The 288,358-nt window shown below is 47.2% G+C and overlaps 1 protein-coding gene across 2 annotated transcripts; it reads right to left on the reverse strand.

Moving 5' to 3' along the window:
- Window positions 1-62,991: 62,991 nt before the first annotated feature.
- On the reverse strand, window positions 62,992-199,324 carry LOC137327832 (proline-rich protein 5-like). 2 transcript variants are annotated; one of them, XM_067993668.1, is made up of 9 exons: window positions 199,055-199,324; window positions 158,504-158,794; window positions 154,041-154,121; window positions 143,338-143,386; window positions 130,291-130,348; window positions 126,844-126,935; window positions 115,516-115,656; window positions 89,981-90,119; window positions 62,992-64,843 (listed from the first exon to the last, which is right to left on the reverse strand). In XM_067993668.1, exons 2-9 carry the CDS (start codon window positions 158,620-158,622, stop codon window positions 64,470-64,472), a joined length of 1,053 nt encoding a protein of 350 aa, XP_067849769.1. In that variant the 5' UTR covers window positions 158,623-158,794; window positions 199,055-199,324; the 3' UTR covers window positions 62,992-64,469. The 2 variants fall into 2 exon arrangements, with proteins under 2 accessions (XP_067849769.1, XP_067849770.1); XM_067993669.1 differs by lacking the exon at window positions 199,055-199,324 and adding an exon at window positions 161,517-161,588.
- Window positions 199,325-288,358: the final 89,034 nt, after the last annotated feature.

Consider the following 288,358-nt stretch of genomic DNA (forward strand, 5'->3'; position numbering starts at 1 on the left):
CTAAATTACTATAGATTATGCCCACCTGTACATTACTATAGATTGTGCCCACCTGTATATTACTATAGATTGTGCCCACCTGTATATTACTATAGCATGTGCCCACCTGTACATTAATGTAGATTGTGCCCACCTGTATATTACTATTGATTGTGCCGACCTCTAAATTACTATAGATTATGCCCACCTGTACATTGCTATAGATTGTGCCCAGCTGTACATTACTATAGATTGTGCCCACCTGTACATTATATAGATTGTGCCCACCTGTACATTACGATAGATTGTACCCACCTGTATATTACTATAGCATGTGCCCACCTGTACATGAATGTAGATTGTGCCCACCTGTATATTACTATAGATTGTGCCCACCCGTACATTACTATAGATTGTGCCCACCTGTACATTACTATAGCATGTGCCCACCTGTACATTAATGTAGATTATGCCCACCTGTACATTAATGTAGATTATGCCCACCTGTACATTACTATAGATTGTGTCTAGCTGCACATTACTCTAGATTGTGCCCACCTGTACATTATATAGATTGTGCCCACCTGTACATTTCTATAGATTGTGCCCACCCGTACGTTACTATAGATTGTGCCCACCTGTACATTACTATAGATTGTACCCACCTGTACATTAGTATAGATTATGCCCATTTGTACATTATTATAGATTGTACCCACCTGTACATTACTACAGATTGTGCCCACCTGTACATTGCTATAGATTGTGCCCATCCATTCATTATAATAGATTTTGCCCACCTGTACATTATTATAGATTGTGCCCACCTGTACATTGCTGTAGATTGTACCAACCTGTACATTACTGTTGATTGTGCTCACCTGTACATTACTATAGATTGTGCCCACCCATTCATTATAATAGATTTTGCCCACCTGTACATTATTATAGATTGTGCCCACCCGTTCATTATTATAGATTTTGCCCACCTGTACATTACTATAGATTGTATCCACCCGTACATTACTATAGATTATGCCCACCTGTACATTACTATGGATTGTACCCATCTGTTCATTACTATAGATTTTGCCTACCCGTACATTATTATAGATTGTGCCAACCTGTACATTACTATAGCATGTGCACACCTGTACATTTCTATAGATTGTGCCCACCCGCACGTTCCTATAGATTGTGCACACCTGTACATTACTATAGATTGTACCCACCTGTACATTAGTATAGATTATACCCACTTGTACATTACTATAGTTTGTACCCACCTGTACATTAGTATAGATTGTGCCCACCTGTACATTACTATAGATTGTACCCACCTGTACATTACTACAGATTGTGCCCACCTGTACATTACTATAGATTGTGCCCACCCGTTCATTATAATAGATTTTGCCCACTTGTACATCACTATAGATTGTGCCCACCCATTCATTATTATTGATTTTGCCCACCTGTACATTACTGTTGATTGTACCCACCTGTACATTACTACAGATTGTACCCACCCGTATATTACTCTATATTTAGCCCACCCATTCATTAGTATAGATTGTGCCCACCCATACATTATTATAGATTGTGCCCACCTGTAAATTACAAAAGATTGTACCCACCCATACATTAATGTAGATTGTGCCCATCTGTACATTACTATAGATTGTACCCACCCGTACATCACAATAGTTTGTACCCACCTGTACAGTAATATAAATTGTACCCACCTGTACATTACTATAGATTGTGCACACTTGTACATTAGTATAGATTGTACCCACCTGCACATTACGAGAGATTGTACACACCCGTACGTTACTACAGATTGTACCCACCATACATTACTATAGATTGTGCCCACCTCTACATTACTATAGCTTGTGCCCACCCATACATTACTATAGATTGTGCCCACCCGTACATTACTATAGATTGTGCCCACCCATACATTACTATAGATTGTACCCACCAGTACATCACTATAGATTGTGCTCACCTGTACATTACTATAGATTGTACCCACCTCTAAATTATTGTAGATTGTGCCCACACGTACATTACTATAGATTGTACCCACCTGTACATTACTATAGATTGTGCTCACCTGTACATTACTATAGATTGTACCCACCCGTATATTACTATAGGTTGTGCCCACCCGTACATTTCTATAGATTGCGCGCACCTATACATTACTATATCGTGCCCACCTCTAAATTACTATAGATTGTGCCCAATTGTATATTACTATAGATTGTGCTCACCTATACATTACTATAGATTATACCCACCTGTACATTACTATAGATTGTGCCCACCTGTACATTACTATAGATTGTGACCACACATACTTTACTATAGATTGTGCCGACCTGTACATTACTATAGATTGTGCCTACCTGTACATTATTATAGATTGTGCTAAACTGTACATTACTGCAGATTATACCAACCTGTACATTACTTCAGATTGTGCCCACACGTAGAATACTATAGATTGTGCCTACCTGTACATTACTATAGATTGTGCCCACCTGTACATTGCTATAGATTGTGCCCACCTGTACATGACTATAGATTGTGCCCACACGTACATTAATATGGATTGTACCCACCTATACATTAGTATAGATTGTGCCCACCAGCACATTACTATAGATTGTGCTCACCTGTACATTACTAGAGATTGTACCCACCTGTAAATTATTGCAGATTGTGCCGACACGTACATTACTATAGATTTTACCCACCTGTACATTACTATAGATTGTGCTCACCTGTACATTACTACAGATTGTGCCCACCTGTATATTATGTAGATTGTGCCCACCTGTACATTACTATAGCATGTGCCCACCTGTACATTAATGTAGATTGTGCCCAGCTGTACATTACCAAAGATTGTGCCCACTTGTATATTACTATAGATTGTGCTCACCTATACATTACTATAGAATATGCCCATCTGTACATTACTATAGATTGTGCCCACCTGTACATTACTATAGATTGTGACCACACATACATTACTATAGATTGTGCCTACCTGTACATCACTATAGATTGTGCCTACCTGTACATTATTATAGATTGTGCCAACCTGTACATTACTGCAGATTATACCAACCTGTACATTACTACAGATTGTGCCCACGCGTAGAATACTATAGATTGTGCCCATCTGTACATTACTATAGATTGTCACCACACATACATTACTATAGATTGTACCCACCTGTACATTACTATAGATTGTACCCACCTGTACATTACCATAGATTGTACCCACCCATACATTACTATAGATTGTGCCCACCTGTAAATTACTATAGATTGTACCCACCCGTACATTACTATAGATTGTGCCCACCTGTACATTACTATAGATTGTACCCACCCGTACATTACTATAGATTGTGCCCACCTGTGCATTACTATAGATTGTGCTGACCTGTACATTACTATAGATTGTACCCACCTGTAAATTACTGTAGATTGTGCCCACCTGTACATTACCATAGATTGTACCCACCCATACATTACGATAGATTGTGCCCACCTGTAAATTACTATAGATTGTACCCACCGAACATTACTATAGATTGTGCCCACCTGTACATTACTATAGATTGTGCTGACCTGTACATTACTATAGATTGTACCCACCTGTAAATTACTGTAGATTGTGCCCACCTGTACATTACCATAGATTGTACCCACCCATACATTACGATAGATTGTACCCACCTGAACATTACCATAGATTGTACCCACCCATACATTACTATAGATTGTGCCCACCTGTAAATAACTATAGATTGTACCCACCCGAACATTACTATAGATTGTACCCCCCTGTACATTACGATAGATTGTACCCATCTGTCCATTACTATAGATTGTGCCCAACTGTACATTACTATAGATTGTACCCACCCGTACATTACTATAGATTATGCCCACCTGTACATTGCTATAGATTATGCCCAGCTGTACATTACTATAGATTGTGCCCACCTGTACATTACTATAGATTGTGCCCACCTGTACATTACGATAGATTGTACCCACCTGTATATTACTATAGCATGTGCCCACCTGTACATGAATGTAGATTGTGCCCACCTGTATATTACTATAGATTGTGCCCACCCGTACATTACTATAGATTGTGCCCACCTGTACATTACTATAGCATGTGCCCACCTGTACATTCATGTAGATTATGCCCACCTGTACATTACTATAGATTGTGTCCAGCTGTACATTACTCCAGATTGTGCCCACCTGTACATTATATAGATTGTGCCCACCTGTACATTTCTATAGATTGTGCCCACCCGTACGATACTATAGATTGTGCCCACCTGTACATTACTATAGATTGTACCCACCTGTACATTAGTATAGATTATGCCCACTTGTACATTACTATAGATTGTACCCACCTGTACATTACTACACATTGTGCCCACCTGTACATTGCTATAGATTGTGCCCACCCATTCATTATAATAGATTTTGCCCACCTGTACATTATTATAGATTGTGCCCACCCGTTCATTGTTATAGATTTTGCCCACCTGTACATTACTGTTGATTGTGCTCACCTGTACATTATTATAGATTGTGCCCACCCGTTCATTATTATAGATTTTGCCCACCCGGACATTACTATAGATTGTATCCACCCGTACATTACTATAGATTATGCCCACCTGTACATTACTATGGATTGTACCCATCTGTACATTACCATAGATTTTGCCTACCCGTACATTATTATAGATTGTGCCAACCTGTACATTACTATAGCATGTGCCCACCTGTACATTTCTATAGATTGTGCCCACCCGCACGTTACTATAGATTGTGCACACCTGTACATTACTATAGATTGTACCCACCTGTACATTAGTATAGATTATACCCACTTGTACATTACTATAGTTTGTACCCACCTGTACATTAGTATAGATTGTGCCCACCTGTACATTACTATAGATTGTACCCACCTGTACATTACTACAGATTGTGCCCACCTGTACATTACTATAGATTGTGCCCACCCGTTCATTATAATAGATTTTGCCCACCTGTACCTCACTATAGATTGTGCCCACCCGTTCATTATTATTGATTTTGCCCACCTGTACATTACTGTTGATTTTACCCACCTGTACATTACTACAGATTGTACCCACCCATATATTACTATATATTTAGCCCACCCATTCATTAGTATAGATTGTGCCCACCCATACATTATTATAGATTGTGCCCACCTGTAAATTACAAAAGATTGTACCCACCCATACATTAATGTAGATTGTGCCCATCTGTACATTACTATAGATTGTACCCACCCGTACATCACAATAGTTTGTACCCACCTGTACAGTAATATAAATTGTACCCACCTGTACATTACCATAGATTGTGCCCACCTGTACATTAGTATAGCTTGTGCCCACCCGTACATTACTATAGATTGTGCCCACCCGTACATGACTATAGATTGTGCCCACCCATACATTACTATAGATTGTACCCACCAGTACATCACTATAGATTGTGCTCACCTGTACATTATTATAGATTGTACCCACCTGTAAATTATTGTAGATTGTGCCCACACGTACATTACTATAGATTGTACCCACCTGTACATTACTATAGATTGTACCCACCCGTACATTACTATAGATTGTACCCACCTGTACATTACTATAGATTGTACCCACCTGTACATTTCTATAGATTGTACCCACCTGCACATTACTATCGATTGTACCCACCCGTATATTACTATAGGTTGTGCCCACCCATACATTTCTATAGATTGCGCGCACCAATACATTACTATATCGTGCCCACCTCTAAATTACTGTAGATCATGCCCACCTGTACATTACTATAGATTGTGCCCAGCTGTACATCACTATAGATTGTGCCCAGCTGTACATTACTACAGATTGTGCCCACCTGTATATTATATAGATTGTGCCCACCTGTACATTACTATAGCATGTGCCCACCTGTACATTAATGTAGATTGTGCCCCGCTGTACATTACCAAAGATTGTGCCCACTTGTATATTACTATAGATTGTGCTCACCTATACATTACTATAGAATATGCCCATCTGTACATTACTATAGATTGTGCCCACCTGTACATTACTATAGATTGTGACCACACATACATTACTATAGATTGTGCCTACCTGTACATCACTATAGATTGTGCCTACCTGTACATTATTATAGATTGTGCCAACCTGTACATTACTGCAGATTATACCAACCTGTACATTACTACAGATTGTGCCCACGTGTAGAATACTATAGATTGTGCCCATCTGTACATTACTATAGATTGTCACCACACATACATTACTATAGATTGTACCCACCTGTACATTACTATAGATTGTACCCACCTGTACATTACCATAGATTGTACCCACCCATACATTACTATAGATTGTGCCCACCTGTAAATTACTATAGATTGTACCCACCCGTACATTACTATAGATTGTGCCCACCTGTACATTACTATAGATTGTACCCACCCGTACATTACTATAGATTGTGCCCACCTGTGCATTACTATAGATTGTGCTGACCTGTACATTACTATAGATTGTACCCACCTGTAAATTACTGTAGATTGTGCCCACCTGTACATTACCATAGATTGTACCCACCCATACATTACGATAGATTGTGCCCACCTGTAAATTACTATAGATTGTACCCACCGAACATTACTATAGATTGTGCCCACCTGTACATTACTATAGATTGTGCTGACCTGTACATTACTATAGATTGTACCCACCTGTAAATTACTGTAGATTGTGCCCACCTGTACATTACCATAGATTGTACCCACCCATACATTACGATAGATTGTACCCACCTGAACATTACCATAGATTGTACCCACCCATACATTACTATAGATTGTGCCCACCTGTAAATAACTATAGATTGTACCCACCCGAACATTACTAGAGATTGTACCCCCCTGTACATTACGATAGATTGTACCCATCTATCCATTACTATAGATTGTGCCCAACTGTACATTACTATAGATTGTACCCACCCGTACATTACTATAGATTATGCCCACCTGTACATTGCTATAGATTATGCCCAGCTGTACATTACTATAGATTGTGCCCACCTGTACATTACTATAGATTGTGCCCACCTGTATATTACTATAGATTGTGCCCACCTGTACATTACGATAGATTGTACCCACCTGTATATTACTATAGCATGTGCCCACCTGTACATGAATGTAGATTGTGCCCACCTGTATATTACTATAGATTGTGCCCACCCGTACATTACTATAGATTGTGCCCACCTGTACATTACTATAGCATGTGCCCACCTGTACATTCATGTAGATTATGCCCACCTGTACATTACTATAGATTGTGTCCAGCTGTACATTACTCCAGATTGTGCCCACCTGTACATTATATAGATTGTGCCCACCTGTACATTTCTATAGATTGTGCCCACCCGTACGATACTATAGATTGTGCCCACCTGTACATTACTATAGATTGTACCCACCTGTACATTAGTATAGATTATGCCCACTTGTACATTACTATAGATTGTACCCACCTGTACATTACTACACATTGTGCCCACCTGTACATTGCTATAGATTGTGCCCACCCATTCATTATAATAGATTTTGCCCACCTGTACATTATTATAGATTGTGCCCACCCGTTCATTGTTATAGATTTTGCCCACCTGTACATTACTGTTGATTGTGCTCACCTGTACATTATTATAGATTGTGCCCACCCGTTCATTATTATAGATTTTGCCCACCCGGACATTACTATAGATTGTATCCACCCGTACATTACTATAGATTATGCCCACCTGTACATTACTATGGATTGTACCCATCTGTACATTACCATAGATTTTGCCTACCCGTACATTATTATAGATTGTGCCAACCTGTACATTACTATAGCATGTGCCCACCTGTACATTTCTATAGATTGTGCCCACCCGCACGTTACTATAGATTGTGCACACCTGTACATTACTATAGATTGTACCCACCTGTACATTAGTATAGATTATACCCACTTGTACATTACTATAGTTTGTACCCACCTGTACATTAGTATAGATTGTGCCCACCTGTACATTACTATAGATTGTACCCACCTGTACATTACTACAGATTGTGCCCACCTGTACATTACTATAGATTGTGCCCACCCGTTCATTATAATAGATTTTGCCCACCTGTACCTCACTATAGATTGTGCCCACCCGTTCATTATTATTGATTTTGCCCACCTGTACATTACTGTTGATTGTACCCACCTGTACATTACTACAGATTGTACCCACCCGTATATTACTCTATATTTAGCCCACCCATTCATTAGTATAGATTGTGCCCACCCATACATTATTATAGATTGTGCCCACCTGTAAATTACAAAAGATTGTACCCACCCATACATTAATGTAGATTGTGCCCATCTGTACATTACTATAGATTGTACCCACCCGTACATCACAATAGTTTGTACCCACCTGTACAGTAATATAAATTGTACCCACCTGTACATTACTATAGATTGTGCACACTTGTACATTAGTATAGATTGTACCCACCTGCACATTACGAGAGATTGTACACACCCGTACGTTACTACAGATTGTACCCACCATACATTACTATAGATTGTGCCCACCTCTACATTACTATAGCTTGTGCCCACCCATACATTACTATAGATTGTGCCCACCCGTACATTACTATAGATTGTGCCCACCCATACATTACTATAGATTGTACCCACCAGTACATCACTATAGATTGTGCTCACCTGTACATTACTATAGATTGTACCCACCTCTAAATTATTGTAGATTGTGCCCACACGTACATTACTATAGATTGTACCCACCTGTACATTACTATAGATTGTGCTCACCTGTACATTACTATAGATTGTACCCACCCGTATATTACTATAGGTTGTGCCCACCCGTACATTTCTATAGATTGCGCGCACCTATACATTACTATATCGTGCCCACCTCTAAATTACTATAGATTGTGCCCAATTGTATATTACTATAGATTGTGCTCACCTATACATTACTATAGATTATACCCACCTGTACATTACTATAGATTGTGCCCACCTGTACATTACTATAGATTGTGACCACACATACTTTACTATAGATTGTGCCGACCTGTACATTACTATAGATTGTGCCTACCTGTACATTATTATAGATTGTGCTAAACTGTACATTACTGCAGATTATACCAACCTGTACATTACTTCAGATTGTGCCCACACGTAGAATACTATAGATTGTGCCTACCTGTACATTACTATAGATTGTGCCCACCTGTACATTGCTATAGATTGTGCCCACCTGTACATGACTATAGATTGTGCCCACACGTACATTAATATGGATTGTACCCACCTATACATTAGTATAGATTGTGCCCACCAGCACATTACTATAGATTGTGCTCACCTGTACATTACTAGAGATTGTACCCACCTGTAAATTATTGCAGATTGTGCCGACACGTACATTACTATAGATTGTACCCACCTGTACATTACTATAGATTGTGCTCACCTGTACATTACTACAGATTGTGCCCACCTGTATATTATGTAGATTGTGCCCACCTGTACATTACTATAGCATGTGCCCACCTGTACATTAATGTAGATTGTGCCCAGCTGTACATTACCAAAGATTGTGCCCACTTGTATATTACTATAGATTGTGCTCACCTATACATTACTATAGAATATGCCCATCTGTACATTACTATAGATTGTGCCCACCTGTACATTACTATAGATTGTGACCACACATACATTACTATAGATTGTGCCTACCTGTACATCACTATAGATTGTGCCTACCTGTACATTATTATAGATTGTGCCAACCTGTACATTACTGCAGATTATACCAACCTGTACATTACTACAGATTGTGCCCACGCGTAGAATACTATAGATTGTGCCCATCTGTACATTACTATAGATTGTCACCACACATACATTACTATAGATTGTACCCACCTGTACATTACTATAGATTGTACCCACCTGTACATTACCATAGATTGTACCCACCCATACATTACTATAGATTGTGCCCACCTGTAAATTACTATAGATTGTACCCACCCGTACATTACTATAGATTGTGCCCACCTGTACATTACTATAGATTGTACCCACCCGTACATTACTATAGATTGTGCCCACCTGTGCATTACTATAGATTGTGCTGACCTGTACATTACTATAGATTGTACCCACCTGTAAATTACTGTAGATTGTGCCCACCTGTACATTACCATAGATTGTACCCACCCATACATTACGATAGATTGTGCCCACCTGTAAATTACTATAGATTGTACCCACCGAACATTACTATAGATTGTGCCCACCTGTACATTACTATAGATTGTGCTGACCTGTACATTACTATAGATTGTACCCACCTGTAAATTACTGTAGATTGTGCCCACCTGTACATTACCATAGATTGTACCCACCCATACATTACGATAGATTGTACCCACCTGAACATTACCATAGATTGTACCCACCCATACATTACTATAGATTGTGCCCACCTGTAAATAACTATAGATTGTACCCACCCGAACATTACTATAGATTGTACCCCCCTGTACATTACGATAGATTGTACCCATCTGTCCATTACTATAGATTGTGCCCAACTGTACATTACTATAGATTGTACCCACCCGTACATTACTATAGATTATGCCCACCTGTACATTGCTATAGATTATGCCCAGCTGTACATTACTATAGATTGTGCCCACCTGTACATTACTATAGATTGTGCCCACCTGTATATTACTATAGATTGTGCCCACCTGTATATTACGATAGATTGTACCCACCTGTATATTACTATAGCATGTGCCCACCTGTACATGAATGTAGATTGTGCCCACCTGTATATTACTATAGATTGTGCCCACCCGTACATTACTATAGATTGTGCCCACCTGTACATTACTATAGCATGTGCCCACCTGTACATTCATGTAGATTATGCCCACCTGTACATTACTATAGATTGTGTCCAGCTGTACATTACTCCAGATTGTGCCCACCTGTACATTATATAGATTGTGCCCACCTGTACATTTCTATAGATTGTGCCCACCCGTACGATACTATAGATTGTGCCCACCTGTACATTACTATAGATTGTACCCACCTGTACATTAGTATAGATTATGCCCACTTGTACATTACTATAGATTGTACCCACCTGTACATTACTACACATTGTGCCCACCTGTACATTGCTATAGATTGTGCCCACCCATTCATTATAATAGATTTTGCCCACCTGTACATTATTATAGATTGTGCCCACCCGTTCATTGTTATAGATTTTGCCCACCTGTACATTACTGTTGATTGTGCTCACCTGTACATTATTATAGATTGTGCCCACCCGTTCATTATTATAGATTTTGCCCACCCGGACATTACTATAGATTGTATCCACCCGTACATTACTATAGATTATGCCCACCTGTACATTACTATGGATTGTACCCATCTGTACATTACCATAGATTTTGCCTACCCGTACATTATTATAGATTGTGCCAACCTGTACATTACTATAGCATGTGCCCACCTGTACATTTCTATAGATTGTGCCCACCCGCACGTTACTATAGATTGTGCACACCTGTACATTACTATAGATTGTACCCACCTGTACATTAGTATAGATTATACCCACTTGTACATTACTATAGTTTGTACCCACCTGTACATTAGTATAGATTGTGCCCACCTGTACATTACTATAGATTGTACCCACCTGTACATTACTACAGATTGTGCCCACCTGTACATTACTATAGATTGTGCCCACCCGTTCATTATAATAGATTTTGCCCACCTGTACCTCACTATAGATTGTGCCCACCCGTTCATTATTATTGATTTTGCCCACCTGTACATTACTGTTGATTTTACCCACCTGTACATTACTACAGATTGTACCCACCCATATATCACTATATATTTAGCCCACCCATTCATTAGTATAGATTGTGCCCACCCATACATTATTATAGATTGTGCCCACCTGTAAATTACAAAAGATTGTACCCACCCATACATTAATGTAGATTGTGCCCATCTGTACATTACTATAGATTGTACCCACCCGTACATCACAATAGTTTGTACCCACCTGTACAGTAATATAAATTGTACCCACCTGTACATTACCATAGATTGTGCCCACCTGTACATTAGTATAGCTTGTGCCCACCCGTACATTACTATAGATTGTGCCCACCCGTACATGACTATAGATTGTGCCCACCCATACATTACTATAGATTGTACCCACCAGTACATCACTATAGATTGTGCTCACCTGTACATTATTATAGATTGTACCCACCTGTAAATTATTGTAGATTGTGCCCACACGTACATTACTGTAGATTGTGCCCACACGTACATTACTATAGATTGTACCCACCTGTACATTACTATAGATTGTACCCACCCGTACATTACTATAGATTGTACCCACCTGTACATTACTATAGATTGTACCCACCTGTACATTTCTATAGATTGTACCCACCTGCACATTACTATCGATTGTACCCACCCGTATATTACTATAGGTTGTGCCCACCCATACATTTCTATAGATTGCGCGCACCAATACATTACTATATCGTGCCCACCTCTAAATTACTGTAGATCATGCCCACCTGTACATTACTATAGATTGTGCCCAGCTGTACATCACTATAGATTGTGCCCAGCTGTACATTACTACAGATTGTGCCCACCTGTATATTATATAGATTGTGCTCACCTATACATTACTATAGAATATGCCCATCTGTACATTACTATAGATTGTGCCCACCTGTACATTACTATAGATTGTGACCACACATACATTACTATAGATTGTGCCTACCTGTACATCACTATAGATTGTGCCTACCTGTACATTATTATAGATTGTGCCAACCTGTACATTACTGCAGATTATACCAACCTGTACATTACTACAGATTGTGCCCACGCGTAGAATACTATAGATTGTGCCCATCTGTACATTACTATAGATTGTCACCACACATACATTACTATAGATTGTACCCACCTGTACATTACTATAGATTGTACCCACCTGTACATTACCATAGATTGTACCCACCCATACATTACTATAGATTGTGCCCACCTGTAAATTACTATAGATTGTACCCACCCGTATATTACTATAGATTGTGCCCACCTGTACATTACTATAGATTGTACCCACCCGTACATTACTATAGATTGTGCCCACCTGTGCATTACTATAGATTGTGCTGACCTGTACATTACTATAGATTGTACCCACCTGTAAATTACTGTAGATTGTGCCCACCTGTACATTACCATAGATTGTACCCACCCATACATTACGATAGATTGTGCCCACCTGTAAATTACTATAGATTGTACCCACCGAACATTACTATAGATTGTGCCCACCTGTACATTACTATAGATTGTGCTGACCTGTACATTACTATAGATTGTACCCACCTGTAAATTACTGTAGATTGTGCCCACCTGTACATTACCATAGATTGTACCCACCCATACATTACGATAGATTGTACCCACCTGAACATTACCATAGATTGTACCCACCCATACATTACTATAGATTGTGCCCACCTGTAAATAACTATAGATTGTACCCACCCGAACATTACTAGAGATTGTACCCCCCTGTACATTACGATAGATTGTACCCATCTATCCATTACTATAGATTGTGCCCAACTGTACATTACTATAGATTGTACCCACCCGTACATTACTATAGATTATGCCCACCTGTACATTGCTATAGATTATGCCCAGCTGTACATTACTATAGATTGTGCCCACCTGTACATTACTATAGATTGTGCCCACCTGTATATTACTATAGATTGTGCCCACCTGTACATTACGATAGATTGTACCCACCTGTATATTACTATAGCATGTGCCCACCTGTACATGAATGTAGATTGTGCCCACCTGTATATTACTATAGATTGTGCCCACCCGTACATTACTATAGATTGTGCCCACCTGTACATTACTATAGCATGTGCCCACCTGTACATTCATGTAGATTATGCCCACCTGTACATTACTATAGATTGTGTCCAGCTGTACATTACTCCAGATTGTGCCCACCTGTACATTATATAGATTGTGCCCACCTGTACATTTCTATAGATTGTGCCCACCCGTACGATACTATAGATTGTGCCCACCTGTACATTACTATAGATTGTACCCACCTGTACATTAGTATAGATTATGCCCACTTGTACATTACTATAGATTGTACCCACCTGTACATTACTACACATTGTGCCCACCTGTACATTGCTATAGATTGTGCCCACCCATTCATTATAATAGATTTTGCCCACCTGTACATTATTATAGATTGTGCCCACCCGTTCATTGTTATAGATTTTGCCCACCTGTACATTACTGTTGATTGTGCTCACCTGTACATTATTATAGATTGTGCCCACCCGTTCATTATTATAGATTTTGCCCACCCGGACATTACTATAGATTGTATCCACCCGTACATTACTATAGATTATGCCCACCTGTACATTACTATGGATTGTACCCATCTGTACATTACCATAGATTTTGCCTACCCGTACATTATTATAGATTGTGCCAACCTGTACATTACTATAGCATGTGCCCACCTGTACATTTCTATAGATTGTGCCCACCCGCACGTTACTATAGATTGTGCACACCTGTACATTACTATAGATTGTACCCACCTGTACATTAGTATAGATTATACCCACTTGTACATTACTATAGTTTGTACCCACCTGTACATTAGTATAGATTGTGCCCACATGTACATTACTATAGATTGTACCCACCTGTACATTACTACAGATTGTGCCCACCTGTACATTACTATAGATTGTGCCCACCCGTTCATTATAATAGATTTTGCCCACCTGTACCTCACTATAGATTGTGCCCACCCGTTCATTATTATTGATTTTGCCCACCTGTACATTACTGTTGATTTTACCCACCTGTACATTACTACAGATTGTACCCACCCATATATTACTATATATTTAGCCCACCCATTCATTAGTATAGATTGTGCCCACCCATACATTATTATAGATTGTGCCCACCTGTAAATTACAAAAGATTGTACCCACCCATACATTAATGTAGATTGTGCCCATCTGTACATTACTATAGATTGTACCCACCCGTACATCACAATAGTTTGTACCCACCTGTACAGTAATATAAATTGTACCCACCTGTACATTACCATAGATTGTGCCCACCTGTACATTAGTATAGCTTGTGCCCACCCGTACATTACTATAGATTGTGCCCACCCGTACATGACTATAGATTGTGCCCACCCATACATTACTATAGATTGTACCCACCAGTACATCACTATAGATTGTGCTCACCTGTACATTATTATAGATTGTACCCACCTGTAAATTATTGTAGATTGTGCCCACACGTACATTACTATAGATTGTACCCACCTGTACATTACTATAGATTGTACCCACCCGTACATTACTATAGATTGTACCCACCTGTACATTACTATAGATTGTACCCACCTGTACATTTCTATAGATTGTACCCACCTGCACATTACTATCGATTGTACCCACCCGTATATTACTATAGGTTGTGCCCACCCATACATTTCTATAGATTGCGCGCACCAATACATTACTATATCGTGCCCACCTCTAAATTACTGTAGATCATGCCCACCTGTACATTACTATAGATTGTGCCCAGCTGTACATCACTATAGATTGTGCCCAGCTGTACATTACTACAGATTGTGCCCACCTGTATATTATATAGATTGTGCCCACCTGTACATTACTATAGCATGTGCCCACCTGTACATTAATGTAGATTGTGCCCCGCTGTACATTACCAAAGATTGTGCCCACTTGTATATTACTATAGATTGTGCCCACCCGTACATTACTATAGATTGTGCCCACCTGTACATTACTATAGCATGTGCCCACCTGTACATTCATGTAGATTATGCCCACCTGTACATTACTATAGATTGTGTCCAGCTGTACATTACTCCAGATTGTGCCCACCTGTACATTATATAGATTGTGCCCACCTGTACATTTCTATAGATTGTGCCCACCCGTACGATACTATAGATTGTGCCCACCTGTACATTACTATAGATTGTACCCACCTGTACATTAGTATAGATTATGCCCACTTGTACATTACTATAGATTGTACCCACCTGTACATTACTACACATTGTGCCCACCTGTACATTGCTATAGATTGTGCCCACCCATTCATTATAATAGATTTTGCCCACCTGTACATTATTATAGATTGTGCCCACCCGTTCATTGTTATAGATTTTGCCCACCTGTACATTACTGTTGATTGTGCTCACCTGTACATTATTATAGATTGTGCCCACCCGTTCATTATTATAGATTTTGCCCACCCGGACATTACTATAGATTGTATCCACCCGTACATTACTATAGATTATGCCCACCTGTACATTACTATGGATTGTACCCATCTGTACATTACCATAGATTTTGCCTACCCGTACATTATTATAGATTGTGCCAACCTGTACATTACTATAGCATGTGCCCACCTGTACATTTCTATAGATTGTGCCCAGCCGCACGTTACTATAGATTGTGCACACCTGTACATTACTATAGATTGTACCCACCTGTACATTAGTATAGATTATACCCACTTGTACATTACTATAGTTTGTACCCACCTGTACATTAGTATAGATTGTGCCCACCTGTACATTACTATAGATTGTACCCACCTGTACATTACTACAGATTGTGCCCACCTGTACATTACTATAGATTGTGCCCACCCGTTCATTATAATAGATTTTGCCCACCTGTACCTCACTATAGATTGTGCCCACCCATTCATTATTATTGATTTTGCCCACCTGTACATTACTGTTGATTTTACCCACCTGTACATTACTACAGATTGTACCCACCCATATATTACTATATATTTAGCCCACCCATTCATTAGTATAGATTGTGCCCACCCATACATTATTATAGATTGTGCCCACCTGTAAATTACAAAAGATTGTACCCACCCATACATTAATGTAGATTGTGCCCATCTGTACATTACTATAGATTGTACCCACCCGTACATCACAATAGTTTGTACCCACCTGTACAGTAATATAAATTGTACCCACCTGTACATTACCATAGATTGTGCCCACCTGTACATTAGTATAGCTTGTGCCCACCCGTACATTACTATAGATTGTGCCCACCCGTACATGACTATAGATTGTGCCCACCCATACATTACTATAGATTGTACCCACCAGTACATCACTATAGATTGTGCTCACCTGTACATTATTATAGATTGTACCCACCTGTAAATTATTGTAGATTGTGCCCACACGTACATTACTATAGATTGTACCCACCTGTACATTACTATAGATTGTACCCACCCGTACATTACTATAGATTGTACCCACCTGTACATTACTATAGATTGTACCCACCTGTACATTTCTATAGATTGTACCCACCTGCACATTACTATCGATTGTACCCACCCGTATATTACTATAGGTTGTGCCCACCCATACATTTCTATAGATTGCGCGCACCAATACATTACTATATCGTGCCCACCTCTAAATTACTGTAGATCATGCCCACCTGTACATTACTATAGATTGTGCCCAGCTGTACATCACTATAGATTGTGCCCAGCTGTACATTACTACAGATTGTGCCCACCTGTATATTATATAGATTGTGCCCACCTGTACATTACTATAGCATGTGCCCACCTGTACATTAATGTAGATTGTGCCCCGCTGTACATTACCAAAGATTGTGCCCACTTGTATATTACTATAGATTGTGCCCACCTATACATTACTATAGATTATGCCCACCTGTACATTACTGTAGATTGTGCCCACCTGTACATTACTATAGATTGTGACCACACATACATTACAATAGATTGTGCCTACCTGTACATTACTATAGATTGTGCCCACCTGTAAATTATTATAGATTGTGCCAACCTGTAAATTACTGCAGATTATACCAACCTGTACATTACTACAGATTGTGCCCACCTGTCCATTACTATAGATTGTGTCCACCTGTACATTACTATAGATTGTGCCCACACGTACATTACGATAGATTGTGCCCACCTGTACATTACTATAGATTGTACCCACATGTACATTACTATAGATTGTACCCACCTGTACATTACCATAGATTGTACCCACCCATACATTACTATAGATTGTGCCCACCTGTAAATTACTATAGATTGTACCCACCCGTACATTACTATAGATTGTGCCCACCTGTACATTACTATAGATTGTACTCACCCGTACATTACTATAGATTGTGCCCACCTGTACATTACTATAGATTGTGCTGACCTATACATTACTATAGATTGTACCCACCTGTAAATTACTGTAGATTGTGCCCACCTGTACATTACCATAGATTGTACCCACCCATACAGTACTATAGATTGTGCCCACCTGTAAATTACTATAGATTGTACCCACCCGAACATTACTATAGATTGTGCCCACCTGTACATTACTATAGATTGTGCTGACCTGTACATTACTATAGATTGTACCCACCTGTAAATTACTGTAGATTGTGCCCACCTGTACATTACCATAGATTGTACCCACCCATACATTACTATAGATTGTACCCACCTGTACATTACCATAGATTGTACCCATCCATACATTACTATAGATTGTGCCCACCTGTAAATTACTATAGATTGTGCCCACCTGTAAATTACTATAGATTGTACCCACCCGAACATTACTAGAGATTATACCCCCCTGTACATTACTATAGATTGTACCCATCTGTACATTACTATAGATTGTGCCCAACTGTACATTACTATAGATTGTACCCACCTGTAAATTATTGTAGATTGTGCCCACACGTACATTACTATAGATTGTACCCACCTGTACATTACTATAGATTGTACCCACCTGTACATTACTATAGATTGTACCCACCTGTACATTTCTATAGATTGAACCCACCTGCACATTACTATAGATTGTACCCACCCGTATATTACTATAGGTTGTGCCCACCCATACATTTCCATAGATTGCGCGCACCAATACATTACTATATCGTGCCCACCTCTAAATTACTATAGCATGTGCCCACCTGTACATTAATGTAGATTGTGCCCCGCTGTACATTACCAAAGATTGTGCCCACTTGTATATTACTATAGATTGTGCCCACATATACATTACTATAGATTATGCCCACCTGTACATTACTATAGATTGTGCCCACCTGTACATTACTATAGATTGTGACCACACATACATTACTATAGATTGTGCCTACCTGTACATTACTATAGATTGTGCCCACCTGTAAATTATTATAGATTGTGCCAACCTGTACATTACTGCAGATTATACCAACCTGTACATTACTACAGATTGTGCCCACGCGTAGAATACTATAGATTGTGCCTACCTGTACAATACTATAGATTGTGCCTACCTGTACATTACTATAGATTGTGCCCACCTGTACATTACTATAGATTGTACCCACACGTACATTACGATAGATTGTGCCCACCTGTACATTACTATAGATTGTACCCACCTGTACATTACTATAGATTGTACCCACCTGTACATTACTATAGATTGTACTCACCCGTACATTACTATAGATTGTGCCCACCCGTACATTACTATACATTGTGCCCACCTGTACATTACTATAGATTGTACCCACCCGTACATTACGATAGATTGTGCCCACCTGTGCATTACTATAGATTGTGCTGACCTGTACATTACTATAGATTGTACCCACCTGTAAATTACTGTAGATTGTGCCCACCTGTACATTACCATAGATTGTACCCACCCATACATTACGATAGATTGTGCCCACCTGTAAATTACTATAGATTGTACCCACCCGAACATTACTATAGATTGTGCCCACCTGTACATTACTATAGATTGTGCTGACCTGTACATTACTATAGATTGTACCCACCTGTAAATTACTGTAGATTGTGCCCACCTGTACATTACCATAGATTGTACCCACCCATACATTACGATAGATTGTACCCACCTGAACATTACCATAGATTGTACCCACCCATACATTACTATAGATTGTGCCCACCTGTAAATTACTATAGATTGTGCCCACCTGTAAATTACTATAGATTGTACCCACCCGAACATTACTAGAGATTATACCCCCCTGTACATTACTATAGATTGTACCCATCTGTACATTACTATAGATTGTGCCCAACTGTACATTACTATAGATTGTACCCACCTGTAAATTATTGTAGATTGTGCCCACACGTACATTACTATAGATTGTACCCACCTGTACATTACTATAGATTGTACCCACCTGTACATTACTATAGATTGTACCCACCTGTACATTTCTATAGATTGAACCCACCTGCACATTACTATAGATTGTACCCACCCGTATATTACTATAGGTTGTGCCCACCCATACATTTCCATAGATTGCGCGCACCAATACATTACTATATCGTGCCCACCTCTAAATTACTATAGCATGTGCCCACCTGTACATTAATGTAGATTGTGCCCCGCTGTACATTACCAAAGATTGTGCCCACTTGTATATTACTATAGATTGTGCCCACATATACATTACTATAGATTATGCCCACCTGTACATTACTATAGATTGTGCCCACCTGTACATTACTATAGATTGTGACCACACATACATTACTATAGATTGTGCCTACCTGTACATTACTATAGATTGTGCCCACCTGTAAATTATTATAGATTGTGCCAACCTGTACATTACTGCAGATTATACCAACCTGTACATTACTACAGATTGTGCCCACGCGTAGAATACTATAGATTGTGCCTACCTGTACAATACTATAGATTGTGCCTACCTGTACATTACTATAGATTGTGCCCACCTGTACATTACTATAGATTGTACCCACACGTACATTACGATAGATTGTGCCCACCTGTACATTACTATAGATTGTACCCACCTGTACATTACTATAGATTGTACCCACCTGTACATTACTATAGATTGTACTCACCCGTACATTACTATAGATTGTGCCCACCCGTACATTACTATACATTGTGCCCACCTGTACATTACTATAGATTGTACCCACCCGTACATTACGATAGATTGTGCCCACCTGTGCATTACTATAGATTGTGCTGACCTGTACATTACTATAGATTGTACCCACCTGTAAATTACTGTAGATTGTGCCCACCTGTACATTACCATAGATTGTACCCACCCATACATTACGATAGATTGTGCCCACCTGTAAATTACTATAGATTGTACCCACCCGAACATTACTATAGATTGTGCCCACCTGTACATTACTATAGATTGTGCTGACCTGTACATTACTATAGATTGTACCCACCTGTAAATTACTGTAGATTGTGCCCACCTGTACATTACCATAGATTGTACCCACCCATACATTACGATAGATTGTACCCACCTGAACATTACCATAGATTGTACCCACCCATACATTACTATAGATTGTGCCCACCTGTAAATAACTATAGATTGTACCCACCCGAACATTACTAGAGATTGTACCCCCCTGTACATTACGATAGATTGTACCCATCTGTCCATTACTATAGATTGTGCCCAACTGTACATTACTATAGATTGTACCCACCCGTACATTACTATAGATTATGCCCACCTGTACATTGCTATAGATTATGCCCAGCTGTACATTACTATAGATTGTGCCCACCTGTACATTACTATAGATTGTGCCCACCTGTATATTACTATAGATTGTGCCCACCTGTACATTACGATAGATTGTACCCACCTGTATATTACTATAGCATGTGCCCACCTGTACATGAATGTAGATTGTGCCCACCTGTATATTACTATAGATTGTGCCCACCCGTACATTACTATAGATTGTGCCCACCTGTACATTACTATAGCATGTGCCCACCTGTACATTCATGTAGATTATGCCCACCTGTACATTACTATAGATTGTGTCCAGCTGTACATTACTCCAGATTGTGCCCACCTGTACATTATATAGATTGTGCCCACCTGTACATTTCTATAGATTGTGCCCACCCATACGTTACTATAGATTGTGCCCACCTGTACATTACTATAGATTGTACCCACCTGTACATTAGTATAGATTATGCCCACTTGTACATTACTATAGATTGTACCCACCTGTACATTACTACACATTGTGCCCACCTGTACATTGCTATAGATTGTGCCCACCCATTCATTATAATAGATTTTGCCCACCTGTACATTATTATAGATTGTGCCCACCCGTTCATTGTTATAGATTTTGCCCACCTGTACATTACTGTTGATTGTGCTCACCTGTACATTATTATAGATTGTGCCCACCCGTTCATTATTATAGATTTTGCCCACCCAGACATTACTATAGATTGTATCCACCCGTACATTACTATAGATTATGCCCACCTGTACATTACTATGGATTGTACCCATCTGTACATTACTATAGATTTTGCCTACCCGTACATTATTATAGATTGTGCCAACCTGTACATTACTATAGCATGTGCCCACCTGTACATTTCTATAGATTGTGCCCACCCGCACGTTACGATAGATTGTGCCCACCCGTTCATTATAATAGATTTTGCCCACCTGTACCTCACTATAGATTGTGCCCACCCGTTCATTATTATTGATTTTGCCCACCTGTACATTACTGTTGATTTTACCCACCTGTACATTACTACAGATTGTACCCACCCATATATTACTATATATTTAGCCCACCCATTCATTAGTATAGATTGTGCCCACCCATACATTATTATAGATTGTGCCCACCTGTAAATTTCAAAAGATTGTACCCACCCATACATTAATGTAGATTGTGCCCATCTGTACATTACTATAGATTGTACCCACCCGTACATCACAATAGTTTGTACCCACCTGTACAGTAATATAAATTGTACCCACCTGTACATTACCATAGATTGTGCCCACCTGTACATTAGTATAGCTTGTGCCCACCCGTACATTACTATAGATTGTGCCCACCCATACATTGCTATAGATTTTGCCCACCCATACATTACTATAGAGTGTACCCACCAGTACATCACTATAGATTGTGCTCACCTGTACATTACTATCGATTGTACCCACCTGTAAATTATTGTAGATTGTGCCCACACGTACATTACTATCGATTGTACCCACCTGTACATTACTATAGATTGTACCCACCTGTAAATTACTGTAGATTGTGCCCACCTGTACATTACCATAGATTGTACCCACCCATACATTACTATAGATTGTACCCACCTGTACATTACCATAGATTGTACCCATCCATACATTACTATAGATTGTGCCCACCTGTAAATTACTATAGATTGTGCCCACCTGTAAATTACTATAGATTGTACCCACCCGAACATTACTAGAGATTATACCCCCCTGTACATTACTATAGATTGTACCCATCTGTACATTACTATAGATTGTGCCCAACTGTACATTACTATAGATTGTACCCACCTGTAAATTATTGTAGATTGTGCCCACACGTACATTACTATAGATTGTACCCACCTGTACATTACTATAGATTGTACCCACCTGTACATTACTATAGATTGTACCCACCTGTACATTACTATAGATTGTACCCACCTGTACATTTCTATAGATTGTACCCATCTGCACATTACTATAGATTGTACCCACCCGTATATTACTATAGGTTGTGCCCACCCATACATTTCTGTAGATTGCGCGCACCAATACATTACTATATCGTGCCCACCTCTAAATTACTATAGCATGTGCCCACCTGTACTTTAATGTGGATTGTGCCCCGCTGTACATTACCAAAGATTGTGCCCACTTGTATATTACTATAGATTGTGCCCACATATACATTACTATAGATTATGCCCACCTGTACATTGCTATAGATTGTGCCCACCTGTACATTACTATAGATTGTGCTGACCTGTACATTACTATAGATTGTGCCCACCTGTAAATTACTGTAGATTGTGCCCACCTGTACATTACCATAGATTGTACCCACCCATACATTACGATAGATTGTACCCACCTGAACATTACCATAGATTGTACCCACCCATACATTACTATAAATTGTGCCCACCTGTAAATAACTATAGATTGTACCCACCCGAACATTACTAGAGATTGTACCCCCCTGTACATTACGATAGATTGTACCCATCTGTCCATTACTATAGATTGTGCCCAACTGTACATTACTATAGATTGTACCCACCCGTACATTACTATAGATTATGCCCACCTGTACATTGCTATAGATTGTGCCCAACTGTACATTACTATAGATTGTGCCCACCTGTACATTACTATAGATTGTGCCCACCTGTATATTACTATAGATTGTGCCCACCTGTACATTACGATAGATTGTACCCACCTGTTTATTACTATAGCATGTGCCCACCTGTACATGAATGTAGATTGTGCCCACCTGTATATTACTATAGATTGTGCCCACCCGTACATTACTATAGATTGTGCCCACCTGTACATTACTATAGCGTGTGCCCACCTGTACATTCATGTAGATTATGCCCACCTGTACATTACTATAGATTGTGTCCAGCTGTACATTACTCCAGATTGTGCCCACCTGTACATTATATAGATTGTGCCCACCTGTACATTTCTATAGATTGTATCCACCCGTACATTACTATAAATTATGCCCACCTGTACATTACTATGGATTGTACCCATCTGTACATTACTATAGATTTTGCCTACCCGTACATTATTATAGATTGTGCCAACCTGTACATTACTATAGCATGTGCCCACCTGTACATTTCTATAGATTGTGCCCACCCGCACGTTACTAAAGATTGTGCACACCTGTACATTGTTATAGATTTTGCCCACCTGTACATTACTGTTGATTGTGCTCACCTGTACATTATTATAGATTGTGCCCACCCGTTCATTATTATAGATTTTGCCCACCCGGACATTACTATAGATTGTATCCACCCGTACATTACTATAGATTATGCCCACCTGTACATTACTATGGATTGTACCCATCTGTACATTACTATAGATTTTGCCTACCCGTACATTATTATAGATTGTGCCAACCTGTACATTACTATAGCATGTGCCCACCTGTACATTTCTATAGATTGTGCCCACCCGCACGTTACTATAGATTGTGCACACCTGTACATTACTATAGATTGTACCCACCTGTACATTAGTATAGATTATACCCACTTGTACATTACTATAGTTTGTACCCACCTGTACATTAGTATAGATTGTGCCCACCTGTACATTACTATAGATTGTACCCACCTGTACATTACTACAGATTGTGCCCACCTGTACATTACTATAGATTGTGCCCACCCGTTCATTATAATAGATTTTGCCCACCTGTACCTCACTATAGATTGTGCCCACCCGTTCATTATTATTGATTTTGCCCACCTGTACATTACTGTTGATTTTACCCACCTGTACATTACTACAGATTGTACCCACCCATATATTACTATATATTTAGCCCACCCATTCATTAGTATAGATTGTGCCCACCCATACATTATTATAGATTGTGCCCACCTGTAAATTACAAAAGATTGTACCCACCCATACATTAATGTAGATTGTGCCCATCTGTGCATTACTATAGATTGTACCCACCCGTACATCACAATAGTTTGTACCCACCGGTACAGTAATATAAATTGTACCCACCTGTACATTACCATAGATTGTGCCCACCTGTACATTAGTATAGCTTGTGCCCACCCGTACATTACTATAGATTGTGCCCACCCGTACATTACTATAGATTGTGCCCACCCATACATTACTATAGATTGGACCCACCAGTACATCACTATAGATTGTGCTCACCTGTACATTACTATAGATTGTACCCACCTGTAAATTATTGTAGATTGTGCCCACACGTACATTACTATAGATTGTACCCACCTGTACATTACTATAGATTGTACCCACCCGTACATTACTATAGATTGTACCCACCTGTACATTACTATAGATTGTACCCACCTGTACATTTCTATAGATTGTACCCACCTGCACATTACTATCGATTGTACCCACCCGTATATTACTATATGTTGTGCCCACCCATACATTTCTATAGATTGCGCGCACCAATACATTACTATATCGTGCCCACCTCTAAATTACTGTAGATTATGCCCACCTGTACATTACTATAGATTGTGCCCAGCTGTACATTACTATAGATTGTGCCCAACTGTACATTACTACAGATTGTGCCCACCTGTATATTATATAGATTGTGCCCACCCATACATTACTATAGATTGTGCCCACCTGTAAATTACTATAGATTGTACCCACCCGTACATTACTATAGATTGTGCCCACCTGTACATTACTATAGATTGTGCCCACCTATACATTACTATAGATTATGCCCACCTGTACATTACTGTAGATTGTGCCCACCTGTACATTACTATAGATTGTGACCACACATACATTACTATAGATTGTGCCTACCTGTACATTACTATAGATTGTGCCCACCTGTAAATTATTATAGATTGTGCCAACCTGTACATTACTGCAGATTATACCAACCTGTACATTACTACAGATTGTGCCCACGCGTAGAATACTATAGATTGTGCCTACCTGTACAATACTATAGATTGTGCCCACCTGTACATTACTATAGATTGTGTCCACCTGTACATTACTATAGATTGTGCCCACACGTACATTACGATAGATTGTGCCCACCTGTACATTACTATAGATTGTACCCACCTGTACATTACTATAGATTGTACCCACCTGTACATTACCATAGATTGTACCCACCCATACATTACTATAGATTGTGCCCACCTGTAAATTACTATAGATTATACCCACCCGTACATTACTATAGATTGTGCCCACCTGTACATTACTATAGATTGTACTCACCCGTACATTACTATAGATTGTGCCCACCTGTACATTACTATAGATTGTGCTGACCTATACATTACTATAGATTGTACCCACCTGTAAATTACTGTAGATTGTGCCCACCTGTACATTACCATAGATTGTACCCACCCATACATTACTATAGATTGTGCCCACCTGTAAATTACTATAGATTGTACCCACCCGAACATTACTATAGATTGTGCCCACCTGTACATTACTATAGATTGTGCTGACCTGTACATTACTATAGATTGTACCCACCTGTAAATTACTGTAGATTGTGCCCACCTGTACATTACCATAGATTGTACCCACCCATACATTACTATAGATTGTACCCACCTGTACATTACCATAGATTGTACCCATCCATACATTACTATAGATTGTGCCCACCTGTAAATTACTATAGATTGTGCCCACCTGTAAATTACTATATATTGTACCCACCCGAACATTACTAGAGATTATACCCCCCTGTACATTACTATAGATTGTACCCATCTGTACATTACTATAGATTGTGCCCAACTGTACATTACTATAGATTGTACCCACCTGTAAATTATTGTAGATTGTGCCCACACGTACATTACTATAGATTGTACCCACCTGTACATTACTATAGATTGTACCCACCTGCACATTACTATAGATTGTACCCACCCGTATATTACTATAGGTTGTGCCCACCCATACATTTCTATGGATTGCGCGCACCAATACATTACTATATCGTGCCCACCTCTAAATTACTATAGCATGTGCCCACCTGTACATTAATGTAGATTGTGCCCCGCTGTACATTACCAAAGATTGTGCCCACTTGTATATTACTATAGATTGTGCCCACATATACATTACTATAGATTATGCCCACCTGTACATTACTATAGATTGTGCCCACCTGTACATTACTATAGATTGTGACCACACATACATTACTATAGATTGTGCCTACCTGTACATTACTATAGATTGTGCCCACCTGTAAATTATTATAGATTGTGCCAACCTGTACATTACTGCAGATTATACCAACCTGTACATTACTACAGATTGTGCCCACGCGTAGAATACTATAGATTGTGCCTACCTGTACAATACTATAGATTGTGCCCACCTGTACATTACTATAGATTGTGCCCACCTGTACATTACTATAGATTGTGCCCACACGTAAATTACGATAGATTGTGCCCACCTGTACATTACTATAGATTGTACCCACCTGTAAATTACTGTAGATTGTGCCCACCTGTACATTACCATAGATTGTACCCACCCATACATTACTATAGATTGTACCCACCTGTACATTACCATAGATTGTACCCATCCATACATTACTATAGATTGTGCCCACCTGTAAATTACTATAGATTGTGCCCACCTGTCAATTACTATAGATTGTACCCACCCGAACATTACTAGAGATTATACCCCCCTGTACATTACTATAGATTGTACCCATCTGTACATTACTATAGAGTGTGCCCAACTGTACATTACTATAGATTGTACCCACCTGTAAATTATTGTAGATTGTGCCCACACGTACATTACTATAGATTGTACCCACCTGTACATTACTATAGATTGTACCCACCTGTACATTACTATAGATTGTACCCACCTGTACATTACTATAGATTGTACCCACCTGTACATTTCTATAGATTGTACCCACCTGCACATTACTATAGATTGTACCCACCCGTATATTACTATAGGTTGTGCCCACCCATACATTTCTATAGATTGCGCGCACCAATACATTACTATATCGTGCCCACCTCTAAATTACTATAGCATGTGCCCACCTGTACATTAATGTAGATTGTGCCCCGCTGTACATTACCAAAGATTGTGCCCACTTGTATATTACTATAGATTGTGCCCACATATACATTACTATAGATTATGCCCACCTGTACATTACTATAGATTGTGCCCACCTGTACATTACTATAGATTGTGACCACACATACATTACTACAGATTGTGCCTACCTGTACATTACTATAGATTGTGCCCACCTGTAAATTATTATAGATTGTGCCAACCTGTACATTACTGCAGATTATACCAACCTGTACATTACTACAGATTGTGCCCACGCGTAGAATACTATAGATTGTGCCTACCTGTACAATACTATAGATTGTGCCCACCTGTACATTACTATAGATTGTGTCCACCTGTACATTACTATAGATTGTGCCCACACGTAAATTACGATAGATTGTGCCCACCTGTACATTACTATAGATTGTACCCACCTGTACATTACTATAGATTGTACCCACCTGTACATTACCATAGATTGTACCCACCCATACATTACTATAGATTGTGCCCACCTGTAAATTACTATAGATTGTACCCACCCGTACATTACTATAGATTGTGCCCACCTGTACATTACTATAGATTGTACTCACCCGTACATTACTATAGATTGTGCCCACCCGTACATTACTATAGATTGTGCCCACCCATACATTACTATAGATTGTACCCACCAGTACATCACTATAGATTGTGCTCACCTGTACATTACTATAGATTGTACCCACCTGTAGATTATTGTAGATTGTGCCCACACGTACATTACAATAGATTGTACCCACCTGTACATTACTATAGATTGTACCCACCTGTACATTACTATAGATTGTACCCACCTGTACATTACTATAGATTGTACCCACCTGTACATTTCTATAGATTGTACCCACCTGCACATTACTATAGATTGTACCCACCCGTATATTACTATAGGTTGTGCCCACCCATACATTTCTATAGATTGCGCACACCAATACATTACTATATCGTGCCCACCTCTAAATTACTATAGATTATGCCCACCTGTACATTACTATAGATTGTGCCCAGCTGTACATTACTATAGATTGTGCCCAGCTGTACATTACTACAGATTGTGCCCACCTGTATATTATATAGATTGTGCCCACCTGTACATTACTATAGCATGTGCCCACCTGTACATTAATGTAGATTGTGCCCCGCTGTACATTACCAAAGATTGTGCCCACTTGTATATTACTATAGATTGTGCCCACCTATACATTACTATAGATGATGCCCACCTGTACATTACTATAGATTGTGCCCACCTGTATATTACTATAGATTGTGACCACACATACATTACTATAGATTGTGCCTACCTGTACATTACTATAGATTGTGCCCACCTGTAAATTATTATAGATTGTGCCAACCTGTACATTACTGCAGATTATACCAACCTGTACATTACTACAGATTGTGCCCACGCGTAGAATACTATAGATTGTGCCTACCTGTACAATACTATAGATTGTGCCCACCTGTACATTACTATAGATTGTGTCCACCTGTACATTACTATAGATTGTGCCCACACGTACATTACGATAGATTGTGCCCACCTGTACATTACTATAGATTGTGTCCACCTGTACATTACTATAGATTGTGCCCACACGTACATTACGATAGATTGTGCCCACCTGTACATTACTATAGATTGTACCCACCTGTACATTACTATAGATTGTACCCACCTGTACATTACCATAGATTGTACCCACCCATACATTACTATAGATTGTGCCCACCTGTAAATTACTATAGATTGTACCCACCCGTACATTACTATAGATTGTGCCCACCTGTACATTACTATAGATTGTACTCACCCGTACATTACTATAGATTGTGCCCACCTGTACATTACTATAGATTGTGCTGACCTATACATTACTATAGATTGTACCCACCTGTAAATTACTGTAGATTGTGCCCACCTGTACATTACCATAGATTGTACCCACCCATACATTACTATAGATTGTGCCCACCTGTAAATTACTATAGATTGTACCCACCCGAACATTACTATAGATTGTGCCCACCTGTACATTACTATAGATTGTGCTGACCTGTACATTACTATAGATTGTACCCACCTGTAAATTACTGTAGATTGTGCCCACCTGTACATTACCATAGATTGTACCCACCCATACATTACTATAGATTGTACCCACCTGTACATTACCATATATTGTACCCATCCATACATTACTATAGATTGTGCCCACCTGTAAATTACTATAGATTGTGCCCACCTGTAAATTACTATAGATTGTACCCACCCGAACATTACTAGAGATTGTACCCCCCTGTACATTACTATAGATTGTGCCCATCTGTACATTACTATAGATTGTGCCCAACTGTACATTACTATAGATTGTACCCACCTGTAAATTATTGTAGATTGTGCCCACACGTACATTACTATAGATTGTACCCACCTGTACATTACTATAGATTGTACCCACCCATACATTACTATAGATTGTGCCCACCTGTAAATTACTATAGATTGTACCCACCCGTACATTACTATAGATTGTGCCCACCTGTACATTACTATAGATTGTACTCACCCGTACATTACTATAGATTGTGCCCACCTGTACATTACTATAGATTGTGCTGACCTATACATTACTATAGATTGTACCCACCTGTAAATTACTGTAGATTGTGCCCACCTGTACATTACCATAGATTGTACCCACCCATACATTACTATAGATTGTGCCCACCTGTAAATTACTATAGATTGTACCCACCCGAACATTAATATAGATTGTGCCCACCTGTACATTACTATAGATTGTGCTGACCTGTACATTACTATAGATTGTGCACACCTGTACATTACTATAGATTGTACCCACCTGTACATTATTATAGATTATACCCACTTGTACATTACTATAGTTTGTACCCACCTGTACATTAGTATAGATTGTGCCCACCTGTACATTACTATAGATTGTACCCACCTGTACATTACTACAGATTGTGCCCACCTGTACATTACTATAGATTGTGCCCACCCGTTCATTATAATAGATTTTGCCCACCTGTACCTCACTATAGATTGTGCCCACCCGTTCATTATTATTGATTTTGCCCACCTGTACATTACTGTTGATTTTACCCACCTGTACATTACTACAGATTGTACCCACCCATATATTACGATATATTTAGCCCACCCATTCATTAGTATAGATTGTGCCCACCCATACATTATTATAGATTGTGCCCACCTGTAAATTACAAAAGATTGTACCCACCCATACATTAATGTAGATTGTGCCCATCTGTGCATTACTATAGATTGTACCCACCCGTACATCACAATAGTTTGTACCCACCGGTACAGTAACATAAATTGTACCCACCTGTACATTACCATAGATTGTGCCCACCTGTACATTAGTATAGCTTGTGCCCACCCGTACATTACTATAGATTGTGCCCACCCGTACATTACTATAGATTGTGCCCACCCATACATTACTATAGATTGGACCCACCAGTACATCACTATAGATTGTGCTCACCTGTACATTACTATAGATTGTACCCACCTGTAAATTATTGTAGATTGTGCCCACACGTACATTACTATAGATTGTACCCACCTGTACATTACTATAGATTGTACCCACCTGTACATTACTATAGATTGTACCCACCTGTACATTACTATAGATTGTACCCACCTGTACATTTCTATAGATTGTACCCACCTGCACATTACTATCGATTGTACCCACCCGTATATTACTATATGTTGTGCCCACCCATACATTTCTATAGATTGCGCGCACCAATACATTACTATATCGTGCCCACCTCTAAATTACTGTAGATTATGCCCACCTGTACATTACTATAGATTGTGCCCAGCTGTACATTACTATAGATTGTGCCCAACTGTACATTACTACAGATTGTGCCCACCTGTATATTATATAGATTGTGCCCACCCATACATTACTATAGATTGTGCCCACCTGTAAATTACTATAGATTGTACCCACCCGTACATTACTATAGATTGTGCCCACCTGTACATTACTATAGATTGTGCCCACCTATACATTACTATAGATTATGCCCACCTGTACATTACTGTAGATTGTGCCCACCTGTACATTACTATAGATTGTGACCACACATACATTACTATAGATTGTGCCTACCTGTACATTACTATAGATTGTGCCCACCTGTAAATTATTATAGATTGTGCCAACCTGTACATTACTGCAGATTATACCAACCTGTACATTACTACAGATTGTGCCCACGCGTAGAATACTATAGATTGTGCCTACCTGTACAATACTATAGATTGGGCCCACCTGTACATTACTATAGATTGTGTCCACCTGTACATTACTATAGATTGTGCCCACACGTACATTACGATAGATTGTGCCCACCTGTACATTACTATAGATTGTACCCACCTGTACATTACTATAGATTGTACCCACCTGTACATTACCATAGATTGTACCCACCCATACATTACTATAGATTGTGCCCACCTGTAAATTACTATAGATTATACCCACCCGTACATTACTATAGATTGTGCCCACCTGTACATTACTATAGATTGTACTCACCCGTACATTACTATAGATTGTGCCCACCTGTACATTACTATAGATTGTGCTGACCTATACATTACTATAGATTGTACCCACCTGTAAATTACTGTAGATTGTGCCCACCTGTACATTACCATAGATTGTACCCACCCATACATTACTATAGATTGTGCCCACCTGTAAATTACTATAGATTGTACCCACCCGAACATTACTATAGATTGTGCCCACCTGTACATTACTATAGATTGTGCTGACCTGTACATTACTATAGATTGTACCCACCTGTAAATTACTGTAGATTGTGCCCACCTGTACATTACCATAGATTGTACCCACCCATACATTACTATAGATTGTACCCACCTGTACATTACCATAGATTGTACCCATCCATACATTACTATAGATTGTGCCCACCTGTAAATTACTATAGATTGTGCCCACCTGTAAATTACTATAGATTGTACCCACCCGAACATTACTAGAGATTATACCCCCCTGTACATTACTATAGATTGTACCCATCTGTACATTACTATAGATTGTGCCCAACTGTACATTACTATAGATTGTACCCACCTGTAAATTATTGTAGATTGTGCCCACACGTACATTACTATAGATTGTACCCACCTGTACATTACTATAGATTGTACCCACCTGTACATTACTATAGATTGTACCCACCTGTACATTACTATAGATTGTACCCACCTGTACATTTCTATAGATTGTACCCACCTGTACATTTCTATAGATTGTACCCACCTGCACATTACTATAGATTGTACCCACCCGTATATTACTATAGGTTGTGCCCACCCATACATTTCTATGGATTGCGCGCACCAATACATTACTATATCGTGCCCACCTCTAAATTACTATAGCATGTGCCCACCTGTACATTAATGTAGATTGTGCCCCGCTGTACATTACCAAAGATTGTGCCCACTTGTATATTACTATAGATTGTGCCCACATATACATTACTATAGATTATGCCCACCTGTACATTACTATAGATTGTGCCCACCTGTACATTACTATAGATTGTGACCACACATACATTACTATAGATTGTGCCTACCTGTACATTACTATAGATTGTGCCCACCTGTAAATTATTATAGATTGTGCCAACCTGTACATTACTGCAGATTATACCAACCTGTACATTACTACAGATTGTGCCCACGCGTAGAATACTATAGATTGTGCCTACCTGTACAATACTATAGATTGTGCCCACCTGTACATTACTATAGATTGTGCCCACCTGTACATTACTATAGATTGTGCCCACACGTAAATTACGATAGATTGTGCCCACCTGTACATTACTATAGATTGTACCCACCTGTAAATCACTGTAGATTGTGCCCACCTGTACATTACCATAGATTGTACCTACCCATACATTACTATAGATTGTACCCACCTGTACATTACCATAGATTGTACCCATCCATACATTACTATAGATTGTGCCCACCTGTAAATTACTATAGATTGTGCCCACCTGTCAATTACTATAGATTGTACCCACCCGAACATTACTAGAGATTATACCCCCCTGTACATTACTATAGATTGTACCCATCTGTACATTACTATAGAGTGTGCCCAACTGTACATTACTATAGATTGTACCCACCTGTAAATTATTGTAGATTGTGCCCACCTGTACATTACTATAGATTGTACCCACCTGTACATTACTATAGATTGTACCCACCTGTACATTACTATAGATTGTACCCACCTGTACATTTCTATAGATTGTACCCACCTGCACATTACTATAGATTGTACCCACCCGTATATTACTATAGGTTGTGCCCACCCATACATTTCTATAGATTGCGCGCACCAATACATTACTATATCGTGCCCACCTCTAAATTACTATAGCATGTGCCCACCTGTACATTAATGTAGATTGTGCCCCGCTGTACATTACCAAAGATTGTGCCCACTTGTATATTACTATAGATTGTGCCCACATATACATTACTATAGATTATGCCCACCTGTACATTACTATAGATTGTGCCCACCTGTACATTACTATAGATTGTGACCACACATACATTACTATAGATTGTGCCTACCTGTACATTACTATAGATTGTGCCCACCTGTAAATTATTATAGATTGTGCCAACCTGTACATTACTGCAGATTATACCAACCTGTACATTACTACAGATTGTGCCCACGCGTAGAATACTATAGATTGTGCCTACCTGTACAATACTATAGATTGTGCCCACCTGTACATTACTATAGATTGTGCCCACCTGTACATTACTATAGATTGTGCCCACACGTAAATTACGATAGATTGTGCCCACCTGTACATTACTATAGATTGTACCCACCTGTACATTACTATAGATTGTACCCACCTGTACATTACCATAGATTGTACCCACCCATACATTACTATAGATTGTGCCCACCTGTAAATTACTATAGATTGTACCCACCCGTACATTACTATAGATTGTGCCCACCTGTACATTACTATAGATTGTACTCACCCGTACATTACTATAGATTGTGCCCACCCGTACATTACTATAGATTGTGCCCACCCATACATTACTATAGATTGTACCCACCAGTACATCACTATAGATTGTGCTCACCTGTACATTACTATAGATTGTACCCACCTGTAGATTATTGTAGATTGTGCCCACACGTACATTACAATAGATTGTACCCACCTGTACATTACTATAGATTGTACCCACCTGTACATTACTATAGATTGTACCCACCTGTACATTACTATAGATTGTACCCACCTGTACATTTCTATAGATTGTACCCACCTGCACATTACTATAGATTGTACCCACCCGTATATTACTATAGGTTGTGCCCACCCATACATTTCTATAGATTGCGCACACCAATACATTACTATATCGTGCCCACCTCTAAATTACGATAGATTATGCCCACCTGTACATTACTATAGATTGTGCCCAGCTGTACATTACTATAGATTGTGCCCAGCTGTACATTACTACAGATTGTGCCCACCTGTATATTATATAGATTGTGCCCACCTGTACATTACTATAGCATGTGCCCACCTGTACATTAATGTAGATTGTGCCCCGCTGTACATTACCAAAGATTGTGCCCACTTGTATATTACTATAGATTGTGCCCACCTATACATTACTATAGATGATGCGCACCTGTACATTACTATAGATTGTGCCCACCTGTACATTACTATAGATTGTGACCACACATACATTACTATAGATTGTGCCTACCTGTACATTACTATAGATTGTGCCCACCTGTAAATTATTATAGATTGTGCCAACCTGTACATTACTGCAGATTATACCAACCTGTACATTACTACAGATTGTGCCCACGCGTAGAATACTATAGATTGTGCCTACCTGTACAATACTATAGATTGTGCCCACCTGTACATTACTATAGATTGTGTCCACCTGTACATTACTATAGATTGTGCCCACACGTACATTACGATAGATTGTGCCCACCTGTACATTACTATAGATTGTACCCACCTGTACATTACTATAGATTGTACCCACCTGTACATTACCATAGATTGTACCCACCCATACATTACTATAGATTGTGCCCACCTGTAAATTACTATAGATTGTACCCACCCGTACATTACTATAGATTGTGCCCACCTGTACATTACTATAGATTGTACTCACCCGTACATTACTATAGATTGTGCCCACCTGTACATTACTATAGATTGTGCTGACCTATACATTACTATAGATTGTACCCACCTGTAAATTACTGTAGATTGTGCCCACCTGTACATTACCATAGATTGTACCCACCCATACATTACTATAGATTGTGCCCACCTGTAAATTACTATAGATTGTACCCACCCGAACATTACTATAGATTGTGCCCACCTGTACATTACTATAGATTGTGCTGACCTGTACATTACTATAGATTGTACCCACCTGTAAATTACTGTAGATTGTGCCCACCTGTACATTACCATAGATTGTACCCACCCATACATTACTATAGATTGTACCCACCTGTACATTACCATAGATTGTACCCATCCATACATTACTATAGATTGTGCCCACCTGTAAATTACTATAGATTGTGCCCACCTGTAAATTACTATAGATTGTACCCACCCGAACATTACTAGAGATTGTACCCCCCTGTACATTACTATAGATTGTGCCCATCTGTACATTACTATAGATTGTGCCCAACTGTACATTACTATAGATTGTACCCACCTGTAAATTATTGTAGATTGTGCCCACACGTACATTACTATAGATTGTACCCACCTGTACATTACTATAGATTGTACCCACCCATACATTACTATAGATTGTGCCCACCTGTAAATTACTATAGATTGTACCCACCCGTACATTACTATAGATTGTGCCCACCTGTACATTACTATAGATTGTACTCACCCGTACATTACTATAGATTGTGCCCACCTGTACATTACTATAGATTGTGCTGACCTATACATTACTATAGATTGTACCCACCTGTAAATTACTGTAGATTGTGCCCACCTGTACATTACCATAGATTGTACCCACCCATACATTACTATAGATTGTGCCCACCTGTAAATTACTATAGATTGTACCCACCCGAACATTAATATAGATTGTGCCCACCTGTACATTACTATAGATTGTGCTGACCTGTACATTACTATAGATTGTACCCACCTGTAAATTACTGTAGATTGTGCCCACCTGTACATTACCATAGATTGTACCCACCCATACATTACTATAGATTGTACCCACCTCTACATTACCATAGATTGTACCCATCCATACATTACTATAGATTGTGCCCACCTGTAAATTACTATAGATTGTGCCCACCTGTAAATTACTATAGATTGTACCCACCCGAACATTACTAGAGATTATACCCCCCTGTACATTACTATAGATTGTACCCATCTGTACATTACTATAGATTGTGCCCAACTGTACATTACTATAGATTGTACCCACCTGTAAATTATTGTAGATTGTGCCCACACGTACATTACTATAGATTGTACCCACCTGTACATTACTATAGATTGTACCCACCTGTACATTACTATAGATTGTACCCACCTGTACATTTCTATAGATTGTACCCACCTGCACATTACTATAGATTGTACCCACCCGTATATTACTATAGGTTGTGCCCACCCATACATTTCTATAGATTGCGCGCACCAATACATTACTATATCGTGCCCACCTCTAAATTACTATAGCATGTGCCCACCTGTACATTAATGTAGATTGTGCCCCGCTGTACATTACCAAAGATTGTGCCCACTTGTATATTACTATAGATTGTGCCCACATATACATTACTATAGATTATGCCCACCTGTACATTACTATAGATTGTGCCCACCTGTACATTACTATAGATTGTGACCACACATACATTACTATAGATTGTGCCTACCTGTACATTACTATAGATTGTGCCCACCTGTAAATTATTATAGATTGTGCCAACCTGTACATTACTGCAGATTATACCAACCTGTACATTACTACAGATTGTGCCCACGCGTAGAATACTATAGATTGTGCCTACCTGTACAATACTATAGATTGTGCCCACCTGTACATTACTATAGATTGTGCCCACCTGTACATTACTATAGATTGTGCCCACCTGTACATTACTATAGATTGTACCCACCTGTAAATTACTGTAGATTGTGCCCACCTGTACATTACCATAGATTGTACCCACCCATACATTACTATAGATGGTACCCACCTCTACATTACCATAGATTGTACCCATCCATACATTACTATAGATTGTGCCCACCTGTAAATTACTATAGATTGTGCCCACCTGTCAATTACTATAGATTGTACCCACCCGAACATTACTAGAGATTATACCCCCCTGTACATTACTATAGATTGTACCCATCTGTACATTACTATAGATTGTGCCCAACTGTACATTACTATAGATTGTACCCACCTGTAAATTATTGTAGATTGTGCCCACACGTACATTACTATAGATTGTACCCACCTGTACATTACTATAGATTGTACCCACCTGTACATTACTATAGATTGTACCCACCTGTACATTACTATAGATTGTACCCACCTGTACATTTCTATAGATTGTACCCACCTGCACATTACTATAGATTGTACCCACCCGTATATTACTATAGGTTGTGCCCACCCATACATTTCTATGGATTGCGCGCACCAATACATTACTATATCGTGCCCACCTCTAAATTACTATAGCATGTGCCCACCTGTACATTAATGTAGATTGTGCCCCGCTGTACATTACCAAAGATTGTGCCCACTTGTATATTACTATAGATTGTGCCCACATATACATTACTATAGATTATGCCCACCTGTACATTACTATAGATTGTGCCCACCTGTACATTACTATAGATTGTGACCACACATACATTACTATAGATTGTGCCTACCTGTACATTAGTATAGATTGTGCCCATCTGTAAATTATTATAGATTGTGCCAACCTGTACATTACTGCAGATTATACCAACCTGTACATTACTACAGATTGTGCCCACGCGTAGAATACTATAGATTGTGCCTACCTGTACAATACTATAGATTGTGCCCACCTGTACATTACTATAGATTGTGCCCACCTGTACATTACTATAGATTGTGCCCACACGTAAATTACGATAGATTGTGCCCACCTGTACATTACTATAGATTGTACCCACCTGTACATTACTATAGATTGTACCCACCTGTACATTACCATAGATTGTACCCACCCATACATTACTATAGATTGTGCCCACCTGTAAATTACTATAGATTGTACCCACCCGTACATTACTATAGATTGTGCCCACCTGTACATTACTATAGATTGTACTCACCCGTACATTACTATAGATTGTGCCCACCCGTACATTACTATAGATTGTGCCCACCCATACATTACTATAGATTGTACCCACCAGTACATCACTATAGATTGTGCTCACCTGTACATTACTATAGATTGTACCCACCTGTAGATTATTGTAGATTGTGCCCACACGTACATTACTATAGATTGTACCCACCTGTACATTACTATAGATTGTACCCACCTGTTCATTACTATAGATTGTACCCACCTGTACATTACTATAGATTGTACCCACCTGTACATTTCTATAGATTGTACCCACCTGCACATTACTATAGATTGTACCCACCCGTATATTACTATAGGTTGTGCCCACCCATACATTTCTATAGATTGCGCGCACCAATACATTACTATATCGTGCCCACCTCTAAATTACTATAGCATGTGCCCACCTGTACATTAATGTAGATTGTGCCCCGCTGTACATTACCAAAGATTGTGCCCACTTGTATATTACTATAGATTGTGCCCACATATACATTACTATAGATTATGCCCACCTGTACATTACTATAGATTGTGCCCACCTGTACATTACTATAGATTGTGACCACACATACATTACTATAGATTGTGCCTACCTGTACATTACTATAGATTGTGCCCACCTGTAAATTATTATAGATTGTGCCAACCTGTACATTACTGCAGATTATACCAACCTGTACATTACTACAGATTGTGCCCACGCGTAGAATACTATAGATTGTGCCTACCTGTACAATACTATAGATTGTGCCCACCTGTACATTACTATAGATTGTGCCCACCTGTACATTACTATAGATTGTGCCCACACGTAAATTACGATAGATTGTGCCCACCTGTACATTACTATAGATTGTACCCACCTGTAAATTACTGTAGATTGTGCCCACCTGTACATTACCATAGATTGTACCCACCCATACATTACTATAGATTGTACCCACCTCTACATTACCATAGATTGTACCCATCCATACATTACTATAGATTGTGCCCACCTGTAAATTACTATAGATTGTGCCCACCTGTCAATTACTATAGATTGTACCCACCCGAACATTACTAGAGATTATACCCCCCTGTACATTACTATAGATTGTACCCATCTGTACATTACTATAGATTGTGCCCAACTGTACATTACTATAGATTGTACCCACCTGTAAATTATTGTAGATTGTGCCCACACGTACATTACTATAGATTGTACCCACCTGTACATTACTATAGATTGTACCCACCTGTACATTACTATAGATTGTACCCACCTGTACATTACTATAGATTGTACCCACCTGTACATTTCTATAGATTGTACCCACCTGCACATTACTATAGATTGTACCCACCCGTATATTACTATAGGTTGTGCCCACCCATACATTTCTATGGATTGCGCGCACCAATACATTACTATATCGTGCCCACCTCTAAATTACTATAGCATGTGCCCACCTGTACATTAATGTAGATTGTGCCCCGCTGTACATTACCAAAGATTGTGCCCACTTGTATATTACTATAGATTGTGCCCACATATACATTACTATAGATTATGCCCACCTGTACATTACTATAGATTGTGCCCACCTGTACATTACTATAGATTGTGACCACACATACATTACTATAGATTGTGCCTACCTGTACATTAGTATAGATTGTGCCCATCTGTAAATTATTATAGATTGTGCCAACCTGTACATTACTGCAGATTATACCAACCTGTACATTACTACAGATTGTGCCCACGCGTAGAATACTATAGATTGTGCCTACCTGTACAATACTATAGATTGTGCCCACCTGTACATTACTATAGATTGTGCCCACCTGTACATTACTATAGATTGTGCCCACACGTAAATTACGATAGATTGTGCCCACCTGTACATTACTATAGATTGTACCCACCTGTACATTACTATAGATTGTACCCACCTGTACATTACCATAGATTGTACCCACCCATACATTACTATAGATTGTGCCCACCTGTAAATTACTATAGATTGTACCCACCCGTACATTACTATAGATTGTGCCCACCTGTACATTACTATAGATTGTACTCACCCGTACATTACTATAGATTGTGCCCACCCGTACATTACTATAGATTGTGCCCACCCATACATTACTATAGATTTTACCCACCAGTACATCACTATAGATTGTGCTCACCTGTACATTACTATAGATTGTACCCACCTGTAGATTATTGTAGATTGTGCCCACACGTACATTACAATAGATTGTACCCACCTGTACATTACTATAGATTGTACCCACCTGTTCATTACTATAGATTGTACCCACCTGTACATTACTATAGATTGTACCCACCTGTACATTTCTATAGATTGTACCCACCTGCACATTACTATAGATTGTACCCACCCGTATATTACTATAGGTTGTGCCCACCCATACATTTCTATAGATTGCGCACACCAATACATTACTATATCGTGCCCACCTCTAAATTACTATAGATTATGCCCACCTGTACATTACTATAGATTGTGCCCAGCTGTACATTACTACAGATTGTGCCCAGCTGTACATTACTACAGATTGTGCCCACCTGTATATTATATAGATTGTGCCCACCTGTACATTACTATAGCATGTGCCCACCTGTACATTAATGTAGATTGTGCCCCGCTGTACATTACCAAAGATTGTGCCCACTTGTATATTACTATAGATTGTGCCCACCTATACATTACTATAGATGATGCCCACCTGTACATTACTATAGATTGTGCCCACCTGTACATTACTATAGATTGTGACCACACATACATTACTATAGATTGTGCCTACCTGTACATTACTATAGATTGTGCCCACCTGTAAATTATTATAGATTGTGCCAACCTGTACATTACTGCAGATTATACCAACCTGTACATTACTACAGATTGTGCCCACGCGTAGAATACTATAGATTGTGCCTACCTGTACAATACTATAGATTGTGCCCACCTGTACATTACTATAGATTGTGTCCACCTGTACATTACTATAGATTGTGCCCACACGTACATTACGATAGATTGTGCCCACCTGTACATTACTATAGATTGTACCCACCTGTACATTACTATAGATTGTACCCACCTGTACATTACTATAGATTGTACCCACCTGTACATTACTATAGATTGTACCCACCTGTACATTACCATAGATTGTACCCACCCATAAATTACTATAGATTGTGCCCACCTGTAAATTACTATAGATTGTACCCACCCGTACATTACTATAGATTGTGCCAACCTGTACATTACTGCAGATTATACCAACCTGTACATTACTACAGATTGTGCCCACGCGTAGAATACTATAGATTGTGCCTACCTGTACAATACTATAGATTGTGCCCACCTGTACATTACTATAGATTGTGCCCACCTGTACATTACCATAGATTGTGCCCACACGTAAATTACGATAGATTGTGCCCACCTGTACATTACTATAGATTGTACCCACCTGTACATTACTATAGATTGTACCCACCTGTACATTACCATAGATTGTACCCACCCATACATTACTATAGATTGTGCCCACCTGTAAATTACTATAGATTGTACCCACCCGTACATTACTATGGATTGTGCCCACCTGTACATTACTATAGATTGTACTCACCCGTACATTACTATAGATTGTGCCCACCCGTACATTACTATAGATTGTGCCCACCCATACATTACTATAGATTGTACCCACCAGTACATCACTATAGATTGTGCTCACCTGTACATTACTATAGATTGTACCCACCTGTAGATTATTGTAGATTGTGCCCACACGTACATTACTATAGATTGTAACCACCTGTACATTACTATAGATTGTACCCACCTGTACATTACTATAGATTGTACCCACCTGTACATTTCTATAGATTGTACCCACCTGCACATTACTATAGATTGTACCCACCCGTATATTACTATAGGTTGTGCCCACCCATACATTTCTATAGATTGCGCACACCAATACATTACTATATCGTGCCCACCTCTAAATTACTATAGATTATGCCCACCTGTACATTACTATAGATTGTGCCCAGCTGTACATTACTATAGATTGTGCCCAGCTGTACATTACTACAGATTGTGCCCACCTGTATATTATATAGATTGTGCCCACCTGTACATTACTATAGCATGTGCCCACCTGTACATTAATGTAGATTGTGCCCCGCTGTACATTACCAAAGATTGTGCCCACCTGTATATTATATAGATTGTGCCCACCTATACATTACTATAGATGATGCCCACCTGTACATTACTATAGATTGTGCCCACCTGTACATTACTATAGATTGTGACCACACATACATTACTATAGATTGTGCCTACCTGTACATTACTATAGATTGTGCCCACCTGTAAATTATTATAGATTGTGCCAACCTGTACATTACTGCAGATTATACCAACCTGTACATTACTACAGATTGTGCCCACGCGTAGAATACTATAGATTGTGCCTACCTGTACAATACTATAGATTGTGCCCACCTGTACATTACTATAGATTGTGTCCACCTGTACATTACTATAGATTGTACCCACACGTACATTACGATAGATTGTGCCCACCTGTACATTACTATAGATTGTACCCACCTGTACATTACTATAGATTGTACCCACCTGTACATTACCATAGATTGTACCCACCCATACATTACTATAGATTGTGCCCACCTGTAAATTACTATAGATTGTACCCACCCGTACATTACTATAGATTGTGCCCACCTGTACATTACTATAGATTGTACTCACCCGTACATTACTATAGATTGTGCCCACCTGTACATTACTATAGATTGTGCTGACCTATACATTACTATAGATTGTACCCACCTGTAAATTACTGTAGATTGTGCCCACCTGTACATTACCATAGATTGTACCCACCCATACATTACTATAGATTGTGCCCACCTGTAAATTACTATAGATTGTACCCACCCGAACATTACTATAGATTGTGCCCACCTGTACATTACTATAGATTGTGCTGACCTGTACATTACTATAGATTGTACCCACCTGTAAATTACTGTAGATTGTGCCCACCTGTACATTACCATAGATTGTACCCACCCATACATTACTATAGATTGTACCCACCTGTACATTACCATAGATTGTACCCATCCATACATTACTATAGATTGTGCCCACCTGTAAATTACTATAGATTGTGCCCACCTGTAAATTACTATAGATTGTACCCACCCGAACATTACTAGAGATTGTACCCCCCTGTACATTACTATAGATTGTGCCCATCTGTACATTACTATAGATTGTGCCCAACTGTACATTACTATAGATTGTACCCACCCGTGCATTACTATAGATTGTACCCACCCATACATTACTATAGGTTGTGCCCACCCGTACATTACTATAGATTGTACCCACCTGTATATTACTATAGCATGTGCCCACCTGTACATTAATGTAGATTGTGCCCACCTGTATATTAATATAGATTGTGCCCACCCGTACATTACTATAGATTGTGCCCACCTGTACATTACTATAGCATGTGCCCACCTATACATTAATGTAGATTATGCCCACCTGTACATTACTATAGATTGTGTTCAGCTGTACATTACTATAGATTGTGCCCACCTGTACATTATTTAGATTGTGCCCACCTGTACATTACTATAGCATGTGCCCACTTGTACATTAATGTAGATTGCGCCCACCTGTATATTACTATAGATTGTGCCCACCCGTACATTCCTATAGATTGTGCCCACCTGTACATTAATGTAGATTGTGCCCACCTGTACATTACTAAAGATTGTGCCCAATTGTAAATTACTATAGAATGTGCCCACCCATACATTACTACAGATTATGCCCAACTGTACTTTACTATAGATTGTGCCCACCTGTACATTACTATAGATTGTGACCACACATATATTACTATAGATTATGCCCACCTGTACATTACTATAGATTGTACCCACCTGTACATTACTATAGATTGTACCCATCTGTAAATTTCTATAGATTGTGCCCACTCATACGTTACTATAGATTGTGCCCACAAGTACATTACTATAGATTGTACCCACCTGTCCATCAGTGTAGATTATACCCACTTGTACAATACTATAGATTTTACCCACCTGTACATTACTATAGTTTGTACCCACCCATACATTATTATAGATTGTGCCCACCGATAATTTACTATAGATTGTGACCACACATACATTACTATAGATTGTGCCCACTTGTAAATTACTATAGAATGTGCCCACCCATACATTACTATAGATTATGCCCACCTGTACTTTACTATAGATTGTGCCCACCTGTACATTACTATAGATTGTGACCACACATGCACTATAGATTGTGCCCACCTGTACATTACTATAGATTGTACCCACCTGTACATTACTATAGATTGTACCCATCTGTACATTTCTATAGATTGTGCCCACTCATACGTTACTATAGATTGTGCCCACCTGTACATTACTATAGATTGTACCCACCTGTACATTACCATAGATTGTACCCACCCATACATTACTATAGATTGTGCCCACCTGTAAATTACTATAGATTGTACCCACCCGTACATTACTATAGATTGTGCCCACCTGTACATTACTATAGATTGTACTCACCCGTACATTACTATAGATTGTACCCACCTGCACATTACTATAGATTGTACCCACCCGTATATTACTATAGGTTGTGCCCACCCATACATTTCTATAGATTGCGCGCACCAATACATTACTATATCGTGCCCACCTCTAAATTACTATAGATTATGCCCACCTGTACATTACTATAGATTGTGCCCAGCTGTACATTACTATAGATTGTGCCCAGCTGTACATTACTACAGATTGTGCCCACCTGTATATTATATAGATTGTGCCCACCTGTACATTACTATAGCATGTGCCCACCTGTACATTAATGTAGATTGTGCCCCGCTGTACATTACCAAAGATTGTGCCCACTTGTATATTACTATAGATTGTGCCCACCTATACATTACTATAGATGATGCCCACCTGTACATTACTATAGATTGTGCCCACCTGTACATTACTATAGATTGTGACCACACATACATTACTATAGATTGTGCCTACCTGTACATTACTATAGATTGTGCCCACCTGTAAATTATTATAGATTGTGCCAACCTGTACATTACTGCAGATTATACCAACCTGTACATTACTACAGATTGTGCCCACGCGTAGAATACTATAGATTGTGCCTACCTGTACAATACTATAGATTGTGCCCACCTGTACATTACTATAGATTGTGCCCACCTGTACATTACTATAGATTGTACCCACCTGTACATTACCATAGATTGTACCCACCCATACATTACTATAGATTGTGCCCACCTGTAAATTACTATAGATTGTACCCACCCGTACATTACTATAGATTGTGCCCACCTGTACATTACTATAGATTGTACTCACACGTACATTACTATAGATTGTGCCCACCTGTACATTAATATAGATTGTGCTGACCTATACATTACTATAGATTGTACCCACCTGTTAATTACTGTAGATTGTGCCCACCTGTACATTACCATAGATTGTACCCACCCATACATTACTATAGATTGTACCCACCTGTAAATTACTGTAGATTGTGCCCACCTGTACATTACCATAGATTGTACCCACCCATACATTACTATAGATTGTACCCACCTGTACATTACCATAGATTGTACCCATCCATACATTACTATAGATTGTGCCCACCTGTAAATTACTATAGATTGTGCCCACCTGTAAATTACTATAGATTGTACCCACCCGAACATTACTAGAGATTATACCCCCCTGTACATTACTATAGATTGTACCCATCTGTACATTACTATAGATTGTGCCCAACTGTACATTACTATAGATTGTACCCACCTGTAAATTATTGTAGATTGTGCCCACACGTACATTACTATAGATTGTACCCACCTGTACATTACTATAGATTGTACCCACCTGTACATTACTATAGATTGTACCCACCTGTACATTTCTATAGATTGTACCCACCTGCACATTACTATAGATTGTACCCACCCGTATATTACTATAGGTTGTGCCCACCCATACATTACTATATCGTGCCCACCTCTAAATTACTATAGCATGTGCCCACCTGTACATTAATGTAGATTGTGCCCCGCTGTACATTACCAAAGATTGTGCCCACTTGTATATTACTATAGATTGTGCCCACCTATACACTACTATAGATTATGCCCACCTGTACATTACTATAGATTGTGCCCACCTGTACATTACTATAGATTGTGACCACACATACATTACTATAGATTGTACCCACCTGTACATTACTATAGATTGTACCCACCTGTACATTACTATAGATTGTACCCACCTGTACATTACCATAGATTGTACCCACCCATACATTACTATAGATTGTGCCCACCTGTAAATTACTATAGATTGTACCCACCCGTACATTACTATAGATTGTGCCCACCTGTACATTACTATAGATTGTACTCACCCGTACATTACTATAGATTGTGCCCACCTGTACATTACTATAGATTGTGCTGACCTATACATTACTATAGATTGTACCCACCTGTAAATTACTGTAGATTGTGCCCACCTGTACATTACCATAGATTGTACCCACCCATACATTACTATGGATTGTGCCCACCTGTAAATTACTATAGATTGTGCCCACCTGTATATTATACAGATTGTGCCCACCTGTAGATTACTATAGATTGTACCCACCTGTATATTACTATAGCATGTGCCCACCTGTACATTAATGTAGATTGTGCCCACCTGTATATTAATATAGATTGTGCCCACCCGTACATTACTATAGATTGTGCCCACCTGTACATTACTATAGCATGTGCCCACCTGTACATTAATGTAGATTATGCCCACCTGTACATTACTATAGATTGTGTTCAGCTGTACATTACTATAGATTGTGCCCACCTGTACATTATTTAGATTGTGCCCACCTGTACATTACTATAGCATGTGCCCACTTGTACATTAATGTTGATTGCGCCCACCTGTATATTACTATAGATTGTGCCCACCCGTACATTACTATAGATTGTGCCCACCTGTACATTAATGTAGATTGTGCCCACCTGTACTTTACTATAGATTGTGCCCACCTGTACATTACTATAGATTGTGACCACACATATATTACTATAGATTATGCCCACCTGTACATTACTATAGATTGTACCCACCTGTACATTACTATAGATTGTACCCATCTGTACATTTCTATAGATTGTGCCCACTCATATGTTACTATAGATTGTGCCCACCTGTACATTACTATAGATTGTACCCACCTGTACATCAGTATAGATTATACCCACTTGTACAATACTATAGATTGTACCCACCTGTACATTACTATAGATTGTGCCCACCTGTACATTACTATAGATTGTACCCACCCGTACATTACTATAGATTGTGCCCACCTGTACATTACTATAGATTGTACCCACCCATACATTACTATAGATTGTGCCCACCCGTACATTAATATAGATTGTGCACACCCATACATTACTATAGATTGTACCCACCTGTAAATTACTGTAGATTGTGCCCACCCGTACATTACAATAGATTGTACCCACCTGTGCATTACTATAGATTGTACCCATCTGTACATTTCTATAGATTGTGCCCACCCGTACGTTACTATAGATTGTGCCCACCTGTACATTACTATAGATTGTACCCATCTGTACATTTCTATAGATTGTGCCCACCAGTACGTTACTATAGATTGTGCCCACCTGTACATTACTATAGATTGTACCCACCTGTACATTACTATAGATTGTACCCATCTGTACATTTCTATAGATTGTGCCCACCCGTACGTTACTATAAATTGTGCCCACCTGTACATTACTACAGATTGTACCCACCTGTACATCAGTATAGATTATACCTACTTGTACAATACTATAGATTGTGCCCACCTGTGCATTACAATAGATTGTGCCCACCTGTACATTACTATAGATTGTGCCCACCTGTACGTTACTATAGATTGTGCTCACCTGCACATTACTATAGATTGTACCCACCTGTACATTACTATAGATTGTGCCCACCCATACATTACTATAGATTGTACCCACCTGTACATTACTATAGATTGTAGCCACCTGTATATTACTATAGATTGTGCCCACCTGCACGTTACAATAGATTGTACCCACCTGTAAATTACTGTAGATTGTGCCCACCCGTACATTACAATAGATTGTGCCCACCTGTGCATTACTATAGATTGTACCCACCTGCACATTACTATAGATTGTACCCATCTGTACATTTCGATAGATTGTGCCCACCTGTACATTACTATAGATTGTATCCACCTGTACATTACTATAGCATGTGCCCACCTGTACATTAATGTAGATTGTGCCCACCTGTATATTACTAAAGATTTTGCCCACCCGTACATTACTATAGATTGTGCCCACCTGTACATTACTGTAGCATGTGCCCACCTGTACATTAATGTAGATTATGCCCACCTGTACATTACTATAGATTGTGTCCAGCTGTACATTACTATAGATTGTACCCACCTGTACATTACTATAGATTGTACCCATCTGTACATTTCTATAGATTGTGCCCACCCGTACGTTACTATAGATTGTGCCCACCTGTACATTACTATAGATTGTACCCACCTGTACATCAGTATAGATTATACCCACTTGTACAATACTATAGATTGTGCCCACCTGTACATTAGTATAGATTGTGTCCACCTGTACATTAGTATAGATTGTGCCCACCTGTACATTACTATACATTGTGCCCACCTGTACATTACTATAGATTGTACCCACCCGTACATTACTATAGATTGTGCCCACCCGTACACTACTATAGATTGTACCCACCTGTACATTACTATAGATTGTACCCACCTGTACATTACTATAGATTGTACCCACCCATACATTATTATAGATTGTGCCCACCTATAAATTACTATAGATTGTACCCACCTGTACATTACTATAGATTGTGCCCACCTGTACATTACTATAGATTGTGCCCACCCATACATTACTATAGATTGTAGCCACCTGTATATTACTATAGATTGTGCTGACCTGTACATTACTATAGATTGTACCCACCTGTAAATTACTGTAGATTGTGCCCACCCGTACATTACTATAGATTGTACCCACCTGTACATTACTATAGATTGTACCCACCTGTACATTACTATAGATTGTACCCATCTGTACATCACTATAGATTGTGCCCACCTGTGCATTACTATAGATTGTACCCACCTGCACATTACTATAGGTTGTGCCCACCAGTACATTACTGTAGATTGTGCCCACCTGTACATTTCTATAGATTGCACGCACCTATACATTACTGTATCATGCCCACCTCTAAATTACTATAGATTATGCCCACCTGTACATTACTATAGATTGTGCCCAGCTGTACATTACTACAGATTGTGCCCATCTGTACATTACTATAGATTGTGCCCACCTGTATATTATATAGATTGTGCCCACCTGTACATTACTATAGCATGTGCCCACCTGTACATTAATGTAGATTGTGCCCACCTGTATATTACTATAGATTGTGCCCACCCGTACATTACTATAGATTGTGCCCACCTGTACATTACTATAGCATGTGCCCACCTGTACATTAATGTAGATTATGCCCACCTGTACATTACTGTAGATTGTGTCCAGCTGTATATTACTATAGATTGTGCCCACCCGTACATTAGTATAGATTGTGCCCACCCGTACATTACTATCGATTGTGCCCACCCGTACATTACTATAGCATGTGCCCACCTGTACATTAATGTAGATTATGCCCACCTGTACATTACTATTGATTGTGCCCACCTGTACATTAGTATAGATTGTGCCCACCTGTACATTACTATAGATTGTGCCCACCTGTACATTACAATAGATTGTACCCAGCCGTATATTAGTATAGATTGTGCCCACCTGTACATTACTATAGATTGTGCTCACCTGTACATTACTATAGATTGTACCCACCTGTACATTATTATAGATTGTACCCACCTATAAATTACTATAGATTGTACCCACCCATACATTACTATAGATTGTGCCCTCCTGTACATTACGATATATTGTACCCACCCGTACATTACTACAGATTGTGCCCACCCGTACATTACTATAGATTGTGCCCACCCATACATTACTATAGATTGTACCCACCTGTACATTACTATAGATTGTGCTGACCTGTACATTACTATAGATTGTACCCACCTGTAAATTACTGTAGATTGTGCCCACCCGTACATTACTATAGATTGTACCCACCTGTACATCACTATAGATTGTGCCCACCTGTGCATTACTATAGATTGTGCCCACCTGCGCATTACTATAGATTGTACCCACCTGCACATTACTATAGATTGTACCCACCCGTACATTACTATAGGTTGTGCCCACCAGTACATTACTGTAGATTGTGCCCACCTGTACATTTCTATAGATTGCACGCACCTCTACATTACTGTATCATGCCCACCTCTAAATTACTATAGATTATGCCCACCTGTACATTACTATAGATTGTGCCCAGCTGTACATTACTACAGATTGTGCCCATCTGTACATTACTATAGATTGTGCCCACCTGTATATTATATAGATTGTGCCCACCTGTACATTACTATAGCATGTGCCCACCTGTACATTAATGTAGATTGTGCCCACCTGTATATTACTATAGATTGTGCCCACCCGTACATTACTATAGATTGTGCCCACCTGTACATTACTATAGCATGTGCCCACCTGTACATTAATGTAGATTATGCCCACCTGTACATTACTATAGATTGTGTCCAGCTGTATATTACTATAGATTGTGCCCACCCGTACATTACTATAGATTGTGCCCACCCGTACATTACTATAGATTGTGCCCACCCGTACATTACTATAGCATGTGCCCACCTGTACATTAATGTATATTATGCCCACCTGTCCATTACTATAGATTGTGTCCAGCTGTACATTACTATAGATTGTGCCCACCTGTACATTACTATATATTGTGCCCACCTGTACATTACTATAGCATGTGCCCACCTGTACGTTATTGTAGATTGTGCCCACCTGTAAATTACTATAGCATGTCCCCACCTGTACATTAATGTAGATTGTGCCCACCTGTACATTACTAAAGATTGTGTCCACTTGTATATTACTATAGATTGTGCCCACCTGCACATTCCTATAGATTGTGCCCACTTGTAAATTACTATAGAATGTGCCCACCCATACATTACTATAGATTATGCCCACCTGTACTTTACTATAGATTGTGCCCACCTGTACATTACTATAGATTGTGACCACACATGCACTATAGATTGTGCCCACCTGTACATTACTATAGATTGTGCCCACCTGTACATTACTATAGCATGTGCCCACCTGTACGTTATTGTAGATTGTGCCCACCTGTAAATTACTATAGCATGTCCCCACCTGTACATTAATGTAGATTGTGCCCACCTGTACATTACTAAAGATTGTGCCCACTTGTATATTACTATAGATTGTGCCCACCTGTACATTCCTATAGATTGTGCCCACTTGTAAATTACTATAGAATGTGCCCACCCATACGTTACTATAGATTATGCCCACCTGTACTTTACTATAGATTGTGCCCAACTGTACATTACTATCGATTGTGACCACACATGCACTATAGATTGTGCCCACCTGTACATTACTATAGATTGTACCCACCTGTACATTACTATAGATTGTACCCATCTGTACATTTCTATAGATTGTGCCCACCCGTATGTTACTATAGATTGTGCCCACCTGTACATTACTATAGATTGTACCCACCTGTACATCAGTATAGATTATACCCACTTGTACAATACTATAGATTGTACCCACCTGTACATTAGTGTAGATTGTGCCCACCTGTACATTACTATAGATTGTGCCCACCCGTTCATTATAATAGATTTTGCCCACCTGTACATTACTAGATTGTGCCCACCCGTTCATTATTATAGATTTAACCACCCGTACATTACTGTTGATTGTACCCATCTGTACATTACTATAGATTGTTCCCACCTGTATATTACTACACATCGTGCCCACCTGTACATTACCATAGATTGTGCCCATCCGTTCATTATAATAGATTTTGCCCACCTGTACATTACTATAGATTGTGCCCACCTGTTCATTATTATAGATTTTGCCCACCTGTACATTACTGTTGATTGTACCCACCTGTATATTTCTATATATTTAGCCCACCTGTTCATTAGTATAGATTGTGCCCACCCATACATTATTATAGATTGTGCCCACCTGTGCTTTACTGCAGATTATACCCACCTGTACATTACTACAGATTGTGCCCACCCGTAGAATACTATAGATTGTGCCTACCTGTACATTACTATAGATTGTGCCCACCTGTACATTACTATAGATTGTGCTCACCTGTACATTACTATAGATTGTATCCACCTGTACATTACTATAGATTGTACCCACCTGTACATTACTATAGATTGTGCCCACCCGTACATTACTATAGATTGTGCCCACCTGTACATTACGATAGATTGTACCCACCTGTACATCACTATAGATTGTGCCCACCTGTGCATTACTATAGATTGTGCCCACCTGCGCATTACTATAGATTGTACCCACCTGCACATTACTATAGATTGTACCCACCCGTACATTACTATAGGTTGTGCCCACCAGTACATTACTGTAGATTGTGCCCACCTGTACATTTCTATAGATTGCACGCACCTCTACATTACTGTATCATGCCCACCTCTAAATTACTATAGATTATGCCCACCTGTACATTACTATAGATTGTGCCCAGCTGTACATTACTACAGATTGTGCCCATCTGTACATTACTATAGATTGTGCCCACCTGTATATTATATAGATTGTGCCCACCTGTACATTACTATAGCATGTGCCCACCTGTACATTAATGTAGATTGTGCCCACCTGTATATTACTATAGATTGTGCCCACCCGTACATTACTATAGATTGTGCCCACCTGTACATTACTATAGCATGTGCCCACCTGTACATTAATGTAGATTATGCCCACCTGTACATTACTATAGATTGTGTCCAGCTGTATATTACTATAGATTGTGCCCACCCGTACATTACTATAGATTGTGCCCACCTGTACATTACTATAGATTGTGCCCACCCGTACATTACTATAGCATGTGCCCACCTGTACATTAATGTATATTATGCCCACCTGTACATTACTATAGATTGTGTCCAGCTGTACATTACTATAGATTGTGCCCACCTGTACATTACTATATATTGTGCCCACCTGTACATTACTATAGCATGTGCCCACCTGTACGTTATTGTAGATTGTGCCCACCTGTAAATTACTATAGCATGTCCCCACCTGTACATTAATGTAGATTGTGCCCACCTGTACATTACTAAAGATTGTGTCCACTTGTATATTACTATAGATTGTGCCCACCTGTACATTCCTATAGATTGTGCCCACTTGTAAATTACTATAGAATGTGCCCACCCATACATTACTATAGATTATGCCCACCTGTACTTTACTATAGATTGTGCCCACCTGTACATTACTATAGATTGTGACCACACATGCACTATAGATTGTGCCCACCTGTACATTACTATAGATTGTGCCCACCTGTACATTACTATAGCATGTGCCCACCTGTACGTTATTGTAGATTGTGCCCACCTGTAAATTACTATAGCATGTCCCCACCTGTACATTAATGTAGATTGTGCCCACCTGTACATTACTAAAGATTGTGCCCACTTGTATATTACTATAGATTGTGCCCACCTGTACATTCCTATAGATTGTGCCCACTTGTAAATTACTATAGAATGTGCCCACCCATACATTACTATAGATTATGCCCACCTGTACTTTACTATAGATTGTGCCCACCTGTACATTACTATAGATTGTGACCACACATGCACTATAGATTGTGCCCACCTGTACATTACTATAGATTGTACCCACCTGTACATTACTATAGATTGTACCCATCTGTACATTTCTATAGATTGTGCCCACCCGTACGTTACTATAGATTGTGCCCACCTGTACATTACTATAGATTGTACCCACCTGTACATCAGTATAGATTATACCCACTTGTACAATACTATAGATTGTACCCACCTGTACATTAGTGTAGATTGTGCCCACCTGTACATTACTATAGATTGTGCCCACCCGTTCATTATAATAGATTTTGACCACCTGTACATTACTAGATTGTGCCCACCCGTTCATTATTATAGATTTAACCACCCGTACATTACTGTTGATTGTACCCATCTGTACATTACTATAGATTGTTCCCACCTGTATATTACTACACATCGTGCCCACCTGTACATTACCATAGATTGTGCCCATCCGTTCATTATAATAGATTTTGCCCACCTGTACATTACTATAGATTGTGCCCACCTGTTCATTATTATAGATTTTGCCCACCTGTACATTACTATAGATTGTGCCCACCTGTTCATTATTATAGATTTTGCCCACCTGTACATTACTGTTGATTGTACCCACCTGTATATTTCTATATATTTAGCCCACCTGTTCATTAGTATAGATTGTGCCCACCCATACATTATTATAGATTGTGCCCACCTGTGCTTTACTGCAGATTATACCCACCTGTACATTACTACAGATTGTGCCCACCCGTAGAATACTATAGATTGTGCCTACCTGTACATTACTATAGATTGTGCCCACCTGTGCATTACTATAGATTGTATCCACCTGTACATTACTACAGATTGTGCCCACCCGTAGAATACTATAGATTGTGCCTACCTGTACATTACTATAGATTGTGCCCACCTGTGCATTACTATAGATTGTATCCACCTGTACATTACTATAGATTGTATCCACCTGTACATTACTATAGATTGTACCCACCTGTACATTACTATAGATTGTGCCCACCCGTACATTACGATAGATTGTACCCACCTGTACATCACTATAGATTGTGCCCACCTGTGCATTACTATAGATTGTGCCCACCTGCGCATTACTATAGATTGTACCCACCTGCACATTACTATAGATTGTACCCACCCGTACATTACTATAGGTTGTGCCCACCAGTACATTACTGTAGATTGTGCCCACCTGTACATTTCTATAGATTGCACGCACCTCTACATTACTGTATCATGCCCACCTCTAAATTACTATAGATTATGCCCACCTGTACATTACTATAGATTGTGCCCAGCTGTACATTACTACAGATTGTGCCCATCTGTACATTACTATAGATTGTGCCCACCTGTATATTATATAGATTGTGCCCACCTGTACATTACTATAGCATGTGCCCACCTGTACATTAATGTAGATTGTGCCCACCTGTATATTACTATAGATTGTGCCCACCCGTACATTACTATAGATTGTGCCCACCTGTACATTACTATAGCATGTGCCCACCTGTACATTAATGTAGATTATGCCCACCTGTACATTACTATAGATTGTGTCCAGCTGTATATTACTATAGATTGTGCCCACCCGTACATTACTATAGATTGTGCCCACCTGTACATTACTATAGATTGTGCCCACCCGTACATTACTATAGCATGTGCCCACCTGTACATTAATGTATATTATGCCCACCTGTACATTACTATAGATTGTGTCCAGCTGTACATTACTATAGATTGTGCCCACCTGTACATTACTATATATTGTGCCCACCTGTACATTACTATAGCATGTGCCCACCTGTACGTTATTGTAGATTGTGCCCACCTGTAAATTACTATAGCATGTCCCCACCTGTACATTAATGTAGATTGTGCCCACCTGTACATTACTAAAGATTGTGTCCACTTGTATATTACTATAGATTGTGCCCACCTGTACATTCCTATAGATTGTGCCCACTTGTAAATTACTATAGAATGTGCCCACCCATACATTACTATAGATTATGCCCACCTGTACTTTACTATAGATTGTGCCCACCTGTACATTACTATAGATTGTGACCACACATGCACTATAGATTGTGCCCACCTGTACATTACTATAGATTGTGCCCACCTGTACATTACTATAGCATGTGCCCACCTGTACATTATTGTAGATTGTGCCCACCTGTAAATTACTATAGCATGTCCCCACCTGTACATTAATGTAGATTGTGCCCACCTGTACATTACTAAAGATTGTGTCCACTTGTATATTACTATAGATTGTGCCCACCTGTACATTCCTATAGATTGTGCCCACTTGTAAATTACTATAGAATGTGCCCACCCATACATTACTATAGATTATGCCCACCTGTACTTTACTATAGATTGTGCCCACCTGTACATTACTATAGATTGTGACCACACATGCACTATAGATTGTGCCCACCTGTACATTACTATAGATTGTACCCACCTGTACATTACTATAGATTGTACCCATCTGTACATTTCTATAGATTGTGCCCACCCGTACGTTACTATAGATTGTGCCCACCTGTACATTACTATAGATTGTACCCACCTGTACATCAGTATAGATTATACCCACTTGTACAATACTATAGATTGTACCCACCTGTACATTAGTGTAGATTGTGCCCACCTGTACATTACTATAGATTGTGCCCACCCGTTCATTATAATAGATTTTGACCACCTGTACATTACTAGATTGTGCCCACCCGTTCATTATTATAGATTTAAACACCCGTACATTACTGTTGATTGTACCCATCTGTACATTACTATAGATTGTTCCCACCTGTATATTACTACACATCGTGCCCACCTGTACATTACCATAGATTGTGCCCATCCGTTCATTATAATAGATTTTGCCCACCTGTACATTACTATAGATTGTGCCCACCTGTTCATTATTATAGATTTTGCCCACCTGTACATTACTATAGATTGTGCCCACCTGTTCATTATTATAGATTTTGCCCACCTGTACATTACTGTTGATTGTACCCACCTGTATATTTCTATATATTTAGCCCACCTGTTCATTAGTATAGATTGTGCCCACCCATACATTATTATAGATTGTGCCCACCTGTGCTTTACTGCAGATTATACCCACCTGTACATTACTACAGATTGTGCCCACCCGTAGAATACTATAGATTGTGCCTACCTGTACATTACTATAGATTGTGCCCACCTGTACATTACTATAGATTGTGCTCACCTGTACATTACTATAGATTGTATCCACCTGTACATTACTATAGATTGTACCCACCTGTACATTACTATAGATTGTGCCCACCCGTACATTACTATAGATTGTGCCCACCTGTACATTACTATAGATTGTGCCCACCTGTGCATTACTATAGATTGTGCTCACCTGTACATTACTATAGATTGTATCCACCTGTACATTACTATAGATTGTACCCACCTGTACATTACTATAGATTGTGCCCACCCGTACATTACTATAGATTGTGCCCACCTGTACATTACGATAGATTGTACCCACTTGTACATTACTACAGATTGTGCCCACCTGTACATTACTATAGATTGTGCCCACCTGTACATTACTATAGATTGTGCCCACTGGTACATTACTATAGATCGTACCCACCTGTACATTACTATAGATTGTGCCCACTCGTACAGTACTTTGGATTGTGCCCACCTGTACATTACTATAGATTGTACCCACCTGTACATTACTATAGCTTGTGCCCACCCATACATTTCTATAGATTGTGCTCACCTGTACATTACTATAGATTGTACCCACCTCTACATTACTATAGATTGTACCCACCTGCACATTACTATAGATTGTACCCACCCATACATTTCTATCGATTGTGCCCCCCGGACATTACTATAGATTGTGCCCACTTGTACCTTTGACTGTGGAGTTGGGGATTCACAGCCGAGTCTGGTCAGAATTTACACCCTCGCTGACTCTTCCACTCACTGAGGTTGGGAATTGCACTCCAACCTTTGACACCAAGCTCAGCTCAGATCAGCTCATTGGTTAGACTGGAGTCTTGCTGGTGTGTATAGCCCAGTACATTTACACACTGAGCCACTGAGTCTTGCTGGTGTGTATAGCCCAGTACATTTACACACTGAGCCACCGGAAAGTCCTTGATCAGAAGTATCCTTGATGTGATTATGTGGGCGGCACATGGTGAGCAGCTGTTGGGTAGAGCATTTATCTCATTAGTAGACCCCACAATTAAAACCAGAACAGTAAAACTCCACTCAGAAGCAGAAGGAAGCCCCACATCAGAGATAAAACAACATCATTTAGTATGACCAATATGTAGGATAGGATATGTCAGCCTCTGGCTCCATCCATGATCAGAGATGCCAGCAGTAGATGTTCCAGATGTCTGTTTATTTGACAGACCAGTAAGTAAGTTAAATTTGGAATGGCTTTAGCACTGAACAGAAACAAACCTTTAAATTAACGGGTAGATCTGACTTTCTGCAGCAGATTGTTTCAAATTTGAGAAAACGGTATAATTTTGTGCAAAACTTTGGCAAATACAATCAGGCAAATATGAGGACAACAGCTCTGGGTAAATTTGAACTGACTCCCCTCAGCGACCGTACATTTAGTATGGTATTTGAGGCTGAAATGAATCGATTCCCCTCACTGACTGCACTGCACAATAGGGAATTCAGGAGAAACTTCTTTACCCAGAGAGTGGTTAGAATGTGGAACTCACTACCACAAGGAGTAGTTGAGACAAATAGCACAGATGCATTTAAGGGGAAGCTGGATAAACACATGAGGGAGAAAGGAATAGAAGGTTTGAGGAAGTAGGGTGGGAGGACACTCATGTGGAGAATAAACATGAGCATGGACCAGTTGGGCTGAATGGCCTGTTTCTGTGCTGTACATTCTATGTAATTCTATGTGTGGTGTTTTGGGGTTGAACGTGAGTCGATTCCCCTCACCGACTGCACTGGGTGGTGTTTTGGGGTTGAACGTGAGTCGATTCCCCTCACCGACTACACTGGGTGGTGTTTGGGGGTGAACGTGAATCGATTCCCCTCACTGACTGCACTGGGTGGTGTTTGGGGGTGAACGTGAGTCGATTCCCCTCACCGACTACACTGGGTGGTGTTTGGGGGTGAACGTGGGTCGATTCCCCTCACCGACTGCACTGGGTGGTGTTTGGGGGTGAACGTGAGCCGATTCCCCTCACCGACTGCACTGGGTGGTGTTTGGGGGTGAATGTGAGTCGATTCCCCTCACCGACTGCACTGGGTGGTGTTTGGGGGTGAACGTGAGTCGATTCCCCTCACCGACTGCACTGGGTGGTGTTTGGGGGTGAACGTGAGCCGATTCCCCTCACCGACTGCACTGGGTGGTGTTTGGGGGTGAATGTGAGTCGATTCCCCTCACCGACTGCACTGGGTGGTGTTTGGGGGTGAACGTGAGTCGATTCCCCTCACCGACTGCACTGGGTGGTGTTTGGGGGTGAACGTGAGTCGATTCCCCTCACCGACTGCACTGGGTGGTGTTTGGGGGTGAACGTGAGTCGATTCCCCTCACCGACTGTACTGGGTGGTGTTTGGGGGTGAACGTGGGTCGATTCCCCTCACCGACTGTACTGGGTGGTGTTTGGGGGTGAACGTGGGTCGATTCCCCTCACCGACTGCACTGGGTGGTGTTTGGGGGTGAACGTGAGTCGATTCCCCTCACCGACTGCACTGGGTGGTGTTTGGGGGTGAACGTGAGTCGATTCCCCTCACCGACTGCACTGGGTGGTGTTTGGGGGTGAATCAGTACTAATTCGTGGCAACTACTGACACTTGCTTTTCCAATTCTCTTTATTTTGGATCAAACTGATGTAGTACAGTCACTGTCGATCAGGCTCCCAGCCTTTCTCTCTTTGGAGGGCTGAATTCTTTTTACTGTTTCAGGGAGGCTATAAATCACTTGTAATTTGACAAAACTAATCCACGGTTTATTTGTAAAATGAGAATGAAAACCTGCTCCATATGCAGCGGGGTTATGTTTGAAAAAAAGCTTCTATGGAGGAAGCAGCAGAACAGCCAAGTCAGTGTGCTGAAAGTTAATTGCAACCACAATCAGAACTATGGATGACATTAAATACTGGTGAATTCCAATAGGGGCCTGCAGTTTAGGATTTATTCCAGTGTTACCATTACCCTTCAAGCTCAGGATCTAACCTGATGGGTTGGCAGTCTCCCTGCAGCTCAGAGACATATTGCAATGTGCTTGTGTTCTTGGGACGTACTCTGATAGTTGGCACTGCTCCTGATCTCCTCCGTGTAAAAAAAAAATCAAAAACCCGTATTACATTTCATCACACACACTGTGCGGAGGAAACCTTCTGCCCAAGGTTACGTTGCTCACTTTGACTTGGAGATATCATTTGAAAATATCACGTGGAGTGAATTGAATTGGCTGAAGACTGGCTTCTGTGACGATGGGGATATCAGGAGGAGACCGAGATGGATCATCCACTCGGCCCTTCTGGCTGAAGATGGTTGCAAACGCTTCAGCCTTGTCTTTTGCATTCACGTGCTGGACTCCGCCATCATTGAGGATGGGGATGTTCACGGAGCCTCCTCCTCCCTTTAGTCGTTTAATTGTCCACTACCATTCACGACTAGATGTGGCAGGACTGCAGAGCTTTGATCTGATCCGTTGGTTGTGGAATCGCTTAGCTCTGTCTATAGCACGTTGCTTCTGCTGTTTGTAACTGTGTTGTAACTTCACCAGGTTGGTACCTCACTTTTACCTCACGCAATTCGTCTGTAAAAGGCAGATTGGCAGCGAATGGAACTGATGGCATTTCTGGCCGACAGTCTTAATAAAGCCAATGACTTGTGGGGGAGGGGAGAGGGACAGAACCGTTATCCAGTATTTAAACAAGGCTGTCGCTATAGTGCAATATCGGGTTTCAAAGTTTAGGACTTGTCTCAATCGTAAGATACCCTTTAGTGCAAACTTAGTGCTGCTGGGATTTTTCTCTTTTATACTTTAATTTCACCAGGGCATCTGCATCCACAGTGTCCCAACATATTAACGTATTCTTTCACCCTTTCCGCTGGCACTGTGTTTAGATTCCTGAGGTATGTTCAGTTGATAACAGAAAGAGCCCAGGTCAGAAGGGCAGTCCAATACACACGACCAGCTTAAATTAGGTTTGTTTGGTCAGTGGCATTTCAAGTTTGAACCTGTGATAGGACTCAATCAGGTCATGGGATCACTCCCTTCTGCAAACTGTAACAGATGTGCCTAAAACAAAACAACGACTTAGCGATCTAGCCAAGTACTGTACACTTAATGTCAGAAGACTCCTGCAGCGAGACCATCATAATCTCAGACTGAGGTTCTGGGATGTTCGGCTCACTGGAATAGTGTCTGTGGTTAAGGTTAGGTGGTATCAGTAGACATTTGTCTTCGGTGTCTGGTTCTTCCACCATCCCAGGGTGCAACATGGAAGTCATAGCCAAAAGCTGAAGCTCAGAGGGTGCATTGGCCACTGTGTGACGTCGGACGCTCCCACACTTCTCCAAGTAGGCCTCGCCTTCCTGCTCGATTAAGGGTGTCAGCATAGTCTCATTAGACGCAATGACTTCACACTCGTCGCTCAAGAAATCAACCATCTTTGATCTAGTACTTGCGAATCTTCGCCCTGGTGAGGAAAAGCACGGACATTAGTACATTATGGGTACACTGGGTGTAGTGGATATGTTACTGGACAATCTGTAACCTCATGGCCCGGCATATCCCTCAGTCTACCATTACCAACAAGCCAGGGGATCGACCCTGGTTCAATGAGGAGTGTAGAAGAGCATGCCAGGAGCAGCATCAGTACCTAAAAATGAGGTGCCAACCTGGTGCAGTTACAACTCAGGACTACATGCATGCTAAATAGCAGAAGCAACATGCTATAGACAGAGCTAAGTGATTCCACAACCAACGGATCAGATCAAAGCTCTGCAGTCCTGCCACATCTAGTCGTAATTGGTGGTGGACAATTAAACGACTAATGGGAGGAGAAGGCTCTGTAAACATCCTCAATGTTGGCAGATTCCAGCACGTGAGTGCAAAAGACAAGGCTGAAGCGTTTGCAACCATCTTCAGCCAGAAGTGCCGAGTGCATGATCCATCTCTGCCTCCTCCCGATATCCCCACTATCACAGAAGCCAGTCTTCAGCCAAATCGATTCACTCCACGTGATATCAAGAAATGGCTGAGTGCACTGGATACAGCAAAGGCTATGGGCCCCGACAACATCCCAGCTGTAGTGCTGAAGACTTCTGCTCCAGAACTAGCCGCACCTCAAGCCAAGCTGTTCCAGTACAGCTACAACACTGGCATCCACCCGACAATGTGGAAAATTGCCCAGGAATGTCCTGTCCACAAAAAGCAGGACAAATCCAATCCGGCCAATTACTGCCCCATCAGTCCACTCTCAATCATCAGCAAAGTGATGGAAGGTGTCGTCGACAGTGCTATCAAGCGACACTTACTCACCAATAACCTGCTCACCAATGCTCAGTTTGGGTTCCGCCAGGACCACTTGGCTCCAGACCTCATTACAGCCTTGGTCCAAACATGGACAAAAGAGCTGAATTCCAGAGGTGAGGTGAGAGTGACTGCCCTTGACATCAAGGCAACATTTGACCGAGTGTGGCACCAAGGAGCCCTAGTAAAATTGAAGTCAATGGGAATCCGGGGGAAAACTCTCCAGTGGCTGGACTCATACCTAGCACAAAGGAAGATGGTACTGGTTGATGGAGGCCAATCATCTCAGCCCCAGGACATTGCTGCAGGAGTTCCTCAGGGCAGTGTCCTAGGCCCAACCATCTTCAGCTGCTTCATCAATGACCTTCCCTCCATCATAAGATCAGAAACGGGGATGTTCACTGATGATTGCACAGTGTTCAGTTCCATTCGCAACACCTCAGATAATGAAGCAGTCTGTGCCCGCATGCAGCAAGACCTGAACAACATCCAGGCTTGGGCTCATAAGTGGCAAGTAACATTTGCCCCAGACAAGTGCCAGGCAATGACCATCTCCAATAAGAGAGAGTCTAACCACCTCCCCTTGATATTCAATGGCATTACCATCGCTGAATCCCCCACCATCAACATCCTGGGGGTCACCATTGACCAGAAACTTAACTGGACCAGCCACATAAATACTGTGGCTACAAGAGCAGGTCAGAGGCTGGGTATTCTGCGGTGAATGACTCACCTCCTGACTCCCCAAAGCCTTTCCACCATCTACAAGGCACAAGTGGAGAGTTTTCCATCACACTCAGGAGTGTGATGGAATACTCTCCACTTGCCTGGATGAGTGCAGCTCCAGCAACACTCAAGAAGCTCAACATCATCCAGGACAAAGCAGCCCGCTTGATTGGCACCCCATCCACCACCCTAAACATTCACTCTCTTCACCACCGGCGCACTGTGGCTGCAGTGTGTACCATCCACAGGATGCACTGCAGCAACTGGCCAAGGCTTCTTTGACAGCACCCCCCAAACCTGCAACCTCTACCACCTAGAAAGGGCAGCAGGCACATGGGAACACCACCACCTGCACATTCCCCTCCAAGTCACACAACATCCTGACTTGGAAATATAATCGCCGTTCCTTCATCGTTGCTGGGTCAAAATCCTGGAACTCCCTTCCTAACAGCACTGTGGGAGAACCTTCACCACATGGACTGCAGCGGTTCAAGAAGGCGGCTCACCACCACCTTCTCAAGGGCAATTAGAGATGGGCAATAAATGCCGGCCTCGCCAGTGATGCCCACATCTTAAGAATGAATTTTAAAAAAGGGTCCATTTTAGGTCTCCTCACTAATAAAGCAAAAGGGTAAATTCAGCAGCCTCATGCTCCCAGTGGGGAGCTGAGCCCAAAGGGAGCACAGATCAGAGACTCCTGTCAGTGGCCTGTGCTGCCTCCCAGCAAGAGATTGCTCAACTCACTCTAAAACGTCATGACAACCAGCATAGCGAAAATACGTGAGCACAGAGTCCTCTGACCAAAGGAAGACTAAGAAACAGATATAGAAATAAAATGAGAAAAAACAGAGCAACCAATGCAGTGAAATGAATGACTAATGGCTGAGTATGCGGTAAAGTTTTTAGTTCAACTTTTAAGAAGTCCATGTTCCAAATTTAGGAACAATCATTGAAATAGATATAAAGAAAACTGCATAAAATAGTAATAAATCACAGTCTGCCTTCATTGAGAGGCAATCAGTTCTGATAACGCACTCTGAATCTGTTAATGAAATGTGTCCTTTCTTTCTTTCTGACACAAATAAAAGCCCGGTGGGAGTGAAAGTATCCTTTTATAACTTATTCTGTGGTGCGGTATGTTGTGATTTTCAGTAACAATAACTTATTGCCTCAGTCCACAGCCAGTAAAATGTTATTTGACATCAATTCCTTAAGACCGCTGATTTTGGGAACACTGTTTTTCGTTGTGCTTGATTACAAACCTCAGAAATGAAGACTTGTCTCTCAGGGTACCATTATGTGATTCCATCCCCCAATATGACTGCCCTGTATTTCAGGCCACCTTTACTTGGCCAGTAAAACTACGATGATCCCCACCCTCAGACACCACACCCACCCCCCCCAGCCCCTCCCACTATGACTCTTTCCGTAACAGCCTCTAATCTGTGAGCTGTCCGCTACACAAGGATTCATGATCAAAGTTAACACACAACGGGGCCAATCGTTGAGGTCTATCAGTAGCAGTCGCAAGCCAGAACAGAAGACACTTCATCACCACGGCTGAGGGGGAATCTCTGCTTTCCTTTCAGCACTGCGAACCAGACACGAATAAAAGGTGGTAGCATCGAGGTCGGAACGTGCTAACGGACTACTCGGTTAGCACGGTTCCAAACAGCCTTACCCCACCAAATATGGATTAACTATAGCAAAGTATTGGGAGGAAAGCTAGTTGTTTTACTTGTTAAGGCCTTCAGGTAATTAGCAGAGAAGTGGAGCAGCATTGTTCAGCTTGCACAGCCAATCTGATTAGTGAGCATTTTACTCCAGGTCAAACTGATGTTAGTGAGTTTAATGAAGGGGAAGATCTCAAGGTATCACCACGGGCACAAACAGAAGCCTCGAAGCAACAGCAGCAAAACAACTTATGTTCATACAGTAGGCGAATATCTCAGAACGCATTACCAGGAGGAGAGCTGGCCCTTGATCCGGAGGTGAAGGAACTTGGGGCAAAAGGTCAAAAGGCACAGTTGGAGAGATAAGTTTTTAGGAGGGTTTTTAAAGCACGGTGGCTGAAAAATCGGGCTTTCATGGCTAAATGGAGGGAGGGAGGGAGGGAGCCAGCAGTAATCCAGAGCCAGACCAATGGAGAGTATGAGCTGGGGCAAAGGCCTGGATAAGATTCCTCAGACAGGGTGGAGTGAAGCTGTGGAGAGTTTTTAAGTCAATTTGTTGGGTCACAAGGAGCAATGGGAGTTGGCGAGGATGGGGGTGACTGGTGTGTGGGTCTGCGTGGGGTAAATGAGTCAGGCAGCAGAGTTGGTGGATTGGCTGAATTTTGTGAAGGATAGAGATAGGGAAGCTAGTGAAGACTGTATATGACAAATAGATCAATGAGGTGATGGAGCTGTGGTTAAGGATTTCAGCAGTGGTCAGGATCAGGTAGGATGAAAGAAGGAAAGAAATAAGTTGCATTTATACTGCACATTTCACATTGTCAGGACGTCCCAAAGCGCTTCACAGCCAATTAATTATTTTTGAAGTGTAGTCACGACTGTTATGTCGATGAATGGAGCAGCCACTTTGTGGACAGCAAGGTCCCACGAAACAACAAGGAGATAAACGAGCAGCAAACCCAATCAGCGAGCTTGCGATGCACCTGTTGACTTGCTGTGCTAAGAGACCTGGCCGGGAAATTGTCACTCCCCTCGGTGATCTTCTCACTGTCGGGTCACGGCTGCAGCTCGTACACGATGCTCAGCAGCACAGAGTCCGCATCAGGTACTTGCCACAGTCAGGACCAGCGGTGAGAAGCTCATCAAGGGGGTGGAGCAATAATGAATTCCTGGCCAGATGCCTTGGGACAGGAAATCAGCCATTGCATCACCGACTCACCGATTTGTTACCGATGGGGATAAATGATCTGTTTCAGTGATTTTCGTTGAGCCAATTAAGTACTTTTTGAGGTCAAGCTCCCACAAACAGCAATGAGATAATGACTGGATGATCTGTTTTTTTTTAGTGATGTTGGTTGAGGGATAAATATTGGCCAAGGCGAGAAATTCCCTGCTCTTCTTCAAAATAGTGCCATGGGATCTTTTACATCCACCTGAGAAGGTAGACGGAGCCTCGGTTTAACATCTCATCCGAGAGATGGCATACTCCGTCAGTGCAGCACTCCCTCAGTACAGCATTGGGAGTGTCAGCCTGGATTATGTGCCCAAGTCTCTGGAGTGGGACTTGAACCCACAACCTTCTGAATCAGAGGCGAGAGTCTGAGGCAAGACTGACATTGATGTTGCTGAGGGGGCAGCATGAAGAAGATGAATAGGAGCAGACACAGAACGGAGAGTTATGGCACACCAAAGGTCGCAGCACGGGCCAGGAGGAGAAATTGTTGGAGGAAGTGCCGTTGTCTGCGTCAGGGTGAAAACATGAGAGCACAGTGCCACAGAGGTGGGCCAGCCAGGGAAGGTGGTGGTGGAGAAAGGTAGGGCAGCAAACAGAACAAGAAGGATGTGAGTTGTGGATACTGTCACGCAGATTTTGTAGCAATCCTGGAGAGACTTGGATGGAGAGTGGTGACAGAGCTGAGCGTGTAGTTGAGTGGTAAACAATACCTTCAAGGACCTTGAAGAGGAAGGACAGGTGAGACATAGGGAGGGGTTAAGGGGGGGGGGGGCGCTGTTTAATTAGGGCAGATGGGGGTGGTTTTGAAGGGAGTGCAATCAAGGCCTGAGGGCGGAGGGAGGTTGACAATGTTGGTGACTAAGGGCCGAAAGGGAAAAACGAGCATTTCTGAATGGAGTGGGAAGGAGATCAAGGGAGCAGATGTCATACTTCATGGGAAACTGTGTCAGATGATGGCAGGGTCGGTTGGTTTAGAAACAACAATGACATCAACAACAACAACTTGAATTTATATAGCACCTTTAACGTAGTAAAATGTCCCAAGGTGCTTCACGGAGCGTAATCAAACAAAATTTCACACCGAGCCACATAAGGACAGAAGAGGTAGGTTTTAGGAGCGTCTTAAAGGAGGAGAGCGAGGTAGAGAGGTTTAGGGAGGGAATTCCAGAGCTTAGGGCCTACGCAGGTAAAGGCACGGCCACCAGTGGTGGAGTGATTAAAATCGGGGATGCACAAGAGGCAAGAATTGGAGGAGCGCAGAGATCTCGGAGGGTTGTAGGGCTGGAGGAGGTTACAGAAATAGGGAGGGGCGAGGCCATGGAGGGATTTCAAAACAAGGATGAGAATTTTAAAATCGAGGTGTTCCCAGACTGTGAGCCAATGTAGGTCAGCGAGCACAGGGGTGATGGGAGAACGGGACTTGGTGCGAGTAAGAATACGGGGAGCAGAGTTTTGGATGAGCTCAAGTTTATGGAGGGATGGAGGATGGGAGGCTGGCCAGGAAACCATTGGAATAGTCCAGTCTGGAGGCAACAAAGGCATGGATGAGGGTTTCACAGCAGACGAGCTGAGACAGGGGCGCAGAAGAGCGATGTTACAGAGGTGGAAGTAGGCGGTCTTGGTGATGGAGCGGATATGTGGTCGGAAGCTCATCTCAGGGTCACGTAGGACGCCGAGGTTGTGGACGGTCTGTTTCAGCCTCAGACAGTGGCCAGGGAGAGGGATGGAGTCGGTGGCTAGGGAACGGAGTTTGTGGTGGGGACCGAAGACAATGGCTTCGGTCTTCCCAATATTTAGTTGGAGGAAATTTTTGCTCATCCAGTACTGGATGTTGGACAAGCAGTGTGGCAAATCAGAGACAGTGGAGGGCTTGAATGAAGTGGTGGTGAGGTAGAGCCGGGTGTTGTGAGTGTACATGTGGAATCTGATATGTTTTCAGATGATGTCGCCGAGGGGCAGCGTGTAGATGAGAAATATCAGGGGGCCAAGGATAGATCCTTGGGGGACTCCAGAGGTAACGGTGCGGGAGAGGGAAGAGAAGCCATTGCAGGTGATTCTCTGGCTATGACTGGATAGATAAGAATGGAACCACGTGAGGGCAGTCCCACCCAGCTGGACGACGGAGGAGAGGTGCTGGAGGAGGATGGTGCGGTCAACCGTGTCAAAGGCCGCAGACAGGTCGAGAAGGATGAGGAGGGATAGTTTACCACGGTCACAGTCACATAGGATGTCATTTGTGACTTTGATAAGGGCCGTTTCAGTACTGTGGCAGGGGTGGAAACTTAATTGGAGGGATTCAAATATGGAGTTGTGAGAAAGATGGGCACGGATTTGGGAAGCGATGACTGTTCAAGGACTTTAGAGAGGAAAGGGAGGTTGGAGATGGGACGGTAGTTTGCAAGGACAGAGGGGTCAAGGGTGGGTTTTTTGAAGAGGGAGTGATGACGGCAGATTTAAAGGGGAGGGGGACAGTACCTGGGGAGAGGGAACCGTTAACAATATCAGCTAACATGGGGGCCAGAAAGAGAAGTTGGATGGTCAGCAGTTTGGTGGGAATATGGTTGAGGGAGCAGGAGGTGGGTCTCATGGTCAAGATGAGCTCGGAGAGGACATGAGGGGAGATAGAAGAGAAACGAAAGATGAGAGTTCAGGGCTAGGGCAGGAGGGAACCATAGGGGAAGGTTGGCTTCGTGGGCTAGGGGAAGGGAGGGAAGTGGCAGAGGCATCTGAACGGATGGTCTCAATCTTAGTGACAAAGAAGTCCATGAGCTCTTCGCACTTTTCGTTGGAGGTGAGCGTGGAGGGGGCAGAGGAGAGGGGTTTAAGAAGACGGATTGTAGTGAAGAGAAGCCGGGGGTTATCTTTGCATTGCAGGATGATCCTGGAATAGTGAACAGTTTTGGCAGAGGAGAGCAGGACCCGATAGTATTTTATGTGGTCCAACCAGATCTGGTGGTGAATGGATAAACCAGTTGTCTGCCACAAGCGTTCAAACCTGCGTCCGTTGGACTTAAGGGAGCGGAGATGAGGGCCGTACCAGGGGAAATGACCAGGGTAAGAGAGAGTAATGGGGACAGGGGCATCAAAGGTAGAGGTGAGGTGTGATTGAGCAGTTCGGTAGCTGCAGAAATGTTGTGGTGAATGGAGGGCCAAAGGATAGACAGTTGGGAATTAGAAAGTGCCGTTGTAAGTGACTTGGGGGAGAGCTTTTTCCAGGGGCGGACACAGAAGAAAGTGGGATTGGGAGGGGGGTGTGGGTGGAGAGGGATACAAGGAAGTGATGGGGCGGTAGCTTGCAAGGACAGAGAGGTCATGGGTGAGTTTTTTGAGGAGGGGTGTGATGACGGCAGATTTGAAGGGGAGGGGGACAGCACCTGAGGAGAGGGAACTGTTAACAATATCACCTAACATGGGGGCCTTATCCGTGATTGACATGATGGGAGTAGAGAGGCCATGTGAGATGGCAGGGTCGAGGGGGCGGCCATGAATATGGGGAGGGGAATTTATATGGAGGGAGAGATTAAGGGAGGATAGGAGGCCAGTGAACTCTGGAGAGAGAGCATGATGAGTTGAGATGGAAGTTGAAATCACCGAGGATGAGAACTTGCTCAGTGCAGAGGCTGTGGGAGGAAAGCAGTGAAGATATCTCGGTGAGAAACTTGGCGTGGTACTTGGGTGGGCAGTAGAGAACGAGGATTTTAAAGGAGAGGCGAGAGGGGTGGAACAAGGTGAGATGCTCAAAGGAGGAGAAGGTTGCAGAGGAGTAAAGGGGACAGACCAAGGTGTGATTTGGTGCTAAGGGCCCCACCACCACCGCGGCAGTCTGGACGGGGCAAGTGGTGGAAGATATAACCGGGAGGGAGGCTTCATTAAGGGGGAAGGTGTCATCACCAGTCAGCCAGGTTTTCGTCAGGGCGATGATGTTGATGCAATCATCCACACTAAGCTCATGGACGGCAAGGGCCTTGTTCACAAGTGAACCGACGTTCTGGAGGGAGATGTGGAGAGGGGCGGTGATAGCTGATCTACTGGCAGAGTCCACAGGGTCAGCGCTGGGAGGGGTGAGTGGGACGGGAAGGAGGTTGGCCAGATTAGCCCCCAGCGGGCGCACTGGGCGGGAAAGTCGGTGAGAGAGTAGGATGGTGCAGCTGGGGTTGCTGCTCGTAAGGAGGCAGTGACGAGTGCCTCGATGGGCCCTTCGGAGGATGCCAAGGGAGGCGCAGAGGGAAGGTGTTGGCTTAAGCCTGGGACGGCGACAAAAGAGTAGGAAGGTCGAGGAGTGCTGAAGGGTTGGGGTTGGGATTTGGAGGGGCAGAGTACCCGAGAGGGGAGAAATGAAAGGAAGCATGACGACAGGAGAGAGGGTCGTAGGAGGGGTAAAGAGAAAAGAAGAAAGGGGAAATGGAAGCGAGGGGCTCGGGTCTGGAGCGGCAGCGAAAACGCACACAGAGAAACTCAAGTTACACAGGTGTGGTTACACAGCTAGACTGAGATAGTTATGACTGAAACAGTGAAGAGTAAAGGGGATTGGGGTTGGGGTTGAGCTAGGGTGGGGAAAGTGCTCTCCGGTTGAAGGTGTATACCCAACCAGCTAGTCACTGGGGATAGAGAAGGCCCAGTACCCCTATCTGCACCTTGCCATGATGTACCTGCAGAGTGCCATGGGTATCCGTTGCCAGTTGTTCAGGTCTCACTGTTTTCAGAAGACAGTGTGTACTGTCACTTGCTCAGGGCTATGTGGCAGCAAAGATCCACCAACGACATGAGTGCCAATGGCTGCTCCTGAGCTACTCCCCACACACTACTGCAGTGTGCACCTTCTCAGGATGTCCTGCAGCCGTTTACCCAATCAACTTGATTGCCTCTTAGAATTTGACCCCAAAGTTTAGTTGAAATAGAAGTTATCAGTGACCTCTTTAACAGTTCGGAACTCCTGGTCACCTCAGGAATTTCCGGGGTACTGTATGTCTGGGCCCAGTAAACCTCACTCCTGATCAGCCTGCAGCCATCTTGTTTTTAATAATAACACGGTTTATTGGTGGGTCACAAAATCAGATCAAGTCATCCTTCTCGGGCTTTCAGGGCTGCCTTGCGTCCAGTGCTTATTTTCCCAGCCCAGGAGGATCGTATCTTGCTTCAAGACGATTTCGAAAGGAGTCTCGAATATTTGGAAACACTTGAAGTATTTGATTTCGTTTCTTGGGAATGCGGTGTGCAATGAGATGCCAGTTGTTACACAGCTGGACGGTGGATGACCCCAGTTATTAACTCTGTAATTGTCGGCACTCACTCTGACCTTTCAACACTGCACACATCTGCAAACCAACACTTCAAAAGAATATCTGAGGATAATGTAACAATGAGTATTACACACAAACTAATGGGTTTCAGTCACAGGTGTACAGGAGGTGCACTGAGTGCACCCACATTTCCTTTTGGGAGCCAAGAGCATGCCCATTTTTTGGACAGTTGTGTTTGAGGGTAAACCCTGTATGCCCAGTTTTTTAATTCTGGAGGGTAAGGTTCAGGCTCCAAAAGTTCAAGGTGGCGAATCGCAAAGGATCGGAGCAATACGGGTGGCCATCGTTATATGATCATAAAGCACTGTGACAGTTACCATAATGAACAGCTGGATTGGACACTATCCTATCATCTTAACAGTCGTTCATTTTGATACCAAAGCCCAGAATTACTGTTGCCGATTTTAGCGGACTGAACTCTTGACTCATTCGCCTAACAACATTCCTCTGCCTGCTATTTTAATGCAGGTGTTTACCTGTTTTAAAACGAATGGTTTAACGCATGTGTCAGAACAGCGGATAGAGAAACACTACTCTTATCGCCAACAGTCATTTCTGGGCTGAAAACAGTATGATGACATAGCAACAAAAAAAATGGATCAAAACGCAAATATATCAGTCTGGAAATTGCTTTAAAAATAATGGTGAGCCCAACAGCGCTCACCGTTATTAGTGGTGAAATCAAAGAGCAAGTTCCAGTGCTCGGACACGCACAGTCAAACACGGAAATCCAGAACTTGCTCTTCCTGGTTCACCGGCGATCTGACAGGTTCACCTTAAAGGGACATCGCTGGCTGCAATCAACCGAATCAACGGACCAGCGCCAACTTCCTCTCCTGTCCAGCTGGAAACTAACTAATATCGCCAAAGAACAGCTATGCTTAAATATACCAGGTCTAAACTAAGTTTTAATAGTGTGGTAAGTCTTAATGTCTGCCAAACAACTAAAAATTAACTTTTAAAAATGTAGAGTCTCATTACTCTTTATTTTAATAGTTTATGGTCATTACAAGTTTTTAAAATAATTTTTTTCAACTTTTTCCTTCTGTCTCTTATTTAATTTGATTATTTCTTACCCTCTCTTTTTTTTGATGTCTATATTTTTTTTTTACAAATGATTTTATTGTTGCAGCTTTCACTTCAAGGTTTTGACTCCTCGCGGCTTTTCAAGGATGCTGCGATCTGATTGTTCGAGGGGAGAGATCGATCCTCTCGCTTCTCCCACAAGTACTAGCTTTGCTGGAGTTAACGCTGGGCTCTTCTCCGCTTCCTATTGGAGGAAGTTGCTGCGGTAAGTTAGTGGGTTAGTATAAATCTATGGAGCGGCGAGCACCGTCCGTTTGCCACTCGGAGCAATTTCTGGGCCATTATTTAGTTATGGTTGGGTTTAGTGGGTACATTCTCTCACATCAAGTGCTATCTATCTCAGAAAATATTGACATATATATAAAAAATCTGGACCAAAATTCTGGAAATTGCACTGAGTAAAATTTAAAAAATCTACATTTTCTAAGTTGCAGGGGTGAGGGGGCAAGATAACAGAGCTCCCTTCCCACTGAGAAAAAATCCTGTACATAATACATTGTGTACTCCCTTGTAAAAACACTACTGTTTACAGGAAGGAGTCTAATTGAGAGGTTTATATAAAGAATAATGCATCCCCCGAAGTGAGTTACAGGCTGGAGTCTAATCGAGGGGTTCAGATAGTTTATATATAGAATAATGGATATCTGGGAGTGAGTTACAGGCTGGAGTCTAATCGAGGGGTTCAGATAGTTTATATATAGAATAATGGATATCTGGGAGTGAGTTACAGGCTGGAGTCTAATCGAGGGGTTCAGATAGTTTATATATAGAATAATGGATATCTGGGAGTGAGTTACAGGCTGGAATCTAATCGAGGGGTTCAGATGGTTTATATATAGAATAATGGATATCTGGGAGTGAGTTTCAGGCTGGAATCTAATCGAGGGGTTCAGATAGTTTATATATAGAATAATGGATATCTGGGAGTGAGTTACAGGCTGGAATCTAATCGAGGGGTTCAGATGGTTTATATATAGAATAATGGATATCTGGGAGTGAGTTACAGGCTGGAGTCTAATCGAGGGGTTCAGATAGTTTATATATAGAATAAAGGATTCCTGGGAGTGAGTTACAGGCTGGAATCTAATCGAGGGGTTCAGATGGTTTATATATAGAATAATGGATATCTGGGAGTGAGTTACAGGCTGGAATCTAATCGAGGGGTTCAGATAGTTTATAGATAGAATAATGGATATCTGGGAGTGAGTTACAGGCTGGAGTCTAATCGAGGGGTTCAGATAGTTTATATATAGAATAATGGATATCTGGGAGTGAGTTACAGGCTGGAATCTAATCGAGGGGTTCAGATAGTTTATATATAGAATAATGGATATCTGGGAGTGAGTTACAGGCTGGAATCTAATCGAGGGGTTCAGATGGTTTATATATAGAATAATGGATATCTGGGAGTGAGTTACAGACTGGAATCTAATCGAGGGGTTCAGATAGTTTATATATAGAATAATGGATATCTGGGAGTGAGTTACAGGCTGGAATCTAATCGAGGGGTTCAGATGGTTTATATATAGAATAATGGATATCTGGGAGTGAGTTACAGACTGGAATCTAATCGAGGGGTTCATATGGTTTATATATAGAATAATGGATATCTGGGAGTGAGTTACAGGCTGGAATCTAATCGAGGGGTTCAGATGGTTTATATATAGAATAATGGATATCTGGGAGTGAGTTCCAGGCTGGAGTCTAATCAATAGGTTCAGTTGGATTGTTTACCTTGGAACAGAGGAGGCTGAGGGATGATTTGATTGAGGTGTATAAAATTATGAGGGGCCTAGATAGAGTGGATAGGAAAGACCTATTTCCCTTCGCAGAGGGGTCAATAACCAGGGGGGCATAGATTTAAAGTGATTGGTAGAAGGATTAGAGCGGAAATGAGGAAAATTGTTTGCACCCAGAGGTTGGTGGGAGTCTGGAACTCACTACCTGAGAGGGTGGGAGAGGCAGAAACCCTCAACTCATTTAAAAAATACCTGGATGTGCACCTGAAGAGCCGTGACCTGCAGGGCTACGGACCGAATGCGGGAAAGTGGGATTAGGCTGGGTGGCTCGTTTCTCAGCCGGCGCGGACACGATGGGCCGAAAGGCCTCCTTCGGTGCCATAAATTTTCTCTGATTCTATGATTATATAGAATAACAGATACCCAGAGAGTAATTACATGACAGTCTTTTAAATGAGTAATTCAGATGATGTCAGGATCTACGAGTGCAAAGTCTCCTGTTTATAATTATCATCTCTCCTCAGAGATCAGACCACGGCCTTCGGACCACTACCTGATCTGTGCTTTTATTGACTTTATTTTCAGATATCCACAGATTACGAAGCAGCTTGATGCCCACAGAGATTTCATTTGTGTAATTTCCTTGCTTTCCATTCGTTCCACCTTCTGCATCTTAGAAATGTCCTGAGTTGTTGCTGGAACTATTTCCATGACTTGGCTGCACACAGCTTTGTGTTGAAGGAAACATCAAGAGACGCTGCACTAATGTGGATCATGTGTAGAACTCCGACAGGTTCTCTCACGGAATCTCTCATTGCTGAGTGTACCCCACCGCAGCGCACCCCCTGCCCTCCCCTCTCTCTTTGATCTGGGGTCTCTTTCTTCAGCTTTGGGGGCTGTTTCTTATTGTTCCCCCCCCATCAGCTGTCAGTAGAGGCGTCGACCTTCTGCGATGTTAGCATGGCTTGAATTTTGCTCCCTGTAATTACCTCGCTCCAGTGCTCCTGCTGAGAATGTGGATACAGTAAAGAAATTCCTGGGATCGCTTAACTGCCAGAACTTCCAGTTCATTGGAAAAACATGAAAAGGGCCACAGAGAGTCTCGAAAAATACGGAAGATCATCCACTTTTCCCCTAAAATGTCTCCGGCTAATTTGTTGCAGAGAATGCAGCCTTGGCTATCTTTCTGTCTCTCCTCTGTATGTCTCCCAGTGTCTCTGTCAGTCTCGTAAGCCGGCGGGGGGAGGGGGGAGATCAGGGGGAGGGGATCTCGGGGGAGGAGGTGGGGGAGGGAGCTGCGGCAATTGAGAGGGTCCTTTAATGTGGAGTCTTGCTCCTCCCGACTCCACATGCAGAGGTAAATAACTTACCTTTTTTGTTGCAGGCGTTCTGTAGTGTTGGTTTCCCTGAGTGCAGCCCTCGATGGCGCTGGCTGCCTCCGGACAAACCAATGTTGGAGAGGGGACCTCAAGCAGGCGTGGGCCCCCTGATGTGCATTTGCAAAGGGCCTAACACTTGCTTCAGGCGTGGGTAAAGGACGCCTCTTGTTTGTCCTTACCCAATATGGCGGGTGCATACTTCTGGTCACTACATGGCCCAACTTCTAGGCCAGAGAGCTGTATATCCAACTTTGCAGTTGACACTAAATTAGGAGGGACAGTAAGTAGTGCAGATGGGAACAGGAAGTTGCAAAGGGACATAGACAGGTTAAGTGAGTGAGCAAAACTATGCAGATGGAGTTTAAGGTGGAGTTTAAGGTAAGTCTGAGGTCATCCACTTTGGACCTAAAAAAGATAAATCGAAGTATTTTCTAAACGGTGAGAAACTAGGAACAGTAGAGGAGCAAAGGGATTTGGGAGCCCAAGTACATAAATCGTTTAAAACTAGTGAAACATAGAAACATAGAAAATAGGAGCAGGAGTAGGCCATTCGGCCCTTCGAGCCTGTTCCACCATTCAATATGATCATGGCTGATCCTCTATCTCAATACCATATTCCCGCTCTCTCCCCATACCCCTTGATGCCTTTTGTGTCTAGAAATCTATCTAGCTCCTTCTTAAATATATTCAGTGACTTGGCCTCCACAGCCTTCTGTGGTAGAGAATTCCACAGGTTCACCACCCCCTGAGTGAAGAAATTTCTCGTCATCTCAGTCCTAAATGTCCTACCCCGTATCCTGAGATTGTGACCTCTCGTTCTGGACACCCCAGCCAGGGGAAACATCCTCCCTGCATCCAGTATGTCCAGCCCTGTCAGAATTTTATATTTTTCAATAAGATCCCATCTCATTCTTCTAAACTCGAGTGAATACAGGCCGAGTCGACCCAATCTCTCCTCATACGACAGTCCAGCCATCCCAGGAATCAGTCTGGTGAACCTTCGCTGCACTCCCTCTATGGCAAGTATATCCTTTCTTAGGTAAGGAGACCAAAATGGCACACAATACTCCAGGTGTGGTCTCACCAAGGCCCTGTATAACTGCAGTAAGACATCCTTGCTCCTGTACTCAAATCCTCTTGCAATGAAGGCCAACATACCATTTGCCTTCCTAACTGCTTGCTGCACCTGCATTTTTGCTTTCAGTGACTGGTGTACAAGGACACCCAGGTCCCTTTGTACATCAACATTTCCCAATCTGTCACCATTTAAGTAATACTCTGCTTTTCTGTTTTTCCTTCTGAAGTGAATAACTTCATATTTATCCACATTATACTGCATCTGCCATGTATTTGCCCACTCACTCAACTTGTCTAAATCGCCTTGAAGCCTCTCTGCATCCTCCTCACAACTCACAATCCCACCTAGTTTTGTGTGGTCAGCAAACTTGGAAATATTACATTTGGTTCCCTCACCCAAATCATTGATATATATTGTGAATAGCTGGGGCCCAAGCACTGATCCCTGTGGTACCCCACTAATCAGTGCCTGCCACCCCGATAAAGACCCATTTAGTCCTACTCGCTGTTTCCTGTCTGTTAACCAATTTTCAATCCATGCCAGTATATTACCACCAATCCCATGTGCTTTAATTTTGCACACTAACCTCTTATGTGGGACTTTATCAAAGGCCTTCTGAAAATCCAAATAACCCACATCCACTGGTTCTCCCTTATCTATTCTACCAGTTATATCCTCAAAAAACTCCAGTAAGTTTGTCAAACATGATTTCCCTTTCATAAATCCATGTTGACTTTGTCTAATCCCGTTGATATTTTCTAAGTGTCCTGTTATCACGTCCTTTATAATAGACTCGAGCATTTTCCCTCCTACTGATGTTGGGCTAATCGGTCTGTAGTTCCCTGTTTTCTCTCTCCCTCCTTTTTTAAATAGTGGGGTTACATTTGCCACCCTCCAATCTGCAGGAACTGTTCCATAATCTATAGAATTTTGAAAGATGACAACGAATGCATCAACTATTTCCATGGCTACCTCTTTTAGTACTCTGGGATGCAGATTATCAGGCCCTGGGGATTTATCGGCTTTCAGTCCCATTAATTTCTCAAGCACTATTTTTTTTACTAATACTAATTTCCTTTAATTCCGCTTCTCACTAGTCCCTTGGTTCCCCAGCATTTCTGGGAAGTTATTTGTATCCTCTTCCGTGAAGACAGAACCAAAGTATGTGTTTAATTGCTCTGCCATTTCCTTGTTCCCCATTATAAATTCTCCCATTTCTGACTGTAAGGGACCTACATTAGTCTTCACGAATCTTTTTCTTTTTAAATACTTGTAGAAGCTTTTATAGTCCGCTTTTATGTTCCTTGCAAGTTTACTCTCATACTCTATTTTTCCCCTGTTTTAGTGGACAGGTACAAAAAGTAACCAAAAAGGCTAATGGAATGTTTGCCTTTATCTCAAGGGGGTTGGAATACAAAGGGGAGGAAGTTGTGCTTCAGTTGTACAGAGCTCTGGTCAGGCCCCATCTGGATTACTGCATTCAGTTTTGGACACCTCACCTCAGGAAGGATATGACGGAACAGGCTCAAGGGGCTGAATAGCCTACTCCTGTTCCTATGACACCTGCTGCTAAAGTTGTACAGAAGCAAGAATAACTCAGCAGATAAAAGTTGTAAGGCAATGCTTACTTTTGCACCGGTATTTTTAAAACCACTTCCTGACTCCAAAATAACAACAGTCCCTGGATGTGCTTTTTATGTAAACGCACGTCATTGCACTCACAGACTCGTACCTTACCGTAGATGCGTTGGAACCGCATGAACTGAATTAAAGAACCAGCGAACCTTATTCCCAGGTTCAGGCAACTTCTGTCTACAAAACACTCAATCACACCGGCTTTTAGAAGTATAGAGCTGGCCTCTCAGCTGCTCGACTCAAGGGATTTGCACACTTTCAGAACAAAGCAAAACTGCAAGAATTTTACTAGACCGACCTCTGGGTTGGGACAGTCATTGCAGATAACGGCTTGGGTCATTTCCAAACAGACAGCAGGTTACTGATGAGCAGCTGCAGGCATCCCTTTATTTGACCTTTCAGAGGTCTGGAACAGTCGCAAGTACAACAGGCCCGTAAGAAGGAGCAACTGATCACCATATTAATGGTTTCTGTAACCTGGGTGACGTTGCAACTTCTCACACATGTTAGACAATGCAAATGGCTGCATAGAGTGACACCACAAGTCCCGGCCGGAATGCAGATTCCCCCGTCAATCACGCCGGGAGCCCGCACGGCTGTTAAGTGACTGGGATTGATTTTGCGCTCATAATTTGTATTATGTAACTATCCTGCACTTACCGCATTTTGCCGGAGATATAAACCTGCTGTACTCGGGAGACTCTGCTGTAGTTTCGGTCGTGAGTAATTTAAAACCACAAGTCCCGTCCTGCCTCCGACTCATTGGCTGACACAGCGGTGTCATACAAAATAGCTCGGTCCTAATTGACTATACAGGGTAGACACTCGTAAAGGGTAGAAAATCGTCCGCCCGTTATACGTCCCACCCGATATTTGGTTACATTGAAGTTAATAGATTGGGCGGGCAATATAACAGGTGAGGTGTATAACGTGCGGGGTGTATAACGGGCGGGGTGTATAACAGGCTGGGTGTATAACAGGTGGGGTGTATAACGGGCGGGGTGTATAACGGGTGGGGTGTATAACGGGCGGGGAATATAACAGGTGAGGTGTATAACGGGCGGGGAATATAACAGGTGAGGTGTATAACGGGCGGGGAATATAACAGGTGGAGTGTATAACGGGTGGGGTGTATAACAGGCGTGGAGTATAACAGGTGAGGTGTATAACGGGCGGGGAATATAACAGGTGGGGTGTATAACGGGTGGGGTGTATAACAGGCGTGGAGTATAACAGGTGGGGTGTATAACAGGCGGGGAGTATAACGGGTGGGGTGTATAACGGGCGGGGAGTATAACAGGTGTGGTGTATAACGGGCGGGGAGTATAACGGGCGGGGAGTATAACGGGCGGGGAGTATAACAGGTGGGGTGTATAACAGGTGGGGAGTATAACAGGTGGGGTGTATAACGGGTGGGGCGTATAACGGGCGGGGCGTATAACGGGCGGGGCGTATAACGGGTGGGGAGTATAACGGGTGGGGTGTATAACGGGCGGGGAGTGTAACAGGCGGGGCGTATAACGGGTGGGGAGTATAACGGGCGGGGAGTATAACAGGTGGGGTGTATAACAGGCGGGGAGTATAACGGGCGGGGATTATAACGGGCGGGGTGTATAACGGGTGGGGTGTATAATGGGCGGGGCGTATAACGGGCGGGGTGTATAACGGGTGGGGAGTATAACGGGCGGGGAGTATAACGGGCGGGGTGTATAACGGGCGGGGAGTATAACGGGTGGGGAGTATAACGGGCGGGGTGTATAACGGGCGGGGCGTATAACGGGCGGGGTGTATAACGGGCGGGGAGTATAACGGGCGGGGTGTATAACAGGTGGGGAGTATAACGGGTGGGGAGTATAACGGGCGGGGTGTATAACGGGCGGGGCGTATAACAGGCGGGGTGTATAACAGGTGGGGAGTATAACGGGCGGGGAGTATAACGGGCGGGGTGTATAACGGGCGGGGCGTATAACAGGCGGGGTGTATAACAGGTGGGGAGTATAACGGGCGGGGTGTATAACGGGTGGGGTGTATAACGGGCGGGGTGTATAACAGGTGGGGCGTATAACAGGCGGGGTGTATAACAGGCGGGGTGTATAACAGGTGGGGAGTATAACGGGAGGGGTGTATAACAGGTGGGGAGTATAACGGGCGGGGTGTATAACAGGCGGGGAGTATAACGGGCGGGGTGTATAACAGGTGGGGCGTATAACAGGCAGGGTGTATAACAGGCGGGGTGTATAACAGGTGGGGAGTATAACGGGCGGGGTGTATAACAGGTGGGGAGTATAACGGGCGGGGTGTACAACGGGCGGGGTGTATAACGGGCGGGGCGTATAACAGGTGGGGCGTATAACAGGTGGGGAGTATAACGGGCGGGGTGTATAACAGGTGGGGAGTATAACGGGCGGGGTGTATAACAGGTGGGGTGTATAACAGGTGGGGCGTATAACAGGTGGGGAGTATAACGGGCGGGGTGTATAACGGGCGGGGCGTATAACAGGTGGGGCGTATAACAGGTGGGGAGTATAACGGGCGGGGTGTATAACGGGCGGGGTGTATAACAGGCGGGGCGTATAATGGGCGGGGTGTATAACGGGCGGGGCGTATAACGGGCGGGGAGTATGACGGGCGGGGTGTATAACGGGCGGGGTGTATAACGGGCGGGGCGTATAACGGGCGGGGCGTATAACGGGCGGGGTGTATATCGGGCGGGGCGTATAACGGGCGGGGCGTATAACGGGCGGGGTGTATAACAGGTGGGGCGTATAACGGGCGGCCCATGCAATCCCGCCCGTTTTGAGCTACTGGCTGAGAGGAATTTCAAGCTCTAATAGGAAGCAAAAATTTTCCATCCATTGACCTATAACGGGCAAGATTTTGACTCCAAGCCGGGAAGGGAGTGGCGGGGTCAAATTGAGGATGGGAAACCTGGAAGTATGGGTTTCCCGGAAAATCCTTACGATTTTGACATAAGGACATCTTTTATTTTTTTTTGTCGGTTTCCCATCAGACTGACCGGCCTGATTGACAGGCTGACTTCAGTCGGATGGCAGACCAGCCAGGGAGAGGACATCTTCAGGTAAGTCTGCAGGTAAGTCTTTGATTGTATGGATGGGGGGGGGACACGGGGGACATGGATTGGCATGGGGCATGAGGGCACAGGGGCATGGAGGCACAGTGGACATAGGTTGGCACAGTCCATGGGTTGGCACAGTCCATGGGTTGGCATGGGTGCATGGGTTGGCACGGGGGTCACGGGGGGAGTCAGACATGGGGGGAGGGATCGGGGTCTGTCATGGGGGGGGTGTCGCGATCGGGGGTCATCGCGGGGATCTGCGATCGTTGGGGGGGGTTCGGGGGTCATCGGGGGGTCCATGATTGTTGGGGGAGGGGATCGGGGTCAGGGGTCCTTGATCGTTGTGGGGGTCACTGCAGGTAGGCCTGTTGAGCCTGCAGGAAGCACTCCTGTTCCTCCGGGCCCAGAGGCCGTGCCAGAAAGGCACCTACCTGTTGGTCTCGGTCCTTCTTGCCTCCTTTCACGTGGCATGAAAGAGAAGGCCCGGGAATCCCGGCCCCCTGGGATTGAAATCGGAGACTGTGGGAAAATGGAGGCTCGCAGACTCCTTGAAAGATTTTAAGGCCCGACCCGCCTCCTGGCCGCCCGCCCCTCGTCCCGCCCCGATGAAAACCAGGAATGGGCGAGTTGGAGGCGGGTTGGGGGTGGGTCTGAAATGGTTGGGATTTTGAATGCCCCTCCTCCCCCAACCTACCTGCTTTTCACTTTTAAAATCGTGCCCAAAGTGTCCATATCTTGATTATCAGAATCGAATAATTACTGAGGATATTAATAGTTTTCACACTCCGGAGTGAGCTACCGGTACGATTTAATATTGTGAAGGCTTCAAACGGAGAGGTGTGTGTGTCCCTAACCATGGAGTTAGGTGGAAGGGAAATCATTCCCGCTCACAGTTTACAGAAACCAATTTAAATTTGATCTAACTAACATTTTGTGGGCCGATATTGTGATCACAGGGTTGGTGCCATCAGGACCACACTGTGCGGGTCGCTGCCTGCACTGGCACAGTGTGAAGTTGGTACTGTGAGCCCAGCTGTATCATTTAAACATGCTTCCTGCACCACTGCTGCCTTGAGCAGGAAGTGTGACTACATGGAGGGGGGTGGGATGAGAAATCATGGGAGCTTGCGAGCCATTAATGGCTGCCACTTCGGTTTAAAGCAAATGCGGCTATTTAAACAGCAAAAATTTGTAGGCTGTAATATAAAGTCTCTGCACTGAATAAAGGACTGATTGGCAACAAATGGTGAATTGGGGCAACAAAAACTTGGGAGGCAGGAAACAGGAGGGGCGATGCTGCGATCTCGTGCTCCCAGTGGGGAGACGTACTTGCAGTGAGTGTGGGTGAGAGAATCAGGGCTATCGTTGACCTGCGCTCCATACGAACGTGGCTCCCTGCTGGGAGCTCAGCATTGCAGAATTAATCGAATGAGATCGCCAAAATGCCAGTAAATAAAAACCCAGAATCACACCTAACAAAAAACAAAACTTGACTCATTCAGTCACTAGTGGTCCTGCTTATAAGGCTTTGGGCACTTTGACATCATTGTAGCCACAGTGTGAAGGGGAAGATTGGCTGAGCATTCTGTTGCCAATCCCTGGTTACACTGTCTGGCTTTAATCTTTCTGGACTTGTTCCCACAGATTTTATAGCTGGAAATATAATTTTGCAATTCTGTGTGCATACAAGTCAATTGAGCCATTCCAAGGTCATACAGATAAAAACAGCCTCACTGATTGGGAACCGTTACAATGTAATGAGGAGCTGGCACTAGGTACATCTTCCTATCAATGGTTGCAAGATTTACGAACTCCTACAGGAAGGTGACACTGTTTTTGCAAACAGGCCAATGGTTAAGAGAAATGTGGTGAGAAACATATTGTTAGCACTGAAGGTGGACTAAAAGGCTGACTGGGAGGTTGGTTTGAGCGATAGATTAAGGGACAGAGTTGGTATCAGTAATGGATTGATGTGGGTGATAGATTGGGTTCTAAAAGCCTGGAGACCCCGACTTTTGCATTTCAATGAAGCCCCCGCTTGTCTGAATCGCACCGGTAAAAATGGCGAGTGACGTGAACTGAGTCTGGAGGAGGTGAGTATCGTGCTCCCGCGATTTTAACCCCCCGCACGCCCCGTTCTAGTGGGGCGCAGTTGTTTAAAATTGGGGGCTGAAATAGATAAGTACACACTCGAACTCCAGAACCTGTCTCTTGTCTCTTTACAGAAGCTGACTAATCTGTTGTGCACTTCCAGCTTTTCTCTGCCTCTTAACCTCTCGAGTGACCCCGGGTCGACTCGCTCCACTTTGAACTGGCCCTCCCTCTGAGAATTGCTGCATTGCGAATCACCGACTTATCAAGGAGTGAAATCCAGGCCCTGACAGACCCATGTTAATCATTGAGACTTCATGTGTAAGGTCTGTGGTGATTATTTTATTGGCTGTGCAGCTTGAGCCTAGTGATTGAAGAGACCCTGAGTGAAGGCCACAGCAGGCAAAGAGGCTGCATTCCTGAGGGGTTTAACTATTAAAAGGCTGCTTAAAATTTACCAGTTCAAATAGAGATTTGTGATCCGCAGAGCAGGATGGTGTGAGCTCAGTTATCGATTGGGGATTGCAACTTGTAACATTCCTGAGGAGCCAGGGTGTCTCACTTCACCTGTATCTACTGCGTAAGAACTGACAAGGGAACACGCATCACGGCCTTGATTTTTAACTCCCCCGCCGGGCAGAAACCAGGTTAAACTGAAGCGGGGGGCTTTCCAACTCCTTTCCTGCCCTGATCTGTCCGACTGCAATTTTAAGTTTCGGGCAGCAAGGACATCTGCCCTCAAGTCGGCGGGGACCTTTGTAAATCTGCTATTTTAACCTGAAGCCTGAGCAGGGGAGCAGTGATGGCCTCTCCACCAGGTTAAACCTGTCGGCCACAGGAGACAGGGCCAGAAGAGGCCCAGTTAGGTAAGTTCCTCCAGGCCCCACAAGGAAACCTTGGGATTCCACTCCTGCCTATCCACTTACCTTGTGACGTGGACGGTTCCCTCTGGTCCACGGTGGCTGAATCTGACCGGCAATGATTTTAACGGCAGGAGGGCTGCTTCTCCTCGTTTTGGTCGGGAAGTCGGCATTTTAAAATTGGCCCAGGCTGCCTGCTGCCGCTCGCTAGGCCTCGCTCCCGCCCGGGGGGTAAAAATGAAGTCCGTCACATGGTGTATCTCACACTCAGCTGTAAGCCTCTCTGTGAGGATATATCCATTTATACAGGTTGGCATCAGCAAAATAACAAACACTGAAACTGCTCATTTCTTTTCTGCGATGCACATCTAACTTACCCGGATTGTGGCATCCATATTATGGGAGCACTACGATCCACTACAAATGGCTCTTCCCAAACTTCCAGGCCCACAATATTCAAACGGGAACCAGTTGCACCCTCTTACCTGCAGTGAGCTGGACAGGAGCTGATTCAGGGGTGTACGCAGACAGACAGGATATATTCCTCCCGAGGACTTTCAAAGTTATCTTAATAATTCAGATCCTTCCAGCTGCCTAAAAATCTAAATTTGGTGGGGGGGGGGTTACATTGCGGGGGCGGGGGGGACCTTTAACGGCGAGCAGGATCGGTGCAGGTGGGGGCTGAGGAGGATGGGAAGCCGTCTTGTCCTCCGCAGCGTGAGGCAGGGGTGATTTTAACTCTCGGGCCTGATCTGCATGATTACCGTCAGTCTCCTGCCTGAAGCCAGGTGAGATTTCGAGCGGCAGGAGGTCGTTGCCAGGGACCCATAGGAATGGCCTCATGTAGTTAAGTAAAGTAGGAGGGGGGTGTTGGACGGTCGAAAGGGGGAAGGAAACTTGGGGCAAGGGTGGTCCCAGGTTTCCTTGTGCAGTTCGGAGGAGCACTCCTGCTCCGCCTGACCCTCAAGGAGACAAAAGGAAAAATTAAGATAAGCTTACCTTTCTGGGCTTCTTCTGGCTTCAGTTCCTCTTCCCAATGGGTTTGGACCGGCCGGGAAGCCATGAAGACTTCCCTACACAGGCCTGGGGTTAAAATTGCAGTCAGGTCCCGATGATGTCATCGGGACCCAATCTGCATATTTAAAGCAGGACCCCGCTGCCGACTGATGGGTGCCCTGCTCGCCTGACAAACAGAGCAGGTTCATATCGGGACCCACGGGAAGCCAGCGGGATGGGAGGGGGTAATTTGCTCAGTTTCCGCCTGGTGTTGGAGGGGGGGGGGGGGGGGGTTAAAATTTCCCCACAGATGTCCAAAGGAGAAACTGTTTGACATGAGCAGCTACTGCACCAATGAAGGTGATAACTCCACCTCTCATGGTACTGTATTGCAGCTACTGCACCAATGAAGGTGATAACTCCACCTCTCATGGTACTGTATTGCAGCTACTGCACCAATGAAGGTGATAACTCCACCTCTCATGGTACTGTATTGCAGCTACTGCACCAATGAAGGTGATAACTCCACTCGCATGGTACTGTATTGCAGCTACTGCACCAATGAAGGTGATAACTCCACCTCTCATGGTACTGTATTGCAGCTACTGCACCAATGAAGGTGATAACTCCACTCGCATGGTACATTATTGCAGCTACTGCACCAATGAAGGTGATAACTCCACTCGCATGGTACATTATTGCAGCTACTGCACCAATGAAGGTGATAACTCCACCTCTCATGGTACTGTATTGCAGCTACTGCACCAATGAAGGTGATAACTCCACTCGCATGGTACTGTATTGCAGCTACTGCACCAATGAAGGTGATAACTCCACCTCGCATGGTACTGTATTGCAGCTACTGAGCGTGACTGTAACAGCTCACATTTCTATGAAGCGATTTTTCGGTCTTAAATATTACTGAAATTGTTGTTGACTAAATGAAAACAATCAGACATCCATTGATAGTTAAAACAATGTTGCACAAGAGTCCATTTTACAGACAAGGGGGGTAATTTTGACTTTGCGCGTTAGTATAAAATGGGTGTTTGTGAATCGGCTGCCCGTTTTACATCACTCCCGTTGACTTCAATCAAAATAAAAGTCGGAGAGACGTAAAACGAGCTGCCGATTCCCTATCACCCGTTTAACACTATCGCACAGAGACAAAATTACCCCCAATCACTGTGAAATAAATGTTAAATAGGCTTCATCAAAGCTTTCAAATAGATAGGGAAAAAAATCCCTTAGAAACCATAATCTACATTAAGAAACTGAGCAAAAAGAGGCAGTCGTACCAGTCAGAGCTCTCAGGGGTAACATAAGCCGCTAAGAAGGTGGCTGCGTTTCCCCTCTCTCGTATCTTTCTCCCTCCCCCTCCTCTACCCCCACCCCCCCCTACAAACTGTGCAAATGGCATCGACCTACCAAGTATGCAGACTGTATTTGCAATGTTCCTGTCCCTGGGGAGAAGTCCATGGGTGCCCAGATAGGGGGAGACCACGAGCTGCACCAATCGCTCCAGCTGAATGTACTCCTCACTTGGACCTTTAGGCTCATGGGCCCCCTGGCAAAAGAAGCATCAGAAAATGAACTGTTCGCACCAGGTAAACTGTTGCTGTGAAGTGCTCCGTATCTTTTTTTTTAGGATAATGCTCCCGCTTCCGAAGTTATTTTTTTCTCGCCTGTGCCCCTGTTGGGCGTTCTCTGTGCCATGTAGGACCCATGCCCGAGAGGTCAAGCCTGGCTGCCAGGCCTTTGCTGTGAACCCGAATGGCAGGAGCTGTCCAAATGGTCCAGGGTCGCTCTCCCTTCCCTCCTGTGTGACGAAGCCCCGGCCTCCGATCTCTGCCTCTCGCCGGAGCGGCAGGGCCTTCAGCGGGTACGGTGGGACCTGCCGGTGTGAATCCACCACCCAAAAATACCCGACATGCCACGATTAACCCCTGCAAGCGCCGCACAGCTGTAACGCCCGGTAAGTGTCCCTTTTAACCAATTGGAATTAAAGTGACGCAAATGGCCAAAAAATACAGAGCTGCTCAAAGGTTTGAAGTCAGTCGTGACAGCAACGAATTCGAAATTGGTAAAAGTACTTGCATGTGATGTGGTTCAAACTCCCAGTAAACAGGCAGAGCATGTAGTGAGAAACACTTCACTTTGTGTTATTGCTGAGAGACCCAAGGGGCCGATCTTTCAAAATGCACATTTGGAACAGTGGTACAGAGAGATAGAGACCCAGGTTCAATCCCTGAACTCTGCTTGGTTCAGCTGGGAATAGAGAGAGGCACCGTGTCAGCTGGGAATAGAGAGAGGCACCGTGTCAGCTGGGAATAGACAGAGGCACCGTGTCAACTGGGAATAGACAGAGGCACCATGTCAGCTGGGAATAGACAGAGGCACCGTGTCAGCTGGGAACAGAGAGAGGCACCATGTCAGCTGGGAATAGACAGAGGCACCGTGTCAGCTGGGAACAGACAGAGGCACCATGTCAGCTGGGAATAGACAGAGGCACCGTGTCAGCTGGGAATAGAGAGAGGCACCATGTCAGCTGGGAATAGAGAGAGGCACCATGTCAGCTGGGAATAGACAGAGGTACCGTGTCAGCTGGGAATAGAGAGAGGCACCGGGTCAGCTGGGAATAGACAGAGGCACCATGTCAGCTGGGAATAGAGAGAGGCACCATGTCAGCTGGGAATAGACAGAGGCACCGGGTCAGCTGGGAATAGACAGAGGCATCATGTCAGCTGGGAAAAGACAGAGGCACCGTGTCAGCTGGGAATAGACAGAGGCACCGTGTCAGCTGGGAATAGAGAGAGGCACCATGTCAGCTGGGAATAGAGAGAGGCACCATGTCAGCTGGGAATAGACAGAGGCACCGTGTCAGCTGGGAATAGAGAGAGGCACCGGGTCAGCTGGGAATAGACAGAGGCACCATGTCAGCTGGGAATAGAGAGAGGCACCATGTCAGCTGGGAATAGACAGAGGCAGCATGTCAGCTGGGAATAGACAGAGGCATCATGTCAGCTGGGAATAGACAGAGGCACCGTGTCAGCTGGGAATAGACAGAGGCACCGGGTCAGCTGGGAATAGAGAGAGGCAACGGGTCAGCTGGGAATAGACAGAGGCATCATGTCAGCTGGGAATACAGAGAGGCACCGTGTCAGCTGGGAAGAGACAGAGGCACAATGTCAGCTGGGAATAGAGAGAGGCACCGTGTCAGCTGGGAATAGAGAGAGGCACCGTGTCAGCTGGGAATAGAGAGAGGCACCGTGTCAGCTGGGAATAGACAGAGGCACAATGTCAGCTGGGAAAAGAGAGAGGCACCGTGTCAGCTGGGAATAGAGAGAGGCACCATGTCAGCTGGGAATAGAGAGAGGCACCGTGTCAGCTGGGAATAGAGAGAGGCACCGTGTCAGCTGGGAATAGACAGAGGCACAATGTCAGCTGGGAATAGAGAGAGGCACCGTGTCAGCTGGGAATAGAGAGAGGCACCATGTCAGCTGGGAATAGAGAGAGGCACCGTGTCAGCTGGGAATAGAGAGAGGCATCATGTCAGCTGGGAATACAGAGAGGCACCATGTCAGCTGGGAATAGAGAGAGGCACCATGTCAGCTGGGAATAGAGAGAGGCACAATGTCAGCTGGGAATAGAGAGAGGCACCGTGTCAGCTGGGAATAGAGAGAGGTACCGTGTCAGCTGGGAATAGAGAGAGGCACCATGTCAGCTGGGAATAGAGAGAGGCACAATGTCATCTGGGAATAGAGAGAGGCACCGTGTCAGCTGGGAATACAGAGAGGCACCATGTCAGCTGGGAATAGACAGAGGCATCATGTCAGCTGGGAATAGAGAGAGGCACAATGTCAGCTGGGAATAGAGAGAGGCAACGTGTCAGCTGGGAATAGACAGAGGCACAATGTCAGCTGGGAATAGAGAGAGGCACCGTGTCAGCTGGGAATAGAGAGAGGCACCGTGTCAGCTGGGAATAGAGAGAGGCACCGTGTCAGCTGGGAATAGACAGAGGCACAATGTCAGCTGGGAATAGAGAGAGGCACCGTGTCAGCTGGGAATAGAGAGAGGCACCATGTCAGCTGGGAATAGAGAGAGGCACCGTGTCAGCTGGGAATAGAGAGAGGCATCATGTCAGCTGGGAATACAGAGAGGCACCATGTCAGCTGGGAATAGAGAGAGGCACCATGTCAGCTGGGAATAGAGAGAGGCACCATGTCAGCTGGGAATAGAGAGAGGCACCATGTCAGCTGGGAATAGAGAGAGGCACCATGTCAGCTGGGAATAGGGAGAGGCACCATGTCAGCTGGGAACAGAGAGAGGCACCATGTCAGCTGGGAATAGAGAGAGGCACCATGTCAGCTGGGAATAGACAGAGGCACCATGTCAGCTGGGAATCGACAGAGGCACCATGTCAGCTGGGAATAGACAGAGGCACCATGTCAGCTGGGAATAGAGAGAGGCACCATGTCAGCTGGGAATAGAGAGAGGCACCATGTCAGCTGGGAATAGACAGAGGCAACGTGTCAGCTGGAAATAGACAGAGGCACCATGTCAGCTGGGAATAGACAGAGGCACCGTGTCAGCTGGGAATAGACAGAGGCACCGTGTCAGCTGGGAATAGACAGAGGCACCATGTCAGCTGGGAATAGACAGAGGCACCGTGTCAGCTGGGAATAGACAGAGGCACCGTGTCAGCTGGGAATAGACAGAGGCACCATGTCAGCTGGGAATAGAGAGAGGCACCGTGTCAGCTGGGAATAGAGAGAGGCACCGTGTCAGCTGGGAATTGACAGAGGCACCGTGTCAGCTGGGAATAGAGAGAGGCACCGTGTCAGCTGGGAATAGAGAGAGGCACCGTGTCAGCTGGGAATAGAGAGAGGCACCGTGTCAGCTGGGAATAGAGAGAGGCACCATGTCAGCTGGGAATAGACAGAGGCACCATTTCAGCTGGGAATAGACAGAGGCAGCGTCTCAGCTGGGAATAGACAGAGGCATCATGTCAGCTGGGAATACAGAGAGGCACCGTGTCAGCTGGGAATAGACGGAGGCACCATGTCAGCTGGGAATAGAGAGAGGCACCGTGTCAGCTGGGAATAGAGAGAGGCACCATGTCAGCTGGGAATAGAGAGAGGCACCGTGTCAGCTGGGAATAGAGAGAGGCATCATGTCAGCTGGGAATACAGAGAGGCACCATGTCAGCTGGGAATAGAGAGAGGCACCATGTCAGCTGGGAATAGAGAGAGGCACCATGTCAGCTGGGAATAGAGAGAGGCACCATGTCAGCTGGGAATAGAGAGAGGCACCATGTCAGCTGGGAATAGGGAGAGGCACCATGTCAGCTGGGAACAGAGAGAGGCACCATGTCAGCTGGGAATAGAGAGAGGCACCATGTCAGCTGGGAATAGACAGAGGCACCATGTCAGCTGGGAATCGACAGAGGCACCATGTCAGCTGGGAATAGACAGAGGCACCATGTCAGCTGGGAATAGAGAGAGGCACCATGTCAGCTGGGAATAGAGAGAGGCACCATGTCAGCTGGGAATAGACAGAGGCAACGTGTCAGCTGGAAATAGACAGAGGCACCATGTCAGCTGGGAATAGACAGAGGCACCGTGTCAGCTGGGAATAGACAGAGGCACCGTGTCAGCTGGGAATAGACAGAGGCACCATGTCAGCTGGGAATAGACAGAGGCACCGTGTCAGCTGGGAATAGACAGAGGCACCGTGTCAGCTGGGAATAGACAGAGGCACCATGTCAGCTGGGAATAGAGAGAGGCACCGTGTCAGCTGGGAATAGAGAGAGGCACCGTGTCAGCTGGGAATTGACAGAGGCACCGTGTCAGCTGGGAATAGAGAGAGGCACCGTGTCAGCTGGGAATAGAGAGAGGCACCGTGTCAGCTGGGAATAGAGAGAGGCACCGTGTCAGCTGGGAATAGAGAGAGGCACCATGTCAGCTGGGAATAGACAGAGGCACCATTTCAGCTGGGAATAGACAGAGGCAGCGTCTCAGCTGGGAATAGACAGAGGCATCATGTCAGCTGGGAATACAGAGAGGCACCGTGTCAGCTGGGAATAGACGGAGGCACCATGTCAGCTGGGAATAGAGAGAGGCACCGTGTCAGCTGGGAATAGAGAGAGGCACCGTGTCAGCTGGGAATAGAGAGAGGCACCGTGTCAGCTGGGAATAGAGAGAGGCACAATGTCAGCTGGGAATAGAGAGAGGCACCGTGTCAGCTGGGAATAGAGAGAGGCACCATGTCAGCTGGGAATAGAGAGAGGCACCATGTCAGCTGGGAATAGAGAGAGGCACCATGTCAGCTGGGAATAGACAGAGGCACCATGTCAGCTGGGAATAGACAGAGGCACAATGTCAGCTGGGAATAGAGAGAGGCACCGTGTCAGCTGGGAATAGAGAGAGGCACCATGTCAGCTGGGAATAGAGAGAGGCACCGTGTCAGCTGGGAATAGAGAGAGGCACCGTGTCAGCTGGGAATAGACAGAGGCACAATGTCAGCTGGGAATAGAGAGAGGCACCGTGTCAGCTGGGAATAGAGAGAGGCACCATGTCAGCTGGGAATAGAGAGAGGCACCGTGTCAGCTGGGAATAGAGAGAGGCATCATGTCAGCTGGGAATACAGAGAGGCACCATGTCAGCTGGGAATAGAGAGAGGCACCATGTCAGCTGGGAATAGAGAGAGGCACAATGTCAGCTGGGAATAGAGAGAGGCACAATGTCATCTGGGAATAGAGAGAGGCACAATGTCATCTGGGAATAGAGAGAGGCACCATGTCAGCTGGGAATAGACAGAGGCATCATGTCAGCTGGGAATAGAGAGAGGCACAATGTCAGCTGGGAATAGAGAGAGGCACCGTGTCAGCTGGGAATAGAGAGAGGTACCGTGTCAGCTGGGAATAGAGAGAGGCACAATGTCAGCTGGGAATAGACAGAGGCACCGTGTCAGCTGGGAATAGAGAGAGGCACCGTGTCAGCTGGGAATAGAGAGAGGCACCGTGTCAGCTGGGAATAGACAGAGGCACAATGTCAGCTGGGAATAGAGAGAGGCACCGTGTCAGCTGGGAATAGAGAGAGGCACCATGTCAGCTGGGAATAGAGAGAGGCACCGTGTCAGCTGGGAATAGAGAGAGGCATCATGTCAGCTGGGAATACAGAGAGGCACCATGTCAGCTGGGAATAGAGAGAGGCACCATGTCAGCTGGGAATAGAGAGAGGCACCATGTCAGCTGGGAATAGAGAGAGGCACCATGTCAGCTGGGAATAGAGAGAGGCACCGTGTCAGCTGGGAATAGACAGAGGCACCGTGTCAGCTGGGAATAGACAGAGGCACCATGTCAGCTGGGAATAGAGAGAGGCACCGTGTCAGCTGGGAATAGAGAGAGCCACCGTGTCAGCTGGGAATTGACAGAGGCACCGTGTCAGCTGGGAATAGAGAGAGGCACCGTGTCAGCTGGGAATAGAGAGAGGCACCGTGTCAGCTGGGAATAGAGAGAGGCACCGTGTCAGCTGGGAATAGAGAGAGGCACCATGTCAGCTGGGAATAGACAGAGGCACCATTTCAGCTGGGAATAGACAGAGGCAGCGTCTCAGCTGGGAATAGACAGAGGCATCATGTCAGCTGGGAATACAGAGAGGCACCGTGTCAGCTGGGAATAGACGGAGGCACCATGTCAGCTGGGAATAGAGAGAGGCACCGTGTCAGCTGGGAATAGAGAGAGGCACCGTGTCAGCTGGGAATAGAGAGAGGCACCGTGTCAGCTGGGAATAGAGAGAGGCACAATGTCAGCTGGGAATAGAGAGAGGCACCGTGTCAGCTGGGAATAGAGAGAGGCACCATGTCAGCTGGGAATAGAGAGAGGCACCATGTCAGCTGGGAATAGAGAGAGGCACCATGTCAGCTGGGAATAGACAGAGGCACCATGTCAGCTGGGAATAGAGAGAGGCACCGGGTCAGCTGGGAATAGACAGAGGCACCATGTCAGCTGGGAATAGAGAGAGGCACCATGTCAGCTGGGAATAGACAGAGGCACCGGGTCAGCTGGGAATAGACAGAGGCATCATGTCAGCTGGGAATAGACAGAGGCACCGTGTCAGCTGGGAATAGACAGAGGCACCGGGTCAGCTGGGAATAGAGAGAGGCAACGGGTCAGCTGGGAATAGACAGAGGCATCATGTCAGCTGGGAATACAGAGAGGCACCGTGTCAGCTGGGAATAGACAGAGGCACAATGTCAGCTGGGAATAGAGAGAGGCACCGTGTCAGCTGGGAATAGAGAGAGGCACCGTGTCAGCTGGGAATAGAGAGAGGCACCGTGTCAGCTGGGAATAGACAGAGGCACAATGTCAGCTGGGAATAGAGAGAGGCACCGTGTCAGCTGGGAATAGAGAGAGGCACCATGTCAGCTGGGAATAGAGAGAGGCACCGTGTCAGCTGGGAATAGAGAGAGGCACCGTGTCAGCTGGGAATAGACAGAGGCACAATGTCAGCTGGGAATAGAGAGAGGCACCGTGTCAGCTGGGAATAGAGAGAGGCACCATGTCAGCTGGGAATAGAGAGAGGCACCGTGTCAGCTGGGAATAGAGAGAGGCATCATGTCAGCTGGGAATACAGAGAGGCACCATGTCAGCTGGGAATAGAGAGAGGCACCATGTCAGCTGGGAATAGAGAGAGGCACAATGTCAGCTGGGAATAGAGAGAGGCACAATGTCATCTGGGAATAGAGAGAGGCACAATGTCATCTGGGAATAGAGAGAGGCACCATGTCAGCTGGGAATAGACAGAGGCATCATGTCAGCTGGGAATAGAGAGAGGCACAATGTCAGCTGGGAATAGAGAGAGGCACCGTGTCAGCTGGGAATAGAGAGAGGTACCGTGTCAGCTGGGAATAGAGAGAGGCACAATGTCAGCTGGGAATAGACAGAGGCACCGTGTCAGCTGGGAATAGAGAGAGGCACCGTGTCAGCTGGGAATAGAGAGAGGCACCGTGTCAGCTGGGAATAGACAGAGGCACAATGTCAGCTGGGAATAGAGAGAGGCACCGTGTCAGCTGGGAATAGAGAGAGGCACCATGTCAGCTGGGAATAGAGAGAGGCACCGTGTCAGCTGGGAATAGAGAGAGGCATCATGTCAGCTGGGAATACAGAGAGGCACCATGTCAGCTGGGAATAGAGAGAGGCACCATGTCAGCTGGGAATAGAGAGAGGCACCATGTCAGCTGGGAATAGAGAGAGGCACCATGTCAGCTGGGAATAGAGAGAGGCACCATGTCAGCTGGGAATAGGGAGAGGCACCATTTCAGCTGGGAACAGAGAGAGGCACCATGTCAGCTGGGAATAGAGAGAGGCACCATGTCAGCTGGGAATAGACAGAGGCACCATGTCAGCTGGGAATAGACAGAGGCACCATGTCAGCTGGGAATAGAGAGAGGCACCATGTCAGCTGGGAATAGAGAGAGGCACCATGTCAGCTGGGAATAGACAGAGGCAACGTGTCAGCTGGGAATAGACCGAGGCACCGTGTCAGCTGGGAATAGACAGAGGCACCGTGTCAGCTGGGAATAGACAGAGGCACCGTGTCAGCTGGGAATAGACAGAGGCACCGTGTCAGCTGGGAATAGACAGAGGCACCGTGTCAGCTGGGAATAGACAGAGGCACCGTGTCAGCTGGGAATAGACAGAGGCACCATGTCAGCTGGGAATAGAGAGAGGCACCGTGTCAGCTGGGAATAGAGAGAGGCACCGTGTCAGCTGGGAATTGACAGAGGCACCGTGTCAGCTGGGAATAGAGAGAGGCACCGTGTCAGCTGGGAATAGAGAGAGGCACCGTGTCAGCTGGGAATAGAGAGAGGCACCATGTCAGCTGGGAATAGAGAGAGGCACCATGTCAGCTGGGAATAGACAGAGGCACCATTTCAGCTGGGAATAGACAGAGGCAGCGTCTCAGCTGGGAATAGACAGAGGCATCATGTCAGCTGGGAATACAGAGAGGCACCGTGTCAGCTGGGAATAGACGGAGGCACAATGTCAGCTGGGAATAGAGAGAGGCACCGTGTCAGCTGGGAATAGAGAGAGGCATCATGACGTCTGGGAATACAGAGAGGCACCATGTCAGCTGGGAATAGAGAGAGGCACCATGTCAGCTGGGAATAGAGAGAGGCACCATGTCAGCTGGGAATAGAGAGAGGCACCATGTCAGCTGGGAATAGAGAGAGGCACCATGTCAGCTGGGAATAGACAGAGGCACCATGTCAGCTGGGAACAGACAGAGGCACCATGTCAGCTGGGAATAGACAGAGGCACCATGTCAGCTGGGAATAGAGAGAGGCACCATGTCAGCTGGGAATAGAGAGAGGCACCATGTCAGCTGGGAATAGACAGAGGCACCATGTCAGCTGGGAATAGACAGAGGCACCGTGTCAGCTGGGAATAGACAGAGGCACCGTGTCAGCTGGGAATAGACAGAGGCACCATGTCAGCTGGGAATAGAGAGAGGCACCGTGTCAGCTGGGAATAGAGAGAGGCACCGTGTCAGCTGGGAATAGACAGAGGCACCGTGTCAGCTGGGAATAGAGAGAGGCACTGGGTCAGCTGGGAATAGACAGAGGCACCATGTCAGCTGGGAATAGACAGAGGCACAATGTGAGCTGGGAATAGACAGAGGCATCATGTCAGCTGGGAATAGACAGAGGCATCATGTCAGCTGGGAATAGAGAGAGGCACAATGTCAGCTGGGAATAGAGAGAGGCACCGTGTCAGCTGGGAATAGAGAGAGGGACCGTGTCAGCTGGGAATAGACAGAGGCACAATGTCAGCTGGGAATAGAGAGAGGCACAATGTCAGCTGAGAATAGACAGAGGCACCATGTCAGCTGGGAATAGAGAGAGGCACCATGTTAGCTGAGAATAGACAGAGGCACCATGTCAGCTGGGAATAGACAGAGGCACCGTGTCAGCTGGGAATAGAGAGAGGCACCATGTCAGCTGGGAATAGACAGAGGCACCGTGTCAGCTGGGAATAGACAGAGGCACCATGTCAGCTGGGAATAGACAGAGGCACCGTGTCAGCTGGGAATAGACAGAGGCACCGTGTCAGCTGGGAATAGAGAGAGGCACCGTGTCAGCTGGGAATAGAGAGAGGCACCGTGTCAGCTGGGAATAGAGAGAGGCACCATGTCAGTTGGGAATAGAGAGAGGCACCATGTCAGCTGGGAATAGACAGAGGCACCATGTCAGCTGGGAACAGACAGAGGCACCGTGTCAGCTGGGAATAGAGAGAGGCACCAAGTCAGCTGGGATTAGAGAGAGGCACCGTGTCAGCTGGGAATAGAGAGAGGCACCATGTCAGCTGGGAATAGAGAGAGGCACCATGTCAGCTGGGTATAGACAGAGGCACCTTGTCAGCTGGGAACAGACAGAGGCACCGTGTCAGCTGGGAATAGAGAGAGGCAACATGTCAGCTGGGAATAGAGAGAGGCACCAAGTCAGCTGGGAATAGAGAGAGGCACCGTGTCAGCTGGGAATAGACAGAGGCACCATGTCAGCTGGGTATAGACAGAGGCACCTTGTCAGCTGGGAACAGACAGAGGCACCGTGTCAGCTGGGAATAGAGAGAGGCAACATGACAGCTGGGAATAGAGAGAGGCACCAAGTCAGCTGGGAATAGAGAGAGGCACCGTGTCAGCTGGGAATAGACAGAGGCACCATGTCAGCTGGGAATAGAGAGAGGCACCGTGTCAGCTGGGAATAGAGAGAGGCACCATGTCAGCTGGGAATAGAGAGATGCACCGTGTCAGCTGGGAATAGAGAGAGGCACCGTGTCAGCTGGGAATTGACAGAGGCACCATGTCAGCTGGGAATAGACAGAGGCACCGTGTCAGCTGGGAATAGAGAGAGGCACCATGTCAGCTGGGAATAGAGAGAGGCACCATGTCAGCTGGGAATAGACAGAGGCACTATTTCAGCTGGGAATAGACAGAGGCAGCATGTCAGCTGGGAATAGAGAGAGGCACCAAGTCAGCTGGGATTAGAGAGAGGCACCGTGTCAGCTGGGAATAGAGAGAGGCACCATGTCAGCTGGGAATAGAGAGAGGCACCATGTCAGCTGGGTATAGACAGAGGCACCTTGTCAGCTGGGAACAGACAGAGGCACCGTGTCAGCTGGGAATAGAGAGAGGCAACATGTCAGCTGGGAATAGAGAGAGGCACCAAGTCAGCTGGGAATAGAGAGAGGCACCGTGTCAGCTGGGAATAGACAGAGGCACCATGTCAGCTGGGTATAGACAGAGGCACCTTGTCAGCTGGGAACAGACAGAGGCACCGTGTCAGCTGGGAATAGAGAGAGGCAACATGACAGCTGGGAATAGAGAGAGGCACCAAGTCAGCTGGGAATAGAGAGAGGCACCGTGTCAGCTGGGAATAGACAGAGGCACCATGTCAGCTGGGAATAGAGAGAGGCACCGTGTCAGCTGGGAATAGAGAGAGGCACCATGTCAGCTGGGAATAGAGAGAGGCACCGTGTCAGCTGGGAATAGAGAGAGGCACCGTGTCAGCTGGGAATTGACAGAGGCACCATGTCAGCTGGGAATAGACAGAGGCACCGTGTCAGCTGGGAATAGAGAGAGGCACCATGTCAGCTGGGAATAGAGAGAGGCACCATGTCAGCTGGGAATAGACAGAGGCACTATTTCAGCTGGGAATAGACAGAGGCAGCATGTCAGCTGGGAATAAAGAGAGGCACCATGTCAGCTGGGAATAGACAGAGGCACCATGTCAGCTGGGAATAGAGAGAGGCACCATGTCAACTGGGAATAGAGAGAGGCACCATGTCAGCTGGGAATAGAGAGAGGCACCGTGTCAGCTGGGAATAGAGAGAGGCACCGTGTCAGCTGGGAATAGAGAGAGGCACTGTGTCAGCTGGGAATAGAGAGAGGCACCCTGTCACCTGGGAATAGAGAGAGGCACCATGTCAACTGGGAATAGAGAGAGGCACCATGTCAGCTGGGAATAGAGAGAGGCACCATGTCAGCTGGGAATAGAGAGAGGCACCGTGTCAGCTGGGAATAGAGAGAGGCACCGTGTCAGCTGGGAATAGAGAGAGGCACCATGTCAGCTGGGAATAGACAGAGGCACCGTGTCAGCTGGGAATAGAGAGAGGCACCATGTCAACTGGGAATAGAGAGAGGCACCATGTCAGCTGGGAATAGAGAGAGGCACCATTTCAGCTGGGAATAGAGAGAGGCACCATGTCAGCTGGGAATAGAGAGCGGCACCATGTCAGCTGGGAATAGAGAGAGGCACCATGTCAGCTGGGAATAGACAGAGGCACCATGTCAGCTGGGAATAGAGAGCGGCACCATGTCAGCTGGGAATAGAGAGAGGCACCATGTCAGCTGGGAATAGACAGAGGCACCATGTCAGCTGGGAATAGACACAGGCACCGTGTCAGCTGGGATTAGAGAGAGGCACCGTGTCAGCTGGGAATAGACAGAGGCACCGTGTCAGCTGGGAATAGACACAGGCACCGTGTCAGCTGGGCAGTAAATAAATTTCATATGTTGCTAATCTTTCAAAAAGCTATCGATGCGTTTCCTTTTCTGAGAGGCCACCCTCTCCGATAATTGCCCCACCCTGGGGCCCTCTCCGATAATTGCCCCACCCTGGGGCCCTCTCCGATAACTGCCCCACTCTGGGGCCCTCTCCGATAACTGCCCCACCCTGTGGCCCTCTCCGATAATTGCCCCACCCTGGGGCCCTCTCCGATAATTGCCCCACTCTGGGGCCCTCTCCGATAACTGCCCCACCCTGTGGCCCTCTCCGATAATTGCCCCACCCTGGGGCCCTCTCCGATAACTGCCCCACCCTATGGCCCTCTCCGATAATTGCCCCACCCTGGTCTATTTGCAAAACATTACAGAGGCTCTCAGGCAACGACCTGAAAACACAGGATTGCTGCACGACGAGGAAGGCCCTGGGCTTGGGTACGGTGGTGTCGTGGTCCTGGGCTAGCAGCCCAGAGGTCGCGAGTTCAATCTCGCCATGGCAACCTGTGAAGTCGAATTCAATGATTCTACCAATTTGAGGGCTGGCGCCAGAAACAAAATAACCAGGAAACCCAACTGGTTTACCAATATCCTCTGGGAAGAGAGCCTGTCACCCCTCCCCAGTCTGGACTACACGTGACTCCAGTCCCAACGCTACATGGCTGACTCTTACTCCACTCAGTTGCCAGGGCAACTAGAAATGGGCAATAAATGCAGGCCTTGTCAGCATCGTCCACATCCTCAGAAGAAATTAAAAATAAAACCCTTGGCAAGCCCAGCGCGGCCCTCGGTTCCTCTCTGCGTCTTCACCAACCACCAGGGTCAGTTCTCGTTACAGTTACTTCCTGCTGGAGGACTGTCTTGGTCTTAGCCCGAGCCCTTTGGCTCATTCCCATTTCCTCTGTACTGTCTGTGTATCACCATTTACAAAAACCTCACTCGGTCACTCAGCACTTCCTGATGCTTGTCAGGTTTTCAGACTGATGCGGTATCTTTTGATTCATCAGAAAGCACAGTTTAGAGGAGTGATTCTCACCAGAAGGGAGTATTTCCTTAAAAAAAAGTTACAGCCTTATTTTTGTTGTTTGCTTGCCCTCTGTTTATTTCTGTTCAAACAGCAAGTTCTCGTGACGTCACAGGAGGGTTACTGAGCCCGACAGTCTGCGGGAGATGAGTTAACAGGCACAGCTGAAATGTCAGGCTCATGAAAGCAGCCTGGTTAGTGATATTTCTGCTGATGTTAATATTACTCCCTCAAACTGTCAGACTCAAACTCGGTCAGTTCCTGTGATAATGTCATTTGCACTTAAATTGATGTTGAGGCTTCAACGTTAAAGCTCAGAGCAAGGGGTTTTAGCGAGACTTCATTTTAAAAAGGGGTCCTGATAGTGAGACCCCCGACTATAAAGGGTCCTGATAGTGAGACCCCTACTATAAAGGGTCCCTGATAGTGAGGCCCCTACTATAAAGGGTCCCTGATAGTGAGGCCCCGACTATAAAGTGTCCCTGATAGTGAGACCCGACTATAAAGTGTCCCTGATAGTGAGACCCCCACTATAAAGGGTCCCTGATAGCCAGACCCCAACTATAAAGTGTCCCTGATAGCAAGACCCCAACTATAAAGTGTCCCTGATAGTGAGACCCCTACTATAAAGGTCCTGATAGTGAGACCTCCTACTATAAAGGGTCCCTGATAGTGAGACCCCTACTATAAAGGTCCTGATAGTGAGACCCCTACAATAAAGGGTCCCTGATAGCAAGACCCCAACTATAAAGTGTCCCTGATAGTGAGACCCCTACTGTAAAGGGTCCTGATAGTGAGACCCGTACTATAAAGGGTCCTGATAGTGAGACCCCTACTATAAAGGGTCCTGATAGTGAGACCCCTACTATAAAGGGTCCTGATAGTGAGACCCCTACTATAAAGGGTCCTGATAGTGAGACCCCTACTATAAAGGGTCCCTGATAGTGAGACCCCTACTATAAAGTGTCCCTGATAGTGAGACCCCTACTATAAAGGGTCCTGATAGTGAGACCCCTACTATAAAGGGTCCTGATAGTGAGACCCCTACTATAAAGGGTCCTGATAGTGAGACCCCTACTATAAAGGGTCCCTGATAGTGAGACCCCTACTATAAAATGTCCCTGATAGTGAGACCCCTACTATAAAGGGTCCTGATAGTGAGACCCCTACTATAAAGGGTCCTGATAGTGAGACCCCTACTATAAAGGGTCCTGATAGTGAGACCCCTACTATAAAGTGTCCCTGATAGTGAGACCCCTACTATAAAGGGTCCTGATAGTGAGACCCCGACTATAAAGGGTCCTGATAGTGAGACCCCTACTATAAAGGGTCCTGATAGTGAGACCCCTACTGTAAAGGGTCCCTGATAGTGAGACCCCTACTATAAAGGGTCCTGATAGTGAGACCCCTACTATAAAGTGTCCCTGATAGTGAGACCCCTACTATAAAGGATCCCTGATAGTGAGACCCCTACTGTAAAGGGTCCTGATAGTGAGACCCCTACTATAAAGTGTCCCTGATAGTGAGACCCCTACTATAAAGGATCCCTGATAGTGAGACCCCTACTGTAAAGGGTCCTGATACTGAGACCCCTACTATAAAGGGTCCTGATAGTGAGACCCCTACTATAAAGGGTTCCTGATAGTGAGACCCCTACTATAAAGGGTCCTGATAGTGAGACCCCTACTGTAAAGGGTCCTGATAGTGAGACCCCCTACTATAAAGGGTCCTGATAGTGAGACCCCTACTATAAAGGGTCCTGATAGTGAGACCCCTACTATAAAGGGTCCTGATATTGAGACCCCCTACTATAAAGGGTCCTGATAGTGAGACCCCTACTATAAAGGGTCCCTGATAGTGAGACCCCCTACTATAAAGGGTCCTGATAGTGAGACCCCGACTATAAAGTGTCCCTGATAGTGAGACCCCGACTATAAAGGGTCCTGATAGTGAGACCCCTACTATAAAGGATCCCTGATAGTGAGACCCCTACTATAAAGGGTCCTGATAGTGAGACCCCTACTATAAAGGGTCCTGATATTGAGACCCCCTACTATAAAGGGTCCTGATAGTGAGACCCCTACTATAAAGGGTCCCTGATAGTGAGACCCCCTACTATAAAGGATCCCTGATAGTGAGACCCCTACTATAAAGGGTCCTGATAGTGAGACCCCTACTATAAAGGGTCCCTGATAGTGAGACACCCTACTATAAAGGGTCCTGATAGTGAGACCCCTACGATAAAGGATCCCTGATAGTGAGACCCCTACTATAAAGGGTCCTGATAGTGAGACCCCTACTATAAAGGATCCCTGATAGTGAGACCCCTACTGTAAAGGATCCCTGATAGTGAGACCCCGACTATAAAGTATCCCTGATAGTGAGACCCCGACTATAAAGGGTCCTGATATTGAGACCCCTACTGTAAAGTGTCCCTGATAGTGAGACCCCGACTATAAAGGGTCCTGATAGTGAGACCCCTACTATAAAGTGTCCCTGCTAGTGAGACCCCTACTATAAAGGGTCCCTGATAGTGAGACCCCTACTATAAAGGGTCCTGATAGTGAGACCCCTACTGTAAAGGGTCCCTGATAGTGAGACCCCGACTATAAAGGGTCCTGATAGTGAGACCCCTACTATAAAGGGTCCCTGATAGTGAGACCCCTACTATAAAGGGTCCTGATAGTGAGACCCCTACTGTAAAGGGTCCCTGATAGTGAGACCCCGACTATAAAGGGTCCTGATAGTGAGACCCCTACTATAAAGGGTCCTGATAGTGAGACCCCAACTATAAAGGGTCCTGATAGTGAGACCCCCTACTGTAAAGGGTCCTGATAGTGAGACCCCTACTATAAAGGGTCCTGATAGTGAGACACCTACAATAAAGGGTCCTGATAGTGAGACCCCTACTATAAAGGGTCCCTGATAGTGAGACCCCTACTATAAAGGGTCCTGATAGTGAGACCCCTACTATAAAGGGTCCTGATAGTGAGACCACTACTATAAAGATCCTGATAGTGAGACCCCTACAATAAAGGGTCCTGATAGTGAGACCCCCTACTATAAAGTGTCCCTGATAGTGAGACCCCTACTATAAAGGGTCCCTGATAGTGAGACCCCCTACTATAAAGGGTCCCTGATAGTGAGACCCCTACTGTAAAGGGTCCTGATAGTGAGACCCCTACTATAAAGGGTCCCTGATAGTGAGACCCCTACTATAAAGGGTCCTGTTAGTGAGACCCCTACTATAAAGGGTCCTGATAGTGAGACCCCTACTATAAAGGGTCCTGTTAGTGAGACCCCTACTATAAAGGGTCCTGATAGTGAGACCCCTACTATAAAGGGTCCCTGATAGTGAGACCCCAACTATAAAGGGTCCTGATAGTGAGCCCCCTACTATAAAGGGTCCCTGATAGTGAGACCCCTACTATAAAGGGTCCCTGATAGTGAGACCCCTACTATAAAGGGTCCTGATAGTGAGACCCCTACTATAAAGGGTCCCTGATAGTGAGACCCCTACTATAAAGGGTCCTGATAGTGAGACCCCTACTATAAAGGGTCCTGATAGTGAGACCCCTACTATAAAGGGTCCCTGATAGTGAGACCCCTACTATAAAGGGTCCTGATAGTGAGACCCCTACTATAAAGGGTCCTGATAGTGAGACCCCTACTATAAAGGTCCTGATAGTGAGACCCCTACAATAAAGGGTCCTGATAGTGAGACCCCTACTATAAAGGGTCCCTGATAGTGAGACCCCTACTATAAAGGGTCCTGATAGTGAGACCCCTACTATAAAGGGTCCTGATAGTGAGACCCCTACTATAAAGGGTCCTGATAGTGAGACCCCTACTATAAAGGGTCCCTGATAGTGAGACCCCTACTATAAAGGGTCCTGATAGTGAGACCCCTACTATAAAGTGTCCCTGCTAGTGAGACCCCTACTATAAAGGGTCCCTGATAGTGAGACCACTACTATAAAGGGTCCTGATAGTGAGACCCCTACTATAAAGGGTCCTGATAGTGAGACCCCTACTATAAAGGTCCTGATAGTGAGACCCCTACAATAAAGGGTCCTGATAGTGAGACCCCTACTATAAAGGGTCCCTGATAGTGAGACCCCTACTATAAAGGGTCCTGATAGTGAGACCCCTACTATAAAGGGTCCCTGATAGTGAGACCCCTACTATAAAGGGTCCTGATAGTGAGACCCCTACTATGAAGGGTCCTGATAGTGAGACCCCCTACTATAAAGTGTCCCTGATAGTGAGACCCCTACAATAAAGGGTCCTGATAGTGAGACCCCCTACTATAAAGTGTCCCTGATAGTGAGACCCCTACTATAAAGGGTCCCTGATAGTGAGACCCCCTACTATAAAGGGTCCCTGATAGTGAGACCCCTACTGTAAAGGGTCCTGATAGTGAGACCCCTACTATAAAGGGTCCCTGATAGTGAGACCCCTACTATAAAGGGTCCTGTTAGTGAGACCCCTACTATAAAGGGTCCTGATAGTGAGACCCCTACTATAAAGGGTCCTGTTAGTGAGACCCCTACTATAAAGGGTCCTGATAGTGAGACCCCTACTATAAAGGGTCCCTGATAGTGAGACCCCTACTATAAAGGGTCCTGATAGTGAGACCCCTACTATAAAGGGTCCCTGATAGTGAGACCCCTACTATAAAGGGTCCCTGATAGTGAGACCCCTACTATAAAGGGTCCTGATAGTGAGACCCCTACTATAAAGGGTCCCTGATAGTGAGACCCCTACTATAAAGGGTCCTAATAGTGAGACCCCTACTATAAAGGATCCTGATAGTGAGACCCCTACTATAAAGGGTCCCTGATAGTGAGACCCCTACTATAAAGGGTCCTGATAGTGAGACCCCTACTATAAAGGGTCCTGATAGTGAGACCCCTACTATAAAGGTCCTGATAGTGAGACCCCTACAATAAAGGGTCCTGATAGTGAGACCCCTACTATAAAGGGTCCCTGATAGTGAGACCCCTACTATAAAGGGTCCTGATAGTGAGACCCCTACTATAAAGGGTCCTGATAGTGAGACCCCTACTATAAAGGGTCCCTGATAGTGAGACCCCTACTGTAAAGGGTCCTGATAGTGAGACCCCCTACTATAAAGTGTCCTGATAGTGAGACCCCCTACTATAAAGTGTCCCTGATAGTGAGACCCCTACAATAAAGGGTCCCTGATAGTGAGACCCCTACTATAAAGGGTCCTGATAGTGAGACCCCTACTATAAAGGGTCCCTGATAGTGAGACCCCCTACTATAAAGTGTCCCTGATAGTGAGACCCCTACAATAAAGGGTCCCTGATAGTGAGACCCCTACTATAAAGGGTCCTGATAGTGAGACCCCTACTATAAAGGGTCCCTGATAGTGAGACCCCCTACTATAAAGTGTCCTGATAGTGAGACCCCCTACTATAAAGTGTCCCTGATAGTGAGACCCCTACAATAAAGGGTCCTGATAGTGAGACCCCCTACTATAAAGTGTCCCTGATAGTGAGACCCCTACTATAAAGGGTCCTGATAGTGAGACCCCTACTATAAAGGGTCCTGATATTGAGACCCCCTACTATAAAGGGTCCTGATAGTGAGACCCCTACTATAAAGGGTCCCTGATAGTGAGACCCCCTACTATAAAGGGTCCTGATAGTGAGACCCCGACTATAAAGTGTCCCTGATAGTGAGACCCCGACTATAAAGGGTCCTGATAGTGAGACCCCTACTATAAAGGATCCCTGATAGTGAGACCCCTACTATAAAGGGTCCTGATAGTGAGACCCCTACTATAAAGGGTCCTGATATTGAGACCCCCTACTATAAAGGGTCCTGATAGTGAGACCCCTACTATAAAGGGTCCCTGATAGTGAGACCCCCTACTATAAAGGATCCCTGATAGTGAGACCCCTACTATAAAGGGTCCTGATAGTGAGACCCCTACTATAAAGGGTCCCTGATAGTGAGACACCCTACTATAAAGGGTCCTGATAGTGAGACCCCTACGATAAAGGATCCCTGATAGTGAGACCCCTACTATAAAGGGTCCTGATAGTGAGACCCCTACTATAAAGGATCCCTGATAGTGAGACCCCTACTGTAAAGGATCCCTGATAGTGAGACCCCGACTATAAAGTATCCCTGATAGTGAGACCCCGACTATAAAGGGTCCTGATATTGAGACCCCTACTGTAAAGTGTCCCTGATAGTGAGACCCCGACTATAAAGGGTCCTGATAGTGAGACCCCTACTATAAAGTGTCCCTGCTAGTGAGACCCCTACTATAAAGGGTCCCTGATAGTGAGACCCCTACTATAAAGGGTCCTGATAGTGAGACCCCTACTGTAAAGGGTCCCTGATAGTGAGACCCCGACTATAAAGGGTCCTGATAGTGAGACCCCTACTATAAAGGGTCCCTGATAGTGAGACCCCTACTATAAAGGGTCCTGATAGTGAGACCCCTACTGTAAAGGGTCCCTGATAGTGAGACCCCGACTATAAAGGGTCCTGATAGTGAGACCCCTACTATAAAGGGTCCTGATAGTGAGACCCCTACTATAAAGGGTCCTGATAGTGAGACCCCCTACTGTAAAGGGTCCTGATAGTGAGACCCCTACTATAAAGGGTCCTGATAGTGAGACACCTACAATAAAGGGTCCTGATAGTGAGACCCCTACTATAAAGGGTCCCTGATAGTGAGACCCCTACTATAAAGGGTCCTGATAGTGAGACCCCTACTATAAAGGGTCCTGATAGTGAGACCACTACTATAAAGATCCTGATAGTGAGACCCCTACAATAAAGGGTCCTGATAGTGAGACCCCCTACTATAAAGTGTCCCTGATAGTGAGACCCCTACTATAAAGGGTCCCTGATAGTGAGACCCCCTACTATAAAGGGTCCCTGATAGTGAGACCCCTACTGTAAAGGGTCCTGATAGTGAGACCCCTACTATAAAGGGTCCCTGATAGTGAGACCCCTACTATAAAGGGTCCTGTTAGTGAGACCCCTACTATAAAGGGTCCTGATAGTGAGACCCCTACTATAAAGGGTCCTGTTAGTGAGACCCCTACTATAAAGGGTCCTGATAGTGAGACCCCTACTATAAAGGGTCCCTGATAGTGAGACCCCAACTATAAAGGGTCCTGATAGTGAGCCCCCTACTATAAAGGGTCCCTGATAGTGAGACCCCTACTATAAAGGGTCCCTGATAGTGAGACCCCTACTATAAAGGGTCCTGATAGTGAGACCCCTACTATAAAGGGTCCCTGATAGTGAGACCCCTACTATAAAGGGTCCTGATAGTGAGACCCCTACTATAAAGGGTCCTGATAGTGAGACCCCTACTATAAAGGGTCCCTGATAGTGAGACCCCTACTATAAAGGGTCCTGATAGTGAGACCCCTACTATAAAGGGTCCTGATAGTGAGACCCCTACTATAAAGGTCCTGATAGTGAGACCCCTACAATAAAGGGTCCTGATAGTGAGACCCCTACTATAAAGGGTCCCTGATAGTGAGACCCCTACTATAAAGGGTCCTGATAGTGAGACCCCTACTATAAAGGGTCCTGATAGTGAGACCCCTACTATAAAGGGTCCTGATAGTGAGACCCCTACTATAAAGGGTCCCTGATAGTGAGACCCCTACTATAAAGGGTCCTGATAGTGAGACCCCTACTATAAAGTGTCCCTGCTAGTGAGACCCCTACTATAAAGGGTCCCTGATAGTGAGACCACTACTATAAAGGGTCCTGATAGTGAGACCCCTACTATAAAGGGTCCTGATAGTGAGACCCCTACTATAAAGGTCCTGATAGTGAGACCCCTACAATAAAGGGTCCTGATAGTGAGACCCCTACTATAAAGGGTCCCTGATAGTGAGACCCCTACTATAAAGGGTCCTGATAGTGAGACCCCTACTATAAAGGGTCCCTGATAGTGAGACCCCTACTATAAAGGGTCCTGATAGTGAGACCCCTACTATGAAGGGTCCTGATAGTGAGACCCCCTACTATAAAGTGTCCCTGATAGTGAGACCCCTACAATAAAGGGTCCTGATAGTGAGACCCCCTACTATAAAGTGTCCCTGATAGTGAGACCCCTACTATAAAGGGTCCCTGATAGTGAGACCCCCTACTATAAAGGGTCCCTGATAGTGAGACCCCTACTGTAAAGGGTCCTGATAGTGAGACCCCTACTATAAAGGGTCCCTGATAGTGAGACCCCTACTATAAAGGGTCCTGTTAGTGAGACCCCTACTATAAAGGGTCCTGATAGTGAGACCCCTACTATAAAGGGTCCTGTTAGTGAGACCCCTACTATAAAGGGTCCTGATAGTGAGACCCCTACTATAAAGGGTCCCTGATAGTGAGACCCCTACTATAAAGGGTCCTGATAGTGAGACCCCTACTATAAAGGGTCCCTGATAGTGAGACCCCTACTATAAAGGGTCCCTGATAGTGAGACCCCTACTATAAAGGGTCCTGATAGTGAGACCCCTACTATAAAGGGTCCCTGATAGTGAGACCCCTACTATAAAGGGTCCTAATAGTGAGACCCCTACTATAAAGGATCCTGATAGTGAGACCCCTACTATAAAGGGTCCCTGATAGTGAGACCCCTACTATAAAGGGTCCTGATAGTGAGACCCCTACTATAAAGGGTCCTGATAGTGAGACCCCTACTATAAAGGTCCTGATAGTGAGACCCCTACAATAAAGGGTCCTGATAGTGAGACCCCTACTATAAAGGGTCCCTGATAGTGAGACCCCTACTATAAAGGGTCCTGATAGTGAGACCCCTACTATAAAGGGTCCTGATAGTGAGACCCCTACTATAAAGGGTCCCTGATAGTGAGACCCCTACTGTAAAGGGTCCTGATAGTGAGACCCCCTACTATAAAGTGTCCTGATAGTGAGACCCCCTACTATAAAGTGTCCCTGATAGTGAGACCCCTACAATAAAGGGTCCCTGATAGTGAGACCCCTACTATAAAGGGTCCTGATAGTGAGACCCCTACTATAAAGGGTCCCTGATAGTGAGACCCCCTACTATAAAGTGTCCCTGATAGTGAGACCCCTACAATAAACGGTCCCTGATAGTGAGACCCCTACTATAAAGGGTCGTGATAGTGAGACCCCTACTATAAAGGGTCCCTGATAGTGAGACCCCCTACTATAAAGTGTCCTGATAGTGAGACCCCCTACTATAAAGTGTCCCTGATAGTGAGACCCCTACAATAAAGGGTCCTGATAGTGAGACCCCCTACTATAAAGTGTCCCTGATAGTGAGACCCCTACTATAAAGGGTCCCTGATAGTGAGACCCCCTACTATAAAGGGTCCCTGATAGTGAGACCCCTACTGTAAAGGGTCCTGATAGTGAGACCCCTACTGTAAAGGGTCCTGATAGTGAGACCCCCTACTATAAAGTGTCCCTGATAGTGAGACCCCTACTATAAAGGGTCCTGATAGTGAGACCCCCTACTATAAAGGGTCCCTGATAGTGAGACCCCTACTATAAAGGGTCCTGATAGTGAGACCCCCTACTATAAAGGGTCCTGATAGTGAGACCCCTACTATAAAGGGTTCTGATCGTGAGACCCCTACTATAAAGGGTCCTGATAGTGAGACCCCTACTATAAAGGGTCCCTGATAGTGAGACCCCTACTATAAAGGGTCCTGATAGTGAGACCCCTACTATAAAGGTTCCTGATAGTGAGACCCCTACTGTAAAGGGTCCCTGATAGTGAGACCCCTACTATAAAGGGTCCTGATAGTGAGACCCCTACTATAAAGTGTCCCTGATAGTGAGACCCCTACTATAGAGGGTCCTGATAGTGAGACCCCTACTATAAAGGGTCCCTGATAGTGAGACCCCTACTATAAAGGGTCCTGATAGTGAGACCCCTACTATAAAGAGGGGCCTGAAGCAGAGAAGCTTATTTATCAGGGGGCCCTGATGATGAAACTCCTACCTCAAAGCAGCCTGCTTTAAAAGGGACCTGATGATGAACTCTTACTATAAAGGTGTCTTGATGGTGAGACTCCTACTTTGAAAATGTGGCAGGAGATGATGAGCCCCTTCCCACTATGATTTGTCTTTCCCTGTGGGTGAAATCCTGCGTTTGTAATGCCAGGGTGCTGGATCCAGTCTCTCCATGGGTATGCTCCACATTTCATTCAAGGCCAGTTCAGTCGTGGGAGAACACGCAACTGAACCTTGAAGCCTGGGGCCAGTGTCTGTTAGAATCTACCCTACCATTGCTCAGTACACACCGGCTGAATGTAGCTTCTCAGAACAGGACTGAGACGAGTGATTGACTGAACATTTCGGTAGTCAATGGTAAAGAAAATCGGTTGGAGTGTAAAGCGGACGACAGGTTCCCTATCGCCTGAGATCAATTTCTACCCCAAAATTTCAGGCTGGAATAAATCCAGAGGATTAACGGCACAGACAGAGGCAGGTTAATTTCCATTTGCTGGTCTGGCAAACTCTTTGCTGCCACAGCAACTCGATTACCAGATGATTACTCGCATGAAAAGTTGTATTGATGGTAAAATGCACGGGCTGTGCTCTGAGTAACTACATGCTCTGATCAATGGCCCTGCGGCAGTGAAGCCCCTCCCCTCCATCTCCCCACCCCCCACCCCTGCCCCTGCCCCTGCCCCGGCAGAGCTCTTGTCATGTAACTGAACCTACTCACTCAATTTGTGAAGTCTGGTGGTTCTCATCTCGCTCGGAATTACTCCCAGTCAGTTTATCCGGTGAGGAACGGATTAGAGGGAGAGAAACGGCTAACAGTTGTCACTTCTGGTTGCTGTTCAGTGACCTCTGCTGGAACTCTGTGGGGTGAGTTGTCACTTTTACCGTCAGGCGGAAAACGGGCGGTAGTCGATTGGCCGCCTGATTTACACTGCCCTATTTACACACTGCCCGATTTACACACTGCCTGACTTACACACTGCCTGACTCACACCCCCCTGATTTACACACTGCCTGATTTACACCCCCTGATTTACACACTGCCCGATTTACACTCCCTGATTTACACACTGCCCGATTTACACACTGCCCGATTTACACCCCCCGGTTTACACACTGCCCGATTTACACACACCCCGGTTTACACACTGCCCAATTTACACACACCCCGGTTTACACACTGCCCAATTTACACCCCCGATTTACACACTGCCCAATTTACACACACCCCCGATTTACACACTGCCCAATTTACACCCCCGATTTACACACTGCCCAATTTACACCCCCCCGATTTACACACTGCCTGATTTACACACTGCCTGACTTACACCCCCCTGATTTACACACTGCCCGATTTATACCCCCGATCTACATACACACTGCCCGATTTACACTCCCTGATTTACACACTGCCTGATTTACACACTCCCTGATTTACACACTGCCCGATTTACACACTGCCCGATTTACACTCCCTGATTTACACACTGCCCGATTTACACCCCCCGGTTTACACACTGCCCGATTTACGCACACCCCGGTTTACACACTGCCCAATTTACACACACCCTCGATTTACACACTGCCCAATTTACACACCCCCCCGATTTACACACTGCCCAATTTACACACACTCCGGTTTACACACTGCCCGATTTACACCCCCCGATTTACACACTGCCCAATTTACACACACCCCGGTTTACACACTGCCCAATTTACACACACCCTGGTTTACACACTGCCCAATTTACACACTGCCCGATTTACACACTGCCCGATACCCCTTTCCACTGACTTCCACAGGAGCCAAAATCGGACACGGTATAAAACGGGCGGCTGATCAGCTTCCACCCGCTTTCTGTCCAGTGGTAAAAGTGACAAGTTACCCTTGTGCGTGTACGGACATCGCACGAGGACAGGATCAGGTTTGATCTCCCAGGGTAGAATAGCCCACCCATGTCCACTTGGGTAAGGTAGTGGAGTGTGTCTAGTGCTTGTGAAACTGTAGCCCAGCAAGGAGAGGAGAAAAAGCAACACGGGAAACTGGCATGGCCAAGGGAGATAGAGCCAGATTTACAGCCAGCTGTTTCAGATCCATAGAGCACACCTGAGTAACCTGCAGTATCTCGGCTCAAAAACCTGAAGACCTAAGAACATAAGAAATAGGAGCAGGAGTGGGCCATTCGGCCCCTCGAGCCTGCTCCTCCAGTCAGTAAGATGATGGCTAGTCTTCGACCTCAACTCCACTTTCCCGCCAGTGACCTGAAGCATTGCTAGGTGCTGTCTCCGAATTGGTTCAGGTTATGGTCTTAAAGGGAGCTGTATGCTTTAGCCTGCCTAAGCCAGGCCTGTCCACATCAATATCTTACCTGAAGCACTAGTAACATCTGTGTGATGGATGGAGGCACATTGGTGTGAGGTTGGTGCAGCACCTGCTCCAGATTTACCTTCAACAGAACCAGATCCCGGAATCCAAGCAAAGCCATCTGGCGAACGGTTAGCTCTTGCCCCTAATAAAAGGACCAAGCATCAAAGTTACTCGCTGCGACTTTTCACAAGGACGTTCTTTGTTACGCAAAGTTATAACTCAATTGGCTCGGAAATTACTCTGAGCAATGCCATCGTACGAATGGTTAACACTTTAAAATAAACAAGTTAACGCCTCTTATAACAGCAGAGAGAGGAATTGGATAAGCACCTGCACAATAATAGCAATTCTGAGTCTCGTATACTGAAATGAAATGGATTATTCAAGGGGTGCAGTTTGTTGACACATTAATGCGCTGGGCACAGAGTGGTAGGACCTTCAGATACTTTCATCCTGCCCCTGAACTCCTTCCTCTGTATCTCTGCCTTGCCCCCTCCCTCACTGTTATACAACAGGTCTTTAAACAGAAGACAACACGGGGGTTAAATTCGATAACCTCTGAATCCAGGCGCGGGGGTCGCGGTGCGTGATTAAGCCGCGCCCGGTCGTTGAGATGCAGGCAGCATGAGTTATTCGTGCTGCCGGATCATCTCCACGATTTCTGCGTGCAGCCACTCGTCGGCGCGGGTAGTGCTGGCTGCACGCACCAGCAGGTGGCCCGATATGGTGGACGTGGCCAGCTCTAGGTAAAGGCAGCCTGCACCTCTTAAAGGGGAAGTGCACTGTCAATGTCACTGTCCACGCACGTGGATTCAGTGCCGGAAAAAGTTCAATGATTTGACACGAGCGGTCGAAGTGCGCGAATTCAAGTGTCAAGCGGCACATCCTAGCAACCGCACCACTGCTCCACGCACGACACCCGCCCCCCGTCACCCACCCACCAACAAACACTTCCCATCCGCACGCAACGCTGCACTTCGGATGCTGCATCTCACATAGTACCACACTTGAAATCCACACACCCACAACCCCCAGGTCACACACACTGGCAGCTATTCAACCATGACAGGCACATCACCCAGACACCTTGCAGGACACTCACTGACACACTGCCCTCTGTCTTGCAGGAGAAGGTGGCGCATACCAGCCGACAGCAGGAAAGAACAGACGGAGGACTGGCACGCCAACACGAGCTCACCCCCATGGAGGAGACAGTGCTGGGGATCATTGGGCGGGCCGTCGCTGCGGCCGTGGCCAATGGGGTGCTGGAGGGATCGTCGACGAGGGTCTCCGTATACCTGAACCTCCTTCTCGTTTCCCGCTTCTCCCTCATCCCATAATTTTTTCTGACTCACGTGCTGCAGATGGTGTGAGCACACATGTCTTACTTGCTCCTCTCCCCGTCCACAACTCAACCCGTCTGCCTTTGTCATTGCAGATACCCAAGAACACGTGCTGGGGCTGTCCGAGGTGGAGGAGGAGGAAGACAGTAATGATGAAGCCACACCGTCACTCGATCTGACACTCGCATCCACCAGCTCAGATACTGACACTATGTGTAGTGTAGAGGCTAGGATAGACCTGCACGTGGTGAGACACCGGGCACAAGTCAGCAGGAGCCGGGGCAGGGGGAACAGATACCACAGAGACTAACCATCTCCCCTTGACATTCAACGGCATTACCATCGCCGAATCCCCCACCATCAACATCCTGGGGGTCACTATTGACCAGAAACTTAACTGGACCAGCCATATAAATACTGTGGCTGCAAGAGCAGGTCAGAGGCTGGGTGTTCTGTGGCGAGTGACTCACCTCCTGACTCCCCAAAGCCTTTCCACCATCTACAAGGCACAAGTCAGGAGTGTGATGGAATACTCTCCACTTGCTTGGATGAGTGCAGCTCCAACAACAGTCAAGAAGCTCGACACCATCCAGGACAAAGCAGCCCGCTTGATTGGCACCCCATCCACCACCCTAAACATTCACTCCCTTCACCACCGGCGCACTGTGGCTGCAGTGTATACCATCCACAGGATGCACTTCAGCAACTCGCCAAGGCTTCTTCGACAGCACCTCCCAAACCCACGACCTCTACCACCTAGAAGGACAAGGGCAGCAGGCACATGGGAACAACACCACCTGCACGTTCCCCTCCAAGTCACACACCATCCCCACTTGGAAATATAATCGCCGTTCCTTCATCGTCGCTGGGTCAAAATCCTAGAACTCCCTTCCTAACAGCACTGTGGGAGAACCTTCACCACACGGACTGCAGCGGTTCAAGAAGGCGGCTCACCACCACCTTCTCAAGGGCAATTAGGGATGGGCAATAAATGCTGGCCTCGCCAGCGACGCCCACATCCCATGAACGAATAAGAAAAAACACTTCAAGTGCATATTCAAGTACTTTCTAAATGTCTTGAGAATTTCTGCCTCTACCACCCTTTCCAGACTCCCACCATCCTCAGGGTGAAAAATTTGTTCCTCAACTCCCCTCTAATCCTTCTACCAATCACTTTAAATCTATACCCCCTGGTTATTGATCTCTCTGCTAAGGGAAATAGGTCCTTCCTATCCACTCTATCTAGGCCCCTCATAATTTTATACATCTCAATTAAATCTCCCCTCAGCCTCCTTTGTTCCAAAGAAAACCCCAGCCTATCCAATCTTCCCTCATAGCTAAAATTCTCCAGTCCTGGCAACATCCTCATAAATCTCCTCTGCACCCTCTCTAGTGCAATCACATCTTTCCTGTAATGTGGTGACCAGAACTGTACACAGTACTCAAGCTGTGGCCTAACCAGTGTTTTATACAGTTCGAGCATAACCTTCCTGCTCTTATATCCTGTGCCTCGGCTAATAAAGGAAAGTATTCCGTATGCCTTTTTAACCACCTTATCTACCTTCAGGGATCTGTGGACATGCACTCCAAGGTCTCTCACTTCCTCTACACCTTCAGTATCCTCCCATTTATTGTGTACTCCCTTGCCTTGTTTGCCCTCCCCAAATGCATTATCTCACACTTCTCCGGATTGAATTCCATTTGCCACTTTTCTGCCCACCTGACCAGTCCATTGATATCTTCCTGCAGTCTACAACCACACGGTCAATTTTTGTATCATCTGCAAACTTCTTAATCACGCCCCCTACATTTAAGTCCAAATCATTAATATATACCACAAAAAGCAAGGGACCCAGTACTGAGCCTTGCGGAACCCCACTGGAAACAGCCTTCCAGTCACAAAAACACCCATCGACCATTATCCTTTGCTTCCTGCCACTGAGCCAATTTTGGATCTAACTTACCACTCTCCCTTGGATCCCATGGGCTTTTACTTTTTTGACCAGTCTGCCATGTGGGACTTTGTCAAAAGCCTTGCTAAACTCCATGTAGACTACATCAAATGCACTACCTTCATCGACCCTCCTTGTTACCTCCTCAAAAAATTCAATCAAGTTAGTCAGACACAACCTTCCCTTAACAAATCCATGCTGACTGTCCTTGATTACTCCGTGCCTTTGTAAGTGACGGTTTATCCTGTCCCTCAGAATTGATTCCAATAATTTGCCCACCACCGAGGTTAGACTGACTGGCCTGTAATTACTCAGTCTATCCCTCTCTCCCTTTTTAAATAACGGTACAACGTTAGCAGTCCTCCAATCCTCCGGCACCACGCCTGAATCCAGTGAGAATTGGAAAATGATGGTCAGAGCCTGTGCTATTTTCTCCCTTGCTTCTTTTAACAGCCTGGGATACATTTCATCCGGCCCTGGTGATTTATCTACTTTCAAAAATGCTAATCCCTGTGATACTTCCTCTCTCACTAAGTTTATCCCATTCAATATTTTGCACTCCTCCTCCTTAACTACAATCTCTGCATTGTCCCCCTCTCCTTTGTGAAGAGAGATGCAAAGTATTCATTAAGAACCATACCCACATCTTCCGCCTCCACACATAGTTTACCTTTTTGGTCTCTAATCGGCCCTGCTCTTTCCTTAGTTATCCTCTTGCCAATATCTTTTCATGCCCTCTCTTTGCTTTCCTAATTTCCTTTTTAATTTTACCCCTGCACTTTCTATACTCCTCTGGGCTTTCCATAGTATTGAGCTCTCGGTGTCTGATGTAAGCTTCCCTTTTTTGCCTGATTTTACCCTGTATGCTCCTTGTCATCCAGGGGGCTCTAGATTTGGCACTGCCACCCTTTCTCTTTTGGGAACATGTTTACTCTGCGCCCCTTTGAATCTTCCCCTTGAATGCCTCCCACCGCTCTGACACTGATTTACCTTTACATGATTTTATGTGTAAGTTTATAAATTTGTATTTGAACTTGCAGTTGATGGTGGTTTTTATTTCTGCGATGAGCTGAGGGAGGAAGCAATGTGTAATCATAAGGAGGACGATTGGATGGTCATGTGGGAGAGGACAGGTGGGGAGTGTAGGACTGTTGGTGACTTAGGAGGTGTCGTTGAGGTTATTGGTATCGCTCATGAGTAAGGTGAGCACGCAGAGCCCTGGCAGACAGGACCTGTGCACCTTGTTGCCTCCTTGCCTTTTCCTCCAGTTCCTCCTCTGTCTCCTCCTTCTTCTCCTCTTCCTCGGTCTATGGCTCAGGGTCTTGCCGGATAGGCGGTGGCAAGGGCTGTCCTCTCATAATGGCGAGGTTGTGCAGCACCCAGCATACAACCACGAATCTTGATACCCGCTCAGCTAAGCACTGAAGGCTCCTCCAGAACGGTCCAGGCAGCGGAAGCTTTGCTTTCGGAGGCCTATGGTGCCGTTCCATGTGACCGCACGGCTCTCATTGTAGGCCTGCTCTGCATTCCTGACCGGAGTCATGAGCCATCTCATGAGAGGATAGCCCTTGTCACCCAGTGGCCAGCCTTTGACTTGCCTAGCCGGTGCAAAGATAGTTGGGACGTTGGACTGTCGCATATTGAAGGCATCGTGACTGCTGCCAGGGTAACGGGCATTGACCTGCATGATGCGCTGCATGTGGTCACACGCCAGTTGCACGTTGAGGGAGTGGAATCCCTTTCTGTTCATGAAGATGGCTGAGTTGAGATGTGGAGCACACATGGCAATATGCGTGCAGTCAATGGCACCCTGCACCATGGGGAAGCCTGCAATGCAAGCAAACCCTTGTGCTTGCTCATTCTGCTGCTCTCTGTCAAGAGGGAACGTGATGAACCTGTTGTGTAGCTCGTTCAGCATCTCAGTGACCTCCCTTATGCAGCAGTACACTGCAAACTGTGAGATGTTACAGCAGAGGCCTAAAAGGATCCAGAGCTGTAAAAGTTCAGTGTCACGGTCACCTTCACAACCACAGGCAATGCTGTCCTCGCCCTGCACTGAGTGCGAGCAGTAGTGGCTGAACCTCAGCCGTCAGACGCACTGATCTTCACTCATGTTGAGGTAAGAGAATTGGTCTCTGAAGCCCCTCATTGGATATGGCCTCCTGTTCAGTGCCCTGTGCCACCTCCTCCTCCTCCCTCTTCTAGCAGCTTGACCTGCTCTGCATGGCCTCTCTGCATGCTCCCAGTCGTGTTCAATGCCCAGCGGGAGTCCTAGCAGGGCACCCATGGTTGGTAGCACCCTGTTCAGCACACTGTTTTAAATGCCACCAACAGTAATGCAGGACTTGCCAGCCCACTCTCTATATAATATTGCAACTTTTCCAAATAAAGGAAGCTTCAACGAACAGGTACAATTGTACCAGCAGCCAGAAGCAATAATCCAGCAACTAACCTGCAACACCTGCATGATCCCTTTAAATAGCGCTGGTGGGGTGGTCCTCCAGGCCGTTGACGACCTGTTCAGATGTGCGAGGTTAAGACAATGTGTTGGCTGGAGTGTTGAGTTCCAAAACCACATCTGCCCCTTTAAATCAGCATTGCACACTGATCTACCGTATATTCTCCCTACTTTACACATGCTGGCGTTCGTTATCTGCTCGTGCGCAAACGCCTTTACCAAGATGGCATCCGGCGCACATCGTGCGCGTGCATTCCGGACGCCATTTTGGGTCCTTAGGAGGCCGCGTAGCGCCTACAAAACGGGCGCTACGTGACCTAATTTATAGCCCCATACTCCTCAGTTGGCTGGCTGAATGGTACCGATGCATGCTGGGAAATGAGGTACTCTGCACATGCTCAGACTGCATAATCTAAATTCGTCTCACAGTGTCACAACTCTGAGCCAAAATACCAGCTCCGAGCCCGGGATTTTGGGACAGGCTGAGGCCTTCAAGTTAAAACTTTAATGAAGGCATTAAACGACACAAAAGACAATTCAATTAATACATTTAATTGTGTTATTGTGAAGTGTTATTCAATAAAAAGGTTCCTTTTGGCGAAATGCTTATTTTGAACATGGAGGGAAAAAAATGGTGGAAAGCATTTTGAGACAATAATTGCCCAGTGGCAGATTGCGCAGTGAGATTGATGAGTTTCCGCTGGTGTTTCCCATTATAAATGGGGACAAAGGGATTTATAACGGAGAGTTGACTCAAAATAAGTGGCAAAAACATGACAACAGGAAGTCAAGTGGCGCAGACAGGAAGTGCACGAAGGCCTAAGATTTTTAATATAGATACAGATGTGCGCTGACAGCACCACCTAAAACACCTTTAAACCTTTATAACAACAGCACGGCAATGCAGACATCAGATTAGCAACATGATGTGCCCCCAAGTGCTGGGAGATGAGGTATGATTTCTCACCCACTGATCCCTCCCGCAGGAGGAGGTGATGAGCAGTGACCAGGTGCTTCTCCACAGGCTCTCGTCAACAAGGATGGGATTTGCGCACATCCACAAATGCAAGAAGGACTGACGGCAGAACTCAGTGCTGGCCTCAGAACGTGATGCTGATTCCCCTTTAAACTGGCTCACTGACATTTCCTTTTCTGTATAACCGTCTTTACACTAATCCTGTGGGACTGCAGGCCTGCGCAATAAAACCTGTTATCATTTATGTAACTTATGCCGGTATGGGGACCGGGGTTTTTTTTTTATAAATTCGACTCAGTCGAAAGAATGACCTCAGTAAATGCTTCTGAAACAGTGTATTTTAATGATTTGTCTCTGTGACTCACCGTCGCTGTAAGAGTCAATGTGTGATGGTTGGCGAACTAGGAAGGAACTGAAGGAGGAGACGATTCTCTGTCAGCCTGCCTGCCAGCGCAGATAAGGCTCATTTATTTTGTTTATGTTTTCTCCACTAATTTTCTTTCCCCCTGCACCATCCCCCCTCCACCACTTCCCAAACACGGTGGCCCCAATATTTACGGGGAGGGTGCAGGGGAGGGCAGGTTTTCTTTCTCTGTTTCCCGCCCGGCAGCCGGCCAAATTGACAGGCTAGCCGGCTGTCAGGCGGGAAAACCAGCGGTAGGAGGCCGCAGCCGGGGACCCGGGGACACCTGGTGGGCCAGGAGGAGCAGGAGTGCGGTTAAAAGCCACTTACCTTCTTGAGTCGGCAGCTCCTGCCTCCCCTTCACTGCCGGGTTTCCCGACTCCAGGAAAACCTACGCGGCAACTATTAAATTTAAATCAGGCTCCCAATTGCAGCGTTGGAGCCTGATTTAAATATGTTAATGAAGTGCCCCGCCTCTCCAAGATGGCACACTCGCACGGGTCACGACCCATCACCGTAACAACTGCAACGGGTGTGTGTATGCAGCGGGTTGGGGACGTGCACCCTGTTTTTTTAGGGTTTAACCGCCCCCCCCACCCCGACCTCCTCCCGCCTGTTGTTGGAGGAGAGGGCGGTTAATATCGTGGCCAGTAATTTATTTCTGGGGAAGGGACGGCTGATGTCCTTATTATGGGCCGCCAACCTCGGCAGGCTTATACAACGGTGAGAGGCACTGTAACTGAGCCTCATCCGGCACTCCTTAATGGGTACCTGCAGCAGGTGCCACCGAGTTGTGACCAGGAGCGGAAAGCCTGGACCATTTTCCCTCCCTAGTCCATGGGTCCTGTGGCCAATTGTACCCCCCACCACCTCCTCCTACCACCAACCCCAGCTGAGATCAGCTGACTCAGCACAGACCAAGGGGTTGAACCTGTAGCGTTCCTGCCCCGGGAGGGGCTTGGCAGCTCACCAGATAAACCAACCGAGGATCAGGAGGACCCCTGAAATCTGTTTACATTCCTGTCATATTTAGAGCGACAAGAAGCCATAGAGATAGAAACTTAAAATAGTTAATTAAACGCGTTAAAATATAAGATGCAGCTGCCTCTATCTTCTTAATTTAATTGTCATTAACAGTGTTTTCAAAATCTTAGACAAACCTTAAGGAGAGAGGTGAAAGGTGAAAGGTGAAAGCCACTTCACACGATGGCAAGGAACACGTTAAGCATTTTCTGTGATAAAGTATTCCAGAATAAGATCAGATGGCTTGTTTGGTCCGCACCAGTAGTGTAAGGCTCCACTGAGAATTTTTTTTCGAGTTGATGAGGCAATAATTTTTTTATAAGGAAGCTACCAAGTCTGTTCAGTTTAGTTAAATATGCTCCTGCCTCTAAAATTGGTTTAAATCAAGTTATACTGTTTTATTTCCTACTGATTCCAGTCCACATCACATTGGACCAGATGAAAGCTTAAAATGAGAAAAAGCCGTATGACCCATCAAGATGGTCCTATCTGGAGCCCATGTGTGATTATTCGATCGTGGGCCTGCTCCCCGCACCATCTGTTGATCTCCCCCTCCCATTTCAGGGACACTAAGGTGGTGAATTCCCACAGGAAGGGGTTTCCCAGTTGTCTGCAGTGGAAGAGCCATGAAAACGCCCGGACAAACGGAGTACCCAGCGATTGTGCCCATTTTTCCAGGATTTTCATAGCTTTTCCTCCAAAGTTAAGGTGGACAGTTGGGAGAATCCCCGTGGGAATTCACCCCGAGTCCCTTCTCCAACCTCCTCTGGAATAAATAACCGAGCACTGTTGTTAATATCTCCATAAACTTCATTCCCCTTCTCAACTGACACGGGTCCTGTTCCCTCTTAAAGGTGTCACATGACCCAGAATCAACTATCTCCTCTGAGAGTCATCTCCTCTGAGTGTGCATTATCCTGTGGAAAGTGTGTGAGTGCCCCTGGGGGGAGGGGGGGGGGGGGGGGAGAGGAGACTGGAGGATCCAGTACAGGATTTGGGTTTGGACTTGTCCAATAGGTATACGGTTTTTAACATCTAAGATGGGGCAAGGATGGAGGCACATGGAGGTAGGGTGGTGGGGGGAGAGGTATTGAGGGGCAATATCATGGCTCCACAGAGCAAGAAGGTTATCCATGGGGAAAAGAGAGACACTATCCATGAGAATAGGAGAGTGGTAGTAGTGGAGCAAGGTTCTATAAGTAGAGGATACAAAGCCCGTTTTTCTACAATGACTGGGAGTCTGGAATGGGCCTCCCAGATGCCTGGGACAGGAATGTGTTGTGGGGACAGTATTAGGAAGACATGCTGAAAGAAAGGATGATGGAACATCTTTGTGCCACATTTGCATAACATCATCAACTAAAGTGACACAGCTGCTCTGCTGCTCTCCTTCCCCGAGCACGAAGACTCTTTCGATTTTCACCCATCTCACCTGGCGGGGTACTCCATGGGCTATCTTTGCTACTTCAACCAAATTGCCATTCTTCATGCATGAGCCGAGCCAGTGAGTGTCAGTCACTATTCAAGGAGGGTCGATGAGGGTAGTGCATTTGATGTAGTCTACATGGATTTAGCAAGGCTTTTGACAAGGTCCCACATGGCAGACTGGTCAAAAATGTAAAAGCCCATGGGATCCAAGGGAAAGTAGCTAGTTGGATCTAAAATTGGCTCAGTGGCAGGAAGCAAAGGGTAATGGTTGACGGCTGTTTTTGTGACTGGAAGGCTGTTTCCAGTGGGGTTCCGCAAGGCTCAATACTGGATCCCTTGCTTTTTGTAATAGTTATTAATGATTTGGACTTGAATGTGGGGGGGCTTGATCAAGAAGTTTGCAGATGATACAAAAATTGGCCATGTGGTTGATAGTGAGGAGGAAAGCTGTAGACTGCAGGAAGATATCAATGGACTGGTCAGGTGGGCAGAAAAGTGGCAAATGGAATTCAATCCAGAGAAGTGTGAGGTAATGTATTTGGGGAGGGGAAACAAGGCAAGGTCGTACACAATAAACGGGAGGATACTGAGAGGTGTAGAGGAACAAAGGGACCTTGGAGTGCATGTCCACAGATCCCTGAAGGGTGCAGGACAGGTAGATAAGGTATTTAAAAAGGCATACGGGATACTTTCCTTTATTAACCGAGGCATAGAATATAAGAGCAGGGGGGTTATGCTGGAACTGTATAAAACATTGGTTAGGCCATAGCTTGAGTACTGTGTACAGTTCTGGTCACCACATTACAGGAAAGATGTGACCGCACTAGAGAGGGTACAGAGGAGATTTACGAGGATGTGGTCAGGGCTGGAGAATTTTAGCTATGAGAAAAGATTGGATAGACAGGGGTTGTTTTCTTTAGAATAAAGAAAGCTGAGGGGAGATTTAATTGAGGTATATAAAATTATGACAGGACTAGATGGAGTGGATAGGGAGGACGTATTTTCCTTAGCAGACGGGTCAGTGACCAGGGGTAATTGGTAAAAGGATTAGAGGGGAGCTGAGGAGAATTTTTTTCACCCAGAGGGTGGTGGGGGTCTGGAACTCACTGCCTGAAAGGGTGGTAGAGACAGAAACCCTCAACTCATTTAAAAAGTACTTGGATGTGCACTTGAAGCGCTGTAACCTACAGGGCCACGGACCAAGTGCTGGAAAGTGGGATTAAGCTGGATAGCTCTTTTATGGCTGGCGCGGACACGATGGGCCAAATGGCCTCTTTCTGTGCCGTTACTTTCTATGATTTATTGATTCTGTTCAACCATGGGGGCATCACAGCCAAAACCAACATTCTCACATGCGCACGTGCACACACACATATATACACATACACACATATACATACACACATATGCACACATACACATGTACACTTTCCAGCAGGTGTCACTGGCCCGTGATCAGGAATGCTGAATGTCCCCTCCCTAGGTCAGACCAACTGCAGCGCTGCTGCTGTCACCCCAGCAGAGATTAGCTGACTCAGCACAGTCCAGAGATCAAACCTAGGGCCTTCCTAGTGTGCACAGTTCGATTCTGCACATGCCAACTGAGCCATCAGAGGGGGAGCTCAATTTAATTCTTTAACGTGTGGCCCTCAGGGGCCCGGCTGCCTGCGGCTGCTGTACCTGCAGTAAATGTGGATCAGACCTCACCGATCATTAGCCTTTGCCTAATGCGTGCTCACTCCTTACCTGCACGGGGTAAAATATGGCCTGTAGCATGGGTAGGATTTCGGTAAAGAAATTATCCCAGTTTCTTGTTAAAGCTTCCAAGAGTTTTTCACCTGAGAATAAATGAAGAGACATGGGCAGAAAATGTAAATTGGGAACAGTAGAAGTCGCCTAATGGGAACTGCTCAATGACAAGCAAACTTCATCCAACTGATTCCATTAAATACTTCTTTCTAAATCAAGGATGTCAGTGTTGAGGAATCCAACATTTTGCACCTTTTTCCCTCCTATTTCCTGAATAGGTACAACACCAGCTACAGGCAGGATGAATCTCTCTCTACTTTACCCCGATAGGCTGACACTTCAGTGCAGTACTGAGGCAGGTGCCGTCCTTTGGATGAGACGTTAAACCGAGGCCCCGTCTGCCCTCTCAGATGGATGTAAAAGATCCCATGGCACTATTTTGAAGAAGAGCAGGGGAGTTCTCCCCGGTGTCCTGGTCAATATTTATCCCTCAACCAAAATCACTAAAACAGATTACCTGGTCATTATCTCATTGCTGTTTGTGGGATCTTGCTGTGCACAAATTGGCTGCCGCGTTTCCTATATTACAACAGTGACTACACTTCAAAAATACTCAATTGGCTGTAAAGCGCTTTGGGACATCCTGAGGTTGTGAAAGACGCTTTATAAATGCAAGTCTTTCTTTAAATGCTAGTCTTTCTTAACCCCACCACAGAAGAACCTATCAGTTCAGCAGAGGCCTATTCAATTGCCTCCATTACTATCCCTGCGACCTCTCTGAGGCCGACAATTCTGAGTAATTTTATACCATGGGTTTGTAATCACTACGAAGAGAGTTGAGACTGACCTAAACTTTCAGCTGACACAATGTGGAGACTGTCAATTCATCATTATAGGGTGGATTAGAACTGAGCTCACAGTTAAAAGGACCGTTGTACAAACTAACTGCGCTTGCAGTCCTGTTAAAAGTATGTGCGCTAATCATGACTGACAATATATTCAGTAATTGTTTGACAGGTGTAGTTAGCGACCAGAGGCTGAAGTATAGAGTAGCCAAAAACAACAGTGGAATTCTCCTAGTGATTGCTGCTCACAGTTATCATTTGATTGTAATGATCAGTCAGTCCTTTCCAAATCTGCTACCCAGCGATTATAATGATCACAATGATTAGAATGGGGTTGGGTTGTATTGAGTACATAAGCTGTACTGCATCTCTAATCACAGTCTAATGTTGCCCCTCTGGAAAGCATTTGACAGCTCGCCCTCTCTGTGCACGCAAAGCAAAGCCTGGCATCTTATAACTGAAGCTCAGAGTTGTTTGCAGTCTGGGTCCCAGTGCTCTGACTCTGGCAAGCTGCCTGCCTGAATTCCACTACTCTGTCTCTCCCTGAGCCATCTGCCCGAATCCCTCTGCTCTGTCTCTCCCTGATCCATCTGCCCGAATCCCACTGCTCTATCTCTCCCTGATCCATCTGCCCGAATCCCTCTGCTCTGTCTCTCCCTGAGTCATCTGCCCGAATCCCACTGCTCTGTCTCTCCCTGATCCATCTGCCCGAATCCCTCTGCTCTGTCTCTCCCTGAGTCATCTGCCCGAATCCCTCTGCTCTGTCTCTCCCTGATCCATCTGCCCGAATCCCACTGCTCTGTCTCTCCCTGATCCATCTGCCCGAATCCATCTGCTCTGTCTCTCCCTGATACATCTGCCCGAATCCCTCTGCTCTGTCTCTCCCTGATCCATCTGCCCGAATCCCTCTGCTTTGTCTCTCCCTGAGTCATCTGCCCAAATCCCTCTGCTCTGTGTCTCCCTGAGTCATCTGCCCGAATCCCTCTGCTCTGTCTCTCCCTGATCCATCTGCCCGAATCCCTCTGCTCTGTCTCTCCCTGATCCATCTGCCCGAATCCCACTGCTCTGTCTCTCCCTGAGCCATCTGCCCGAATCCCACTGCTCTGTCTCTCCCTGATCCATCTGCCCGAATCCATCTGCTCTGTCTCTCCCTGAGTCATCTGCCCAAATCCCTCTGCTCTGTCTCTCCCTGAGTCATCTGCCCGAATCCCTCTGCTCTGTCTCTCCCTGATCCATCTGCCCGAATCCCACTGCTCTGTCTCTCCCTGATCCATCTGCCCGAATCCCACTGCTCTGTCTCTCCCTGAGTCATCTGCCCGAATCCCTCTGCTCTGTCTCTCCCTGATCCATCTGCCCGAATCCCACTGCTCTGTCTCTCCCTGAGCCATCTGCCCGAATCCCACTGCTCTGTCTCTCCCTGATCCATGTGCCCGAATCCATCTGCTCTGTCTCTCCCTGATCCATCTGCCCGAATCCCTCTGCTCTGTCTCTCCCTGATCCATCTGCCCGAATCCCTCTGCTCTGTCTCTCCCTGAGTCATCTGCCCAAATCCCTCTGCTCTGTCTCTCCCTGAGTCATCTGCCCGAATCCCTCTGCTCTGTCTCTCCCTGATCCATCTGCCCGAATCCCACTGCTCTGTCTCTCCCTGAGTCATCTGCCCGAATCCCACTGCTCTGTCTCTCCCTGAGTCATCTGCCCGAATCCCTCTGCTCTGTCTCTCCCTGAGTCATCTGCCCGAATCCCTCTGCTCTGTCTCTCCCTGATCCATCTGCCCGAATCCCTCTGCTCTGTCTCTCCCTGAGCCATCTGCCCGAATCCCACTGCTCTGTCTCTCTCTGATCCATCTGCCCGAATCCCTCTGCTCTGTCTCTCCCTGATCCATCTGCCCGAATCCCTCTGCTCTGTCTCTCCCTGAGTCATCTGCCCGAATCCCTCTGCTCTGTCTCTCCCCAAGCTGCCTGCCTGACTGACTGGTGAAGCTAGTTGAAGAATTGGTGCCCTACCTGAGAGTAGGGCCTGTGTTGTTGAGTGTGGTAACCAGCTTGTGTTGCATTCCACATGCACTCCGCTGACCAGTACTTTAAACATGCACCTGTTTAATATTAGCTTTCCAAATGCTTAAAGTGCCAGCAGACAGAACACATTGTTAGATGCAACAGCAGCTAGTTATTGTACATTGAACAGTATACGCCGTTCACAGATACTTTAAACATTTAGAAATTTCATTTTACGCTGGGACATGTGCACTTAACTGCTGAGTTCCCACTGAGTGTTGTTTATCAGATAGAGTAATATGAATGATTGTAACCTTGTGTTGCTTCATTTAGACTGAACTGAACTGGATACAGGCCACTCCTGATTATTCAAATTTATTTTTTGCACTAAAAAAATTGAATTAGCCAATAATTTGAATTAAGCAACGTAGAGAGTACAGCAAAGTGGGACTTTAAAAAAATTGGATTCTCCGTTGTTTTGAATTAAGCAACTTTGAATTAAAAGGAGCAGACTGTATCAAGACCAAATCCAATTCATCCAGCCCTGGAACTATGGAAAGGTACTTAATCCTCAGAACTAAAACCTCAAGTGACATCATACCAACCTTCACAGATTCGCACCTTTTCTTCCATCAAGATCAAACCTTTTGAAAGAAGGTGATTCTGCCAAAGAAAAAAATAAAGATAGTAGAGAACATCTGAAAATTAAAGGGAATGTCTTCTACCAGATAAAACATTTTATGGCTTCATATCTGCAAAATTGTGCATCCCACGGCACTATTTGAAGAAGAGCAGGGGAGTTCGCCCCGGTGTCCTGGCCAATATTTATCCCTCAACCAACAGCAATAAAACAGATTATCTGGTCATTTATCTCATTGCCGTTTGTGGGACCTTGCTGTGCGCAGATTGGCGGCCATATTTCCTACATTACAACAGTGACTACACTTCAAAAGTACTTCATTGGTTGTAAAGCACTTTGGGACATCTTGAGGTTGTGAAAGGCCCTATATAAATTTAAGTCTTTCTTTCTTTCTATAACAACAACAACTTGCATTTATATAGCGCCTTTAACGTAGTAAAACGTCCCAAGGCCCTTGACAGAAGTGTTATCAACAAAATTTGACACCGAGCTACATAAGGAGATATTAGGACAGGTTAGAAGCTTGGTTAAAGGGATAGGTTTTAAGGAGCATCTTAAAGGAGGTGAAAGAGTTAGAGAGGTGGAGAAGTTTAGGGAGGGAATTCCAGAGCTTAGAGTCGAGGCAGCTGAAGGCACGGCCGCCAATGGTGGAGCGAAGAAAATCGTGCAAGAGGCCAGAATTGGAGGAGCGCAGAGATCTTGGAGGGTGGGTGAGTCAGAGACCCCAATAAGTTGGTGTATAACAGAGGGGGTGAATTTATTCGCCACTTACTGTGCCGGCTTTTTTTTGCGAGGAAAGTCTGGTGGATGCTGTTACCGCCTGACCTCTGTGTTTAAACGGCTTCCCGTCAGTTAGAGATTGGTCACAAGATCAGGGGTGTACTACAGACCACCATATAAGGAAGTGGAGGGAGAAATATGTAGGCAAATATATGAAATGAGCAAAACAACATGGAATCATAATCATACCCTGAAGTAAACTGGCCGGGAGAGGGAGTGAAAGGGGAGATGGTGATAGAGTGTTTACAGTGTGTACAAGACTCCTTTCTGATCCAATATGTAAAAAGGGAGGAAGTAAGTGTGGGAGAATATCTAAGGAGTAGTGATCACAATATAATAAAGTTTAAGATAAGATTGAGTGAGATATAGATAGTACAAAGACCAAAGTATAGATTGGAAAAAGGCCAGCTATGAGAGAATGCGGATGGAGCTCAGGAAGATAAATCGGAGAAAACTACTGACAGACAAAGAGATAGACAACAGTGGGAAATATTTAAAGGAGAGATCAAAAAAATAAATAAAAAATAAGAACAAACTAGTCAAGAATGAGGTGCCGCGGATAAATAAAGAGGTGAGGATACAATAGAATCTAAAGAAAAGGCCATTCGCAAATAAGAGGATGATAAAAGAGAATATGATGAGTTTAGGAAAGGGGCTAAAAAGACAATTAGGAAGGAAAAGAGGAAATATTAAATGAAAATATCAAACAATATTAAAAAAAACAAATAGTAAAGTATTCTATAGGCGTATAAGTAACAAAAGGAGAATTAAGATAGGGATAGGGCCATTAAGAAATGAGCAGGATAAACTCACAGGAGATGATACAGAAGTGGCAGGGATTCTGGAGAGATACTTTGCCCCAGTTTTCACCTGGGGCTAACAGAGAGAAATGACAACAGGTAAAAGGAGTCAAGAGGGAAATTACAACAGTTAAGATGGAAAGAAAGGAGATACGAGATAAACTAGCCAAATTTAAGAATAGAAAGAATTTAAGATTACTAATCTAATAATCATTCTCTCAGGCTGCATTCTGACCACTGTCATTTCCCAATAGTCAGGCTGGTCACATCCAGTGCTGGAAGCTGCAGGACTCAAACCATTTGCGTGGGGTTATTTATCTCACTGTCGGGAGTTTGTGCTGCCAAGCGTAAAGACTACAATCAGGGCACATTATGAGGAGCCTGAAATGTCTAGTTTGTTCAGAAAGAGTCCACAAACTGAACAGAAGAAACAATGACTGTACTGTGCTTGATCGAGTAACAGGACAAAGAACCAAGTAAACCAAACTGTTTGTATGGCTCAGTTAAAAGGTCACATCATCATCGAGTGTCTATGTTTTGCGTCCAACCAAAAGCTCCCACTGTGATTTTTTAAAGATATCTTTTCCTTCCATTGCTTTATATTTTTTCCCCTTGGTGCAAGGTACTTGAAGGCCAATTTTAACCCTGTCTGTCTAGCGGATTCTGGCAGTTAAAATGGCCCGTGGGACATATCTGCGCCGATCCTGCTGACTTCCCACAGGTCCCAATCTTAACCTGCTCCTGTGAGCAGGTGAGAGGGACACCTGCTGTAAACCAGCAGAGCCTGTCGTTAACTACGCAGGTCAGGCTCTGATGATGTCATCGGGACCCGACTGCCATTTTAAACGGAGGCCTGCGCGTAAAAGCCCGGGGATTCAGTGTGAAACACGGGACGTGTCTGGTCCCTGGTGATTCAATGTGAAACACGGGACGTGTCTGGTCCCTGGTGATTCAATGTGAAACACGGAACGTGTCCGGTCCCTGGTGATTCAGTGTGAAACACGGGATGTGTCTGGTCCCTGGTGATTCAGTGTGAAACGCGGGACGTGTCTGGTCCCTGGTGATTCAGTGTGAAACACGGGATGTGTCTGGTCCCTGGTGATTCAGTGTGAAACACGGGACGTGTCTGGTCCCTGGTGATTCAGTGTGAAACACGGGACGTGTCTGGTCCCTGGTGATTCAATGTGAAACACGGGACGTGTCTGGTCCCTGGTGATTCAGTGTGAAACACGGGACGTGTCTGGTCCCTGGTGATTCAGTGTGAAACACGGGACGTGTCTGGTCCCTGGTGATTCAATGTGAAACACGGGACGTGTCTGGTCCCTGGTGATTCAATGTGAAACACGGAACGTGTCCGGTCCCTGGTGATTCAGTGTGAAACACGGGATGTGTCTGGTCCCTGGTGATTCAGTGTGAAACACGGGATGTGTCTGGTCCCTGGTGATTCAGTGTGAAACATGGGACGTGTCTGGTCCCTGGTGATTCAGTGTGAAACACGGGACGTCTCTGGTCCCTGGTGATTCAGTGTGAAACGCGGGACGTGTCTGATCCATGGTGATTCAGTGTGAAACATGGGACGTGTCTGGTCCCTGGTGATTCAGTGTGAAACGCGGGACGTGTCTGGTCCCTGGTGATTCAGTGTGAAACACGGGACGTGTCTGGTCCCTGGTGTTTCAGTGTGAAACACGGGACGTGTCTGGTCTCTGGTGATTCAGTGTGAAACACGGGACGTGTCTGGTCCCTGGTGATTCAGTGTGAAACACGGGACGTGTCTGGTCCCTGGTGATTCAGTGTGAAACACGGGACGTGTCTGGTCCCTGGTGATTCAGTGTGAAACGTGGGACGTGTCTGGTCCCTGGTGATTCAGTGTGAAACGTGGGACGTGTCTGGTCCCTGGTGATTCAGTGTGAAACACGGGATGTGTCTGGTCCCTGGTGATTCAGTGTGAAACGCGGGACGTGTCTGGTCCCTGGTGATTCAGTGTGAAACGCGGGACGTGTCTGGTCCCTGGTTATTCAATGTGAAACACGGGACGTGTCTGGTCTCTTGTGATTCAGTGTGAAACGCAGGACGTGTCTGGTCCCTGGTGATTCAGTGTGAAACGCGGGACGTGTCTGGTCCCTGGTGATTCAGTGTGAAACGCGGGACGTGTCTGGTCCCTGGTTATTCAGTGTGAAACGCGGGACGTGTCTGGTCCCTGGTGATTCAGTGCGAAACGCAGGACGTGTCTGGTCCCTGGTGATTCAGTGTGAAACACGGGACGTGTCTGGTCCCTGGTGATTCAATGTGAAACACGGGACGTGTCTGGTCCCTGGTGATTCAGTGTGAAACGTGGGACGTGTCTGGTCCCTGGTTATTCAATGTGAAACACGGGACGTGTCTGATCCCTGGTGATTCAATGTGAAACACTGGACGTGTCTGGTCCCTGGTGATTCAGTGCGAAATGCGGGACGTGTCTGGTCCCTGGTTATTCAATGTGAAACACGGGACGTGTCTGGTCTCTGGTGATTCAGTGTGAAACGCAGGACGTGTCTGGTCCCTGATGATTCAGTGTGAAACACGGGACGTGTCTGATCCCTGGTGATTCAGTGTGAAACACGGGACGTGTCTGGTCCCTGGTTATTCAATGTGAAACGCGGGACGTGTCTTGTCCCTGGTGATTCAGTGTGAAACACGGGACGTGTCTGGTCCCTGGTGATTCAGTGTGAAACACGGGACGTGTCTGGTCCCTGGTGATTCAGTGTGAAACTCGGGACGTGTCTGGTCCCTGGTGATTCAGTGTGAAACACGGGACGTGTCTGGTCCCTGGTGATTCAGTGTGAAACACGGGACGTGTCTGGTCCCTGGTGATTCAGTCTGAAACACAGGACGTGTCTGGTCCCTGGTTATTCAATGTGAAACACGGGACGTGTCTGGTCTCTTGTGATTCAATGTGAAACACGGGACGTGTCTGGTCCCTGGTGATTCAGTGTGAAACACGGGACGTCTCTGGTCCCTGGTGATTCAGTGTGAAACGCAGGACGTGTCTGGTGCCTGGTGATTCAGTGTGAAACACGGGACGTCTCTGGTCCCTGGTGATTCAGTGTGAAACACGGGACGTGTCTGGTCCCTGGTGATTCAGTGTGAAACACAGGACGTGTCTGGTGTCTGGTGATTCAGTCTGAAACGCGGGACGTGTCTGGTCCCTGGTGATTCAGTGCGAAATGCGGGACGTGTCTGATCCATGGTGATTCAGTGTGAAACACGGGACGTGTCTGGTCCCTGGTGATTCAGTGTGAAACACGGGACGTGTCTGCTCCCTGGTGATTCAGTGTGAAACACGGGACGTGTCTGGTCCCTGGTGATTCAGTGTGAAACACGGGACGTGTCTGGTCCCTGGTGATTCAGTGTGAAACGCGGGACGTGTCTGGTCCCTGGTAATTCAGTGTGAAACACGGGACGTGTCTGGTCTCTGGTGATTCATTGTGAAACACGGGACTTGTCTGGTCCCTGGTGATTCAGTTTGAAACACGGGACGTGTCTGGTCCCTGGTGATTCAGTGCAAAACACGGGACGTGTCTGGTCCCTGGTGATTCAGTGTGAAACACGGGACGTGTCTGGTCCCTGGTGATTCAGTGTGAAACACGGGACGTGTCTGGTCCCTGGTGATTCAGTGTGAAACACGGGACGTGTCTGGTCCCTGGTGATTCAGTTTGAAACACGGGACATGTCTGGTCCCTGGTGATTCAGTGTGAAACACGGGACGTGTCTGGTCCCTGGTGATTCAGTGTGAAACACGGGACGTGTCTGGTCCCTGGTGATTCAGTGTGAAACACGGGACGTGTCTGGTCCCTGGTGATTCAGTGTGAAACACGGGACGTGTCTGGTCCCTGGTGATTCAGTGTGAAATACGGGACGTGTCTGGTCACTGGTAATTCAGTGTGAAACACGGGACGTGCCTGGTCCCTGGTGATTCAGTGTGAAATACGGGACGTGTCTGGTCCCTGGTGATTCAGTGTGAAACACGCGATGTGTCTGGTCCCTGGTGATTCAGTGTGAAACACGGGACGTGTCTGGTCCCTGGTGATTCAGTGTGAAACACGGGACGTGTCTGGTCCCTGGTGATTCAGTGTGAAACACGCGATGTGTCTGGTCCCTGGTGATTCAGTGTGAAACACGGGACGTGTCTGGTCCCTGGTGATTCAGTGTGAAACACGGGACGTGTCTGGTCCCTGGTGATTCAGTGTGAAATGCGGGACGTGTCTGGTCCCTGGTGATTCAGTGCGAAACACGGGACGTGTCTGGTCCCTGGTAATTCAGTGTGAAACGTGGGACGTGTCTGGTCCCTGGTGATTCAGTGTGAAACACGGGACGTGTCTGGTCCCTGGTGATTCAGTGTGAAACACGGGACGTGTCTGGTCCCTGGTGATTCAGTGTGAAACACGGGACGTGTCTGGTCCCTGGTGATTCAGTGTGAAACACGGGACGTGTCTGGTCCCTGGTGATTCAGTGTGAAACGCGGGACGTGTCTGGTCCCTGGTAATTCAGTGTGAAACACGGGACGTGTCTGGTCTCTGGTGATTCATTGTGAAACACGGGACTTGTCTGGTCCCTGGTGATTCAGTTTGAAACACGGGACGTGTCTGGTCCCTGGTGATTCAGTGCAAAACACGGGACGTGTCTGGTCCCTGGTGATTCAGTGTGAAACACGGGACGTGTCTGGTCCCTGGTGATTCAGTGCGAAACACGGGACATGTCTGGTCCCTGGTGATTCAGTGTGAAACACGGGACGTGTCTGGTCCCTGGTGATTCAGTGTGAAACACGGGACGTGTCTGGTCCCTGGTGATTCAGTGTGAAACACGGGACGTGTCTGGTCCCTGGTGATTCAGTGTGAAACACGGGACGTGTCTGGTCCCTGGTGATTCAGTGTGAAATACGGGACGTGTCTGGTCACTGGTAATTCAGTGTGAAACACGGGACGTGCCTGGTCCCTGGTGATTCAGTGTGAAATACGGGACGTGTCTGGTCCCTGGTGATTCAGTGTGAAACACGCGATGTGTCTGGTCCCTGGTGATTCAGTGTGAAACACGGGACGTGTCTGGTCCCTGGTGATTCAGTGTGAAACACGGGACGTGTCTGGTCCCTGGTGATTCAGTGTGAAACACGCGATGTGTCTGGTCCCTGGTGATTCAGTGTGAAACACGGGACGTGTCTGGTCCCTGGTGATTCAGTGTGAAACACGGGACGTGTCTGGTCCCTGGTGATTCAGTGTGAAATGCGGGACGTGTCTGGTCCCTGGTGATTCAGTGCGAAACACGGGACGTGTCTGGTCCCTGGTAATTCAGTGTGAAACGTGGGACGTGTCTGGTCCCTGGTGATTCAGTGTGAAACACGGGACGTGTCTGGTCCCTGGTGATTCAGTGTGAAACACGGGACGTGTCCGGTCCCTGGTAATTTAGTATGAAACACGGGACGTGTCTGGTCCCTGGTGATTCAGTGTGAAACACAGGACGTGTCTGGTCCCTGGTGATTCAGTGTGAAACACGGGACGTGTCTGGTCCCTGGTGATTCAGTGTGAAACACGGGACGTGTCTGGTCCCTGGTAATTCAGTATGAAACACGGGACGTGTCTGGTCCCTGGTGATTCAGTGTGAAACACGGGACGTGTCTGGTCCCTGGTGATTCAGTGTGAAACACAGAACGTGTCTGGTCCCTGGTGATTCAGTGTGAAACACGGGACGTGTCTGGTCCCTGGTGATTCAGTGTGAAACACGGGACGTGTCCGGTCCCTGGTAATTCAGTATGAAACACGGGACGTGTCTGGTCCCTGGTGATTCAGTGTGAAACACGGGATGCGTCTTTGGGGAGAGGAAAAGACCAAGATGCCAAGTTAAACAGGTCAATGGGATTGAACATTTTGTGCCTGACACAGTTATGACTGGCAGCATTGTCGTATCACTTGGTGGGGCGAATTTTAACTTGTGTAAATCAGTGTTAACGGGATGGTACTGGCCTCAAAATGGCGTTGGTAGACTTCCCACCATGTTAATGCTGGGGCTGTGGCCAGCACTATTTTGACATGAGCCTATTGCCGGGCGGCCGAAGCACCTGCCTGTTTCGGATGGTCGGCCTCTTTTAATGTGCTAATCGGAGTCTCTGACCAGTTTTACTGGCGATGGAGCTGAAGAGGCCCTGGAACGATAAGTTTCACATTATTTTTGTAGGAGTGGGAGTGCTCCTCCAGGCCCCACAAAAATAATCTGGAGCCCTGCCGCCTCGGGCTCCCCCACCTTCCACGATCGCGACCATACTCCCACTCCCCCCCCCCCCGCCCCCGGGCTTACCTTGCTGCTGGTCGGTCGGACCTGATACTACAATAATATCAGATACCGGCCCGAGTCCGCTGACTCCCGTTGGGGGCAGGCAGATCGCCGATTCTACTTTAACAAGGCCCAGGCCTAGAAACGGGCTCCGGCCTCTCAGCCGCTGGGAGGGGGGCGGTTGATCAGCAGCTCCGCTCCACTACTCAGAAAGGCACCCCCCACCCCCGCCCTCCATCCTCACCTCCATTAACATGGCAGAGAGAACAATGTCGTGCAAACGTGTTAACTGCTCATCTGATATTTTTGCCAACAGTAGCATCTAGCCTATAAAATCAAAGTAAGGGACAATGTCTCAACGCAATGGATTTATACGAGCTCCGTAGTAAAGTGATACACTCTGCTCCTCCTCGCACCACTGATCTAGGGTCAGAAAGACATGGCATTTAGCCCACAGGAGTGGGTTAAGCCTGGCCTTGGATCTGTTATTTCTGAGGTTCAGTCCTATCATCTTATCATCAGTGCACTTTGGTCTCATTACATCCTGATAACAGGCATGCAATCCATTATCAAAACACAGCAGTCGCTTTTCTTAACCAGGGGAAAAAGTAAACGCTAAACGACTCTCTTTAATTGGCTTGTGCAGCTTGCCAAGTCGGAACATATTGTGCCCGGCAGATTTGTGACTCGCAGTGATGGTATTTCACTGTTTTTCTCTCCTGTTGAAAGGTTGGGCCCAGAGCTTTCTTCCGAATGCTTTCGAGACTTCACAAGTTCATTGCACTCGAGAAACTGGGGCTGTTTTCATTAGAACGGAGAAGGTTAAGGGACAATTTGATAGAAGTGTTTAAAATTATGAAGGGACGGGACAGATTGGATAGAAACAGACTGTCTCCAATGATTGAAGGGTCTAGAACAAGGGCGGGGGTCATAGATATAAGATTAAATATATAAGATTTAAGGCAGAAAGCAGGAGAAGCTTTTTTACACAGAGGGTTGTCAGGCTGTGGAATGTACTACTGGAGATAGTGAGTGAAACAAAGACCATGTCAACATTTAGGAATAGGTTAGATAGGTGGCTGAAGGAAAAGGGGATTAAGGGATACAGGAACAGAGCAGGCACATGGGATTAGGACAGCTGCTCATGTGGAGGATAAACACCAACATTGACTGGTTGGGCCGAACGGCCTGATTCCGTGTTGTAATTGCTATATAATTCCGAGCACTGAAATGTTTATGATTAAGACTCAAAAAAAACACCGTCTACTCACCTCTGGTACGTGGGGGGAGGAATGGGCAGAAAACAGGGGTAAAAAGGACCAACATCACGGGGCTAAGTCCAGCGCAATATTAGCCTCCGATGATATTCAAACAGGTGTTAGGCCCCATGAAATATGTTAATGAGAGGTCTAACACCTGCTTAAGGACCTTTCCATGAAACTGGTGGGCGTTCAGTGTGCTCTGCTTAGATTTTTGGCTTCTTATGTGGCTTAACCAGCAGTCCTTAAAGGGACCATGGGAGGCTATCATCAAAAAAGGTAAGTCATTTTTTTAAAAATTACCTTTATGTGGAGCTGGGGAGGGTCAGGATTGCTTCTCCCGGCCCCACAGCACTCATGAAGGCCGCTGCCAGCCTGCATTCTCCCCAGCATCATCCTCCCGCACCCCCGCCTCCCATTCTCCACCCCCACCCCCACCCCATCCCAGGAGATACCTGAGGCAAGGCAGCCAGCCCAACTTCCATCATCAAAACGGCGATCTGCCTCCAGACACCTGGTTACTGTCCACAAATCACCGGCGAAGCACTAGTGAGGCCTGAGGCCCAATGCCCAATTTCAGAAGAGCCTTGGGCCTCCTTGGGTGAGGTACCAGAGGGTGCCCAGCACCCATCAGACCGTACCCTGGCAACAAGCCAATACCTTGAGGCGGAAAGGGGCAAAAGACTGGAAGAGTAACTTAGCAAGAAAATAAATAAATATTAAAACCAATACTGCTTTCACCAATCGGCGATGGTAAGATACAAACATCCTCCATGTAATAAAGAGCGGGGTCAATAACAATCATTATTTGTCTTGTGTACAATGCCATCTGTACTGTGAATCGAACTGTACAGTGTTGCAGATTTCCAAGGTGACAATTAATTTCCAGAGCAGGGTCTTTATCCTTTTTTTAGTGAAGTTAAGACTCGCTCTTCCTCAAATCAATTTGTCCACTTCCTTCCTAACTGGGTCCCCTGATGTCAAGCATCACCTACTGCAGTCAACACCACTGCAGCAGGACAGAGCGCACTTGCAATGAGACAAAGCTGCTCATTCACCACAGGACCTGGTACACTTCCACTATCAGGTCTCACCCACTTAACCAAGCCAGAGTCATTGTCAGAGTCAGCTGTGGCTCAGTGGGTAACACTCTTACCTCTGACTCAGCAGATTGTGGGTTCAAGTCCCACTCCAGAGCCTTTTACACTTAATCTAGACTGAAACTTCAGTGCAGTACTGAGGGAGTGCTACACTGTCAGAGGTGTGTCTCTCAGATGAGATGTTAAACTGGGGTCCCGTCAGCCCTCCCAGGTGGATGTAAAAGATCCCATGATGCTATTTTGAAGAACAGCGGAATTCTCCCTGGTGTCTTGGCCAATATTTATCCCTCAACCAACATCTGGTCATCATCACATTGCTCTTTGTGGGACCTTGCTGTGTGCTAATTGGTTACCGCATTTCCTACATTACAACAGTGACTACACTTCAAAAGTAGTTCATTGGCCGTAAAGCACTTTAGGACTTCCTGAGGTCGTGAAAGGTGCGATATAAATGCAAGACTTTCTTTTTTTATTATTGTGCCAGAGCAGCAGAGACAGATCTCTTGGTGACTCAATGAGGGAGTGAATCAGATCAAGTCATCCTTCTCAGGCTTTCAGGGCTGCCTTGCGTCCAGTGCTTATTCTCCCAGCCCAGGAAGATCGTATCTTGCTTCAAGATGATTTAGAAAGGAGTCTCGAATATTTGGAAACACTTGAGGTATTTGATTTCGTTTCTTGGGAATACGGTGTGCAATGAGATATAGAAACATGGAAACATAGAAACTAGGACCAGGAGCAGGCCATTCAGCCCTTCGAGATTGCTCCGCCATTCAGTATGATCCTGGCTGATCCTCTATCTCAATACCATATTCCCGCTCTCTCCCCATACCCCTTGATGCCTTTTGTGTCTAGAAATCTATCTAGCTCCTTCTTAAATATATTCAGTGACTTGGCCTCCACAGCCTTCTGTGGTAGAGAATTCCACAGGTTCACCACCCTCTGAGTGAAGAAATTTCTCCTCATCTCAGTCCTATATGTCCTACCCCGTATCCTGAGACTGTGACCCCTCGTTCTGGACACCCCAGCCAAGGGAAACATACTTCCTGCATCCAGTCTGTCTAGCCCTGTCAGAATTTTATATGTTTCAATGAGATCCCATCTCATTGTTCTAAACTCAAGTGAATACAGGTCGAGTCGACCCAATCTCTCCTCATACGACAGTCCTGCCATCCCAGGAATCAGACTGGTGAACCTTTACTGCACTCCCTCTATGGCAAGCACATCCTTTCTTAGGCCAGGAGACCAAAACAGCACACAATACTCCAGGTGTGGTCTCACCAAGGCCCTGTATAACTGTAGTAAGACATCCTTGCTCCTGTACTCAAATCCTCTTGCAATGAAGGCCAACATACCATTTGCCTTCCTAACTGCTTGCTGCACCTGCATGTTTGCTTTCAGTGAATGGTGTACAAGGACACCCAGGTCCCTTTGTACATCAACATTCCCCAATCTATCAACATTTCTGTTTTTCCTTCCGAAGTGGATAACTTCACATTTATTCACATTATACTGCATCTGCCATGTATTTGCCCACTCACTCAACTTGTCTAAATCGCCTGGAAGCCTCTTTGCATTTTCCTCACAACTCACAATCCCACCTAGTTTTGTGATGTCAGCAAACTTGGAAACATTACATTTGGTTCCCTCACCCATATCATTGATCTATATTGTGAATAGCTGGGGCCCAAGCACTGATCCCTGTGGTACCCCACTAGTCACTGCCTGCCACCCCAAAAAAGACCCATTTATTCCTACTCTCTGTTTCCTGTCTGTTAACCAATTTTCAATCCATGCCAGTATATTACCCCCAATCCATGTGCTTTAATTTTGCACACTAACCTCTTATGTGGGACTTTAGCAAAGGCCTTCTGAAAATCCAAATACACCACATCCACTGGTTCTCCCTTATCTATTCTACTAGTTTTATCCTCAAAAAACTCCAGTAGATTTGTCAAACATGATTTCCCTTTCATAAATCCATGTTGACTTTGTCTAATCCTGTTGATATTTTCTAAGTGTCCTGTTATCACATCCTTTATAATAGATTCTAGCATTTTCCCTGCTACTGATGTTAGGCTAACTGGTCTGCAGTTCCCTGTTTTCTCTCTCCCTCCTTTTTTAAAATAGTGGGGTTACATTTGCCACCCTCCAATCTGCAGGAACTGTTCCATAATCTATAGAATTTTGGAAGATGACAACTAATGCATCAACTATTTCCATGGCTACCTCTTTTAGTTCTCTGGGATGCAGATTATCAGGTCCTGGGGATTTATCGGCTTTCACTCCCATTAATTTCTCCAGCACTATTTTTTTTACTAATACTAATTTCCTTTAATTCCTCCTTCTCACTAGTCCCTTGGTTCCCTAGCATTTCTGGGAAGTTATTTGTGTCCTCTTCCGTGAAGACAGAACCAAAGTATTTATTTAATTGCTCTGCCATTTCCTTGTTCTCCATTGTAAATTCAGTTGTCACACAGCTGGATGGTGGATGACCCCAGTTATTAACTCTGTAATTGTCGGCACTCACTCTGACCTTTCAGCACTGCACACATCTGCAAACCAACACTTCAGAACAACATGTAACAATGAGTATTACACACAAACTAACGAATTGAGGGGTTCGGTTGGTTTATACATAGGATGAAGGATACCTGGAAGTGGGTTATAAGCTGGAATCTAATTGAGTGGTTGAAATAGTTAACATATAGTTGGCTTTAGGGAGGTATACAGATATACCTGTAAATCTTCAACACAATATATTTGAGGTATTTACCTGGAAATAGTCAGTGATGAACGGACCCAGCTCACTCTTCAGCAACTGCCTGTTGAGAAAGATTCCAGTTAACACTGGCAGTGCCATGCAGGGAGAAGCTCAGAACATGTACAGTATGGCCAGCACTGCCTACTACTCGCTGGTTATATCTCATGTGTGTCAAAGTGGTACAAATCAAACCTGCCCAAACCTACCTAGGCACAAACCTGCTGTAAATTCAGAGTGACAGCTAAAGAAGGGTGCGGTCAGAAAGGGTAGCCATCTGAAGTTGGAGTTAAATCACACCGCTGGGACAGAATAGTGAGACCTCTATTCTTGCTTGCATCTGGCAAGCACTAAATCTGACCTCATTCCTTCACCTCAATGAGAATAAATTTCACCCTCCGTGTAATGTAACATTTTTAAAGTTCGGTTCACAATCTCCAGCACTGTCAGATGTTGATCAGATAATTCACTCTCCTCCCCCCTCCCCCACACTCCAAAAAATCAAACTATTCAGTTATAATCTTGGTTAAGACATCAGTGCAGTACTGAGGGAGTGCTGTATTTGCTGGAGCCATGGAGTCAATATTCTTGACTTTACCCCCCGGGCAACATCCAGTCCTTGGCCACAGGGGGAGTTGGGACCCATTTTGCCGGGATCTTCCCCCTTTATACACCAGGGTTACAGGTGGGAGCAGAGCTGAGCTCAGTGCTTTTGTTTCCCTAAGTTACGTCTACGGGGCATCAAGAGGAAGGGGGCCTGGGTTTGCCAATTCTGGTCAGACTTATTCCTGGAGGTGTGATCACATGACAGTCGATCATGTGACATTTGCCCACGGTTTGCAAATGTCATTGCATTTAGCTTAGTTAAATGTTTCAGTACTCTGGTATTCCTAAGATGACGCAAGATAATTATACCATAGGACACAATTTTTTTAAGGAACTGGATGCACAATTTGACAGAAATGGTTTGGCATCATATTAGGACCCCAGTATGAATCACTGCTTTTTGGATAGGAGGGTTAAGGAAGAAAACCAAGAGTAGGAGGAAAATCATTATCGGGGGGCTGCACAGTGACATAGATTATTGGTGCTCTAATATGCTGCATCACATGGTGATGGGAGGCTGATTTGTGATTTGCCACACACTAAGGGCCCAATATTTGGAGGGAGGCGGTTTGGCAGCGGGGGGTCGACTGGGCGCTTGGGTAACTCGCCCAGTGAAATCGGTGGGTTCCCCACCCGGTCGTAAGCAAACTGAAGCCACTAACCTTGGCTTCCGGGTTTCGCGCTGGAAAGCTGCGCAGCGGGCGGACTGCGTACCCGCATCATAGCCTGTCAGCTGGAGGAGCCCTATTTAAAGGGGCAGTCCTCCACTGACTGATGCTGCAGAAAGGAGCCAAAATTACAGCATGGAGCAGCCCAGGGGGAAGGCTGCTCCCAGGTTTAATGATGCCTCACTCCAGCTCTTACTGGATGGGGTGAGGAGGAGGAGGAGGAGGAGGGAGATCTTCCACCCGGCGGATGGGAGGAAGTGGCCTGCATCTGCCACCATAAAGGCCTGGCTCGAGGTGGCAGAGGAGGTCACCAGCAGCACCAGCACCACCTGCATACAGTGCAGGAGGCGCTTCAATGACCTAACGAGGTCAGCCAAAGTGAGTACACTTACTCATTCCCCTACACTCCGTCTGCCACATCACCGCCCCCACCCCACATCTCCTTCTGCACTGCCAACACTACTCTATCACATCACTCCTCACACCCACTCAAAGCTCATCCTCAACTTACTTGCACTTCCTCACCTCCCCAGTACTCATCCCACCACTACCACTCAACCCAATCCTCATACAATCTCATGGCTCTATCTCACACTCACCCTCTCATGCATCTCTTTCACAGTCAGCCTTACCCAACCTGCAGCCGCAGGGCATGCATCACGTATGTGTAGTAGGAAGCGTAAGGCAAACGTGTCGTGAGCATGAAGGGGATGCACAAGGGTGTTTGAGGGTTTGTCATGGTTTTTACTTATATTTGATTTCTGATCAACTCACATTACATATTATATTGTCACCATTACTGCCACGCCTTGGCCATTCTTGACTGGCTTGTGCAATAAGGCCCTTTCATGAGGTTCTCCATGAACACCCTTGATGCCACCCATTGGGTCACCCTACAGTGGGTGTATGTGTAGTTGCACGACTACTTTGTGCAGGTACCTGTTGCGCAGCACTGTGTTGTGTAGCTCCACGTGGCGGAGGTGGACGGCGTGCCTGGCGAGGCTGGTGATGTTGCTCGTCCTCCAATGGAGTGATGAATGCAGCTAAGGAACGCCCCCACCCCATCCTGACGATGTGAGTGTGAGGGGGTCCGCAAAGTAGGTAAATGTGTTTGGACAGCGGAGTTTAGGGTATGATGTAATAATTTTGAGTGTGGAGACAACGGTGCGGCAGGCAAAACTTTGTCTGAGGTGACAGAGTGCCCTGCTGCAATGAATGAGGTATTCCCCCCAACTGTCAAGGAATCCTCTGCATCTCCCAATGGCTGCTGACTGAAACACGTCTGCAACAACAGGGAGTGTTTCCCACAGCACGGGAAACACGCTGAGGAGAGTCCAAAATCACATCCCTGCTAAAATCTCTTCCCAATGAGGTCTGTCAACAACCTCCCTAAGTACCTTCCTAACTATCTAAACTGTCATCCCGCCGGCTTTAACTGCCGGTGGGAGTCCCGCACGCAGGGGCTGTGCGCTCAATGATTCGCGTCGTTGGGGAACCCGGAAGTGGGCGGGTTGGAGCCGCGCTCCCGACCCGCTCCGGGATTCCCCAATTTTAGGAACCTTCCCGCCAGGACCTCACCCGCTCGACCATCCGAAAATTGACCCTAAAGTTCTCAATCTCAATTGTTGGACACTGACAGCCAATGAATGGAGGCCTGGTGCGGAAAGCCAATGAGAGGAGGTCTGGTGCTGAAAGCCAATGAGTGGAGGTATGGTGTTGACAGCCAATGAGTGGAGGCCTGGTGCTGACAGCCAATGAGTGGAGGTATGGTGTTGACAGCCAATGAGTGGAGGTATGGTGCTGGCAGCCAATGAGTGGAGTCCTGGTGTTGACAGCCAATGAGTGGAGGCCTGGTGCTGAAAGCCAATGAATGGAGGCCTGGTGCTGGCAGCCAATGAATGGAGGCCTGGTGCTGGCAGCCAATGAGTGGAGTCCTGGTGCTGGCAGCCAATGAGTGAAGGCCTGGTGTTGACAGCCAATGAGTGGAGTCCTGGTGCTGAAAGCTAATGAATGGAGGCCTGGTGCTGGCAGCCAATGAGTGAAAGTCTGGGACTGACAGCCAATGAGTGGAGGCCTGGCATATTCTTCGGGAGCGAGGAGGAATTTCACAGAGAGTCACTCTGGCCTGTTCTTATCCACACTCCAGCAGTCTGCTATGAGTAGGCATTGGCAAGTATCAGTCTATCCTGTGTGGCACAGCAAGGCTTCAGACAAGAAAAGGTGGAAGGAAATAGTAACAGATTACAGTGAGGTAATTCATTGGGTAACCCATATATTAGGCTTAATTCAGAGGAGTGTTCGAGCTTCCACAGCAGTTTATGGCAAGCAGAAAGTGGTGGAAATCCTTTTGAGTGAATTACCATAAACATATCACAAGTATTGCAAAAAAGAAGCAAATTGTGATGAGGGCTGACTGGATTTCCCGTATGCCTATCTGACTTTACTGCACTGGACAGTCAGCTGGTCCCACTACACTCAGTAACTTCGCCCAATGCGCGAGCTCAGGAGGCTAAGATTGAATTCCTGGCAGCGTCTGGGAGGCAGGAAATGGCTGAGATGGCCAGATAGGATTTTTAAAAAATTTGTTCATGGGATGTGGGCGTCGCTGGCGAGGCCGGCATTTATTGTCCATCCCTAATTGCCCTTGAGAAGGTGGTGGTGAGCCGCCTTCTTGAACCGCTGCAGTCCGTGTGGTGAAGGTTCTCCCACAGTGCTGTTAGATAGGGAGTTCCAGGATTTTGACCCAGCGATGACGAAGGAATGGCGATATATTTTCAAGTCAGGATGGTGTGTGACTTGGAGGGGAACGTGCAGGTGGTGTTGTTCCCATGTACCTACTGCTCTTGTCCTTCTAGGTGGTAGAGGTTTGGGAGGTGCTGTCGAAGAAGCCTTGGCGAGTTGCTGCAGTGCATCCTGTGGATGGTACACACTGCAGCCACTGTGCGCCGGTGGTGAAGGGAGTGAATGTTTAGGGTGGTGGATGGGGTGCCAATCAAGCGGGCTGCTTTGTCCTGGATGGTGTCGAGCTTCTTGAGTGTTGTTGGAGCTGCACTCATCCAGGCAAGTGGAAAGTATTCCATCGCACTCCTGACTTGTGCCTTGCAGATGGTGGAAAGGCTTTGGGGAGTCAGGAGGTGAGTCATTCGCCGCAGAATACCCAGCCTCTGACCTGCTCTTGTAGCCACAGTATTTATATGGCTGGTCCAGTTAAGTTTCTAGTCAATGGTGACCCCCAGGATGTTGATGGTGGGGGATTCCGCGATGGTAATGCCGTTGAATGTCAAGGGGAGGTGGTTAGACTCCCTCTTCTAGGAGATGGTCATTGCCTGGTACTTGTTTGGCGCGAATGTTACTTGCCACTTATCAGCCCAAGCCTGGATGTTGTCCAGGCCTAGCTGCATGCGGGCTCGGACTGCTTCATTATTTGAGGGGTTGCGAATGGAACTGAACACTGTGCAGTCATCAGCGAACATCCCCATTTCTGACCTTATGATGGAGGGAAGGTCATTGATGAAGCAGCTGAAGATGGTTGGGCCTAGGACACTGCCCTGAGGAACCCTGGGGCTGAGATGATTGGCCTCCAACAACCACTACCATCTTCATTTGTGCTAGGTATGACTCCAGCCACTGGAGAGTTTGCCCCCTGATTCCCATTGACTTCAATTTTACCAGGGCTCTTTGGTGCCACACTCGGTCAAATGCTGCCTTGATGTCAAGGGCAGTTACTCTCACCTCACCTCTGGAATTCAGCTCTTTTGTCCGTGTTTGGACCAAGGCTGTACTGAGGTCTGGAGCCGAGTGGTCCTGGTGGAACCCAAACTGAGCATCGGTGAGCAGGTTATTGGTGAGTAAGTGCTGCTTGATAGCACTGTCGACGACACCTTCCATCACTTTGCTGATGATTGAGAGTAGACTGAGGGGGCGGTAATTGGCCGGATTGGATTTGTCCTGCTTTTTGTGGACAGGACATACCTGGGCAATTTTCCACGTTGTCGGGTAGATGCCAGTGTTGTAGCTGTACTGGAACAGCTTGGCTAGAGGCACAGCTAGTTCTGGAGCACAAGTCTTCAGCACTACAGCTGGGGTGTTGTCGGGGCCCATAGCCTTTGCTGTATCCAGTGCACTCAGCTGTTTCTTGATATCACGTGGAGTGAATCGAATTGGCTGAAGACTGGCTTCTGTGATGGTGGGGATATCGGGAGGAGGCCAAGATGGATCATCCACTCAGCACTTCTGGCTGAAGATGGTTGCAAACGCTTCAGCCTTGTCTTTTGCACTCACGTGCTGGACTCAGCCATCATTGAGGATGGGGATGTTTGCAGATCCTTCTTCTCCAGTTAGTTGTTTAATTGTCCACCACCATTCACGACTGGATGTGGCAGGACTGCAGAGCTTTGATCTGATCCGTTGGTTGTGGAATCGCTTAGCTGTGTCCATAGCATGTTGCTTCCGCTGTTTAGCATGCATGTAGTCCTGAGTTGTAGCTTCACCAGGTTGGCACCTCATTTTTAGGTACGCCTGGTGCTGCTCCTGGCATGCTCTTCTACACTCCTCATTGAACCAGGGTTGATCCCCTGGCTTGTTGGTAATGGTAGAGTGAGGAATATGCCGGGCCATGAGGTTACAGATTGTGCTGGAATACAATTCTGCTGCTGCTGATGGCCCACAGCGCCTCATGGATGCCCAGTTTTGAGCTGCTAGATCTGTTCTGAATCTATCCCGTTTAGCACGGTGGTAGTGCCACACAACACGTTGGATGGTGTCCTCAGTGCGAAGACAGGACTTCGTCTCCACGAGCACTGTGCGGTGGTCACTCCTACCAATACTGTCATGGACAGATGCATTTGCGACAGGTAGATTGGTGAGGACGAGGTCAAGTAGTTTTTCCCTCGTGTTGGTTCGCTCACCACCTGCCGCAGGCCCAGTCTGGCAGCTATGTCCTTCAGGACGCGGCCAGCTTGGTCTGTAGTGGTGCTACCGAGCCACTCTTGGTGATGGACATTGAAGTCCCCCACCCAGAGTACATTCTGTGCCTTTGCTACCCTCAGTGCTTCCTCCAAGTAGTGCTCAACATGGAGGAGGACTGATTCATCAGCTGAGGGAGGGCGATAGGTGGTAATCAGCAAGAGGTTTCCTTGTCCATGTTTGACCTGATGCCATGAGATTTCATGGGGTCCAGAGTCAATGTTGAGGACTCCCAGGGCCATTCCCTCTGGACTGTATATCACTGTACCGCCACCTCTGGTGGGTCTGTCCTGCCGGTGGGACAGGACATACCCAGGGATGGTGATGGAAGAGTCTGGGACGTTGGCTGAAAGGTATGATTCTGTGAGTATGGCTATGTCAGGCTGTTGCTTGACTAGTCTGTGGGACAGCTCTCCCAATTTTGGCACAAGTCCCCAGATGTTAGTGAGGAGGACTTTGCAGGGTCGACTGGGCTTGGTTTGCCTTTGTCGTGTCCGGTGCCTAGTGGTCCGATGCCGGGTGGTCCGTCCGGTTTTATTCTTATTATGACTTTTTTTAGCGAGATTTTACAATTGAGTGGCTTGCTAGGCCATTTCAGAGGGCAATTAAGAGTCAACCACATTGCTGTGGGTCTGGAGTCACATATCGGCCAGACCGGGTAAGGACGGCAGGTTTCCTTCCCTAAAGGATATTAGTGAACCAGATGGGTTTTTACGACAATCCGGTAGTTTCATGGCCACCATTACTGATACTAGTATTTTAATTCCAGATTTTATTTAATGAATTGAATTTAATTAATTGAATTTAAATTCCCCAGCTGCCGTGGCAGGATTTGAACTCATGACTCTGGATTATTAGTCCAGGCCTCTGGATTACTAGTCCAGTATCATAAACACTATGTGACCGTACTCGAGGCTCACCGAGAAACAGCAGGAACGTCGGTGGGGATGGGGGCGGGGCGGGAATGGCAAGTAGAGATAACTAGAGGAGGCTGATGTGCGCAGGCTCGAAGTTCCACAAACCACGAATACAAAATACTTCTCTCCCAGGATCAGTGCCCGGGAGAAAAACCCTCAATTCTGGGGAATTCCCAGACAATCCGGGAGGGTTGGCAACTCCAAGGGGGCCCCAAGAGCCTGGCTTCCCAGGACACTCCTCAGACTGAAGGCTTGGATGAGGGCCCAGTAGCAAGTGGAAGAGGATGGTGAGTACTTATCTTTCTTCTCCTCATAGAATTTTACAGCACAGAAGGAGGCCATTTGGCCCATCGTGCCGGTGCCAGCTCTTTGAAAGAGCTATCCAATTAGTCCCATTCCTCCTGCTCTTAGCACATAGCCCTGCAAATTTCTCCTTTTCAAGTATTTATCCAATTCCCTTTTGAAAGTTACTGTTGAATCTGCTTCCACCACCCTTTCAGGCAGTGCATTCCCAATCATAACTACTTGCTGCGTAAAAACATTTCTCCTCATCTCCCCCTGGCTGCTTTGTCAATTACTTTAAATCTGTGTCCTCTGGTTACCGACCCTTCTACCACTGGAAACACTTTCTCCTTAATTACTCTATCAAAACTGTTCATAATTTTGAGCACCTCCAGTGCTGGGACCACTGCTTTTTTAGATACATATTAATGACTTGGACTTGGGTGTACAGGGCATAATTTCAAAATTTGTAGATGACACAAAACTTGGAACTGCAGTGAACAGTGAGGAGGATAGTGATAGACTTCAAGAGGATATAGACAGGCTGGTGGCATGGGCGGACACGTGGCAGATGAAATTTAACACAGAAAAATGCGAAGTGATACATTTCAGTAGGAAGAACGAGGAGAGGCAATATAAGCTAGAGGGCACAACGCTAAAAGGGGTACAGGAACAGAGAGATCTGGGGGGTATATGTGCACAAATCGTTGAAGGTGGCAGGGCAGGTTGAGAAAGTGGTTAAAAAAGCATACGGGATCCTGGGCTTTATGAATGGAGGCATAGAGTACAAAAGTATGGAAGTCATGATGAAGCTTTATAAAACACTGGTTCGGCCACAACTGGAGTATTGTGTCCAGTTCTGGGCACCGCATTTTAGGAAAGATGTGAAGGCCTTAGAGGGGGTGCAGAAGAGATTTACTAGAATGATTCCAGGGAAGAGGGACTTTAGTTACGTGGATAGACTGGAAAAGCTGGGGTTGTTCTCCTTGTAACAGAAGTTGAGAGGAAATTTGATAGAGGTGTTCAAAATCAAGAAGGGTTCAGACAGAGTTGATAGAGAGGAACTGTTCCCATTGGCGGAAGGGTCAAGGACCAGAGGACATAGATTTAAGGTGACTGGCAAAAGAACCAAAGGTGACCATGAGGAAAAACTTTTTTACACAGCGAGTGGTTAGGATCTGGAATGCACTGCCCGAGGGGGTGGTGGAGGCAGATTCAATCATGGCCTTCAAAAGGGAACTGGATAAGTACTTGAAAGGAAAAAATTTGCAGGGCTATGGGGATAGGGCGGGGGAGTGGGACTAGCTGGATTGCTCTTGCATGGAGCCGGCGTGGACTATCGAGTCCATGCTGGCTCTATGCAAGAGCAATCCATACATAACCCAATATGAGAGTAGCTTTAGTGTCCCTTAAATGAGGGGCCGAGACTTGGGTGGTGATATAATAATCAGGCGTGGAGTCTGAATGGAATGGGATTGTTCTCCTTAGAGCAGAGAGGTTAAGAGGAGATTTGATAGAATCATAGAAAGGTTATAACACGGAAGGAGGAAACAGATTAACTGGTCATTCGTCTAATTTGCTATCTGCGGAACATTTCAGTTTGCAAACCGGCAGCTGGGTTTGTGATATAACAACAGCGACTGCACTTCAAAACTAACTAACTGATTGTGAAGTGCTTTTGGGACAATCCGAGGGCACAACAAGGTGCTGTATTAATGAAAGTTCTTCCTTTCTTTATCTATGTATGTCTCAGGAACATAAATAAGAAAGCCCAAAGTGATGAAAGCCACTTGGTCCATCAACCCCATTCCATTAAGAGTCCACGCCAAAGTCTAGGCCCCTCATTTAAGGGACACTAAAGCTACTGTCATATTGGGTTATGTGGGGGTCCCGTGTAGCCAGCACCAACCCCAAGGTAAAGTTGCTGTATTCACTGAGGCCTGTTATTTACTGGGACCCGCGAGACCCGAGTACTGGCGGGTGGGACTCTAGCGCAGGTCTTGTGTAATATAAAAGTCGCTTAAGTTCCTTCCTGTACACTCCCCTGAAAACTGAATCCCCCTGTGCTATTGATATCTTTATTGTCCTCAATCCCCTCCTCCACCTTCCCAACCATTACTGGTCCAGTTCCTTTTAAAGGACCATTGCTCATACGGCAGACATTACGGAGTCGCTCATGTGACTTTTGGCGTCTATAGCGCATTGGGTGCCCAGTAGGATCGCCAACTCTCCAGGATTGTCCTGGAGTCTCCAGGAATTGAAGATTAATCTCCGGGACACTCCTGCGAGCAACACGGGAGAAAAATCATAGGGGCATTATACAAAATTGTGTTTTTTTATTTTCTTTGAATACTTTCACTTATTAGTTATAAAAATATTTGAGACGGGGGAAAAAAGGCTCTTTGACCAACAGTCAAGATTAATCCAATTGGTTGACGAAGAGTCTGTTTGCTTTCCAATTGGCCGTGGGAAGGCAGTGTGCCCGGAGGATGGACCAATGGCGGGAGTGTTGGGGCGGGCAGCAGGTCATGTGATGAAACCTCCAGGAATACACCAAACCAGAGTTCGCAACCCTTGTGCCGAGGGTGTGCTTTGGGCACCAACACGGTTGACTCTTAACTGGAGTGGCCTAGCCAATTGTATCAAACTGCTACAAAGATTAACAAGACCACACGGACATCAGCGGTGCAAGAAGGTGGCCCACCGCCACCATCATTACGATGCAACTTACACAACAGGTGCACAGCCTCTCAGTGCCAAGGGTGCTTCCCTTTTTTTCTTTATTCATTCTCGGGGTGTGGGCGTCACTGTCAAGGCCAGCATTTATTGCCCTTGAGAAGGTGGTGGTGGGCCTTCTTCTTGAACCGCTGCAGTCCTTGTGGTCTTGTTATTCTTTGTATCGGTTTTCATACAACTGAGACACTTTGCCAGGCCACTCCAGAGGGCAGTTATGAGTCAATCACGTCGGTGTGGGACTGGAGTCACATATACGCCAGACCGGGTAAGAACGGCAGGTTTTCCTTCCCTAAAGGACATTAGTGAACCAGTTGGGTTTTTATGACAATCCAATAGCCCATCCACCTGTAAATTGACCCCGAATCAACTGCTCTCTCTGAGTATTTCTACCACATGCTCACTAACCCATGGGAAACAAAAAAAGTATTTTTCTACTCTCTAACCTTGCTCGAGGCTTGCGAATTTTTTATATCAACCTGCCATTCCTGTATTCATTGTACAAACCAAGCAGCTTTCTTACTTCGACCTTATCTTGTATATTTACCGTATGTTTTCATTCAGCGAGTACAGTTCATTATCTTGCAAACTTCCTCCCTGGAACACTTTGATCACTGCCTTTTGCACGCTGAGGGGAAAAAAAGAAAAACCACAGAAACGTATCATGAAAAAGAAACCACAATGAACTGACACAAAATCATAAAGCTGCAGCCCCGTTTACTGAACCTTTACAGCTCTGCAGGACCTCATGTCATCGGTAGGGTTGCCAACTGTGATTGGACGTATTCCTGGAAGTTTCGTCACATGATCTCCTGCCGCCAACCGTCCCGCCCTGTCTCCAATTTCCAATATTTTTGTGACTAATAAATAAAAATGTTCATAGCAAATTAAAAAAAACAAACGATCTTTTTTAATGCCCCTGTGATTTGTTCTCCTGCGTTACTCGCAGTAGTGTCCAGGAGATTCGTCTTTAATTCAGGAGACTCCAGGACAATCCTGGAGGGTTGGCAACCCTAGTCACGGGTCAGTTGTAGCTGCTGCAGTACTGTCCCAGACCTGTACTAGAAATGTCCAGTACCCTTGTCCTGGGCCTTTATCAGCCCGTAGTAAAGGCCCACTCCCTCTATACTGGGCCTGTGGTTCTGTTGCATGTGCTTTCTCCAGAACCTCTGGTCTATGGTAAAGCTTGTCAGGACTTTGAACAGCCTGTCAGTATAATATGCCCACTCTTTAGGCCTAGATTAAACATACATCTGCCTCCCAAACCGATCCTGGGGGAGGTTTGAGTCGCACTGCCATTCACTGCTCGACCGACCAACTCTCCTCCCTGATGATTGTGATCTCTGAATGTAGGGATGTAGGCAGTAATTCTCAGTATGCTTCAGAGAGGCAGGCAGGGTGTGAAGAGGGGAAGAGAAGCACAAAAAAAGGGGTACAGAAAAAGAGAAGGCAAGTAAAAAAGGAGAAATCCATGGAATAACACAGATGAGGGAAGAGCACATTATTGCCATTTAGCTCTCCCATGCAGCCAATGTGACCGATACATCTTACCATTTATAAAAACGTCTATGTTTTTAAAAAATCCATTCTCAGGATGTGGGTGTCGCTGGCAAGGCCGGCATTTATTGCCCATCCCTAGATGTCCTTCTTCTGTTTGATACAACTGAGTGGCCTGCTAGGCCATATCAAAGGGCAGTTAAGAGTCAACCGTGTTGGTGTCAGATTGGAGTTACATATAGGCCAGACCAGGTAAGGACGGCAGGTTTCCTTCCCTCAACGACATTAATGACACTACCGTACCTCTAGTACTTACTGCATGGTTTAGAACAGAAAATCTCACCCCCAGAATTTATCATAAAAATGACAGCACAGGAGGCCATTCAGCCCATCAAGTGTCCAATGTTGACAGCTCTGCTCACTTTTTCAATACTGCCCGTAACGGCGGAAAAATTAATGGAATTGATACTGAGGGACAGGATAAACTGTCACTTAGAAAGGCACGGACGAATCAAGGACAGTCAGTGTGGATTTGTTAAGGGGAGGTCGTGTCTGACTAACTTGATTGAATTTTTTGAGGAGGTAACAAGGAGGATCGATGAGGGTAGCGCAATTGATGTAGTCTACATGGATTTTAGCAAGGCTTTCGACAAGGTCCCACATGGCAGATTGGTCGAAAAAGTAAACGCCCATGGGATCCAAGGGAATGTGGCAAATTGGATCCAAAATTGGCTCAGTGGCAGGAAGCAAAGAGTAATGTTTGACGGGTGTTTTTGCGACAGGAAGGCTGTTTCCAGTGGGGTGCTGCAGGACTCGGTACTAGGTCCTTTGCTTTTTGTGGTATACATTAACGATTTGGACTTAAACGTAGGGGGCATGATTAAGAAATTTGCAGATGACACAAAGATAGGCCATGTGGTTGATAGTGAGGAGGAAAGCTGTAGACTGCAGGAAGATATCAATGGACTGGTCAGATGGGCAGAAAAATGACAAATGGAATTCAATCCGGAGAAGTGTGAGGTAATGCATTTGGGGAGGGGAAACAAGGCAAGGTCGTACACAATAAATAGGAGGATACTGAGAGGTGTAGAGGAAATGAGGGACCTTGGACTGCATGTCCGCAGATCTCTGAAGGTAGCAGGACAGGTAGATAAGGTGGTTAAGAAGGCATATGGAATACTTTCCTTTATTAGCCGAGGCATAGAATATAAAAGCAGGGATGTTATGCTGGAACTGTATAAAACACTAGTTAGGCCACAGCTAGAGTACAGTTCTGGTCACCACATCACAGGAAGGATGTAATTGCACTAGAGAGGGTACAGAGGAGATTTACGAGGCTGTTGCCAGGACTGGAGAATTTTAGCTATGATGACAGATTGGATAGGCTGGGGTTGTTTTCCTTGGAACAGAGGAGGCTGAGGGGTGATTTGATTGAGGTGTACAAAATTATGAGGGGCCTAGATAGAGCGGATAGGAAGGACCTATTTCCCTTAGCGGAGGGGTCAATAACCAGGGGGCATAGATTTAAAGTAATTGGTAGAAGGATTAGAGCGGAAATGAAGAAAAAATTTTCAGCCAGAGTGTGGTGGGGGTCTGGAACTCACTGCCTGAGAGGGCGGTAGAGGCAGAAACCCTCAACTCATTTAAAAAATACCTGGATGTGCACCTGAAGAGCCGTGACCTGCAGGGCTACGGACCGAATGCGGGAAAGTGGGATTAGGCTGGGTGGCTCGTTCCTCAGCCGGCGCGGACACGATGGGCCGAATGGCCTCCTTCTGTGCCGTAAATTTTCTATGATTCTGTGATTCACTGCCAGTTCTTGGCTGCCCACTGAGGGAGTACAGTGAGCAACTAACAATCAACACCAATTCTGAGAACCCTTTTTAAAAACCCTTTCAGTTTTAAATCTCGCATAGGCAAAGCAAGGAGATAGTCCAACAAGGGAAAAAGTTGGATGCAGGGAACTGGGAGCACACCTCTCCTTCTGAAGTAGTTTTAAAATCCTGCCGTCAAACACACTCGCTGTGCTAACCCACTGCGCCACTAAGTGGTAGGATGTGGGTTCTCGGTGGAGATTCCCCATACAAGGATCTTTTGATTATCAGTGATAATGTGGGGGAGGAGGGGGAAACTGAGAGGCGCGTCAATCTAACTGGCCTCGTGTGCCCCCTACCGGCTCGCTACGCAGTGCCGTTGGCAGGGGCTCAGAAAACGCTGCCATAACCAATTCATAGCTGGAGGAAACCCAAAGCTGGTGAGAATAAAATAACTAATGGAGGAGGAGGAGGAGATAAAATAAATAGTATTGCTGGGGAGGTGTAGAGGGAAATTTATGCGACATTGAAGCTGGGTTATACCTGATCTGGGAATGTTTGATGGGGGCTGCGCAGATAAGCTTTACCTTGCATTAAACTTATGTTACACCTGACCTGGGAGTCTTAAATGGGGCAATGTAAAGAGAGCTTTGCCTTAAATCTAACCCGTGTTATGTCTGATCTGAATGCGAGTGTCAGTGGACTCTTCAGTAGTGGGAGCTTCAGTTTGGCTCAGCTGGCAGACCTCTTGAGTCAGAAGGTTTGAGCCATCATTTCAGCTGACACTTCAGTGCAGTATTGAGGGGGTACTGCATTGTCAAAGCTGCTATTTCTCAACATTGTCTAGTAATTGGGTTCTAAAGAAGAGGTGGGCTCCCGACCGACCTGGGAACAGACTGATTACATTGACTTCAGCGCTGGGCATTCTGTCAGGGCCACTGGGCACAGAAAGAGGCCATTCGGCCCATCGTGTCCACGTCTCCCCTTGATCTCTCAGAAACCCTTGTTTTATATCAATGCATAGAGCCTTTGGGAATGTCTTAAGATACAAATAGCTACACGCAATCTGTCACGACAGTTGTCGTAAGATGGTGAAGAGGTTGCATTGTGTGGCAGGATGAGGTGTGTATACTGTGTCATGTGACAGGAAGAACCACTGATACAGTGACAAATGACATGGGCTCTGCCCTGCACCGTAACCTCCTCTCCGTAACTGGGCGTTCTTTTTTTTTTGAGGGGGATGGGGTTGTGTTTTGCGCTCATGAAGAATATCAGCTCTGGGGAATGGAACACTACCATTTTGTGCGCAGCGTCAGCATCAAGAACTTCCAGTCCAGCTCTAACGTGGGCTGATCCCTCCCTCCCGAATCAGTGGGATATCTCCATTTCCCACGTCAGCCAATCTGTGTGGGGGGGGGTTGCCAATGTAGAGCTACCTTGGGTGAAATTATGGGCAGTTTAGGAAATGGTCTGATACTGCCCAAACTCGTTTCATTTAAGTCTCTGACAGCCAGCGGGCAGTCTTTCATCCCATCGGTTTAGGTTGGAAATTGAAACTCAGATCCTAGAGGTAAACGGACAAGAGGTGCTAACTCATTTTCCCACCCACTCTATTCCCATGCAGTGCTGCGTTTTATTAGGCATTGGTCATGATTAGCGCCTTTTGTTTTTTTGTTTAAACGGGAGTGTGTGCTCCTACCTGTTCCAGGCCCTGTTGGAGCCCAGCAGTGCTGCCTGCCTGGCTGCATGGAAACGAGGCAGATCACTGAGTACCGGAGAGCTCATGAAGCGAGGTCTGGGTCTGCGGAAAGAGCCCATCCTCCCGTGGGCACAGCCCCCGCGGGGCGGACCTGGGTCTTTGCTGCTCCCTGCGGTCTCCGGGAGCTGTCACGGTGGAGTGTCGCCTCCAGGGCTTTGGTTAATTTTAAGGTGTCGGGACGAACAGAACTTCCGTTTCCCTTCCGGTGAGCGAGGCAGAATAAAAAGGGCCCTGCAGCAAAATGGTGGGAAGAAAAAAATAATCGTTAATGAGACGACGGTTGTGACCTGGCGCTCCCACAGCTACGGAAATTCCATTATTTTAACAGGTATCCTTTCTGCACCCTCTCCTATCCCCGGCAGCCAGGAAACAGGCCACACCCAATGTGCAGGCCCCACTGTGGGAGTGGGCACTTGTCAGTTAGTGAGCTACACCCCACTTCAACTGTGCGCAGCTTTACGAGTCAGAAGGTTTTGGGGGTTCAACTCCCACTCCATAGGCTTGAGCATGTAATGCAGGCTGACATTTCAGTGCAGTACTGAGGGAGTGCCGCACTGTCGGAGGTGCCGTCTTTCGGATGAGACGTTAAACCGAGGCCCCATTTGCGCTCTCAGGTGGACGTAAAAGACCCCACAGCATTATTCGAAGAAGAGCTGGGGAGTTCTTCCCGGTGGTCCTGACCAATATTTATCCCTCAACCAACACCGCTAAAAAACAGATGATCTCGTCATTAAATCACTCATGAAGCACATTTGTCAGCTCCTGTCATTAACCTGCTCTCGTCCCCTGTAGGTAATACAATGCATGGTTCAGACCGCTCCAGGTTCGATGCTTGGTCTGTGCTAAGTTAGCTGATCTCATCCAGGACCACAATTGGGCTGGTAAAATTGGCCTGGGGGTGGGTGGGGGGGGGAGGGGCAACAAAGTGCGTACGTGTGCATGTTCAGTGAAAGCAGACTTGGCTCTGAAGAAATGTCCTTAGTGGTCAAGTAGCCTGCCGCCACCTGAAGAACGGCCTCTTGGGCGAGGTAATGGAGGGTTGCTGGTACCGACTGGCACTGTGCCCTGGCAGGGAGTCAGTGCATTCAGGAGAGGAGGGAGGGGAGAAAATTGGAAAAAAAAAACAATTTAAAAAACACTCCGTGTTTCAACATGCAGTGTGAACTTTTGACACTTCTATATAATGCAGCCGCTAAATCTTCTCACTTCAGTTGCATCAAACCTTCCGCCCAGCTTTCAGTTTGTTGGTCTGAACTCACTAAAGGACACAGCCAGCATTGCTAACGTTACGTGCACAACAGAAATACAGACCTTCCTTTGGGGTTAACCTGTGATAGGGTCCAATATAACGTTGAGGGAGGCACAAGTAATGCTAGCTGAAAGGCTATTTATTCTGCTGCTGGAGCTATTGTTTTTCACAGTATTGAGCATCACAGCTAAATGCAACCTAATTTAGATGAGTGAACGAGCACCAACACAGCACAGCATATCACAGCACAGCACAACACAGCTCAGCACAACACAACACAACACAGCACAAGCACAACACAACACAGCACAGCATGTCACAACACAGCACAACACAACACAACACAAGCACAAGCACAACACAACACAGCACAGCATGTCACAACACAGCTCAGCACAACACAGCACAACACAAGCACAACACAACACAGCACAACACAGCTCAGCACAACACAGCACAGCATAGCACAACACAGCACAACGCAGCTCAGCACAACACAGCACAACACAGCACAGCTCAGCACAGCTCAGCACAACACAGCACAACACAGCACAACGCAGCTCAGCACAACACAGCACAGCTCAGCACAACACAGCACAGCTCAGCACAACACAGCACAACACAGCACAGCTCAGCACAACACAGCACAACACAGCACAACGCAGCTCAGCACAACACAGCACAGCTCAGCACAACACAGCACAACACAGCACAGCTCAGCACAACACAGCACAGCATACCTCAACACAGCACAACACAGCACAACGCAGCTCAGCACGACACAGCACAGCTCAGCACAACACAGCACAGCATACCTCAACACAGCACAACACAGCACAACGCAGCTCAGCACAACACAGCACAGCATACCACAACACAGCACAACACAGCACAACACAGCTCAGCATAGCACAACGCAGCTCAGCACAACACAGCACAGCATACCACAACACAGCACAACGCAGCTCAGCACAACACAGCACAGCATACCACAACACAGCACAACACAACACAACACAACACAGCACAACACAGCACAGCTCAGCACAACACAACACAGCACAACACAGCACAACACAGCACAGCTCAGCACAACACAGCACAACGCAGCTCAGCACAACACAGCACAGCTCAGCACAACACAGCACAGCATACCACAACACAGCACAACACAGCACAACACAGCTCAGCATACCACAACACAGCACAACACAGCACAGCTCAGCACAACACAGCACAGCATACCACAACACAGCACAACACAGCTCAGCATACCACAACACAGCACAACGCAGCTCAGCACAACACAGCACAGCTCAGCACAACACAGCACAGCATACCACAACACAGCACAACGCAGCTCAGCACAACACAGCACAGCTCAGCACAACACAGCACAGCATACCACAACACAGCACAACACAGCACAACACAGCTCAGCATACCACAACACAGCACAACACAGCACAACACAGCTCAGCATACCACAACACAGCACAACACAGCACAGCATAGCACAACACAGCACCAACACAACACAACATAGCACATGTTGCCAAGCAGAAAAAAAGTCTCTTTTGCCTATCAGATTCTACTGAACCGCAAGTTCACCCAGACAGCAAAACTTGACAGTACAAGGGGAAGGGTCACATCAGTTACAAACCCAAGCAGATTAAATTCAGGGACACCAGTGGAAAGACTAACCTGGTTTACCAAACAGAGGGTTTGTATGCACACAGTTGATTTCTGTTTAAGGGCAAGTTCAATAAAGTTGCTGATATCAGCGACTTGTTCTTATCAGGAGTTGACCTTTCCGCTCTAACTGATTCTGAACCGATACACATGGGAATAAAAGTTGCTTTCAAACCCCATGTGCCTTTAAGTGCAGAAAGGTCTAAAGTCATCGATGGAAGCTTTGTAAAATTTGCTGGGACAGGTTGCAGAGGTGCAGCTGAAACTTTGGAGGAGGGGGGGGCGGGGTTGCAGTTTTACACCCCGCCCGATTTTACTCTCCATTAAAGTCATCGGGTGGGGTGTAAAACTCAAGTTCCCGTCAAGTTCCCGATGGGCGGGTTAGGTTAAAATGACTCCCTTGGTTTCACTCTGACCAGGAATTCAGTCCCGTTCAATTGAATAAGGTGCAGAGGCAGAAAATTTGTTCTTTAAAGGGGATTCTGCCTGCTTGGCAAACATTGTTGTATGTGTGTTGGAGGAAAGATAAAAACCAGAAGAGCCGTTGTGTCATTCCTCTCACGATGGTATCAAGCGCAAGAGGCACAACAGTTTTAAACCAACATGTCCTGTGTTCGCAAATAAATGAAAACAGATTTCATCACAAAAAAGCACTGCCCCTTTAAGAGGAACTTGCTGTCACCAGGATGGCTCATCAGCTCAGTGACCTGAATTAGAACAATGACTGGTTCAAAGTTACAATACACTCTCGGCTTACAGCTAACTGTTAATTCGTGCCCTCATTTCTCTTTGTTATTTAGGCAGTCATCTGAAGTTCCTTATCGTATAATACTATCTTGCAGCACACAATGCCAGGTTATTATTCCATAACACAAGTGTGGAATATCTGCTACAAGTACGAACTACGCCTTAAACGTTTCATTTTTCTTCCCCTCCCAACTTTACAGCCAAAAATCCTTGTATCTCTGTGAGCGAGACCGAGACGGTGTCTCTGTGAGCGAGAACGAGACGGTGTCTCTGTGAGACCGAGACGGTGTCTCTGTGAGCGAGACCGAGACGGTGTCTCTGTGAGACCGAGACGGTGTCTCTGTGAGCGAGACCGAGACGGTGTCTCTGTGAGCGAGACCGAGACGGTGTCTCTGCGAGACCGAGACGGTGTCTCTGTGAGCGAGACCGAGACGGTGTCTCTGTGAGACTGTGACGGTGTCTCTGTGAGACCGAGACGGTGTCTCTGTGAGCGAGACCGAGACGGTGTCTCTGTGAGACTGTGACGGCGTCTCTGTGAGACTGTGACGGTGTCTCTGTGAGACTGTGACGGTGACTCTGTGAGACTGTGACGGTGACCCTGTGAGACTGTGACGGCGTCTCTGTGAGACTGTGACGGCGTCTCTGTGAGACTGTGACGGTGTCTCTGTGAGACTGTGACGGTGACTCTGTGAGACTGTGACGGCGTCTCTGTGAGACTGTGACGGTGACTCTGTGAGACTGTGACGGTGTCTCTGTGAGACCGAGACGGTGTCTCTGTGAGCGAGACCGAGACGGTGTCTCTGTGAGACCGAGACGGTGTCTCTGTGAGCGAGACCGAGACGGTGTCTCTGTGAGCGAGACCGAGACGGTGTCTCTGTGAGCGAGACCGAGACGGTGTCTCTGCGAGACCGAGACGGTGTCTCTGTGAGCGAGACCGAGACGGTGTCTCTGTGAGACTGTGACGGTGTCTCTGTGAGACCGAGACGGTGTCTCTGTGAGCGAGACCGAGACGGTGTCTCTGTGAGACTGTGACGGTGTCTCTGTGAGACTGTGACGGTGACCCTGTGAGACTGTGACGGCGCCTCTGTGAGACTGTGACGGTGTCTCTGTGAGACTGTGACGGTGACTCTGTGAGACTGTGACGGTGTCTCTGTGAGACTGTGACGGTGACTCTGTGAGACTGTGACGGTGTCTCTGTGAGACTGTGACGGCGTCTCTGTGAGACTGTGACGGTGTCTCTGTGAGACTGTGACGGTGACTCTGTGAGAGTGTGACAGTGACTCTGTGAGACTGTGACGGTGTCTCTGTGAGACTGTGACGGTGTCTCTGTGAGCGAGACCGAGACGGTGTCTCTGTGAGACTGTGACGGTGACTCTGTGAGAGTGTGACAGTGACTCTGTGAGACTGTGACGGTGTCTCTGTGAGACTGTGACGGTGACTCTGAGACTGTGACGGTGACTCTGTGAGACTGTGACGGTGTCTCTGTGAGACAGTGACGGTGACCCTGTGAGACTGTGACGGTGTCTCTTTGAGACTGTGACGGTGTCTCTGTGAGACTGTGACGGTGACACTGAGACTGTGACGGTGTCTCTGTGAGACTGTGACAGTGACCCTGTGAGACTGTGACGGTGACTCTGTGAGACTGTGACGGTGTCTCTGTGAGACTGTGACGGTGTCTCTGTGAGACTGTGACGGTGTCTCTGTGAGACTGTGACGGTGACTCTGTGAGACTGTGACGGTGTCTCTGTGAGACTGTGACGGTGACCCTGTGAGACTGTGACAGTGACTCTGAGACTGTGACGGTGACTCTGTGAGACTGTGACGGTGTCTCTGTGAGACAGTGATGGTGACCCTGTGAGACTGTGACGGTGTCTCTGTGAGACTGTGACGGTGTCTCTGTGAGACTGTGACGGTGTCTCTGTGAGACTGTGACGGTGACCCTGTGAGACTGTGACGGTGTCTCTGTGAGACTGTGACGGTGTCTCTGTGAGACTGTGACGGTGTCTCTGTGAGACTGTGACGGTGTCTCTGTGAGACTGTGATGGTGACTCTGTGAGCGAGACTGTGACGCTGTCTCTGTGAGACTGTGACGGTGTCTCTGTGAGACTGTGACGGTGTCTCTGTGAGACTGTGACGGTGACTCTGTGAGACTGTGATGGTGTCTCTGTGAGCGAGACTGTGACGGTGTCTCTGTGAGACTGTGACGGTGTCTCTGTGAGACTGTGACGGTGTCTCTGTGAGCCAGACTGTGACGGTGTCTCTGTGAGACTGTGACAGTTACTCTGTGAGATTGTGATGGTGTCTCTGCGAGACTGTGACGGTGTCTCTGCGAGACTGTGACGGTGTCTCTGCGAGACTGTGACGGTGTCTCTGCGAGACTGTGACGGTGACACTGCGACTGTGACGGTGTCTCTGTGAGACTGTGACGGTGTCTCTGTGAGACTGTGACAGTGACTCTGTGAGACTGTGACGGTGTCTCTGTGAGACTGTGACGGTGTCTCTGTGAGACTGTGACGGTGACTCTGTGAGACTGTGACGGCGACTCTGTGAGACTGTGACGGCGACTCTGTGAGACTGTGACGGTGTCTCTGTGAGACAGTGACGGTGACTCTGTGAGACTGTGACGGCGTCTCTTTGAGACTGTGACGGCGACTCTGTGAGACTGTGACGACGACTCTGTGAGACTGTGACGGTGATTCTGTGAGACTGTGACGGTGACTCTGTGAGACTGTGACGGTGACTCTGTGAGACTGTGACGGTGACTCTGTGAGACTGTGACGGTGACTCTGTGAGACTGTGACGGTGACTCTGTGAGACTGTGACGGTGACTCTGTGAGACTGTGACGGTGTCTCTGTGAGACTGTGACGGTGTCTTTGTGAGACTGTGACGGTGACTCTGTGAGACTGTGACGGTGACTCTGTGAGACTGTGACGGTGACTCTGTGAGACTGTGACGGTGACTCTGTGAGACTGTGACGGTGTCTCTGTGAGACTGTGACGGTGTCTCTGTGAGACTGTGACGGTGTCTCTTTGAGACTGTGACCACAAAGGTGTTAACCCATGCTCGGGTGCAATTCTACATGCACTGGCTGCCATCTGGTACCTCATCTAACTGGCCACTGTTGAGGTGTGAGCCTAAACAGCGAGTGTAAACAGGTTATACAACTATACGGGCATCATAACCAAAGCTCAATTCTGTCTTCATCAGAAGTCCACACATGAACGTTCCAGTAGTGCTTGTTGGATAGTGAATGGGAAAGGGAACATTTGCTGATTTTTGGAGGTGGAAGCCTGCAGCTCATTGTACAGCCCCTGCCGCTACCTTGTCTGAGACCTGCTAACTCAGGGCTGGTGACCTTCCTTGTCTGTATAACTAAGTAGCACTCAGGGCAGTGAATTTAACAATGAATCCTCGAGAGGGATGCCCAAACATGATTCGAATTCCACAGAGTGTATTATCTGTGGGAGAAAAGGACAAGTTTACTTGTGGACGCATGAAAGACGTGAGAAAATCCAAGAGACCTGGCAGTGAAAACACCAAATAAAACAGCCATGGTGGACAAAAGAGGTGAGAGATAACATAAAACTAAAGGAAAGAGCATAGAAGAGTGCAAAGAATAGTTAGATCCAGGAGACTGGGAGAGATATAAATAACTGCAGAGGAAGACAAAAAAGGTGGTAAGAGATGCAAAACTACGAAAAGAAACTTGAGAGGGACAGCAAGATTAACACAAAAAGTTTTTACAATTATATTAGAAGAAAAAGGGTAATGTGGGCCCTTTAAAAACAGATGCGAGAAATATTGCAAATGAAAATAAGGAAATGGCAGATTTGTTGAATAATTACTTTGTGTCAGTCTTCACAGTAGAGGAAGAGGATAATATACCTGACATTCCAGGGAAACTAATGACCAATCAAGGAGTGGAACACACTAAAGTTAATGTACACAAGAAAACAGTATTAGAAAAAATAATGACACTAAAGACCGACAGCTCCCCAGGACCTGATGGTTTCCACCCCAGGGTTTTAAAGGAAGTAGGTGAGGAAATTACAGATGCTTTAGCCATAATCTTCCAAAGCTCTGTCAATTCAGGAATTGTCCCTTTAGCTTGGAAAATTGCGAATGTAACTCCATCATTTAAGAAAGGTGAGAGAGAGAAAAACTATCGACCTGTTAGTCTAGCATCTGTTGTGGGGAATTTATTGGAATCTATAATTAAGGAGAGTGACTGACCATTTAGAGAGATTTGAGCTGATTAGAGAGCGCCAACATGGATTTGTCTAATGAACTTAATTGATTTTTTTGAGGAAATAACTAAAGCAGTAGACAGGGGAATGTCTATGGATGTAGTTTATATGGACTTCCAGAAGGTATTCGATAAGATTCCACATAAGAGACTGTTAGCTAAAATTAAAGCTCATGGAATTGAAGGCAAATTATTGGCCTGGTTAGGAGATTGGTTAGGCGGTAGGAGACAGAGAGTAGGGATAATAGGTATGTATTCAATTGGAAGGAAGTGTCTAGTGGTGTCCCACAGGGATCTGTGCTGGGGCCTTAACTATTCACTATATTTATTAATGACTTAGATAACACAATACAGAGCTATATATCTAGGTTTGCCAATGACATAAAGATTGCTGGCATAGTAAGCAGTGTAGACGGCAATATAAAATTACAAAGAGTCATTGATGGATTAAGAGAGTGGGCAAAACTGTGGTAGATGGATTTCAACGCAGGTAAGTGTGAGGTCATCCATTTTGGACCAAAAAAGGATAGGTCCAAGTATTTTTAAATGGTGAAAAGATAGGCACAGTGGAGGTCCAAAGAGATTATGGGGTCCATGTACACAGACACTTAAAATGTAGTAATCAGGCACAAAAAATAATCAAAAAGGCTAATGGAATGTGCTAACTGAAGGGCTGGAATATAAAGGGGAGGAAGTTTTGCTCCAGCTATACAAAGCCCTGGTTAGACCACATCTGGAGTACTGTGTAGAGTTCTGGGCACCGCACCTTAGAAAGGATATATTGGCCGTGGAAGGAGTGCAGCACAGATTCACCAGAATGTTACCAGGGCTCCAAGGGTTAGATTATGAGGAGAGATTAATAAACTAGGCTTGTATTCCATGGAATATAGAAGGTTAAGGAGTAATTTGATTGAGGTTTTTAGAATTTTGAAAGGAATTGATAGGATAGATAGAGAAAAGCTTTTTCTGCTGGTGGGGGAGTCTAGGACAACAGGCCATAACCTTAAAATCAGAGCCAGGCCATTCAGGAGAGAAGTTAGGAAACACTTCTTCACGCAAAGGCTGGTAGAAGTGTGGAACTCTCTCCCACTAAAAGCAGTAGATGCTAGCTCAATTAATAATTTTAAATCTGAGATCGATAGATTTTTGTTAGCCAAGGGTATTAAGGGATATGGAGCCAAAGCGGGTGGATGGAGTTAGGATACAGATCAACTACGATCTCATCGAATGGCGGAATAGGCTCGAGGGGCAGAATGGCCTACTCCTGTTCTTATGTTCCTTCCCATGTTCCAGCACACCGACATACAGCAAGATACCCATGGGCACTGCCAGTCTGTTAATGATTGTTTTGAGTTATAGGGAAACCATCTGGAATCCCAGGTATTCCACGTTTCAGCCAATCCTGCCAAATGTAGAAGTGGATTTGCGTGGAGTCTGAGTTGTGAAAACACAGACATAAGTTCTGACAATTGTAGGATTAGTTAATGTTTCACTACTGCAAGATGTGGGAAAAGTGAACTTAAAATCAGGCCATAGGTCACCTAACCAAAATGACTACATTTTTACTATAGGTGCTGTGTGTATTCACTAAAATATATATGGGAAGAAACCTTTCCGTCTTGTGTGTGTGTGTGTGTGTAGCTGCTGGTGTGTGTTAATGTGTTTGTGTATATGTATGTTTGTGTGTATCTACTGGTGTGTTTATGTATGTGTGTGTTAGTATATATGTGTGTATGTACTGGTGCGTGTGTGTTTGTGTGCATGTGTGTTTGTGTGTATGTACTGGTGCATGTGTGTTTGTCTATATGTGTCTATGTGCTGGTGTGTGTGTGTTTGTTTATATGTGTCTATGTGCTGGTGTGTGTGTGTTTGTCTATATGTGTCTATGTGCTGTTGTGTGTGTGTTTGTTTATATGTGTGTATGTGCTGTTGAGTGTGTGTTTGTTTATATGTGTGTATGTGCTGTTGTGTGTGTGTTTGTTTATATGTGTGTATGTGCTGTTGTGTGTGTGTTTGTTTATATGTGTGTATGTGCTGGTGTGTATGTGTTTGTCTATATGTGTGTATGTGCTGGTGTGTGTGTGTTTGTTTATATGTGTGTATGTGCTGGTGTGTGTGTGTTTGTTTATATGTGTGTATGTGCTGGTGTGTGTGTGTTTGTTTATGTGTGTATGTGCTGTTGTGTGTGTGTTTGTTTATATGTGTGTATGTGCTGGTGTGTGTGTGTTTGTCTATATGTGTGTATGTGCTGGTGTGTGTGTGTTTGTTTATATGTGTCTATGTGCTGGTGTGTGTGTGTTTGTTTATATGTGTGTATGTGCTGGTGTGTGTGTGTTTGTTTATATGTGTGTATGTGCTGTTGTGTGTGTGTTTGTTTATATGTGTGTATGTGCTGGTGTGTGTGTGTTTGTCTATATGTGTGTATGTGCTGGTGTGTGTGTGTTTGTTTATATGTGTGTATGTGCTGTTGTGTGTGTGTTTGTTTATATGTGTGTATGTGCTGGTGTGTGTGTGTTTGTCTATATGTGTGTATGTGCTGGTGTGTGTGTGTTTGTTTATATGTGTGTATGTGCTGGTGTGTATGTGTTTGTCTATATGTGTGTATGTGCTGGTGTGTGTGTGTTTGTTTATATGTGTGTATGTGCTGGTGTGTGTGTGTTTGTTTATATGTGTGTATGTGCTGTTGTGTGTGTGTTTGTTTATATGTGTGTATGTGCTGGTGTGTGTGTTTGTCTATATGTGTGTATGTGCTGGTGTGTGTGTGTTTGTTTATATGTGTCTATGTGCTGGTGTGTGTGTGTTTGTTTATATGTGTGTATGTGCTGGTGTGTGTGTGTTTGTTTATATGTGTGTATGTGCTGTTGTGTGTGTGTTTGTTTATATGTGTGTTTGTGCTGGTGTGTGTGTGTTTGTCTATATGTGTGTATGTGCTGGTGTGTATGTGTTTGTTTATATGTGTGTATGTGCTGGTGTGTGTGTGTTTGCCTATATGTGTGTATGTGCTGGTGTGTGTGTGTTTGTTTATATGTGTGTATGTGCTGGTGTGTATGTGTTTGTCTATATGTGTGTATGTGCTGTTGTGTGTGTGTTTGTTTATATGTGTGTATGTGCTGGTGTGTATGTGTTTGTCTATATGTGTGTATGTGCTGTTGTGTGTGTGTTTGTTTATATGTGTGTATGTGCTGTTGTGTGTGTGTTTGTTTATATGTGTGTATGTGCTGGTGTGTGTGTGTTTGTCTATATGTGTGTATGTGCTGGTGTGTGTGTATGTTTGTATGTGCGCCTCTATGTGTGTGGGGAATATAAAACCATGCAAAGTTTTAAAGTATTCAAACTTTCACTCCTTTTTTCTGCAGGATAGGACTTACTGAACACTTTCAGTACCGAGTTGACTAAAGAACTTTCGATGGTTTCACAATGAGGGAACAGACTTCCTGTAAACATTTTAATGCTGATGGTTCCTCAGTGCTGTTAGAGAAATGTGCCTAACCCACAGAATCTATCTGCACTTGTGACATCGCTGACCCTAACACCAAATCTATATTCTGGTTATGTTGTGATCTTGATGCAATTCCTCATGAACCTGTCCATCACTTAATTCTTTATTTCTTTTAAAGTTTAAAATTAAACATAAGGTAACTCCTTTAAGCAACCTATTATCTGTTTTAAGTGTCAATAATGATCCTTTCAATGGGGGGGGGGGGGGAAGGGGAGTACCAAATATCACAAACTAAAATGCTTCATTGTTTTATGTTTTTCACATATGAGCCTGGAAATTCCTGTTGACAATGTTATTGTATGACCATTCAATGTTATTGTATGAATGTGCAATGCTATTGTATGATCATTCAATGTTATTGTATGACATAAGAACATAAGAACTTGGAGCAGGAGTAGGCCATACGGCCCCTCGAGCCTGGTCCACCATTCAATCAGATCATGGCTGATCTTCAACCTCAACTCCACTTTCCCGCCTGATCCCCATATCCCTTGATTCCCTTAGCGTCCAAAAATCTATCGATCTCAGCCTTGAATATACTCAACAACTGAACATTCTCAGCCTTTTGCGGTAGGGAATTCCAAATATCCACGGCCCTCTGAGTGAAGAAATTCCTCCTCACCATGACCATTAAATGTTATTGCATGACTGCACAATATTATTGTATGACCATTCCATGTTATTGCATGACAGCTCATTTGACTGCTTAATATTACTGTATGACTGTTCAATGTACTCGTATTAAATTCCTCCCTCTGTTATTTTAACGGATGTTAATGGATTTACTTTAAATCCGCATCTTATTAAAATCTTGACAGTTAGGGAGAGTTTTCAATGGTACTTTTGCATTCTGAGCATGAGCAGTTTGCAGAATTTCCCAGCATGCAATGTGTGCCTCACGCGGCATTGAAAGGTACAAGAGTGCGTCTGCTCACGCTGTGGGGATCTGAGAGGCTTTTAAAACAAAAATTCTAAAAGACTTCGAAAGAAACAGTAGATTGAATTGTCAAAGCTTTTATTTCAGGCAAGGCTGGCGTTTATTCAAATTTATTGAAGGGACAGGTGAACAGAAACGCCTGTGATTGTGGTTTCTTTGTTTGCAGTTAGAAAAGAAAACAAAGATCATTAATGGAGAATGGATTATTGTTCATCACAGCAAAAAATTCAGTTAAAAAGTCTCTCTTCTGAGCCACTTAACACAAAACTTTAGAGGTAATTTTTGTTTGCTTATAGAATTTACATTGGCAAACTCACTAATAGTGCACTAAATTCTCCATTTCCTTGCTCCTGGTGCACAATGGGAGTGCACATCAAGAAACTGCGTATTCCAGTCTAATTTTCTCCCCAGTAAATGTCTGCGTGAGAGTAACTTATACCATTTAGTCCACAACAAAAATCCCCTAGAGGCAATGCAGCAAATTGAGGCGACAGAGTTGGCACAGGGTGGGTTTCCTCCCTGCCTCGGCCTAGGCAAGGTGCAAGAACAGTTAATTGTGCCTTTTTCTGTTTGATTGTCGCTGGTTGCTCTGATTAAAGTGGTGAAAGGACTTTGTAATATTCCAGGTGATCACACAGTCTTCAAACGAGGAGCGGTTCAAATTTTCAACCTTCAAGTTTGCAACTCACAGATTATGGAATTATGGATTATTGGGAGCAGATTTTCAGGAACGGGAACAAACCATCAGGGCCGAGGGACCCCATCCCTTTCTGAAAGATCAACGCCGCCTACTCGCCTCGTCAACAAAGGGTAGATGACCTGCTCCCGACACTCGAGACCAGAGTGCTGCTGAGGTCTTTGCTCGCACACACTACAAAAGGTGGACCCTGAAGGATGTTCTGAGATCAGTCTTCATGTCATATTCAAGGCCAGCTAATGGTCTAGATTGGCACTCGAGCTGGGAATCCGTCACAGGGAAGGAGTGCAGAGTGGAAAATCTGGTACATACTCAGCCCTTAAAGGGCTGCAGGCTAGAATCACAGAATCATTCCTTTCAGCCAAAGTCCCAGACTCTTCCATCCCCATCCCTGGGTATGTCCTGTCCCATCGGCAGGACAGACTCACCAGAGGTAGCGGTACAGTGACATACAGTCAGGAGGGAGTGGCCCTGGGAGTCCTCTGGACCCCAGGATATCTCAAGGCATCAGGTCAAACATGGGCAAGGAAACCTCCTGCTGATTACCACCTACCGCCCTCCCTCAGCTGATGAATCAGTCCTCCTCCCTGTTGAGCACCACTTGGAGGTAGCAGTGAGGGTAGCAAGGGCACAGAATGTACTCTGGGTGGGGGAATTCAATGTCCATCACCAAGAGTGGCTCGGTAGCACCACTACTGACCGAGCTGGCCGAGTCCTGAAGGACATAGCTGCCAGACTGGGCCTGCAGCAGGTGGTGAGCGAACCAACACGAGGGAAAAACCTACTTGACCTCATCCTCACCAATCTACCTGTCGCAGATGCATCTGTCCATGACAGTATTGGTAGGAGTGACCACCGCACAGTCCTCGTGGAGACAAAGTCCCGTCCTCGCACTGAGGACACCATCCAACGTGTTGAGTGGCACTACCACCGTGCTAAATGGGATAGATTCAGAGCAGATCTAGCAGCTCAAAACTGGGCATCCATGAGGCGCTGTGGGCCATCAGCAGCAGCAGAATTGTATTCCAGCACAATCTGTAACCTCATGGCCCGGCATATTCCTCACTCTACCATTACCAACAAGCCAGGGGATCAACCCTGGTTCAACGAGGAGTGTAGAAGAGCATGCCAGGAGCAGCACCAGACGAACCGAAAAATGAGATGCCAACCTGGTGAAGCTACAACACAGAACTACATGCATGCTAAACAGCGGAAGCAACATGCTATAGACAGAGCTAAGCGATTCCACAACCAACGGATCAGATCAAAGCTCTGCAGTCCTGCCACATCCAGTCGTGAATGGTGGTGGACAATTAAACAACTAACGGGAGGAGGAGGCTCTGTAAACATCCCCATCCTCAATGATGGCGGAGTCCAGCACGTGAGTGCAAAAGACAAGGCTGAAGTGTTTGCAGCCACCTTCAGCCAGAAGTGCCAAGTAGATGATCCATCTCGGTCTCCTCCTGATATCCCCACCATTACAGAAGCCAGTCTTCAGCCAATTCGATTCACTCCACGTGATATCAAGAAACGGCCAAGTGCACTGGATACAGCAAAGGCTATGGGCCCCGACAACATCACGGCTGTAGTGCTGAAAACTTGTGCTCCAGAACTAGCTGTGCCTCTAGCCAAGCTGTTCCAGTACAGCTACAACACTGGCATCCACCCGACAATGTGGAAAATTGCCCAGGTATGTCCTGTCCACAAAAGGCAGGACAAATCCAATCCGGCCAATTACCGCCCCATCAGTCTACTCTCAATCATCAGCAAAGTGATGGCAGGTGTCATCGACAGTGCTATCAAGCGGCAATTACTCACCAATAACCTGTCACCGATGCTCAGTTTGGGTTCCACCAGGACCACTCGGCTCCAGACCTCATTACTGCCTTGGTCCAAACATGGACAAAAGAGTTGAATTCCAGAGGTGAGGTGAGAGTGACTGCCCTTGACATCAATGCAGCATTTGACCGAGTGTGGCACCAAGGAGCCCTCGTAAAATTGAAGTCAATGGGAATCGGGGAAAAACTCTTCAGTGGCTGGAGTCTTACCTAGCGCAAAGGAAGATGGTAGTGGTTGTTGGAGGCCAATCATCTCAGCCCCAGGACATTGCTGCAGGAGTTCCTCAAGGCAGTGTCCTAGGCCCAACCATCTTCAGCTGCTTCATCAATGACCTTCCCTCCATCATAAGATCAGAAATGGGGATGTTCGCTGACGATTGCACAGTGTTCAGTTCCATTCGCAACCCCTCAGATAATGAAGCAGTCCGTGCCTGCATGCAGCAAGACCTGGACAACATCCAGGCTTGAGCTCATAAGTGGCAAGTAACATTCGCGCCAGACAAGTGCCAGGCAATGACCATCTCCAACAAGAGAGAGACTAACCACCTCCCCTTGACATTCAACGGCATTACCACCGCGGAATCCCCCACCATCAACATCCCGGGAGTCACCATTGACCAGAAACTTAACTGGACCAGTCACATAAATACTGTGGCTACAAGAGCAGGTCAGAGGCTGGGTATTCTGCGGCGAGTGACTCATCTCCTGACTCCCCAAAGCCTTTCCACCATCTACAAGGCACAAGTCAGGAGTATGATGGAATACTCTCCACTTGCCTGGATGAGTGCAGCTCCAACAACACTCAAGAAGCTCGAAATCATCCAGGACAAAGCAGCCCGCTTGATTGGCACCCCATCCACCACCCTAAACATTCACTTCCTTCACCACCGGTGCATTGTGGCTGCAGTGTGTACCATCCACAGGATGCGCTGCAGCAACTCGCCAAGGCTTCTTCGACAGCACCTCCCAAACCCACGACCTCTACCACCTAGAAGGACAAGAGCAACAGGCACATGGGAACAATGCCACCTGCACGTTCCCCTCCAAGTCACACACCATCCCGACTTGGAAATATATCGCCGTTCCTTCATCGTCACTGGGTCAAAATCCTGGAACTCCCTTCCTAACAGCATTGTGGGAGAACCTTCACCACACGGACTGCAGCGGTTCAAGAAGGCGGCTCACCACCACCTTCTCAAGGGAAATTAGGGATGGGCAATAAATGCCGGCCTCGCCAGCGACACCCACATCCCATGAACAAATAAAAAAAAATTAAAGGAGTCTGGCCACTTAAAGGTAAGTAGCCCTGTGTGGTGATAAAAAGTTTCCATCCGTTTGAGAAGCTTGCAATTGTGCGTCAGCTTTTCCAAGACTGGATGAGACAATGGGCTGGCTGTTAAATGCGAATGGAAGGCAAAACAAATATGGAGGCAGGGAGCATGGTGTGTGGGCAAACACTTGAACTGCCTATTTGATGGATGGCAAAGTGGAGGTACTGCTGCCTGAGGTGTGTGTGTGTGTGAGGTTTGCCCTGTTTAGCACTGCGAGCCAACTCTCACCAAAAGACTGCAGTGCAGCTGTGAACAGATCATAAAGTCATTGAATTTTACAGGCCACTTGGCCTATCGTGCCTGCACTGGTTCATTGAAAGAGCGATCAGCTCAGTCCCATTCCCCCCGCCCTTTTAACATTTTTCTTTTTAAAATATTTATCCACTTGTCGTTTAAAAGCTATTATGGATTCTGCTTCCACCACTGTTTCTGGTAGGACAATCCATTTGCTGACAACCCTTTGCGTTTAAAAAAAAATTCTCCTAACCCGTGGTAGAAGATGGTGCACTTTAATGAAACTGCCAAGGTGAGACTACCCAACAGTACCATGTGGATGGTCCATGCTATGCATGTCATAAAGTGTTGCCTGTCAACCCGTTGCACATTTACTGCCAGACAAGCCAAGCCCTCACACTATTGTACACATCTCCAATTTCTAACCACATGTACCCATAACCCAGTAGGGCATACATTCAAGCTGCAACTTACAACTGAAATATCTCGGCACACTCACAACTTCAAAGGGCATCAGACATAAAATCATTGTAAGGCAGCCTAGTTGTATGATGCATGCTCACTACTGGCACTCAGCACAGGCTACAGGATGGGCATAGACTACAGGACGGACACATGTTTGTCACTGTCTATGTCCTCCTTCAACTTACAACATGTCAAGAGTAATTCTCTGCTTTCACGAGATAGCATATAATACAAGGAAACAGATTCAAATTGGAGGAAATGATAAGCCCTTGACTCCCTTGGAGGAGGCCACCCGGGACACCCTTACATAAAAGACCATCGAGGGGGTGGGGAAAGGTGGAGCAATTGACCTCTCACAATGCTCAGGGTTCGTACCATGCTGCTTTTATGTCTTGGGCCCCCTTCTTGCTTAGACCTACAAAGATCAAACCACACAGACAGGACACACAGTAAATTGCAACACAAGCTCTGTTTGAATGTGTTTTGGGGAGCCTGCATTCCAAACATTTGTTCCTTTTATGTCATTCCAGGACTGGAAGAGCAGCCTGTGTGCACCGCCAGTGGCCCAGAACGAGACGGCACCAGACAGCCCACTGTGAGCTTCTCACCAAAGTTTGCAAGTGGCAGCACAGCGACACACATCCTGGAGGGAAGCAGTTAGTGAGTTTGAGAAGGTAGCACTGGGTGAGTCACAGTGGGCAAGTGAGGAGGGACAAGTGGAGGCGGGAGACACGGACCAGAGACCTCTGGGCTGGATGGCCATATGGCTGTCTACTTCGGGGGAATGTAGCAGTGCAGTGACATTCTTCAGCCATGCCATGCTGCCATTGCTATTCAGTTAGAAAGGAGATGAACGTGGTGCCATGCTGACTGAGGTATCAGTCACCAGTTTAGTATGTGTGTGGGCAACACATTGTTGACACTTTAGCACTGCAACAATATCATAAAGTTGCATTTCTATAGCACCTTCTATGTAGATAAACAGAGGAGACATGGAACGAGCGTTGAGTGTGTGTAGGAGAATTAGGAGAGCTAATCGAAACCTTGGCTAAAGAGATGTGCTTTGAAAAGATACTTGAAGGTTGGGAGAGATGTGGAGGAGTTTGGAGAAAGAGTTGCTAAAAGTAGGGTCAAGGCAGATGAAGGCTACATCACTGAAGGTGAGCTTAGAGGTGACGAGAGCATGGATAAGAGCTTTGACAGCAGTATGGGTAAGGTATGTGCGGAGGTGGGCAATGTGGCGGAGCTGGATGTAAATGGTTTGGTGGTACACGTGACATGGGTCAAACAGAATACTAAGGCTGCGTACAGCCTGAGCGAGCAGCCGGGGAGGGGGAATGGGTCTTTGGCAGGAGTGTAGAGTTCTTGGCTGGGACTGAAAATAATGGCCTTGATCATTCCTGATTTTCAATTGTGGCAAATTCTGGCTCATCCACAACCTAGTGTCAGACAGGAAGTCTGACAGCACTGTAAATGACATGGCCCTGAAGAGTGGGAGCTATTAAGAGTGCCTGCCAGCACTGAGGTCAGGAAAGGCAGTTGAGTGGTCAGGAACAGGAGACAGAAGAAGTGAAGAGCTTTAAGAGGCCTGGGGGAATGGGAGAAACTGAAGAGTGATGAGGGGTGGGGTCGTGGTTAGGATGAGTGAGAGATTGGGAGTTGGTGGGTCAGAGAAGGGTGAAGAGGAGGCAGCAACTGAGGCAACCATGCAGATAGTCTCAATCTTTGAGACAAAAAGAAATGTCTGAGCTCCTTAGCTGAGTGTTAGAGGTGAGGGTGGAATGAATGAGGGAAAGGGGTTTGAGGAGCCAGTCTATGATACAAAAAAGGAGTCACGTGTTATTCTTGCCCTCCAGAATGTTCCTGGTTTAATTGGAGGACTTGGCTATAGCGGGGGGCGTGGAGTTAATGCTTGACATGGTTCAGCCAAATGTTGTAGAGGACAAGAAGACCGGTCGTGCCCCATTGGGAAAAATGGGCACTCTTCCATTTTGCACAAATTCCATCTTTCATCCCCGAGACTAATTATTTTACCCACTTTTTTTCAACAAAGTCTATCGGTGAGTATGTGAACATTTTTCTTCGTGTCCGATTGAACGGTGAAATTCACCCAGCAGAACAATCAAATTCTAGATTTCGTCCTTCCAAACTTTGGTCGTGTATGAAGAGGTAATATTGGTGGCTACAGGTTTGTCATTGGTGGTGCAATTTGTGGTGATGAATCCCACTGGCACATGAAAGAGTATTGGTTTAAGCCCGATAGTATATTGGTATCCCTAGTGGCAACACCTGTTTCTCTGCATTGAATTGCATCAGTCATGTACTGACCCAGTTAGGAACGTAGGAACAGGAGTAGGCCTTTCAGCCCCTCGAGCCTGTTCCGCCATTCAATTAGATTGTGGCTAATCTGTTACTTAGAAGATCTAAATCTTATTGCCTTGTTCTTCATTATTTGCTCTTCCTCCTAACTTATCGTTGGGGGGGGGGATGAAATTGGTCTTCGGTGATAACGAGTCGCCATCCCCGTTTCACATCGTGCTTAATTTTACCCCTCGGTCTGCAGACTCCAAAATTTTGCTAAGAGATAGTCATTTCATTTAAAGCTACGAGTGGCACCCATAACACAGAGGAAAATACATTGTAGGCGTACTGCAGAGTGCCCTCCCCTCTGATTTGCATAAGCTCAATGTGCGTCTATCTCACGTCAATTCTAAATGTAGGTACAGTCATATGAGCCAGCCCATACATGATCTGATGAGTGTCACATGCAAAATCAATCGGTAATGAATTGTAATTATCCTGTGAAGCGATCCTTTTACTCAATCTGTCAAACAGTTCCAAATTTTTGCTGATTCCGCTTGAACTTCTGCCAGCGTCCAGTGTGGTTTAACACAGGCTGACAGCACCTCACCCACATGGCTATTCTACAATGTGAGCCAAGGCTATTTGACAGCAGAGTCCATTCCTGCTCTCACTTGATATCCACACAGGCCCTCTTTTTCCGGGCAGGAGGGGGTAGCAATTGGGAGCGTAAACCCTGGCTGACTTTCCCTCTTCTCCCTCAATATGCAATGGCCAACCAGAGCTTTCCCAATTGTCTTACTGAAGTTTACTCAGCACAGACCAGGAATTGAACCTGTGACCTTCAGTGATACTGTGGTACTACCCCAGGCTGTTACTCCCTCAGCCAAAGGGGATGATGGTATTTTGCCTCCCTGAAGCAACCACTAAATTCATCAGTACCATCCCTCCCATCACCTGCAACACTTTGAGATTAAAGGAAGAACCTACAAATGCTGAAAATAAAGAAAAAGAGAAAGTTCAGGAGATAAACAGCAGGAACGTCAACATCTGAAAAAGTAAAAGACAGTGAAAGGGCATCATCCAAAACGTCAACCTGTCTTTTCTCTTTCAGATGCTGATTTTACCACTGTCACAAGCCCAGCTCCTGAAATAAATCTGCTGTCTCGCCTGCTTTCATAAACAGAGCTGTAAACTGACTGAATCAGATAACGGGGGAACTGTTTAACCATTTATTGCGAAGGCTGTAAATACCAACGTTCATGCTCCAGTGTGACGTTGGAAATGCCCAGGTTCTGCTGAAAGGTCATCGACCTGAAACGTTAACTATGTTTCTCTCCCACAGATGCTGCCTGACCTGCTGAGTATTTCCAGCACTTTTATTTCAGATTTCCAACAGCTGCGGTATTTTGCTTTTGTTCCAATTATAATGTGTTTTTGGGGCATTTCCAAGCATCAGCTTATAATGAGGGTTTAGAGTACTGCAGGATTGGGTGTAGCTGGGTGCTGCATGTGCATAGTGCTTAAACTAGAAGAAGCATCAATCGGAGCCAAATGCAATTGGTACCATTGAGGTACTTGACGTTGAATGGTCTAAACAGCAGCCCTTAAAGGTCCGCTGCAGGCTGCTCAGAAAATACTTAAATAACAGGTTTGTTAGTGAATTTTGTGGGGTCAGGAGGATTATTAATGCTTCTTCTGGCCCCATAAAAATCACCACCCTACAATGCCCGCCCCTCCGTGGCCTCCCCCCTCCCCGCCCTTTAACTTACCTGGACCGGGGTGGGGTCCACAGTGGAACCACCGAATTTTCGCTCCCTGCTGTTCAGTGAGCTGCTCCCGATGCACGAGCAGCTCACTGTTGGTATGGTAACGAGGCCCGACCTCAAAAATTAGTGGGACCTCGGACCGTCAGAACGTAACCGTCAGCACAACGGGAAGAAAACCATTAAATCGCTGAACCAGTTCGTGGGGGCGGGGTGGGTGGACGCACTTTGGAAGAAACCCTCCTTCACAATTTTTACTCCTGCCTTAAACTACTTTGTTAAAAATAAAACACCGTAAATTACACAGAAAAACAGAAAATTCCAAAATACACTGCTGGTCCGTTCACATCTGTACAGAGGGGGGGAAAAAGACCAAACAGGTCGATGTTTGAACTGTCTCCGACCTGCCTTTTTCCTTTACAGGCGGTGACCGACCTGCTGAGCACTTCCAGCATCTTCTGTTCTTATTTCAGATTTCCAGCATTTGCATTTCCTTTACAATTAATTTGTTCCATCAATCACATGCTCATCTCCCTCATGAAAGGGCAATTAATAACAAACAATGGCAGGCTATTGATGAAGGTCTTGTGATTTCACTGTTATCTGTGCTGATTTTTCAGCAGCTCGTTTTTTTTTTGCTTCTCGATGAGAGTAAGACTTGTTTTTTTTTTGAAATATCTTTCCTTGGCTACTCTCCCAGTGCTGTGTACTAGCTCATTGCGGAGGGTGAACTACCGATTTGCTCCCAAGGCTCTGACAGCTCTCTTATTGTTCATCAGCTCGTATGTAAACACAGGCCAGGGACCACTCTCATCATAGAATCTTACAGCATAGCAGGAGGTCATTCGGCCCATCGTGCCTGTGCTGGCTCTTTGAGAGAGCTATCCGATCAGTCCCACTCCCCCGCTCTTTCCCCATAACCCTGCAAATTTATAGAATCGTAGAATCTTACAGCACAGAAGGAGGCCATTTGGCCCATCGTGCCTGTGCTGGCTCTTTGAGAGAGCTATCCAATTAGTCCCACTCCCCCGCTCTTTCCCCATAGCTCTGCTGATTTTTCCTTCCCTCTCCCAGTAGCACTCTGTTTCCTCAGTCGTGCCACTGAGTATCAGTAACTGAGTATGTCGGGGAAGGTTCCTGTGCGTGATCCAGTGGCGGAGCCAGTGAGTTGGGGGGGTAGGGTCATGAGCCCATCTCCAATCATTCTGAGGTCGGCCAACGCGGTTTTGGAAGATCTGCCTCCATTTCACTCCCAGGCTCCCCTGTCGCCCGTCTTCGGCCTGAACAAGTCTCTGTGCTTCCCGGCTCGGCTTTAGGAACGGATACATCGGCATTCCCCAGTTCCCAGCTCGATCCCCTTCCTGCCAAGTCAGCTGAATCTCAAGTTCACCCCCGCTAAGTCGACCAAACCGATCTCCCCCACTGATGTGGTCCCACCTCCCATCGCACCAGACTGCAGTGCATGAGTGTTCCCTCGCCCTGTGCCTGTGATTCATTTATCACTTATTAACTGCTCTGTTAAACCGGGCTCCCAGGGAAATGAATTTCTCACTAATTTCCTCTTACTTCAACAAAACAAACAGGGATCGCATTAGACATTGATGAATGTGGGAGGGGAGAGCAAAGGGGCAGTCCCATTTCGGTTTTCTATCAATTAAGTTGGAGTATAAGGAAGAAGGGGGCGGGCCTAATTAGCATGCAAGGGCACTGAAATGTTTGCTGAAGCCACTCTCAGGGTGCAGCATATGTCTCTTCTTTAAATATATTTCCGTTTTCCTCCTCTTCTCCTGAAGGCAGTGATTGGTGCCGTGTGTCACTTCTACTGGTTGCAGCCCTCACTCAATCAGACATTCCTCATGTGCCAGCCCAGATAGCGAGCGACACTGTGCTATTTGGCTGAGCCACACAAATATACTTTTCAGCAGGGATCAGAGGATAACATTCAGGGGAAGGGCCCCCCCCCTCCCTCCACCTTCACTTCGGGGAGGGGGGAGTATATTTGTAGGGGTTAAAGTGTTCCCAAACTTGGGTTTGTAGAGAATTGAGAATTACCCAAAATCAGGAGCAACGGGAGGGAGACCCGGAGGGATGACAGTGGGAAGAAGGGGCAGAATCAGGTGGGACAGCGGAAAAGAGAAGGGCAGGAGCAGGTAAAAGAGAGTCAGGAACAGATGGGAGGGAGGAGAGGAACAGGCAGGAGGGAGGAGAGAAACTGACGGGGGGAAAGAGAGGAACAGGCAGGAGGGAGGAGAGGAACTGACGGGGGAAAGAGAGGAACAGGCAGGAGGGAGGAGAGGAACTGATGGGGGAAAGAGAGGAACAGGCGGGAGGGAGGAGAGAAACTGACGGGGGAAAGAGAGGAACAGGCAGGAGGGAGGAGAGGAACTGACGGGGGAAAGAGAGGAACAGGCAGGAGGGAGGAGAGAAACTGACGGGGGGAAAGAGAGGAACAGGCGGGAGGGAGGAGAGAAACTGACGGGGGGAAAGAGAGGAACAGGCAGGAGGGAGGAGAGGAACTGATGGGGGGAAAGAGAGGAACAGGCGGGGGGGAAAGAGAGGAACAGGCGGGAGGGAGGAGAGGAACAGGTGGGGGGAAAGAGAGGAACAGGCGGGAGGGAGGAGAGGAACTGACGGGGGGAAAGAGAGGAACAGGCGGGAGGAAGGAGAGAAACTGATGGGGGGAAAGAGAGGAACAGGCGGGAGGGAGGAGAGGAACAGGTGGGGGGAAAGAGAGGAACAGGCGGGAGGGAGGAGAGGAACTGATGGGGGGAAAGAGAGGAACAGGCGGGAGGGAGGAGAGAAACTGATGGGGGGAAAGAGAGGAACAGGCGGGAGGGAGGAGAGGAACTGATGGGGGGAAAGAGAGGAACAGGCGGGAGGGAGGAGAGGAACAGGTGGGAGAGGAGGAGAGGAACAGGCGGGGGAAAGAGAGGAACAGGCGGGAGAGGAGGAGACGAACAGGCGGGAGAGGAGGAGAGGAACAGGCGGGAGAGGAGGAGAGGAACAGGCGGGAGAGGAGGAGAGGAACAGGCGGGAGAGGAGGAGAGGAACAGGCGGGGGGAGGAGGAGAGGAACAGGCGGGAGAGGAGGAGAGGAACAGGTGGGAGAGGAGGAGAGGAACAGGTGGGAGAGGAGGAGAGGAACAGGCGGGAAAGGAGGAGAGGAAGAGAGGAGGAGAGGAACAGGCGGGAAAGGAGGAGAGGAACAGGCGGGAGAGGAGGAGAGGAACAGGCGGGAGAGGAGGAGAGGAACAGGCGGGAGAGGAGGAGAGGAACAGGCGGGAGAGAAGGAGAGGAACAGGCGGGAGAGGAGGAGAGGAACAGGCGGGGGAGGAGGAGAGGAACAGGTGGGAGAGGAGGAGAGGAACAGGTGGGAGAGGAGGAGAGGAACAGGCGGGAAAGGAGGAGAGGAAGAGAGGAGGAGAGGAACAGGCGGGAAAGGAGGAGAGGAACAGGCGGGAGAGGAGGAGAGGAACAGGCGGGAGAGGAGGAGAGGAACAGGCGGGAGAGGAGGAGAGGAACAGGCGGGAGAGGAGGAGAGGAACAGGCGGGAGAGGAGGAGAGGAACAGGCGGGAGAGGAGGAGAGGAACAGGCGGGAGAGGAGGAGAGGAACAGGCGGGAGAGGAGGAGAGGAACAGGCGGGAGAGGAGGAGAGGAACAGGCGGGAAAGGAAGAGAGGAGGAGAGGAACAGGCGGGGGAGGAGGAGAGGAACAGGTGGGAGAGGAGGCGAGGAACAGGCGGGAGAGGAGGAGAGGAACAGGCGGGGGAGGAGGAGAGGAACAGGCGGGAGAGGAGGAGAGGAACAGGCGAGAGAGGAGGAGAGGAACAGGTGGGAGAGGAGGAGAGGAACAGGCAAGAGAGGAGGAGAGGAACAGGCGGGAAAGGAGGAGAGGAACAGGCGAGAGAGGAGGAGAGGAACAGGTGGGAGAGGAGGAGAGGAACAGGCGAGGGAGGAGGGGAGGAACAGGTGGGGGAGGAAGGGAGGAACAGGTGGGAGAGGAGGACAGGAACAGGCGGGGGAGGAGGGGAGGAACAGGCGGGGGAGGAAGGGAGGAACAGGTGGGAGAGGAGGAGAGGAACAGGCGGGAGAGGAGGAGAGGAACAGGCGGGAGAGGAGGAGAGGAACAGGCGGGAGAGGAGGAGAGGAACAGGCGGGAGAGGAGGAGAGGAACAGGCGAGGGAGGAGGGGAGGAACAGGCGGGAGAGGAGGAGAGGAACAGGCGAGGGAGGAGGGGAGGAACAGGCGGGGGAGGAAGGGAGGAACAGGTGGGAGAGGAGGAGAGGAACAGGCGGGAGAGGAGGAGAGGAACAGGCGGGAGAGGAGGAGAGGAACAGGCGGGAGAGGAGGAGAGGAACAGGCGGGAGAGGAGGAGGAGAGGAACAGACGGGGGAGGAGGAGAGGAACAGGTGGGAGAGGAGGAGAGGAACAGGTGGGAGAGGAGGCGAGGAACAGGCGGGAGAGGAGGAGAGGAACAGGCGGGGGAGGAGGAGAGGAACAGGCGGGAGAGGAGGAGAGGAACAGGCGAGAGAGGAGGAGAGGAACAGGTGGGAGAGGAGGAGAGGAACAGGCGAGAGAGGAGGAGAGGAACAGGCGGGAAAGGAGGAGAGGAACAGGCGAGAGAGGAGGAGAGGAACAGGTGGGAGAGGAGGAGAGGAACAGGCGAGGGAGGAGGGGAGGAACAGGTGGGGGAGGAAGGGAGGAACAGGTGGGAGAGGAGGACAGGAACAGGCGGGGGAGGAGGGGAGGAACAGGCGGGGGAGGAAGGGAGGAACAGGTGGGAGAGGAGGAGAGGAACAGGCGGGAGAGGAGGAGAGGAACAGGCGGGAGAGGAGGAGAGGAACAGGCGGGAGAGGAGGAGAGGAACAGGCGAGGGAGGAGGGGAGGAACAGGCGGGAGAGGAGGAGAGGAACAGGCGAGGGAGGAGGGGAGGAACAGGCGGGGGAGGAAGGGAGGAACAGGTGGGAGAGGAGGAGAGGAACAGGCGGGAGAGGAGGAGAGGAACAGGCGGGAGAGGAGGAGAGGAACAGGCGGGAGAGGAGGAGAGGAACAGGCGGGAGAGGAGGAGAGGAACAGGCGGGAGAGGAGGAGAGGAACAGGCGGGAAAGGAGGAGAGGAAGAGAGGAGGAGAGGAACAGGCGGGAAAGGAGGAGAGGAACAGACGGGGGAGGAGGAGAGGAACAGGTGGGAGAGGAGGAGAGGAACAGGCGGGAAAGGAGGAGAGGAAGAGAGGAGGAGAGGAACAGGCGGGAAAGGAGGAGAGGAACAGGCGGGAGAGGAGCAGAGGAACAGGCGGGAGAGGAGGAGAGGAACAGGCGGGAAAGGAGGAGAGGAAGAGAGGAGGAGAGGAACAGGCGGGAAAGGAGGAGAGGAACAGGCGGGAGAGGAGGAGAGGAACAGGCGGGAGAGGAGGAGAGGAACAGGCGGGAGAGGAGGAGAGGAACAGGCGGGAGAGGAGGAGAGGAACAGGCGGGAGAGGAGGAGAGGAACAGGCGGGAAAGGAGGAGAGGAAGAGAGGAGGAGAGGAACAGGCGGGAAAGGAGGAGAGGAACAGACGGGGGAGGAGGAGAGGAACAGGTGGGAGAGGAGGAGAGGAACAGGCGGGAAAGGAGGAGAGGAAGAGAGGAGGAGAGGAACAGGCGGGAAAGGAGGAGAGGGACAGGCGGGAGAGGAGCAGAGGAACAGGCGGGAGAGGAGGAGAGGAACAGGCGGGAAAGGAGGAGAGGAAGAGAGGAGGAGAGGAACAGGCGGGAAAGGAGGAGAGGAACAGGCGGGAGAGGAGCAGAGGAACAGGCGGGAGAGGAGGAGAGGAACAGGCGGGAGAGGAGGAGAGGAACAGGCGGGAGAGGAGGAGAGGAACAGGCGGCGGAGGAGGAGAGGAACAGGCGGGAGAGGAGGAGAGGAACAGGCGGGAGAGGAGGAGAGGAACAGGCGGGAGAGGAGGAGAGGAACATGTGGGAGAGGAGGAGAGGAACAGGCGGGAGAGGAGGAGAGGAACAGGCGAGAGAGGAGGAGAGGAACAGGCGGGAGAGGAGGAGAGGATCAGGTGAGAGAGGAGGAGAGGAACAGGTGGGAGAGGAGGAGAGGAACAGGCGGGGGAGGAGGGGAGGAACAGGTGGGGGAGGAGGAGAGGAACAGGCGGGAGAGGAGGAGAGGAACAGGCGGGGGAGGAGGGGAGGAACAGGTGGGAGAGGAGGAGATGAACAGGAGGGGGCGGAGGGAGGAGAGGAACAGGAGGGGGAGGAGGGAGGAGAGGAACAGGTGGGGGAGGAGGGAGGAGCGGAACAGGCAGGGAGGAGGAGAGGAACAGGCGGGGGAGGAGGGAGGAGAGGAACAGGCGGGGAGGAGGAGAGGAACAGGTGGGGAAGGAGAGGAACAGGAGGGGGAGGAGGGAGGAGAGGAACAGGCGGGGGAGGTGGAGAAGGAACAGGTGGGGGAGGTGGAGACGAACAGGCGGGGAAGGAGAGGAACAGGCGGGGAGGAGCAGAGGAACAGGCGGGGAAGGAGAGGAACAGGCGGGGGAGGTGGAGAGGAACAGGCGGGGAAGGAGAGGAACAGGCGGGGAGGAGCAGAGGAACAGGCGGGGGAGGAGCAGAGGAACAGGCGGGGAAGGAGAGGAACAGGCGGGGGAGGTGGAGAGGAACAGGCGGGGAAGGAGAGGAACAGGCGGGGAGGAGCAGAGGAACAGGCGGGGGAGGAGAGAGGAGAGGAACAGGCGGGGGAGGAGCAGAGGAACAGGCGGGGGAGGAGAGAGGAGAGGAACATGCGGGGGAGGAGCAGAGGAACAGGCGGGGGAGGAGAGAGGAGAGGAACAGGCGGGGAAGGAGAGGAACAGGCGGGGAAGGAGAGGAACAGACGGGGAGGAGCAGAGGAACAGGCGGGGGAGGAGAGAGGAGAGGAACAGGCGGGGGAGGAGCAGAGGAACAGGCGGGGGAGGAGAGAGGAGAGGAACAGGCGGGGGAGGAGAGAGGAGAGGAACAGGCGGGGGAGGAGCAGAGGAACAGGCGGGGTTTCCTTGCAATTTGCAGGCCTCAGTGCAGAAGACCTCCTGGAAAGAGCTCTGACCCACTGTGAAAACTCGAATACTGGCAAACAGACAGCAAAAGTTAGGAAATCACCTGCCACACGTTTCCCCTCAGCTCTTATCTGCATGTGTGGGAACAATGTCGCAACTGCGGGCACTGCTGAGGCTGTGAATGGAGGGTGAGTCATACTCAACCCATCACCTTCACTGCATAACGGGGTGTTTATTCCGAGTTCCCAGAACTGGTATTAGCGACGTTCAGTTTGAACACTTTGCACTCCAGACGATTGTCCTGTGAGGAGAGGTTGAGCAGAATGGGCTTGTACTCTCTGGAGTTTAGAAGGATGAGAGGTGATCTCATTGAAACATATAAGATTTTGAGGGGGCTTGACAGGGTAGATGCTGGGAGGTCGTTTCCCCTGGCTGGAGAGTCTAGAACTAGGGGTCATAGTCTCAGGATAAGGGGTGGGGCCATTTAAGACCGAGATGAGGAGGAATTTCTTCACTCAGAGGGTTGTGAATCTTTGGAATTCTCTACCCCAGAGGGCTGTGGATGCTCAGTCGTTGAGTATATTCAAGGCTGAGATAGATAGATTTTTGGATTCAAGAGATATGGAGATTGGCGGGAGAGTGGAGTTGAAGTCGATGATCAGCCATGATCTGATTGAACGGCGGAGCAGGCTCGAGGGGCCATGTGGCCTACTCCTGCTCCTATTTCTTATGTACTTATGTTTTGAATATATTATCTGAAGCGATAATTCCTGCAAGATTTCCCGCTCCCCACATTCTCAAGATGCTCTTTAAAGAAAACAGGGTGGAGGTAAAAAAAAATTATCTGTAAAGGATAATAATTCAGTGTGTATATAAGCAGGAGTCCCCCGATGGCTCAGCGATCTCATTTAGTGAGTAGTTGAGTCATACAGAAAGAAAGAAAGACTTGCATTTATATGGTGCTTTTCACAACCTCAGGACATTCCAAAACCCTTCACAGCCAATGAAGTATTTTTGGAGTGTAGTCACTGTTGTAATGCAGGAAATATGGCAGCCAATTTGTACACAGCAAGGGCCCACAAACAGCAATTTTATAATGATCAGATAATCTGTTTTAGTGATGTTGGTTGAGGGGTAAATATTGGGCAGGACACCTGCTCTTCTTCAAAATAATGCCATGAGAATTTTTACGTCCACCTGAGAGGGCCTTGGTTTAATATCTAATCCAAAAGACAGTACCTCCAGCATTCCCTCAGTACTACCAGCCTAGATTTATACTCAAGTCTCTTGGAGTGGGATTTAAACCCACAACCTTCTGACCTCAGAGGTAAGAGTGCTACCCACTGAGCCACAGTTATGACTAGTAAAGGCTCAGCTTTGATTTTTGGCCTGGTCTGAGCGAGCTGATCTCAGCTTGGCTGGTAGTAGGCGATGTTACATTTGGCCTCAGCACCCCTGGCTAGGGAGTGGGAAAATAAATCAGCCCAGATTTCTGCTCCCAATCACCATCCTGCGTCTGATGTTGAAAATGCATGTGTGTTAGAGCAGGATCAAGCTCAGCTGTGATGCTCCTTGCAGTCAAACAGCCTGCCGACACTCAGGGGGGCAATTTTAATCTAACCTGCCCGGTGGGAAACTGACGAGATCGGGTGCAATGCTGGTTTTACAGCCCGTTCCATTTTATCTCCATTGAAGTCGGTGGAGACTAATATTGGACGGGATGTAAAACCCGCCCAATATTACTCTCCACCCGATCCCATGGGCTTGCCGCCTGGCAAGTTAGACTATAATTACCCTCTGAGTGCTAGGCTTAACATGAGTAATGGGCGCTGGGGTGAAATATCAGGGGGTGACTGGAAACACACAGCTTCAAAGTGCGTGCCTTCTCAGCGTGCTGACTTATTAACGGGTCTCTCATTGCCGAGAAAAACAGGCGTTTTCCCAGTTTCCATCCAAAGAAGAAATTTCAGCTCCCGGACACAGATCTGCACCAATTTCTCCTGCAATAGCTGCAATTTAGACAATAGTTGCAAATCTGCAACACAATCACTTCGATCCGAGCTGCTGTGTCTCAGAGGCCAGCGACTATGGGCGAAGGTATAACCACACACAAAAAAAAACCCCTAAACCAAAACAAACAGAAAGCTGAAAGGCCGACCAGTGGCCAAACTCAGATTTCTATCTGTCGATTGTTCCTGTTACGGGGATGAATCTGCGAGGGGAGAAAAATAAATAATAAATTCTGCAAGGAGGAAATGTGACTTAAAACAAGGGAGAAAACATTAGCCATCGGACAGGAAAGGTCTCTGGAGGAGAGAGGCAAAGACTCCATTCTGTGCCTGAAGCTTCTAAGAATTTAGTCCCAGGTCCTTCTGAACCCTAAAGGGCCGACTTTCCCAAGACCTGCTGCTGGTGTAGGAACCTTGGCAACACATGTTGGGCAAAGTCGGCCCTGATATGTTTCCTCATTTTCTCCCTTCCTCTCCTGAAGGCATTGAATCCTTGGCGGGGTATGGCTTCACCCCGTCACTGGCTGCTGACCACTACCTTGCTCAAGTGACCAGTGAGCATCAGTCGGCTATTTGGCCGCGGGCAGCATCCCAACCGAAGCAGGATCTGTTGCCACCCAATGTCTACGTGGGCAAACTTTTCAGCGGGAATTGAGGTTTTTAAGATGATTAAAGGAGTTGATAGGGTAGAGAGAGAGAGAAACTATTTCCTCTGGTGGGGGGGAGTCCAGAACAGGGGTGGGGGCACGACCTTAAAATTACAGCTAGGCAGTTCAGGGGTGATGTCAGGAAACACTTCTTCACACACAGGGTAGTAGATATCTGGAACTCTCTTCCTCAAAAAGTTAGGTCAATTCAAAAATAAGATTGATAGATTTTTGTTAAGTAAGGGTTTTAAGGGATATGGAACTAAGGCAGGTAAATGGAGTCAAGACACAGATCAGCCATGATCTAATTAAATGGCGGAACAGGCTTGAGGGGCTGAATGGCCTCCTCCTGTTCCTGCGTTCCTAATTACTGGATAGTGGTCGGAAGCAGCAACATGACAGATTGGTCATCACATGGGCCCAGGGACTCTGAGACTGACTCTGCATCGCACTGCATTGGAATTTTAGCCTCATTCCAACCACATAAATATTTCAGAGAGAAGTCATGGTGAAGTATGTAGACACAGGCAGCAGTAATGCAGTTGTGGGGGAATTGTGGCACTGTATTCATCGCATATCTGTGGAGGATATTACAGCCCTTGGAATACAATGTGCAATTTCTCACATATGAGACAGGGAACACCAGGTCACAGGGATTAAGCAAAGCAGGGCAACTGATACAAAGCAATGAGTAAGAGAGGGAGCACTGAGTGCAGCACACTACATGCCAAATATTTCACTAATTAAACACCATCTCTTCATATAGAAACATAGAAAAATAGGAGCAGAAGCAGGCCATTCGGCACTGCAATCCTGCTCCGCCATTCAATATGATCATGGCTGATCCTCTATCTCAATACCATATTCCCGCTCTCTCCCCATACCCCTTGATGCCTTTTGTGTCTAGAAATCTATCTAGCTCCTTCTTAAATATTTTCAGTGACTTGGCCTCCACAGCCTTCAGTGGTAGAGAATTCCACAGGTTCACCACCTTCTGAGTGAAGAAATTTCTCCTCATCTCAGTCCTAAATGTCCTACCCCGTATCCTGAGACTATGACCCCTTGTTCTGGACCCCCAGCCAGGGGAAACATCCTCCCTGCATCCAGTCTGTCTAGCCCTGTCAGAATTTTATATGTTTCAATGAGATCCCCTCTCATTCTTCTAAACTCTAGTGAATACAGGTCGAGTCGACCCAATCTCTCCTCATACGACAGTCCTGCCATCCCCAGGAATCAGTCTGGTGAACCCTCGCTGTACTCCCTTTCTTAGGTAAGGAAATCAAAACTGCACACAATACTCCAGGTGTGGCCTCACCAAGGCCCTGTATAACTGCAGTAAGACATCCTTGCTCCTGTACTCAAATCCTCTTGCAATGAAGGCCAACACAGCATTTGCCTTTCTAACTGCATGCTGCACCTGAATGTTTGCTTTCAGTGACACCCAGGTCCCTTTGTACATCAACATTTCCCAATCTATCACCGTTTAAATAATATTCTGCCTTTTTGTTTTTCCTTCCGAAGTGGATAACTTCATATTTATCCACATTATACTGCATCTACCATGTATTTGCCCACTCACTCAACTTGTCTAAATCACCTTGAAGCCCCTTTGTATCCTCCTCACAACTCACGATCCCACCTAGTTTTGTGTGGTCAGCAAACTTGGAAATATTAATTTGGTTCCCTCATCCAAATCATTGATATATATTGTGAATAGCTGGGGCCCAAGCACTGATCCCTGCGGTACCCCACTAGTCACCGCCTGCCACCCTGAAAAAGACCCATTTATTCCTACTCTCTGTTTCCTGTCTGTTAACCAATTTTCAATCCATGTCAGTATATTACCACCAATCCCATGTGCTTTAATTTTGCACACTAACCTCTTATGTGGGACTTTATCAAAGGCCTTCTGAAAATCCAAATAAACCACATCCACTGGTTCTCCCTTATCTATTCTACCAGTTACATCCTCAAAAAACTCCAGTAGATTTGTTAAGCATGATTTCCCTTTCATAAATCCATGTTGACTTTGTCTAGTCCCATTAATTTCTCCAGCACTTTTTTTTACTAATACTAATTTCGTTTAATTCCTCCTTCTCACTAGTCCCTTGGTTCCCCAGCATTTCTGGGAAGTTATTTGTGACCTGTTCCGTGAAGACAGAACCAAAATATTTGTTTAATTGCTCTGCCATTTCCTTGTTCCCCATTACTCCACTACTCATATAATATACCATTGCTCTTGTATCCCATTCCATTGGTTCTTATTTAAAATCCCACAGTGCGTCATGTAATATCCCACTGCTCATGGTATATATCACACCGTCTGCATTGTAATAGCCCATTGCTCATTGTATAATAGTCCACCGTACGTAATATAAATTCTCCTGTTTCTGACTGTAAGGGACCTACATTTGTCTTCACTAATCTTTTTCTTTTTACATACTTGCAGAAGCTTTTACAGTCCACTTTTATGTTCCTTGCAAGTTTACCCACATACTCCATTTTTCCCCTCTTAATCAATCTCTTGGTCCTTTTTGCTGAATTCTAAACTGCTCCCAATCCTCAGGCTTGCTACTTTTTCTGGCAACTTTATATGACTCCTCTTTGGATCTAATACTATCCTTAATTTCTTTTGTTAGCCATATATTCCAATCCTAGCCGGATAACATTCCACTGCTCGCTGTATAATATCCCATAGTCCTTCCTTTATTATCCCACTGCTCACTGTATAATGTTCCACAGTCCTTCGTTTGATATCCCACTGCTAGCTATATAATATTCCACTGATCACTGTATAATATCCCACTGCTTGCCAAATATCTCACTGCTCGTATAATACTCCTCTACTCATATAATATACCATTGCTCTTGTATACCATCCCATTGGTTCTTATTTAAAGTCCCACAGTGCGCCTTGTAATATCCCACTGCTCATGGTATAATATCCCACCGTCTGCAGTGTAGTAGCCCATTGCTCATTGTATAATAGTCCACCGAACGTAATATTCCAATGCTTGCTGTATAATATCCTACTGTGCACAATATCTCACTCCTACCTATATAATATCCCACTGTTCTCGGGATGCGGGCATCGCTGGCAAGGCCGGCATTTATTGCCCATCCTTAGTTACCCTTGAGATGGTGGCCTTCTTCTTGAACCGCTGCAGTCCGTGTGGTGAAGGTTCTCCCACAATGTTGTTAGATAGGGAGTTCCAGGATTTTGACCCGGCGACGATGAAGGAACGGCGATATATGTTCAAGTTGGGACTTGGAGGGGAACTTGGAGGTTATGTTGTTCCCATGAGCCTGCTACCCTTATCCTTCTAGGTGGTGGAGGTTGTGGGTTTGGGAGATGCTGCCAAAGAAGCCTTGGTGAGTTGCTGCAGTGCATCCTGTAGATGGTACACACTGCAGCCACGGTATGCTGCTGGTGGTGGGAGTAGATGGTTAAGCCAGTGGATGGGGTGCCGATCAAGCGGACTGTTTTATCTTGGTTGGTGTTGAGTTTCTTGAGTGTTGCTGGAGCTGTACCCATCCAGCAAAGTTGCTGTAGGGCAGAGGATGATGGTGGGGGTAATGTACTGGTCCACTTTATTGGGCACATGTTGGTTGTGTATTGGGCAGAATGGAGATGTAATGTAAAGGAAGGTCTCGTCAATTAAAACAAGCCTCGAGTCTTTTTCTGACCAAAACTGGGCATCAGTGGGAATATCTTCAGGCTCAGTCTCAGTATCCTTCTCTGCCAATGGTTGCTCATGAGCTTCCTCTTCCACCTGCTCCCTTTTTATGGTGAAGGTGTGTAATATGCAACAGTTTACAATAATCTTGGCGATCTTGCCAAGGCTATATTGCAATATCCCCCAGTCTGTCTAAGGATCAGAACCTTTGTTTCAACTTTCCGATGCTATGTTTGATCATGATCCTGGTGGCCAAGTGTGCTTCATTATATCACTCTTTAGCTTTTGTTCTCAAGGGGGTCATGAGCCAGGGTTGAAGATAACACCATGCCCCTTAAAGTGATGACGACACCATAGATTGCTGTAATATGAAGGGCTGATGACTGCTACCAGAGCAACATGCATTCCAGTGCATAACTTTGTGCCCATGGTCACTGACTAGCTGCACATTATTAGAACTGGGACCCTTTCTATAAAGAAAGCCGTAGAATTGAGGTTAGGGGTCCATATGGCCACATGTGCTCTTTGAGGAAACTTGCCTTGTGGAAAATGTACGATGCTTTCTTTGCTGCTGGCTGCTTTCCATGTGGAACTTGAAGGAAGTCCAGTGAACTAAGGTAATCTGCCACTTGCTTGATCATCAGTGCGCTACTGGTTGTGAAAATTGGCATATATCCCCTTCTGTGGCTTGGAAGGCTCCTGTAGCATAAAAGTTCAAGGCTGTGGTCACCTTGACAACCACTGGCAATGCTATCTCCGTTCTGGAACTTTTATGAAGGTGAGGCTCCAGTAGATACTTCCATGACTGCCACCTTAGTGAAGAGTATCCAGTGAAGATGGATCTCCTCAGCCATGTCTTGAGTTGTGTCTTGGTCTGTAGGCATGGGCAGGTGCAGCAAGACTGAGCGAGCTGTAAGCATACCTTCTTCTCATTCTTCCTCAGATCCATCTCTTTCTTCGCCAAAACCAGCAAATAGAGAGGCATATCTAGTGGGACGCCAATCTTCAGAACTGTGGTTGCAGCATCTTAAATTGTAACTGCCAACAAGCCACAGGTGGAAACAAAAAGCGATCTGCTGAAAAATCCCCCCAAAAATACAAAAAGCTGAACAGAAAATGAGTACTTCAGTAAAACAAAGTTCTAAAGCTAATAGCAGCACTCACCAATCTAACTCTGGCCACTCGTCACTCTGCAGTTTCTCTCCATCTCCTTCCATGCCCTTTCCTCACTCATCTTCTGCATAAGATCCACCTCCTGCCCCCTTGATCCCCTCTTCACTCAACTTCTGACCACTCAACATCCACTCCTGGCTCCCCAGCCAGCCGACATTGTCAATGGTTCCTTTTGCTCAACCTTTTAAAACTTGTCATGAATCCCTTCCTGAAAAACACCCATCCTTGACCCATCCATCCTCTCATACTTCCACTCCAACTCTAACATTGCTTTCCTTTCTAAGGTTCTTGAACGTGCCATCTCCATGCCCAACTCTCTCAGAACCCCCTGTTTGAATCCCTGCCTCTGCCCTGTGCACAACACCAGGACAGCCCTGGCAAAGTCTACGAACCACATCCTCTGAGGCTGTGACCCTGGTGAGTTATCTCTCCTCCTTAATCTCTCAGCGGCCTTTGATACGGTGGACCATGCCATCCCCCTCCATCGTCTCTCCTCTGCTACTCAGCTCTGTGGGACTGCCCTGGATTGGTTCTACTCCTATCTATCCAAACCTAGCCAGCACATCTCCAGCAAAGCCTTCTCTTCACACTACTGCACTGTCACCTCCCAGCAGGACATCCCGAAAGCATCTCCAGCAATGACTTCTCTTCCCACTGCCCCATTGTCACCTTCGATGCAGCCAGCACATCCCCAGAAATGGCTTCTCTTTCTACCCCCGCATATTTTTTCCCTTGGCCTCCTCCTCTTCTTTCTCATCTATACCCTATTCCTCAGTGACATCATCCATACACATGTAGTCGGATTCTATATAATGCTGATGACATCCAGTTCTACCTCTTCATCACGTCTCTCAACCCAACCCACCTCTGTGCGGTGAGGACCGCCTGTCCAACATCAACTCATGGATGAGCTACAACTTCCGTCAACTTAACATCAGGAAAACAAAAGCTATGGTTTTTGGTCCCCGCCATAGACATTGCTCATTTAGTACTGATTCCATCAGTCTCCTGGCCAATCTCAGGCTGAACCGGACTGTGCTGAACCTTGGCATCCAGTGAGATCCTGAGCTGAGCTTCAAACCTCACATCCAATCCATCACCGATATTTCCACTTCTGCAATATTGCCCACCTCTGCTTCTATCTCAGCCTCTCTGCTGCTCAAACCCTTATCAGTACTTTTCTAATTACTAGACTCAATTTTTCCAATTCTCTCCTTTCCAGCCTCCTATCCTCCACTCTCTGGCCTTTTGTGCATCCCCTCCTCCCTTTGCTCCACCATATACAGGGTATAATTTCAAAGTTTGCAGATGACACAAAACTCAGAAATTGTAATAAACAATGAGGAGGATAGTAACAGACTTCAGGAGGACATAGACACACTGGTGAAATGGGCAGACACATGGCAGATGAAATTTAATGCGGAGAAGAATGAGGAGAGGCAATATGAACTAAATGGTACAATTTTAAAGGGAGTGCGGAAAAAGAGAGACCTGGGATATGTACACAAATCTTTGAAGGTGGCAGGACAAGTTGATAAGGCTGTTAAAAAAGCATATGGGATCTTTGGCTTTATTAATAGAGGCATAGAGTACAAAAGCAGGGAAGTTAAGCTAATCCTTTATAAAACACTGATTAGGCCTCAGCTGGAGTATTGTGTTCAATTCTGAGCACCACACTTTAGAAAGGATGTCAAGGCCTTATAGAGGGTGCAGAAGAGATTTACTAGAATGGTACCAGGGATGAGGCACTTCAGTTATGTGGATAGACTGGAGAAGCTGGGGTTGTTCTCCTTAGAACAGAGAAGGTTAAGGGGAGATTTGATAGAGGTGTTCAAAATCATGAATGGTTTTGATAAAGTAAATAAGGAGAAACTGTTTCCAGTGGCAGAAGGGTTGGTAACCAGATGACACAGATTTACAGTGATTGGCAGAAGAACCAGAGGCAATATGAGGAAACATTTTTTTACGCAGCGAGTTGTGATGATCTGGAATGCACTGTCTGAAAGGGTGGTGGAAGCAGATTCAATAGTAACTTTCAAAAGGGAATTGGATAAATACTTGAAGGGAAAAAAATTACAGGGCTATGGGGAAAGAGCAGGGGGGTGGGACTAATTGGATAGTTCTTTCATAGAGCCAGCACAGGCATGATGGGCCGAATGGCCTCCTTCTGTGCTGCACCATACCATGATACTATGATTTGTTAGAGCATTCAGCTGCCTTAGTCCCACGCCCTGGAGTGCCCTCCCTGAACCTGTTGGGCTCTCCACTTCTCTCTCCTCCTCTAAAAGCTTTCTCAGAACCCAGCTTTTTGACCGAGTTTTCAGACGCCGCTCCTAACCTCTCCTTCCGTGACTTAGCATCCATTTCCCCGTCTGTTTCATTTAGTGAAGACATTTTGATGTTAAAAGTGCTATATAAATGTGAGTTGTTGCTGTTGTTGTACAGCCAATAATGGCACTCCCATTTGTACCCAAAATGTATGAAAGGGTCTTCAATGCAGCACCCGTTTTAAACAGGCATTCGACGATTTCAGCACATACCCAACACTGAAACCGGGAGTGGTGCACAGTATGATTTTAGAAGAATTAATGAACGGATCACATGAAATGTACAATCAACTTCTGCTCTTAAAATTGAGTGAGGACCAGAATCAAGAGCTGCTTGTGTGTTTATATGCCCCCTCCACTCATCGAATCAGCACTGGCACAACCAACCCACCCAGTTGAATAAGAAGTCCCAATACTTCACTTCTTGCCCTTATACACTTTTCGACAGTTACAGATACAGCAAAAAAGTTTGAGATGCCACCACCACCTCACTTAAAATATAATCCGAAACTTAGACTCATTAAAAATCTCTACATTATTAATTCAGCAGTTGCACTGTCAAAGAAAACAGTGTCTCAAAACTGAACTTTAGTGTATGAGAGAGTGTGAGAGAGTGTGAATGTTTGTGTGTCCATATATAAGAGTGTGCGTGAATATTTGTGAGTGTGTTTGAGAGTGTGTGCGAGTGTGTGTGACTCAATTGTGAGAGAGTGGTCGGGAGTGTGAGAGTGTGTATGTTTGTGTGAGATTGTGTGTGTGTGAGAGTGTGTGTGTGAGATTGTGTGTGTGAGAGAGTGTGTGTGTGAGATTGTGTGTATGGGAGAGTGTGTGTGTGAGATTGTGTGTGTGTGAGATTGTGTGTGTGAGATTGTGTGTGTGAGATTGTGTGTGTGAGATTGTGTGTGTGAGATTGTGTGTGTGAGAGAGTGTGTGTGTGAGAGAGTGTGTGTGTGAGATTGTGTGTATGGGAGAGTGTGTGTGTGAGAGTGTGTGTGTGAGATTGTGTGTGTGAGATTGTGTGTATGGGAGAGTGTGTGTGTGAGATTGTGTGTGTGTGAGAGTGTGTGTGTGAGATTGTGTGTGTGAGATTGTGTGTGAGATTGTGTGTATGGAGAGTGTGTGTGTGTGAGATTGTGTGTGTGAGAGTGTGTGTGTGAGATTGTGTGTGTGTGAGATTGTGTGTGTGAGATTGTGTGTATGGGAGAGTGTGTGTGTGAGATTGTGTGTGTGAGATTGTGTGTATGGGAGAGTGTGTGTGTGAGATTGTGTGTGTGAGAGAGTGTGTGTGTGAGATTGTGTGTGTGAGATTGTGTGTACGGGAGAGTGTGTGTGTGAGATTGTGTGTATGGGAGAGTGTGTGTGTGAGATTGTGTGTACGGGAGAGTGTGTGTGTGAGATTGTGTGTACGGGAGAGTGTGTGTGTGAGATTGTGTGTACGGGAGAGTGTGTGTGTGTGATTGTGTGTATGGGAGAGTGTGTGTGTGTGTGTGTGTGAGATTGTGTGTATGGGAGTGTGTGGGTGAGATTGTGTGTACGGGAGAGTGTGTGTGTGAGATTGTGTGTGTGGGAGAGTGTGTGTGTGTGTGTGTGTGTGCGTGTGTGTGAGATTGTGTGTATGGGAGTGTGTGGGTGAGATTGTGTGTACGGGAGAGTGTGTGTGTGAGATTGTGTGTACGGGAGAGTGTGTGTGTGAGATTGTGTGTACGGGAGAGTGTGTGTGTGAGATTGTGTGTACGGGAGAGTGTGTGTGTGAGATTGTGTGTATGGGAGAGTGTGTGTGTGAGATTGTGTGTACGGGAGAGTGTGTGTGTGAGATTGTATGTATGGGAGAGTGTGTGTGAGATTGTGTGTATGGGAGAGTGTGTGTGTGAGATTGTGTGTATGGGAGAGTGGGTGTGAGATGTGTGTGTGTGAGATTGTGTGTATGGGAGAGTGTGTGTGAGATGTGTGTGTTGTGTGAGATTGTGTGTACGGGAGAGTGTGTGTGTGAGATTGTATGTATGGGAGAGTGTGTGTGAGATTGTGTGTACGGGAGAGTGTGTGTGTGAGATCGTATGTACAGGAGAGTGTGTGTGTGAGATTGTGTGTATGGGAGAGTGTGTGTGTGAGATTGTGTGTACGGGAGAGTATGTGTGAGATGTGTGTGTGTGTGAGATTGTGTGTATGGGAGAGTGTGTGTGTGAGATTGTGTGTATGGGAGAGTGTGTGAGAGATGTGTGTGTGATTGTGCGTACGGGAGAGTGTGTGTGAGATGTGTGTGTGTGTGTGTGAGATTGTGTGTATGGGAGAGTGTGTGAGAGATGTGTGAGATGTGTGTGTGGTGGGGGGTAATGCTGGATCAATAACCTCAGGGTAATTCCTTTCGCAGACCCGGGGCACTTGCTGTAGTGTCGGCGTTTACTGTATCTCACGTGTAGAATATGCTGACTATCCGTACACAAGTGGGTGTCCTGGGAAACTCTGAGAAAAGTCACATCATGAAACTTAACAATAACAAAAAAAAAACCCCAAAAAGGTCCATTAAAAGCACAAATCCTCCCCAACAGCCCAGCCTCACACACAGTAAGTGAAGTGCTCTGCAGTCAAAGTTTGCTGTTGATGAACGGTGAGGGGAACCGAGCAATCGGCGATAATCACTTACCCTGAAATACTGCCAGATTTACCCACACGCCGGGCTCCAGGTCAGTTTGCTGTGTGGAAGGGCAGGATCCGAGTGGCGATCTGCTGCTTGATCCGCTGGGGAGCGAGGGATTGAGGAGGGTGGGGAGGCAGGAGACAGGCAGGCAGATCAGGGCAGGTTGGGTTTCGGGCTGAGGGGTGGAGGGCGACGCCTCCTGCTCTCTCACTCACCAGCCTTCGCACTGCAGCCTCACTTTATACATCGTTTGGTTTTGTTTTTGTACGGCGGGAGGTGTATATTTATATTCTGACGGCCGTCATTAGGTCGCGGGTGTTTCTGACAGTTTTATTTCTGGTGGCCAGACTACTTTTTGGACCGAATCCAATACCTTAGTCGTTGTGTTTTTGTTGCAGTAATTTGTAATCGTGACTAAAAACGAGAGAGAGAGAGAAAAAAAAACAAATTAAGGGACTTCAACTGAGCTGGAACGGACTAGAATGGAAGGGTTTTCTGAGTTCATCATTCTCCTTGCAGCCTTCTTATGATATAGAGTACCTAAAGTTCATCTTAAGGTACTCCTGGAGCCAGTGGAACTGTACCCCTTAAAGTGAGGGGGGGGGGGGTCCTGTTTTGCACAGACTGGTAAAACAAGGAATCAAAGGAGGAAGGTTATCATCCAGTGTGTATTATGATAAATTGCATAACTCCTGAAATAAAAGTTGAGAGGGTGTAGAAACATTGCAGTCCAGCACTTCACCTCAGAAACAGGGACAGGATAGGAGGGACCCTAATTCATGTAGAATATTGGGAGGGTACGCTGTGGATTGAAAGGGAGAATTGAAAGAGGAGATTATATATATATGTATATTATATATGAGGATGGACTTGCATTTATGAAGTGCCTTATCGCAACCCTCATAAAGGTCAGAAAGTGCATCACGTACAGTAAATTACTTTGAAGTGCAATGACAGTTGTGCAGGCAAACACGGCAACTATTTTGCAGAGAGCCGCACAGACTACACAGAGATGAATGACCAGTTAATCTGTTTCTGGTGGTTTTGGTTGAGGGAGGAATGTTGGCCAGAACACCGGGAGAAACTCCCCGATCTTCCAATAGTGCCGGTTGGGACCTCTAATGCCGACCCGAACCACTTGAAGAGGCAGGTCACTTGGTGTGGCGTCTCATCTGAAGGATGACGCCTCCAACAATGCAGCACTCCTGGGTTACTGCACTGGAGTGTCAGCCTAGATTATGTACTAAATCGTGGAGTGGAGTTTAAAACCACTACTTTTGATTCAGAGAATATATGGTGTCTTATGTGGAGAACAATAGATAACTGAGAATGATGACAAGGCAATAATCTGATTAAGGTTTCACAAGACTGCAAGAGCAAAGGTTTGGTCATTTATAATCATTACCTGAATCCTGAAATGAGATTACAGCCTGTGACCTATCTTACGTAGCCATGCCATGAGAACTGATGGAGGTCTTTATAATTATGAAGGGGTTCTGTAGGATGGATGTGCAGACACTGTTTCCACTTGTGGGTGAGTCCAGAACAAGAAGTCATAAATATAAGATAGCCACTAACAGATCAAATAAAGAATTTAGGAGGAATTTCTTTACACAGGGAATGGTGAGAATGTGGAACTCTCTGCCACACGGAGTGGTTGAAGCAGCTAGCATTGATGTGTTTAAGGGGAGGCTTGATGCATCCACGAGCTAGAGGGGAATAGAGGGATATGGGGCAGTGTGGGAAGAGGTAATTAGAGTGGGAGGGGGTCATGTGGAGTGTAAACACAGGCATAGACCAGTTGGGGCGAACGGTCAGTTTCGGTGCTGAAGGTGCTGTGTAGCTCCCAGAATGCACCAGTGTCAGTGTGCATGTGCTCCAATAAACCATAGTTCCCAGAATGTAGATTCAGGTTGTCTGTCTCTGCTCGTTCCAATACGACCCTGGACAGGGGGGTGGGGTGGGGCTTGCTGTGCGAATGGCCAGTTTTGCTGTCAATTAAAATATTTGCCTGAGACGTGGTCTTATGTTTGGAAATTGGATCTAGAAAAAAAATCCCACCACATCTACCAGCACAGTTTTGATGAAGGGTTCACACCCGGAACATTAACTTATCTCTTCTCTCCACAGATGCTGACTGACCTGCTGAGTGTCTCCAGCATGTTCTGATTTCATATCACCACTGTTAAACAGGTGAGCTCCTACTTCTCTCCAGGTCCATTGATTTTAATTCTTAAATTCTCTACCAGTTCTCCTCCCCACCCTCTCTGCTATGCTCTGTTCCCTGGACCCCTTCCCCCAGTCTGATCTACTCCCCTCCTGCCACCGCCTTGTTGGGCTCTGCTCCTTGGCTGCTTTCCCCTTTCACCCCTCCCCCCCCAATATCCCCCTCCAACTCCCTCTCCTCTCCAAAGTCCTTGAACATGTTGTCACTTCCCAAACTCGTGCCCAATTTTCCTGCTACTTCATGTTTAATCTCTCCAATCAGGTTTTCACCCCTGTCACGTCACAGAAATGGTTTAATTAAAGTTACAAATGACTTCATCTGTGACTGTGTCCGTCATGCATTTTCCTTCCTCCTTCTCCTTGACCTTTGAGCAGCCTTTAATATGGTTGACCACACCATCTTTCTCCAACACCTCTCCATCGTTGTCCAGCTCAGTGGGACTGCCCTCGCTTGGTTCCGCTCTTGCTTATCCCAATCGTAGCCGGAACATCTCCAGCAATGGTTTCTTCTCCTGCACCGTCATTTCTGGAGTCCCCAAAGGATCTATTCTTGATCCCTTCTCATGCTCATCTACATGCTGTGCCTTGGCGACGTCATCCGAAGACATGGGATGAGCTGCCACATGTTCTCATGACACCTTCCTCTAGCTCCCCACCACCTCTCTTGACCCTTCCATTGTCTCTGTGATGTCGACATCCAGCCCTGAATGAGCCGCAATTTCCTCCAATTAAACATTGAAAAACTGAAGCCATTGCCTTTGGTCCCTGCCACAAATTCCATACCCTCTGATTCCACCCTCCTGCCTGCTCACTGTTTAAGGTTGAACCAGACTGTTCGCAAACTTGGCATTCTATCCGACTCCGAGCTGGACTTCTGACCCCATATTCTACGACATAACGAAGGCTGCCTACTTCCACCTCCGTAGCATCGCCTGCCTCTGCCCCTATCTCAGCCTATCTGCTGCTAAACCTTTTGTCCATGCACTTATCACTTCCAGACTGTTCCAATGCTCTCCTGGCTGGTCTCCCATCCCCTGTGAACTTAACCTTATCCAAAATGATGTTTGTATTCCATCCCTCAACAAGTCCCACTCACCAATCACCCCTGTGCTTGCTGATCTACTTTGGCTGCCAGTCCCCCAGTGTCTCCAATTTAAAATTCTCGTTCTCGTGTTTAAATCTCTTCATGGCTTCACCCCTATCTATCTGTGTGACCTCCCCCAGTCCCTCAACCCCCACCCCCCAGATCTCTCCATTCCTCTGTCTTTGGCCTCTTGTTCATCCCCACTTGTTTTGCCCCACCATTTGCAGCCATGCCTTCAGCCATTTAGACCCCATGCTCTGGAACTCCCTCCCTAAACCCCATCACCTCTCCAACTCCCTCTCCTCCTTTGAGATCCTCCTTAAAACCCATTCTGTGACCAAGCTTTTGGTCACTCTCCCAAATATCTCCTCCTTCGGCTCGGCATCAGTTTTTGTTTATGCCTCTGTGAAGTGCCTTGAGATGATTTTCTACATTAGAGGCTGTATATAGTTGAATTGTGTCTTACTTCAAACTATAAAATCTCTGTGTTATACTTCTTTTTATGTGCTTTATGATTTAAAAAGTGTTTTAAAAATCAACTGTAATGAGTTGCATTCTTAAAAATAATTATTTTGGGCTTTGTGAGAAAGTTAGGTAATGGACAAATCTATCTACAAATAATTATTGATTTTTTGGGTGGCTGGGGAGAGCGACCTGCCAGTTTCTCCCAGTACTGTACATTGGCTATACTTACTTCCGTGTTCATTGTAACAGCTATTCCCTCATATCTCCAATGCATGTAAAACTTGCAGATGTCGGACACACTGGATGGTTGTTCTCAGAATCAAGCTATTTGATGTGCTAGTCAGATGTCAAAAGTCAGGAACGGTAAAACTGTTTTATAACTTGATTGCCTGCCTGGTAGGAAAGAACTGCTTTGATCTGAGGTGTCGCAGCCTATTTGGATCAATATAAATGCTGCCGTTTTTTTATAATGTCCAGTTCCTAATTCCCTGTTTACTTGGCTACAACTGCGTGTGACAGTTGTGACCATGTTTTACTCAGCAAAACCTCAGTTAAAGGATTTGAAAAAGGACAAAAGAGTTTGGACTGTTTACTATTTTTGGAACAGTTGATAATAAAAGTTGAATATTGTATTACTGATTATTTCCTGCATTTTTTTGTTGCTGGGAAATTATAAATCCTGTTAAATGTATTTTGAATATTATCCTGAGCGATATGGTCTGATTGCGTGGTATTTTCCTGCGATGAAAGTGATCAGAAGTGCTTGGTGGGTAATCCATGCAATCCCCAGCTCGAAATATGCAGTGAAAGAGTGATTGTGAATCTCATTACTCCCATTCATAGTGTGCACAAAGGTGGGACTTTCGGATCATAGTGGACGCATTTTGCAATGAATGTGAGAAACGAGAGTTGTAGAGAGTGCGAGTAGCAGCAGGCTTAAGTTTACTATTTCTGATCGGGTTAAAATGTGAATTAAGCACATCCTAGAAAAGGCACATTCCACAAAATACAACCTAGTTTCGTCTGGCAAAATCTGGAATTGAATTGCTGGATGGCCAGTGTGAAAATTACACTTTAGTGAAATCCTACTGCTGCCCACTGCACCCTTTTTATAACAGTGATTTTTTTTTGGTTTGGGGGGAATAATTTCACTTTAATGGCTGTGTTAACCTTATGCCAGAACAGTTCTAGAGGGAGATTTGAGGAGAAAGTGAAAGTGCCATTTTTTGGTGTTAATAATAGAGCACGTGTTAAACAGCATGGCGGTACTGCATACTTGAGCAGCAGCCCCCTTTGTCATCGAGTGGTCAGACATAGGCTTACAACTGCGATTATCCACACAAGTGAAGCAGGGAAGGTTAAGGGGAGATTTACTAGCGGTAAATAAGGAGAAACTGTTTCCATTGGCAGGAGGGTCGGTAACTAGAGGATGCAGATCTAAGATAATTGCCAAAAGAACCAGAGTGGAGATGAGGAGAATTTTTTTTTTATGCAGTGACTTGTTATGACCTGGAATGCACTGACTGAAAAGGCAATAGATTTGATAGTAACTTTCACAAGGGAATTGGATATATACATGAAAAGGAAAAATTTGGAGGACTAAGGGGAACGTGCGGGGGAGTGGGACTAATTGGATAGCTCCTTCAAAGAGCCGGCACAGACATGATGGGCCAAATGTGCTGTAAGATTCTTTGAGTCCATGAATTCTATGATTCTATGAAGTGATCTCCCGGACATCAGCCATACTGTCATAGAAAGAGGGAAGAGAAACTGGAGAGAGAATTAAGCCTGTGGGTGCTTGCATGCACCCTCACACCCTGACTGGCCCACAAGCATCACAAAACTGAAAGGTCTTGACTGACTTCTGTAGTGTATGATAATCAGATACAATGACAGAGCATTGCCCTTGGTGCCCCAGCCCTCAGCACAGTGCGTTATCGAGTGCTAAGGCATTGATTCAGAGCCGTGATCTGACAAATGCTCAGTTCCTGATCACAGTGTGCAGTTGTGAAGAGGTGCTGAGTGAAAGCCAGGATTTGCATCTTGTTGCCAAGACTTGCAGTGCCATCTTTGGTCAATTGCAAGAACAAACGGGGCAAGATGGGGGTGGAAAGAAATAAAAAATTGAACTATGGTTCGAGTTCTGATGAGGAAGAGGAGATTTGGACTATGGTTCGAGTTCTAATGAGGAAGAGGAGATTGGACTATGACTCGAGTTCTGATGAGGAAGAGGAGGTTGGACTATGGTTCGAGTTCTGATGAGGAAGAGGAGATTGGACTATGACTCGAGTTCTGATGAGGAAGAGGAGATTGGACTATGGTTCGAGTTCTAATGAGGAAGAGTAGATTGGACTATGACTCGAGTTCTGATGAGGAAGAGGAGGTTGGACTATGACTCGAGTTATGATGAGGAAGAGTAGATTGGACTATGACTCGAGTTCTGATGAGGAAGAGGAGATTGGACTATGGTTCGAGTTCTATTGAGGAAGAGTAGATTGGACTATGACTCGAGTTCTGATGAGGAAGAGGAGATTGGACTATGACTCGAGTTCTGATGAGGAAGAGGAGATTGGACTATGGTTCGAGTTCTGATGAGGAAGAGGAGATTGGACTATGACTCCAGTTCTGATGAGGAAGAGGAGATTGGACTATGGTTCGAGTTCTGATGAGGAAGAGGAGATTGGACTATGGTTCGAGTTCTGATGAGGAAGAGGAGATTGGACTATGACTCCAGTTCTGATGAGGAAGAGGAGATTGGACTATGACTCCAGTTCTGATGAGGAAGAGGAGATTGGACTATGACTCGAGTTCTGATGAGGAAGAGGAGGTTGGACTATGACTCAAGTTCTGATGAGGAAGAGGAGATTGGACTATGGTTCGAGTTCTGATGAGGAAGAGGAGATTGGACTATGGTTCGAGTTCTGATGAGGAAGAGGAGATTGGACTATGACTCCAGTTCTGATGAGGAAGAGGAGATTGGACTATGACTCCAGTTCTGATGAGGAAGAGGAGATTGGACTATGACTCGAGTTCTGATGAGGAAGAGGAGGTTGGACTATGACTCGAGTTCTGATGAGGAAGAGGAGATTGGACTATGGTTCGAGTTCTGATGAGGAAGAGGAGATTGGACTATGACTCCAGTTCTGATGAGGAAGAGGAGATTGGACTATGACTCGAGTTCTGATGAGGAAGAGGAGATTGGACTATGGTTCGAGTTCTGATGAGGAAGAGGAGATTGGACTATGGTACGAGTTCTATTGAGGAAGAGTAGATTGGACTATGACTCGAGTTCTGATGAGGAAGAGGAAATTGGACTATGACTCGAGTTCTGATGAGGAAGAGGAGATTGGACTATGACTCGAGTTCTAATGAGGAAGAGGAGATTGGACTATGACTCGAGTTCTGATGAGGAAGAGGAGATTGGACTATGGTTCGAGTTCTGATGAGGAAGAGGAGATTGGACTATGGTTCGAGTTCTGATGAGGAAGAGGAGATTGGACTATGACTCCAGTTCTGATGAGGAAGAGGAGATTGGACTATGACTCCAGTTCTGATGAGGAAGAGGAGATTGGACTATGACTCGAGTTCTGATGAGGAAGAGGAGGTTGGACTATGACTCGAGTTCTGATGAGGAAGAGGAGATTGGACTATGGTTCGAGTTCTGATGAGGAAGAGGAGATTGGACTATGGTTCGAGTTCTGATGAGGAAGAGGAGATTGGACTATGACTCGAGTTCTGATGAGGAAGAGGAGATTGGACTATGGTTCGAGTTCTGATGAGGAAGAGGAGGTTGAACAATAAATCGAGTTCTTTTAATGAAAAGTAGTGTGAGTCAATATCATTATTTCACTATTTTATATTTACATCTACTTTTTTTTACTAAGATCACTGAAGAGAGGATTGTCACTCTCTTTGTGTCTGGTTTTTATTTTAGACACTTTTGGACGGCCCACTGGTCTGTCCAGGCCAGAAGTGAATGGGTGGCGATGCCAGGTACTTCCTGTATAGAGGGACCCCTCGAAAATGTTCTTATACACCATAAACCAGACACAAAGCGATTGATAATCCTCTCTTCAGTGACCTTTTTTATGTGGCGGGGGAGGAAGGAGTAACAGTTGAAACAATGACCTCTTCAAGTGCAATCAGGCGAGATGAGGTCAACATTAGGTGACTTTTAACTGGGGACTTTTAACTGGGGACTTACAGAATTCTGCCTTTCTTAACACTGCTGCAAACAATCCTTATTTTTGTTTACATGGACCTCTTCTGTGTTTCACCCCCTGTTACTTGCACAGCCTTTGTCCTTTTTGTATTTCTGCACCATCTCACTGATTATCTTTTGTATCATCTAACAGTTTTAATTTAATCAGTTTGCAAGTCATTTAATCCAGTCCTCTGTGATTGATAAATTTACTGATCCTCTTCCCCCCTTCTCTGCCTTTTTTATCTCTTATATTTTTCCAATCTTTCCTTTAAGTACTGTGCACAGTTCTGGTCTCCATATTACAAAGAAAGATATAGAAGCACTGGGGAAAGTGCAAAAAAGATTTACAAGGATGATCCCAGAACTGAGAGGTTATAACTATCAGGAAAGATTGAATAAGCTGGGCTGTTTTCTCTAGAAAAGAGAAGACTGAGAGGTGACCTGACCGAGGTCTTTAAAATTATGAAGAGGTTCAGTAGAGGAGATATTTTCACTGTCATTACGTCATTGCTGTTTGTGGGATCTTGCTGTGCACAAATTGGCTGCCACGTTTCCTATATTACAACAGTGACTACACTTCAAAAGTACTTTATTGGTTGTAAAGCGCTTTGGAACGTCCTGAAGTCGTAAAAGGTGCTATATAAATGCAAGTCTTTCTTAATTTTGCAAACATGGAAAAGGACGACAGATAGTTCGCTCTCCCGAGAACTGGTTCCAGAACCTGACAACAGATAGAAGTGCCTTTGAACTTGTTGGTTAGAGGCAACTTGGAAATTGATATAAAATCCCTCATCCTCCCCCTATGGCGACAAAGAGTGAAAAAACATCCTGAATTTAAGCCTCCTATTTTAACCTAACCCTCCCGGTGAGTTTGGGTCGGGTTCGGGTCGGGCGCCCATTTTACACCCTGCCCGATGTTATGTTTCGTAGACTCCAATGACAGGCGGGTTAGGTTAAAATCGGGGCTTTAGTTTCTGTGGTTTAGGTCACGTTTCTGTTTTTCATCCATTAATGTTGGTGCTCCAGATTCTATACAAGTTCTAGCTGATGGATCCGGGTCGGAGATTCCTGATACCAACCTATTCTACAAAGATAGCACAAATGGGGGTCCCACAGCTGAATCTCTCCTTAGTGAATTCGCCAGTGACTGCCCCCCCTGGAATCGTGATCCCTGCCTCCCTCAGCCGGAGGGCGAGATGGAAATAATCTAACCCTGGCCGGGTGCTTCCTGCATCCACTGGTCCACCTCCACCTGCTCCTGCTCACTGTTGCTCTGTAGATCACCAGCCATTCACCAGTCCTAATATAGGACACTTTCTAATAAAGACCCCAAGAAGCTGCCCCATTTCTAGTTCTCCCAGCATCTTCTCCGTTCCCTGCAATAAATTGCAATCCCCAATGTTTGCTTGCCTACTTTATTTAGCTGCTGGCTGGACTGCACCTTCTTTATGGCTCATTTCTTGCCTCAGCCTCCAAATTAAAATGCTCTGCCGCCATCATATCATGTACAACATGTGTGAAATATTTGTGAAACCAATGGTTGCTGCCATGGGGTGCTTCCCCTTGCAATCAGTGTGTGTGTGTGTCATGCTCTATTATCTAACCTGGTGCTTCTCAATGCAGTCACTCTCGCCTCTGAGTCAGAAGGTTGTGGGTTCAAGTCCCACTTTAGAAACTTGAGCACAAAATCTAAGCTGACACTTCAGTGCAGTACTGAGGGAGTGCTGCACTGTCGGAGGTGCCATCTTTTGGATGAGACGTTAAAGTGAGGGGCCGTCTGCCCTCTCAGGTGGATGTAAAAGATCCCATGGCACTATTCAAAGAGCAGGTGAAGTTCTCCCCGGTGTCCTGGCCAAACATGACTGAAAAAAGATTATCTGGTCATTATCACATTGCTGTTTGTGGGACCAGATTGGCTGCTGCGTTTTCTACATTACAACAGTGACTACAATCCAAAAGTGCTTCATTGGTTGTAAAGCGCTTTGGGACACCTGAGGACTTGAAAGGTGCTATATAAATGCAAGTCTTTCTTTCTTCTTTTTCAGTCCTTGTGGTGGGAGCCTGTGAGCTTGGGCTGGCTTTTACTTTTGTGAGCGGCTGCTGGGACCGAGGTGGTTCTCGACTTCTGTGGGCTGGAATGCATGTTGTTGTCATCGAGCAAAAGCAACAACATCATCCATTGGCAGGTCAAGCCTGCCCCCTCTCCTGTACTCTGTGCCATCGCGCCATGGCAACCATGACATGTTTGAAACTTTTTTTCCCATTCGATCAGACTTCATCGAGGTCCTCACTCCATGCGATAAGACATTTCCCAAAGAACGAGGTGAGATTGCACCAAAGGCCTGTATGGCAGCAGTCCGAGCACTCAGGAGAAATGCAAAGAGTGAAGGGCTGCACTGCAGAGGGCACTGATGCTGCCTCTCGCTCCAAGGCTGTCTGCATGCTCTTAGTCCCACACGCGCGGGTTATGAAATCCTCCCAACAAGTCGCCGCATGTCGAAAGCTCCTAGGCATGTCCCCCATTGACTCCAGCAGTCTCTCTTTCTCAGAAAGCATCGCTCGTTTAAAAGCTGGACCCTGGAATCAGGATCCCTGCCTTCCTCAGCCAGAGGATGAGATGGAAATAACCTCAGCCTGTGACCGTGTGCTTCCTGCTCCCCCTGAACCACCTCCTTCCTTCTCCTGCTCACTCGTGCTCTGCAGATCTCCTGGCGTGCTGCCGCCAAACTGACTACCTACCACCCTCAGAGGGGACGGATCAGCGCTGGTAGTGGGCAGAGTGAGATTGATTTTCTGACCTGCGGTTTCTATAAAGGGCGGCCGATCCCCAGCCCCGATCTTACGCCAGGGCGGTAAGTTGAGAATTTAACCCATTTAATGTCACAACGCATGCTCACCGAGCATTGACGTATTAGTCTTTAGTGTCCCAGGAGGGACACCCAACAGGGCAACAGTCCTGAGCATCAGTAAAAAAAAAATCTTCTCCGAGCCCTGCCGAACATTGCCCTGTGGGACCCAACTTACAGAAAACCCACCATCACACTGAGATCTGCCATTCGGGCCTGAGATCGCCAGGTGGCTGGGGTGAGACAGTTAGATCTGGAGATCCCTTTGATCCACGAATTCGGGAACTGTTTCCCCACAGAGCTAAAGACGGTACGTGAACGCAGCCTGAAGTGGATTTTCTGTTTCACGCAATTTTGGCTAAAAGAAATACCGACCCTGAGAAACAAAAGAATGAGTTTGCACGAGTCACCCTTAGGAATGACAGCTCGACTCAGGTTAACGAGGGAGATGAGTCCACATCCCCTCTAAATCCACCACTTGTTATTCTTCTGCAGTGCAGTGATTACCACTGAGTGCGGATCTCCGCCATTTTTTAAAAACTCAATTCCATTCCGAATGGGAATAAACAATTACACAGCCTGTAGAGGGTGTTTCTTAACATAGGCTTTCAATAAGGCCTTCACAAATCATTAACAAGCCCATATTGTTATTATTTTTTTCTGGGCGGCTTTCTTACTCTCCATACATCCATTTTAGGCTCTGAGCAAAAATGCGAGTAGGGCTCCAATAACAGAAGGAAGCTCCACGACTGCTTTTACTTACCATTTTAGTAACCTCAACTTTTTTTCAATCCCATTACCACCCAAGCGAAATTGTAGCCACAATTTTTTGCGGTTAAAACAAGCAAACAATGTCAATTTTTGCTGTCTCAGTGATGTGGGGAGTCAGTTCCTCTGTGTAACAATAATATTGATGGGAATCGAGCCTTGTTCTGCTGTGAATTTCCCTCAGAGGAAGCTGGAGTCTATTATTAGTCGAAACAATGCATCCAGTCTCACAGGCTTGGTATCTGTCCAGTGAGTTTGAGGGCACAAAGTACTTTGGTCCAAATAGCACTGCTGCTCCCTTTTCCAACTGGAACTCACAAGCCTTACTCGCTCCAATGACGGACCTGGAAAAGGGGGGGCTGGAGGCACTTTGGAGGAGGCCCGGGTCGAAATCACTGCCAGCAGCCTCTCCCGCACCACCTCCCGAGACTAAAAACCCAACAACCACAAAAGACTTACGGAGGGAGTGGCACCATTCGAAGAATGTGGGCAGCTAATCAGATAGCAGGGTTGCAATTGCTGGGTGCCTGTTTCACACCCGCCCTTGCTCCAAGTCCCTACTGCACAAAAACAGATATTTTGTTGGTTTAGATCTACGATGAGATCTACGATGTCAGCACGGCCGCCGTATATCAAGGATCCGCTGCCGATGTTTGTATGCTTTGTGTTTGTGGTAACAAAGTTCACTGGGGGAGCGCGAGCTCCATCTTGTTTAGACATCGAATGGTGCCAAATTAAGTAGGCCGAGTTCTTGTTGCTGATCTCAGTAGAACAGGGCGGCACTGCAACTAGAGCCAGGCCATCAGAAACCTGTAGGCCTGTCAACATGAAGGAAAAGTTCTGAGTGATGTTGATGGTCATAAAGAGAGACACAGATCGCAAACACATTTCAAAGAACACAATTACCTTGGTAATTAGGTTGTACCTTAAACCACGAAAGGTGCGTGTCACTTTGAGGGTCAAATTTAACCCGCAGTGGGATTTGGGCGAGTTCTAAACGCAATCGCAGGCCTAAGTTTAAGGCCCGGGGTATTTTAACTCCCGGATCTCATGCCACCAGTCAGCTGCTGGCCCGAAACGGGCAGAAAGCAGCAGTTGGACGGCGAGCGGGTCCGAAAGTTTCAGCAGCCGGACTCTGCTGGCCGGAACCAAGGGAAGGCTTGGCGGCAAGCAGGTAACTCGTGGGGAGGAGGTTTCAGGAGGGTCTTTTAGGAGGAAAGGAGGGGGTACCTCGGGCAGTGCAGGCCATAACTTTTCTTGTGGATCCGGCGAGGCATTCCTGCTCCTCCTGGCCCCACAAAGGCAAGTTTTCCACTTACCTTGCAGGGCTGCTTTGTCCTACCGGTACAGTTGCCTACCTGCCTTCGCCTGGTGGGAAAGAGGCAGTGACTTTCCCGCTCGGGCCCGGGTTAAAATACAATCAGGGCCCTACTTCTGTAACAGGACTCTGATTCTCATAAATTTATGAGGCTGCGGCCTGGTTCACAGCGAGCGCCTCAACCCCTGAACTCCAGCGAGCAGGTAAAATGGCGGCCAGTGGGATTCCAGCAGGGACGGGGCGGTAAGGCTGAATGCTCCATTTTAAAGGGCCACCCCCCACTTGGATTGAGACATGACAGTTCTGTAGCTTAGATATAAGGAGCAGCTGTAGCATGATCCAGACACTGGCGGCTGGCACTGGGCTACGTAGATTGATTGCTGGCACTGGGCTATCTAGTTTGATCCAGACACTGGCACTGGGCTGCGTAGATTGATCCAGACACTGGCACTGGGCTGCGTAGATTGATCCAGACACTGGCACTGGGCTGCGTAGATTGATCCAGACACTGGCACTGGGCTACATAGATTGATCCAGACACTGGCACTGGGCTGCGTAGATTGATCCAGTCACTGGCACTGGGCTACGTAGATTGATCGCTGGCACTGGGCTATCTAGTTTGATCCAGACACTGGCACTGGGCTGTGTAGATTGATCCAGACACTGGCACTGGGCTACATAGATTGATCCAGACACTGGCAGCTGGGCTACATAGATTGATCCAGACACTGGCACTGGGCTGCGTAGATTGATCCAGACACTGGCAGCTGGCACTGGGCTTCATAGATTGATCCAGACACTGGCACTGGGCTGCGTAGATTGATCCAGACACTGGCGGCTGGCACTGGGCTTCATAGATTGATCCAGACACTGGCACTGGGCTTCATAGATTGATCCAGACACCGGCACTGGGCTTCATAGATTGATCCAGACACTGGCACTGGGCTTCATAGATTGATCCAGACACTGGCGGCTGGCACTGGGCTTCATAGATTGATCCAGACACTGGCACTGGGCTTCATAGATTGATCCAGACACTGGCACTGGGCTTCATAGATTGATCCAGACACTGGCACTGGGCTTCATAGATTGATCCAGACACTGGCACTGGGCTGTGAGGAGCTACACGCAGCTGGCTGTGTGAGTTATTTGAGAGAACTCTGCTCAGCAGCTGTATGGTTTGAAGCAGATAGTTTGATGAGACCGAGGGACACCATCCCGACTGATCCCCGAGGCCAAGCGTTGTCCGTCGGTGATCTTTTTGTAAGGCGAAGGATGACGGTGTTGGGGAGTGGGACACTTCCTCACTGACTTCATCCACCCTCAGCACCGAGCCTTTCTCAGGGCTCAGCTCAGTAAAACTCCCTGTACTCTGCCCCTTCGAGTAGGGAGGAGGGGTGAAATTAAGTTCCGTTAATACTTTTACTAAAAGAGCTGCTGTGACTCTGTTTTGTGCTCGGGTTGACTTTCTCGGTAAAGTTCACAGCAGGAGAAATTTCACCCCCTCCCACCAATCTCAGATTGAGGTCCCTCCCACACTGCATCAGTCTGACATTTCCCTCACAGTCACCCTTCCTTCTGGGCCATCTGATTAAGATCGGTAATTTGGTGCCAATTATCAGCAGTTTCTGTTGAGCAATTGATGCTCGCTAGAAACTGAGTGGAGAAGGCCCGAAACATACTTTGCATAGGATCCTTACAATTGGCAGTTTCAGTCTGCTCCGGGTTCAAACCCAGATCTCAGATTGAGAGGAGAGGGTTTGAACTCACTACAACACCAGTCCTTCGAAACAAGGGGAAAGGAAGATCTTCCATTGATGTCACAGCAAGCGCCTCAACCCCTGAACTCCAGCGAGCAGGTAAAATGGCGGCCAGTGGGATTCCAGCAGGGACGGGGCGGTAAGGCTGAATGCTCCATTTTAAAGGGCCACCCCCCACTTGGATTGAGACATGACAGTTCTGTAGCTCTCCACATCATTAGATATAAGGAGCAGCTGTAGCATGATCCAGACACTGGCGGCTGGCACTGGGCTACGTAGATTGATCGCTGGCACTGGGCTATCTAGTTTGATCCAGACATTGGCACTGGGCTGCGTAGATTGATCCAGACACTGGCACTGGGCTACATAGATTGATCCAGACACTGGCACTGGGCTACATAGATTGATCCAGACACTGGCACTGGGCTACATAGATTGATCCAGTCACTGGCACTGGGCTGCGTAGATTGATCCAGTCACTGGCACTGGGCTACATAGATTGATCCAGTCACTGGCACTGGGCTGCGTAGATTGATCCAGTCACTGGCACTGGGCTACATAGATTGATCCAGTCACTGGCACTGGGCTGCGTAGATTGATCCAGTCACTGGCACTGGGCTACATAGATTGATCCAGTCACTGGCACTGGGCTGCGTAGATTGATCCAGTCACTGGCACTGGGCTACATAGATTGATCCAGACACTGGCACTGGGCTGCGTAGATTGATCAACAACAGTCACACAACCCTAAACGCCACAAAGTGAGATAAACTTCTCACACCTCATTGATATTGCAATCCTGCCTCAGGAGTCATCTCACCCTAGGGTCTCCTTGCCTCCAGGATTAGCCCTGCCTCAGGACCAATCCTTGTTTGGTAATCACCCTGCCTCAGGAGTCACCACCTTCAGGAGTTTAGCCCAGTATCAGGAGTTTAGCCCAGTATCAGGAGTTTAGCCCAGTATCAGGAGTTTAGTCCAGTATCAGGAGTTTAGTCCAGTATCAGGAGTTTAGCCCAGTATCAGGAGTTTAGTCCAGTATCAGGAGTTTAGTCCAGTATCAGGAGTTTAGCCCAGTATCAGGAGTTTAGCCCAGTATCAGGAGTTTAGCCCTACCTCTGGAGTTGGTCCTGCTTAAAACCAATAAGCCCCATGGGTAGATGGTATTTATCCCAGGGAGCTAAAGGAGACGAGGGAAGAGATCTGTGAGGTGACAGCGGGTTGGAAACAGATTAACAGGGCGCGCATATTCAAAGAGGGTGATAAATCTCCACCGGCAGCTGAGACCTATTAGTCTGGCCTGTGTAGTTCAGCTATTTACTGAGCTAACAGGGAGCCAGTATTTTACTCTTAAACAAGCCTGAAAGTGTAACTGTGCTGAAGTTACGTGATTTCTATAAATGACTGCAGATGGGTGGATGGATACAATTTTATTCCTCCTCTCGTCCCTTTCTACTTTCTGACACAGCACCATAATGAGATGATGGGAAAATAGGTGCAGTTATCGGCAATCGGGAAGGAGGGAGGCAAAGATTTGGGGGGGGGGGGGGAGGCAAAGATTTGGGGGGGGGGAGGCAAAGATTTGGGGGGGGGGGAGGCAAAGATTTGGGGGGGGGGGAGGCAAAGATTTGGGTGGGGGGGGAGGCAAAGATTTGGGTGGGGGGGGGAGGCAAAGATTTGGGGGGGGGGGGAGGCAAAGATTTGGGGGGGGGGGGCGCTCAGCGTCCGGCAATCGGGAAGGAGGGAGGCAAAGATTTGGGGGGGGGGAGGCAAAGATTTGGGGGGGGGGGAGGCAAAGATTTGGGGGGGGGGGGGGCGCTCAGCGTCCGGCAATCGGGAAGGAAGGAGGGAGGCAAAGATTTGGGGGGGGGGGGGGCGGTTCAGCTGATCGCGGCAGCAAGAAGAGGCCGCGATCGGCATGAACATTTGCTTGGGGGGGGCGGGCGCAGCACTCCTGCTCTTCTTGGCTCACCAGGAGTGCTATAAAAAGCACATACCTGCTGGATCCGGCTGCTCCCATCTCCATTTTGCTGCTGGGTTTCCTGATCCCCGGGTGACCCGGCCGGCCGGCCGGCCAGCGTTCAATTGAAATCAGCCTCTCAACTGCACTGTGGGAGCCTGAATTAAATCTTACAACGAGGTGTCTCGCCTCTTGAGAGCGGGACACAGAACACGGCTCGCAACCCACTGCCATACAAATGGCGGCAGGCACGTACGCAGCGGGTTTGTGGGGTTGGGGGGGGGGGTCACGTTTCGCCATTTTAAATTTTTAACCCTCCCCCCCCCACCCCGACCCTCGCCGCCCGTCGTGGCCGGGGGGGGGGGGGGTCACGTTTCGCCATTTTAAATTTTAACCCTTCCCCCCCCCCCCCACCACCCCCCCACCCCCCGACCCTCGCCGCCCGTCGTGGCGGGTGGCGGGGGGGGGGGGGGCGGTTAGTATCCACCTCCTCGTGTCACCTCTCCCTTACAGCAGGCTTCATGAGACATCCTGCTGAGGGCCGATTATTTTACAGGATCTTTTTATACGGCTTCTCTGTCGCGGGGCTGTAAACGGAGAGGCGGGCGGGGGGGGGGGGGGAATCGGAGTGTGGCGTCTGTGGGCAGGCTTGACTCTGTCCCCACACAGTCTGCTGCGTCAGTTAGTTGCTGTGCTTCTTGCTGCCTTGGCTGTTGGCGAGCTTGCGGTACAGGGGAGGTGACGGCTGTTGCAAAAACTACCGCGATATGACTTTCAAGGGCGATTATTCTCGATTTGATATCCTTTTTATTGGAGATCGATTGACTCGGCAGAGAGCGGGAATCGAATCTGGTGGCTCGGCGAGATGGTGCACTGTATATCGACGAGTGGTGTCTTTAATGTGATTCGGAGCCGTGCGCCCCTTCCTCTATTTGTACGATTCAGTGCATCTTTATTTGGGTCACGCATTTTACACACATGTGAAGATGTTGCATTTTGGCCCAGAGCTTGTCTCGAAACACTCAGATGTTATCTGTGGCTCTCGCCTCTTGAGTCAGAAAGTTGTGGGTTCAAGTCCTACTGCAGAGACCTGAGCACAAAATACAGAATGACACTTCAGTGTAGTACTGAGGGAATGCTGCACTGTTGGAGGTGTTGTCTTTCGGATGAGATGTTAAACCGAGGCCCCGTCTGCCCTCTCGGGTGGACGTAAAAGATCCCATGGCACTATTTCGAAGAAGAGCTGGGGAGTTCTCCCCGGTGTCCTGGCCAATATTTATCCCTCAACCAACATCACTAAATCAGATTATCTGATCATTTATCACATTGCTGTTTGTGGGACCTTGCTGTGCATAAATTGGTTGCAGCGTTTCCTACATTCCAACAGTGACTACACTTCAAAAAAGTACTTACTTGGCTGTAAAGCACCGAGACATCCTGAGGTCGTGAAAGGCGCGAAATAAATGCAAGTCTTTCTTTTACAAGCAATGGATTTTAAAGTCCATGATATCTGCATCAGTCTTGGCTCCTGTCCTCAGGTACAGAGTATAAAATGGTTGCCCACTTTTGGGCTGAGCTCATAATGGAGGGAGGGAGGTTTGTGAGGGCCCTGGCCGATTTTCCTCTCCCTAACCCTGAGCGTTCAGGCTATGTGTAGCAGCCCCTTAGCACCAATCTGGCTGAGATCAGCTACTTCAGCACAGACCAGCGAGTGAAGCTGGGGCTTTACTGGGTCTGTGCGGCTCAGCCACACGCTGTGGGGAATGGAAGGATCCATGTTCCTGATCCCTGTTATTGAGTCCCACTTGGAACTTGCGGCGTCCTCCGAGTCCAACCAGGGAATGTGATCTGCTCTCCGACCTTTGGTGACGTTACTCTCTGGCCAGATGTTGGGAGCTGTATGAGTGTGATTTTGGGTGGGACTGACTCACTGAGCCATCTGATTTTCCTCTCCATCCTATTTGTGCTGGGTGATAGTGCCGACATCACCTTGTTTTTGCCTTCCATTTATGGACCAAGCATGACAAGAAACCCGTGGTGTGGGGAAACCATGGGCGTGAATTTGTGCCCAGTTACTTTGTGGCCTTTTGTGTTCTTACAATGATGTCTCCGGCACCAGCCTCAGTAAGAAAACAAAACCGCCTGACTCACACATTCCTGAAATTTCACTTCAAGAAATCTTGCAAAGGAAACTCATGCAGGTCCTGTTTACAGTGATGAAAACCTTGGATGTACGTTGAAAATTGGCAAGTACTGTACATTCGGTGCTCAGGCGGACCAATAGCTGCACGTGAGTGGTTGCTGCCATCTGCTGGTTACATGTGGTGGACTGGGACCATTCAATACAAGGCAAGGTTGTCACACCTTGGACGAAGTTTTGACTTTGTGCAATAGTGTGAGACAGGTGATAGTGAATTGGCGGGGGGAGCTGTAAAAAGGGCGGCTGGTTCACTATCACCTGTTTCACACTATTGCACCAAGTCCCAAATTTCCCCACATCGGGTCTGTTTACAAAATTGTTATGATGTGGAGATGCCGGTGATGGACTGGGGTGGACAAATGTGAAGGAGTCTCACCTGACGAAGGAGGAAGCCTCCGAAAGCTTGTGATTTCAAATAAAACTGTTGGACTATAACCTGGTGTTGTAAGACTCCTTGCATTACAAAATTGTTCACAGGGAGCTGGGACCAAAAAATTAAATAACCTCATTCTCTGAGACCACTGTGTTTATTTCCTTGATTTAACCCTGATCTTTCTCAGGTAAAATTGCAGTTCTTAACCATGGGCTTTTTCACCCTTTGCGTCTGGGAAATTTCACCTGCTGGATCTACTCTTTCAGACGTGGGCTGTGTATCCTTTTTTTTCAATAGTCTTTCTGTGCTTATTGCATTTTTTTTCTTTGACTTCCTTTTTGCTCAGGATCCCGTCACGTCCTGCCCTTAGGTCAGTCAGGGGCGGATTAACGCATGGACACACGGGGTCCGTACCCAGAGGCTCCAGCCAAATATGGGCCCCCACCCTGGTACAACTCACCACAATGCAGAAAAATTGCATATAACCACTGGATCCGTTTCGTTTAAACATAGTGTATTGTATATGTGATTTGATTTGCTTTAGTATTAAAGAGCATAGGAAGAGGAGTAGGCCATTCAGCCCCTCGAGCCTGTTCCGCCATTCAATGAGATCATGGCTGACCTGTATCCTAAATCCATTTTCCTGGCTTTGCACCGTATCCCTTGATACCCTTACCCAACAAAAATCTATCTATCTCAGTCTTGAAAGCTTCAACTAACCCAGCATCCACAGCCTTTTGGAGGAGAGAGTTCCAGATTTGCACTAGCCTTTGTGGGATTCCTGCCCGACTGACTCTGTGTTGCCGGCACTGCCGAACCGGACCGATAACCTTGACCTGCCATTTGTCCCTAGGACCCTCCTTTACTGTAAGGGTGATTGCCTTAACCAGCGGATCTTCCAGGGTATTCCAGTGGCATGGTGGCAAATTTAGAAGTGGATACACTGTAAGTGATTTTATTTCCTAAGGCCGTGACCCCCAAAAAAGTTAAATCTTTGACACACCGGCCACGACAGGTCTGCGGACCGTGACCCTTGACAGGATCGTTCGTGCTCGCTGTTGCTCCTTAGCACCCACCCCTCCAGAGCTTACGCTGTCAGTGGGAGGGTGCCTCATCAGCATGGGGCCGGTGGGTGCTCCCGTCGCTTTGGACAAATCTCCAGGGCTCACCTGCCCCATACTGCCGGAAACTCCGGCGTCTGCCCGCCATCAGGAGCTGCCCAGGCCGAACCCGATAACTCCATGCGGCTCACCCTAGACCTCAGCGCATGTCCTTTCTCCATGGGTCTGGGCTGCTTTCCTGGTCTGAACCTTCTAGGTGGGGCCCACTCGCGCCCCCCCCCCCCCCACTTCCTGGAGGTCGGTGCTCCTCGTCTCCGTTGGTGTTACCGGCCTCTAGTGTTTTTCTGGATCCATTTTGGGAGGGGAAGCTGGAATTGCCAGTGTAGGAAGTCCCCTTGCCATCATTGGCTTTGTTAGAGGAGGGCGGATACAATGCCAACCAGGAACCCTTGGAGTCGGCAACGACCCGGGTCATTCAGGTCCCTGCCGTTTTCCAGTATAGAACTTGCATTTATATAGCGCCTTTCACGACCTCAGGATGCCTCAAAGCACTTTATAGCCAATGAAGTACTTTTGAAGTGTAGTCACTGTTATAATGTAGGGAAACATGGCGGCCAACTTGCGCACAGCGAGATCCCACAAACAGCAATGTGATAATGACCTGATAATCTGTTTTAGGTGTTGGTTGAGGGATAAATATTGGCCAGGGCTTTGGGAGAACTCTCCTACTCTTCTTCGAAATAGTGCCGTGGAATCTTTTACGTCCACCTGAGAGGCTGAAAGACGGATGTACATTCTAGTAATCTAAAGTTGGGTAGTCAATTAACAAATAAATAGACTTGTTCCTTGGCCCTTATTTCTTGCAGTACTATTAAACTTTGTATCAGGCTAGAAACGACTGTGACTCATATTAGTCTAACGTTTTTCTGGTTTTTAGTTTAACATTTCAGTTAACAGTTAACATGGCTGTTTGTCCGCTTATATCACAGTACAACAGTAATTTCCGTATCTTGGTCACAAGATGAATCACTGATACGATAATAGCATATTATGTAAGTAGATCTTCATTATGGTAACTACCCACAGAGCCTTATGATCTTTATCTAAGGATGGCTGCCTGTAATGCTCTGATCCTGTGTAAATTGACATCTTGTACTTTTGATGCCAGGAATAGCAAGTGGGTTTAGTCAGTGTAGCCGGGGATACCATCCACTGCAGTCCTGCCATGTTGCTTGTGACATTTTGTTAACCAGAAGTGCTTATCGACATCCATGGTCTGCCTGGTAAGAGGAAATGCCAGAATGTCACAGCCTCCCTCGATCCATTTCTCAGTTATGGCTGTTGATGACCCCTGAACCGTTGCCTAAACTTTGGGATTTTTCAAAACTCAGATGATTGGTGAAACCACGTAATTTTGTTGCCTGACTTCTGCTGCCTGTATCCTAACTCGAACCAAGTCCTGTTCACCCATCATCCATGTGCTCTTATCTTTGTGTTCAAATCCCTCCATGGCCTCCCCTCTCCCTATCTCCGTAACCTCTTTCAACCCTACAACCCTCTGAGATCTCTGCGTTCCTCCAACTCTGAGTAGTGAGAGTCCAGTGGAGTGCGAAAGGCCAGGAGAGTTAGAGTTCAGCCTTAACTGGAATTTTGCCTTAAAGGAAGTTCAGCCTTGAGACTGAATTGGCTGAAAATGATATTTGAGAGATTAAATCATGAAATTGTTGGGGTAGATTCCTCCCCCCCCCCACCCCGAAGCAGGTGCGGACTTGGGGTGACCAGCCGTTAGAGCGCGTCCGCTGACCGCCTGATAGTCCCGGCAGGCGGCCCGGTCCATTCTGAGGGTCGGGCCTCGGTAGTATTCGGCTGACGGGCTGCGGGTGGAAAACGAGTGCCCAGGGGCAGCAGGCCGGCTCTGGGCAGCCACAATATCGGGTGGCCTGGCCTGGCTGGTCTCCGGGCCAGGAGAAGGTAGGTTCATTGGGAGAGGGGAGGGGTCTGATCTCGGGAGGAGGGAACGTGGAGCAGCAGCTGCCCAGGTTGGTTTTATGGAGCCCGGAAGGAGTCCCTTTGCTCCTCCCAGCCCCACAAGAATAGGGTAAAACTTAAATATAAAATGAGACAGTAAAGTCAATTATAATCATATTAAAGAGAGGGTGGGATCATTCAGGGGTGAAAGGGGAAATCTAGTGGTGGCAGATGAAATTATTGGGGAGATATTAAATCAATAGTTGGAGCTAGATTTTACAAATAATGGTGGAAGTGACAATATAGATGTTCTAGAGGAAATGTGGAGAAAATTAGTGGAATTATCAGTAGGTAGATCAGCGGATCCTGATAGCTGTACCCTAGGTTGTTGAAGAAAATCAGAGAGGAGCTGGCAGAGGCTCTGGCCACAATCTTTCATACCTCCTTAGACATGCAAATTGTTGCCTGAGATCCAGGCAGTAACCAATGTAACATCTCTATTCAAGAAAGAAGAGAAGGATAATCTGAGTAACTATCGACCAGGTAATCTGACATCAGTTGTGGGCAAATTCTTTAAATCTATTTGAGATTAAGAACATAAGAAATAGGAGCAGGAGTAGGCCATATGGCCCCTCGAGCCTGCTCCGCCATTCAATCAGATCCTGGCTGATCTTCGACCTCAACTTCATTTTCCCGCCCTATCCCCATATCCCTTGATTCCCCTAGTGTTCAAAAATCTATCGATCTCAGATTGAATATACTCAACGACTGAGCATCCACAGCCCTCTGGGGTAGGGAATTCCAAAGACTCACCACCCTCTGAGTGAGGAAATTTTTCCTCATCTCAGTCCTAAATGGCTGACTCCTTATCTTGAGACTATGACCCCTAGTTCTAGACTCTCCAGCTAGGGGAATCATCTACCCTGTCAAGCCTTCTAAGAATTTTATATGTTTCAATGAGATCACCTCTCATTCTTCTAAACTGCAGAGAATATAGGCCCATTCTACTCAATCTCTGCTCATAGGACAACTCTCTCATCCCAGAAATCAATCTAGTGAACCTTTGTTGCACCCCCTCTAAGGCAAGTACATCCTTCCTAATGTATGGAGACCAAAACTGTACACAGTACTCCAGGTGTGGTCTCACCGGAGCCCTATATAATTGCAGCAAGACCTCCTTATTCTTATACTCCAACCCCCTTGCAATAAAGGCTAACATACCATTTGCCTTCCTAATTGCTTGCTGAACCTAAATGTTAACTTTATGTGATTCATGTACAAGGACCCCAAATCCCTCTGAATACCAATATTTCTTAGTCTCTCATCTTTTAAAAAATATTCTGCTTTTCTATTCTTCCTACCAAAGTGGATAATTTCACATTTCCCCACATTATACTCCATCTGCCATCTTCTCACCCACTCACTTAACGTGTCAATATCCCTTTGCAGCCTCTTTGTGTCCTCCTCACAGCTTACTTTCCCACCTAGCTTAGTATTGTCAGCAAACTTGGATACATTACACTTGGTCTCCTCATCTAAGTCATTGTAAACAGCTGAGGCCCAAGCATTAATCCTTATGGCACCCCACTGGTTATAACCTGCCAACCCAAAAATGACCCATTTATACCTACTCTCTGTTTTCTGTCCTTTAACCAATCCTCAATCCATGCTAATATATTACCCACATTCCCATGAGCCCTAATCTTGTGTAACAATCTCTTGTGTGGCACCTTATCCAATGCCTTTTGAAAATCCAAATATACTATATCCACTAGTTCCCCCTTATCTACCCTGTTAGTTACATCCTCAAAAAGCTCCAACAGATTTGTCAAACACAAATTCCCTTTCATAAAACCGTGTTAACTCTGCCTAATCATATTATGATTTTCTAAGTGCCCTGTTACTACGTCCTTAATAACAGTTTCTAGCATTTTCCCTACTACTGATGTCAGGCTAACTGGCCTGTAGTTCCCTGTTTTCTCTCTCCCTCCTTTCTTGAATAGCGGGGTCACATTTGCTACCTTCCAATCCACTGGGACGGTTCTAGAATCTAGGGAATTCTGGAAGATCAAAACCAATGCATCCACTATTTCTGCAGCCACCTCTTTTAAAACCCTAGGATGTAGGCCATCAGGTTCAGGGGACTTGTCGGCTCTTAGTCCCTTTAATTTCTCCAGTACTTTTTCTTTACTAATCTTAATTACTTTAAGTTCCTCACTCTCATTAGACTCTTGGTTCCCCACTATTTCTGGAATGTTTTGTGTGTCTTCTACTGTGAAGACAGATACAAAATATTTGTTTATCGTCTCTGCCATTTCCTTATTCCCCATTATAATTTCTCCTGTCTCTGCATCTAAGGGACCCACGTTTACTTTCACTAATCTCTCTTTTTAGAAAATCCAATAATCTGTTTTTATATTTCTTGCTAGTTTACTCTCATATTCAATTTTTTCCCTCTTTATCAATTACTTAGTCATCCTTTGCTGATTTCTAAAACCCTCCCAATCCTCAGGCTTACTACTCTTTTTGGCAACATTGTAAGCCTCTTCTTTTAATCTAATACTATCCTTAACTTCTCTAGTTAGCCACGGATGGATCACTTTTCCTGTGTAGTTTATATTCCTCAAGGGAATGTATATTCGTTGAGAATTATGAATTATTTCTTTAAATGTTCGCTATTGCTTACCGTCAGTTCTTTTAATCTAATTTCTCAATCTACCTTAGCCAACTTGTCCCTCATACCTACATAATTGGTCTTTGTTTAAATTTAAGAACATAAGAACATAAGAAATGGAAGCAGGAGTAGGCCATACGGCCACTCGAGCCTGCTCCACCATTCAATAAGATCAATTCTACTTTCCCACCCAATCCCCATATCCCTTGATTCCCCATGATTCAAAAAATCTATCTATCTCAGCTTTGAATATATTCAATGACTGAGCATCCACAGCCCTCTGGGGTAGAGAATTCCAAAAATTCACAACCCTCTGAGTGAAGAAATTCCTCCTCATCTCAGTCTTGAATGGCCGATCCCCTATCCTGAGACTATCCCCTCTAGTTCTAGACTCTCCAGCCAGGGGAAACAACCTCTTGGCATCTACCCTGTCAAGCCTATTCAGAATCTTATATGTTTCAATGAGATCGCCTCTCAATCTTCTAAACTCCAGAGAGTATAATCCCATTGTACTCAATCTCTCCTCAAAGGACAACCATCTTATCCCAGCAATTAATCTAGTGAACCTTTGTTGCACTGCCTCTAAGGCAAGTATATCCTTCCTTGGATACGGAGACCAAAACTGTATGCACTACTTCAGGTGAGGTCTCACCAAATCCCTGTACAATTGTAGTAAGACTTCCCTACTCTTGCACTCCAACCCCCTTGCAATAAAGGCCAACATACCATTTGCCTTCCTAATTGCTTGCTGTACCTGCATGCTAACTTTTTGTGTTTCTTGTATGAGGACACCCAAGTCTCTCTGAACACCAACATTTAATTGTTTCTCACCATTTAAAAAAAAAATCTGTTTTTCTATTCTTCCTACCAAAGTGAATAACCTCACATTTCCCCACATTATACTCCATCTGCCACCTTCTTGCCCTCTCAGTTAACCTGTCTATATCCCTTTGCAGGCTCTTTGTGTCCTCCTCACAGCTTACTTTCCCACCTAGCTTTGTATCATCAGCAAACTTGGATACGTTACACTCGGTCCCTTCACCTAAGTCATTAATATAGATTGTAAATAGCTGAAGCCCAAGCACTGACTCTTGTGGCACCCCACTAGTTACAGCCTGCCAACCTGAGAATGATCCGTGTATTCCTACTCTCTGTTTTCTGTCCGTTAACCATTCCTCTATCCATGATAATGTATTACCCCCAAACCTGTGAGCTCTTGTCTTGCGTAACAACCTTTTATGTGACACCTTATCGAGTGCCTTATTAAAATTCAAATATACTACATCCACTGGTTCCCCTTTATCCACCCTGCTCGTTACATCCTCAAAAAACTCTCATAAATTTGCCAAACACGATTTCACTTTCATAAAACCAAATTGACTCTGCCTAATCATATTATGATTTTCTAAATACCCTGTTACCACTTCCTTAATAATGGATTCCAGGACTGATGTCAGGCTAACCGGCCGTAGTTCCCTGTTTTCTCTCTCCCTCCTTTCTTGAATAGCAGTGTTACATTTGCTACCTTCCAATCTGCTGGGACTGTTCTAGAATATAAGGAATTTTGGAAGACCGTAGTTTTGGACTTAACTACATCACTCTCAAACTCAATATGAAATTTTATCATATGATCACTCTGCCCCAGTGGATCATTTATTATAAGATTACTAATTAACCCGGTCTCACTACACAATATTAGATCTGGAATAGCCTGTTCCCTAGTTTGTTCCTCGACATGTTATTCTAGGAAACTGTCTCAGATGCATTCCATGAACTTTGTCCTCCAAACTACTTTTGCTAATTTGGTTTGCCCAGTTCATATGAAGATTAAAGCCCCCCGTGATTATTGCATTACCCTTGTTGCATGCTCCTCTAATTTCCTGATTTATACTCTGTCCAACACTATAGCTACTGTTAGGGGGCCTGTAAACTACCCCCACCAGTGTTTTCTGCCTCTTATTATTTCTTAGCTCCACCCATACTGATTCCACATCCTGATTTTCTGAGCTAAGATCCTTTCTCGCTACTGCCTTCATCTCATCCTTTATTATCAGGTCTTCCCCACTTCCTTTTCCATTTCCATTTTTTTTCTAAATATCAACTACCTTGGAATATTTAGTTCCCAACTTTGGTCACCCTGCAACCACGTCTCAGTAATGGCTACTAGATCAGACCCATTTATCTCTATTTATGCCATTAATTCATCTATCTTGTTACAAATGCTTCGTGCATTCAGATAAAGCGCCTTTAATTTTAACTTTTTACTATTTTTCCCTGATGTGACCTTAGTCACTAATGCCCTATTACCTTTGTTAAACGCTCTGTCCCTTCCTGACACACTCTGCTTGTTTTTACCCAAATCGCTACTCTGCTGTACAGCCTTGACTTTTCTCTTTAGACTGATAATTTTACCCTTACCTGAACCCTCCCCCCGTCTTATTAGTTTAAAACCCTTTCTACCACCCTAGTTATTCGATTCACTAGGACACTGGTCCCAGCCCGGATTTAGTGGAGCCTGTCCCAATGGAACAGCTCACTCTTTCCCCAGTACTGGGGCCAGTGCCTCATGAATTGAAACCCCTGTCTCCCACATCAATCCTTCAGCTGTACATTTAGCCATCTAATCTGTTAGTCCCTCTGCCAATTTGTGCGTGGCTCAGAAAATAATCCAGAGATTATTACCTTTGAGGTTCTGCTTTTTAATTTGGTCCCTAGCTCCTCAAACTCCCTCAGCAGAACCTCATTCCTAGTTCGACCTATGTCATTGGTTCCTACATGGACCACGACAACTGGATCCTCCCCCTCATGCCTCCAGGTTCTTTTTCCAGCCTCGAGGAATGTCCTTAACCCTGGCACCGGGCAGGCAACACAGCCTTCAGGACTCCCAGTCACAGCTGCAGATAACGGTGTCAATCTCCCTGACTATACAATCCCCTAACACTACCACATTCCTTTTCGCTTGCCCCATTTGAATGGCCTCCTGTACCATGATCAGTTTGCCCATCCTCCCTGCAGTCTTTGTTCTCATCCCCAAAGGTAGCAAGTACCTCGTACCTGTTGGACACGGTCAAAGGCTGAGGCTCCTTCACAACTGCATCTGGGGTCCCCTTGACTGCCTGACTCGCAGTCACATCCTCCTGTCCCTGACCACTAATCAAATCAAAACCACTACCTAACCTAAGGGCTGTGACTGCATCCTGGATCAAAGTGACCAGGTAACCCTCCCTCTCCCTGATGCATCACAATGTCTGCAGCTCCAACTCCAGCTCAACAGCAATGAGCCAAAGTTCCTCGAGCTGCAGACACTTACTGCAGATGTGGATGCCTGGGATCACTCTGCTCTCCACAAACTCCCACATGCTGCAGTAACTGCACAGTCATCTCTATCCAACCTCGTGTTGTTCATTCATTTGATTAAAGTTTTCATGTAATCAATTCACTTTATTTTTAGTTATTTTTTAAACTAATTAATTTATCGAGTTTAAGTTATTAATTTAATAAAAAATTAACAAGTTATAGGTTCCTAGTTCCTGGTTTAAACCACTCCCCTAGCTTAGTGAGCAAAAAAATTTATTAATCTCCAACCATTCACCAACATGCTATGTTCTGATGTCACTCATTCAAATTTCTGCTGGTGTTTGAGTTGATCTCAACTTTATATCCCCGCTCTCTCCCTCTCCTTTATATCCCCACTCTCTCCCTCTCCTTTATATCCCCACTCTCCCCCTCTCCTTTATATCCCCGTTCTCTCCCTCTCCTTTATATCCCCACTCTCTCCCTCTCCTTTATATCCCCACACTATCCCTCTCCTTCATATCCCCGCTCTCTCCCTCTCCTTTATATCCCCACTCTCGCACTCTCCTTTATATCCCCGCTCTCTCCCTCTGCTTCATATCCCCGCTCTCTCCCTCTCCTTTATATCCCCACTCTCTCCCTCTCCTTTATATCCCCAATCTCTCCCTCTCCTTTATATCCCCACTCTCTCCCTCTCCTTTATATCCCCGCTCTCTCCCTCTCCTTTATATCCCCACTCTCTCCCTCTCCTTTATATCCCCATACTATCCCTCTCCTTTATATCCCCACTCTCTCCCTCTACTTCTATGATTCTATTGGGCCAAGTGCAGGCAATTGGGACTAGCTTAGTGGTATAAACTGGGCGACATGGACATGTTGGGCCGAAGGGCCTGTTTCCATGTTGTAACTTCCATGATTCTATGATTCTTCTATATCCCCACTTTCTCCCTCTCCTTTATATCCCCACTCTCCCTCTCTCCTTTATATCCCTGCTATCTCCCTCTCCTTTATATCCCCACTCTCTCCCTCCATTATATCCCCACTCTCCCTCTCTCCTTTATATCCCCACTCTCTCCCTCTCCTTCATATCCCCACTCTTTCCCTCCTTTATATCCCCACTCTCTCCCTCTCCTTTATATCCCCACTCTCCCTCTATCCTTTATATCCCCACTCTCTCCCTCTCCTTTATATCCCCACTCTCTCCCTCTCCTTTATATCCCGACTCTCTCCCTCTCCTTTATATCCCCACTCTCTACCTCTTTTATATCCCCACTCTCTCCCTCTCCTTTATATCCCCACTCTCCCTCTATCCTTTATATCCCCACTCTCTCCCTCTCCTTTATATCCCCACTCTCTCCCTCTCCTTTATATCCCCACTCTCCCTCTCTCCTTTATATCCCCACTCTCTCCCTCTCCTTTATATCCCCACTCTCTCCCTCCTTTATATCCCCACTCTCTCCCTCTCCTTTATATCCCCACTCTCCCTCTATCCTTTATATCCCCACTCTCTCCCTCTCCTTTATATCCCCACTCTCTCCCTCTCCTTTATATCCCCGCTCTCTCCCTCTCCTTTATAACCCCACTCTCTCCCTCCTTTACATCCCCACTCTCTCCCTCTCCTTTTTATCCCCGCTCTCTCCCTCTCCTTTATAACCCCACTCTCTCCCTCCTTTACATCCCCACTCTCTCCCACTCCTTTATATCCCCACTCTCTCCCTCTCCTTTTTATCCCCGCTCTCTCCCTCTCCTTTATAACCCCACTCTCTCCCTCCATTACATCCCACTCTCTCCCTCTCCTTTATATCCCCACTCACTCCCTCTCCTTTATATCCCCACTCTCTCCCTCTCCTTTATATCCCCACTCTCTCCCTCTCCTTTATATCCCCACTCTCTCCCTCCTTTATATCCCCGCTCTCCCCCTCTCCTTTATACCCCCACTCTCTCCCTCTCCTTTATATCCCCACTCTCTCCCTCTCCTTTTTATCCCCACTCTCTCCCTCTCCTTTATATCCCCGCTCTCTCCCTCTCCTTTATACCCCCACTCTCCCTCTCCTTTATATCCCCGCTCTCTCCCTCTCCTTCATATCCCCACTCTCTCCCTCTTCTTTATATCCCCGCTCTCTCCCTCCTTATATCCCCGCTCTCTCCCTCTCCTTTATACCCCCACTCTCTCCCTCTCCTTTATATCCCCACTCTCTCCCACTCCTTTATATCCCTGCTCTCTCCCCCTCCTTTATATCCCCACTCTCCCCCTCTCCTTTATATCCCCACTCTCTCCCTCCTTCATATCCCCGCTCTCTCCCTCTCCTTTATATCCCCACTCTCCCCCTCTCCTTTATATCCCCACTCTCTCCCTCCTTTATATCCCCACTCTCTCCCTCTCCTTAAAATCCCCACTCTCTCCCTCCTTTATATCCCCACTCTCTCCCTCTCCTTAAAATCCCCACTCTCTCCCTCCTTTATATCCCCACTCTCTCCCTCTCCTTTATATCCCCACTCTCTCCCTCCTTTATATCCCCACTCTCTCCCTCTCCTTTATATCCCCACTCTCTCCCTCTCCATTATATCCCCACTCTCTCCCTCTCCTTTATATCCCCACTCTCCCTCTATCCTTTATATCCCCACTCTCTCCCTCTCCTTTATATCCCCACTCTCTCCCTCTCCTTTATATCCCCACTCTCTCCCTCTCCTTTATATCCCCGCTCTCTCCCTCTCCTTTATAACCCCACTCTCTCCCTCCTTTACATCCCCACTCTCTCCCTCTCCTTTTTATCCCCGCTCTCTCCCTCTCCTTTATAACCCCACTCTCTCCCTCCTTTACATCCCCACTCTCTCCCACTCCTTTATATCCCCACTCTCTCCCTCTCCTTTTTATCCCCGCTCTCTCCCTCTCCTTTATAACCCCACTCTCTCCCTCCTTTACATCCCACTCTCTCCCTCTCCTTTATATCCCCACTCACTCCCTCTCCTTTATATCCCCACTCTCTCCCTCTCCTTTATATCCCCGCTCTCTCCCTCTCCTTTATAACCCCACTCTCTCCCTCCTTTACATCCCCACTCTCTCCCTCTCCTTTTTATCCCCGCTCTCTCCCTCTCCTTTATAACCCCACTCTCTCCCTCCTTTACATCCCCACTCTCTCCCACTCCTTTATATCCCCACTCTCTCCCTCTCCTTTTTATCCCCGCTCTCTCCCTCTCCTTTATAACCCCACTCTCTCCCTCCTTTACATCCCACTATCTCCCTCTCCTTTATATCCCCACTCACTCCCTCTCCTTTATATCCCCACTCTCTCCCTCTCCTTTATATCCCCACTCTCTCCCTCTCCTTTATATCCCCACTCTCTCCCTCTCCTTTATATCCCCACTCTCTCCCTCCTTTACATCCCCACTCTCTCCCACTCCTTTATATCCCCACTCTCTCCCTCTCCTTTTTATCCCCGCTCTCTCCCTCTCCTTTATAACCCCACTCTCTCCCTCCTTTACATCCCACTCTCTCCCTCTCCTTTATATCCCCACTCACTCCCTCTCCTTTATATCCCCGCTCTCTCCCTCTCCTTTATATCCCCACTCTCTCCCTCTTCTTTTTATCCCCACTCTCTCCCTCTCCTTTATATCCCCGCTCTCTCCCTCTCCTTTATACCCCCACTCTCCCTCTCCTTTATATCCCCGCTCTCTCCCTCTCCTTCATATCCCCACTCTCTCCCTCTTCTTTATATCCCCGCTCTCTCCCTCCTTTATATCCCCGCTCTCTCCCTCTCCTTTATACCCCCACTCTCTCCCTCTCCTTTATATCCCCACTCTCTCCCTCTCCTTTATATCCCTGCTCTCTCCCCCTCCTTTATATCCCCACTCTCCCCCTCTCCTTTATATCCCCACTCTCTCCCTCCTTCATATCCCCGCTCTCTCCCTCTCCTTTATATCCCCACTCTCCCCCTCTCCTTTATATCCCCACTCTCTCCCTCCTTTATATCCCCACTCTCTCCCTCTCCTTAAAATCCCCACTCTCTCCCTGCTTTATATCCCCACTCTCTCCCTCTCCTTAAAATCCCCACTCTCTCCCTCCTTTATATCCCCACTCTCTCCCTCTCCTTTATATCCCCACTCTCTCCCTCCTTTATATCCCCACTCTCTCCCTCTCCTTTATATCCCCACTCTCTCCCTCTCCTTTATATCCCCACTCTCTCCCTCTCCATTATATCCCCACTCTCTCCCTCTCCTTTATATCCCCACTCTCTCCCTCTCCTTTATATCCCCACTCTCTCCCTCGCCTTTATATCCCCGCTCTCTCCCTCTCCATTATATCCCCACTCTCTCCCTCTCCTTTATATCCCCACTCTCCCCCTCTCCTTTATATCCCCGCTCTCTCCCTCTCCTTTATATCCCCGCTCTCTCCTACTCCTTTATATTCCCACTCTCTCCCTCCTTTATATCCCCACTCTCTCCCTCTCCTTTATATCCCCACTCTCTCCCTCCTTTATATCCCCGCTCTCTCCCTCTCCTTTGTATCCCCACTCTCTCCCTCCTTTATATCCCCGCTCTCTCCCTCTCCTTTGTATCCCCACTCTCTCCCTCTCCTTTATATCCCCACTCTCTCCCTCGCCTTTATATCCCCACTCTCTCCCTCCTTTATATCCCCGCTCTCTCCCTCTCCTTTGTATCCCCACTCTCTCCCTCCTTTATATCCCCGCTCTCTCCCTCTCCTTTGTATCCCCACTCTCTCCCTCTCCTTTATATCCCCACTCTCTCCCTCTCCTTTATATCCCCACTCTCCCCCTCTCCTTTATATCCCCGCTCTCTCCCTCTCCTTTATATCCCCACTCTCTCCCTCTCCTTTATATCCCCACTCTCTCCCTCTCCTTTATATCCCCGCTCTCTCCCTCTCCTTTATATCCCCACTCTCTCCCTCCTTTATATCCACACTCTCTCCCTCTCCTTTATATCCCCGCTCTCTCCCTCTCCTTTATATCCCCACTCTCTCCTACACCTTTATATTCCCACTCTCTCCCTCCTTCACATCCCCACTCTCTCCCTCTCCTTTATATCCCCGCTCTCTCCCTCTCCTTTATATCCCCGCTCTCTCCCTCTCCTTTATATCCCCGATCTCTCCCTCGACTTTATATCCCCACTCTCTCCCTCCTTTATATCCCCGCTCTCTCCCTCTCCTTTATATCCCCACTCTCTCCCTCCTTTATATCCCCGCTCTCTCCCTCTCCTTAAAATCCCCAATCTCTCCCTCTCCTTAAAATCCCCACTCTCTCCCTCTTCTTTATATCCCCACTCTCTCCCTCTCCTTTATATCCTCGCTCTCTCCCTTATATCCCCGCTCTCTCCCTCTTCTTTATATCCCCACTCTCTCGCTCTCCTTTATATCACCGCTCTCTCCCTCTCCTTTATATCCCCACTCTCTCGCTCTCCTTTATATCCCCACTCTCTCGCTCTCCTTTATATCACCGCTCTCTCCCTCTCCTTTATATCCCCACTCTCTCCGTCTCCTTTATATCCCCACTCTCCCCCTCTCCTTTATATCCCCGCTCTCTCCCTCTCCTTTATATCCCCGCTCTCTCCCTCGCCTCTATATCCCCACTCTCTCCCTCTCCTTTATATCCCTGCTCTCTCCCTCTCCTTTATATCCCCGCTCTCACCCTCTCCTTTATATCCCCGCTCTCTCGCTCTCCTTTATATCCCCACTCTCTCCGTCTCCTTTATATCCCCACTCTCTCCGTCTCCTTACTATCCCCACTCTCTCCGTCTCCTTACTATCCCCACTCTCTCCATCTCCTTTATATCCCCGCTCTCTCCCTCTCCTTTAAATCCCCACTCTCTCCCTCTCCTTTATATCCCCACTCTCTCCTTCTCCTTTATATCCCCACTCTCTCCGTCTCCTTCATATCCCCACTCTCTCCCTCGCCTTTATATCCCCACTCTCTCCCTCCTTTATATCCCCGCTCTCTCCCTCTCCTTTGTATCCCCACTCTCTCCCTCCTTTATATCCCCGCTCTCTCCCTCTCCTTTGTATCCCCACTCTCTCCCTCTCCTTTATATCCCCACTCTCTCCCTCTCCTTTATATCCCCACTCTCCCCCTCTCCTTTATATCCCCGCTCTCTCCCTCTCCTTTATATCCCCACTCTCTCCCTCTCCTTTATATCCCCACTCTCTCCCTCTCCTTTATATCCCCGCTCTCTCCCTCTCCTTTATATCCCCACTCTCTCCCTCCTTTATATCCACACTCTCTCCCTCTCCTTTATATCCCCGCTCTCTCCCTCTCCTTTATATCCCCACTCTCTCCTACACCTTTATATTCCCACTCTCTCCCTCCTTCACATCCCCACTCTCTCCCTCTCCTTTATATCCCCGCTCTCTCCCTCTCCTTTATATCCCCGCTCTCTCCCTCTCCTTTATATCCCCGATCTCTCCCTCTACTTTATATCCCCACTCTCTCCCTCCTTTATATCCCCGCTCTCTCCCTCTCCTTTATATCCCCACTCTCTCCCTCCTTTATATCCCCGCTCTCTCCCTCTCCTTAAAATCCCCAATCTCTCCCTCTCCTTAAAATCCCCACTCTCTCCCTCTTCTTTATATCCCCACTCTCTCCCTCTCCTTTATATCCTCGCTCTCTCCCTTATATCCCCGCTCTCTCCCTCTTCTTTATATCCCCACTCTCTCGCTCTCCTTTATATCACCGCTCTCTCCCTCTCCTTTATATCCCCACTCTCTCGCTCTCCTTTATATCCCCACTCTCTCCCTCTCCTTTATATCCCCACTCTCTCCCTCTCCTTTATATCCCCGCTCTCTCCCTCTCCTTTATATCCCCACTCTCTCCCTCCTTTATATCCACACTCTCTCCCTCTCCTTTATATCCCCGCTCTCTCCCTCTCCTTTATATCCCCACTCTCTCCTGCACCTTTATATTCCCACTCTCTCCCTCCTTCACATCCCCACTCTCTCCCTCTCCTTTATATCCCCGCTCTCTCCCTCTCCTTTATATCCCCGCTCTCTCCCTCTCCTTTATATCCCCGATCTCTCCCTCGACTTTATATCCCCACTCTCTCCCTCCTTTATATCCCCGCTCTCTCCCTCTCCTTAAAATCCCCAATCTCTCCCTCTCCTTAAAATCCCCACTCTCTCCCTCTTCTTTATATCCCCACTCTCTCCCTCTCCTTTATATCCTCGCTCTCTCCCTTATATCCCCGCTCTCTCCCTCTTCTTTATATCCCCACTCTCTCGCTCTCCTTTATATCACCGCTCTCTCCCTCTCCTTTATATCCCCACTCTCTCGCTCTCCTTTATATCCCCACTCTCTCGCTCTCCTTTATATCACCGCTCTCTCCCTCTCCTTTATATCCCCACTCTCTCCGTCTCCTTTATATCCCCACTCTCCCCCTCTCCTTTATATCCCCGCTCTCTCCCTCTCCTTTATATCCCCGCTCTCTCCCTCGCCTCTATATCCCCACTCTCTCCCTCTCCTTTATATCCCTGCTCTCTCCCTCTCCTTTATATCCCCGCTCTCACCCTCTCCTTTATATCCCCGCTCTCTCGCTCTCCTTTATATCCCCACTCTCTCCGTCTCCTTTATATCCCCACTCTCTCCGTCTCCTTACTATCCCCACTCTCTCCGTCTCCTTACTATCCCCACTCTCTCCATCTCCTTTATATCCCCGCTCTCTCCCTCTCCTTTAAATCCCCACTCTCTCCCTCTCCTTTATATCCCCACTCTCTCCTTCTCCTTTATATCCCCACTCTCTCCGTCTCCTTCATATCCCCACTCTCTCCCTCGCCTTTATATCCCCACTCTCTCCCTCCTTTATATCCCCGCTCTCTCCCTCTCCTTTGTATCCCCACTCTCTCCCTCCTTTATATCCCCGCTCTCTCCCTCTCCTTTGTATCCCCACTCTCTCCCTCTCCTTTATATCCCCACTCTCTCCCTCTCCTTTATATCCCCACTCTCCCCCTCTCCTTTATATCCCCGCTCTCTCCCTCTCCTTTATATCCCCACTCTCTCCCTCTCCTTTATATCCCCACTCTCTCCCTCTCCTTTATATCCCCGCTCTCTCCCTCTCCTTTATATCCCCACTCTCTCCCTCCTTTATATCCACACTCTCTCCCTCTCCTTTATATCCCCGCTCTCTCCCTCTCCTTTATATCCCCACTCTCTCCTACACCTTTATATTCCCACTCTCTCCCTCCTTCACATCCCCACTCTCTCCCTCTCCTTTATATCCCCGCTCTCTCCCTCTCCTTTATATCCCCGCTCTCTCCCTCTCCTTTATATCCCCGATCTCTCCCTCTACTTTATATCCCCACTCTCTCCCTCCTTTATATCCCCGCTCTCTCCCTCTCCTTTATATCCCCACTCTCTCCCTCCTTTATATCCCCGCTCTCTCCCTCTCCTTAAAATCCCCAATCTCTCCCTCTCCTTAAAATCCCCACTCTCTCCCTCTTCTTTATATCCCCACTCTCTCCCTCTCCTTTATATCCTCGCTCTCTCCCTTATATCCCCGCTCTCTCCCTCTTCTTTATATCCCCACTCTCTCGCTCTCCTTTATATCACCGCTCTCTCCCTCTCCTTTATATCCCCACTCTCTCGCTCTCCTTTATATCCCCACTCTCTCGCTCTCCTTTATATCACCGCTCTCTCCCTCTCCTTCATATCCCCACTCTCTCCCTCTCCTTTATATCCCCACTCTCCCCCTCTCCTTTATATCCCCGCTCTCTCCCTCTCCTTTATATCCCCGCACTCTCCCTCTCCTCTATATCCCCACTCTCTCCCTCTCCTTTATATCCCTGCTCTCTCCCTCTCCTTTATATCCCCGCTCTCTCCCTCTCCTTTATATCCCCGCTCTCTCCCTCTCCTTTATATCCCCACTCTCTCCGTCTCCTTTATATCCCCACTCTCTCCGTCTCCTTACTATCCCCACTCTCTCCGTCTCCTTACTATCCCCACTCTCTCCGTCTCCTTTATATCCCCACTCTCTCCCTCCTTTATATCCACACTCTCTCCCTCTCCTTTATATCCCCGCTCTCTCCCTCTCCTTTATATCCCCACTCTCTCCTACACCTTTATATTCCCACTCTCTCCCTCCTTCACATCCCCACTCTCTCCCTCTCCTTTATATCCCCGCTCTCTCCCTCTCCTTTATATCCCCGCTCTCTCCCTCTCCTTTATATCCCCGATCTCTCCCTCTACTTTATATCCCCACTCTCTCCCTCCTTTATATCCCCGCTCTCTCCCTCTCCTTTATATCCCCACTCTCTCCCTCCTTTATATCCCCGCTCTCTCCCTCTCCTTAAAATCCCCAATCTCTCCCTCTCCTTAAAATCCCCACTCTCTCCCTCTTCTTTATATCCCCACTCTCTCCCTCTCCTTTATATCCTCGCTCTCTCCCTTATATCCCCGCTCTCTCCCTCTTCTTTATATCCCCACTCTCTCGCTCTCCTTTATATCACCGCTCTCTCCCTCTCCTTTATATCCCCACTCTCTCGCTCTCCTTTATATCCCCAGTCTCTCGCTCTCCTTTATATCACCGCTCTCTCCCTCTCCTTTGTATCCCCACTCTCTCCCTCTCCTTTATATCCCCACTCTCCCCCTCTCCTTTATATCCCCGCTCTCTCCCTCTCCTTTATATCCCCGCTCTCTCCCTCTCCTCTATATCCCCACTCTCTCCCTCTCCTTTATATCCCTGCTCTCTCCCTCTCCTTTATATCCCCGCTCTCTCCCTCTCCTTTATATCCCCGCTCTCTCCCTCTCCTTTATATCCCCACTCTCTCCGTCTCCTTTATATCCCCACTCTCTCCGTCTCCTTACTATCCCCACTCTCTCCGTCTCCTTACTATCCCCACTCTCTCCGTCTCCTTTATATCCCCACTCTCTCCCTCTCCTTTAAATCCCCACTCTCTCCCTCTCCTTTATATCCCCACTCTCTCCTTCTCCTTTCTATCCCCACTCTCTCCCTCTCCTTTATATCCCTGCTCTCTCCCTCTCCTTTATATCCCCGCTCTCTCCCTCTCCTTTATATCCCCGCTCTCTCCCTCTCCTTTATATCCCCACTCTCTCCGTCTCCTTTCTATCCCCACTCTCTCCGTCTCCTTACTATCCCCACTCTCTCCGTCTCCTTACTATCCCCACTCTCTCCGTCTCCTTTATATCCCCACTCTCTCCCTCCTTGATATCCACACTCTCTCCCTCTCCTTTATATCCCCGCTCTCTCCCTCTCCTTTATATCCCCACTCTCTCCTACACCTTTATATTCCCACTCTCTCCCTCCTTCACATCCCCACTCTCTCCCTCTCCTTTATATCCCCGCTCTCTCCCTCTCCTTTATATCCCCGCTCTCTCCCTCTCCTTTATATCCCCGATCTCTCCCTCTACTTTATATCCCCACTCTCTCCCTCCTTTATATCCCCGCTCTCTCCCTCTCCTTTATATCCCCACTCTCTCCCTCCTTTATATCCCCGCTCTCTCCCTCTCCTTAAAATCCCCAATCTCTCCCTCTCCTTAAAATCCCCACTCTCTCCCTCTTCTTTATATCCCCACTCTCTCCCTCTCCTTTATATCCTCGCTCTCTCCCTTATATCCCCGCTCTCTCCCTCTTCTTTATATCCCCACTCTCTCGCTCTCCTTTATATCACCGCTCTCTCCCTCTCCTTTATATCCCCACTCTCTCGCTCTCCTTTATATCCCCACTCTCTCGCTCTCCTTTATATCACCGCTCTCTCCCTCTCCTTTGTATCCCCACTCTCTCCCTCTCCTTTATATCCCCACTCTCCCCCTCTCCTTTATATCCCCGCTCTCTCCCTCTCCTTTATATCCCCGCTCTCTCCCTCTCCTCTATATCCCCACTCTCTCCCTCTCCTTTATATCCCTGCTCTCTCCCTCTCCTTTATATCCCCGCTCTCTCCCTCTCCTTTATATCCCCGCTCTCTCCCTCTCCTTTATATCCCCACTCTCTCCGTCTCCTTTATATCCCCACTCTCTCCGTCTCCTTACTATCCCCACTCTCTCCGTCTCCTTACTATCCCCACTCTCTCTGTCTCCTTTATATCCCCACTCTCTCCCTCTCCTTTAAATCCCCACTCTCTCCCTCTCCTTTATATCCCCACTCTCTCCTTCTCCTTTCTATCCCCACTCTCTCCGTCTCCTTCATATCCCCACTCTCTCCCTCGCCTTTATATCCCCACTCTCTCCCTCCTTTATATCCCCGCTCTCTCCCTCTCCTTTGTATCCCCACTCTCTCCCTCCTTTATATCCCCGCTCTCTCCCTCTCCTTTGTATCCCCACTCTCTCCCTCTCCTTTATATCCCCGCTCTCTCCCTCTCCTTTATATCCCCACTCTCCCCCTCTCCTTTATATCCCCGCTCTCTCCCTCTCCTTTATATCCCCGCTCTCCCCCTCTCCTTTATATCCCCACTCTCTCCCTCTCCTTTGTATCCCCACTCTCTCCCTCTCCTTTATATCCCCACTCTCTCCCTCTCCTTTATATCCCCACTCTCCCCCTCTCCTTTATATCCCCGCTCTCTCCCTCTCCTTTATATCCCCACTCTCTCCCTCTCCTTTATATCCCCACTCTCTCCCTCTCCTTTATATCCCCGCTCTCTCCCTCTCCTTTATATCCCCACTCTCTCCCTCCTTTATATCCACACTCTCTCCCTCTCCTTTATATCCCCGCTCTCTCCCTCTCCTTTATATCCCCACTCTCTCCTACACCTTTATATTCCCACTCTCTCCCTCCTTCACATCCCCACTCTCTCCCTCTCCTTTATATCCCCGCTCTCTCCCTCTCCTTTATATCCCCGCTCTCTCCCTCTCCTTTATATCCCCGATCTCTCCCTCTACTTTATATCCCCACTCTCTCCCTCCTTTATATCCCCGCTCTCTCCCTCTCCTTTATATCCCCACTCTCTCCCTCCTTTATATCCCCGCTCTCTCCCTCTCCTTAAAATCCCCAATCTCTCCCTCTCCTTAAAATCCCCACTCTCTCCCTCTTCTTTATATCCCCACTCTCTCCCTCTCCTTTATATCCTCGCTCTCTCCCTTATATCCCCGCTCTCTCCCTCTTCTTTATATCCCCACTCTCTCGCTCTCCTTTATATCACCGCTCTCTCCCTCTCCTTTATATCCCCACTCTCTCGCTCTCCTTTATATCCCCACTCTCTCGCTCTCCTTTATATCACCGCTCTCTCCCTCTCCTTTATATCCCCACTCTCTCCCTCTCCTTTATATCCCCACTCTCCCCCTCTCCTTTATATCCCCGCTCTCTCCCTCTCCTTTATATCCCCGCTCTCTCCCTCTCCTCTATATCCCCACTCTCTCCCTCTCCTTTATATCCCTGCTCTCTCCCTCTCCTTTATATCCCCGCTCTCTCCCTCTCCTTTATATCCCCACTCTCTCCCTCTCCTTTATATCCCCACTCTCTCCCTCTCCTTTATATCCCAACTCTCTCCCTCTCCTTTATATCCCCACTCTCTCCCTCTCCTTTATATCCCCACTCTCTCCCTCTCCTTTATATCCCCACTCTCTCCCTCTCCTTTATATCCCCACTCTCTCCCTCTCCTTTATATCCCCACTCTCTCCCTCTCCTTTATATCCCCACTCTATCCCTCTCCTTTATATCCCCACTCTCTCCCTCTCCTTTATATCTCCACTCTCTCCCTCTCCTTTATATCCCCACTCTCCCCCTCACCTTTATATCCCCACTCTCTCCCTCTGCTTTATATCCCCACTCTCTCCCTCTCCTTTATATACCCACTCTCCCCCTCTCCTTTATATCCCCGCTCTCTCCCTCTCCTTTATATCCCCACTCTCTCCCTCTCCTTTATATCCCCACTCTCTCCCTCTCCTTTATATCCCCGCTCTCTCCCTCTCCTTTATATCCCCACTCTCTCCCTCCTTTATATCCCCACTCTCTCCCTCTCCTTCATATCCCCACTCTCTCCCTCCTTTATATCCCCACTCTCTCCCTCTCCTTTTTACCCCACTCTCCCCCTCTCCTTTATATCCCCGCTCTCTCCTACTCCTTTATATTCCCACTCTCTCCCTCCTTTATATACACACTCTCTCCCTCTCCTTTATATCCCCACTCTCTCCCTCCTTTATATCCCCGCTCTCTCCCTCTCCTTTGTATCCCCACTCTCTCCCTCTCCTTTATATCCCCACTCTCTCCCTCGCCTTTATATCCCCGCTCTCTCCCTCTCCTTTGTATCCCCACTCTCTCCCTCTCCTTTATATCCCCACTCTCTCCCTCTCCTTTGTATCCCCACTCTCTCCCTCTCCTTTATATCCCCACTCTCTCCCTCTCCATTATATCCCCACTCTCTCCCTCTCCTTTATATCCCCGCTCTCCCCCTCTCCTTTATATCCCCGCTCTCTCCCTCTCCGTTATATCCCCACTCTCTCCCTCTTTCACATCCCCACTCTCTCCCTCTCCTTTATATCCCCGCTCTCTCCCTCTCCTTTATATCCCCGCTCTCTCCGACTCCTTTATATTCCCACTCTCTCCCTCCTTCACATCCCCACTCTCTCCCTCTCCTTTATATCCCCGCTCTCTCCCTCTCCTTTATATCCCCGCTCTCTCCCTCTCCTTTATATCCCCGATCTCTCCCTCTACTTTATATCCCCACTCTCTCCCTCCTTTATATCCCCGCTCACTCTCTCTCCTTTATATCCCCACTCTCTCCCTCCTTTATATCCCCGCTCTCTCCCTCTCCTTAAAATCCCCAATCTCTCCCTCTCCTTAAAATCCCCACTCTCTCCCTCTTCTTTATATCCCCACTCTCTCCCTCTCCTTTATATCCTCGCTCTCTCCCTTATATCCCCACTCTCTCCCTCTCCTTTGTAACCCCGCTCTCTCCCTCTCCTTTATATCCCCACTCTCTCGCTCTCCTTTATATCACCGCTCTCTCCCTCTCCTTTATATCCCCACTCTCTCCCTCTCCTTTATATCCCCACTCTCTCCCTCTCCTTTATATACCCACTCTCTCGCTCTCCTTTATATCCCCGCTCTCTCCCTCTCCTTTATATCCCCGCTCTCTCCCTCTCCTTTATATCCCCACTCTCTCCCTCTCCTTTATATCCCCGCTCTCTCCCTCTCCTTTATATCCCCACTCTCTCCCTCTCCTTTATATCCCCACTCTCTCCGTCTCCTTTATATCCCCACTCTCTCCGTCTCCTTACTATCCCCACTCTCTCCGTCTCCTTACTATCCCCACTCTCTCCGTCTCCTTTATATCCCCGCTCTCTCCCTCTCCTTTAAATCCCCACTCTCTCCCTCTCCTTTATATCCCCACTCTCTCCTTCTCCTTTATATCCCCACTCTCTCCGTCTCCTTCATATCCCCACTCTCTCCCTCCTTTATATCCACACTCTCTCCCTCTCCTTGATATCCCCACTCTCTCCCTCCTTTATATCCCCGCTCTCTCCCTCTCCTTGATATCCCCACTCTCTCCCTCTCCTTTATATCCCCACTCTCTCCCTCCTTTATATCCACACTCTCTCCCTCTCCTTTATATCCCCGCTCTCTCCCTCTCCTTTATATCCCCGCTCTCTCCTACTCCTTTATATTCCCACTCTCTCCCTCCTTCACATCCCCACTCTCTCCCTGTCCTTTATATCCCCACTCTCTCCCTCTCCTTTATATCCCCACTCTCTCCCTCTCCTTTATATCCCCACTCTCTCCCTCTCCTTTATATCCCCACTCTCTCCCTCTCCTTTATATCCCCACTCTCTCCCTCTCCTTTATATCCCCACTCTCTCCCTCTCCTTTATATCCCCACTCTCTCCCTCTCCTTTATATCCCCACACTCTCCCTCTCCTTTATATCCCCACTCTCTCCCTCTCCTTTATATCCCCACTCTCTCCCTCTCCTTTATATCCCCACTCTCTCCCTCTCCTTGATATCCCCACTCTCTCCCTCCTTTATATCCCCGCTCTCTCCCTCTCCTTTATATCCCCACTCTCTCCCTCTCCTTTATATCCCCACTCTCTCCCTCCTTTATATCCACACTCTCTCCCTCTCCTTTATATCCCCGCTCTCTCCCTCTCCTTTGTATCCCCACTCTCTCCTTCTCGTTTATATCCCCACTCTCTCCCTCTCCTTTATATCCCCACTCTCTCCTTCTCGTTTATATCCCCACTCTCTCCCTCTCCTTTATATCCCCGCTCTCTCCCTCTCCTTTATATCCCCACTCTCTCCCTCTCCTTTATATCCCCACTCTCTCCTTCTCGTTTATATCCCCACTCTCTCCCTCTCCTTTATATCCCCACTCTCTCCTTCTCGTTTATATCCCCACTCTCTCCCTATCCTTTATATCCCCACTCTCTCCTTATATCCCCACTCTCTCCCTCTCCTTTATATCCCCACTCTCTCCCTCTCCTTTATATCCCCACTCTCTCCCTCTCCTTTATATCCCCACTCTCTCCCTCTCATTTATATCCCCACTCTCCCCCTCTCCTTTATATCCCCGCTCTCTCCCTCTCCTTTATATCCCCACTCTCTCCCTCTCCTTTATATCCCCACTCTCTCCCTCTCCTTTATATCCCCACTCTCTCCCTCTCCTTTATTTTCCCACTCTCCCCCTCTCCTTTTTTTCCCCGCTCTCTCCCTCTCCTTTATATCCCCACTCTCTCCCTCTCCTTTATATCCCCACTCTCTCCCTCTCCTTTATATCCCCACTCTCTCCTTCTCGTTTATATCCCCACTCTCTCCCTCTCCTTTATATCCCCACTCTCTCCTTCTCGTTTATATCCCCACTCTCTCCCTATCCTTTATATCCCCACTCTCTCCTTATATCCCCACTCTCTCCCTCTCCTTTATATCCCCACTCTCTCCCTCTCCTTTATATCCCCACTCTCTCCCTCTCCTTTATATCCCCACTCTCTCCCTCTCCTTTATATCCCCACTCTCTCCCTCTCCTTTATATCCCCACTCTCTCCCTCTCCTTTATATCCCCACTCTCTCCCTCTCTTTTATATCTCCACTCTCTCCCTCCTTTATATCCCCGCTCTCTCCCTCTCCTTTCTTTCCCCACTCTCTCCCTCTCCTTTATATCCCCACTCTCTCCCTCTCCTTTATATCCCCACTCTCTCCCTCCTTTATATCCCCACTCTCTCCCTCTCCTTTATATCCCCACTCTCTCCCTCCTTTATATCCCCACTCTCTCCCTCTCCTTTATATCCCCACTCTCTCCCTCTCCTTTATATCCCCACTCTCCCCCTCTCCTTTATATCCCCGCTCTCTCCTACTCCTTTATATTCCCACTCTCTCCCTCCTTTTTATACCCACTCTCTCCCTCTCCTTTATATCCCCACTCTCTCCCTCTCCTTTGTATCCCCACTCTCTCCCTCTCCTTTATATCCCCACGCTCTCCCTCGCCTTTATATCCCCGCTCTCTCCCTCTCCTTTGTATCCCCACTCTCACCCTCTCCTTTATATCCCCACTCTCTCCCTCTCCTTTGTATCCCCACTCTCTCCCTCTCCTTTATATCCCCACTCTCTCCCTCTCCATTATATCCCCACTCTCTCCCTCTCCTTTATATGCCCACTCTCCCCCTCTCCTTTATATCCCCGCTCTCTCCCTCTCCTTTATATCCCCACTCTCTCCCTCTCCTTTATATCCCCGCTCTCTCCCTCTCCTTTATATCCCCGCTCTCTCCCTCTCCATTATATCCCCACTCTCTCCCTCTCCTTTATATCCCCACTCTCCCCCTCTCCTTCATATCCCCGCTCTCTCCCTCTCCTTTATATCCCCGCTCTCTCCTACTCCTTTATATTCCCACTCTCTCCCTCTTTCACATCCCCACTCTCTCCCTCTCCTTTATATCCCCACTCTCTCCCTCTCCTTTATATCCCCACTCTCTCCCTCTCCTTTATATCCCCACTCTCTCCTTCTCGTTTATATCCCCACTCTCTCCCTCTCCTTTATATCCCCACTCTCTCCTTCTCGTTTATATCCCCACTCTCTCCCTATCCTTTATATCCCCACTCTCTCCTTATATCCCCACTCTCTCCCTCTCCTTTATATCCCCACTCTCTCCCTCTCCTTTATATCCCCACTCTCTCCCTCTCCTTTATATCCCCACTCTCTCCCTCTCCTTTATATCCCCACTCTCTCCCTCTCCTTTATATCCCCACTCTCTCCCTCTCCTTTATATCCCCACTCTCTCCCTCTCTTTTATATCTCCACTCTCTCCCTCCTTTATATCCCCGCTCTCTCCCTCTCCTTTATATCCCCACTCTCTCCCTCTCCTTAAAATCCCCAATCTCTCCCTCCTTTATATCCCCACTCTCTCCCTCTCCTTTATATCCCCACTCTCTCCCTCCTTTATATCCCCACTCTCTCCCTCTCCTTTATATCCCCACTCTCTCCCTCCTTTATATCCCCACTCTCTCCCTCTCCTTTATATCCCCACTCTCTCCCTCTCCTTTGTATCCCCACTCTCCCCCTCTCCTTTATATCCCCGCTCTCTCCTACTCCTTTATATTCCCACTCTCTCCCTCCTTTATATACCCACTCTCTCCCTCTCCTTTATATCCCCACTCTCTCCCTCCTTTATATCCCCACTCTCTCCCTCTCCTTTGTATCCCCACTCTCTCCCTCTCCTTTATATCCCCACGCTCTCCCTCGCCTTTATATCCCCGCTCTCTCCCTCTCCTTTGTATCCCCACTCTCACCCTCTCCTTTATATCCCCACTCTCTCCCTCTCCTTTGTATCCCCACTCTCTCCCTCTCCTTTATATCCCCACTCTCTCCCTCTCCATTATATCCCCACTCTCTCCCTCTCCTTTATATGCCCACTCTCCCCCTCTCCTTTATATCCCCGCTCTCTCCCTCTCCTTTATATCCCCACTCTCTCCCTCTCCTTTATATCCCCGCTCTCTCCCTCTCCTTTATATCCCCGCTCTCTCCCTCTCCATTATATCCCCACTCTCTCCCTCTCCTTTATATCCCCACTCTCCCCCTCTCCTTCATATCCCCGCTCTCTCCCTCTCCTTTATATCCCCGCTCTCTCCTACTCCTTTATATTCCCACTCTCTCCCTCTTTCACATCCCCACTCTCTCCCTCTCCTTTATATCCCCGCTCTCTCCGACTCCTTTATATTCCCACTCTCTCCCTCCTTCACATCCCCACTCTCTCCCTCTCCTTTATATCCCCGCTCTCTCCCTCTCCTTTATATCCCCGCTCTCTCCCTCTCCTTTATATCCCCGATCTCTCCCTCTACTTTATATCCCCACTCTCTCCCTCCTTTATATCCCCGCTCACTCTCTCTCCTTTATATCCCCACTCTCTCCCTCCTTTATATCCCCGCTCTCTCCCTCTCCTTAAAATCCCCAATCTCTCCCTCTCCTTAAAATCCCCACTCTCTCCCTCTTCTTTATATCCCCACTCTCTCCCTCTCCTTTATATACTCGCTCTCTCCCTTATATCCCCACTCTCTCCCTCTCCTTTGTAACCCCGCTCTCTCCCTCTCCTTTATATCCCCACTCTCTTGCTCTCCTTTATATCACCGCTCTCTCCCTCTCCTTTATATCCCCACTCTCTCCCTCTCCTTTATATCCCCACTCTCTCCCTCTCCTTTATATACCCACTCTCTCGCTCTCCTTTATATCCCCGCTCTCTCACTCTCCTTTATATCCCCGCTCTCTCCCTCTCCTTTATATCCCCACTCTCTCCCTCTCCTTTCTATCCCCGCTCTCTCCCTCTCCTTTATATCCCCGCTCTCTCCCTCTCCTTTATATCCCCACTCTCTCCCTCTCCTTTATATCCCCACTCTCTCCGTCTCCTTTATATCCCCACTCTCTCCGTCTCCTTACTATCCCCACTCTCTCCGTCTCCTTACTATCCCCACTCTCTCCGTCTCCTTTATATCCCCGCTCTCTCCCTCTCCTTTAAATCCCCACTCTCTCCCTCTCCTTTATATCCCCACTCTCTCCTTCTCCTTTATATCCCCACTCTCTCCGTCTCCTTCATATCCCCACTCTCTCCCTCCTTTATATCCACACTCTCTCCCTCTCCTTGATATCCCCACTCTCTCCCTCCTTTATATCCCCACTCTCTCCCTCTCCTTTATATCCCCACTCTCCCTCTCTCCTTTATATCCCCGCTCTCTCCCTCTCCTTAATATCCCCACTCTCTCCCTCTCCTTTATATCCCCACTCTCTCCCTCCTTTATATCCACACACTCTCCCTCTCCTTTATATCCCTGCTCTCTCCCTCTCCTTTATATCCCCGCTCTCTCCTACTCCTTTATATTCCCACTCTCTCCCTCATTCACATCCCCACTCTCTCCCTCTCCTTTATATCCCCACTCTCTCCCTCTCCTTTATATCCCCACTCTCTCCCTCTCCTTTATATCCCCACTCTCTCCCTCTCCTTTATATCCCCACTCTCTCCCTCTCCTTTATATCCCCACTCTCTCCCTCTCCTTTTATCCCCACTCTCTCCCTCTCCTTTATATCCCCCCACTCTCCCTCTCCTTTATATCCCCGTTCTCTCCCTCTCCTTTATATCCCCACTCTCTCCCTCTCCTTTATATCCCCACTCTCTCCCTCTCCTTTATATCCCCACTCTCTCCCTCTCCATTATATCCCCGCTCTCTCCCTCTCCTTTATATCCCCACTCTCTCCTTCTCGTTGATATCCCCACTCTCTCCCTCTCCTTTATATCCCCGCTCTCTCCCTCTCCTTTATATCCCCGCACTCTCCCTCTCCTTAATATCCCCACTCTCTCCCTCTCCTTTATATCCCCACTCTCTCCCTCCTTTATATCCACACACTCTCCCTCTCCTTTATATCCCTGCTCTCTCCCTCTCCTTTATATCCCCGCTCTCTCCTACTCCTTTATATTCCCACTCTCTCCCTCATTCACATCCCCACTCTCTCCCTCTCCTTTATATCCCCACTCTCTCCCTCTCCTTTATATCCCCACTCTCTCCCTCTCCTTTATATCCCCACTCTCTCCCTCTCCTTTATATCCCCACTCTCTCCCTCTCCTTTATATCCCCACTCTCTCCCTCTCCTTTTATCCCCACTCTCTCCCTCTCCTTTATATCCCCCCACTCTCCCTCTCCTTTATATCCCCGTTCTCTCCCTCTCCTTTATATCCCCACTCTCTCCCTCTCCTTTATATCCCCACTCTCTCCCTCTCCTTTATATCCCCACTCTCTCCCTCTCCATTATATCCCCGCTCTCTCCCTCTCCTTTATATCCCCACTCTCTCCTTCTCGTTGATATCCCCACTCTCTCCCTCTCCTTTATATCCCCGCTCTCTCCCTCTCCTTTATATCCCCACTCTCTCCTTCTCGTTTATATCCCCACTCTCTCCCTCTCCTTTATATCCCCACTCTCTCCTTCTCGTTTATATCCCCACTCTCTCCCTCTCCTTTATATCCCCGCTCTCTCCCTCTCCTTTATATCCCCGCTCTCTCCCTCTCCTTTATATCCCCACTCTCTCCTTCTCGTTTATATCCCCACTCTCTCCCTCTCCTTTATATCCCCACTCTCTCCTTCTCGTTTATATCCCCACTCTCTCCCTATCCTTTATATCCCCACTCTCTCCTTATATCCCCACTCTCTCCCTCTCCTTTATATCCCCACTCTCTCCCTCTCCTTTATATCCCCACTCTCTCCCTCTCCTTTATATCCCCACTCTCTCCCTCTCCTTTATATCCCCACTCTCCCCCTCTCCTTTATATCCCCGCTCTCTCCCTCTCCTTTATATCCCCACTCTCTCCCTCTCCTTTATATCCCCACTCTCTCCCTCTCCTTTATATCCCCACTCTCTCCCTCTCCTTTATTTTCCCACTCTCCCCCTCTCCCTTATATCCCCGCTCTCTCCCTCTCCTTTATATCCCCACTCTCTCCCTCTCCTTTATATCCCCACTCTCTCCCTCTCCTTTATATCCCCACTCTCTCCTTCTCGTTTATATCCCCACTCTCTCCCTCTCCTTTATATCCCCACTCTCTCCTTCTCGTTTATATCCCCACTCTCTCCCTATCCTTTATATCCCCACTCTCTCCTTATATCCCCACTCTCTCCCTCTCCTTTATATCCCCACTCTCTCCCTCTCCTTTATATCCCCACTCTCTCCCTCTCCTTTATATCCCCACTCTCTCCCTCTCCTTTATATCCCCACTCTCTCCCTCTCCTTTATATCCCCACTCTCTCCCTCTCCTTTATATCCCCACTCTCTCCCTCTCTTTTATATCTCCACTCTCTCCCTCCTTTATGTCCCCGCTCTCTCCCTCTCCTTTATATCCCCACTCTCTCCCTCTCCTTAAAATCCCCAATCTCTCCCTCCTTTATATCCCCACTCTCTCCCTCTCCTTTATATCCCCACTCTCTCCCTCCTTTATATCCCCACTCTCTCCCTCTCCTTTATATCCCCACTCTCTCCCTCCTTTATATCCCCACTCTCTCCCTCTCCTTTATATCCCCACTCTCTCCCTCTCCTTTATATCCCCACTCTCCCCCTCTCCTTTATATCCCCGCTCTCTCCTACTCCTTTATATTCCCACTCTCTCCCTCCTTTATATACCCACTCTCTCCCTCTCCTTTATATCCCCACTCTCTCCCTCCTTTATATCCCCACTCTTTCCCTCTCCTTTGTATCCCCACTCTCTCCCTCTCCTTTATATCCCCACGCTCTCCCTCGCCTTTATATCCCCGCTCTCTCCCTCTCCTTTGTATCCCCACTCTCACCCTCTCCTTTATATCCCCACTCTCTCCTCTCCTTTGTATCCCCACTCTCTCCCTCTCCTTTATATCCCCACTCTCTCCCTCTCCATTATATCCCCACTCTCTCCCTCTCCTTTATATGCCCACTCTCCCCCTCTCCTTTATATCCCCGCTCTCTCCCTCTCCTTTATATCCCCACTCTCTCCCTCTCCTTTATATCCCCGCTCTCTCCCTCTCCTTTATATCCCCGCTCTCTCCCTCTCCATTATATCCCCACTCTCTCCCTCTCCTTTATATCCCCACTCTCCCCCTCTCCTTCATATCCCCGCTCTCTCCCTCTCCTTTATATCCCCGCTCTCTCCTACTCCTTTATATTCCCACTCTCTCCCTCTTTCACATCCCCACTCTCTCCCTCTCCTTTATATCCCCGCTCTCTCCCTCTCCTTTATATCCCCGCTCTCTCCGACTCCTTTATATTCCCACTCTCTCCCTCCTTCACATCCCCACTCTCTCCCTCTCCTTTATATCCCCGCTCTCTCCCTCTCCTTTATATCCCCGCTCTCTCCCTCTCCTTTATATCCCCGATCTCTCCCTCTACTTTATATCCCCACTCTCTCCCTCCTTTATATCCCCGCTCACTCTCGTTCCTTTATATCCCCACTCTCTCCCTCCTTTATATCCCCGCTCTCTCCCTCTCCTTAAAATCCCCAATCTCTCCCTCTCCTTAAAATCCCCACTCTCTCCCTCTTCTTTATATCCCCACTCTCTCCCTCTCCTTTATATACTCGCTCTCTCCCTTATATCCCCACTCTCTCCCTCTCCTTTGTAACCCCGCTCTCTCCCTCTCCTTTATATCCCCACTCTCTTGCTCTCCTTTATATCACCGCTCTCTCCCTCTCCTTTATATCCCCACTCTCTCCCTCTCCTTTATATCCCCACTCTCTCCCTCTCCTTTATATACCCACTCTCTCGCTCTCCTTTATATCCCCGCTCTCTCACTCTCCTTTATATCCCCGCTCTCTCCCTCTCCTTTATATCCCCACTCTCTCCCTCTCCTTTATATCCCCACTCTCCCTCTCTCCTTTATATCCCCGCTCTCTCCCTCTCCTTAATATCCCCACTCTCTCCCTCTCCTTTATATCCCCACTCTCTCCCTCCTTTATATCCACACACTCTCCCTCTCCTTTATATCCCTGCTCTCTCCCTCTCCTTTATATCCCCGCTCTCTCCTACTCCTTTATATTCCCACTCTCTCCCTCATTCACATCCCCACTCTCTCCCTCTCCTTTATATCCCCACTCTCTCCCTCTCCTTTATATCCCCACTCTCTCCCTCTCCTTTATATCCCCACTCTCTCCCTCTCCTTTATATCCCCACTCTCTCCCTCTCCTTTATATCCCCACTCTCTCCCTCTCCTTTTATCCCCACTCTCTCCCTCTCCTTTATATCCCCCCACTCTCCCTCTCCTTTATATCCCCGTTCTCTCCCTCTCCTTTATATCCCCACTCTCTCCCTCTCCTTTATATCCCCACTCTCTCCCTCTCCTTTATATCCCCACTCTCTCCCTCTCCATTATATCCCCGCTCTCTCCCTCTCCTTTATATCCCCACTCTCTCCTTCTCGTTGATATCCCCACTCTCTCCCTCTCCTTTATATCCCCGCTCTCTCCCTCTCCTTTATATCCCCGCACTCTCCCTCTCCTTTATATCCCCGCTCTCTCCCTCTCCTTTATATCCCCGCTCTCTCCCTCTCCTTTATATCCCCACTCTCTCCTTCTCGTTTATATCCCCACTCTCTCCCTCTCCTTTATATCCCCACTCTCTCCTTCTCGTTTATATCCCCACTCTCTCCCTCTCCTTTATATCCCCGCTCTCTCCCTCTCCTTTATATCCCCGCTCTCTCCCTCTCCTTTATATCCCCACTCTCTCCTTCTCGTTTATATCCCCACTCTCTCCCTCTCCTTTATATCCCCACTCTCTCCTTCTCGTTTATATCCCCACTCTCTCCCTATCCTTTATATCCCCACTCTCTCCTTATATCCCCACTCTCTCCCTCTCCTTTATATCCCCACTCTCTCCCTCTCCTTTATATCCCCACTCTCTCCCTCTCCTTTATATCCCCACTCTCTCCCTCTCCTTTATATCCCCACTCTCCCCCTCTCCTTTATATCCCCGCTCTCTCCCTCTCCTTTATATCCCCACTCTCTCCCTCTCCTTTATATCCCCACTCTCTCCCTCTCCTTTATATCCCCACTCTCTCCCTCTCCTTTATTTTCCCACTCTCCCCCTCTCCCTTATATCCCCGCTCTCTCCCTCTCCTTTATATCCCCACTCTCTCCCTCTCCTTTATATCCCCACTCTCTCCCTCTCCTTTATATCCCCACTCTCTCCTTCTCGTTTATATCCCCACTCTCTCCCTCTCCTTTATATCCCCACTCTCTCCTTCTCGTTTATATCCCCACTCTCTCCCTATCCTTTATATCCCCACTCTCTCCTTATATCCCCACTCTCTCCCTCTCCTTTATATCCCCACTCTCTCCCTCTCCTTTATATCCCCACTCTCTCCCTCTCCTTTATATCCCCACTCTCTCCCTCTCCTTTATATCCCCACTCTCTCCCTCTCCTTTATATCCCCACTCTCTCCCTCTCCTTTATATCCCCACTCTCTCCCTCTCTTTTATATCTCCACTCTCTCCCTCCTTTATATCCCCGCTCTCTCCCTCTCCTTTATATCCCCACTCTCTCCCTCTCCTTAAAATCCCCAATCTCTCCCTCCTTTATATCCCCACTCTCTCCCTCTCCTTTATATCCCCACTCTCTCCCTCCTTTATATCCCCACTCTCTCCCTCTCCTTTATATCCCCACTCTCTCCCTCCTTTATATCCCCACTCTCTCCCTCTCCTTTATATCCCCACTCTCTCCCTCTCCTTTATATCCCCACTCTCCCCCTCTCCTTTATATCCCCGCTCTCTCCTACTCCTTTATATTCCCACTCTCTCCCTCCTTTATATACCCACTCTCTCCCTCTCCTTTATATCCCCACTCTCTCCCTCCTTTATATCCCCACTCTTTCCCTCTCCTTTGTATCCCCACTCTCTCCCTCTCCTTTATATCCCCACGCTCTCCCTCGCCTTTATATCCCCGCTCTCTCCCTCTCCTTTGTATCCCCACTCTCACCCTCTCCTTTATATCCCCACTCTCTCCCTCTCCTTTGTATCCCCACTCTCTCCCTCTCCTTTATATCCCCACTCTCTCCCTCTCCATTATATCCCCACTCTCTCCCTCTCCTTTATATGCCCACTCTCCCCCTCTCCTTTATATCCCCGCTCTCTCCCTCTCCTTTATATCCCCACTCTCTCCCTCTCCTTTATATCCCCGCTCTCTCCCTCTCCTTTATATCCCCGCTCTCTCCCTCTCCATTATATCCCCACTCTCTCCCTCTCCTTTATATCCCCACTCTCCCCCTCTCCTTCATATCCCCGCTCTCTCCCTCTCCTTTATATCCCCGCTCTCTCCTACTCCTTTATATTCCCACTCTCTCCCTCTTTCACATCCCCACTCTCTCCCTCTCCTTTATATCCCCGCTCTCTCCCTCTCCTTTATATCCCCGCTCTCTCCGACTCCTTTATATTCCCACTCTCTCCCTCCTTCACATCCCCACTCTCTCCCTCTCCTTTATATCCCCACTCTCTCCCTCTCCTTTATATCCCCGCTCTCTCCCTCTCCTTTATATCCCCGCTCTCTCCCTCTCCTTTATATCCCCACTCTCTCCCTCTCCTTTATATCCCCACTCTCTCCGTCTCCTTTATATCCCCACTCTCTCCGTCTCCTTACTATCCCCACTCTCTCCGTCTCCTTACTATCCCCACTCTCTCCGTCTCCTTTATATCCCCGCTCTCTCCCTCTCCTTTAAATCCCCACTCTCTCCCTCTCCTTTATATCCCCACTCTCTCCGTCTCCTTCATATCCCCACTCTCTCCCTCATTTATATCCACACTCTCTCCCTCTCCTTGATATCCCCACTCTCTCCCTCCTTTATATCCCCGCTCTCTCCCTCTCCTTGATATCCCCACTCTCTCCCTCTCCTTTATATCCCCACTCTCTCCCTCCTTTATATCCACACTCTCTCCCTCTCCTTTATATCCCCGCTCTCTCCCTCTCCTTTATATCCCCGCTCTCTCCTACTCCTTTATATTCCCACTCTCTCCCTCATTCACATCCCCACTCTCTCCCTCTCCTTCATATCCCCACTCTCTCCCTCTCCTTTATATCCCCACTCTCTCCCTCTCCTTTATATCCCCACTCTCTCCCTCTCCTTTATATCCCCACTCTCTCCCTCTCCTTTATATCCCCACTCTCTCCCTCTCCTTTATATCCCCACACTCTCCCTCTCCTTTATATCCCCACTCTCTCCCTCTCCTTTATATCCCCACTCTCTCCCTCTCCTTGATATCCCCACTCTCTCCCTCCTTGATATCCCCGCTCTCTCCCTCTCCTTTATATCCCCACTCTCTCCCTCTCCTTTATATCCCCACTCTCTCCCTCCTTTATATCCACACTCTCTCCCTCTCCTTTATATCCCCGCTCTCTCCCTCTCCTTCACATCCCCACTCTCACCCTCTCCTTTATATCCCCACTCTCTCCCTCTCCTTTATATCCCCACTCTCTCCCTCTCCTTTATATCCCCACTCTCTCCCTCTCCTTTATATCCCCACTCTCTGCCTCTCCTTTATATCCCCACTCTCTCCCTCTCCTTTATATCCCCACTCTCTCCCTCTCCTTTATATCCCCACTCTCTCCCTCTCCTTTATATCCCCACTCTCTCCCTTTCCTTTATATCCCCACTCTCTCCCTCTCCTTTGTATCCCCACTCTCTCCCTCTCCTTTATAACCCCCCACTCTCCCTCTCCTTTATATCCCCGTTCTCTCCCTCTCCTTTATATCCCCATTCTCTCCCTCTCCTTTATATCCCCACTCTCTCCCTCTCCTTTATATCCCCACTCTCTCCCTCTCCATTCTATCCCCGCTCTCTCCCTCTCCTTTATATCCCCACTCTCTCCTTCTCGTTTATATCCCCACTCTCTCCCTCTCCTTTATATCCCCGCTCTCTCCCTCTCCTTTATATGCCCGCACTCTCCCTCTCCTTTATATCCCCGCTCTCTCCCTCTCCTTTATATCCCCGCTCTCTCCCTCTCCTTTATATCCCCACTCTCCCCCTCTCCTTTATATCCCCGCTCTCTCCCTCTCCTTTATATCCCCACTCTCTCCTTCTCGTTTATATCCCCACTCTCTCCCTCTCCTTTATATCCCCACTCTCTCCTTCTCGTTTATATCCCCACTCTCTCCCTCTCCTTTATATCCCCGCTCTCTCCCTCTCCTTTATATCCCCGCTCTCTCCCTCTCCTTTATATCCCCACTCTCTCCTTCTCGTTTATATCCCCACTCTCTCCCTCTCCTTTATATCCCCACTCTCTCCTTCTCGTTTATATCCCCACTCTCTCCCTATCCTTTATATCCCCACTCTCTCCTTATATCCCCACTCTCTCCCTCTCCTTTATATCCCCACTCTCTCCCTCTCCTTTATATCCCCACTCTCTCCCTCTCCTTTATATCCCCACTCTCTCCCTCTCCTTTATATCCCCACTCTCCCACTCTCCTTTATATCCCCGCTCTCTCCCTCTCCTTTATATCCCCGCTCTCCCCCTCTCCTTTATATCCCCGCTCTCTCCGTCTCCTTAAAATCCCCAATCTCTCCCTCTCCTTTATATCCCCACTCTCTCCCTCTCCTTGATATCCCCACTCTCTCTTTCTCGTTTATATCCCCACTCTCTCCCTCTCCTTTATATCCCCACTCTCTCCCTCTCCTTTATATCCCCACTCTCTCCCTCTCCTTTATATCCCCACTCTCTCCCTCTCCTTTATATCCCCACTCTCTCCCTCTCCTTTATAACACCGCTCTCTCCCTCTCCTTTATATCCCCACTCTCTCCCTCTCCTTTATATCCCCACTCTCTCCGTCTCCTTTACATCCCCGCTCTCTCCCTCTCCTTTATATCCCCACTCTCTCCCTCTCCTTTATATCCCCGCTCTCTCCCTCTCCTTTATATCCCCACTCTCTCCCTTATATCCCCACTCTCTCCCTCTCCTTTATATCCCCACTCTCTCCCTCTCCTTTATATCCCCACTCTCTCCTTCTCCTTGATATCACCACTCTCTCCGTCTCCTTCATATCCCCACTCTCTCCCTCCTTTATATCCCCACTCTCTCCCTCTCCTTTATATCCCCGCTCTCTCCCTCTCCTTGAAATCCCCGCTCTCCCCCTCTCCTTTGTATCCCCGCTCTCTCCCTCTCCTTTATATCCCCACTCTCTCCCTCTCCTTTATATCCCCGCTCTCTCCCTCTCCTTTATATCCCCACTCTCTCCCTCTCCTTTATATCCCCACTCTCTCCCTCTCCTTTATATCCCCACTCTCTCCCTCTCCTTTATATCCCCACTCTCTCCCTCCTTTATATCCCCGCTCTCTCCCTCTCCTTTATATCCCCGCTCCCTCCCTCTCCTTTATATCCCCACTCTCTCCCTCTCCTTTATATCCCCACTCTCTCCCTCCTTTATATCCCCACTCTCTCCGTCTCCTTCATATCCCCACTCTCTCCCTCCTTTATATTCCCACTCTCTCCCTCTCCTTTATATCCCCACTCTCTCCCTCTCCTTTATATCCCCGCTCTCTCCCTCTCCTTTATATCCCCACTCTCTCCCTTATATCCCCACTCTCTCCCTCTCCTTTATATCCCCACTCTCTCCCTCTCCTTTATATCCCCACTCTCTCCCTCTCCTTTATATCCCCACTCTCCCCCTCTCCTTTATATCCCCGCTCTCCCCCTCTCCTTTATATCCCCACTCTCTCCCTCCTTTATATCCCCGCTCTCTCCCTCTCCTTTATATCCCCGCTCTCTCCCTCTCCTTAAAATCCCCAATCTCTCCCTCTCCTTTGTATCCCCACTCTCTCCCTCTCCTTTATATCCCCACTCTCTCGCTCGCCTTTATATCACCGCTCTCTCCCTCTCCTTTATATCCCCACTCTCTCCCTCTCCTTTATATCCCCGCTCTCTCCCTCTCCTTTATATCCCCGCTCTCTCCCTCTCCTTTATATCCCCACTCTCTCCCTCTCCTTTATATCCCCACTCTCTCCGTCTCCTTTATATCCCCACTCTCTCTGTCTCCTTTCTATCCCCACTCTCTCCCTCTCCTTTATATCCCCACTCTCTCCGTCTCCTTTATATCCCCACTCTCTCCCTCTCCTTTATATCCCCACTCTCTCCCTCTCCTTTATATCCCCGCTCTCCCCCTCTCCTTTATATCCCCACTCTCTCCCTCCTTTATATCCCCACTCTCTCCGTCTCCTTTATATCCCCGCTCTCTCCCTCTCCTTTATATCCCCACTCTCTCCCTCTACTTTATATCCCCGCTCTCCCCCTCTCCTTTATATCCCCACTCTATCCCTCCTTTATATCCCCACTCTCCCCCTCTCCTTTATATCCCCACTCTCTCCCTCCTTTATATCCCCACTCTCCCCCTCTCCTTTATATCCCCACTCTCTCCCTCCTTTTTGTCCCCACTCTCCCCCTCTCCTTTATATCCCCACTCTATCCCTCCTTTATATCCCCACTCTCCCCCTCTCCTTTATATCCCCACTCTCTCCCTCCTTTATATCCCCACTCTCTCCCTCTCCTTTATATCCCCACTCTCTCCATCTCCTTTATAACCCCACTCTCTCCCTCTCCTTTATATCCCCACTCCCTCCCTCTCCTTTATATCCCCACTCTCTCCCTCTCCTTTATATCCCCACTCTCTCCCTCTCCTTTATATCCCCACTATCTCCCTCTCCTTTATATCCCCACTCTCCCCCTCTCCTTTATATCCCCACTCTCTCCCTCCTTTATATCCGCACTCTCCCTGTCCTTTATATCGCCGCTCTCCCTCTCCTTGATAACCCCGCTCTCTCCCTCTGCTTTATATCCCTGCTCTCTCCGTCTCCTTTATATCCCCACTCTCTCCTTCTCCTTTATATCCCCACTCTCTCCCTCTCCTTTATATCCCCACTCTCTCCCTCTCCTTTGTATCCCCGCTCTCTCCCTCTCCTTTATATCCCCACTCTCTCGCTCTCCTTTATATCACCGCTCTCTCCCTCCTTTATATCCCTGCTCTCTCCCTCTCCTTTATATCCCCACTCTCTCCCTCTCCTTTATATCCCCACTCTCTCCCTCTCCTTTGTATCCCCGCACTCTCCCTCTCCTTTATATCGCCGCTCTCTCCCTCTCCTTTATATCCCCACTCTCTCCGTCTCCTTTATATCCCCACTATCTACGTCTCCTTACTATCCCCACTCTCTCCCTCTCCTTTATATCCCCACTCTCTCCGTCTCCTTACTATCCCCACTCTCTCCCTCTCCTTTATATCCCCACTCTCTCCGTCTCCTTTATATCCCCACTCTCTCCCTCTCCTTTATATCCCCACTCTCTCCGTCTCCTTACTATCCCCACTCTCTCCCTCTCCTTTATATCCCCACTCTCTCCCTCTCCTTTATATCCCCACTCTCTCCCTCTCCTTTATATCCCCGCTCTCTCCCTCTCCTTTATATCCCCGCTCTCTCCCTCTCCTTTATATCCCCGCTCTCTCCCTCTCCTTTATATCCCCACTCTCTCCTTCTCGTTTCTATCCCCACTCTCTCCCTCTCCTTTATATCCCCACTCTCTCCCTCTCCTTTATATCCCCACTCTCTCCCTCTCCTTTATATCCCCACTCTCTCCCTCTCCTTTATATCCCCACTCTCTCCCTCTCCTTTATATCACCGCTCTCTCCCTCTCCTTTATATCCCCACTCTCTCCCTCTCCTTTATATCCCCACTCTCTCCGTCTCCTTTACATCCCCGCTCTCTCCCTCTCCTTTATATCCCCACTCTCTCCCTCTCCTTTATATCCCCGCTCTCTCCCTCTCCTTTATATCCCCACTCTCTCCCTTATATCCCCACTCTCTCCCTCTCCTTTATATCCCCACTCTCTCCCTCTCCTTTATATCCCCACTCTCTCCTTCTCCTTTATATCCCCACTCTCTCCGTCTCCTTCATATCCCCACTCTCTCCCTCCTTTATATCCCCACTCTCTCCCTCTCCTTTATATCCCCGCTCTCTCCCTCTCCTTGAAATCCCCGCTCTCCCCCTCTCCTTTGTATCCCCGCTCTCTCCCTCTCCTTTATATCCCCACTCTCTCCCTCTCCTTTATATCCCCGCTCTCTCCCTCTCCTTTATATCCCCACTCTCTCCCTCCTTTATATCCCCACTCTCCCTCTCTCCTTTATATCCCTGCTATCTCCCTATCCTTTATATCCCCACTCTCTCCCTCCATTATATCCCCACTCTCTCCCTCTCCTTTATATCCCCACTCTCTCCCTCTCCTTTATATCCCCACTCTCTCCCTCCTTTATATCCCCACTCTCTCCCTCTCCTTTATATCCCCACTCTCCCTCTATCCTTTATATCCCCACTCTCTCCCTCTCCTTTATATCCCCACTCTCTCCCTCTCCTTTATATCCCCACTCTCTCCCTCTCCTTTATATCCCCACTCTCTACCTCTTTTATATCCCCACTCTCTCCCTCTCCTTTATATCCCCACTCTCCCTCTATCCTTTATATCCCCACTCTCTCCCTCTCCTTTATATCCCCACTCTCTCCCTCTCCTTTATATCCCCACTCTCCCTCTCTCCTTTATATCCCCACTCTCTCCCTCTCCTTTATATCCCCACTCTCTCCCTCCTTTATATCCCCACTCTCTCCCTCTCCTTTATATCCCCACTCTCCCTCTATCCTTTATATCCCCACTCTATCCCTCTCCTTTATATCCCCACTCTCTCCCTCTCCTTTATATCCCCGCTCTCTCCCTCTCCTTTATAACCCCACTCTCTGCCTCCTTTACATCCCCACTCTCATCCTCTCCTTTTTATCCCCGCTCTCTCCCTCTCCTTTATAACCCCACTCTCTCCCTCCTTTACATCCCCACTCTCTCCCACTCCTTCATATCCCCTCTCTCTCCCTCTGCTTTTTATCCCCGATCTCTCCCTCTCCTTTATAACCCCACTCTCTCCCTCCTTTACATCCCCACTCTCTCCCTCTCCTTTATATCCCCACTCACTCCCTCTCCTTTATATCCCCACTCGCTCCCTCTCCTTTATATCCCCACTCTCTCCCTCTCCATTATATCCCCACTCTCTCCCTCCTTTATATCCCCGCTCTCCCCCTCTCCTTTATACCCCCACTCTCTCCCTCTCCTTTATATCCCCACTCTCTCCCTCTCCTTTTTATCCCCACTCTCTCCCTCTCCTTCATATCCCCGCTCTCTCCCTCTCCTTTATACCCCCACTCTCCCTCTCCTTTATATCCCCGCTCTCTCCCTCTCCTTCATATCCCCACTCTCTCCCTCTTCTTTATATCCCCACTCTCTCCCTCTTCTTTATATCCCCGCTCTCTCCCTCCTTTATATCCCCGCTCTCTCCCTCTCCTTTATACCCCCACTCTCTCCCTCTCCTTTATATCCCCACTCTCTCCCTCTCCTTTATATACCTGCTCTCTCCCCCTCATTTATATCCCCACTCTCCCCCTCTCCTTTATATCCCCACTCTCTCCCTCCTTCATATCCCCGCTCTCTCCCTCTCCTTTATATCCCCACTCTCCCCCTCTCCTTTATATCCCCACTCTCTCCCTCCTTTATATCCCCACTCTCTCCCTCTCCTTAAAATCCCCACTCTCTCCCTCCTTTATATCCCCACTCTCTCCCTCTCCTTTATATCCCCACTCTCTCCCTCCTTTATATCCCCACTCTCTCCCTCTCCTTTATATCCCCACTCTCTCCCTCCTTTATATCCCCGCTCTCTCCCTCTCCTTTGTATCCCCACTCTCTCCCTCCTTTATATCCCCGCTCTCTCCCTCTCCTTTGTATCCCCACTCTCTCCCTCTCCTTTATATCCCCACTCTCTCCCTCTCCTTTATATCCCCACTCTCTCCCTCCTTTATATCCCCGCTCTCTCCCTCTCCTTTGTATCCCCACTCTCTCCCTCTCCTTTGTATCCCCACTCTCTCCCTCCTTTATATGCCCGCTCTCTCCCTCTCCTTTGTATCCCCACTCTCTCCCTCTCCTTTATATCCCCACTCTCCCCCTCTCCTTTATATCCCCGCTCTCTCCCTCTCCTTTATATCCCCACTCTCTCCCTCTCCTTTATATCCCCACTCTCTCCCTCTCCTTTATATCCCCGCTCTCTCCCTCTCCTTTATATCCCCACTCTCTCCCTCGTTTATATCCACACTCTCTCCCTCTCCTTTATATCCCCGCTCTCTCCCTCTCCTTTATATCCCCGCTCTCTCCTACTCCTTTATATTCCCACTCTCTCCCTCCTTCACATCCCCACTCTCTCCCTCTCCTTTATATCCCCGCTCTCTCCCTCTCCTTTATATCCCCGCTCTCTCCCTCTCCTTTATATCCCCGATCTCTCCCTCTCCTTTATATCCCCACTCTCTCCCTCCTTTATATCCCCGCTCTCTCCCTCTCCTTAAAATCCCCAATCTCTCCCTCTCCTTAAAATCCCCACTCTCTCCCTCTTCTTTATATCCCCACTCTCTCCCTCTCCTTTATATCCTCGCTCTCTCCCTTATATCCCCGCTCTCTCCCTCTTCTTTATATCCCGACTCTCTCGCTCTCCTTTATAACACCGCTCTCTCCCTCTCCTTTATATCCCCACTCTCTCGCTCTCATTTATATCCCCACTCTCTCGCTCTCCTTTTTTCCCCACTCTCTCCCTCTCCTTTATATCCCCGCTCTCCCCCTCTCCTTTATATCCCCACTCTCTCCCTCCTTTATATCCCCACTCTCTCCCTCTCCTTTATATCCCCGCTCTCTCCCTCTCCTTTATATCCCCACTCTCTCCCTCTTCTTTATATCCCCGCTCTCCCCCTCTCCTTTATATCCCCACTCTCTCCCTCCTTTATATCCTCACTCTCTCCCTCTCCTTTATATCCCCTCTCTCTCACTCTCCTTTATATCCCCACTCTCTCCCTCTCCTTTATATCCCCACTCTCTCCCTCCTTTATATCCTCACTCTCTCCCTCTCCTTGATATCCCCTCTCTCTCCTTCTCCTTTATATCCCCACTCTCTCCGTCTCCTTTATATCCCCACTCTCTCCCTCCTTTATATCCCCACTCTCTCCGTCTCCTTTATATCCCCACTCTCTCCGTCGCCTTTATATCCCCACTCTCTCCCTCCTTTATATCCCCACTCTCTCCCTCTCCTTTTTTCCCCACTCTCTCCCTCTCCTTTATATCCCCGCTCTCCCCCTCTCCTTTATATACCCACTCTCTCCCTCCTTTATATCCCCACTCTCTCCCTCTCCTTTATATCCCCGCTCTCTCCCTCTCCTTTATATCCCCACTCTCTCCCTCTTCTTTATATCCCCGCTCTCCCCCTCTCCTTTATATCCCCCCTCTCTCCCTCCTTTATATCCTCACTCTCTCCCTCTCCTTTATATCCCCTCTCTCTCACTCTCCTTTATATCCCCACTCTCTCCCTCTCCTTTATATCCCCGCTCTCCCCCTCTCCTTTATATCCCCACTCTCTCCCTCCTTTATATCATCACTCTCTCCCTCTCCTTTATATCCCCTCTCTCTCCCTCTCCTTTTTATCCCCACTCTCTCCCTCTCCTTTACATCCCCACTCTCTCCCTCTCCTTTATATCCCCACTCTCTCCCTCCCCTTTATATCCCCGCTCTCCCCCTCTCCTTTATATCCCCACTCTCTCCCTCCTTTATATCCCCGCTCTCTCCCTCTCCTTTATATCCCCACTCTCTCCGTCTCCTTTATATCCCCGCTCTCTCCCTCTCCTTTATATCCCCACTCTCTCCGTCTCCTTTATATCCCCGCTCTCTCCCTCTCCTTTATATCCCCACTCTCTCCTTCTCCTTTATATCCCCACTCTCTCCCTCTCCTTTATATCCCCACTCTCTCCCTCCTTTACATCCTCGCTCTCTCCCTCTCCTTTATATCCCCACTCTCTCCGTCTCCTTTATATCCCCACTCTCTCCTTCTCCTTTATATCCCCACTCTCTCCGTCTCCTTTATATCCCCACTCTCTCCCTCCTTTATATCCCCGCTCTCACCCTCTCCTTTATATCCCCGCTCTCTCCTTCTCCTTTATATCCCCGCTCTCTCCCTCTCCTATATATCCCCGCTCTCTCCCTCTCCTTTATATCCCCGCTCTCTCCTTCTCCTTTATATCCCCGCTCTCTCCCTCTCCTATATATCCCCGCTCTCTCCCTCTCCTTTATATCCCCACTCTCTGCCTCTCCTTTATATCCCCGCTCTCCCCCTCTCCTTTATATCCCCACTCTCTCCCTCTCCTTTATATCCCCGCTCTCCCCCTCTCCTTTATATCCCCACTCTCTCCGTCTCCTTTATATCCCCACTCTCTCCCTCTCCTTTATATCCCCACTCTCTCCCTCTCCTTTATATCCCCACTCTCTCCCTCTCCTTTATATCCCCACTCTCTCCCTCTCCTTTATATCCCCGCTGCCTCCCTCTCCTTTATATCCCCACTCTCTCCCTCCTTTGTATCCCCACTCTCTCCCTCTCCTTTATATCCCCGCTCTCCCTCTCCTTTATATCCCCACTCTCTCCCTCTCCTTTATATCCCCACTCTCTCCGACTCCTTTATATCCCCACTCTCTCCCTCTCCTTTATATCCCCGCTCTCCCCCTCGCCTTTTTTATCCCCATTCTCTCCCTCCTTTATATCCCCGCTCTCTCCCTCTCCTTTATATCCCCGCTCTCTCCCTCTCCTTTATATCCCCACTCTCTCCCTCTCCTTTATATCCCCACTCTCTCCGTCTCCTTTATATCCCCACTCTCTCCCTCTCCTTTATATCCCCGCTCTCCCTCTCCTTTATATCCCCACTCTCTCCCTCTCCTTTATATCCCCACTCTCTCCGTCTCCTTTATATCCCCACTCTCGCCCTCTCCTTTATATCCCCGCTCTCCCTCTCCTTTATATCCCCACTCTCTCCCTCTCCTTTATATCCCCACTCTCTCCGTCTCCTTTATATCCCCACTCTCTCCCTCTCCTTTATATCCCCGCTCTCCCCCTCTCCTTTTTTATCCCCATTCTCTCCCTCCTTTATATCCCCGCTCTCTCCCTCTCCTTTATATCCCCACTCTCTCCCTCTCCTTAATATCCCCACTCTCTGCCTCTCCTTTGTATCCCCACTCTCTCCCTCTCCTTTATATCCCCGCTCTCTTCCTCTCCTTTGTATCCCCACTCTCTCCCTCTCCTTTATATCCCCGCTCTCTCCCTCTCCTTTATATCCCCGTTCTCTCCCTCTCCTTTGTACCCCCACTCTCTCCCTCTCCTTTCTATCCCCACTCTCTCCCTCTCCTTTATATCCCCGTTCTCTCCCTCTCCTTTATACACCCACTCTCTCCCTCTCCTTTATATCCCCACTCTCTCCGTCTCCTTTATATCCCCGCTCTCTCCCTCTCCTTTATATCCCCACTCTCTCCCTCTCCTTTATAACCCCGCTCTCTCCCTCTCCTTTATATCCCCACACTCTCCCTCTCCTTTATATCCCCACTCTCTCCCTCTCCTTTATATCCCCGTTCTCTCCCTCTCCTTTGTACCCCCACTCTCTCCCTCTCCTTTATATCCCCACTCTCTCCGTCTCCTTTATATCCCCGCTCTCTCCCTCTCCTTTATATCCCCACTCTCTCCCTCTCCTTTATATCCCCACTCTCTCCGTCTCCTTTATATCCCCGCTCTCTCCCTCTCCTTTATATCCCCACTCTCTCCCTCTCCTTTATATCCCCACTCTCTCCTTCTCCTTCACATCCCCACTCTCTCCGTCTCCTTTTTTATCCCCACTCTCTCCCTCCTTTATATCCCCACTCTCTCCCTCTCCTTTTTTCCCCGCCCTCTCCCTCTCCTTTATATCCCCACTCTCTCCCTCCTTTATATCCCCACTCTCTCCCTCTCCTTTATATCCCCACTCTCTCCCTCTCCTTTATATCCCCACTCTCTCCCTCCTTTATATCCCCACTCTCCCCCTCTACTTTATATCCCCACTCTCTCCCTCCTTTATATCCCCACTCTCTCCCTCTCCTTTATATCCCCGCCCTCTCCCTCTCCTTTATATCCCCACTCTCTCCCTCCTTTATATCCCCGCTCTCTCCCTCTCCTTTATATCCCCACTCTCTCCCTCTCCTTTTTTCCCCGCTCTCTCCCTCCTTTATATCCCCGCTCTCTCCCTCTCCTTTATATCCCCACTCTCTCCCTCTCCTTTATATCCCCACTCTCTCCTTCTCCTTTATATCCCCACTCTCTCCGTCTCCTTTACATCCCCACTCTCTCCCTCCTTTATATCCCCACTCTCTCCGTCGCCTTTATATCCCCACTCTCTCCCTCCATTATATCCCCACTCTCTCCCTCTCCTTTTTTCCCCACTCTCTCCCTCTCCTTTATATCCCCGCTCTCCCCCTCTCCTTTATATCCCCACTCTCTCCCTCCTTTATATCCCCACTCTCTCCCTCTCCTTTATATCCCCGCTCTCTCCCTCTCCTTTATATCCCCACTCTCTCCCTCTTCTTTATATCCCCGCTCTCCCCCTCTCCTTTATATCCCCACTCTCTCCCTCCTTTATATCCTCACTCTCTCCCTCTCCTTTATATCCCCTCTCTCTCACTCTCCTTTATATCCCCACTCTCTCCCTCTCCTTTATATCCCCGCTCTCCCCCTCTCCTTTATATCCCCACTCTCTCCCTCCTTTATATCCTCACTCTCTCCCTCTCCTTTATATCCCCTCTCTCTCCCTCTCCTTTATATCCCCACTCTCCTCCTCTCCTTTATATCCCCACTCTCTCCCTCTCCTTTATATCCCCACTCTCTCCCTCCCCTTTATATCCCCGCTCTCCCCCTCTCCTTTATATCCCCACTCTCTCCCTCCTTTATATCCCCGCTCTCTCCCTCTCCTTTATATCCCCACTCTCTCCGTCTCCTTTATATCCCCGCTCTCTCCCTCTCCTTTATATCCCCACTCTCTCCTTCTCCTTTATATCCCCACTCTCTCCCTCTCCTTTATATCCCCACTCTCTCCCTCCTTTATATCCTCGCTCTCTCCCTCTCCTTTATATCCCCACTCTCTCCGTCTCCTTTATATCCCCACTCTCTCCTTCTCCTTTATATCCCCACTCTCTCCGTCTCCTTTATATACCCACTCTCTCCCTCCTTTATATCCCCGCTCTCACCCTCTCCTTTATATCCCCGCTCTCTCCTTCTCCTTTATATCCCCGCTCTCTCCCTCTCCTATATATCCCCGCTCTCTCCCTCTCCTTTATATCCCCACTCTCTCCTTCTCCTTTATATCCCCGCTCTCTCCCTCTCCTATATATCCCCGCTCTCTCCCTCTCCTTTATATCCCCACTCTCTGCCTCTCCTTTATATCCCCGCTCTCTCCCTCTCCTTTATATCCCCGCTCTCACCTTCTCCTTTATATCCCCGCTCTCTCCCTCTCGTATATATCCCCGCTCTCTCCCTCTCCTTTATATCCCCACTCTCCCCCTCTCCTTTATATCCCCGCTCTCCCCCTCTCCTTTATATCCCCACTCTCTCCGTCTCATTTATATCCCCACTCTCTCCCTCTCCTTTATATCCCCACTCTCTCCCTCTCCTTTATATCCCCACTCTCTCCGTCTCCTTTATATCCCCACTCTCTCCCTCTCCTTTATATCCCCGCTCTCTCCCTCTCCTTTATATCCCCACTCTCTCCGTCTCCTTTATATCCCCGCTCTCTCCCTCTCCTTTATATCCCCACTCTCTCCGTCTCCTTTATATCCATGCTCTCTCCCTCTCCTTTATATCCCCACTCTCCCCCTCTCGTTTATATCCCCACTCTCTCCCTCTCGTTTATATCCCCACTCTCTCCCTCTCCTTTATATCCCCACTCTCTCCGTCTCCTTTATATCCCCACTCTCTCCCTCTCCTTTATATCCCCACTCTCCCCCTCTCCTTTTTTATCCCCACTCTCTCCCTCCTTTATATCCCCGCTCTCTCCCTCTCCTTTATATCCCCACTCTCTCCCTCTCCTTTATATCCCCACTCTCTCCCTCTCCTTTATATCCCCACTCTCTCCCTCTCCTTAATATCCCCACTCTCTTCCTCTCCTTTGTCTCCCCACTCTCTCCCTCTCCTTTATATCCCCGCTCTCTCCCTCTCCTTTATATCCCCTCTCTCTCCCTCTCCTTTATATCCCCTCTCTCCCCCTCTCCTTTATATCCCCACTCACTCCCTCTCCTTTATATCCCCGCTCTCTCCCTCTCCTTTATATCCCCTCTCTCCCCCTCTCCTTTATATCCCCACTCTATCCCTCTCCTTTATATCCCCACTCTCTCCCTCCTTTATATCCCCGCTCTCTCCCTCTCCTTTATATCCCCGTTCTCTCCCTCTCCTTTGTACCCCCACTCTCTCCCTCTCCTTTATATCCCCACTCTCTCCCTCTCCTTTATATCCCCACTCTCTCCTTCTCCTTTACATCCCCACTCTCTCCGTCTCCTTTTTTATCCCCACTCTCTCCCTCCTTTGTATCCCCACTCTCTCCCTCTCCTTTTTTCCCCGCCCTCTCCCTCTCCTTTATATCCCCACTCTTTCCTTCTCCTTTACATCCCCACTCTCTCCGTCTCCTTTTTTATCCCCACTCTCTCCCTCCTTTTTATCCCCACTCTCTCCCTCTCCTTTATATCCCCGCTCTCCCCCTCTCCTTTATATCCCCACTCTCTCCCTCTCCTTTATATCCCCACTCTCTCCCTCTCCTTTATATCCCCACTCTCTCCCTCTCCTTTATATCCCCGCTTTCTCCCTCTCCTTTATATCCCCACTCTCTCCCTCTCCTTTTTTCCCCTCTCTCACCCTCCTTTCTATCCCCACTCTCTCCCTCTCCTTTATATCCCCGCTCTCCTCCTCTCCTTTATATCCCCACTCTCTCCCTCCTTTATATCCCCACTCTCTCCCTCTCCTTTATATCCCCACTTTCCCCCTCTGCTTTAAATCCCCTCTCTCCCTCTCCTTTATATCCCCACTCTCTCCCTCTCCTTTTTTCCCCGCTCTCTCCCTCCTTTATATCCCCACTCTCTCCCTCCTTTATATCACCACTCTCTCCGTCTCCTTTATATCCCCACTCTCTCCCTCTCCTTTATATCCCCACTCTCTCCGTCTCCTTTATATCCCCACTCTCTCCCTCTCCTTTATATCCCCACTCTCTCCCTCCTTTATATCACCACTCTCTCCGTCTCCTTTATATCCCCACTCTCTCCGTCTCCTTTATATCCCCACTCTCTCCCTCTCCTTTATATCCCCGCTGTCCCCCTCTCCTTTATATCTCCGCTCTCTCCCTCTCCTTTATATCCCCACTCTCTCCCTCTCCTTTATATCCCCACTCTCTCCGTCTCCTTTATATCCCCACTCTCTCCGTGTCCTTTATATCCCCACTCTCTCCCTCCTTTATATCCCCACTCTCTCCCTCTCCTTTATATCCCCGCTCTCTCCCTCTCCTTTATATCCCCACTCTCTCCCTCTCCTTTATATCCCCACTCTCTCCCTCCTTTATATCCCCGCACTCTCCCTCTCCTTTATATCCCTGCTCGCTCCCTCCCCTTTATATCCCTGCTCTCTCCCTCTCCTTTATATCCCCACTCTCTCCCTCTCCTTTATATCCCCGCTCTCTCCCTCTCCTTTATATCCCCGCGCTCTCCCTCTCCTTTATATCCCCACTCTCTCCGTCTCCTTTATATCCCCACTCTCTCCCTCTCCTTTATATCCCCACTCTCTCCGTCTCCTTTATATCCCCCCTCTCCCCCTCTCCTTTTTTATCCCCACTCTCTCCCTCCCCTTTGTATCCCCACTCTCTCCGTCTCCTTTACATCCCCACTCTCTCCCTCCTTTATATCCCCACTCTCTCCGTCTCCTTTATATCCCCACTCTCTCCGTCGCCTTTATATCCCCACTCTCTCCCTCCATTATATCCCCACTCTCTCCCTCTCCTTTTTTCCCCACTCTCTCCCTCTCCTTTATATCCCCGCTCTCCCCCTCTCCTTTATATCCCCACTCTCTCCCTCCTTTATATCCCCACTCTCTCCCTCTCCTTTATATCCCCGCTCTCTCCCTCTCCTTTATATCCCCACTCTCTCCCTCTTCTTTATATCCCCGCTCTCCCCCTCTCCTTTATATCCCCACTCTCTCCCTCCTTTATATCCTCACTCTCTCCCTCTCCTTTATATCCCCTCTCTCTCACTCTCCTTTATATCCCCACTCTCTCCCTCTCCTTTATATCCCCGCTCTCCCCCTCTCCTTTATATCCCCACTCTCTCCCTCCTTTATATCCTCACTCTCTCCCTCTCCTTTATATCCCCTCTCTCTCCCTCTCCTTTATATCCCCACTCTCCTCCTCTCCTTTATATCCCCACTCTCTCCCTCTCCTTTATATCCCCACTCTCTCCCTCCCCTTTATATCCCCGCTCTCCCCCTCTCCTTTATATCCCCACTCTCTCCCTCCTTTATATCCCCGCTCTCTCCCTCTCCTTTATATCCCCACTCTCTCCGTCTCCTTTATATCCCCGCTCTCTCCCTCTCCTTTATATCCCCACTCTCTCCTTCTCCTTTATATCCCCACTCTCTCCCTCTCCTTTATATCCCCACTCTCTCCCTCCTTTATATCCTCGCTCTCTCCCTCTCCTTTATATCCCCACTCTCTCCGTCTCCTTTATATCCCCACTCTCTCCTTCTCCTTTATATCCCCACTCTCTCCGTCTCCTTTATATACCCACTCTCTCCCTCCTTTATATCCCCGCTCTCACACTCTCCTTTATATCCCCGCTCTCTCCTTCTCCTTTATATCCCCGCTCTCTCCCTCTCCTATATATCCCCGCTCTCTCCCTCTCCTTTATATCCCCACTCTCTCCTTCTCCTTTATATCCCCGCTCTCTCCCTCTCCTATATATCCCCGCTCTCTCCCTCTCCTTTATATCCCCACTCTCTGCCTCTCCTTTATATCCCCGCTCTCTCCCTCTCCTTTATATCCCCGCTCTCACCTTCTCCTTTATATCCCCGCTCTCTCCCTCTCGTATATATCCCCGCTCTCTCCCTCTCCTTTATATCCCCACTCTCCCCCTCTCCTTTATATCCCCGCTCTCCCCCTCTCCTTTATATCCCCACTCTCTCCGTCTCATTTATATCCCCACTCTCTCCCTCTCCTTTATATCCCCACTCTCTCCCTCTCCTTTATATCCCCACTCTCTCCGTCTCCTTTATATCCCCACTCTCTCCCTCTCCTTTATATCCCCGCTCTCTCCCTCTCCTTTATATCCCCACTCTCTCCGTCTCCTTTATATCCCCGCTCTCTCCCTCTCCTTTATATCCCCACTCTCTCCGTCTCCTTTATATCCATGCTCTCTCCCTCTCCTTTATATCCCCACTCTCCCCCTCTCGTTTATATCCCCACTCTCTCCCTCTCGTTTATATCCCCACTCTCTCCCTCTCCTTTATATCCCCACTCTCTCCGTCTCCTTTATATCCCCACTCTCTCCCTCTCCTTTATATCCCCACTCTCCCCCTCTCCTTTTTTATCCCCACTCTCTCCCTCCTTTATATCCCCGCTCTCTCCCTCTCCTTTATATCCCCACTCTCTCCCTCTCCTTTATATCCCCACTCTCTCCCTCTCCTTTATATCCCCACTCTCTCCCTCTACTTAATATCCCCACTCTCTTCCTCTCCTTTGTCTCCCCACTCTCTCCCTCTCCTTTATATCCCCGCTCTCTCCCTCTCCTTTATATCCCCTCTCTCTCCCTCTCCTTTATATCCCCTCTCTCCCCCTCTCCTTTATATCCCCACTCACTCCCTCTCCTTTATATCCCCGCTCTCTCCCTCTCCTTTATATCCCCTCTCTCCCCCTCTCCTTTATATCCCCACTCTATCCCTCTCCTTTATATCCCCACTCTCTCCCTCCTTTATATCCCCGCTCTCTCCCTCTCCTTTATATCCCCGTTCTCTCCCTCTCCTTTGTACCCCCACTCTCTCCCTCTCCTTTATATCCCCACTCTCTCCCTCTCCTTTATATCCCCACTCTCTCCTTCTCCTTTACATCCCCACTCTCTCCGTCTCCTTTTTTATCCCCACTCTCTCCCTCCTTTGTATCCCCACTCTCTCCCTCTCCTTTTTTCCCCGCCCTCTCCCTCTCCTTTATATCCCCACTCTTTCCTTCTCCTTTACATCCCCACTCTCTCCGTCTCCTTTTTTATCCCCACTCTCTCCCTCCTTTTTATCCCCACTCTCTCCCTCTCCTTTATATCCCCGCTCTCCCCCTCTCCTTTATATCCCCACTCTCTCCCTCTCCTTTATATCCCCACTCTCTCCCTCTCCTTTATATCCCCACTCTCTCCCTCTCCTTTATATCCCCGCTTTCTCCCTCTCCTTTATATCCCCACTCTCTCCCTCTCCTTTTTTCCCCTCTCTCACCCTCCTTTCTATCCCCACTCTCTCCCTCTCCTTTATATCCCCGCTCTCCTCCTCTCCTTTATATCCCCACTCTCTCCCTCCTTTATATCCCCACTCTCTCCCTCTCCTTTATATCCCCACTTTCCCCCTCTGCTTTAAATCCCCTCTCTCCCTCTCCTTTATATCCCCACTCTCTCCCTCTCCTTTTTTCCCCGCTCTCTCCCTCCTTTATATCCCCACTCTCTCCCTCCTTTATATCACCACTCTCTCCGTCTCCTTTATATCCCCACTCTCTCCCTCTCCTTTATATCCCCACTCTCTCCGTCTCCTTTATATCCCCACTCTCTCCCTCTCCTTTATATCCCCACTCTCTCCCTCCTTTATATCACCACTCTCTCCGTCTCCTTTATATCCCCACTCTCTCCGTCTCCTTTATATCCCCACTCTCTCCCTCTCCTTTATATCCCCGCTGTCCCCCTCTCCTTTATATCTCCGCTCTCTCCCTCTCCTTTATATCCCCACTCTCTCCCTCTCCTTTATATCCCCACTCTCTCCGTCTCCTTTATATCCCCACTCTCTCCGTGTCCTTTATATCCCCACTCTCTCCCTCCTTTATATCCCCACTCTCTCCCTCTCCTTTATATCCCCGCTCTCTCCCTCTCCTTTATATCCCCACTCTCTCCCTCTCCTTTATATCCCCACTCTCTCCCTCCTTTATATCCCCGCACTCTCCCTCTCCTTTATATCCCTGCTCGCTCCCTCCCCTTTATATCCCTGCTCTCTCCCTCTCCTTTATATCCCCACTCTCTCCCTCTCCTTTATATCCCCGCTCTCTCCCTCTCCTTTATATCCCCGCTCTCTCCCTCTCCTTTATATCCCCACTCTCTCCGTCTCCTTTATATCCCCACTCTCTCCCTCTCCTTTATATCCCCACTCTCTCCGTCTCCTTTATATCCCCCCTCTCCCCCTCTCCTTTTTTATCCCCACTCTCTCCCTCCCCTTTGTATCCCCGCTCTCTCCCTCTCCTTTATATCCCCACTCTCTCCCTCTCCTTTATATCCCCACTCTCTCCGTCTCCTTTATATCCCCACTCTCTCCCTCCTTTATATCCCCACTTTCTCCCTCTCCTTCATATCCCCACTCTCTCCCTCTCCTTTATATCCCCACTCTTCCCCTCTCCTTTATATCCCCGCTCTCTCCCTCTCCTTTATATCCCCACTCTCTCCCTCTCCTTTATATCCCCGCTCTCCCCCTCTCCTTTTTTATCCCCACTCTCTCCCTCCTTTATATCCCCACTCTCTCCCTTTCCTTTACATCCGCGCTCTCCCCCTCTCCTTTTTTATCCCCACTCTCTCCCTCCTTTATATCCCCACTCTCTCCCTCCTTTATATCCCCACTCTCTCCGTAGCCTTTATATCCCCACTCTCTCCCTCTCCTTTATATCCCGGCTCTCCCCCTCTCCTTTTTTATCCCTCCTCTCTCCCTCCTTTATCTCCCCGCTCTCTCCCTCTCCTTCATATCCCCACTCTCTCCGTCTCCTTTATTCCCTCACTCTCTCCCTCTCCTTTATACCCCCACTCTCTCCCTCTCCTTTATATCCCCACTCTCTCCGTCTCCTTTATATCCCCGCTCTCTCCCTCTCCTTTATATCCCCGCTCTCTCCCTCTCCGTTATATCCCCGCTCTCTCCCTGTCCTTTATATCCCCACTCTCGCCCTCCTTTATATCCCCACTCTCTCCCTCCTTTATATCCCCACTCTCTCCCTCTCCTTTATATCCCCGCTCTCTCCCTCTCCTTTGTATCCCCACTCTCTCCCTCTCCTTTATCACCCCGCTCTCCCCCTCTCCTTTATATCCCCACTCTCTCCCTCCTTTATATCCCCACTCTCTCCCTCTCCTTTATATCCCCACTCTCTGCCTCCTTTATATCCCCACTCTCTCCTTCTCCTTTATATCCCTGCTCGCTCCCTCTCCTTTATATCCCCACTCTCTCCCTCTCCTTTATATTCCCACTCTCTCCCTCTCCTTTATATCCCCACTCTCTCCCTCTCCTTTATATCCCCACTCTGTCCCTCTCCTTTATATCCCTGCTCTCTCCCTCTCCTTTATATACCCACTCTCTCCCTCCTTTATATCCCCACTCTCTCCCTCTCCTTTATATTCCCACTCTCCCCCTCTCCTTTATATCCCCACTCTCTCCGTCTCCTTTATATCCCCGCTCTCTCCCTCTCCTTTGTATCCCCACTCTCCCCCTCTCCTTTATATCCCCACTCTCTCCCTCTCCTTGATATCCCCACTCTCTCCCTCCTTTATATCCCCACTCTCTCCCTCTCCTTTATATCCCCGCTCTCTCCCTCTCCTTTACATCCCCACCCTCTCCCACCTTTATATCCCCACTCTCTCCCTCTCCGTTATATCCCCGCTCTCCCCCTCTCCTTTATATCCCCACTCTCTCCCTCCTTTATATCCCCACTCTCTCCCTCTCCTTGATATCCCCGCTCTCTCCCTCTCCTTTTTGTCCCCTCTCTCTCCCTCTCCTTTATCTCCCCGCTCTCCCCCTCTCCCCCTCTCCTTTATATCCCCACACTCTCTCCCTACTTTATATCCCCGCTCTCTCCCTCTCCTTTTTGTCCCCTCTCTCTCCCTCTCCTTTATCTCCCCGCTCTCCCCCTCTCCTTTATATCCCCACACTCTCTCCCTCCTTTATATCCCCGCTCTCCCCCTCTCCTTTTTTCCCCACTCTCTCCCTCCTTTATATCCCCGCTCTCTCCCTCTCCTTTATATCCCCACTCTCTCCCTCTCCTTTATATCCCCGTTCTCCCCCTCTCCTTTTTTATCCCCACTCTCTCCCTCCTTTATATCCCCACTCTCTCCCTCTCCTTTATATCCCCACTCTCTCCCTCTCCTTTATATCACCACTCTCTCCCTCCTTTATATCCCCACTCTCTCCCTCTCCTTTATATCCCCGCTCTCCCCCTCTCCTTTTTTCCCCACTCTCTCCCTCTCCTTTTTTATCCCCACTCTCTCCCTCTCCTTTATATCCCCACTCTCTCCCTCTCCTTTATATCCCCACTCTCTCCCTCTCCTTTATATCCCCGCTCTCTCCCTCTCCTTTATATCCCCACTCTCTCCCTCTCCTTTATATCCCCGCTCTCTCCCTCTCCTTTATATCCCCACTCTCTCCTTCTCCTTTATATCCCCGCTCTCTCCCTCTCCTTTATATCCCCGCTCTCTCCCTCTCCTTTATATCCCCACTCTCTCCGTCTCCTTTATATCCCCACTCTCTCCCTCCTTTATATCCCCACTCTCTCCCTCTCCTTTATATCCCCGCTCTCTCCCTCTCCTTTATATCCCCACTCTCTCCCTCTCCTTTATATCCCCTCTCTCTCCCTCACCTTTATATCCCCGCTCTCTCCCCCTCCTTTATATCCCCACTCTCTCTCTCTCCTTTATATCCCCGCTCTCTCCCTCTCCTTTATATCCCCGCTCTCTCCCTATCCTTTGTATCCCCGCTCTCTCCCTCTCCTTTATATCCCCGCTCTCTCCCTCTCCTTTATATCCCCACTCTCTCCGTCTCCTTTATATCCCCACTCTCTCCCTCTCCTTTATATCCCCATTCTCTCCGTCTCCTTTATATCCCCACTCTCTCCCTCCTTTATATCCCCGCTCTCTCCCTCTCCGTTATATCCCCGCTCTCTCCCTCCCCGTTATATCCCCGCTCTCCCCCTCTCCTTTATATCCCCACTCTCTCCCTCCTTTATATCCCCACTCTCTCCCTCTCCTTTATATCCCCGCTCTCTCCCTCTCCTTTATATCCCCACTCTCTCCCTCTTCTTTATATCCCCACTCTCTCCCTCTCCTTTATATCCCCGCTCTCCATCTCTCCTTTTTTATCCCCACTCTCTCCCTCCTTTTATCCCCGCTCTCTCCCTCTCCTTTATATCCCCACTCTCTCCCTCCTTTATATCCCTACTCTCTCCGTCTCCTTTATATCCCCACACTCTCCCTCTCCTTTATATCCCCGCTCTCTCCCTCTCCTTTATATCCCCGCTCTCTCCCTCTCCTTTATATCCCCACTCTCTCCCTCTTCTTTATATCCCCACTCTCTCCCTCTTCTTTATATCCCCACTCTCTCCCTCTCCTTTATATCCCCACTCTCTCCGTCTCCTTTATACCCCCACTCTCTCCCTCTCCTTTATATCCCCGCTCGCTGCCTCCTTTATATCCCCACTCTCTCCCTCTCCTTTATATCCCCGCTCTCTCCCTCTCCTTTATATCCCCACTCTCTCCCTCTCCTTTATATCCCCGCTCTCCATCTGCCTTTTTTATCCCCACTCTCTGCCTCCTTTATATCCCCACTCTCTCCGTCTCCTTTATATCCCCACTCTCTCCCTCCTTTATATCCCCACTCTCTCCCTCTCCTTTATATCCCCGCTCTCTCCCTCTCCTTTATATCCCCACTCTCTCCCTCTCCTTTATATCCCCTCTCTCTCCCTCACCTTTATATCCCCGCTCTCTCCCCCTCCTTTGTATCCCCACTCTCTCTCTCTCCTTTATATCCCCGCTCTCTCCCTCTCCTTTATATCCCCGCTCTCTCCCTATGCTTTGTATCCCCGCTCTCTCCCTCTCCTTTATATCCCCGCTCTCTCCCTCTCCTTTATATCCCCACTCTCTCCGTCTCCTTTATATCCCCACTCTCTCCCTCTCCTTTATATCCCCACTCTCTCCGTCTCCTTTATATCCCCACTCTCTCCCTCTCCTTTTTATCCACGCTCTCTCCGTCTCCTTGATACCCCCGCTCTCTCCCTCTCCTTTATACCCCCACTCTCCCCCTCTCCTTTTTTATCCCCACCCTCTCCCTCCTTTATATCCCCGCTCTCTCCCTCTCCTTTATATCCCCACTCTCTCCGTCTCCTTTATATCCCCACTCTCTCCCTCTCCTTTAAATCCCGGCTCTCCCCCTCTCCTTTTTTATCCCCACTCTCTCCGTCTCCTTTATATCCCCGCGCTCTCCCTCTCCATTATATCCCCGCTCTCTCCCTCTCCTTTATATCCCCGCTCTCTCCCTCCCCGTTATATCCCCGCTCTCTCCCTCTCCTTTATATCCCCACTCTCTGCCTCCGTTATATCCCCACTCTCTCCCTCTCCTTTATATCCCCGCTCTCCCCCTCTCCTTTATATCCCCACTCTCTCCCTCCTTTATATCCCCACTCTCTCCCTCTCCTTTATATCCCCACTCTCTCCCTCCTTCATATCCCCACTCTCTGCCTCCTTTATATCCCCACTCTCTCCCTCTCCTTTATATCCCCGCTCTTTCCCTCTCCTTTATATCCCCACTCTCTCCCTCTTCTTTATATCCCCACTCTCTCCCTCTCCTTTATATCCCCGCTCTCCATCTCTCCTTTTTTATCCCCACTCTCTCCCTCCTTTTATCCCCGCTCTCTCCCTCTCCTTTATATCCCCACTCTCTCCCTCCTTTATATCCCCACTCTCTCCGTCTCCTTTATATCCCCACACTCTCCCTCTCCTTTATATCCCCGCTCTCTCCCTCTCCTTTATATCCCCGCTCTCTCCCTCTCCTTTATATCCCCACTCTCTCCCTCTTCTTAAAATCCCCACTCTCCCCCTCTCCTTTATATCCCCGTTCTCTCCCTATTCTTTATATTCCAACTCTCTCCCTCTTCTTTATATCCCCACTCTCTCGCTCTCCTTTATATCCCCACTCTCTCTGTCTCCTTTATACCCCCACTCTCTCCCTCTCCTTTATATCCCCACTCTCTCCCTCCTTTATATCCCCACTCTCTCTGTCTCCTTTATACCCCCACTCTCTCCCTCTCCTTTATATCCCCGCTCGCTGCCTCCTTTATATCCCCACTCTCTCCCTCTCCTTTATATCCCCGCTCTCTCCCTCTCCTTTATATCCCCACTCTCTCCCTCTCCTTTATATCCCCGCTCTCCATCTCTCCTTTTTTATCCCCACTCTCTGCCTCCTTTATATCCCCACTCTCTCCCTCTCCTTTATATCCCCGCTCTCTCCCTCTCCTTTATATCCCCGCTCTCTCCCTCTCCTTTATATCCCCACTCTCTCCGTCTCCTTTGTATCCCCACTCTCTCCCTCTTCTTTATATCCCCACTCTCTCCCTCTCCTTTATATCCCCGCTCTCCATCTCTCCTTTTTTATCCCCACTCTCTCCCTTCTTTTATCCCCGCTCTCTCCCTCTCCTTTATATCCCCACTCTCTCCGTCTCCTTTATACCCCACTCTCTCCCTCTCCTTTATATCCCCGCTCTCCCCCTCTCATTTTTTATCCCCACTCTCTCCCTCCTTTATATCCCCGCTCTCTCCCTCTCCTTTATATCCCCACTCTCTCCGTCTCCTTTATATCCCCACTCTCTCCCTCTCCTTTATATCCCGGCTCTCCCCCTCTCCTTTTTTATCCCCACTCTCTCCGTCTCCTTTATATCCCCGCTCTCTCCCTCTCCTTTACACCCCCACTCTCTCCCTCTCCTTTACACCCCCACTCTCTCGCTCTCCTTTATATCCCCGCTCTCTCCCTCTCCTTTCTATCCCCGCTCTCTCCCTCTCCGTTATATCCCCGCTCTCTCCCTCTCCTTTATATCCCCACTCTCTCCCTCCTTTATATCCCCACTCTCTCCCTCTCCTTTATCTCCCCGCTCTCCCCCTCTCCTTTATATCCCCACTCTCTCCCTCCTTTATATCCCCGATCTATCCCTCTCCTTTATATCCCCGCTCTCTCCCTCTCCTATATATCCCCACTCTCCCTCTCCTTTATCTCCCCGCTCTCCCCCTCTCCTTTATATCCCCACTCTCTCCCTCTCCTTTATATCCCCTCTCTCTCCCTCACCTTTATATCCCCGCTCTCTCCCCCTCCTTTGTATCCCCACTCTCTCTCTCTCCTTTATATCCCCGCTCTCTCCCTCTCCTTTATATCCCCGCTCTCTCCCTATGCTTTGTATCCCCGCTCTCTCCCTCTCCTTTATATCCCCGCTCTCTCCCTCTCCTTTATATCCCCACTCTCTCCGTCTCCTTTATATCCCCACTCTCTCCCTCTCCTTTATATCCCCACTCTCTCCGTCTCCTTTATATCCCCACTCTCTCCCTCTCCTTTTTATCCACGCTCTCTCCGTCTCCTTGATACCCCCGCTCTCTCCCTCTCCTTTATACCCCCACTCTCCCCCTCTCCTTTTTTATCCCCACCCTCTCCCTCCTTTATATCCCCGCTCTCTCCCTCTCCTTTATATCCCCACTCTCTCCGTCTCCTTTATATCCCCACTCTCTCCCTCTCCTTTAAATCCCGGCTCTCCCCCTCTCCTTTTTTATCCCCACTCTCTCCGTCTCCTTTATATCCCCGCGCTCTCCCTCTCCATTATATCCCCGCTCTCTCCCTCTCCTTTATATCCCCGCTCTCTCCCTCCCCGTTATATCCCCGCTCTCTCCCTCTCCTTTATATCCCCACTCTCTGCCTCCGTTATATCCCCACTCTCTCCCTCTCCTTTATATCCCCGCTCTCCCCCTCTCCTTTATATCCCCACTCTCTCCCTCCTTTATATCCCCACTCTCTCCCTCTCCTTTATATCCCCACTCTCTCCCTCCTTCATATCCCCACTCTCTGCCTCCTTTATATCCCCACTCTCTCCCTCTCCTTTATATCCCCGCTCTTTCCCTCTCCTTTATATCCCCACTCTCTCCCTCTTCTTTATATCCCCACTCTCTCCCTCTCCTTTATATCCCCGCTCTCCATCTCTCCTTTTTTATCCCCACTCTCTCCCTCCTTTTATCCCCGCTCTCTCCCTCTCCTTTATATCCCCACTCTCTCCCTCCTTTATATCCCCACTCTCTCCGTCTCCTTTATATCCCCACACTCTCCCTCTCCTTTATATCCCCGCTCTCTCCCTCTCCTTTATATCCCCGCTCTCTCCCTCTCCTTTATATCCCCACTCTCTCCCTCTTCTTAAAATCCCCACTCTCCCCCTCTCCTTTATATCCCCGTTCTCTCCCTATTCTTTATATTCCAACTCTCTCCCTCTTCTTTATATCCCCACTCTCTCGCTCTCCTTTATATCCCCACTCTCTCTGTCTCCTTTATACCCCCACTCTCTCCCTCTCCTTTATATCCCCACTCTCTCCCTCCTTTATATCCCCACTCTCTCTGTCTCCTTTATACCCCCACTCTCTCCCTCTCCTTTATATCCCCGCTCGCTGCCTCCTTTATATCCCCACTCTCTCCCTCTCCTTTATATCCCCGCTCTCTCCCTCTCCTTTATATCCCCACTCTCTCCCTCTCCTTTATATCCCCGCTCTCCATCTCTCCTTTTTTATCCCCACTCTCTGCCTCCTTTATATCCCCACTCTCTCCCTCTCCTTTATATCCCCGCTCTCTCCCTCTCCTTTATATCCCCGCTCTCTCCCTCTCCTTTATATCCCCACTCTCTCCGTCTCCTTTGTATCCCCACTCTCTCCCTCTTCTTTATATCCCCACTCTCTCCCTCTCCTTTATATCCCCACTCTCCATCTCTCCTTTTTTATCCCCACTCTCTCCCTTCTTTTATCCCCGCTCTCTCCCTCTCCTTTATATCCCCACTCTCTCCGTCTCCTTTATACCCCACTCTCTCCCTCTCCTTTATATCCCCGCTCTCCCCCTCTCATTTTTTATCCCCACTCTCTCCCTCCTTTATATCCCCGCTCTCTCCCTCTCCTTTATATCCCCACTCTCTCCGTCTCCTTTATATCCCCACTCTCTCCCTCTCCTTTATATCCCGGCTCTCCCCCTCTCCTTTTTTATCCCCACTCTCTCCGTCTCCTTTATATCCCCGCTCTCTCCCTCTCCTTTACACCCCCACTCTCTCCCTCTCCTTTACACCCCCACTCTCTCGCTCTCCTTTATATCCCCGCTCTCTCCCTCTCCTTTCTATCCCCGCTCTCTCCCTCTCCGTTATATCCCCGCTCTCTCCCTCTCCTTTATATCCCCACTCTCTCCCTCCTTTATATCCCCACTCTCTCCCTCTCCTTTATCTCCCCGCTCTCCCCCTCTCCTTTATATCCCCACTCTCTCCCTCCTTTATATCCCCGATCTATCCCTCTCCTTTATATCCCCGCTCTCTCCCTCTCCTATATATCCCCACTCTCCCTCTCCTTTATCTCCCCGCTCTCCCCCTCTCCTTTATATCCCCACTCTCTCCCTCTCCTTTATATCCCCACTCTCTCCCTCTCCTTTATATCCCCGCTCTCTCCATCTCCTTCATATCCCCACTCTCTGCCTCCTTCATATCCCCACTCTCTCCCTCTCCTTTATATCCCCGCTCTCTCCCTCTCCTTTATATCCCCACTCTCTCCCTCCTTTATATCCCCACTCTCTCCGTCTCCTTTATATCCCCACACTCTCCCTCTCCTTTATATCCCCGCTCTCTCCCTCTCCTTTATATCCCCGCTCTCTCCCTCTCCTTTATATCCCCACTCTCTCCCTCTTCTTTATACCCCCACTCTCTCCCTCTCCTTTATATCCCCGCTCGCTGCCTCCTTTATATCCCCACTCTCTCCCTCTCCTTTATATCCCCGCTCTCTCCCTCTCCTTTATATCCCCACTCTCTCCCTCTCCTTTATATCCCCGCTCTCCATCTCTCCTTTTTTATCCCCACTCTCTGCCTCCTTTATATCCCCACTCTTTCCCTCTCCTTTATATCCCCGCTCTCTCCCTCTCCTTTATATCCCCGCTCTCTCCCTCTCCTTTATATCCCCACTCTCTCCGTCTCCTTTGTATCCCCACTCTCTCCCTCTTCTTTATATCCCCACTCTCTCCCTCTCCTTTATATCCCCGCTCTCCATCTCTCCTTTTTTATCCCCACTCTCTCCCTTCTTTTATCCCCGCTCTCTCCCTCTCCTTTATATCCCCACTCTCTCCGTCTCCTTTATACCCCACTCTCTCCCTCTCCTTTATATCCCCGCTCTCCCCCTCTCATTTTTTATCCCCACTCTCTCCCTCCTTTATATCCCCGCTCTCTCCCTCTCCTTTATATCCCCACTCTCTCCGTCTCCTTTATATCCCCACTCTCTCCCTCTCCTTTATATCCCGGCTCTCCCCCTCTCCTTTTTTATCCCCACTCTCTCCGTCTCCTTTATATCCCCGCTCTCCCCCTCTCATTTTTTATCCCCACTCTCTCCCTCCTTTATATCCCCGCTCTCTCCCTCTCCTTTATATCCCCACTCTCTCCGTCTCCTTTATATCCCCACTCTCTCCCTCTCCTTTATATCCCGGCTCTCCCCCTCTCCTTTTTTATCCCCACTCTCTCCGTCTCCTTTATATCCCCGCTCTCTCCCTCTCCTTTACACCCCCACTCTCTCCCTCTCCTTTACACCCCCACTCTCTCGCTCTCCTTTATATCCCCGCTCTCTCCCTCTCCTTTATATCCCCGCTCTCTCCCTCTCCGTTATATCCCCGCTCTCTCCCTCTCCTTTATATCCCCACTCTCTCCCTCCTTTATATCCCCACTCTCTCCCTCTCCTTTATCTCCCCGCTCTCCCCCTCTCCTTTATATCCCCACTCTCTCCCTCCTTTATATCCCCGATCTCTCCCTCTCCTTTATATCCCCGCTCTCTCCCTCTCCTATATATCCCCACTCTCCCTCTCCTTTATCTCCCCGCTCTCCCCCTCTCCTTTATATCCCCACTCTCTCCCTCTCCTTTATATCCCCACTCTCTCCCTCTCCTTTATATCCCCGCTCTCTCCATTTCCTTCATATCCCCACTCTCTGCCTCCTTCATATCCCCACTCTCTCCCTCTCCTTTATATCCCCACTCTCTCCCTCTCCTTTATATCCCCACTCTCTCCCTCTCCTTTATATCCCCACTCTCTCCCTCTCCTTTATATCCCCACTCTTTCCCTCTCCTTTATATCCCCGCTCTCTCCCTCTCCTTTATATCCCCACTCTCTCCCTCCTTTATATCCCCACTCTCTCCCTCTTCTTTATATCCCCACTCTCCCCCTCTCCTTTATATCCCCACTCTCTCCCTCTCCTTTATATCCCCGCTCTCTCCCTCTCCTTTATATCCCCGCTCTCTCCCTCTCCTTTATATCCCCACTCTCTCCGTCTCCTTTATATCCCCGCTCTCTCCCTCTCCTTTATATCCCCACTCTCTCCTTCTCCTTTATATCCCCACTCTCCCTCTCCTTTATATCCCCACTCTCTCCCTCTCCTTTACATCCCTGCTCTCTCCTTCTCCTTTATATCCCCACTCTCTCCCTCCTTTATATCCCCACTCTCTCCCCCTCCTTTATATCCCCGCTCTCTCCCTCTCCTTTATATCCCCGCTCTCTCCCTCTCCTTTATATCCCCACTCTCTCCCTCCTTTACATCCCCACTCTCTCCCTCTCCTTTATATCCCCACTCTCTCCCTCTCCTTTACATCCCCACTCTCTCCCTCTCCTTTATATCCCCACTCTCTCCCTCCTTTATATCCCCACTCTCTCCCTCTGCTTTATATCCCCACTCTCTCCCTCCTTTATATCCCCACTCTCTCCCTCTCCTTTACATCCCCACTCTCTCCCTCCTTTATATCCCCGCTCTCCCCCTCTCCTTTTTTCCCCACTCTCTCCCTCTCCTTTATCTCCCAGCTCTCCCCTCTCCTTTATATCCCCGCTCACTCCCTCTCCTTTATATCCCCACTCTCTCCCTCCTTTATATCCCCGCTCTCCCCCTCTCCTTTTTTATCCCCACTCTCTCCCTCCTTTATATCCCCACTCTCTCCGTCTCCTTTATATCCCCACTCTCTCCCTCTCCTTTTCTATCCCCACTCTCTCCCTCCTTTATATCCCCACTCTCTCCGTCTCCTTTTCTATCCCCACTCTCTCCCTCTCCTTTATCTCCCCGCTCTCTCCCTCTCCTTTATATCCCCACTCTCTCCCTCTCCTTTTTTATCCCCACTCTCTCCCTCCTTTATATCCCCACTCTCTCCGTCTCCTTTATATCCCCACTCTCTCCCTCTCCTTTATCTCCCCGCTCTCTCCCTCTTCTTTATATCCCCACTCTCTCCGTCTCCTTTATATCCCCACTCTCTCCCTCTCCTTTATACCCCCACTCTCTCCCTCTCCTTTATATCCCCACTCTCTCCGTCTCCTTTATATCCCCGCTCTCTCCCTCTCCTTTATATCCCCACTCTCTCCCTCTCCTTTATATCCCCACTCTCTCCGTCTCCTTTATATTCCCACTCTCTCCGTCTCCTTTATATCCCCACTCTCTCCCTCTCCTTTATATCCCCACTCTGTCCCTCTCCTTTATATCCCCACTCTCTCCGTCTCCTTTATATCCCCACTCTCTCCGTCTCCTTTATATCCCCACTCTCTCCCTCTCCTTTATATCCCCACTCTCTCCCTCTCCTTTATATCCCTGCTCTCTCCCTCTCCTTTATATCCCGACTCTCTCCCTCCTTTAAATCCCCACTCTCTCCCTCTCCTTTATATCCCCACTCTCTCCCTCTCCTTTATATCCCCACTCTCTCCCTCTCCTTTATATCCCGACTCTCTCCCTCCTTTAAATCCCCACTCTCTCCCTCTCCTTTATATCCCCACTCTCTCCCTCTCCTTTATATCCCCACTCTCCCCCTCTCCTTTTTTCCCCACTCTCTCCCTCTCCTTTATATCCCCGCTCTCCCCCTCTCCTTTTTTATCCCCACTCTCTCCCTCCTTTATATCCCTGCTCTCTCCCTCTCCTTTATATCCCCACTCTCTCCGTCTCCTTTATACCCCCACTCTCTCCTTCTCCTTTATATCCCCGCTCTCCCCCTCTCCTTTTTTATCCCCACTCTCTCCCTCCTTTATATCCCCACTCTCTCCGTCTCCTTTATATCCCCACTCTCTCCCTCTCCTTTTTTATCCCCACTCTCTCCCTCCTTTATATCCCCACTCTCTCCGTCTCCTTTATATCCCCACTCTCTCCCTTTCCTTTATCTCCCCGCTCTCTCCCTCTCCTTTATATCCCCGCTCTCTCCCTCTTCTTTATATCCCCACTCTCTCCGTCTCCTTTATATCCCCACTCTCTCCCTCTCCTTTATACCCCCACTCTCTCCCTCTCCTTTATATCCCCACTCTCTCCGTCTCCTTTATATCCCCGCTCTCTCCCTCTCCTTTATATCCCCACTCTCTCCCTCTCCTTTATATCCCCACTCTCTCCGTCTCCTTTATATCCCCACTCTCTCCGTCTCCTTTATATCCCCACTCTCTCCCTCTCCTTTATATCCCCACTCTGTCCCTCTCCTTTATATCCCCACTCTCTCCGTCTCCTTTATATCCCCACTCTCTCCGTCTCCTTTATATCCCCACTCTCTCCCTCTCCTTTATATCCCCACTCTCTCGTCTCCTTTATATCCCTGCTCTCTCCCTCTCCTTTATATCCCCACTCTCTCCCTCCTTTAAATCCCCACTCTCTCCCTCTCCTTTATATCCCCACTCTCCCCCTCTCCTTTATATCCCCACTCTCTGCCTCCTTTATATCCCCACTCTCTCCCTCTCCTTTATATCCCCGCTCTCTCCCTCTCCTTTATATCCCCACTCTCTCCCTCTCCTTTATATCCCCACTCTCTCCCTCTCCTTTATATCCCCACTCTCTCCCTCTCCTTTATATCCCCACTCTCTCCCTCTCCTTTATATCCCCACTCTCTCCCTCTCCTTTATATCCCCACTCTGTCCCTCTCCTTTATCTCCCTGCTCTCTCCCTCTCCTTTATATCCCCACTCTCTCCCTCCTTTAAATCCCCACTCTCTCCCTCTCCTTTATATCCCCACTCTCTCCCTCCTTTAAATCCCCACTCTCTCCCTCTCCTTTATATCCCCACTCTCCCCCTCTCCTTTTTTCCCCACTCTCTCCCTCTCCTTTATATCCCCACTCTCTCCCTCTCCTTTATATCCCCACTCTCTCCCTCTCCTTTATATCCCTGCTCTCTCCCTCTCCTTTATATCCCCACTCTCTCCCTCCTTTATATCCCCACTCTCTCCCTCTCCTTTATATCCCCACTCTCTCCCTCTCCTTTACATCCCCACTCTCTCCCTCTCCTTTATATCCCCACTCTCTCCCTCCTTTATATCCCCACTCTCTCCCTCTCCTTTATATCCCCGCTCTCTCCCTCTCCTTTATATCTCCACTCTCTCCCTCTCCTTTATATCCCCGCTCTCTCCCTCTCCTTTATATCCCTGCTCTCTCCCTCTCCTTTATATCCCCACTCTCTCCCTCTCCTTTATATCCCCACTCTCTCCCTCCTTTATATCCCCACTCTCTCCCTCTCCTTTATATCCCCACTCTCTCCCTCTCCTTTATATCCCCACTCTCCCCCTCTCCTTTATCTCCCCGCTCTCCCCCTCTCCTTTATATCCCCACTCTCTCCGTCTCCTTTATATCCCCACTCTCTCCCTCTCCTTTATATCCCCACTCTCTCCCTCTCCTTTATATCCCCGCTCTCCCCCTCTCCTTTATATCCCCACTCTCTCCCTCCTTTATATCCCCACTCTCTCCCTCTCCTTTATCTCCCCGCTCTCCCCCTCTCCTTTATATCCCCACTCTCTCCGTCTCCTTTATATCCCCACTCTCTCCCTCTCCTTTATATCCCCACTCTCTCCCTCTCCTTTATATCCCCGCTCTCCCCCTCTCCTTTATATCCCCACTCTCTCCCTCTCCTTTATTTCCCCACTCTCTCCCTCTCCTTTATATCCCCACTCTCTCCCTCTCCTTTGTATCCCCACTCTCTCCTTCTCCTTTGTATCCCCACTCTCTCCCCGTCCTTTATATCCCCACTCTCTTCCTCTCCTTTATATCCCCACTCTCCCCCTTTCCTTTATATCCCCACTCTCTCCCTCTCCTTTATTTCCCCACTCTCTCCCTCTCCTTTATATCCCCACTCTCTCCCTCTCCTTTATATCCCCACTCTCTCCTTCTCCTTTATATCCCCACTCTCTCCCTCTCCTTTATATCCCCACTCTCTCCCTCTCCTTTATATCCCCACTCTCTCCGTCTCCTTTATATCCCCACTCTCTCCCTCTCCTTTATATCCCCACTCTCTTCCTCTCCTTTATATCCCCACTCTGTCCCTCTCCTTTATATCCCCACTCTCTCCGTCTCCTTTATATCCCCACTCTCTCCGTCTCCTTTATATCCCCACTCTCTCCCTCTCCTTTATATCCCCACTCTCTCGTCTCCTTTATATCCCTGCTCTCTCCCTCTCCTTTATATCCCCACTCTCTCCCTCCTTTAAATCCCCACTCTCTCCCTCTCCTTTATATCCCCACTCTCCCCCTCTCCTTTATATCCCCACTCTCTGCCTCCTTTATATCCCCACTCTCTCCCTCTCCTTTATATCCCCGCTCTCTCCCTCTCCTTTATATCCCCACTCTCTCCCTCTCCTTTATATCCCCACTCTCTCCCTCTCCTTTATATCCCCACTCTCTCCCTCTCCTTTATATCCCCACTCTCTCCCTCTCCTTTATATCCCCACTCTCCCCCTCTCCTTTATATCCCCACTCTGTCCCTCTCCTTTATCTCCCTGCTCTCTCCCTCTCCTTTATATCCCCACTCTCTCCCTCCTTTAAATCCCCACTCTCTCCCTCTCCTTTATATCCCCACTCTCTCCCTCCTTTAAATCCCCACTCTCTCCCTCTCCTTTATATCCCCACTCTTCCCCTCTCCTTTTTTCCCCACTCTCTCCCTCTCCTTTATATCCCCACTCTCTCCCTCTCCTTTATATCCCCACTCTCTCCCTCTCCTTTATATCCCTGCTCTCTCCCTCTCCTTTATATCCCCACTCTCTCCCTCCTTTATATCCCCACTCTCTCCCTCTCCTTTATATCCCCACTCTCTCCCTCTCCTTTACATCCCCACTCTCTCCCTCTCCTTTATATCCCCACTCTCTCCCTCCTTTATATCCCCACTCTCTCCCTCTCCTTTATATCCCCGCTCTCTCCCTCTCCTTTATATCCCCACTCTCTCCCTCTCCTTTATATCCCCGCTCTCTCCCTCTCCGTTATATCCCTGCTCTCTCCCTCTCCTTTATATCCCCACTCTCTCCCTCCTTTATATCCCCACTCTCTCCCTCTCCTTTATATCCCCACTCTCTCCCTCTCCTTTATATCCCCACTCTCCCCCTCTCCTTTATCTCCCCGCTCTCCCCCTCTCCTTTATATCCCCACTCTCTCCGTCTCCTTTATATCCCCACTCTCCACCTCTCCTTTATATCCCCACTCTCTCCCTCTCCTTTATATCCCCACTCTCTCCCTCTCCTTTATATCCCCACTCTCTCCCTCTCCTTTATATCCCCGCTCTCTCCATTTCCTTCATATCCCCACTCTCTGCCTCCTTCATATCCCCACTCTCTCCCTCTCCTTTATATCCCCGCTCTCTCCCTCTCCTTTATATCCCCACTCTCTCCCTCTCCTTTATATCCCCACTCTCTCCCTCTCCTTTATATCCCCACTCTCTCCCTCTCCTTTATATCCCCACTCTCTCCCTCTCCTTTATATCCCCACTCTTTCCCTCTCCTTTATATCCCCGCTCTCTCCCTCTCCTTTATATCCCCACTCTCTCCCTCCTTTATATCCCCACTCTCTCCCTCTTCTTTATATCCCCACTCTCCCCCTCTCCTTTATATCCCCACTCTCTCCCTCTCCTTTATATCCCCGCTCTCTCCCTCTCCTTTATATCCCCGCTCTCTCCCTCTCCTTTATATCCCCACTCTCTCCGTCTCCTTTATATCCCCGCTCTCTCCCTCTCCTTTATATCCCCACTCTCTCCTTCTCCTTTATATCCCCACTCTCCCTCTCCTTTATATCCCCACTCTCTCCCTCTCCTTTACATCCCTGCTCTCTCCTTCTCCTTTATATCCCCACTCTCTCCCTCCTTTATATCCCCACTCTCTCCCCCTCCTTTATATCCCCGCTCTCTCCCTCTCCTTTATATCCCCGCTCTCTCCCTCTCCTTTATATCCCCACTCTCTCCCTCCTTTACATCCCCACTCTCTCCCTCTCCTTTATATCCCCACTCTCTCCCTCTCCTTTACATCCCCACTCTCTCCCTCTCCTTTATATCCCCACTCTCTCCCTCCTTTATATCCCCACTCTCTCCCTCTGCTTTATATCCCCACTCTCTCCCTCCTTTATATCCCCACTCTCTCCCTCTCCTTTACATCCCCACTCTCTCCCTCCTTTATATCCCCGCTCTCCCCCTCTCCTTTTTTCCCCACTCTCTCCCTCTCCTTTATCTCCCAGCTCTCCCCTCTCCTTTATATCCCCGCTCACTCCCTCTCCTTTATATCCCCACTCTCTCCCTCCTTTATATCCCCGCTCTCCCCCTCTCCTTTTTTATCCCCACTCTCTCCCTCCTTTATATCCCCACTCTCTCCGTCTCCTTTATATCCCCACTCTCTCCCTCTCCTTTTCTATCCCCACTCTCTCCCTCCTTTATATCCCCACTCTCTCCGTCTCCTTTTCTATCCCCACTCTCTCCCTCTCCTTTATCTCCCCGCTCTCTCCCTCTCCTTTATATCCCCACTCTCTCCCTCTCCTTTTTTATCCCCACTCTCTCCCTCCTTTATATCCCCACTCTCTCCGTCTCCTTTATATCCCCACTCTCTCCCTCTCCTTTATCTCCCCGCTCTCTCCCTCTTCTTTATATCCCCACTCTCTCCGTCTCCTTTATATCCCCACTCTCTCCCTCTCCTTTATACCCCCACTCTCTCCCTCTCCTTTATATCCCCACTCTCTCCGTCTCCTTTATATCCCCGCTCTCTCCCTCTCCTTTATATCCCCACTCTCTCCCTCTCCTTTATATCCCCACTCTCTCCGTCTCCTTTATATTCCCACTCTCTCCGTCTCCTTTATATCCCCACTCT

The sequence above is a fragment of the Heptranchias perlo genome, chromosome 12 (assembly GCF_035084215.1).
Source record: "Heptranchias perlo isolate sHepPer1 chromosome 12, sHepPer1.hap1, whole genome shotgun sequence".
Classification (NCBI taxonomy): Eukaryota; Metazoa; Chordata; class Chondrichthyes; order Hexanchiformes; family Hexanchidae; genus Heptranchias; species Heptranchias perlo.

Excerpts from the sequence above, each read along its gene's own strand:
- LOC137327832 (XM_067993668.1), bottom strand. The coding sequence starts at position 158,622 with ATGGGCTCTTTCCGCAGACCCAGACCTCGCTTCATGAGCTCTCCGGTA. Across the intron at positions 126,936-130,290 it reads AAAGGTGCGAATCTGTGAAG|GTGAAAAACTCTTGGAAGCT; the intron begins GTTGGTATGATG and ends ATTTATTCTCAG. Across the intron at positions 115,657-126,843 it reads CCATATTTTACCCCGTGCAG|GGGCAAGAGCTAACCGTTCG; the intron begins GTAAGGAGTGAG and ends TCCTTTTATTAG.